At 42.3% G+C, this 288,358-nt stretch overlaps 5 protein-coding genes, 1 long non-coding RNA gene, 2 other non-coding genes and 5 pseudogenes across 49 annotated transcripts in view; 4 read left to right on the forward strand and 9 right to left on the reverse strand.

Moving 5' to 3' along the window:
* Window positions 1-3,567: 3,567 nt before the first annotated feature.
* On the reverse strand, window positions 3,568-135,817 carry Dop1b (DOP1 leucine zipper like protein B). 4 transcript variants are annotated; one of them, XM_074072687.1, is made up of 37 exons: window positions 135,622-135,817; window positions 130,211-130,375; window positions 96,454-96,635; window positions 95,753-95,923; window positions 89,225-89,414; window positions 87,215-87,313; window positions 86,767-86,890; window positions 84,978-85,087; window positions 84,610-84,724; window positions 80,911-81,031; window positions 78,590-78,709; window positions 74,940-75,042; window positions 73,459-73,650; window positions 71,118-71,802; window positions 69,872-70,143; window positions 59,973-60,125; window positions 59,184-59,284; window positions 58,238-58,428; window positions 53,413-55,042; window positions 52,840-52,951; window positions 51,933-52,121; window positions 49,615-49,737; window positions 48,556-48,690; window positions 44,686-44,741; window positions 41,870-41,974; window positions 41,705-41,771; window positions 32,689-32,833; window positions 26,022-26,101; window positions 25,327-25,436; window positions 25,064-25,210; window positions 23,710-23,771; window positions 22,669-22,797; window positions 15,757-15,893; window positions 14,708-14,763; window positions 14,156-14,317; window positions 5,739-5,868; window positions 3,568-5,233 (listed from the first exon to the last, which is right to left on the reverse strand). In XM_074072687.1, the coding sequence occupies exons 2-37, from the start codon at window positions 130,346-130,348 to the stop codon at window positions 4,982-4,984; spliced, it is 6,894 nt and encodes a 2,297-aa protein (XP_073928788.1). In that variant the 5' UTR covers window positions 130,349-130,375; window positions 135,622-135,817; the 3' UTR covers window positions 3,568-4,981. The 4 variants fall into 4 exon arrangements, 2 of the variants coding, with proteins under 2 accessions (XP_073928788.1, XP_073928789.1); XM_074072688.1 differs by lacking the exons at window positions 96,454-96,635; window positions 135,622-135,817 and having other exon boundaries at window positions 130,211-130,341; XR_012447854.1 differs by lacking the exons at window positions 3,568-5,233; window positions 5,739-5,868 and having other exon boundaries at window positions 14,235-14,317; window positions 15,757-15,823.
* Window positions 28,354-28,487, reverse strand: LOC141423715 (small nucleolar RNA SNORA42/SNORA80 family). The gene has a single exon (XR_012448536.1). It is a non-coding gene; the product is annotated as a small nucleolar RNA SNORA42/SNORA80 family (small nucleolar RNA).
* Window positions 56,133-56,254, reverse strand: LOC141423718 (small nucleolar RNA SNORA2/SNORA34 family; annotated as a pseudogene).
* LOC141423513 (U2 spliceosomal RNA) lies at window positions 76,318-76,496 on the forward strand (annotated as a pseudogene).
* LOC141423603 (U6 spliceosomal RNA) lies at window positions 80,070-80,166 on the forward strand (annotated as a pseudogene).
* Window positions 135,818-140,884: 5,067 nt separating the features above from the next.
* Cbr3 (carbonyl reductase 3) lies at window positions 140,885-152,696 on the reverse strand. Its single transcript, XM_020161934.2, has 3 exons — window positions 152,046-152,696; window positions 150,040-150,147; window positions 140,885-141,369 (listed from the first exon to the last, which is right to left on the reverse strand). Exons 1-3 carry the CDS (start codon window positions 152,332-152,334, stop codon window positions 140,933-140,935), a joined length of 834 nt encoding a protein of 277 aa, XP_020017523.1. The 5' UTR covers window positions 152,335-152,696; the 3' UTR covers window positions 140,885-140,932.
* LOC141423193 (E3 ubiquitin-protein ligase RING2 pseudogene) lies at window positions 144,015-150,028 on the reverse strand (annotated as a pseudogene).
* A 34,347-nt stretch (window positions 152,697-187,043) lies between the features above and the next one.
* On the reverse strand, window positions 187,044-192,293 carry LOC141423194 (uncharacterized). The gene is made up of 2 exons (XR_012447856.1): window positions 189,374-192,293; window positions 187,044-187,340 (listed from the first exon to the last, which is right to left on the reverse strand). It is a non-coding gene; the product is annotated as an uncharacterized lncRNA (long non-coding RNA).
* A 7,749-nt stretch (window positions 192,294-200,042) lies between these two features.
* Window positions 200,043-204,932, reverse strand: LOC109685204 (carbonyl reductase [NADPH] 1-like). Of its 4 annotated transcripts, none has more exons than XM_074072722.1 (5): window positions 204,806-204,932; window positions 203,368-203,675; window positions 202,719-203,030; window positions 202,098-202,205; window positions 200,043-200,776 (listed from the first exon to the last, which is right to left on the reverse strand). In XM_074072722.1, exons 3-5 carry the CDS (start codon window positions 203,005-203,007, stop codon window positions 200,331-200,333), a joined length of 843 nt encoding a protein of 280 aa, XP_073928823.1. In that variant the 5' UTR covers window positions 203,008-203,030; window positions 203,368-203,675; window positions 204,806-204,932; the 3' UTR covers window positions 200,043-200,330. The 4 variants fall into 4 exon arrangements, with proteins under 4 accessions (XP_073928823.1, XP_073928822.1, XP_073928821.1 ...); XM_074072721.1 differs by having other exon boundaries at window positions 203,364-203,675; XM_074072720.1 differs by having other exon boundaries at window positions 203,352-203,675.
* Window positions 204,933-205,002: 70 nt separating this feature from the next.
* Setd4 (SET domain containing 4) overlaps window positions 205,003-288,358 on the forward strand; it is a 102,787-nt gene continuing 19,431 nt past the window's right edge. For 2 of the 36 annotated variants that reach the window (XR_012447864.1, XM_074072696.1), the window contains exons 1-14: window positions 205,003-205,105; window positions 214,244-214,317; window positions 215,996-216,170; window positions 219,066-219,192; window positions 238,236-238,342; window positions 240,610-240,705; window positions 242,793-242,830; window positions 245,705-245,793; window positions 247,261-247,690; window positions 249,193-249,367; window positions 250,897-250,978; window positions 252,001-252,081; window positions 255,222-255,345; window positions 256,591-256,757. Coding sequence is in view for 25 of the 36 variants with exons in the window: in XM_074072696.1 (XP_073928797.1) it covers window positions 219,086-219,192; window positions 238,236-238,342; window positions 240,610-240,705; window positions 242,793-242,830; window positions 245,705-245,793; window positions 247,261-247,690; window positions 249,193-249,367; window positions 250,897-250,978; window positions 252,001-252,081; window positions 255,222-255,345; window positions 256,591-256,725 (1,464 nt within the window). In the remaining 11 variants the exon portion in view is untranslated. The other 34 variants (XR_012447860.1, XR_012447861.1, XR_012447862.1 and 31 more) reach the window with 34 other exon arrangements.
* On the reverse strand, window positions 220,824-221,542 carry LOC109685208 (RAD9, HUS1, RAD1-interacting nuclear orphan protein 1 pseudogene; annotated as a pseudogene).
* On the reverse strand, window positions 228,780-231,655 carry LOC109685205 (carbonyl reductase [NADPH] 1). The gene is made up of 3 exons (XM_020161936.2): window positions 231,367-231,655; window positions 230,772-230,879; window positions 228,780-229,331 (listed from the first exon to the last, which is right to left on the reverse strand). Exons 1-3 carry the CDS (start codon window positions 231,653-231,655, stop codon window positions 228,895-228,897), a joined length of 834 nt encoding a protein of 277 aa, XP_020017525.1. The 3' UTR covers window positions 228,780-228,894.
* Window positions 232,014-232,177, forward strand: LOC141423806 (small nucleolar RNA U85). Its single transcript, XR_012448609.1, has one exon. It is a non-coding gene; the product is annotated as a small nucleolar RNA U85 (small nucleolar RNA).

A 288,358-nucleotide genomic window follows, 5' to 3' on the forward strand; every position in this document is an offset into this window, starting at 1 on the left:
CCCTGAATTCAAACCCCATCAGCCTTCTTCATAGCTGGAATTATAGATATGTAGCACTGCACCCAGATAGTGACTTCCATTTCTAAAGGCAGAACACTGAAGGGCAGTTCATACTTAAATTTCCCCTCCCACCTGCTTTTGGGAAAACAAAACAACAAAAACTCTGGGATGGGACAGATGCTAGTTCATCAGAGATGAACCCAGCTGCCTCCAGGTGAGAACAGTGTCTCCCCTGTCCTAACATAAGACACACAGTATTTTCGTTTTTCACTGTGATAAAATACACATAAAATCCGCAATCTTAACTTTTTTTTTTTTTTTTTGGTGGTACTGGGGTTTGAATTCAGGGCTTCATGCTTGCTAGGTAGGCACTCTACTAATTGAACCACTCCACCAGCCCTTTTTTGCATTGGAGATTTTCGAGATAGGGTCTTGTGAGCTATTTACCAGAGCTGGCCTTGAACGGGATCCTTCTGATCTCTGCCTCCTAAGTAGCTAGGGTTACAGGCACGAGCCAGTGGCGCCTGGTCAATCTTAACCATTTTTAAGTGTGCAGTTCAAGGGCATTCAGTGTGGTCACATTGTGCAATCACCACCATCTTCTAACTTCAGAACTTTTCCATCTTCCCAAGGTGAAACTCTGTGCCCATTAAACAGCAAGTCTCCAATGTCCCCGACTCCTGAAGACGACCATTCTAATTCCTGTCTGTATGGATTTGGCCATTCAAGGAACCTCACTTATGTAGAACCATACAGTATATAGTGACTGGCTTATTTCACTTAGCGTAAAGCCTTGAAGGTTCATCCATGTTGAAACATTTATTAGAATTTTATTTTTTTTTAAGGATGACTAAAATTCCACTGTATAGATATACCGCATTTTGGGTATGCATGAACATCTCCTGATGAACACCGTGAACAATCATGCTATGAGTGTGGGTGTACAAATAACTCTTTGAATCCCTGCTTTAGGTTCTTTTGGGTATCCAGAACTGCTGAATCATATGGTAATCTAGGTGCAGTATTTTGAGGAGCTGCCATGCTTTCTACATTTTAGTTCATTTCCTTCCTCTTCAGTTCAGATGAGCTTAGTTACGTGGACAGTGATTACTGGGAAGGAGCTTCCTACTTGTTTCCCTAAGAGCCCCTGACTTTATTGCACATTGCTCTGAAAACTAGTCTCCAAGAGTGGTCCAGGAAGCACTGCATAAGTGCAGAGTCATGAATATCACCTTGTCTATTGATTCCGTCCCTGATGAAGAGCCTGGACATTCTGTATTTTACCCCATCCCTTCCAGTTGATTCTTGTGCACACACACGTGTGAGACCCTGTGCTAAGCTTAGCTGCTTTGCATTCATCAGATTTGGACCCATGGGGCTCGCAACTATCCTGAAAAGTGCCTGAAGGGCTTCTCTTTACTCAGCCTCAAAGACAGCACACAGCCAGGCTGAAGATGATTGAACTCATGGTACAGAACAAGAGCTGCACAGCTTTCTAAACATTTAAGCATAAGCACACACATAAGAGAATAGCATCTTAGTGACTCTGCGAAGTCCAGTTACACCTATTAAAGAATGGGTGGACTCTGGTTGGACTGTGTCCTGGTTCTAATTATCTTTTTCATAGCCCTATTGGCCCTGTGAATGTCTACTTGTCCTGTGTGTCCTACTGAGTTGCAAAATATCATTGATAGGAGGCATTCTCTTATATCAGAACATTTAAAACCAATGGCACAGACTTCTGTCCTTACAGGTGTAGTTGTTCAAAACAGGTATAATCTTGATCAACCATTCCCATGATTTTTAACTACTTCTCCTAACATTTAACTGAGCATAATGTACATGTACAGGAAAGTAAGGTTTGCTGTCTTTCAAAACACCCTCACCATACCTTGAAATTGAGGAACCCCCCTCTTTGCACAGCTCTGTGCTGTGACCCTGGGAGGAGCTGGTTTTCAGGAAGTTGTAACTGGGTGGGGTAGTTTCAGAACTGGTCTTGCCACACATAACTGAACAGCAGTAGCTGTGGAGTTCCTGTTGAACTTTCTCAGCTGGTGTTGACAAAGCAGAGAGCTAGAGCCAGAGGGAGCTAGGTTTCGATTCCCAGATAGCTGTCTAGTTCCTATTGAACTTTCTCAGTTGGGGGTGACAACACAGAGCTCCAGAGCCAGAGAGACCTAGGTTTCGATTTCCTGGACAGCTGTCCAGTTCCTGTTGAACTTTCTGAGCTGGGGTGACAACACAGAGCTCTAGAGCCAGAGGGACCTAGGTTTTAATTCTTCCCCCTGCCTCTCTGAGCCTCAGTTCTGCTGGTATGGAGAACAGGCCCTACCTAAGGGGATATTAAGAACAAAACCATGCGTAGGAGGCACTGGGCATCCTGCCTGGCTCCTTTGGTATGGATAATTTCATATATGCAAACATGGGCTACACTCGCACCAACATCCCTAAAGCTCCATGTATTGAAGAGTCTTGGCTGTGAGAGCACAGCCAAGTGTATTCTATGGTTTCTGCTGGCTATGCCAGCAAGCACCACCTCTCTCAACATACCACCTGTCCTCAGCATAGTGACCCTTTGGTCCTTGGGCCACATATGGCACTACTCCTGGAAGGAACTGAGTTAGCAAAGTCACCTTCAAAGTAGAGTGCAGAAGTTCATCCACTGGAGAAAGAAGAAAGTATCAGAACTGCTCATTTTTCCTTCCTCATACTTTGAAAACCATTAAGACACTGCCAAGATGGCACAGAACTGCATAGCTGCTACCCCTCTAAGTAGTAGCTACCATCGACCATCTCACCTTACAGATGAAAAAAAAGAGTATTTACCAGGCTGGTACATGGGGAAGCTGAGAGTCAAACTCAGGGAAGCCAACATTCTCAGCTCTTGTACACACCTTTCAAGTACACACCTTGATAAAAGAAAAAAAGTAAGCTTATATCACTTTTGAAAGACTTCTTCTTTGTAAATACTCCAGTGTACTACCACCTAGCAAAAAAATAATAATAAAAAAAGAAAGACTTTTTAAATATTCTTGGATAAACCCAAATATATGATGGTTGAATGCCTCTTAGGACTTCTATTTAATAAATAAGGATTAAATTATATTTGATGTCAGAAGAAAACTGTAAGTTGTTTTAGATACTAGGGAGAAAATACTGAAAAACTAAATTTATAAATCTATGTATAGTCACAAGAATGAACTTTCATGACATCATAGCTACTGATGATATAATTAAGCTAGTGATTTTGTTGTAAGTTTTGGTAAGTGAAAACACACTTTGATGTTAGCTATTAATCAGGATAGGTAATCAGTTTACAGACTGAATTACAAGTAAGTCATGAGTATAAGCAAGCCGGGCACTGGTGACTTATATTTGTAATCTTAACCAGTTGGGAGGCTGAGATTGGGAGGATTGTGATTCAAGGCCAGCCTAGGCAAATAATCTCCAAAATAACCAGAATGAAATGGACTGAAGATGTGGTTCAAGTGATAGAGCACCTGCTTTGAAAGCATGAAGCCCTGAATTCAAAACCCAGCCCCGCCAAAAAAAAAAAAAAGTAAGCAATTATGGTATACACAATTTACAATTTTATATTGTGATAGTTTAAATTTTAGTGACCAAACTTGCAGATGCTTTTACTTTAAGGATCTTCCTTTGCACACAAAAGGACATCATTTCCATGTAGTTTTCAACAATTATTTGTGTGACTACTTTCATAGCTAGTGGTACTTTTTGGTAATTTTTAGCCCCTTTTTAGGAAGATGGGAGAGGTGGGGAAGTATCTGTGATCCCAAATGCTACATTGGACTAAATTGAGGATAGTTACGGTGATGTATGCCTGTGATCCCAGTAGCACTCAGGAGGCTGAGGCAGGAGAATCATTTGAGCTCAGGAGTTTGAGACCAGCCTGGGTAACATAGCCAGACTCCATCTCAAAACAAACAGACAAACAAAGACCAACAAAAAAAAGCCCAATAATACTAGTCAACCTCCCCAAACCCTTTGTGTACAGCAGGGGTGGATATGAGAGCACTCATTAGGACAATTTGCAGTGTCTGGCCTGGAAAATGGAATGCACAACACCGTAGGATTGAAAAGGGTCAGAGCAGGCAGGGCAGGAAAGCCCATGGCACTGGCAGCAGGGAGTCAAAGCTCCCTCAGCAGAGAAGTGGCTCTAAGCCAGGGAAGCTGGCAGAAGACAGAGGCTGGGGAGAGATGCTGCCAAGCCAGAGGATTATTTTAATGTACAACAGTGTCTTCAAAGTGGTAAATTGATCCCAGAGAGGAGAAAGAAAGGAAGAGTCTAAACAATGAGCAGTCATGACAGTAGTTTCAGGCACTAATGTCCCATGACTGTGCTGCTTGATTTGTATTCAACAGAGAGAGCTTGCAAGGTACACTGTGGTAAATAACTAGAGTTACAGCTGTCAGAATTGTAAAAGTACCAGCTTCTCATGCAGTTAAACAGGGCAAATGTGATTTTAATGGGCAAGTATTGAATGCATTGGGATATATATTCAAGCACTCACCTCTGCTGAATAGGTAATGAGCTATGGTTATTTTCAGAAAACATTTTAGTTTCAAAATGCAGTACCAAAATAATGCTTTAAAGGACATTTGTGTCAAACATTAAAAATAACATTCTTTTAATAAGTTTCAACTTTCAGAGAAATATATGAGAAAGACCTATATATCTCTTCCAACAAAGAAAATGATGTCTTTCTTCTCTTCATACTTCATGTTACAAATTGTATGCTGAAGATGATATATTAATTTTATTTTCATTAGATAAAGTGAGGAAGAAACACAATGAGATTCAAATATATTACAAGGCATTTAGAGAGATGTGTTTTGTTGCTCAATTAGCTTCCAGAATGAAACAGAATTATTTAAAAGCATTATCCTGGCTTTTGTTTAGAATATGATCTTGTTTTCCTTAAACTATCAATAAATGGATCAAACAAATTATCTCAGAAACTTAACATTCAGGATATTCCAAAAAATCACATTCGACACATTCTTCCAGTTCCCTTAAGACTCGTGGGCTCTCCCCAACAGGAAACCTTGAGAGCGGAGCTCTGGGGGCACAAGCAGGCAGCTGACTCTGGGTTTTAAAAGCACAGTTTAGAGTCCTGAAGAACGGCATGAGCTGCCGAATGCAGGAAACAGAATGTTGGCGTAGAAGAGGAAACTCACTCTTCACAGTGAGCTCATCAGAGCCGCTCATTTCCTGCAAAAAACCCAAGACCAGAAAAATGATGTGGCTTTACTAAGGGTCAGAACTGCAACTAGAAGCACACGCACAGAGCAAAAGCTAAGTGATTGGTTCTTTAGGAAAATTCACTGCCAGCTCGGCAGAGGTATAGCCTCAAATTCTAGGTCTTTAAGATTTTTTATCAGGGTTCTGCCCTGAGCCCAGCCTAACTTGAGGCCTAGCCATTCTTCCTGGCAAGCTTTCCCTCCTCTGGGACAATAAGTAACAGAGTGGGGAGAAAAATGGTTTCTGTGTAACTGTGTTAGCCAGGAAGCCTTATCTCTTAGTGACTGCAAGGGGTTGTCTTCCACATGTGACATGGAAGAAAATAAAGATGGAATTTTTATGTCGTTTTAAAACTAAGAGCTATTTTGAAATTTTTTGAAGTCATTAAAATCAAGTGATATAAGAAATACTCCATGACTTACTTAGCTCTTGTCTCCTTTGCCATGAATATAGTTCGTAAAAGGAAAACATTTACCCCATATTTTAATCTTAGAAGTTCTAGGATTCTGATAGTGTGAGGTTTGCATTCTTGGTGATTCTCCTCTAGATCTGGCAGGGAGGCAGGGCCTTCAGTGTCCACTTCTGGAACAAATGCCCACCTGTAGCTGGAGGGAAAAATCCCAAGGTCAAGCTGCTGAATCAGAGCCCATATAAAAACATTCAAAGCTGTTTTATTAAGATACAATTTACATACCATATCCATCAAATACATACAGCTCAATGGCTCTGATTATTTCCATAGAATTGTACATTCATCAACACAATCAGTTTCATGGTATTTTCACGTACTGCTAAGAAACCTCCCCGCCTCGGGCATCATTCCTCAACCCTCTAACCCTCTCCATCTAAGGCAACTTACTTCTCTAATTTCTGCCTACGGATTTTCTTATTCCGGACATTCTGTATGAATGAATCATAAATATGTGTTCCTTGAAGACCGCTTCATTCAAGGTCCATCTGTGTTGTGGCATGTATTGGTACTTCATTTCTTTCATTGTTGAATGAGACTTCATTACATACTATACCACAGATTATGTGTCCATCTGTCACTTGATGACCATTTGGGTTGCCTCCACTTAGTGGCTATTATATATAATGCTGTTGTGCATGCTTGTACATCTGAACCCCCCACCACCTACCTTTTATTTTTTTGTGGTGCTAGGGTTTGAACACAGGGCATTGTGCATGCTAGCAAATGTTGTACCAATGAGCTATATCCCCAGCACCCCTGACCCTGCCTTTTAAAAACAGACTTTCTTTGCCTAGAACAGTGGCTCATGTCTATAATCCCAGCTACTCAAGAGGTGAAGACTGCATTGCTATTGAAGACCAACCCCCACAAAAAAGTTAATGAAATCAATAAAAGCTGGGCGTGATGGCATGTGCCTGCCAATCCAGCTACTTGGGAGGTGTCCAGGCTGGCCCAGGCATAAAAATACCAAAAGGAGAACAGAGCTCAGAGGATCCAAGATGGCAACTAGAGTGAGGAAGCAGACAGTGTGAGCCATGAAAATCAAAAATCTTGCTGAGATGCTGGAGCCACACTTGGCAGAAAAAAACCACCAAGAATAAGCAAAAGTCTGACACCCCGAACCCCCAGCCCACACAAAGCTTCTCCATACCATGTTACACTGAGAAACCAGGAGGGCTCCCATGCTGCCAGATGCCAGCTCTAAACCTGCTTGGGAGACTCAGACTAGCAGGTGAGCAAATAAGCAGAACGTGATATTCCCACAGCCACTCCTGGGATAAACCAGCATAGCACCCTGGACAGAATGACCCCCTACCCCGCAAAAAAACAAAACAAAACTGAGTAATAAACAAGGAACTGAAAAGGACATGCAGCAGAGAGGGCAGGGTGTTTTGAGTGCACTGGAGAAGAGGGGTAAGCAAGGAGCTGCTCTCTAAGCGAACTACCAGTAAACAAAGCTTGCAAAAGTAGATGGCTGACAGTAGGTGGCAGATGAGTCACTGTCTAAAATAGGGCAGATAGCAGTTCACAAAGCTGTCTCCTGACCCAACCACCTGGTGAGACTACAACAGAGCTACTTCTTAAATACCAACACCAGGACTGGATGCTGAAGGAGTGACACCAGAACTACTAAGAGTGAAACGTCATTCTTCCTGAACCTGAAATTTTTTTGTTCTTTCTCTCTAAGTGCTTGTCTTGTTCACTGTTGGCTAGTATACCATCTCTCCCTGTTGAATTCTTTGGTTCTCTATTTTTTTCTGTCTTTTTCTTCTGTCTTTTTCTTTCTTGGTTTCATTACTTTTACTAATACTAAATTACACACAGAACAGGGACAGAAACAGCACTAAGTGGAATGATGGGAAGACGAAAAAGGGATGAAAACCATTCTCCCCCATGAAATAAATTAGTACAGGATTCAGAGGGAAATGAAGAAAATGGATACCCAGTTTCAGACCCCAACAAAACAAAGATAGACTATCCCAAGGAACCCAATGAAGCCCACATGAACACTCTGAAAGAAGAAATTCTGCAAGAAATCACTGAGAATTTCATGGAAATGTTACTAGACAAGGTCAACCAAAATGTACTCAAGAAATTCCAAGACAATAAAAATAAAGAATATGAGAAGACACAAAAACAAATAAGTGAACTCATAGGAGGTCTAAATAAATACCAAAGTGAAACAGAGAACACCATAAATATAGAGATAAATGAATTAAGGATGAAAATTGACAGTATTAATGAGGAAGTGACCCACGATATGGAAAACCTCAGAAAAAAGAATGAAACAGAAATACAAAACAAAATGGAAGGCCACTCCAGCAGACTAGAACAAGTAGAAGACAGAATCTCAGAATTTGAAGATGAAATGGAAATTAAAGGAAAAAACTGAAGAACTATTACTCAAACAATTCAAAACCTGTGAAAGGAGTAGAGTATGCAAGAAGTGACCGACTCCATCAAAAGACCAAACTTGAGAATCATGAGTATTGAAGAAGGAGAAGAGGTGCAAGCAAAAGGAATTCATAACATATTCAACAAAATAATAACAGAAAAATTCCCAAATCTAGAGAAAACTATGCCCATTTAGGTACAAGAAGCCTCCAGGACACCAAACAGACTTGACCAAAATAGAACTACCCCACAACATGCTATCATTAAAACAACAAGTACAGAGAATAGAGAAAGAATACTGAAGGCTGTAAGAGAGAAAAAACAAGTAACACACAAAGGTAAACCCATCAAAATCACAGCAGATTTCTCAACGGAAACATTAAAAGCAAGAAGAGCATGAAGTGAGGTATTCCGGGCACTGAATGAAAATAAATTCAACCCTAGGATACTCTACCCCCCAAAAACTATCATTCAAAATAGATGGAGCAATAAAAGTTTTCCATATAAGCAGAAGCTAAAACAATATATGACCACCAAGCCACCACTACAAAACATTCTTCAAAGAATCCTGCACACAGAAAATGAAAGCATACAAATCACGAAAGGACAGACAGTACCAAACCACAGGAGAAGAAAAGCCAAGAAAGTAGAGAATAACACTGATTTAGCTGTACACAATCAAACCCTTAAACAACAAGACAAATGAAAGGAATCACCACACATCTATCAATACTAACAATGATGTTAAGGGACTTAATTCCCCCATCAAAAGACAACGTTTGGCAAACGATTAAAAAGGAAGATCCAACAATCTATTGCTCATAGGAGACCCATTTCATCGACAGAAACAAGCACTGGCTTAGGGTGAAAGGCTGGAAGAAGATTTACCAAGCCAATGCCCCTCAAAAACAGGCAATACTTACCTCAGACAAAGTAGACTTCAAACCTACATTGATCAAACGAGAGAAAGAAGGACATTCCATACTAACAAAAAGGGAAACACACCAAAAGGAAATAAAAATTATCAACCTATATGCACCCAACATCAATGCACCCAATTTCATCAAACATACTCTGAAGGACCTAAAAACACACATAAACTCCAACACAGCAGTAGTGGGAGACTTTAATACCCCCCATCACCAATAGATAGGTCATCCAAACAAAAATATCAATAAAGAAATCCTATATTAAATCACACCATAGATCAAATGGATCTAGCCAACTGCTGCACAATATACAGTCTTCTCAGCAGCCCATGGAACCTTCTCCAAAACTGATCATATCTTAGGGAACAAAGCAAGCCTCAGCAAATATAAGAAAATAGAAAAAATATCATGCATTCTAACTGATCACAATGCATTAAAATCAGAACTTAACAACATAAACAATAGTAAAAAACATGCAAACTGAAGATTTGTTAGAAGCTAACACACTGCTCAATGATCAACGGGTTATTGATGAAATAAAAGAGGAAATTAAAAGGTTCCTGGAAGTTAATGAAAATGAAAACACGACCTACCAGAACCTATGGGACAGAACAAAGGCAGTCCTGAGAGGAGAGTTTATAGCCAGGAGTGCATATAATAAAAGGACAGAAAGATCTCACATCAATGATTAAATGCTACATCTCAAACTCCTAGAAAAACATGAACAAGCAAATCCCAAAACAAACAGAAGGAGAGAAATAATAAAAATAAGAGCTGAAATCAATGAAATAGAAACAAAACAAGCCACACAAAGAATCAATGAAACAAAAAGTTGGTTCTTTGAAAAAATAAGTAAGATTAACAGACCCCTGGCAAACCTGACTAAAACGAGGAGAGAAAAAACCAAATCAGTAAAATCAGAAATGCAAAAGAGGAGATAACAACAAACACCACGGAAATCCAGGAAATTGTCAGAGACTACTTTGAGAACCTATATTCTAATAAATTTGAAAATCTTAAAGAAATGGACAGATTTCTAGATACTTAACGACCATCCAAAAATTGATCCAAGAGGACACTAATCACCTGAATAGATCTATAACACAAAATGAAATTGAAGCAGCAATAAAGAGTCTCCCAGAAAAGAAAAGTCCAGGACCTGATGGATTCTCTGCTGAATTCTATCAGACCTTTAAAGAAGAACTGATACCAACCCTCCTTAAACTGTTCCACAAAACAGAAAGGGAAGGAAAACAGCCTAACTCATTTTATGAAGCCAGTATTACATTCATCCCAAAACAAGACAAAGACACCTCCAAAAAGGAGAACTATAGGCCAATCTCCTTAATGAACATAGATGCAAAAATCCTCAATAAAATAATGGCAAACTGAATCCAACAACACATCAGAAAGATCATTCACCACAACCAAGTCGGCTTCATCCCAGGAATGCAGGGATGGTTCAACATACATAAATCTATAAATGTAATACAGCACATTAATAGAAGCAAAGACAAAAACCACTTGATCATTTCAATAGATGCAGAAAAAGCCTTCAACAAGATTTGACATCACTTCATGATAAAAGCTCTAAGAAAACTAGGTATAGAAAGAAAGTACCTCAACATTATAAAGGCTATATATGACAAACCTATAGCCAACATCATACTTAATGGCAAAAAACTGAAACTATTTCCCCTAACATCAGGAACGAGACAAGGGTGCCCACTATCTCCACTCCTATTCAACATAGTACTGAGATTCCTAGCTACAGCAATGAGGCAAAGAGAAGAAATAAAAGGAGTACAAATAGGTAAAGAAAGTGTTAAAATATCCCTATTTGCAGACAATATGATCCTATACCTTAAAGACCCAAAAAACTCTACTCAAAAACTCCTAGATACGATAAACAGCTACAGCAAGGTGGCAGGATACAAAATCGACTTACAAAAATCATTAGCTTTTCTATACACCAATGATGAACAAACTGAGAAAAAATATATGGAAACAATTCCATTTACAATAGCCTCAAAAAAAATCAAATACCTAGGAGTAAACTTAACAAAGGATGTGAATGACCTCTACAAGGAACACTACAAACCCCTGAAGAAAGAGATCGAGGAAGACTACAGAAGGTGGAGAGATCTCCCATGCTCATGGATTGGTAGAATCAACATAGTAAAAATGGCTATACTACCAAAAGCAATCTACATGTTTAATGCAATTCCCATCAAAATCCCAATGACATTCATCACAGAGATTGAAAACTCCACCTTAAAATTCACTTAGAAACATAAGAGACCACAAATACTCAAGGCAATACTCAGCAAAAAGAGCAATGCTGAAGGTATCACAATACATAACTTCAAACTTTACTACAAAGCAATAGCAATAAAAACAGCATGGTACTGGCACAAAAACAGACATGAAGACCAGCAGAACAGTATAGAGGACCCGGATATGAATCCACACAACTATGCCCACCTTATTTTTGACAAAGGTACTAAAAGTATACAATGGAGAAAAGACAGCCTCTTCAACAAATGTTGTTGGGAAAAGTGGTTATCCATCTGCAAAAAACTGAAACTAGATCCATGTCTATCACCCTGTACTAGTATCAACTCAAAATGGATCAAGGACCTTAATATCAGACCCAAAACTGAAGTTCGTACAGGAAAAAGCAGGAAACACTCTGGAAGTAATAGGTATAGGCAAGGACTTCCTCAATAGAACCCCAGCAGCTCAGCAACTCAGAGAAAGGATGGACAAATGGGACGTCATAAATCTAAAAAGCTTCTGCACAACAAAAGAAATGGTCTCTAAAGTGAAGAGACCACCCACAGAGTGGGAGAAAATATTTGCCAGCTATACATCAGACAAAGGACTGATAACCAGAACATATAGGGAACTCAAAAAACTAAACTCTTCCCAAATCAATGAACCAAAAGAAATGGGCAACTGAACTAAACAGAACTTGCTCAAAAGAAATTCAAATGGCAAAAAAACACATGAAAAAATGCTCACTATCTCTAGCCATAAAGGAAATGCAAATTCAAACCACACTAAGATTCCACCTCACCCCTGTCAGAATAGCCATCATTAGCAACACCACTAACAACAGGTGTTGGCAAGGATGGTGGGGGTGGGTGGGCGGAAGGAACCCTTTTTACACTGCTGGTGGGAATGCAAACTAGTACAACCACTCTGGAAAAAAATTTGTAGGCTTCTTAAAAATCTAAACGTAGATCTGCTATAAGATCCAGCAATCCCACTCCTGGGGATATACCCAAAGGAATGTGACTCAGGTTACTCCAGAGGCACTTGCACACCCATGTTTATTACAGTGCTATTCACAATAGGCAAGTTACGGAAACAATTAAGATGCCCTAGTACTGATGAATGGATTAAGAAAATGTGGTATTTATACACAATGGAATTTTACTAAGCCATGAAGAAGAATGAAATCTTATCATTCGCAAGTAAATGGATGGAACTGGAGAACATCATTCTGAGTGAGATTAGCCAGGCTCAGAAGACCAAAAATCCTATGTTCTCACTTATATTTGGACTTTAGATCTAGGGCAAATACAGCAATGTGGTCGGACTTGGGTCACATGACAAGAGGAGATATGGGGATAGGTAAGAACCCAAAATATGATAGTATTTGATGTCCCCACTGCAGAGCAACTAATACAGAAACCTTAAAGCGAAAGAGGTCAATAGGAGAAGGGGATCAGGAACTAGTGTAAAGATCAGTTAGAGATGAATCAACATGGGATGTGACACATTTGTACATGGAAGCAATGCCAGGAATCTCCCTGTATAGCTATTCTTATCTCAACTAGCAAACACACTTTGTCTTTCTTATTATTGCTTATGTCTACTCTTCAACAAAATTAGAGATAAGGGCAAAACAGGTTCTGCCTGGAAGCAAGGGGGATGGGGTGGGGGGTGGGGGGGCAGGGGAGAGAAATGACCCAAACATTGTATGCACATGTGAATAAATGAATACAAAAAAATACCTAAAGGCAAAAGGGCCAGGGGCATGGCACAAGTGGTAGACAACCTGCCTGGCAAGCGCAAGGCACTAAGTCCAAACCCCAGTACCACCAAACCAAACCAAACAAACTTTGATTTTGGAGTACTTTTAGGTTCGTAGCTGAGCAGAGTTCCCCATATGTCCCCTATTGTCACATTCACAGCCCCTCCTACAACACCTGGAAGCCACTGCTCTTTTTACTGTCCCTGTAGTTTTCCCTGTTTCAGAATGTCATATTACTGGAATGATACAGTGTGTAGCCTTTTCGGATTGGCTTTTTTCACTTAATAGGCATTTTTATTTATTTATTTTTTTTGGTGGTACTGTGGCTTGAACTCAAAACCTGCCTGACACTTGCTATGCAGGTATGCTACCACTTGGGCCACTCCACCAGCCCTTTTTTGTGTTGGGTATTTTTGAAATAGGGTTTTGAGAACTATTTGCCCAAGCTGGCTTCAAACTATGATCATCCTAATCTCTGTCCCCTTAGTAGCTGGGAATACAGGCATGAGCCACCAGAACCTGGCAATAATAGGTATTCTTACTAAGATAACCCACAAATGTTTTAACCACACATTTCCACATGACCACTCTCATGTGGGCAGTACAAAGAAGGCAGCCTCTGGGGCCAGGCATGAAGTGCAGGAGCAGCTGTGTTGAGTCTGCAGGAAACGTGTGTCAAGGTGGCAAAGTGAGCTGGAGAGGGCCCACTCCAAATAAACGCATCCACATCTAACTGCAGATGACAATGCAGTTTATGTCATGCAGTGAGGACCACCAGTGGGCAACCCCCATTCTAAAAGCATTCAATGGCAAAAGCCACCTGAGCCAACACCATCACGCTGACACACTTCATAGACAAATTTGTCAACACGACTGTGAACCAAATTTATGACAGCACAGGTGTTGAGAGTAACCTGAAACCTGGGTTTCCAAGCTGGCTACTAAAATCTGAGGCTGTGGCTTTTTGCACACTGTACATGAAAGAACAAGTGAAAGTCCGTAAAGAAAAGGAGAATCAGTACTTCAAAAAGGGCACAAAGTCTTGTCTGACTTACATTTGAAACAATGGCATTTTGTCAGGTGGAAAAGAGAGTGCTGTGTCCAAGAATTTGCAGGCTGATAAATACAAGATGAGTTCACTCGGGGGTATCTCCCCCATCGAAGGCCCATTTCCATCAGTGACTGAAACTTTTATTCTGTTTATTTTGTTGCTGTTTCTATAAATTTGAAAGGAAATTATTGTTAGAAGTTAACTCACATCTACTGTAGTCCATTTGTTTATGAAAATTTCACAGGATGGATTTTTTTTTTTTAAGTAGTGGGGTTTGAACACAACTTACACATTGAGCCACTCCACCAGCCATTTTTTTTTGAGATAGGGTCTCACAAACTACTTTGCCTGCTCTGGCAGTGAACTTTGATCCTCCTGATCCCTGCCTCCTGAGTAGCTGGGATTGCAGATGTGAGCCACCAGTGCCCAGCCAGATTTTCTTTTACAAAGTTTTCAGACTATCTGGCCCCTTCCCAGTACTTGGGGAAGGTGGTGTGTGGCATTAGCCTGCTAGTCCTGAGCACCTGCATGTGTGTGCAGACTTTCTACTACTCACCTCAGCAACTCATCATCCTCCTTAAGATCTTCTTCAAGCTGTATGAATGTCTGAATCTTAAAAAGAGAATGTGCATTCAAGTTACTATTTAAGAGTCATTAAACTTACTCAAATTTTATTTCTATAAGAAACTAGCAGTTGCCTAGGATGCAGCAAGGGTCTTGGTTCCATCCCCAGCACTGCAAATCAACAATAGTAACAACACTAGAAAATAATATTAAATGGTATAAATTAGTTGGAATAAACTGACTATTGCAGCTAAGGGTGAGAGATCAAACATGACAATATGATAAAACATTGCCTAGTTAACTAACAGCTATGTGTTACCAACATTATCAAAACAACTTTTAGATGAAATTAGGTGCATGTGCACCAACATATTCAAAGTGAAAAATCACTTTAAAAAGCTCCAATCTCAGAATTGGAGAACATCATTCTGAGTGAGGTTAGCCTGGCCCAAAAGACCAAAAATCGTATGTTCTCCCTCATATGTGGACATTAGATCAAGGGCAAACACAACAAGGGGATTGGACTTTGAGCACATGATAAAAGCGAGAGCACACAAGGGAGGGGTGAGGATAGGTAAGACACCTAAAAAATTAGCTAGCATTTGTTGCCCTTAATGCAGAGAAACTAAAGCAGATACCTTAAAAGCAACTGAGGCCAATAGGAAAAGGGGACCAGGGAAAAGGTTAGATCAAAAAGAATTAACCTAGAAGGTAACACACACGCACAGGAAATTAATGTGAGTCAACTCCCTGTATAGCTATCCTTATCTCAACCAGCAAAAACACTTGTTCCTTCCTATTATTGCTTCTACTCTCTCTTCAACAAAATTAGAGATAAGGGCAAAATAGTTTCTGCTGGGTATTGTGGTGGTGGGGGGGACAGGGAGGGGGTGGAGTGGGTGGTAAGGGAGGGGGTGGGGGCAGGGGGGAGAAATGACCCAAGCCTTGTATGCACATATGAATAATAAAACAATAAAAAAAATAAAAAATAAAAAATAAAAAGGTCCAATCTCCTCTCAAGAGTAAAATATGTGTACTCACCAATTCAGAGACCATTATTGGCCACAGTGAGGTCAGATGTTGAGGAGATATTCTTAGCAGCAAAACTCTGAAAAAAAGAAACATCTGAGCAGCAACTATGGATGTCTGTCCAACTCTGAGATTGTCTGTCAGGCGTTCTAAGGAAAGAAGATTTTAAATATGTCATACAAATATGCAGTTTGAGGTTTCTCATTAACCAAAAAATACATAAAATTGTACCTGTTTTGCGCTTTTGACAAGACAGTCTAAGAGATGAGCATTGGGAAGATGTTTTGTGCATGAGCCTACCTCATTGTGAAGTACAGCAGGCCATGGCCCTTGTTAAAGGGGTGAATCAACAAAGGTATTGGATCTCTGATCCCACAAATCCCCAGATGGCCAATGACCACTTACATTTCCTTTGAAGAATAAGAATCATGAGACTCAGACACCCAAGATAGCCCTTGGCTGAGTGATGGATTCAGACATCACAGACTGTTTGGCAGACAGCAGTTGGTGGGGAGTGAAGCAAGGGAATAAGACAGACTGATCTAGTCAATTTTAGATTTGATGCCCATGACAAAAACTTTAATTCCTGCAAGTGAAATCCTCTAACCCCTAACATTCTTCCCCACTTTTCCACTGAAGGAATTCTTTGTGAAATGGGATTTTAAAGGTTTCTCTAGGGCTGGTGGAATGGCTCAAGTGGTACCTGCCTACCAAGTGTGAGGCTCTGAGCTCAAACCCCGCACTGCCAAAAAAAAAAAGAAAAAAGAAAAAAAAACCAACTTCTCTAATACGCTGCTAGAGTTAACAACAGAACTATGGTGATGCTAGCTAATATTTGCTGTAGTACATCAGTAATAAACTTCTATTTATTTGAGCTAGCTAAAGTAGGTTTTTATTTCTTGTCTTTGAAGTACTCTGACCTGAGCGGGGTATGGTGGCCTGCAATACCAGCACTTGTGAGGCAGAGGCAGGAAGAACGAGAGTTTGAAGCCAGCCTGGGAAACACAGATCCTATCTTGAAAGAAGAGAAAAGAAAAAAAAAAAGAAGAGCCAAATGGAAATTTTAGAATGAAGAAAATCAATTCACAGAAAGAAGAGAACTCCTGAATGACTCAGTAGGAGAGGAATGAAGGAAGATCAGAACAGATAAAATAAAATAAGAAAGGCGCCTGACACTGGTGGCTCACGTCTGTATCCTAGCTACTCAGAATGTAGAGATCAGAAGGATCATGGTTTGAAGCCAGCCTGGGCAAATAGTTCACGAGACCCTATCTCAAAAAAAACCATCACAAAAAAGAGTTGGTGGAGTGGCTCTGAGTCAAAACCCCAGTACTAAAATAAATAAATAAACAAATGAATAAATGAATGAATGAATAAGAAAGGTAAACACGCCCAACAATCTCAGGGACCAGTGGAGATAACAACATATCTAAGATCTGTGCCATTTCAGTCTCAGATGGAGAGGAAAGCACATAGGTTGGAAAAATATGTGAAGAAACTGTGACTGTAAACATCCAAAATTCTGACCTTTTCTCAAAAAAAAAAGTCCCCCAAACAAAAATCTGGAAAAGATGACATTGAGTCACTGGCACTAAGATTTCCTGGTTTTGGTAAAGGCACTATGGTTATGTGAGATGTTCTTACATGGGAAGCTGCATGAGTGATACAAAGAAACTCTTGGTACTATTTTTATAACCTCTTGCAGGTCTTAATCTATTTCAAAATACAAAATACTAAAAGAAAGCTTTATAGCCAGGCTTTGGTGGCTCACACCTGTAATTCTAGTTGCTTGGGAGACAGAGATCAGGAGGATTGCAGTTCAAGGCCAGCCCAGGCAAAAAGTTAGCAAGATTCCATCTCAATAAATAAGCCAAGGGTGGTAGTGTATTTTTGTCATCCCAGATATTCCGGAGGCCATAGGTAGGAAGACTGTAGTTCAAGACTGGCCTGGGGCAAAACCAGGAGACTCTATCTGAAAAATAACTAAAGCAAAAAAGGGATTGGGGTGTGGTTCAAGTGGTAGAGAGCCTGCCTAGTAAGTGCAATGTCCTGAGTTCAAGCCCCCAGCACTGCCAAAAAAACCTGCAGAGAAACCCCAAAAAACAAAATTACAAAAACAGAAATACTGCCAGGTGCTGGTGGCTCATGCCTGCAATCTTAGCTACTTAGGAGACAGAAATTAGGAGGATCACAATTCGAAGCCAACTGGGGCAAATAGTTTATGAAACCCTATCCTAAAAAACCTATCACAAAAAGTGCTGGTAGAGTGGCTCAAGGTGTAGGTCCTGAGTTCAAACCCCAGTACCACAAAAATAACAACAAAAACCAAAACCAAGAACACAAATACCAAGGTTTGGGTTTAGCTCAGTGGCAAGTAAGTGAAAGTGTAAGTGGTAAGTGTAAGGCCCTGCGTTCAATCCCTAGAACTGAAAAACAAGACAAAACCAAAAACAGCCAAAGAAATCCCTACCTAATTATCTGCTTTCTCTTTTTTTGAGATAGGGTCTTACCCAGGTTGGCCTTGAACTTGTGATCCTCCTGCTTCATCTGCCCAAGTGCTGGGATTATAGATGTATGCTACCATACCTGGCTAAGTAAAACGTTTTTAAAAGGTAGAGTAAGATTTATAACATAATTTTACATTCCACTGATAAGTGGGTGAACACTATGGAATAGAATATTATTTAGCAACAAAAAGTAAGAAGCTACTGATAATTATAAGAATATGAATTACTCTCAGACACATCATGCTAAGGGAAGAAGCCAGATGTAAAGGCTACCTACTATGCAATCACAAGTAGATGGAATTCTAGAAAAGACAGAACCACATCACCAGAAAGCAGACTTGGTTGGCTAGGACTGAGGGGAGGGGCTCACAGAAGGGGCACAAGGGAACTTTTGGGGAGATGAATATTCTACGTCTTGATTGTGGTGGTGTTTGCATTACATGTCCATCGAAATTCATAGCACTTTACAGCCAAGGGCTGATATATACGATACTGTTCTACCTCAATAAGCTTGAAGAAAAAAAGGAGTTATTCCATAGTTCTATTATTTGTAGAACTTTCATATTAGCCTTCATAACATCAAATTTTTAAAAATCCTTCAAGAATGGCATTGATTTTTTTTTATATCATTTAGCCTGTGAGTATTAAGGAAAATAAATTCCTACTTGAGAATTCTTTCATATCTTGGGGAGGGAGAACTGAGAACACAATGTCCACTTTGCCACCTTAACATTTTTTTTTTTCATTTTTCTTTTATTATTCATATGTGCATACAAGGCTTAGTTTATTTCTCCCCCCTGCCCCCACCCCCTCCCTTACCACCCACTCCACCCCCTCCCGCTCCCCCCCTCAATACCCAGCAGAAACTATTTTGCCCTTATCTCTAATTTTGTTGTAGAGAGAGTATAAGCAATAATAGGAAGGAACAAGGGGTTTTGCTGGTTGAGATAAGGATAGCTATACAGGGCATTGACTCACATTGATTTCCTGTGCGTGGGTGTTACCTTCTAGGTTAATTCTTTTTGATCTAACCTTTTCTCTAGTTCCTGGTCCCCTTTTCCTATTGGCCTCAGTTGCTTTAAGGTATCTGCTATTAGTTTCTCTGCATTAAGGGCAACAAATGCTAGCTAGTTTTTTAGGTGTCTTACCTATCCTCACCCCTCCCTTGTGTGCTCTCGCTTTTATCATGTGCTCATAGTCCAATCCCCTTGTTGTGTTTGCCCTTGATCTAATGTCCACATATGAGGGAGAACATACGATTTTTGGTCTTTTGAGCCAGGCTAACCTCACTCAGAATGATGTTCTCCAATTCCATCCATTTACCAGCGAATGATAACATTTCGTTCTTCTTCATGGCTGCATAAAATTCCATTGTGTATAGATACCACATTTTCTTAATCCATTCGTCAGTGCTGGGGCATCTTGGCTGTTTCCATAACTTGGCTATTGTGAATAGTGCCGCAATAAACATGGATGTGCAGGTGCCTCTGGAGTAACAGTCTTTTGGGTATATCCCCAAGAGTGGTATTGCTGGATCAAATGGTAGATCGATGTCCAGCTTTTTAAGTAGCCTCCAAATTTTTTTCCAGAGTGGTTGTACTAGTCTACATTCCCACCAACAGTGTAAGAGGGTTCCTTTTTCCCCGCATCCTCGCCAACACCTGTTGTTGGTGGTGTTGCTGATGATGGCTATTCTAACAGGGGTGAGGTGGAATCTTAGTGTGGTTTTAATTTGCATTTCCTTTATTGCTAGAGATGGTGAGCATTTTTTCATGTGTTTTCTGGCCATTTGAATTTCTTCTTTTGAGAAAGTTCTGTTTAGTTCACGTGCCCATTTCTTTATTGGTTCATTAGTTTTGGGAGAATTTATTTTTTTAAGTTCCCTGTATATTCTGGTTATCAGTCCTTTGTCTGATGTATAGTTGGCAAATATTTTCTCCCACTCTGTGGGTGTTCTCTTCAGTTTAGAGACCATTTCTTTTGATGAATAGAAGCTTTTTAGTTTTATGAGGTCCCATTTATCTATGCTATCTCTTAGTTGCTGTGCTGCTGGGGTTTCATTGAGAAAGTTCTTACCTATACCTACTAACTCCAGAGTATTTCCTACTCTTTCTTGTATCAACTTAAGAGTTTGGGGTCTGATATTAAGATCCTTGATCCATTTTGAGTTAATCTTGGTATAGGGTGATATACATGGATCTAGTTTCAGTTTTTTGCAGACTGCTAACCAGTTTTCCCAGCAGTTTTTGTTGAAGAGGCTGCTATTTCTCCATTGTATATTTTTAGCTCCTTTGTCAAAGATAAGTTGCTTATAGTTGTGTGGCTTCATATCTGGATCCTCTATTCTGTTCCACTGGTCTTCATGTCTGTTTTTGTGCCAGTACCATGCTGTTTTTATTATTATTGCTTTGTAATATAGTTTGAAGTCAGGTATTGTGATACCTCCTGCATTGTTCTTTTGACTGAGTATTGCCTTGGCTATTCGTGGCCTCTTGTGTTTCCATATAAATTTAACAGTAGATTTTTCAATCTCTTTGATGAATGTCATTGGAATTTTGATGGGAATTGCATTAAACATGTAGATTACTTTTGGGAGTATAGACATTTTTACTATGTTGATTCTACCAATCCATGAGCATGGGAGATCTCTCCACTTTCTATAGTCTTCCTCAATCTCTTTCTTCAGAAGTGTATAGTTTTCCTTGTAGAGGTCTTTCACATCTTTTGTTAGGTTTACACCTAGGTATTTGATTTTTTTTGAGGCTATTGTAAATGGAATTGTTTTCATACATTCTTTTTCCGTTTGCTCATTGTTAGTGTATAGAAATGCTAATGATTTTTCTATGTTGATTTTATATCCTGCTACCTTGCTATAGCTATTGATGATGTCTAGAAGCTTCTGAGTAGAGTTTTTTGGGTCTTTAAGGTATAGGATCATGTCGTCTGCAAATAGGGATATTTTGACAGTTTCTTTACCTATTTGTATTCCTTTTATTCCTTCTTCTTGCCTAATTGCTCTGGCTAGGAATTCCAGTACTATGTTGAATAGGAGTGGAGATAATGGGCATCCTTGTCTGGTTCCTGATTTTAGAGGGAATGGTTTTAATTTTTCTCCGTTAAGTATAATGCTGGCTGTAGGTTTGTCATATATAGCTTTTATAATGTTGAGGAACTTTCCTTCTATTCCTAGTTTTCTTAGAGCTTTTATCATGAAATGATGTTGGATCTTATCAAAGGCTTTTTCTGCATCTATTGAGATGATCAAGTGGTTTTTGTCTTTGCTTCTGTTAATGTGGTTTATTACGTTTATTGATTTTCGTATGTTGAACCACCCCTGCATCCCTGGGATGAAGCCTACCTGGTCGTGGTGAATAATCTTTTTGATGTGTTGCTGAATTCGATTTGCCATTATTTTGTTGAGGATTTTTGCATCAATGTTCATTAAGGAGATTGGCCTATAGTTCTCCTTTTTGGAGGTGTCTTTGCCTGGTTTTGGGATAAGTGTAATAGTGGCTTCATAAAATGTGTTTGGCAGTTTTCCTTCCCTTTCTATTTCATGGAACAGTTTAAGGAGGGTTGGTATCAGTTCTTCACCTTAACATTTTATGAGAAGAAAAAATTGCCCTGAAAACCATATACAATATCCATATCAATTAATTTTCAATGCAAACAATTTAGTAAGAACGAAGAAAAGCGAAAAAAAAAAAAAAAAAAGAAGAAGAAGAAGAAGAAGAGGAAACTGTTCAAATATTGCTCATTCACCAGCTTCTGTGACGGGATTGAGGCGCTTTATTAACATGAAGGATCCTGACTGCCCCAGAATCCAGCAGAAGACAGCGCTGAGAATCACTCCTACACTGTACCGCAAGACTTTTAAAATCTACCCCCCCAAATTTATACCATTATAAACATGATATTCAATTTGAATTTTAAAATAAAGTTTCAAATTTACTGATACATGCCTTAGGTTTGATGATACCCCCTGTAGATTAGAATAGTCATTTTGACACCTGACCATTGTGCCAAAATGTGCCGTCGCCCCTCCAAGAGCTACCCACTTCAGCCTTATCTGTTTGGGGGCAGGGAAGGGAGGGTTGGCTGTTGCTATGGTTTGAATATGTGTCCTCACTAAAACACACTGAAATTTAGTTGCCAACGAAATGGTATTGGGAGGTGGGGCCTTTAAGAGGCTATGAGGCCCTCATACGTGGACTGCCACTATTATGAAAGGGGGAGTCTGGCCCACCCTTGCTCTCTGGACCCTCCACTATGGCATGATGCAGCAAGAAGACCCTTGTCCATCAACACTACTCTTCCCAGCTCCCAGAACTGCAGCCAGTACTTTCTGTTCATCATGAGCTACCCAATTTCAGGTATCCTGTTCTAGCAGCACAGAACAGATCGACAGCCAGCTTACCTTGTATCAGGGGAAGGTAAAGGTGGTACTGATCAAGTTCGCCACTGAAGACAGCAAAAGCCTGGCGCTTTAGCAGCATGGCTTTTTGCTCAAAACTTGAGAACAGTTTTAAAGAACTGCTCTGCATATCTGTAATAAACACATGGCAAGCAAGTTTGAAAAAACAAAACCCAGTCAGAGATGACAGATAAGCAATTCAAACTGGAGTAATTCCTGCCTTCCCTGATAAAAACCATGATCTCCATTAGCTGACAGAATGTGATTACTATTCCAATGTATATTTTAAAAATACTTATTTCACTAATGATACATGGTGACAGGGCATTAAAAGAGGACCTGAGGGCTAGAAGTGTGGCTCAACTGGGAGAGGGCCTGCCTAGAAAGCACGGGTTCCAACCCCAGTACTGCCAAAAAAACAAGAGGATCCAAGGTGTAGAGAAGTACTCCTAAATTGGGCATGTGGCCATGCATGAAATCTCAGCACTCTGGAAGTACAGACAGGAAGATCATGAGTTCGAGGCTAGTCTAGGCTACATAGCAAGATCTTGTCTAAAAAAGCCCCCTCAAAATTATGGAAAACTTATTACTTTCAAAACAAATGTCAAAGCTGGGCACTGGTGGCTCACACCTGTAATCCTTGCTACTCAGGAGGCAGAGATCAGGAAGATGGAGGTTCAAAGCCAGCCCAGGGAAATAGTTCACAAGACCCTATCTCGAAAAAACCCATCACAAAAAAGGGCTGGTAGTGTGGCTCAAGGTGTAAGCCCTGAGTTCAGCCCTAGTACCTCAAAACAAAAATAAAAAAACCTGTCAAAATGTAAACCCGACTGCTTTCAACAATATTTCTCCACTACAAAGCTATGAAAAATGGAGGTTGTTAAGGCCTCCTGGTTAAGAGACTGGAACTGGAAGATGCATTCACTTAGTCCTGACATGTTCTACATATCACACCACCCCTTAGCACCATAAAAGGTTTGACGTGGCAAAAGGTGGTTATAATGGCATTGTCCTTTAAAGTGTGATAAGTAACACAAAACTTACTCATTAAGTCCTTAAACATTGTTTTCTCATGAGTCAGAAGATGGTCAATAATGGACTTCCAACTGAATATGAAAAAAGGCAAAATTAATTAAATGTACAACAGAGAGTCTGATCAAATGTGTCAAGAAAATACCATGCCCCTTAAGATCTATTAAAAACTGCTCTCTGAAAAGAGGTTAGAGATGCAAATTGATAGTTTTTATACAAGCAAAGGCCAAGCAACAGTTGTCGCATCAGGAATTAACAATGACTTTTTCCAGCTGACAAATTGGCAAGGTGCTCTGGCTTTTTTGAGAGTTGCCCTTAAACTCATTCATACAGGACAATGTTCACAGTTTTCTTGATGGGAAGGGGATTGTAAGGAAAACAGCAGCCATAGTGCTTACTTAAGAGGGTCAGTATGCATTAATGACAAGAGTCACAGGATTATAGTCAACCCCTTATATCCCCAGGCTCTGCAACACCAGATTCAATCAACCGTGATTGAAACACTCAGAAAAAACTACGCTGAACACATAGACATTTTTCTTGTCATTATCCCCTAAACTATATAATGCAATAGCTATTTCCACAACATTTACCTTTTATTAGGGATTTGAGTAGTCTAGAAATGATTTAAAGTACACAGGAGGGGGTGTGTGTTCCATGTAAATACCACACCATTTTTGTATGAGGAACCCGAGCATTTATAGAGCAGGAACTGCAGGACAACTGCCCATGGCTGAAAGCATAAGGGCTCCAAGCAGCCTTCTGGTGGCAGAACAAACTTTTAAGCTGTACAGAAAGGATGCCCCAATCTCCACCATCCATCCCTGTGCCTTTCCTGTTGTTAAGCTGGGAAGAAGTCTGAGAGGTACTCCCTAACTCCCATCTTCACGGAAGGGCACCCGAAGCACACCTCACACCTGTGTCTCAGTGGTTCTCATTGCCAGTGCAGTGCCTGCCCCACTGCAAGATCTCAGTATGAACTTGGGGTTCGTGAGCTGAGAAATGGGGTGGAGATACCACCAGGGCTACCAGTGGGCTTTGCTCTCTCAACAGTGGTTAAATATTTCAGGATTATAAGATAAAGTAGCACAAGACCAAGTGTCACTAGAACCCCATATTACACTCTTTAAGAATACTATGTTCTCTTAATTTAGTGAGATTCCCCTTTTGATAAAAGGCACTTTTTGTTTTAAAAGATGCCATGCCTTTCCAGTTAAGAAACACATGGTTGACATGCAAGCCTGTAACAAGGATGTCCTATTCGGGCTGACGGCATGGGTCTGCTTCCAATTCAGCAATGAAAATTAATTATGTAAACCAAAATACCAAAGACTCAGCACACTTTAATCAGGACAGCATTTCTTACTGAACACAAGAAGTATCCATCTGAAAGAAAGTGGGGTCCAAAAACAATTCCAGCACGTCTTTCTTCCAGGCTCGTTTTGTGTAGGCATAGCCGCTCAGGGAGCTCAGCAGCTGGGCACCGGCCCGGAAACTGGGAGCATTATAGGCACTATGGAAAGAGAAAACAGTCAAAGTCAAAGACTGTCCAAGGAAAACCACCTGATTTACCTCTCAAAATGCAGTTTTCTGCAAATTGGTGGGATGTAATGGAGAAAACAATATTACCTGTGATTGCGTAAGTAAGGAAAAACATAATAAAGCAAGCGGGAGATTAGTGGTACTGCTTTCTCTTTCTCATCACTTCGATAGACCATGTCCAGGAGAGAAGCTAGAACCTAAAAGACCAGTAAGAAAACAGAGACCTCTGAAGCATGTGACAGTGAGAAGTATCATCCTCAAAGTATAAGCTGAACAAGAAAAGTCTATGGAGCAGCTTGAACCTGCCACAGTTTAGATCTGAAATGTCTCCCAGAGGCCCATGTGTTGAAGGCTTCCTTGCCAGGCTGTGATGTTATTGGGAAGCCACTGGGAGCTTTAGTTAAAGTCGAGCGGAAAGAAGTTAGGTCATGGAGGCATGCCCTTGAAACTGTGGGACCATGGTCTCTCTTCTCCCTCTGCTTCCCAGCCTCTAAGAGGTGAACAGCAATCCTCCACCATACTCCCCACTGTAGCGTTCTGCCTTGCCACTTGCCATAGGACCAAAAACAATGTAGCCAACTCCTCCACCCTTTGTGGACTGGAATCTTTAAAACCATGAGCCAAAACAGACCTTTCCTCCCTGTAAGTTGCTTTGCTCAGGTATTTTGTTATAGCAATGGAAACTTCACACTCAAGGGTACCTGAGAATGAACACAGACCTTCACAATGATTAGGATGGCAAGCATTTCCACAAGGGGACCACAGGTCGGGTGTGGATTTACCTCTGCCAGGAGAGAGAGGGCTTGCACACTGTAAACCGAGGGGGCAGATGCAGACACCATTGCTGAAGCCCCAGCAGCATCTGTTGACAGAAACAGGCATTTACTTAACTATGATAGGGGGTCAACACTTACTGCTCCCTAAGTAGTGCATGAACTGGACTGGTAAAGCTCCCACCTTCCATTCTGACTGTGGATGAGTAACTCAGGTCTTCTTTCCTGTTAGTATTCAATTTCAGCAACTAAGAATGTGGATATTTGGATCAAATAAATTAGCACCAACTCATTGTCTACTTCCCCCTGTCTAGCCTTCAGTATTCTCTGGGATGACCCAGCCATTCCTGGGCTCTGAGCCTCTTGCCCTCTTCTCTTCTCACAATCTTTCACTCTGCTCCAGCTCAGCCACTAACTGTCCCTGTCATACCCCTGGCGTCACCAATTCCCAAGCCCCCATCTCCAGCTGTGACCACCCCTTAGTGTTTTCCTGAATCCTTGTACAGCCTCCATTCCCCTGAGTCTACCACCCTCACCACCTAGGACCTCTGCACTTACACTGCAGTCTCTCATATACCAGGCAAATATCCTGAACTCTCTCACTTCTCTCTCCCTCTGAAGAACTCACCTAGAAAGATGTAATGATCTCAGAAGAAAAATGCAACATTTTGGTGGGAGTTGATAAGAGGATAAATGCTTTTTGTAAGACTGGATTAATTCCTGAGGGACCTGGTTAGCTACCAATAGAGTGCACTGTTACAAAGTGAGGCTGAGCCAGGCATGGTGGTTCACACCTATAATCTCAGCACTTGGAAGGCTGGGGCAGGAGGATCATGAGTTCAAAGGCAGCCACTCCTGTTTGGCCCCTTCTGCATATGCCTGCCTGCCCTTCTGCTTTCTGCTCTTACAGCGCAACTACGAGGGCCTCATCAGAAGCCTCCAGAACCATGAGCCAAAAGAAACTATTCTTTATGCAAACTAAACTAGTCTGGGGTTTTCTGTCACAAGAACAGAAAATGGACCAAGACACCTGTCTATTCAGTTTTGCATAGCTTAAACTATACCACTCTGTAATTGGTCTTACTTGTTTCATTACCATGAGTCTTGAAAGGGACCTGCTGCTATCATGTGTTCATGGTAACATGTGTTCTCAGGTGGTAAGATGACTTCTTCCTCTCCAACACAATTCTATCATGTCATTCTTCAATATTCATCAATACCTTCCCTCTTCTCAGCTGATAACCTACCTCATATTTCACTGAGAAAAATTAATGCAATGAAATGGGAACCCATTTTTTTTTTTTTTGCCGGTATATGTTATTAACCTGAGCATTTATATTCACATTCTCTGATTTGTCTCCTGGTTTGTTTGTTTTTGCAGTACTGGGGTTTGAACTCAGGGCCTCATGCTTGCTAGGTAAGCGCTCTACTGCTTGAACCACTCTGCCAGCCACTGTCTCCTGTTTTAATAAACAGGTCCTTGGATCCTATCAAAGAATGATAAGTCCATTTATGATGTCAATCTTGGCCCTATGATCATGAAGGATTTTGCTTTCTAACTATCCTTTTTCTCTCTAGTATTGAGCTGGAAGCATGGCTCAGGCAGTAGTGGGCCTGCCCAGCAAGTATGAAGCCCTGGGTTCAACCACTATTACAATGAAAAAAGAGAAAGAGAGAAATTGTTGTATTATTCCCTCATCATGCAAGCAGGCTTTGACATATTCCAATTTAAAAACAAATGCAACCAAGAATGGTGGCACACTCCTGTAATTCTAGCTCTCTGGAGGCTGAGGCAGGAGGAATGTGAATTTGAGGACAGTTTGTACTACATAGTGAAGACCCTGTCCCAAAAAACAAAATCCAAAGCACAACACAAATACAATAAACATTCCTGGGTCTTTAGTTCTAATTGGCTATTGCCCTACTGACAACTAAACTTCCAGAAGTTCTCTACATCCACACCACCATTCTCCCCTCCACCGACCCCATAAAATGTTCCCCCTTACCATCCTGCCCTCCCCAATGGCTTCCACCAGCAGTCTTACCTCACTTCTCAGCAGCCTTCCACAGAACCACCCATTCCTGGAAACACTCTCTTCTAGGTTCCATGACTCTGTGCTCTCTTGGTTTTTCTCTTATCCAGTGACTGCTTACTCATCTTCACTGGCTCCTCTTTTCCTGACAGTTCAGATTTAATACCTGCACTTAGCACCAACTCAACTTCCCTTTCCAACATGTTCTTCCTTCAGTCTTCTCTGCCTCAATGAATTTCATAGGCCAAACCCTAAGTCACCCTTGATTGCATCTTTTTAAAAATATATTTTTTAGTTCTTTTCTCTTCCACTGTGCAACTCACTTCAGTGCCAGCAGTTTACAGGCAGAAGCCAGGCAATGGTTCAGAGCCACAGTTTTCTCTGACAAAGGACACTATGAGAGGCCCAGGGGCCCGGGCCTGCCATAAATCCAAACCCATGCATTTAATTGCATTTTAACCACCACCTTCAATCTCCAACCCCCTGGCAAGTTTTGTTGGCTGTGCTCTTTTTTTTGGCCCATTTTTTAACTTATTGTTTTTACATTTATTCATATGTATGTTTGGGCAGAACCTGCCCTCTTGTTCTCCAATTTTGTTGAGAGAAAACATAACAGACAAGAAGAAAGACATAGCACTTTTGCTAGTTTGACACAAAGATGGCTATACAGAGAGATTCCTAGCATTGCTTCCATGCACATGTGTATTACAACCCACATTGGTTCATCTCTACCAGACCTCTTCACTACTTCCTGATCCCCTTCCCGTAGTGGCCTCTGCCAGTTTAAGATTACTATATTTCCTTGTCTACAGTGGGCACATCATTGGCTGTGCTCCTGCTCAGCCCTGCCTCAAAGTCAATACCAACTCATGCCCAAACCACTGCAAATCCTTTTAACTGGACGTGCAGTTTCTGTTCTTGTGCAATGCAGCCTGTGTTGCTCACAGGCACCAAAGGGAAGTTTTCTAAAGATGCAGCATGACTATGTGATTGCTCTCCATAATTTAATGGCCCTGCAGCACATACACAAGATCCAAGTTCCTCCCAGGGCTCTACATCAAGTCTGACAACCTTCAGTCCCCATCCTTTCTCTTACCTCTCCAAGCCTCTCATTAAGTCCCAGCCACACTGGTCTTCGGGGATCTTAGAGTAAGTCCACTCCTATCTCCAGCATTTGTGTCCCCTTTGTGCAATGCCTTCCAGATTTCTGCACACTGTCTTTATCTTACATTTCTTTGCACAACTGCCACTTCCTATGGGTCATATTCTGTCACATCTAAAGAGGTTCTGGCTGTACCCAGTCATTCCTTATCATATTCTCCTGTTTTCCTCCCTGGCTGTACCCAGTCATTCCTTATCATATTCTCCTGTTTTCCTCCTAGTACTAAGCACCACCTGAAATTCTCTTGGCAATTTACTTTTTCACTATTAGAACAACTGTATTTTGAAATAATTTTAGACTTTCAGAAGAGTTACAAAGGTACCTGTGGTAATTCTCTTTTCAATTATCATCTCTCTTGAGCCCCATGAGTAGTACCAGTGTCTGAGCACAGAGTGAGCATGGCACCTGCCAGACATTTCTCTCACAAGATTATACTTAAGAACCTGCCCCTGCAGGCACAGGTGTGGAGGAAAACACATCATTTTGAAGCCTCATTCTATATCATACTTTATATGGTCAATACATAGACTTAAGTTTATCACAACTCAGACAAAATATAGTTACAATCCAAACACTCAGTTATATGGTACTCTGTATTGCTTATTAAGCATTTTTGAGAAGGTCAAAACTCACCTCCAGCTTTGGAATTCTGTGATTTCTAAGAAGTACAAAAAGCCAGCTGATCATTTTACCACAAAATTGTCTTCAGGTTAAATTTAATTATTGCACAAAAGCCAGGCAACAACACATGATGCAACAACGCAGACACAGCTGCAGTGTGTGGAAGCAGTTTAATTGGCATCTACACCAGAAACAACCATGGACAAATTGGTCAAGTGGAGGTGAGAGCTCTCCTACTTTAAAACCACAACCTTAGCCATGCCCCAGCCTGGGAAAGCTACCCACTAGTTCATACCAGCAAATGACAGTATCCCAGTTATGGCATCTTCATTACAGGATAAAACATGGCCATTTCTCCTACACAAACCACAAAACTAACTTTTCAACAAACATGGCAGAAGTAGGAGGGAGGGGCTCAAGTGGTAGAACAGTTGCCTAGCAAGGGTAAGACCCCGAGTCCAAGCCTCAGTACTGCCCCGCCAAAAAACAGAAGAAAGAAAATAGATGATGCAGTGGCTCAAGTGGTAAGAGCACCTGCACAGCAAGCCTGAGGTCCTGAGTTCAAACAGCAGTGCCACCAAAAAACCTGCAAACAGATATAGCAGAAGATTTATCTGCTCAGTGCCCTGTCCTTCCTCCTTCTGGGAACACACCCTCTTTTGGGTGACAGCCCATATCATGTGGCTCTGGCCTTTCCTCCCCTCCACTGGGCTAGGCATGTGACACAGAGACACTCAGAGTCTGCATGAGACGTGATTAACTTCATTGAGCACCTGGTCCCTGCTATGACTAAGGCTAGTTACTGACCCTGTCACATACATGAGCTCAAAGTTACTCATTTGGTATTTTTGTTTCTGATAGTTTAAAATGGACTTTTGTTATCAGCAAGAGAAAAAAGTTCTGTCTCATTGAATTCTTTCCTGCATATTAAAAACTGCTAATTTCGTTTTTGTTTCTAAGATTTAACTATTGCTAACAGTTTTGACAGAAGAGAAATAAAAGCTAACAACTTTTGAACATTCACTCTGCAGCAGGTACTGTGCATTGTGGTTCATATTGAGAATGAAAACGTAATTTCTTGTTTCTGTATTAAATAAAACTGGGACCAAACATATTTTCTTGTCCCGTGTTCAGCAGCACTGGGTGGGGTGTAAGCTCCTGTCCCTTTGTTGAATAATATGGAGGACTAGGATGGATAGTCACTTGCCTGACAACAGGAATAATTGCACACAGCCAAAATGTCTCGATGAGCAGCTTGCTCACCACAATCAATACCAGGCCCTCCCCTCATGCCATGCTCACCAGTCCAAAGCATTAACTTTGCACACTTCCAACTGCCCAAAGTCATGTGTTGAAATATAATGCCCAGTGTGAGGTATTAAGAGGATGGAAATAAAATTCAGTTATGGTGTTTAGAGATGGGGCCTTTGGGAGGTGACTAGGATAAGGTCATCAGGTTGGAGCCTCCATGATTGAATCCTGGCGGCTTTATGAGAAGAGAGAGAGGGTGCAGAAGAGACACACATGTGTGTCCCTGACTTTCCCAACGTGATGCAACTGAGCTCCCTCAGGATTCTGCCAGCAAGAAAGCCATCATCAAATGTGACTCCCAGACCTTTCATCTCTAGTATGTGAGCCAAAATAAACCTTTCTTTGTAACATCCAGTTTGTGGTATGGCATTATTGGCAACAGAAAACAGACTAATACACCCACCTTCAAAGATTTGCCACAAAACAACTCAGCCAAGGCCCTAAAACCCTAGAAATATCCTCCTCAACTTCCTCTTTGAGACGCTTCTTTGAAGTTATCCATTTTTCCCCTTACTGCAATGGGCCAATGTCCTGAGATCTGCCTGGTTGGCTGACGTGTCTGCTGGTCTTAAGGGCACCAGCAACTGAAAACCTACACAGTCACACTGAATTCAGACTCCTCCAGCATCTCTCACTCATCACTGAATGGTCCTCCCAGAAAACTGATGAGTCTTCTTTGAGTCTTCTGACAACTGTCCTAGGAAGTTCTCGCTAATAATGAGGCAGCACTGAGCAGAGTCTATGGAGCCTCCTCTATGAAATTTTCACACCCTAGGCAAGGATTTGGGATCACAGGGAGGGAAGGGTGTTTGAAAATGAAGGACACAACATAAAGTATCTGACCAGTTTGCTGATTTAGTAAGCACACACCCTCATCATCTTTATCTCATGCAGCTCTCTATCTTGGGAAGTTACTTTGGGGACTCCTTCTAGGATCAGGGAAGGTTTAACATGGTAGCTCTGTCCTTGCAGTACCACCATATGGTTCATTATACATACAACTCAGGCTGCAAGAAGTAGAAACTGTTAGTCATCTAACTAATAAGCACAAAGGAGGAGCCTGGGCGAATGAACACAACTGAGAAGGCAGCATGGCAGCATGCTTTCTCTACTCTTTCTTTTTTTTTTTTTTTTTTTTTTTACTTTCCAATACACCCCAGAAGTATTGAGGAATAATTGACAAGCAAAAATAGTACATATCAGAGAATTACAATTTGACATTTTGATATATATACGTATATATATATGCATACTGTTAAATAATCATAACTAGGTTAATTAACATCTTCATCACTTTCCATCTTCACACAGTTTCTACTTTGTTCCTTTTTAAAAATTTTTACTTGCATGTGTGTATGTGTGCTGGGAACACTTAAGGTCTTTCTTAAAGAACTACAGGAATAGCAAAATGGCTCTACTGGTAGAGTGCCTGCCTAGCAAGCTCAAGGCCCTGAGTTAAACCCCCAGTAACACATAAAACAAAGAAACAAATAAAAAACAAAGAAACTCAAAGCACAACTGACTGCAAGCATCACTTTCTAACACCTACCAGGCAAATTGTCCTCAGTATCAGATTCTTCTAGCGCTACCTGAGGCTGGGCCTTCACTTCCAGGTTTCTGCTGAGCCAGCTGGTTTGTTCTAAGGAAGAGCCAGCAATGTTCCCTACAGCTTCCAGGATTTTTTGAGTGATTTCCTGGAAGCCATCAGAAGAAGAGAAAAGGAAGTTAGTTAAGGGAAAGAAGTTAGCTAGTTAAGGCAAAGATGCATAAAGGCAGCATTGTCCAATAGAAACAGAATGCAGGCTACAACTGTGAGCCATTTATGTAACATTAAATTTTCTAGAAGCCACATCAAAAGGTAAAAAGAAACAGGTACAATCAATTTTTATAACATGCTCTCTTTAATCTGAACTATTCATGTTTGTGTCAACATGCAAACAACATAAAATTAATGAGATTTTGCAACCTCTTTTCTACTAAGTTTTTGGAGTCCAATGTGCATTTTACACTTAACAGCACACTGGATTCTTCCCATCCATGCTTCAAGTGCTCCCTAGCACATGTGACAAATGCCTACTGCACAAGTGGTCCCAGCCCTTGCCTGCAGTGGCACAAGGCAGTGAAGTGAAACCAGAGTTGACAGTGTCTGATGATAAAGTATCTGATGATTGGTAACCTGGTTTCTCTAGAGCCATCGGTTCTTGCTAGTGTCGAATAAAAATTGCTGCTCCAGCTCATCAACATATATATACACAGTTAAATATGTATACATAATTAACATACACATGCATATACATAATTAACACACACATACACAATTAACACACATAGCTAAAATACATATGCTTGTGCTAGTGTTCTGTGATAGGGTCCTAAAGATTAGGTTCTGTTTCTAAACACAGTCTGTTCTCAACTCTAGCATCCCATTGCAGGTAGGATATCATCCCAGGACTGAAAATGGCCTGCCCCCAAAAGCTCTGTTCTCTGGAGCCAGGAGAAAGACTTACTTCCTAGTTTAGTAACTAAATCTACAATGCACATTTCCTGGCTTTTGTTCTATCCTTTCTATAAGTTGTAATACTGCTATGGACAAGGCAGAGACAGATTGAGAAATTTTCTCTTCCCAGTTTTGGCCAAAACTGTAAACAAACTCATTTCTCCATCTGTATACATATTATGCCATTTCCTTTTCTTTTTCGATGTTATTATGTGTTGAACTCGGGGCCTCAGAACACCTTGCTAGGCAGGCGTTCTACCACTTGAACCACACGGGCAGCCCTGTCTGTATTGGCCATTTTTGAGATAGAATCTTGCTCTATGCCCAGGTTGGCCAGGACTACAATCCTCCTATTTGTGCTTCTGCCAGTAACTGGGATGACAGGCATGTATCACCACACCCAGCCAATGGCTGAGATGGGTGTCTCATGCTTTTTGCCCAGGTTGGCCTGGACCCATGATGCTCTCAATCTCTGCTTCCCAGGTGGTCAGGATTACAGTTTTGAGTCACACAGTGCTTGGCCTGTCATTTTCTCTTAAAGAGGATGAGTGCTTGGACCCAGAGCTAGGGCTCTGGCAACAATTTGGCAACAATGAAGGGACAACATCTGGCATCCTCACTTGGACACAAAGCTCACAGAGTTTATGCTTGTGGCTTGCTGACCCTGCATGAAAGGGGAGAACAGAGAGTCCTGTAGCTGTGAAACCTGGTCAGGACTCTTCTTTCACTTTAGCCAGCATCAACAGCCCTTTGCTATTACAATAAAATGGAAAAACAAACTGGTTATGGTGAGGCACACCCGTACTCAGCACTCAGGAAGCTGATGCAGGAGAATTACAAGCTTGAGACCAGCCTGTGCTACAAGAGCAAGACCCTGTCTCAAAATAAGATAACAACAAAATAAATGCTTTAGAAAGTATATACCCGAAGTTTGTTTCCCCTGATTGTTGGGTCTGATAACCTAAGGCAGATGAGTATCCCATCCCCCATGAAGGGCAATGTCATTCCTGCATCCTGAGGAGATGGAGGCCTGCATTCCTGCATCCTAAAGAGATACAGATCTGCCACAGGGCTGATAAGCAAAATGCTCTCAAGATTGTTCCCTTCCCCCAATAAAGGTGCAAACCAAACCAGTTCAACTGAGAAAGCCTCAAATCCATGGCCAGTGAGAAAAACCCACCTAAACCCAGAGTTAGAACATCCGTAAGAACCCCATCCTTCACCTGAGCAGTGAGCTACCAGCTTCTGACCTCCTCTGTGCTTCTCTAGAGGTAGCCTTTCCTTTCTCTCTAATATATCCCACTTCATACACCGGCTTTGGTTCATCATTCAGCCATCTCACGAGCCAGTTCTCTGGCCTGTGAAGGCGAGGATCTTCAACACTGGCATGTAACATGATGACTCAGCACTACTGGGGTTTGACCTCCAGGCTTTGCACTTGCTAGGCAGATGCTCTACCACTTGACGCAAGCCTCTAGCCCTTTTTGTTCTGGTTATTTTGGAGATGAGGTCTTATGTTTTGTCTAGGCCACCCCGGTCCATGATCCTCCTACTTCAAGCTTTCAGCAGTTGCTGGGATGACAGAAGCATGCCACCACACCAGTTTTCTCCCTGAGATAAGAGTTGCACAAACTCTTTTGCCCAGGCTGGCCTCAAACCATGATCCTGCTGCCTCCATGTCCCAAGTGCTGGGATTATAGATATGCCCCATCACTCTTGGCTTCTGGTTTTGGCTATCTGACTTTTTCCTTTCTGTTAAGATAACCTATTACACAGAGGGATGTTATTCAACCAGTCCTTCTGATCTAAGAGTTAGCTATCACCTTAGCAGTGAACTCCAGGTAAACTTATCCGAGGGGTCATTCCTTATAAACCTCTTTTGTGGCAAGGCTTTTTCTTCTCCCCACTGCCTCTCTTCCTATATGGAATCAGACTGACCAGGAGACTCTCCTCTAACAAGAGCACAGAATGATTCACCAGCAATGTCTTCAGAGAAAAAACTGGGGAGAATGTCAAGATCCAAATGCTGTACCAAAAACCAGCAAGAGAGCTGAAGGGATCACAGAAAAAGGATGGAGCAATGAGATTTTCAGACCTTGGCTCCTACTTGTATTTCTGCTCTGCAATTTGTGTTGGTACTTTTACTTTGAGGAACAAGCATCTGGTTTTTTCACTCATATGGTTCAAGTGCCCTTGAAGAAATCCACACAATCCACCAATGTAGCAACAGACAACCAGATGACACAGCACTCCAAATCCCTCAAGACCGATGAATAGACAAGAAAAAGGGGGAATTGTAACAGGGCCCTAGGAATTAGGATCTGTTTTCAAAAACTGTCTTTTTGTTCCTACAGGAACTACCATGCTGGCAGTGAAAATAGTCTGTTCCCCAAATCCCTGGCCCCTGGAACAAAGAGACTTACTCCCCAGTTCCAGTAACTGGGGCCACAGCTAAATCTACACATGCATGTTTCTTGGCTTTTGTCCTGTCCTTTCTGTAAATTGTAATGTAAGAGGACAAATGTGAGGTGAAATAAAATGGCAGAAATGACTCTGGGAACAAGTGACAGAAATGATCCTGGGAATAGAAAGGGGACAAATGATAGAAGTACCCTTGTTTTAGATAAAGGAGTCAGGAGGGCGTCCTTAAAAGCAAAACATCTAGGGAGATATGAGAAGCTTCTCACGCAGGTGGTAACATTGTAGGATGGCTAAGACAGGGAGACAGGGCACCAAAGCTTTCAGGAAGCAAGTTTATTAAGCAGGCCAGCAGCGACTCAGCAGATTCGCATCTAAAGACTGAGCCCCAGAACAAAGGGGGCTCTCCTTATATACCATTTAGAGTGGGTTACAGAAATGGGGGTACAGCTGTCCCATACATGGTCACATACTATTTCACTGGCCATTTTAACCTCTGGGGTAAGGTGACCCTTCTCTGGTCTCACCCCAGGTGACATTCCTCAAATCCGTTTTTTTCTGTTTCACCATTACATTCATTCTCTCTCATCTCCTTTCCCCCTCCCTGCTTTCCTCCACAGTAAAGTGCAGCAGTTTTTGGTTTTTTTTTTTTTCATAGATAAGGGAAACAAAAAAGCACTCCTAAGGGCAAACATCTAAGGAGATAAAATACAGACCCCTAAAAGAAAGTAACACAGCAAACTTTCCCAAGATAAACAAAAAGGGGGTCTCACCATAATAACGAGCAGTCGTCATAAAATGTAGGTGACAAGCCTCAAGGACAGGATGGACTACCAAGACCCTCTTGGAATGTCCAGTCCAATAAGGATGGGGGCAGCCAGATGGTTAGTAGAGTAGGGGGTTGCCTAAAGTCAGCCCTTATTTCACCTCATGAACTTCAGCTATCCTTCACTTTAGGCCTTTCACTAAGTCCCACCTGTCTCTTCAATAAACTTTGTGCTTGCTTTAACTCTTAACTCCAGATCTGGCACCTTCAATCATCAACTGCACCAGGACACGAACCCAGGGAACAACAATCCAATATTGTATCAGTAACACTGCTACAGACAAGGCAGTAACAGATTGAGAATTTCTCAGCAGTTTTGGCCTAAACTATAAATAAATTCATTTTTCCATAATTTATTTTCCCATTCATATTTCCATATTATGTTGTTTTCTCTTAATGCAGATGAGCATTTGGACCCAGAACCAACCCTTATGGCCAAGGGCTCCAGTAAGAGTTCCACACCACCCAGCTGAAACTATGCTGTAAATTGAGCTGTTATTTGGTCTTCCTAGAAATCAGGAAAGGTAATGTTAGGAGCTAGCCTGATCTTAGGCAGTTAAGCTTGGGGGCCATAAAGGAGCAATTAAAGTCAGCAAGTATGTTACTGGAAAAACAGCACTGATAAACACTGGGAAGAATTCAAGCAAGAAGTATTCAATTAAGACACAAAGATTATAACAAAAATAGTGATGTTCACTGGGAAAGAAATGCACTTCAGCAGGTTGGGCACAGGTCACTTTGAGGAAAAGAAGATGGGGTTAGGCTTTAAAGCTGGAATTTTGGTTAAAGCTTTGTGTTTGTTTGGCACCTGGGATGATCTCCTGGGTTTGGGGTCATTGTCTTGTTATAAAAGAGAAAGATTACCTTTGTAAACTATGTTAACTATGTCCTGCTCCAATTGAGAGAGTTTCCGTTTGAAATTCCTAACCTCTGCTCTATCTAGCTCTTAGGTTTGGGCCATTGTCTTGTTAAGTACACCTATGTAAACACAGCGCCAGACCTAGCTGACTTTAAAGATGTAGATTACTCTTAAGTGTGGGTCAAACTTTACGTGACTAGCTAACCTTAAAGCAGGCCCAGGGCAAGTAGCCATCGGGGTGGGAAGGAAAAGTGCACCAAGACTGTAGAGAACATAAACTGCAGTTTGTCTGAACTTTGGGTGTAGGGCAGTTTAGAATCAGTGAGCTACCAGAACTCTGGACTATAATAAACGGCTGTCGTCAACACCAGGACACCATCTATATGGACTGATAAGGCATGCAACCAATATGGCGTCCAGTATGGCTACGCTTATGCTAAGACATGATGATGTCTACAGCAGCTCACTGGGGTCCCCACTTTTGGGTGTAACCAATCAGCAGAGGACTAAATGACATCAGAGGGAAACACCCTAGAGGAGAAAAATCACATAAAAAGGACACCTGGTGAGGGCACAGCAAAGTGCACTCTCCAACATCCTCCTCTCTAGCATCAAGAGACGCCCTCCTGCATGCGCCTCCCCTTGCCAGAGGAAGTCTCTCTCCCAAGGGAGAAAGGTCCTGCCACGTGGTAGCTCTCCCTTCAAATGCCTCGCTCTGGCATTCTCAGCCAAAGCTGACCACTGACAACTGGGTGGGGCTCCCCTGTGGAGCACTAGCTTTGCCAGCCAATACTCTCAGCCTGATAGCTTGGTAGGGCTCCATCCGTGGAGAACAGCCTTGCCTGCCATGGTGCCCTGCAAGGCAACTGACCGTGTGCTGTGATTCCCTCTTGGACCTTGTAAGTGTGCATTCGAAGTGTGAATAAACGTTGCATTGACTCGAGTGTCTGAGTGGTCTTAGAGGGACATTGCCATGGTTTTGTTTTGGGCCATGTCCCAAACCCACTGTAGGGATATTGGCCTGGGTTCAGGACATCGCTAACTCCCCAAAGTCCTGTTCCAGACAACAGGACTGATAAGGCATGCAGCTAAGAAAAGCCCAATATGGGGTCCAAAATGGCGACACTCATGCTAAGACATGATGACACCTAGAGAAGGCTGCCACGGACCCCCACCTAAGTTACACCCAAAGGTGAAACCGATCAGCAGAGGATTAACATAAGAGGCACCCTGGAGGACCTAGCAGAGTGCCCTTTCCACCATCTTCCAACGCTCACCAGCAATGTATGCTAGCATCAAGGAACTCTCTCCTGTAAGCGCCTCTCCTTGCCAGAGGATCTCTCTCCTGAGTAAGAGAAGTCTTGCTGTGTAGTAGTTCTCCCTCCAGATCGGATTGAGCTCCAAGCAATTTCAGCCCTAACGAACTGACTGCTTGGTGGGGCTCCCCTGTGGAGCACAAGACTTACCTGCCACAGCGGTGCCCTGCAAGGTGACCGACTGCATGCAGTGACTCCCTCTTGGACCATGTAAGTGTGCATTTGAAGTGTGGATAAATGTTGTTGCATTAACACAAGTGTCTGAGTGGTCTTTGAGGGACATTGCCATGGTTTTGTTGCCTCTACCCTAAGTCTGCCTTGGGCAATATCGCAATCCCACCATAGGGATATTCGCCCAGGTTCAGGACATAGCAGCTAACTTCTCCCCTGTGGGAAGGAGGACAAAGTCTTATTCAAGACAAAGACCCTGTAAGAAAAAATCTGGTGCCCACCTACCAGAGAGCCGTATCCAGAACTTGCAAGGTATGCCCCAAAAGCACACCAAAGAACTAGAAAAAGGCCTTTATGCACATAGCTGCCAGGCTCACTCCTTCTGGGCCCCTCCCATGCATTGGGAGTTTCTGCCTTTCTTCACCCTCTCTTGGGACACCCTCCCCTCCCCCATTCTGGGGACTCTACTCTGCCACGTTTCTATCTCAAATAACTCTTGCTTTTCTAGCTCTCCTTGTCAGTGAAGTTCATTCTTCTGGTTTTTGGCTTTGTAAGGCAAGAACCCAACCTTTCCTCTAACTAAATACCTAAATTAAGCCCTACACAAATCTCTGGTTTCATTCACCACCAAATTTCCCAGTTTCTATTGGCACAATATAATAGTTTCCTCTGCTTTAATCTTGACAAAAGAGAAACCTGATGTTAATAAATGGCAGTGGGTTTGAACTCAGGGCCTCATGCTTGCTAGGCAGGCATTCTTACCACTTGAGCCACTTGCCACCCCTTCAAACCTTTCTCTTCCTGATCTCTGCCTTCTGAGTAGCAATGATTACAGGTGTGAGCCACCAGCTTTTTAATTGTTCTATCTCCCTGTTCCTGCCTTACAAGGAAAGTAACTGAAATGACAGTCTGTTGTTTTTTCTTTATTTCTGTTTTCTTTAGCCCTTCTTTATCTATAAAACCAACTTCTATTGCTCAGCCCACTGGATCACTTATTCCATTTCATGGAATAAAGTGTCGCCTGATTCTTGGATCACAAATAAAACCAATTAAGATCTTTAAACTGAGAGCCAGGAATGGCGGCTCACACCTATATAATCCCAACTACTCAGGAGGTGGAGATCAGGAGGACTGAGGTTCCAGGATAGCCTGGGCAAAAATGTAAGACACTCTTTCAAAAATAATTAAAACAGGCTAGACACCAGTGGCTCACACCTCTAATCCTAGCTACTTGGGAGGCAATGATCAGGAAGATCTTGTTCAACGTCACCTGGAGAAATAGCTTTTTGAGACCCTCTCTAGAAAAATACCCAACACAAAAAAAGGCTGGCAGAGTGGTTCAAGTGGTAGAGCATCTGCCTAGCAAGTGTGAGGCTCTAAGTTCAAACCCCAGTACTGCTCAAAAAGAAAAAAACAAAAAAGCTGGGGACAAGGCTCAATTGGTAGAGCACCTACTGAGCAAGCATGAGGTCCTGAGTTCAAAACTTAATATCACCAGAAAAATGAAAAAAAAAACAAAACAACTTTAAGTTGGGATGCTGAGGCAGGAGAATCACAATTTTGAGGCTATCTTGGGCAATTTAGTGAGACCCTGTTTCAAGTTAAAATTTTTTTAAAAGGCTGAGGATGTACTTCAGTAGTCCTGGGTTTAATCCCCAATAACACACACACACACACAGTGCCAGGTGTGGTAATAATCCCAGCACTTGTGAGGCTGAGGATCACAAGTTCAAGCCCAGCCTGGGATACATACTGAGACTATCTCAAAAAACACAGCTGGGAATACAGCTCAGTGGTATAGTGCTTACCTAGCACACATAAGGTCCTGGGTTTGATTCCCAGTACAGTGCCCCACACAAACACAAGAAAAATGTATGTATATGACAGATTATGTGCAAATATTGTTCTTTTAGATAAGGGACTTGTGCATCCTTGCGTTTTGGTATTTTGTGTGTGGTGCATTGGAACTGAGGGATACTGCACATCTCAGTTTAATCAAAGCCTTTGACAAAACCAACTCAGTCAATGTTTTCTTTTTGCAGTACTTGGGTTTGAACTCAGGTCCTCACATTTGCTAAGCAGGTGCTCTACCACTTGAGCCACTCTGCCAGCCCTCACTCAATGTTTCTAACTGGTAAAATAGTAATTTTCTAATTCTAACATGATTTCTATATTATCACTCAGGATTCTACTTTGAGAAGTTTATCTTCTCTGGGCAAGCTTTATTTTTATTTTTCAGTATTTTTGAAATCTCCTATGAGCATGCATTGCTTTTGTAATGGAGGAAAACAAAGGTTTTAAGGGAAGAAATTCACATAGAGCGCCTTCCTCAGTAAACACTAGCAGGAGGGCCTGAACCTTGTCAGTGAAGTTAGACCTGGGAACAAAGGCCCACAGTCATTATCAGCAGTGACATGCCCTGAGATGGCTGGCACTGCAGACATAAAAACACCTTGATAAACACCTTCACATACACACCTGCAAGTCTTTTTGATCCTTCTTGCTTTCCAGGTTGGGAGTTCTTGTTATAAAGTCATTCAGCATGCTGTTGAGAGACAATCAGCTTTTGATCAAAAATGCTGCAGAAATAAAATATGTCCCAAAAGCAAACAGTACCTCCATGTGAATGTGGTGACAGGGTACCTGAGAAGCAGAAAATATCCAGGTGGAGCCAGGTTCAACTGCACAGACTCCTTCAGCACTCCCAGCAGCGAAGGAAAATGCTCTTGTAGGTCTGGGATTGGGAGCCTGTTTTTAAAATAGGAAAAAATACTCAACCACAAATAAGTGAAAATACAATTACTTACAAGCACATTCTAGATGGAAGAGTTGGAAACAGAACATATTTTTCATGAATATATTTAACTGTACAAGGGGGTTTCATTATGATATTTCCATATATACATATAATATACTTTGATCAAATTCACCTCCCTCTATTATTCTTTCTTATCCCTCCCTCCCCATTTAAAACAATTTTTAAGGGATTTCATTATTCTATTTTCTTTTTCTTTTTCATGTTTTTGGTAGTACTGGGGTTTGAACTCAGGGTCTTGTGCTTGTAGGCAGGCACTCTATCACTTGAGCCACTCCACCAGCACTTCTTGCATTGGTTACTGAGATAGGTTTTGTTTTATGCCCAGGGCAGGACTGGATGTTGATCTTCCCATTTGTGCTTCCTGCATGTAGCTAGGGTGACAGGCATGTGTCACTTTGCCAGGCCACTTGTTGAGATGGGAATCTTGTGAACTTTTGGCCTGGGCTGGCCTCAGACCATGATCCTCCTGATCTCCATCTCCTAAGTAGCTAGGATTACAGGCATGAGTCACCATGCCTGGGCTGATTATTCTAGTTTCATACATATATATATGAAGTACCTTGATCATATTTGCCTCCCCCTTCACTCTTCTCTTTTTGCCCTCTTCCCTCTCTCCAGTTCCTACCCCTGAACAGTCCCTCTGGGGGAGGCAGGCTGGACGTAGGAAAAGTTTGGGGCTCACATAGGTTGTCTGGGGATGGGCCAGACCACCCTCCACCCAGGCCACTCCCCGCTCATTCATTACTGCGTGGGAACCTCCTGGGCCTGCCCTCCCATAGGGTAGTGTAGGTTTTAAAGGCATCTAAAAAAGAAAAGCACACTCTCTCTGCTGGTGAACTCCACCTACCACTACACCCCCTTCTTCTTCTCTTTCCTCACCTGGCAGAATGGGTGACTCCCCTTTTCTCAATAAAACTATTCTACCTCACCCCATCCATGTGCTCTGCTTGGATTCTTCCATTTGGAGCACAAAAACCAAGATCCTTTCATCACAGATGGCACCAGTAACATTAACATGGGGAAAGAGCGTATCTGATTGACCTATTTCCTATTTTTTTATTAAATAATTAATTTTTTTATCATATTATTGTACTGGGAGTACACTGTGACATTTACAAAAGTGCTTTTATTTTAATTACAGTATACACAAACTCAATTTTGGCATTCCAGCAAGCACTTGGAGTTAGGGGAGCTGAGATCTTGCCCTGGTTTCTTTGTCTATAAAATAAAGGCCTAAAACCAGATGATCAGCTTTGATCTCTGTCTGGCCTTTCTAATACTCTGCTTTTTCTGTCTTGCTGGTAACACACACCAGTTGTCACCAGGCTATAGAGAGAAGGTCAGGCCATGCCCTTCAGGAAGTGGATCACACCCTCCACCTTCCCTCAGGGGCAGCTCTCAGGTCAGACTTCCCTGGAAGGAGGAGGATGCTGACAGTAGGGCTACACAGCCAGGCAATGCAACACAGTCTGTAAAAGTTTAAATGAGGCCACAGGGTCCCAGATTTTCCTCTGCATCAAAAAGATGATAAAAATGTGCCCTGCAGCTGCTGAGAAAGCTGAGAGACCACTCTGCAATAAACATCTGTTAGTATCACAATGGGTATTAGCTGTCCTAAGGAAGGATGTGACCCACTCACCTTTAACTCCTGGAGTAAAGAACTATAATAATGCCTGTGGCTAAAGGGTAACAGCTGGTCTGAATTTAACTCTCATCTTTTTTTCTTTTTTAATTCATATTTGCATACAATGTTTGGGTCATTTCTCCCCCCTTCCCACTCCCTCTCCCTTCCCCTGCCCCCCCACCACCCCCTCGCTACCCAGCAGAAACTATTTTGCCCTTATCTCTAATTTTGTTTAAGCAATAATATTAACCCTCATCTTAATGACTCCTGGAAGTATGATCCTCAGTTTATCTTCCTGCAACTTCAGAACATGATGAGTGGGAAAAACTATGGAATGTTGACTGTGTGAACCAGGACTGTTCCTGGTTATCACAGTTATTTAATGTAGGGCTCCTGATAGTTAGGCAAGGATACTGAGGCTTCCTTGAGAAGGCCTTTGACCTCTTCCACCCACATATATTGCAACACAGGATCCACCAAGAGGAAGGGCCTAGAAGGTGTACCTGGGATGCTACCCTGGTAAGATCTGACACAGGCCCAGGGACGCTTTCTTTGCCTACTGGGGAATCCCCTTCCAGACCTACTTTAGCCCAGACTGAGATTCTGATGAGTAAACCAGAGCAGAAGGCACTCAGCATGAACCACAGGAGGCACTGAGAACAGTATGGGAAATCATCATTTCTTCTTTCTAAAAGAGAGGTCTTTAGCACGTGTGTGCTGGGATCAATTTCATACAAACCTGAATCTTTTCAAGTTTAATAGCCCTTACATAAAGCTTTACTGACATAAAATGTTTCAATATGCAGCACACAAATTTTAAAATGTTGTAACAGACCTCCAGAGTAGGAAAAATAAAGATACTCAGGCTAATCCCATGCTTTGGGAAGAAACTAAGACACCTTTAAGATATTTTCTGAACTAGGCTCTCCAGTTGTCAACTAATAAAACCAGAATGGTTACTCATGGTCCCGGCAACAGCATGTGCATTCAACAGTGTTTGTGTGGGAACTACGTTACCTTTGGACAAAAGCAAAGCAAAACTGCAATACAGGAATATCCATGAGAGGCGATTTCTGAAATGTAAAGCAAAACCAATTATGCCAAGTTGGTAAGAAATGAGGCTACTGAAGGAAACAGCTCTAGATTGTAACAAATGAAAGGTTTTGGGCTGAAGAATCTTTCAGACAATATAGCACACAATAGAATGCTAGTATACAAGGAGCGCAAATGTATCCTATGAGTTCCAAATCATTAGTGCTCCTCTTGGCGGAACTCTATTGTGATTTCCCATTCTCCATGCCTACTTTCCATCCCAGGCCATAAACCAGCATTCAGAGAATATCTGGCACTATAACTGAGCTTCCTCCAACAGAAAGCTGGGTGCCAGTGTTGACTCTAATAAATGGGCGGTCACTTACAGACAAGAAACAAGAAAAAAAAAAAACCAATTTCTAGCATAAGAGATTCCCTCATACTCAGTCCAGACAATTTTCCTAAATCCCAGTGGCTTGGAACCACTTAGAAACTGGTTCCAAAATACACACTTCTTCCCTCCTTATTTAAAAAAGCGATTTATACAAGTTGAGCTAATGAACTAAGCTAACCACAATATGTAGTTTTGTTATTTGAATGGCCAAAACCCAGTCAGTCAGACAAGATCAAGTTCCTTTCCAGCCTGGTACAAAACAGGAAGTTGCAGATATTTTTGGACATTCGAATACACGAAAGAGTGAAGTCCCCAAGTGTGGGCTCTGTCCACCTATGAAAGCCATACTTCTACAGCAGCAGAGCCAGTGGGCACAGACCAACCTCAAGGAAGGTATTTCAGACAAGCTTTTATTTCGTTTTGTTTTTCTTGTAGTGCTAGGGATCCAACCCAGGGCTTTACACATGACAGGCCAGCCTTTACCACTGAGGTGCATCCCCAGGCCTTAGGGAGAAGCATTGCCAAACTTGCTCAGAGTCCCAAACACAACTTGGCTGAGGATTTGACTGCCCTCCTTCCCTGCTCATCTCTCTGGGCTAACCTGCTTTAATATTTATGTATAGAAGTGAGTGCAGCGTGACTATACATTCTTGGGAGACCCTGGGGCAGAGCCCTGACCAATGCTGTGGAAGTCCCACTGTGGAGGCAGTCAGTGTCCTTGTATATCAATCCCTTGGCACTTAACTGGTTCCATAATCTGATCTTGGAAGTGCTAATTTTTAGGGTGGCTTCTCTTCTTTCCCACTTATTTTCCAACCTAGATTACATAACCTGGAAGATAGACAAAGGGCTGGGATCATTTTTTTACTGCTTAGGATCGCCACCATGTGATGTACATAGTTGCTTTTCCCAGACCCTGGAACGAAGGAAGAGACAAGAGCCCTGAACACAATGACAGGCTGAAGCCCACAAACACCAGGCCCTTGGGCCTTGACACTTTTGCAGGGCACTGTCCTGTGCCATGTGTAAGAAGCCCTTTCAGAGGAGGAGCAAAATGGAGAAAGACCATCCCATGAAGAGCTCCATTTCCTCACAGCATGTGAGTAAAAGCTGCTAAAGACATTGTATAGTCAGTTTTCCCATAATGGAGCAAAAAAGGGTGGAAAAACACCAACTCCAGTGATATGCCCTTAATATCTGAAGGATTCCTTTTTTATAACAATTTTCTTTTGATGGAACTGGGGTTTGAACTCAGGGCCTCACACTTGCTAGGCAGATGCTCTACCACTTGAGCCACTCCACCAGTCCTTACAAACATTTTTTTTTTTACAAAATAACATATAACACAAAATTCACCATTTTCAAATATATAGTTCAATGTCATTGCGTACATTTCCATTTTTGTGCAACCACCATCACCATCCATCTCCAGAACTTTTTCATCTTCCCAAACTGAAACTCCATATGTATTAAGCACTAACTCCCATCACCCCCCCCACCCCTGAACCTTCTGTCTCTATGAGTACTCTACAGCCTCATGTAAGTGCTCATGTAATCACACAGGCTGTGTGATTGTCTTGTTGTGCCTGGTTTGTTTTACTCAATATAGTATCCTCAAGGTTCTGGAGTAGATGTGTTGAAGTGTGTGTCAGAATTTCCTTACTTTTTTTTTTTTTTGGTGGTGCTAGGGTTTGAACTTAAGAGCCTACACCTTGAGCCACTCCACCAGCCCTTTTTTGTGTTGGTTTTTTTGAGATAGGTTCTCATAAACTATTTGCCCAGGGCTAGTTTTGAACTGAGAGCCTCCTTATCTCTGCCTCCTGAGTAGCTAGGATTACTGGCATGAGCCACCAGTGCCTGACTTTTCCTTCCCTTTAAAGCCAATTACTATGACACTGTATTCATACATCTCATCTTTTTTATCCATTCACCTCCTGAAAGGCTGTCTATACCATTTGACTATTGTAAATAATACTGATAAGAATACTGTTGTACAAATACCTGTCTGAGTAATATCATTTTTTAAAATTAATAATCACTTTCTATACTACTAATTTCCATTTGGGAGATCATTCTTTAATTTTTCCTAACTATAATTTTAAATTATTTGATGGCATTTATTTCAAGGTTGGAAGTTATTTTAAGGAATTTGTATGAGTTATCTAAAGGAGTCAAATTTATCTACTTGAAAGGTTAAAAATAAATCCCTGGTTTCTATCAGATTTATCATCGAAGAGCTAACCAGTTTCTAAATTTGTATTTATTTATTTTGGCGGTACTGGGGTTTGAACTCAGGGCCTCATGCAGGCGAGGCAGGTGCTCTACCACTTGAACCACTCTGCCAGCCCCCCACCTTTTTTTTTTTTTTTTTGAGATAGCATCTTACTACATAGTTCAAGCTGATCTTCAATTTATGATCCTCCTGCCTTAGGTCAGCCTCCCAAGTGCACCAGCAATGTGACATTTATTTTTATTAAAAAAAAAACAAACAAACAGTGCAAGTTTTTTAAACTTGCCCTTGACAAAGACTCTCCTTGACCAGACTATAAGACCCACAACTTTCAGCACGAATGATTTCCTCCACTCTCCATACTCATAAATTTGAGCAAACACTGACATAGTTTCTAGTAGCAGGAGGCTGGGTCCCTAGGATGAGAACCCTAGCCCTCCTCAAGTGACTGCCCAGATAGCTCAAGGTTGCTAAAAGAATCGTTTGTTCTTACCAACACCTGACCTTACCTTCCTTTCTTAGAGCATTTATTTATAAAAAGCTTGCAATTATAAATGTTCCCTCTCTCCTTTTGGGTATATACGTGTCTCCTGCAATTCAGGAACATCTTTTTCAAGGTCCCTTTGGAGTATAATCACCATGAATGCCTGGCCTCTGTCACCCAGTCTCTGTGTGGGGTTGGAGCCTAACTTCCTAAGTCCCAGTTAGCAAACTCAGGGACCCAACTGCATCAACTGGCCCCCTTCCACCTGCTTTTCTGTCCTTTCGCACGTTCCCAAAGTTGCAGGAACTCTGCTCCTTACCCTTCCTCCTTCTCCCTTTAGTCATCGCTACACAAATTAGAATTTAGCCCAGCCTTTCCCACTGTGGCAGTTGCTGAATCACATCTGCTGGCACCACCTTTGATGTCTTTCAAGCTGTGAGTTCCTTGAGGCAGGTGTCATTTCCTCTTTCTAAAGACTTTGTTCCAGGTAGTGCACTGAAGGTGCAAAGAATCCAAGTACTGGGGACAGATAGTCTCTACCTTAAAACAGCAGCACCAGAGCCAGTCGGCCCCCGCAAAAGCACAGTAATTACACCTCCACATCACAACCCCAAGAACTCCTACATGCTCTTGCTACCTATATGTCCCTCCTGAACACATTTTGCAGGAAGTAGCATTAGGAAGAAAGCCACTCACATGTCGTGTCTGCAGATTCCCTAAATGTTTGGGCTCCCCCAGGTTCCTCACCTCATCCCCTTTGATATGCAGTGGCCTCTTCACCACCTCCTTTACCAGGTGTAGCACTGTGTCTGTCTGCAGGGTGTTGAGTGCACAAATCAAGTCAACAAGGGTGAGCTGGGATGCGCTTGCCACTGGGATGATCTGCCAAGAAAAAGTAATTCCTTGAAAGCTTACAGAGAGAAAATAAAAATAAAATGATATATAAAAAGTATTCTATTGTAACTGTTCCTGAAAAAATTTGCTTTAATCTTTTGTGTGTGTGTGTGTGTGTGTGTGTGTGTGTGTGTGTGTGTGTGTGTGTATGTGTTACTTAGACTTTTGAACTTAGGACCTTGCCCTTGCTAAGCAAGCTCTGTACTACTTGAGTCATGCCTCCAGCCCTTAATCTTTTAAATCAATATTTTCTATTGCACTCTCCCTTGGAGAGTATGGAGTGAGGTAAGCATTTAACCACAGAAACTCATTCAGTATGTGATACAAAAGGTGATGGGGCAGTGACATTGATGTTTGAATTTAGAAAGCATTTTAGAGACCTATACTTGAAGGAAACAGGCTGGGATCAAGGATGAAGATAAAAATACGAGGAAAGGAAGAACAAGAACAGGTTAACTGAGGTTCGTGTTAGCTGTCCCTAACATGAAAGCCCCAGGACGATGACAGAGATCTGCTTAACACAGTCACAAGCACTTGGAAGAAAATCAGCTTGCGTCAGGTTTACCACCAAGAAACAGCTCACAGTTCTTCATAGGGAGGACAATGCTGGCTGAGATTCCTGGTGGTTTTCTCTTTAAAATGTATATGTTGTCTATACCAGTATAGGCATGTTAGATGAAAAAAAGGGCAAAAAAGCAGTATTTTATGCTCATTATAGAAAAACTAGAAAACAGAGGCAAAGGTGAGGCTCCTTCTATCCATTCAACCTCTAATTCTCACTGAATTGCAACACAGCTGTATTAATCCACACACTGAAAACAGTGAAACTAACTCAGTAGTTCCCATGCTGTCTCGCCCTTGGTGTTTCTTTGTCAGAGTAGGTTTAAATCTTGTTTTCACTTTTAACCTCACCTTTGTCTTACTGTGGCGCTGAGCCTTCTTCCTGCTCCACACTGCTGCAACTGCGGCGGTCAGGTAGACCCCGAGATGAGCTGTCAAGGGGTTTAAGAAGTCCAAAATTTTTTGTCTTATGGTCTGAAAAGCAGAAAAAAAAGAGTTACTGCAGAGTAACACCAGGCTCTCATGGACTCCATATTTAGTATATTAAGTACTGAGAGCAGGGACCCGTGGTGCCAACATCCCAACAACTCATATGCTTCACGGCTGGGTGGTTCCAGAGAAGAAGAGTGTTGGGAGCCCCCCTTGAAGGAGCTGGATATGAGATGAGGACCTGTCACCCACACCTGAGGGAGGGCACCGTGACTGGCCATGGTGGAGGGAAATGGCTAGCTGAGTTGATCAGGACACCCTGGGAAATGATGAATATCCCAATTAGCTATGAAGCAGAATGTGGTCTTTTTTTGTCTCTTTCTGCAGAACTGGGGATGGAACCCAGGGTCTGGTGCATGTCAGGCAAGCTCTCCCCGACTGAGCCACTCCCCTAGCCCTGGGTGGGATCTTGAAGTCACACAAGGCTTTACAGAGACAGCGAAGCGAGAGGGACCAAGGCAACTAGCTCAGTCCTTCCACATGGAAATCCGGTTAACTTAGGCCAGTCTCCAACAACAGGGGTAGGAGTAGAGGGGAAGATAGTGGCTTAGATTCATTAGGAAAGTACTAATGAAGTAAGTACTATGTAATTATAGTTGTATTATTTCACCAATTTAAAAGTAAACTTGTAACCTGGCCCTGGATAATGCTTTATTAAACAAAGAGCCTTTGGGTCTTCATAGATTTTCCCAGCTTCTGAAAGCTGTCATGCCCCTTGATCTGCAAACCCAGCAACCCTCCCAGTCCATAATATTCTATTTTGGTTAAATTCCCCCAACCTGGGGTTTCAGCTCTACCACTCTGCCTCAGGGTAACTCCCCTCCCTGACTCCCAGACCAGGTCAGGTTCCCCATCACACATTGTCAGAGCAACCTGCCTTTCCTTGAAGTGATTCTCTCCCTCATCGCCACCAGCCTGTACCACAAGGGCAGAGGCTCCGTCTACCCTGTCCACATGCATAGGAACAGGGCCTGGTACACAGCAGGGGGTGCATGAACATCTGTTGGGTGAATGCATTACTGAGCACTGTGTCCTCATTGCCCATCTTATTTCTTGTTAGACAACACTGAGCCTGGCATAGAATTGGCTTCTCCATTCTACCAGGTTGCTGCCCTAGAGATGGCTGGGTTCCCACTCCACCTCAGCGGATGCTTCAGGGAAAGCTAGGGGCAGGTGCTCAAAAGGCATCTGCCAGTATTGTAATTAATCTCTCTACCAGTCCATGAGGAAGCAGACTAGCAACAGCCCCATCTTCTAGATGAGGAAACTGAGGCTCAAATATGCTGAGTACAAAGGTTTTTCTAAAATTCTTATAGCAGGTTTCTACAGCAGCTTGAACTATGACAGAATTCCTTTCCAGAGCACCTCTGCAACTGACAGAATGTTCTGGAAGCCACCTGTGCATCATGGTACCCAAATGCAGGACGAAAGAACTAACAAGCACTATGTATAAGCCCTGAGGCCACACCTGGCACTCAGGGCACCTAACTGATGTCAAGTATGGAAGCTAATTCTGAGCCACCACACAGCAGCACAGATGAGCAGAGACTGGGTCATGTGCCTGGAGCCTTCCAAAGCAGAGACTTAATAAAAAGCAAAGGAGGATATATGTACATGTTCTAGGATATGTGTTTGTGGTTTAATTAAAAAAAAAAAAAAAACCCTCAAAGGCATCCCAATATTCCACTCAGATGTGCCCAGGTTTCAAAGACACCTCTAAGAGCTAAACCCTTCTAAAGATAAGCCAGTTTTAGTAGAGGACTTTAAAATGCCCCAGCCTCCAAACACCAGAGATTTGATTTTTAACTTAAAAACAAAAAAGGGCAAATGGATGAAAATAAGAAAATAGGCTAAAACCACTCATGCGCCTCTGTTCCATGTGTATTTATAAGTAAAACAAAATGGAGATCTATATTTCTGACTTCTTCTACCTTAGGTTTCACTGAGCACATCTGATTACTTGTGTGTACATTTCCATACATATTCATTTTTCATGATACAAAACCCAGACAAAGTAAATTATCAAAGTAGAGAAAGAAGTCAGGCATGGTGGTACACAGCAATAATTCTAGCATAAAGGAGGCTGAGGCAGGCAGATCTCAAGTTTCAGGTCAGCCCAGATTATATATTAAAACCCTGTCTCAAAAAAAAAAAAAAAAGTCAAGAGAAAGGACTCTCACCTTGGTGGTTTTAAAGTAAACAGAAGAGGATCCTTTTGTGGCCCCTAGGAGATCCACAGGTCTCTTTTGAGTCTCCTCCTTTCTGAGAACATTCCAGAGAAGAGCCATGGTGTTTACGATGCGAGGCAGCTCTTCCAAAATGGCATTCTTGGCATTTCTCAAGTTGATGGGATCGCTTATGGCAGCAGACTAAAAGTTACAGTGGATTGTGACACTCACCGCATCAACAAAGTTTCCCCTTCCAAGAGGGCGGTGGTGCTGCTGGGATTTAGAGTGGGCTGCTAGCCCCTCTCAAGCAAGTCACCACGCAGCGGTCTGGAAGCTGCTCCAACCCATGGCTGTCTTTCAAAGATACGTGACAAATTCTTTCACCTCATTTAACCAAAGCACTAGATGTATTCTAGGATTTAATCTTAGACGGGGTAAACCAACTGACAGCTACAATGTCTTCCAATTTAGATTTCACAAACACCACTTCAGCAAGAAAAAATACATTTTTAAAAAAAAGGGACTATAAGCCTAAAATGAAACAAGTGGCTTCACATTTTATGCCACATGGGTACTGATGGAACAATAAGCAAGGGCTGAAGAAGCACTGCATGGGGAGCGCCAGCAAGATCAAAATCACATTTGTGTCCCTTGCATGCACATCTGCATCACTTACCACATTTACATAGTTCACACATTTGCACACATGCACACACACCTGCATTCACATTTGCATCACTTACATACATTTGTACCTCACCCATATATATGCATACACATTTGTATCACTTACATATATTTATATGCACATTTCCATTATTCACACATATATTACACATCTCTTATTCGAAACAGTAGTAATCCAATGAAGACAAAAACAATATATGAAAATTGCCTCAAACTCAGGAAAAAAATGTACCTTTTTATTTTGGTTGGGTTGTTCCAAAAGACAAAAATGGCTGATAGTTGTCAGACCTTCTAGAAGAGTGAGTGGGTAATCTGGAGAAATGTTTTCTTTCTTGGAGGTTGTGCTTTGGTGAAGAAATGACAGATTGGTTTTGAGACTTTTAAAGAATGGGCCCATAACAGTTTTTAATCCTACACACAAACATGGAAACCAGAGAGATATCACTATCATAAATGAACTGGGACTCTCCTAATGAAATATCATAAGAATGACAGGCATCTTTTTACATTCATACGGTTACTTTGGGAAAATAATTTAACATGTTTTAGAGCTGTTATGAAGGTGATTCTGTTTGTTTATTTCTGTTTTGCAAAAATAACAGCCGAGCCCCACTGAGCTAGTCTGAGTACCTATGTGGAATTAAACATAAAGGATCTGATCATTTAGCTCTTGGCCACCCCTCTTGACAGCACTAACCAGGCTTCTGATTAGGCTGAATTTCCTCCAACTGGCATCCACAGTGAAACGGCCATTCATTACAAAACCTGATATTAAAGCAACAATGCCTCAAAGAGTTCAACTTACCTGATGGACAGCTTCACAGATTCACTTTCATACTGTTTGACCAGCTCGTCCAAGTTTTTGCAAATCTGGACAACAAAGGGGGTCACCGTCCAGCCGAGGGACTTTCCAAAGTATGGCAAAGAATGGGTGACCAGGCTCACCCAGGCGGGGTGCATGCCATAGCCATAGGCGGGCTGCAGGCCTCTCACCACAGCAGAAACCAGCAGGCCCTGGGAGGTGAGGGGGTGGGGCTGCACGTACTGCATGGCGCCTATGGCCTGCTGGAAGTTAAGGGCCTTCTGCCATTCCCGGGACAGGGCTGGCTGGTTTTCGGCCTCCTCCTGGACCTGGCCCAGGTGGTGCTCCAAGACAATGAGTGCCTGCAGGAGCTTGAGCAGCTCGATCTGCAATGGGTGCTCACTCCAGATCTGGTCCTGCCCCAGATTGATGAGGCTCTCCTCAAATAGGCTGTCCTCCATCAGGGCCCTGCCTCGCTCAGCAGTGGCCAGGCCATAGCGCTTCTGGCTCGTGTACATGGATGCTGACAATGACAGCAGGACAAACTCCTGGACCTTGCACCTCTGCAGCAGGCTGTGGATGAACTCCACGTTCTTCCCTTCTGAGGACTTGGCCACCGAGACCAGCTGCGTCATTATTCTAATCAGAACCTCGACGCTTTTGACCTGCACATCCCGGTTGCCAAGGATGTCTCGGTGGCAGACCTTTAGGTAGCAAGGGTAGTAGGAGCGTAGGAAGCTCAGGCAGAGGTAGGTGAGGAGCTCGATAAGCAGAGAATGGGGGCACACGTTGGGTGCCTGAGTCTGGAGCTTTCCATAGAAACTCTGGCCAATGAGGGCCTCTTGATGGCGTGCAAGGAGGTTGGAGATGAGATTGAGGTGTGCGGTGGAGCTGGTGTCCATGCTGGTCCTAGACACAGCCTCAATGAACTCCTTTGGGTTGGTCTTGAGCACAGCCTCCAGCACAGAGAAGGCATACAGAACCCGCCGGGAGTCGTAAGGCTGAAGGTAGAGCAGGATGTGCTTAAATAAGGCCTCGAGTGTCTCCTGCCTCTCCCTCTGCTGCTTCAGCAAACGTGATGTGGTGAGAGCCTGGAGTTCCAAGTCAGCTTCCTCATCACTGGACAAAGACTCAGAAGCCTGTGTCTTGTCTGAGTCTGCCCGCACTAGGCTCAACTTGGTATTGGACTTGAAGCTTTCTGGCTGGAAGGCTGCCAGCAAGGATGAGCGCTTAGAGTACACTCTGCCTCCCATGGGGATGGGAGCACAGCAGTTCTCCTCATGGCTCAGCTCCTGTGGGTCATGAGAGGGGGAGGAGAAAGTGGATGTGTTCTCACTGTCCGTGTGGCCTGAGCTCGTGTCTGCAGACTCAGTGTGCTCACTGCTGTCAGGAGCACCTGGGGCCATTCTGTCTGGAAGGTCCACGTAGTAGGGCAGGTCTTCTTCACTCAGCTCATTTCTTGGTAGGTACTTCTCTGGCTCCTTCTCCACTTCAGCCCAGATGGCTTCACGATCCACTGTAGTAAACTGGCTCAGAGGCAGGTGTTCTTCAGAGCCACCTTCTGGAAGCTCAGGCACCCCACAAGCTTCTTTGAAAGAGGGTTTCTTTCTGTTAAACCAACGATGCAAGTCCTCTGAAAATCACAAAATGACAAATGATCTTAGAACAGAAGGGTTGGTGATGATAAATTGGCTTTGGGGAGAACTTTGTCTCAAAGCCAGACAGAAAGATCAATATTAATATAATTCCCACAAGGAACTATACCAGAGTCTAGATTATATTATGGACAAAAGGTAGAGACACAAGAAAGTGAACAGGTTTTTAAGACTCTCCAAGGGACTGGATAATCTAGTTTTATTATCACAGAAATTTTAAGTTATCACAACTTTTGTGGGGCACAATCTGAAAAAGTGCACGATTTTGTCCCAGCAATTCCCTTTCCAGAAATGTACCTCACAGAGATGTCAGCATAAGGTTTCCAAGCTATGAGGATAAGGGTTTTCATACAGTGAACTGAAGATCCACAGCAAGGGGCTCAATGAACAAAATGAATACATACGACGGACTACTGTTCGGGGTTTAAGACACGCATTTCTACGTACCGATAAGAGCAAAGGTTGAAGTGGCTCAAGCAGTAAGAATGCCTGCTTAGTTAAGCATGAAGCCCTGAGTTTAAACCCTAGTACCATCTAAAAAAAAAAAAAAAAGAATGTAAAAAAACACCTTGAAACAGAGAGAGCTCTCGGTCTCCTGCTTCTCCTTTCCACCTGGACCACCACGGCCTTTAGACTGGTGGAGTGGCTCAAGTGGTAAGCACCTACCTGGCAAGTGTTGAGGCCCTGAGTTCACAAAACAAAGAGCAACACACAGGACATATTAGGTTAAAGCTGCATAACAGTCTGTACAGAATGAGCCCACCTAGGGAAGTCTCTGTAATTCAGAGCTACAGGGTATCCGCTATACCATTAACAGTACCGAGCTCCATCAACTGGCACTTCCAGGACCTCTACTCAGGCCTTTGCTTCCTCATTATTCTATTTTTTTTATCATATTTACATTTACTCACATGTGGATACACTGTTTGGCTCGCCCCCCCACCAGGCAGAACCTAAACATTAGCATTTCTGTTGTCAGAAAATAGACACTGCTTTTAAATATTCAATTCTCTTTTAAACAATTTGAAAGCCACAAGTGTTTGACATTTCCAACCCCCCCACACACACTCTTTGTTCTCTGCTGTATTTCCAAAACTCTGAAATGGTCAACAGACCCTAGAATGACATTTCTTCAGGCTCCTGCTTAAAACCAACAGCTTCACAAACTGTCGGCCTTGATTCAGGGCCATCCAAACATTCTAATAAGTAGCTGTCAACAAATCTGTGCAACACATCCATGTTTATTGCGGCACTATTCACAATAGCCAAGTTATGGAAACAGCCAAGATGCCCCACCACTGACGAATGGATTAAGAAAATGTGGTATCTATACACAATGGAATTTTATGCAGCCATGAAGAAGAACGAAATGTTATCATTCGCTGGTAAATGGATGGAATTGGAGAACATCATTCTGAGTGAGGTTAGCCTGGCCCAAAAGACCAAAAATCGTATGTTCTCCCTCATATGTGGACATTAGATCAAGGGCAAACACAACAAGGGGATTGGACTATGAGCACATGATAAAAGCGAGAGCACACAAGGGAGGGGTGAGGATAGGTAAGACACCTAAAAAACTAGCTAGCATTTGTTGCCCTTAATGCAGAGAAACTAAAGCAGATACCTTAAAGCAACTGAGGCCAATAGGAAAAGGGGACCAGGTACTAGAGAAAAGGTTAGATCAAAAAGAATTAACCTAGAAGGTAACACCCACGCACAGGAAATCAATGTGAGTCAATGCCCTGTATAGCTATCTTTATCTCAACCAGCAAAACCCCTTGTTCCTTCCTATTATTGCTTATACTCTCTCTACAACAAAATTAGAGATAAGGGCAAAATAGTTTCTGCTGGGTATTGGGGGGGGAGCGGGAGGGGGTGGAGTGGGTGGTAAGGGAGGGGGTGGGGGCAGGGGGGAGAAATAAACCAAGCCTTGTATGCACATATGAATAATAAAAGAAAAATGAAAAAAAAAAAACAAATCTGTGCAACAAACATTAGCAAGAATCAGAATAGGAGGAAGAATAAGATATTAGAAATTGATGATCTGCTTGAGGCACAGGTCAGGTATCTTCAATCATCGACTTTGCTCTGACATGAACTTGGGATCAACAATCCAGTATCAAGGTTTATGTAGATTTTCTTTTCTTTCCTTATTTCTATATATATTGTTTTAAATTCATATTAAAAATGCCTGTGGAAGTTTGGTGAACCAGGAGGTTTACTTCTGCCTTTCTGGTAACCTGATCACCAAGATTGAACAGTTGCAAAGAACCTTAAAGAGCAGAGAAAAGTACTTTACCTTGTAGTTGAAGGTTATAAGTTATTTTTATAGAGACAGTACAACTGATCTGATTATATGCAAATTTCAACATTTTCAGTCATTCATACCAGAAGGCCACCTAAAATACCCCAACCCTAGATGCAGGCAGCAGATCAGGTAGAAGTGCTACCCAGCAAATCTACCTAACCATGGAGTCCAGACACACAGTTGCCACTCTTCTTTCTCTCTGCTCTAGGCAGGGCAAGGGTCAGCTTTGGGGATATCTGCAGAGATGCTCAGAGATGCTCTCCTCATACCTCAGATACACTTGCATAGTTTGTCTAGCTGCAGAATCAAGAATCTTGATTTTTTTATTCAAACATGGTCTAATTTAAAAAATTAACTGACAAATAATAAGTATATATATTTATGGGATATAATGTGTTACCTTAATACATGTATTCATATGGAATGATTAAATGAAATGAATTAACAGATCTCACCTCACTTAACCATATTTTTTATGGTAAAAACATTTAAAAACTATTCCTAAGCAAATGGGAGGAGGGAGGGGAAAGGGGAGATGTGCTCAATGAGTGCAAAAGTTCACTTAGAATGGGGGGTGGGTATGGATAAGTTTTAGTGAGTCACTGCATGGCATAGTGACCACAGTTAATAATATATTGTATATTTCGAATTTTTCCTTTTTGTAACAAAAATCATGTTTTTTTCAGTGAAAATACCAATCCACTAACTAGTAGTTCTAAATGCTAGTTCCTGTGGTCCTTAGGTTTTCCTAGTACCCTAGAAGTTCACAAGGTAGTAAAACTGCCAGTGGGTCTAAGTCCTTTAATTGTGACAAGAGCAACTGAGAGCCCCCCTCCATGCAGGGGACCCTGGGCAGACTGCTCACCAGCTGAGTTCTCCTGCTTGAGGCAGTGAATAGAGGTCCTCTGGGTTTTGGGCTGGAGCAGCAGCAGGAGCACAGGTTCAAGGATGCGCGCCACATCCCCGAGGGAGAGAGCGCGCACCAGCCAGCACTGGGCCGCGGCACTGATGGCACCATCCGTGCAGGCCAGGCTGTCCAGCACAACAAACAAGGACCTGTGGGTGGAAAGATACCACTAAGTCCATGCTCTGCCACTCCTGTGTGCCGGGCACTGTCATATACACTGGGCATGTGGTGTCAAGCACCATGGACACCCCAGAAAGCTTCACTAAGCTGGGCTTACAGATGCAAGCAGACAACAGTAAGAGACTCACCACCTTGGTTTCTCATTAGAACCATGAGGGAACTTTTAAAACCCCAATGCCCAAGATTCACCCCAAATTGACTACATGTGACTCTGGCAGGGGGGAGGGTCTGAAATCTCTCTTAGGCTATGTGCCTTGGCCTCACAACTACTTTCCGAGAGATGGTGGAAAAAACACCGTGGAATAGAATGTTACCAGCGATAACATCCTACTGTCGAGCACGTGGTCAATGGTGTGGCAAGTGCGTGCCATAGTATAGGTAGCACCACAATTGAGGTCAGACCATCTACATCTCCCTAGACAGCTCTCCCATTGCGAGAAGTCGCAAGATCCACAGGTGATTCTGAGCAGCTGGGCGACTTTTCTCTCTACTAAACTAAGAACATTCCTGACATGTACTCATATATTTCCAAGTCTAGATTCAGTTAGAGGACCACAGAAGCATCATGCACACCTTGGAGATCATGTACAGGAGTCATGGCTCACATATACAGTCCTGATTTCAATATCACCCATCTCCCTCCCCAGACCCACAGCCTGACCAGGAGCCTCTGCAAAGCTTCCTCTCTCAAAAAGCAATGGATCACAATGAAGAACTGCCTCACCTATCAAAGGAGCGATTGTGGGATGATACACGAGTGCCTTGGATCTCCCTCGTCAGGTGCCAGATCACAGAAAATCTAAACAGAGCCTCCAACCTTGTTCCCTTGAGTAGGAAATAAACAGGTATAAGGAACTTGGTTTCATAGTAGAATGCAGCTTTTTTCAGTCACAAGGAACTCCATTTAAATAGAAAATGAATGCTGTCAAGAACCACAGCCAAGATGCTATATTTTCATGTGGGACTTGGCCAGAAGGAAAAGGAAAACCTGCTTCTCTTGCTCTCCTTACCAGAGATGCACATTTAGTGAAGTACATGAGACTCAGTGTTATTTGGTGTATAGGGTCACTCCTGAGGCCTGTGGTCCAAACAAAAAAAAGTATGGCTTCCTCATGTCCCTTGGAAGTACCAGGCCAGGGCCCATAAAGAATGAGGATGAATTGGTCAGTCAACTCTCAGAAAATTCTTACAGGGACAATAAATTCTCTACCACTATCCACACTGCCAATACCTCTGGAAGCGCCTCCAACAGGGAGTTGAGGCGGATTTTGCTGGTAAGATTTCATAAGGATACAAACATATTTTCAGGACTCTAAAGGGAATAGTTTGAGCTCTCAGAGGTATCCCAGACCTGAACTTATAAAAGCACTTCTGCTCATGAATCAGGATGGATGTACATTGAGCCCCAGAGAGACTACACTTGGGTATGTGCAAGCCTGCCCTGGGCATGAAAAGCAAGGCTGGCCCAGCAGCCAAGGTGGTGGCAGGATGGAAGATGCAGTGGAAGGCTCACCTTGTCAGGGTCCAGGAGGGCATGGCAGATGATGTCTTCGCAGATGTTGGCCGTTGGGGCCAGGCAGTGCAGCCTGTAGAACAGCTCTACACAGGTGATGTGATGCTCCCGGGTCTCCTTGTTCAGTTGATTCCAAAGCACATGAGCCACTCTCTGCAAGGGAAAGGGGGCAGGGACCATGTAAGCACAGGCAACACCTGCTCCTTCCTTCCTCATATAAGGCTAATCCCAGCCCCACTGTCCTATCTTTTACCTAAGTTTGCTAAGTGAGAATCCTTAACACCCAGAGATACATAACCAATACATAAGACAAAGCAAAAACCCCACCAGGAGTCATCTAGACCTTGGGCAGCATCACAGGTTAAACTCAGAGGTTTCTGACCCGGGAGGAACAAGATGGCTCTTGCCTAGACCATCTCTCTCAGGAGGGGAAGCAACCAGAGAAGAGACCTGAGCAGTTGAAGCTTTCTTTCAATAAGATGGCACCAAGCCTCAGCCTTTTGGGGGAGACACAGTTGTATACTCCAGGGAGTTTGGTGGGTTTGCAGGGGTCACTGCATCTGTCCAGTGTACAGTTAAACACACAGCACTTCATCACCTCTACAGTTTGTTCCAAACTCATGTAGTGTTGATGAAGAGTCATATTTTCCAGTGTTAATTCCACAAACCTGTTTCTTTCTCCATGCACAGAGGGCTGTCTCTCAGTATATAAATTACACCCCAAGTTGAGCTATTTTCCTGGTCTGATCTTTGCTCTTTAAACATGTGTGCTCTGCAGCCCCTCCACACATCCTAGGGAGTATGCGCATGGGTGCCTGACCAAAGTAGGGCTGGTTCTCACTTCCAGGAGTGCAGTTTCTGAAGGTACTGTTCTAGATCATGGAAAACATTACAATTTCATAGACCATAATATTTCAGGCATACCTGACCACACATTTTTTTGGTCCATTTAATCCTATCCTATCCTAAACTGTCTTCCCTGTGATACCTGCACAGATCAAGTTAAAGGTTAACAAGCTAAAGTCCCTACCCATCATTTTATTATTGCCAGGTAGAGTAATTTCCAATGATCAAGTTACATTTAAACTTCTGATGCATGCTCACTCCTATAACTAGCTACTCAGGAGGTAGAGGTCAGGAGGATTTCCTTTTGAAGCAAGCCTGGACAAATAGTTTGAGAGACCCTACCTTGAAAATATCCAGAGGATTCCAAGATGGCGGCTAGAGCGAAGAAGCAGAAAGAGTGCCTCTTAAAGTAAAATCTTGGAGAGACACTGGAGATAACACCTTACAGGCAAAACCACCGAGAAGAGGCAAAACTCTGACTCCTCCACACCTCCAGACTGCGCAGAGCATCTTCACTTCACATTAAACCGAGAAACCAGGAGGGCCCCCGGGCCAACACCAGACACCGGCACCCAGATGGCTTGGGAAGACGCAGACCACAAGGTGAGCTAAGCGGTATGTGGTACTCCCACAGACAAACCTGGGCCAGATCAGCATAGCCCCCTGGACAGACTGACCCCCACCCAGGGAAAAAAAAAGAGAAACTGAGTAATAAGCACTAAGAAAAACAAAGACACATAGCAAAGAGGGTAGGGCACCCTGAGTGCTGAAGAGGAGGGGACGGGGATCCCTCACAGAACTGTAAGTATACAAGCTGGCCAGAGAAGGCAGGAGCAGTGGTGCGCGCCAAGCAACCAGGAGCAGGAAAGCTTGTAAAAGTGGCAGAGGGAGGAAAACTCCACAGGAGAGGGGGGAAGACCCACTTCCCACGTGAGCTATAAACAAACATGCAGGCCTGAGAAAGCGGGTGCAGTGTCACCTCCCCCAGGGTGCTTGGAAAGGGGAAAGCTTGTAGCAGTGGCTTGCACACAGGAGAACTCTGAGTAAACAAAGCCTGTGGGGCCAGGTGAGTGCTAAGCTCACTCCTGAGATCTGCATAAATAACACCACTAGCAACAGCAGGCTGACAGCAGCGGGCAGGCAAGCCACAGCTACAGATAGACATTCACAGAACTGTCTACAGACTTTTTTTTTTTCTCTCTCCCTACCTTTGATGAGACAACAACCGAACTACGCCTGCATGCTGAAAAACTTACTGAAACTGTGTTGCATTTGAACTTGGGTCACTTTGTGGGGTTTTTTTTTTGTTTTGTGCAATTTTGTTTTATTTTATTTCTCTTCTTTGATGAAACAACTACAGAACAACATCTGAGGCACCATCTCCAGGATTGGAGGCTGAGGGATGAACACCAAAATAATTAAGACTGAAATTTTATTCCATATGAACATGAGATTTTTATATATATATTTTTTTTTCATTTATTTATTTTTTATTGTTTATTTTCAATCCTCTACCACTCTAATGCCTTTTCAGCTTATGGTTGATTAGTACACTGTCTCTCCCTGTTTATATCTTTGAAACTTCTTTTGTTTGTTTCTTTGTTTTGTTTTTTTCTACTTGTTTATTTGTTTTTCCCTTTTCCTATAACTTCTTTGCTTTCTATCTCCTCTTACCCTTCAATTCTAAATATCACTAGTGCTATTATTATGAGCCAGAAAATACTTAATTGCACACAGTACAGGGACAATAACAACACCAAGGGCAATGACGGGAAGACAGAAAAAACAGGGAAATCAGTTTCCTCACAGCAAAAGATTAGTACAGGAACCAGAGGGAAATGAAGAAAACAGATACTCAGACCCAGACTCCAACAAAATGAAGATAAACTATGCCAAAGAACCCAATGAAGCCCACAAGAATAATATAAAAGAAGAAATACTACAGGTACTCAATGAGAATTTTATAGAGATAATACCAACTCTATCAAAAGACCAAACCTGAGAATCATGGGCATCGAAAAAGGAGAAGAGGTGCATGGAAAGGGAATGTGTAATATATTAAACAAAATAATAACAGAAAAGTTCCCAAATCTAGAGAAAGCTATTCCCATACAGATGCAAGAGGCCTCCAGAACACCAAACAGACCAGATCAAAATAGAACTACCCCACGACATATCACCATTAAAACAACAAGATCAGAAACTAGGGAAAGAATTTTGAAGGCTGTAAGAAAGAAAAAACAAATAACATACAAAGGTAAACCCATCAAAATCACAGCAGACTTCTCAACAGAAACATTAAAAGCAAGAAGAGCTTGGGGAGAGATCTTCCGGGCACTGAATAAAAATAACTTCAACCCCAGGATACTCTATCCAGCAAAACCATCATTCAAAATAGATGGAGCAATAAAAGTCTTCCATGATAAGCAGAAACTAAAACAATATGTGATCACAAAGTCACCACTACAAAAGATTCTTCAAGGGCTTCTGCACACAGAAAGCGAAACACAACATAACCATGAAAGGACAGGCAGCACCAAATTACAGGAAAAGAAAAAGCAAGAAAGTAGAGAGTAACCTCAAATTAGGTACACACGATCAAACCTTCAAACAACTAAGACAACTAAATAACAGGAATCACCACATACCTATCAGTACTAACGCTTAATGTTAATGGACTTAATTCACCCATCAAAAGGCACTGCTTGACAAAATGGATTAAAAAGGAAGATCCAACAATTTGTTGCTTACAGGAGACCCATCTCACTGACAGAAATAACCATAGGCTTAGGATGAAAGGCTGGAAGATTTACAAAGCCAATGGCCCCCAAAAACAGGCAGGAGTAGCAATACTTATCACTGATAAAGTAGACTTCAAACCTACATTGATCAAACGAGATAAAGAAAGACATTCCATACTAATACAAGGGGAAATAGACCAAAAGGAAATAACAATTATCAACCTATATGCACCCAATGTCAACGCACCCAATTTCATCAAACATACCCTGAAAGACCTAAAAGCATGTATTAACTCCAACACAGTGGTGGTAGGAGACTTTAACACCCCATTATCATCAATAGATAGGTCATCCAAACAAAAACTCAATAAAGAAATTCAAGATCTAAAATATACAATAGATCAAATGGACCTACTTGATGTCTACAGAACATTTCATCCAACTTCTACACAATATACATTCTTCTCAGCAGCCCATGGAAAACTTCTCCAAAATAGATCATATCCTAGGGCATAAAGCAAGCCTCAGCAAGTATAAGAAAATAGAAATTATACCATGCATACTATTTGATCACAATGCAATAAAACTAGAACTCAACAACAAAAGTAAAGACAAAAAACATGCAAACAGCTGGAAACTGAATAACTCATTATTTAATGAACAGTGGGTCATTGATGAGATAAAAGAGGAAATTAAAAAGTTCCTGGAAGTCAATGAACATGAAAAAAACAACCTACCGGAACCTATGGGACACAGCAAAGGCAGTCCTGAGAGGAAAGTTTATAGCCATGAGTGCATATATTAAAAAGACTGAAAGATCCCAAATCAATGACCTAATAATACATCTCAAACTCCTAGAAAAACAAGAACAAGCAAATCCCAAAACAAACAGAAGGAGAGAAATAATAAAAATAAGAGCTGAAATCAACAAAATAGAAACCAAAAAAACCATATGAAGAATTAATGAAACAAAAAGTTGGTTCTTTGAAAAAATAAACAAGATCAATAGACCCCTGGCAAACCTGACTAAAATGAGGAGAGAAAAAACCCAAATTAGTAGAATCAGGAATGCAAAAGGGGAGATAACAACAAACACCATGGAAGTACAGGAAATCATCAGAGACTACTTTGAGAACCTATATTCAAATAAATTTGAAAATCTTAAAGAAATGGACAGATTCCTAGATACACATGATCATCCAAAACTGAACCAAGAGGAAATTAATCACCTGAATAGATCTATAACACTCAATGAAATAGAAGCAGCAATCAAGAGTCTCCCCAAAAAGAAAAGTCCAGAACCTGATGGATTCTCTGTGAATTCTATCAGACCATTAAAGAACTGATACCAACCCTCCTTAAACTGCTCCACGAAATAGAAAGGGAAGGAAAACTGGCTAGCACATTTTATGAAGCCAGTATTACACTTGTCCCAAAACCAGGCAAAGACACCTCCAAAAAGGAGAACTATAGGTCAATCTCCGTAATGAACACTGATGCAAAAATCCTCAACAAAATAATGATAAACCGAATTCAACAACACATCAAAAAGATTATTCACCACAACCAAGTAGGCTTCATCCCAGGGATGCAGGGGCGGTTCAATAAACCAATAAATAAACGTAATAAACCACATTAACAAAAGCAAAGACAAAAACCACTTGATCATCTCAATAGATGCAGAAAAAGCCTCTGATAAGATCCAACACCATTTCATGATAAAAGCTCTAAGAAAACTAGGAATAGAAGGAAAGTACCTCAACATTATAAAAGCTACATATGACAAACCTACAGCCAGCATTATACTTAACGGAGAAAAACTGAAACCATTCCCTCTAAAATCAGGAACTAGACAAGGATGCCCACTATCTCTACTCCTATTCAACATAGTACTGGAATTCCTAGCCAGAGCAATTAGGCAAGAAGAAGGAATAAAAGGAATACAAATAGGTAAAGAAACTGTCAAAATATCCCTATTTGCAGACAACATGATCCTGTATCTTAAAGACCCAAAAAACTCTACTAGGAAGCTCCTAGACACCATCAATAGCTACAGCAAGGTAGCAGGATATAAAATCAACATAGAAAAATCATTAGCATTTCTATACACTAAAAATGAACAAACTGAAAAAGAATATATGAAAACAATTCCATTTACAATAGCCTCAAAAAAAATCAAATACCTAGGTGTAAACCTAACAAAGGATGTGAAAGACCTCTACAAGGAAAACTATACACTTCTGAAGAAAGAGATTGAGGAAGACTGTAGAAAGTGGAGAGATCTCCCATGCTCAGGGATTGGTAGAATCAATATAGTAAAAATGTCTATACTCCCAAAAGTAATCTACATGTTTAATGCAATTCCCATCAAAATTCCAATGACATTCATTAAAGAGATTGAAAAATCTACTGTTAAATTTATATGGAAACACAAGAGGCCATGAATAGCCAAGGCAATACTCAGTCAAAAGAACAATTCTGGAGGTATCACAATACCTGACTTCAAACTGTATTACAAAGCAGTAACAGTAAAAACAGCATGGCACTGGCACAAAAACAGACATGAAGACCAGTGGAACAGAATAGAGGACCCAGATATGAAGCCATAGAACTATAATCAACTTGTCTTTGACAAAGGCACTAAAAATATATGATGGAGAAAAAGCAGCCTCTTCAACAAAAACTGCTGGGAAAACTGGTTAGCAGTCTGCAAAAAACTGAAACTAGATCCATGTATATCACCCTATACCAAGATTAACTCAAAATGGATCAAGGATCTTAATATCAGACCACAAACTCTAAAGTTCATACAGGAAAAAGAAGGAAATACTCTGGAATTAGTAGGTATAGGTAAGAACTTTCTCAATGGAACCCCAGCAGCTCAGCAACTAAGAGATAGCATAGATAAATGGGACTAAAAAGCTTCTGTTCATCAAAAGAAATGGTCTCTAAACTGAAGAGAACACCCACAGAGTGGGAGAAAATATTTGCCAGCTACACATCAGACAAAGGACTGATAACCAGAATATATAGGGAATTTAAAAAACTAAATTCTCCCAAAACTAATGAACCAATAAAGAAATGGGCAAGTGAACTAAACAGAACTTTCTCAAAAGAAGAAATTCAAATGGCCAAAAACCACATGAAAAAATGCTCACCATCTCAAGCAATAAAGGAAATGCAAATTAAAACCACACTAAGATTCCACCTCACCCGTTAGAATAGCCATCATTAGCAACACCACCAACAACAGGTGTTGGTGAGGATGCAGGGAAAAAGGAATCCTCTTATGCTGTTGGTGGGAATGTAAACTAGTACAACCACTCTGGAAAAAAATTTGGATGCTACTTAAAAAGCTAGACATTGATCTACCATTTGATCCAGCAATACCACTCTTGGGGATATACCCAAAAGACTGTGACACAGGTTACTCCAGAGGCACCTGCACACCCATGTTTATTGCGGCACTATTCACAATAGCCAAGTTATGGAAACAGCCAAGATGCCCCACTACTGACGAATGGATCAAGAAAATGTAGAATGGAATTTTATGCAGCCATGAAGAAGAACGAAATGTTATCATTCACTGGTAAATGGATGGAATTGGAGAACATCATTCTGAGTGAGGTTAGCCTGGCCCAAAAGACCAAAAATCATATGTTCTCTCTTATATGAGGACATTAGATCAAGGGCAATCACAACAAGGGGACTGGACTTTGAGCACATGATAAAAGCGAGAGCACACAAGGGAGGGGTGAGGATAGGTAAGACACCTAAAAAATTAGTTAGCATTTGTTGCCCTCAACGCAGAGAGACTAAAGCAGATACCTTAAAAGCAACTGAGGCCAATAGGAGAAGGGGACCAGGAACTAGAGAAAAGGTTAGATCAAAAAGAATTAACCTAGAAGGTAACACACACGCACAGGAAATTAATGTGAGTCAACTCCCTGTATAGCTATCCTTATCTCAACCAGCAAAAACCCTTGTTCCTTCCTATTATTGCTTATACTCCCTCTTCAACAAAATTAGAGATAAGTACAAAATAGTTTCTGCCGGGTAGCGAGGGGGTGGGGGGGGAGAGGGAGGGGGTGGGGCGGGTTCTAAGGGAGGGGGTGGGGGCAGGGGGGAGAAATGACCCAATCATTGTATGCACATATGAACAATAAATAAATAAGAAATTGAATAAATAACTCTCTGAAATAAAAAAAAAAGAAAATATGCAACACAAAAAAGGGCTAGTGGAGTAGCTCAAGTAGTAGAGTCCCTCCAAGCAAGTGTGAGGCCCTGAGTTCAAACCCCAGTACCACAAAACTTCTTGACTGCGCAAAGGAGGCCCCTTCCTTGAAACCCCTGATGCTAATACATGCAAAAGATACTCCTTTTGGAAGGTTAAAATTTTGGGAGGGCGGCTGTTGAGAGTTGGTGTCAATAACTAAATCCACACACCTGCTCTGTCATAATGAAAGCCTCACTTTCTCCCAATGTGCTTCAGAATTCTGGTGCATGAGCTATTCCACAGCAGTAAGAAAAGGGCAAAGGCTCTGGAAACAGCTTCATCTGTCTGGGAAGCTGGTACACATCCTGGCTATCTGTGTTGGTGGCTATACTGTCCCTAGTTCCAGCATCTGTAACAAGGGCAGGCACTAGGCATGGCTGCCCAGCGCTCTGGGAGACTGGTTTTAGGACCCCTCATGGATGGCAAAGTCCTCAGATGCTTAAGTCTCTTTTAAAAATGTCCCAGTGCTACAGCATATGCTTAGCATGCACAAAGCCCGGGTTCATCTGTGCACCAGACAAAACAAAACGTCTAATATTTGCATATAACCTATCCAAATCCTCCCATATACTTTAAGTTATGTCTAGATTACTTCTAACACATAGTACGATGTCAATACTATGTAAATTGTTGTGTATTGTATTGTTTAGGGAATTAATAATAGAAAAACAATTTGTACAAGTTCAATACAGACACATTTTTTTCCCAAATACTTTCAATCTGTAGTTGCAGAACCTGCAGATCTGCAAGGCCAACTGTGCAGTATGCTCCACTGCCAACCAAAGAGAAGGTTCTCAGATACAGGCAACATCAAAATAAGATCAAAGCTTCAGAAAGAACGTGTAAAGGCATAGCTCACTTCCCAGAGCAAGAAGAAAAACGCTGCCATTTTTATTCTATAAATACCATTACAATGATTCACTGACTAAGTTCTTTCTTCTTTTCTTCCCTGTGCCTACAGTGTGATTCTATCAAACTCTGATCTATGAAGGACCAAGAGAAGACTCACTCAGTCCCTGATGCTTACAGGCCGCTTGTCCTGGTTCCAAGTTCTGCAGATTCAAGATCTACACTGTGACTGGCAGGAAGGGAAAAGGAGGATGTGGTGTCAACGCCAAAGAGAACCAAATACAGGCTCCCCAGAGGCCTTACATCGTAGACGGGGCCCCACTTCACAGAACCAAAGCTGAGCCGGAATGGAAGTGCATGGAGCCCTAAGGATCCTCTCTCAAACTACGCAACTATAACTGGTGACAACTACAAAATCACCCCAGCCATTTAGAGCCTTTGAAAATTATCCTAAGGGAGTTCAAAAAAAGAAGAAATACTTATTCCAGAAAATCTAGCCAGGTGTGGTGGTACACACCTGGAATCCCAGAAGGCTGAGGCAGGAGGAAAGCCAAGTTTGAGGCCAGCCTGGGTTACATATTAAGTTCCAGGCTGGGATGGTTTACATAACAAGACCCTGTCTCAAAGAAAAAAGAAAGAAAGAAAGAAGACTTTACTAAATTTTGGTAGAAGGAAGCAGCAAGATTCTGCAGCACTTGAGCCACCATCTGCTCCTTGTTCACTTCCTACCCTAGCTCAGAGTGATGGAAACTTGACTGTCCACTCCAGGTGGGTGTGAGCAAGAAGACAGGGTGCTCTGTTCCCCCAGCTCCCAGCCAAGGGCTTTTGCACCTCCCTGGGAAAGGCAGGTCACCAGGCTCTGCTCTGCAGAGGATCAATGCAGGTGAGCACAGGAGGGGTTGTGGGTTCCTTGCCTTCATCTAGTTCCAAATTATAGGCAGAGGCTCCACCCAGGCATAGCGGGTCAAGAATACTGGGACCCAGCTCCAGGGCAGAAATTATGCCAGGAGCCTGAAGCAGTGACAGAGCAGGTATTCCTGTGTCTCAAAGCAATCCTAAAGTGGCCACTGGAGCTGCATAGTCCTTATGCTAGTCAGTGATTCCAGTGTTAGGGACTGGCCTTAAACAAATGGTCTGGGAAGAAGACCCCCACTCCACCTCACCCACCTCTTCCCAGGGCAAAATACCTGATAGAAGTCTGTTTTCTCTGCAATGACTTTCAAAATCCCTGGAGCAATTGGTGGGACGGTCACCATCTGCAGCTTGCCAAAGAATGGGTTGTGCCCTGAGTTTTTATAGCGCTTCATCTTGTCTTCAATGACAAGCGCAAGGGACTGGGAATGATTTGTCACCTCCAACAGCGTGGAGATGGCCACGTTCTGCAGGTAGCAGTCAGTCACACAGCAGCAAATGGTCATAAGGGATTTCAGCCACGGTGGAAAACTGGAATCACTGGCTCCTGAAAGGAAGCCAGCCAGAGAGGACAGAAACAAGCAAAACCACGTAAGAATGGTTTCCCAATTTACAGATTCCACAGCCCCACAGATCTGGGCAGTGACTTGAAAATCACCTGGACAGCAGTGTCTAACTTGTGGTGGTGACACTTATTTAAAAATAGGCTCTTTACAGATGTAATCTAGTTAAGATGAGGTCATCAGGGTGGCTCTAATCCAGTATAACTGGAAAATGCCACATGCAGACAGAGATTGGCTTGACTCAGCAGACAGCAAAAGAAGGCCAAGGATTGCTGGTTACCACTAGCAACTTGGAAGATGCAAGGCAGGACTCTACCCAGAATCCTCAGACAGCATGGCACAGCTGACTCCTTAAGTTTGGACTTCTGGCCTCTGGAACCATGCTTTGATAGTTTCTGTTGTTTAAGCCAATCAGCTTGTGATACCTTGTTACAGCAGCCTCAGCAAATCAGTATTTTGGTCACTAACAGGTAAGCATTCAACAGTCTATTTATGATGACTGCACACCTTCAATGTGCTGTGTTCTTCTGATGGGCTGTTCTAGATGTTCAAGGTTTAAAAATACAGACCCAGCCCTTACCAACTTGCCATATAATGATACCTAAGTCAAAAATGTACACAACCTCAATCCCTAGCACCAACCAACCAATTACAAAAGAAGGAAGGAAACAAAATTTGGCCAGTACAGGTTGAGTATCACTTAGCCAAAATACATGGGACTAGAAGTGTTTCAGATTTTGGAATTTTTATATTTTAGAATATTTGCAGAGAATTCACCAGTTGAGCATCACTAACCCAAAATGCTCCAAAATCACATGTGAGTGTTCAAAAAGATTTGGATTTCAGAGCAGTTTGGAACTGGGATTAGGGTGCTCCACCCGTAGCCCCTTCTTGGCTGACACAACCACCACCTCAGGATTGATTTCCAGCAATGGATGTGGCAGGGCTGCCTTCTCACCTGGAGTCTGGAAGAGTGTTTCACTGAGCTCTTCAGTCTCCTCCTCAGACAGGTAAACAGGGAAAGTGGCACAGTCCAGCAGCAGGTGGCAGGCAGCAGCAAAGGCCTCTCTGCATTCCTCCTTGGAGTCCCTTAGGTCAATGACTACCTTGTCAACATCCCATTCTCCTCCTGCTTTTCTGCCAGGGCTACTGTGCACAGATGACGATGACTCCGAACTTTTCATCTTAAATGGAGACCCGCGTGCCGTGAACAAGTCTGAAAGCATCTGCTTAAACTGGGGCACAGTGATGGGCTTGGCCTCCCATGAGTTCTTCCTGCTGGAGTCACTGCCTACCCCACTCTGTGTCCTGCTCTTGTTCCTATTTGCTGCAAGCTCTTCAGACTTGCTTTCTTCTCCAGACACTGTCAGCGGTACCACGAAAATGTTCTTACTGGCAAAGTTGGCAATTAGCTCCTGAATGCAAACAAATGTCCTCTGCATACTCCCACCCTTCTTCCAAACGTCGTCTCTTTCAGGAGAAACGCGAGGCACCCTCAGGTGCTTGGAGAGCTCTGGTGAAGAGGCACTGAGCCCGATCCCACTATCCTCAGATTTGAGTGGAGGGAAGGAAGCTTCTTCATCACCAGGAACCACAGCCTTTGTTTCCAAAATGGTATTGCTGTTTTCACCTTTTACTGGACTCTGCAAAACATGAAAAAATAATTGCATGTGCATCTCTTAAGACCAAGGGATTCACGTATCAGCTGACTCAGACAAACTATGAGTGCATTTTAAACCTGTTTTTCCAAATCATAACTCCCTACATCAAAAGAGTCCCACGAGACAGCACATTTGGGAGATATAGGAAGATGTAGAAAACCCAAAACATGAAAGCATTTGATGTCCCCACTCCAGAGGAACTAATACAGAAACCTTAAAACGACAAGTTATCACTATCAGGGGATCAGGAACCAATGTAAAGATCAGTTAGAGATGAATCAACTTGGGTTGTAACACATGGGTACATGAAAGCAATAGTAGGAATCTCTCTGTATAGCTATCCTTAACTCAGTTAGCAAAAACGCTTTGTCTTTCTTATTATGCTTATGTCTTCTCTTCAACAAAATCAGTCACAAGGGCAGAACGGGAACTGCCTGAAACTGAGGAGGGGAGGGGGGGGGAAGGGGGAGGAGGGCAGGGTGGAGAAATGACCCAAACAATGTATGCACATAATAAAAAATAAAAAATAAATTTTAAAAAAAGATATTAATATATATATATATATATATATATATATATATATTACACAATAGTTAGTGTATCATAAAGTAAAGGGGGAGGGGGCTGAGATAGGTGGGGCTCAAAGAAGGGGCTGGTGCGCCACCCTGCTCTGTGGGGATGCTGGCTTCTCAGCCTACTTTGTCTCATTTATTGAGACTCTCCAGTACTCAAAATAGCTATTTAAAACTTGTTTTTGACAAATTAAAAAACACGAATGAGGAAACTGAGCTAAGGATGAAATAAAGGCATTAAAAATAAGAGAAGAAAGCCAAGGCAAGAACAAAATTCAAACACAGGTAGAACATCCCTAATCTCTACATAGTGAAGCCCTGTCTGAAAAAAAAAAAAAAAGGAAGATACCTTTATACTGTTCCTAAAATACTATTTGAATGAAAACCAAAGCAAGTGACAAGAGTATATGTTACAGGTTGAATTATGGTCCTAAGAAAGATGTTGAAGTCCTCACCTCCAGTATCCATGACCTTATTTGGAAATAGGGCAAATGATCAAGTTAAGATGGGGCCATTAGGGTGAGCCAGAATCCAATAGAACTCATGTTCTTATGAAAAGGGGGATCTGAACACCAGACAGACAGAGGGAGAAGACCATGGACATGGGTTCAGCAACTGGGTGATGCTTCCACAAACAGAAAACACAGGAGACTGCTGGCAAACCAGCAAAGCTCGAAAGGCTGGGAACACATCCTTCATCCATGGTGCACTTGGGAGTAATGCCTCACTGGCACCTTGTTATTGAACTCTGGAACTGTGAGAAAGTTGATTTCTTTGTTTTATTCACCTGGTCTGTGGAGCTTTGTCATGGCAGCCTAACAAATCAATCCAGTATGGACACTCATTTGTATTTTAAATTACCCAAATCACATGCATACGAACACATGGAAAGGTCTGGAAAGCTAGCTGTAAGAAACCAATGACTGTACTTAGGTAGCTATTAGCTGTATCTAACCATTACCTGGTTACCTGTATAGCTTCTCATTTGAATTGCTATCCCAACCAACCCCAATTACTTATCTCCCGGACAGAAAGCATGAGAACACCTTGTCCTTGGGGCACATACCGAGTTCCCACTGGTGGGCTCTGTGTCTAGGTAGGACGGTGGCATCTGGACTTTGCTGAGCACTTTGAAACATGTCTTCAAGGCATGTGTGAGCTCAGGTAAGCTCAAGGCCTCCACCTGCTCAGCAAGAGGCTGCACAAGGCAGCCAAGTACCTGGGGGAGGTACTGGGTTTGCACCTCAGAGTAGAGCTCCTGTAAAATACAAGCGTGGGTTACTCACACATTGCTGGCTCACAATGGAAAAAAAAAATGCACCTCAAAATGGCACCCAGATAATTCTGGGTTTTAGAGCAAAAGTTTCACATTAATTCTCAAATCAGGAAACAAAATATTTCCTTTTGATATAGACAAATCAAGCATGTCTTCCTTTTCTTGTAAGTGGCTTTACCCTATCTAAGAAAAAATAAAACTACCACATGCATTTCTTTTCTGGCGGCTTAAACTCAGAACCTCATGCTTGCTGGGCAAGTGCTCTTACCATTTGAACCACTCCACTAGTCCTTTTTTATGATGGGTTTTTTAAAGATAGGGACTCACAAACTATTTACCCAGACTGGCTTTGAACCGTGATCATCCTGATCTCTGCCTCCTTAGTAGCTGTCTTAAAAAAAAAAAAAAAAAAGTCCCTTGAGAAAATTAGCCAACTGCATAATTTTAACTAGGAAATACATTTACTATCATCCCTAAATAACTGCATTATCATTTCATCATTTGACTTTGTTACTTCAGCTTGGCCCACTTGTAAGCCCAGAAGTTATAACCCCTTTTAAATGAGATTCAAAAACACAGGAAGGCTGGAGAATAGCTTAGGGATAAGGCAAGTGATTAGTGTGTACAAGGCCCTGGGTTCCATCTCCAGAATCAAGGAGGAAAAAAAGGCTGGGTCCATGGTGGCATATGCTTGCAATCCCAGCTGCTTGGGAGATAGACAGGAGAATCATAGCTGGAGGCCAGCCCAGACAAAATTAGTGAGACCCTTCTCAAAAAAAAGATTCTTTATTAAGTGGAATAAAATGGTACAACCACTTCACAGATAAATTTGGTTAAAATTTTATTGATTGATTGCTCTGCCACTGAGCTATATCCTCAACCTGTGGCTAAGATCTTAAATATCTTCTTGGGCTCAGGAAATTTATTCTAGTACAACCCACAGAAATTGTTAGAAAGGACACAAAGATCTATGCAGAAGATAGCATTTTCAGGCCATTTAAAAATACTTAAAAAGTGGAAACCACTTAAAAGTCAACTGAAAAGAAACTGGTCAATTAGTGCTAGGCATGGAGGCCCAGGCCTGTGATTCCAGCTACTCAGGAGGCAGAGGTGGGAGGACAGGGATCTGAGGTTAGCCTGAACAAAGAAAACAAAGCGGCATTGTGCATGTAGGTAAGGCAGTTTTCAGTAAGCTTGGGTCTATGTGGCAGGCCACAACACTAGCAAATGCAGCAGCACACTGAGCTACCTCGTCCCAGCACAGCACCCACCAGGGGAACGACGTCCAGGAGGAACACGAGGAGGGTGCAGAGCTCTGAGACTGTAGCAGGAAGACTGATGGGTTTTCCGATGGTGTTACTCTGCTTCACTGGCCTATATTAACCACAGGAAAGAAAACTAAGTTAATCCTTTCTTCTATAATCTCAAGTTTTTTGTTTGTTTGTTTGAGACAGGAACTTGCTATATAGTCCATGCTGGCCTTAAACCTGAGATCCTCCTGCCTCAGTCCCCCAAGTGCTTGGATTACAGGCATGTGCTACCATCCCTGGCTATAATTTCAAACATCACGATTTCCAATAAAGTGATACTATTTCAAACATAATAAAAGACAACTTTTGTAGTTCTAACACTTAAATTTTGGTGTCAAACTATTTACTACAAAGGAGCGTCGGTAAGTATCTTGAATCTGTCTCCAAAATGACCTCCCTCTATGTTGACCTCTGTTGGTCTCATGCCCAAAGAGATTCCACACCCAGCAGAACCCAACCTCAAACCAAAGGTACATTTGAAGGGAACAGCCCAGGCTGGAGGATGACCACACAGTCCAATCAGCCGTTCACTGCGCTGAGGAGCAGTCTGAAACACTTCCTCTCCCATGGGATACCCGGGAGTTCAGCAGCACTTGAGCTGCTTGGAATTCTGTAGTCTCTGCAGAGAAGAGCAAGTTCACTGAAGAGCTCTACTGTAGCTCTAATCTTCTACTGAAACAATTTTTTTTTTTGGGGTGGGATTTGATTTTGAACTCAAGGCTTGGTGCTTACAAAGTAGGCACTCACAAAGCAGGCACTCTACCTCTGAGCCACACCTCTAGTCCATTTTGCTCTGGTTATATTGGAGATGGGGATCTCATGAACTATTTGTCTGGGCTGACCTCAAACCTCAGTCCTCCCAAACTCAGCCTCCCAAGTAGCTAGGATTACAGGTGGAGCCACCAGATGCCAGCAACACTTCTTTACTAAGCAAACAACTAGATAAATAGCTATATTAAAAAGTACCTGCAGCTGGAGGCATGACTAAAGTGGTAGGGTGCTTGCCTAGTAAACATGAGGCCCTAAGTTCAAACCCTAGAACCACCAAAAAAAAGTAAAAGTATCATCAATCCAGGCTGGAGGTGTGGCTCAAATGGCACGGCACCCCCCTAGCAAGCATGAGTTCAAGCTCCAGGACTTCAGGAAAAAAATGTAGTCAACCCTCCGTATCTGTGGGTTCTACATCTGTGAATCTAATTAACCACAGATAAAAAGTTGTGCCTAAACATTGATACATTTTCCTTGTTATTATTCCCTAAACAATAAGCACAACTATTTATATAGCACTGGCATTGTATTAGGTGTAAGTAATCTAGAGATGGTTTAAAGTATATGGAAAATTGCTTCTTTGCCTTTGGCTAAGATCAAGTGTGGTGTCTTATGTTTATCAGTTTATCCTCTACCCGAGGACAATATATTAAATGGATTTGTGGAACAGGGAGATAGAATAGGAGTTTGCTCTGTCTACTCCACACATCAACCTAGTATTGTAGTACATCTAGGAATGGTGCACCCTTTAGGGGAATGGAGGGAGGAAGAGAGGAAGGAAGGAACTGGGAGAAAAAAATAAAGTACACATGAAGATGTGCACAGTTATATGCAAATGTAACCTTGTATATAAGGGACTGAAGTATTCTTGGACTTTGGTATCCAAGGTGATCCTGGAACCAATTCCCTGTAGACAGGGAGGGATGGCTGTGTGTAGGTTGTTAGAGCAACTTGGATTCATCTAGCTGTTATGCTACAATTTGACCGTAACAGCTGAGTTGATTTTCTTTCTTGTAAATCGGTGCTTAGTCATCTTAGAGTTCATTTAAGAAGAATTCCTGTGAAGAGCTACTTTTCAGTGTCTAAAGAGAGCTGTGCACGTGTGCACAAATAGGGCAAAGATGCTGACAAAGTACTAGTCACACGTGACAAGACTGAAATGGGGTCATCATAAACACAGTGGACTAAGTCTTACTGAAGATGAATGAACTGAATGCATATGTTGCAAGGCATCTCCAAAGGCCTGCTGTGAAAAAATACCTGACAGAAATGATTAATGGGAAACAATTTATTTTGGCTCACTGCTTCAGGGTTTAGTCTGTGATCTCTTTGGCCATCACTTTGGGTGGGACGAGAGGAAGAACATCATGGTGGCATGGGCTACTTACCTCGAGGCCAAAAGGAAACAGTGGGAGAGGAAGGGCTCAGGGCCCAGTATAGCCATCAAAGCCCTGCACCAAGTGACCACTTCTCCTAGTTACGCCCCACCTCCTAAAGTTTCCACCCCCCACAAATAGTGCCACTGGCTGGAAACCAAGCATTCCATACGAGCCTGTCATATTCAAACTGTAACAACTGTCACCCTACAGCACCTTACAAAAGGTTACGTATGGTGTAGTGTCATGTGAAATTCTAGCAGGCAACATAGCCTATCATGGACACACACTGTTATAATAGTGCAGAACAAGATCATGGGAAGGACAGACACTAACTTCAGGACAGAGATGAAAGGAGGGTGTGGCGTTGCGAAGGGGGAATTAGTTCTATCTGGGTAACATTTCATTCTGTTGCTGACCAAAGCACACTCTAAGCTCAGTATCACATGCCCTTGTTGTTGCCTATGTATACAATAACAATAAATTAGTTCAGCACAAGGGGAAGCCATTTGGCCTTGGTGCCAGGGGAGACAGACAAGGCATCAAGTAAGCAGCTGGGAAGCCAAGACTTCAAAAGTACTGTGTTCTAATTTTGGCTGTCTAACTAGTCTGCTGTACACTGCTAGACAAAGAACTTCATGTCTCTGGGCTCCAGTTTTCTTATAGGTCAAAAGCATAATAACTAAGTGCCTGCTTCTCTTGGGGTCCCAAAGAGTTAAAGTCAGGCTTTACAGTCACAGGACACACACTATGAGTGTTTATATGGAAAGTTGCTATTACAGCTCCCAAGCTTGTGAAGAATAGGGAGAAGCCAAACTACAGTGAAGACTAACAAGAAGGAAGTTTTACAGCTTGCCCCTCAAAGCTCAGGAGACTGAATTGTTCCTCCTATAAAGAACATGCAAGGGAAAGGCTCTCCCAGGAAGCCTACTGCCCCAAACATGCCATCCCCACCTCCCACATACACACACACAGCTTTGAAGTTGTGCAACTCATCACTAGATGAAAAGTGATAGAAAAGCTGATTACAGTAGCTTAAATCATTAGTGCTTTTACCTGACCTGTTACACACTAATTTCAGTAAGAATTTAAGAAGACTGAAGAGTTCAAAAACACTCTATCCAGTCCCAGAGACACAAAACTAAGCTGTGTTAAGTAGATTGGGCTTCTGAGAGAACCACGTGAATGTGACTAGAAAACGCACAGAGGATTGTCTAAAGCGAGACTTTAATAAAAAATAAAGCAGCTCCAGAATAATGTGGCAAAGATTATGTGAATCTTATTATGGGATATGTGCTTCATTCTATTAGAACCATCGTGAATTCTGTCCAATTCTATTTCAGCTACTTTGAAGAGCAGGAGAGACCACCCGGATTCAGCTACTTAGTTATAATCCGGCCCCTCCACGTGGCCACAGACGGCCACAGCGCTGCTTGCCCTGCCCCAGCATCGTCATCCTCGGCTTACCTAAAGCATGCCTCAAAGCACCTGGTCATATAATCCCAGAGGAAGTCTGTGCTGAGGGAAGAGATCAGCAAATTCACCGTCTTCACGATCTCAGAGGCATTTCTGTTTTCTTTGATTGTACTATAAAAGAAGGAGGGGAAATAAAAGCATCTAAAAATCCCAATTACAGGAACACTTTGTCTAAAAACTCACAGCTCATTCTACCATTTACAAGTTATTTCCAGAGAGGATGATGAACTCTGATAAAAATAATTAGTTTTAATTTTAAGGAAATGTTTACACAATGCCATCCTAAATAATACTTATATTGGTGCATTCTCTTAGAAGTAAGTATAAGAGCTATGATAAAATAATTTGGTAGAGAAAATCAGTTTTAGCCCAACTGAAGATAATTAAGACACTCTTAGTGGAATAACATGATTCAACCATGCAACAGGGAAATTTGGTTAAAAATTGATTGACTGCAGTGCCATGGCTCAAACTCAGGGATTTGTATATGCTAGGCAATTGCTACACAGTTGAGCTACAACTCCAGCCCTTGGCTAAAATTTTAAATGCACACCTTCTGTGGCTTAGAAAATTCACTCTAATACATCCTACAGAAATCCTTAGACACACAAATATATGCAGAAGGCTATAGCACTTCAACGCCATTTAGAAATACTGAAAAAGTGGAAACTACCTAAGAGTTAGTAAGAGATTGGTCAGCCAGGATTTACTAAATGAATGATAAATCCCTAACAAGGAATCTTAGACAATCACAGGACAACAGTATAGAGCTACTCACTGGCATTTTAAAAAGTAGGCAACCAAGCAGCAAGTGTAATTCCATCTCTGAAAGTAAAAGCTAGGCATTTATGTATTCATGTATGCAGTGAAGAGCTGGAAAGAAGTAAAAATCTTTTGCTTTTCCTGAAGGGTGGTAGGTTTACAGGTGATATCTTTTTTTTTTTTTTGGTACCTTTAAATATCAATAAATTCTACAATGTGTATGTAATACTTTTCATATTAAGAAAAACAATAAGCTTTCACTCTGGAAAAAAAAAGCAAACAATAAGAATTCTTAGGACACTTACAATGAGCACACCAGAAAAATCTGAGAATTAAATTTTCAATATCCCCCAATGCCAATTCAGACAGAAGGGAGTTATATTAAGAGTACAGCCAACTGTTATAATTAGACATCACTGAGTGAAGCAGGGCAGGTGCTGTATCCTGTATCACTCAGCCAGTTAAGCTCTGGGCCAACTCTGAGCACTGTGGTTAGATGAGAAGCAGCCTTTGGGGTGGGCCTGTGTTCCTGCTCTACAATTACAAGCTTGTGATGGAGGCCAGTTATACTTGTCAGAAACTCAGTGTTCTTATCTTTAAAAATGTAGAGAGTAATCAAGCAACTTTCAGGGCTGTGCATTTTTGTGAGGATTTGACACATGCACAAGTGAAGGCACCTAAGTGTCAGCACATGGATGTTTAAGAACTGGTAACTTGTGCTCGCTTCCAATACTAAAATTGGAACGATACAGAGAATATTAGCATGGCCCCTGCGCAAGGATGACACGCATCCTGGTAACTTTTTTCGATGGTACTGGGGGGTTGAACTCAGGGCCTCATGCCAGCTGAGCAATGCCCCCAGCCTTTTTGTTTTGGCTATTTTTGAGACAGGGTGTTGCTTATGCCCTGGCTAGCCTGAACCACAACCCTCCTATTAATGCTTCCCTTATAGCTGGGATAAACAGGTGCGTGCCACCATGCCCAGCTTTTTATTGGTTGAGATCTTTTTGCCAGGGCTGGCCTTGAACCACAATCCTGCTCTGTTCCTCCCAAGTAGCTAGGATTACAGGGAGGAACACTGTAATCCATTGGTGGTGGCAAATGCACACTTTAAAACAACACAGGGCACTAGACTCTGCCCTCAGAGCTCTGTCATTGTCTTCCCTCCCCATCTAATGATGTGTATTTCCCTGGCTCCACTTCCTGAGCTTGCTCCCTTCCCATCTTCTCTCTGTGCCTCACTACTCAGGTACACTAGATCAAACCACCTTTGTAGAACTTTCACACTTGATCAATAAACACCAACTGTATTCACAGGCTAGGTAAGAAACCAGATCAAACTCTTTTTCATTCTTCCCAGCACACAGTAGGAACAATCAATTCCTGTTGACTGACTTAATAGCATAGATTATTATTTTAACAAGTGTTCCAACCTGTGGCATCTCCACTTTTTCTAGAACTTCACAATTTATAATAAAGAATAGAGGAAAACAAAAACAATCATGGCACTAGGAGAGGAAAGATGTGTGAAGTCAGAGGGCATATCATACCTTATCAGCAGATTCCCACTCTGAGTGTAGCTCAGTTTAAGATCTGAGCCAAGGGCATCTCTACAGTAAGAATAAAAGGCTCTAATGACTTCAAGAAACAAATATTCAACCACTTGAGGCCCTGCAACCAAAACGAAAATGGTCAGAGAAGGACAGACAATCCACTTTAAAATGAACACAGACATACATAAAATATGTACAGAGAGTAACCCGTGTACACAGGCCTTTTGTACACTCCAAAGTGTATAGAAACAACTTCCTTGATAACAATGACAACTTCAGCTGGAGGAACAAGTTCATGAAAATAGCCAGTATTTCTGCAGAGCTTACTATGCATTGCACACGGTTGCTGGCATTTTGCACCTAGAGTGGCTCAATCGTCCCTGTAGCCACGTGAGCAGGTCCTATACTGCTACTGCCCCCCTCCCATAACACACATTGTGGCTGAGTCTCGGAGAGGTGAGGTACTGTCTGCTACATGCTCCAAACTGCTCAGCCAGAAACATTACTCAATAGCACATCGACAGAAGGCAGCTTCCCTTAGTCTGAATTCTTTTAATCATAGCTAGAACACAAAGGAAGGAAGACTGATTCTGAAGAGCTCACAAAGAGCCACAAGGAGCCACACCAGCTGCACGTGACAGCTGCTTCCGTCCAGCCAAGTCTGAAAGCACACTGATTCACAGAAAATGAATGTGCTGCCAACATGACTGTGCAAAGAGCAATCAACACAGTAACCTAAGCTCTTTCCGCAGTGCTGGGGATGGAGCGTGGAGCCTTGCACACACTGAGCAAATGCTCGGCCTGAGCTCATTCTCACATGAACCTAATCTTTCACTCTTTTCACAGCTTCAAAACACATGCCTTCAAGAAAATTACTTTCATAGTAAACCTTGTATGCATTTCATCTACAGCATAGGGGGTAATTGAAATACATTATAAGCATATGTGAAAATAGAATAATGAAACCCATTAAAATTGTAAAAAAAAAAAAGATGGGGGGAGGAGAATAAGAAAGAGTAACAAGAGGGGGAGTAAAATGACCAAAGTACATTATGTGTATGGATGGAAATGTCACAATGGAACCCCTTTGTACAATTAATACATGCTAACAAAAAAAGAACTTAAAGGCAGGCTAATAAGTACCTCTGTGGTGAACGGGAGGCCAGGAGGCAAGAGTCAGGGGCATGGCCCACTGATGAGCCCCAAAATGAGAAGTGTCCACTGGGGGAGCCTGGAGCACCCAAGAGTGAGGAAAACAAACAAACAAACAAAAAGTGGCAAATGCTTTTTTGTAAAATGAAGGCAATTCTGGCACCCCATTTAATGGAGAAGAAAAGAGGGTGGCCAAAGCCTAGAGCTAAGGGAATGGCGGGGACTGGATGGCGTTCAGAGCCGCTGGCCCTGTGTGATCTACTCCTCTGTGTTGTCCCTAGACAACTAGACCAACAGGCTGAGAAGAGCAGGAACTGCCGTGATTGGGCAGAGCCCAGGAAACATGGCCTATAGCTAGAGCAACACTCACCTGGCTCACAAGGTGCATGGCTTCGGCATGAAACATCTCCAAAACGCCAAGTCCTGCTTTGGATACCTCTCTAAAGCACACAGCAAGCTCCTAACACATGGATTAGGCTAAACTTTTTACTTTTTAGGCTAAACTACTTTTTTTTTTTTCAGTACTAGTGCTTGACTCAGGGCCTTTACCTTGAGCCACGCTGTGAAAGGTTTTTGAGATAGGGTCTCACAAACTACTTGCCCAGGCTGGCTTCAAACCGAGATCCTCCTGATCTCTGCCTCCTGGGTAGCTAGGAGTACAGGCGTGAGCCACTGGTGCCTGGCCTAAACTACTTTTTAGAGCTGTAGTTACATCACACTCAGAGAAAAGTTTATTCAAGCCATTGCTGGTGGATGGAGGTGGGAGAGCAGGAACTTGAGCTAGCACTTAAAGGGCAGAGCTCCAAAGAACAAAGGCTCCACACTTTGCTCTAGATAAAAGCAGATGGAGCTGCACTGCTTTGAAAAGCAACTCCTGTTACATGAGAAAGCATCTTGGGACAATTGACAACTTGTCTCAGTGCCACCAGGCCAGCAACAATGTCCTAACAAGGAGAGCTTAGCCTCTAGTGGCCTTGGGCAAATAGCTCACCCTGGCTTAACGTCTGAATCCCCACTATAAGTGGCCACCATAAAAGAACCCATCTCCGGGTTGTGGAAGTGTGGAAGCATATGTTAAATGATGTATGCAGAGCTGGGGGCATGGCACAAATGGTAGACTGCTTGACTAGCATGCATCAGGGCCTGGGTTCAATCCCCAGTACCACAAAAACAATTAAAATAAAATAAATTATATATGCAAATCCATAGCACAAAATAATCACTCAAAAATGCATCACCAATATTATTAATAAAAACAGTTCAAACACTATAGGACCTCATAGTATCCCATCTAACTTGATGAGGAGGAGCCTGTTTCCTTTTGTAGCCCTAGAGCTCATACCATCTCTCCTACACAAGCAGATGCTCTAGTGCCAGACGGAATGAACAAAGGGAGTGTCTCTACCCCCAGATCACAGACACCAGCACTGCAGAAAGTCCTCAGCTCTCTGCTCTCTGCAAACAGCAGCCAGGAGCTGAGCACACCCTGAGCAGTGAAGACACTCTTGAGCTGACAATGCAATGGGGTTTTAGCCCTGTTGCAGGGCTCAGGTAACTAGATGCCAGATCCAACAGTAAACGGATACTGTAGAGATTATTTTTAAGGGGAGAAGGGCACTTTTTCTCAACTGATGCTCACAGGACTGCAAAGAGTAAAGAAGGGATCCTCTAGTAAGCAGTCTAGTTCAATTACTTTTATTTTATAGTGAAAATAGCCTCTCAGCACTTAGGAAGCTGAGGCAGGAGGACTGCTTGAACCCAGGAGTTTGAGACCAGCCTGGTCTACATAATGAGACCCTATCTCAGTAAACAAAACAAAAAAAGTAGTGTGGCATTGGAATAAAGACATGGTTTCAAAAGGATATACCATATGTGCTCGGTAGGCACATAATACATGTGCCAAAAAAGCTCAAAGGCACTTTCCCAACAATGTTCAAATTGTTGTGCAAAATGTTTTTTTCTTTTGGTTTTTTTGAGACAGAGTCTTATATAGCCCAGGCTGACCTCAAACTCAGGATCTTCCTGCCTCTACCTCCTGAATTCTGAGATTACAGCAGTGTACCGCCACAGCTGGCAAAAGGAAGATTAATTTTTTTAAATTGATACTGAAGATGGAACCAAGGGCCTTGTGCATGTTAGGTAAGTGGTATGCCACTGAGCTACATGTCTAGCCCGAAACTTTTTTTTTTTTTGGTAGTTTGAACTCAGGGCCTACACCTTCAGCCATTCCACCAGCCCTCTTTGTGTGATGGGTTTTTTTGAAATAGGATCTCACGAACTATTTGTCTGGGCTGCCTTCAAACCACAAGCCTCCTGATCTCTACCTCTTGAGTAGCTAGGATTACAGGCATGAGCTACCAGTGCCCATCTGTGTAAAACTTTTAAGTAGTCTCAGATATAAGAACTGAACTACATAACTTCAAGATTCTGAAATTCTGAAAATTAAATTATAGTCAAAGTGCCAAATTGATTGCATCTGTGTTTTAATTCCTTGAAAGTAGATAATGTGTGTCTGCCCCCAATGGTAGTGGCTTTTCTAATTACCGATTTCTGGCTTGTCCAGCAGACTGACGAGAATGCGGAAAGGCTTCAGGTAGGCATGATGACGTTCCTCAACCTCAGCATCTGAGAACTTCTGATGCAGTATCTCAGCCAGGCCCTATTTGTTTAAAAAGGCTCACATCAGGATTTTGCATATGGTGAGGTAAGATACTATCAGTTGTCCTAAATGTCAAGCACTCTGAGAGAAAACAAGAACCAGTTTCCAGCCCACAAGTACACTGCAGTTCTCCAAACTATACCCAAGGACCACAGCCAGTGTAGTGTCTTCTTTGAAGTGCCACAAAGAATTCCACTGAAGAACTGTGGTGAGGAATGTTCTGAAGAGGTCAACTTTTTGGAAATGTCCTTACCTCCACTAAAAGATCCTTGGAGTATTTTTCAAAAAAATAAGAGGATTGGTTTTGATAAGAATTTGAGATTTCAGATTCTGGAACAATGGTATTTCCTTTAATGTCTGAACCTATACAAGAATAAAGACCATGAGTGTAAAGAGATCTGTGCAAACATTATGCTGTGCAAAATTCTCATGCTCCATATTTTTAGAAATATAAATCCCCCAGCAGTAAAATAAAATCAGATAAATTCTCCCTTTTCTTTCTTGCAGTGCTGGGAATGAAACCAGGGCTTCACACAAGCTAGGCAAGCATGCCACCACTGAGCTACAGCCCTAGCTCCCACATCTTCTTCTGACTGTAATTGGCTAGGGATCAGGCAGGAAGAATTCCATCCTTGTGGGTGTAAATTTAGAATTTGCCCTGTCTTCTACAAGTAAGATTATAAGTAACTGATGGAATGAGGAGCATTTTCAAACCATCACTATGTGAAGTCAAGCTATTCTCATACACATACTACATGCTCTCAGTTTGGGAGTCTCAGTTTGGATGAGTCTGAGAGATCTTCAGGGCAAAAATCAGCACTGTCCTGGTACAAGCAAAGACGTTGGGGCCCCTGGGACACAGCTAAGTGAGTTCCAGGGTCCTCTCTATACACAGAATGTCAAGTCCTATTGGAGTCAAGCTGGCATTTAGCAGTCATCTTTTCAGTAAAATTCCTTGAAGAGCCCATAGTTAATCTTAAAATCCTTAGAGTAAGCTTCCTTGCAATGACTTTTGAAAGTTTTACAATTGGGAGAACAGAAAGAAATCTGAAGAGGACTTCTGCCTTTGGTGTGAGAAGACACACACTGAGGGCTCCAACAACTCTGGCATTCTTTCACAGTCGCTTTACACACCACTTTTGCTTAGGGGCACGAACATGGGAACTTACAACACTCAGAAAAATGCATCTTCAGCTCTATGATTTCCTGGCATGTCCCTGCGAAGCTCTTTGCAAGGGCTCTTTGCCTGTGGTTTACAGGCTGTCCACCAAAACAAATGCACTCACACGGAATGTCACCAGGGGTTTGTGTGTTCTCTTGGGTTATCCGAATGCCTCCCTAAACAGTCTCATGTATACACAACCTCCTCCTTTATGCACATGCATTCCACAATATTTGTGCATTTTCTCTACATATACCCTCATCCCAGGAAAACTTCTCTACAGAGCAGGCTTTTTATTTTTACCCCTGCTACCAGGGATTGAAAGCAGGATGATGTACATTCTAAGCAAGCGCTCTACCACTGGCTGTGCCCAAGCCCTTTCTAAATTTTACTTTGTGATAATGTTTCACTAAGTTGCCCAGGCTGGCCTTGAACTAGTGATCCTCTTGCCTCAGCCTCCTCAGGGCTGGGATTATAGGCATATACTACTGTGCCTGGCTTTAGAGCAGATTTCTAATTGAATGTAGTTTAGCTGTAATTTTTTCGGTATGGTACTTCAAGCTCTTAAGGTGGGATTCAGCTGGCTTTTTTTTCTTTTTTGGCAGTACTGGTTTTTGAACTCAGCCTTGTGAATGCTAGGCAAGTGCACTACCACTTGAGCCATACCACCAGCTGGTATTTTGAATATCCCACTTATTTCTCTTTTTAGAAAGAAAAATAAAAAAGGCTGAAAAAAGCTTCATGCAGGAAGTCACCTCATTTGACCAGTGCTATATTTGGTCAGTGTGGTATATTTCCACACTTTATAGCAGAAACATATCACCAACACATTCCAAACATTCCAAAACCAGCACAGCGAGTCTCTCCCACTACTCAGTACCTAGCAACCAGGCATACAGTCTTCTGTTCAGAGACATGTCCCTTCTCAGCAGGGTCTGGGTGGCAGCCGAAAGAATGTGCACAATGTCAGATCTGAGCAGGGGAATGGCTCTCTCACTGGGATCCTACAAGAAGGACAGAGAAAACTTTATCACAGGGAATGATAAAGTAGATTGCTGACCCTTTCACATGAGGCCTTTCCTTATACAAAAAGGCAGTTCTCAAAAGAGGCTAGTTCTTTGTGTGTTGCCCATGGAAAGAAGTTACTCAGTATCTGCTATGAAAATACCATCCTCACAAAACAAGCGAGGGCCTTTAAACAGGTGAAGCCAACACTGATCTCTGACTGGTCAAGCTCTCCTCTCAAGACAGAACTGCTGGAGAGCTAAGCCCCAATCCCTTCCCTCAACAAGTAGCAGGACATGGACAAAACCACACATATGACTTACCAGACAGGTATAAAATGGGAAGAAAAACAGAACAATTTCCAGATTATTTCTTTGCACAAGAACATTTGAGTCCAACAGGGATGCACAGAGTGAATTTACCTGTAGATGATAAATGAAATTAACAGCTTATTCCAAAGACACTTAATATCTTTTGCAGGCTACTCTGAAGAGTCATACAGGTTAAGTAACCTTTCCTGGAAGTCTTGACCCACCATGTTAGATCACACATAAGAAAACAAGCTATAGGTCAGGATGGCAGGGGTTCAAACTCCAGGGACTGAAGCGCTGCATGACATGGGAAGATGTGCCGCTGCCCACATCCATTTGAGGAGCTGCCTGCTCCATCTGAGACATGAAGGAGAAAAGACCAGGTGGCTGGGTTCTGAGACTTCAAATTCTGTGATCCAAGGCAGGACCAGGATCCAACAGGAAACTAAAGTTAAACCAAACTGTGAGGATGCATGGTCCAATGGATTCTAAATCAATCCAGTATCTACTAACTACTTCAGGTAGTGTTTCTGAATATAGACAGGGGCAATATAGATGTTCATGGCTAAGAGCCATAGACACAGGCTTGAGAAACCTGTGAGAAGTCAGAGGAGGATAGGGAAAGCCCTTTCAAGCTCAGAGAAAACTAAAGTTTTGTGGGGAAAGCTGAACTCCAAGAACAGGAAGCAGCCACACTGTGGCCTGCACAGGAGCAGAGAGCTGACCAGGACAAAGACACAGCCTCACAGTCACACAAGGCCAGGTCCTGTAGTGCAAGTATAGAGGGCCTACAGGGAGAGCAAGTGAGTGGTGGGCTAGGATCAGACATTAGAAAACTCTGGAGTTGGGACTTGCTCTGTAAGCAAGAGGAAGTCAGATAACTTAAAAGACACAGGATAAATATGAGCAAAGCAAATCTTGGGCTGATGGAGTGGCTCAAGTGGTAGAGCATCTGCCTAACAAGCATGAGGCCCTGAGTTCAAACCCCAGTATTGTCAAAAAAAGAAAAAAACCCAAATCTCTTAGCAATTGATAAGGACTAAATGGGGAGACAGGGAGAGGGAGAAAAACCAGTTAGAAAATTATGTTTTGGCCCAAAAACAAGACATAAAAAGCCGAAGCAGGGCTATGAATGGAGAGAAAGAGACAAAGGTGACATCCACAGAGCACTATTTAGGGCCCATTCCTATCATCATGTGAGGTGCTCTTCATCAATCTCGCACTTAGTCCTCAGAAAGGCCCTGTGAGGGAGATCTACCACTCCCACTGTGCAAGGAATGGATTCAGAGAGGTAATTTATACCAAATCCCAGGCTTTGTAACCTGTGAATTCAATCTGGACACTTAAGTGAGGATGCACCACCAGGTGGCACCAGACAGCAAGCCTTAAAAACACATGAAGCAGGGATGGGGTGAAGACAAAGATCTGAGAAGCTCCCATCAGTATGTTACTGAGAAGAGATGAGGCAGCCATTGAGGAGAGCCCCCCTCAAAGAGCCTACACCAGACACCTGGTGAACCCTGACAATTTAGGTCTGAGGGCAGCCAAAGAAGCCCAGCACAGAAGGAACAGGGCCAAGAGCCGCTGCGTGTCAGGAGCTGGAGAGGAAGGAAGTTCAACAAGTGAGTGATGGCTACAGTGACCTGGGCAGGGGAGCAAGGGGATTGAAGCCACAGAGCAGAGGCACCTCTGAGCACAGCTGTGGTGCTGATAAGGACTTGTACAGCTGCCAAGGGACCTCCTTGGGCATGAGCAACGTACTTTAGTACACAAACCTTAATGCACATGTTTAGAAAAGGAAACCCACCACCATCCTTGACTGCATAATGCCACAGCAATGCTGCCTCCTTATCTTGCTTGGCAGCTCACCACCATTGCACATACTCTGCATCTTGGAATGCCTCCACTTCCCTGGCTGCTCCCTAATGTCCCTTTGCAGCTTCAGTAACAACCATGGCACGCATAAAAGACGCCCACACGCCTCTCCCACCCTATCCCCCTTGGGAAGAGCAAAGCACCCACCGTAAGCTGGTAGTCCGTCCCCAGCATGTACTTCTGTTCCTTGCCAGGCAAATCCCTGTTGATGTGGCCCACCACAAAGAGCGAAGCAGGGAGGCGGATGGATGGGCTTGCTAGGACACTCCCCCACAGGGCAGTATAGAATACCTCCCTGCCCACCACCAGGGACAGTCTCAGCAGCAAGGCATCTGTCCTGTTGGGAAGACATGCAAGGATTTAAGGGCTCATCCCACCTTCTGAATCTCACTAGATGTGTCCAGAAACAGATTCGCTCATGGCTGGGGAAGCTCTGTTTTCCTCATCGTTCTCAACTGCAGCCATCTCTCACCCTTTTGTTTTCCTCCCACCACCTGTCATGCTGGACCTAAATTTGCTAAAACGAACACAAGATGCACTGCTTCCTGGCCAACAGGAAACATCTGACCGGTCATGTCACCGTGGCACTGAGACTGTCTCCGCCCCCAGCCTTTCCATGGATACCAAGGTACTCACAGAAAGGCAGTGCCACTTTCAAAAGGGTATGAGCAGACCAATCACTTCGTAATAAAAATGCAAATGTCATCCATGTGTCAGAAAACAAAGTGTTGATGTGACATTGAAGATTAGGAACTATAAACATGCTCCTAGCCTGAGCACAGCCAGGAATGTGACTTCAGAATCCTGGCCTGGCCTCCTGCAGGCCTGCAGATTGCATACAGCTGGGAGCAGTGTAGTCTTTCAATCTGCGCAGAGCACCTACTCAGTGACTCCCTGCTCTGAGAAGCTCTTGTGCCTAGGCTGAGGCCTACAGTTCTTGTCTCTTACCTTTTTTCCTTTCTTTCTTACTTTTTTGTTTGTTTATTTGTGGTACTGGAGTTTGAATTTGGGGCCTCATGCTCTCCCTCTTGAACCACTCTGCCAGCCCTCTTATCTTTACGTCTCCCATGTCAGTTAGTTATGTCCTCCCCATCAACACTGACCATCTGCAGGCTGAGTGAAGATCCACCAGTAACCCAGCAAAGGCAAATTCCCACAAAGTGTTTCACCTCATGAGTGACCCAACTCATACCCTGCAAGGATTCTGTTTCTTACATGCTTCCAACTTGCAAAGAGGACAGAAAACAATGACAGGACTGGCTCAGTGAAAAGGGGCAGCTCACCTGGGTTTCTTGATTTAGCCCTCTTGTGTCTAAACCCTGGTGGAGGACCCAGGACAAATTTAACCTCTGTGCAGTCCACACTCAGCTTTGAGACACAGCAAAGACCCTCTACCATGTGGAGATGTGGGAACTGAGTGAGAGTTTCTGTAAAAACTCAGTGCAGAACAGTACTGGTGCTCGGGTATACCACCTGTAATCTGACAATGGTCCCCAGTGCCTACATGAGTGTGACACAAATTGCACCTGGAGAAATCAATGTAGCTCTTCCATTTTGTGATAGTCCCAATCTCCTTTGGCAGCTCTGGGTTTGAACTCAGGACCTTGAGCTTCCCAGGCAGATGCTCTGCCACTCGAGCCACGCCCCCAGCCTGCTTTAGGTTATTTTTAGATAGGGTCTTGAGATTTCACCTGGCCTGGATCCTCCTACCTATGATTCCCACATATCACAGTGTGCTCTCCTGTACCTGACTTTTTTTGTTGATATTGAGTCTAACTTTTTGCCCAGGCTTGCTTCAAAACTTGATCCTCCAAATCTCTGCCTCTCCTGTAGTTGGGAGTACAGATGTGAATTATCAGGCATACCCTTCAGCTTATTTTTCAACTATCAGTTCAGTGTATATAAAAATGTTTTATGTAAAAAAAACCCTATTATCTTTATACATTAAAATGAATTTGTTCTGCTTAGAATATGAGTTCAAACCTTTTTGTCTAATAAAATATTTGTAGGAAATGATGCATAGTCTCATCTTAGAAAAAACAAAAATAGAGAGATGCAGATGAATTGTCAAATGTTTGGGAAAGTACAGAATGGTTTTATGGCTGAAGCTATTGATTGGTCTCCCATTAAAGACTAAGCAAACAGAGGCTGGCTTGGCCAGCTCTGGAAAAAAAAAAAAAAAGTAACAAAAGCCCAATATTGGGCAGAAGCACCACTTAGCAGCTGCAGTTATGGTAAGGTGGTCAGATGGGTGACTGTCCAGGTCACCTTAGTACGGGGCAGACAGGATGGTCCTGAGCAAGGCAGAGACTCCACAGTAACAGGTCAGTGAAGGTAGCCCTGGAGCACTCTCTCTTCTGGAACACTGGCCACAAGAGATATTCCACCATCACAAAGCCTGGGAAAGTTAGGGCTGGCACTATGACTCAATGATAGCGCACTGACCTAGTAATCACAACACCCTCAGTTCAAAACTCAGTACTGCAAAAAAAAAAAAAAGCCTGGGAAACTGTGTACATTGTCCCTTTCCCAACAGGGTACACTGGCTGATTTTCTGTATTAAAGAAATGTGACTTTATTCCTTAAGTCTTATTTAGTCTAAAAAAAATTAATGGGTCAACGTGGAAGAAACAGCAATTGCAACAACCCTTCGCTATGGAAGAGCAAAGTAGCTGGGGTTAAAGTTTAAGTGACTTTGTACTGAGGAAGAGTCACTCTGGTCATCTCAACTATTAAATTAGTGCATTAGAATCCACAACTCTGAATGTTCACAGTTCAAAACCCACAATAGCAACTACCAAAGCCCTGCTATTTCCATCCTTCCTCATTCACTCTGGCTGCTGCTGTCTGCTGCCTCCTGAAGACACAACCTTATTCAAGCGACACTGACCCCTGTTCTATTGGAAGTGAGTGAGGGGCCCGCCCCGGGGCTGGTGCTGCAAACCCAAGCATTTCACAACTTTGGCTCTGCAGCCGCCTACCCAGTGCACAGCCACGGGAGGCTGAGCTGGCACCAGAGTACACAGCTTGGCGGGATCATCTGAAACTGAGCAAGCAGGGCAGTTGCAACAGCGCCCTGCACCATGCAGGCAGTGCCAGGCAGAGGTCATCACTATGGGGCCAGGAACCAAAAGAAATGTGCATAAATTCTGTTCAATCATTTAAACCATGGTTTCTCAGCTGGGCACAGTGGTGACCCTGCCATTGCAGCTACTCAGGAGGCTGAGGCAGGAGGATCACTTGAGTTCAGGAGTTCAAACTGGGCAACATAGTGAGGCCCCATCTCAAAAAGTGAAAACAAAAAAATCAATCAGGGCTTCTTAACCTCAATGCTACTAACATTTGGGGAAACTGAGGCTGGGCTGAGTGGAGTAATAGAGGGAACACAGTCAAAGAGACCATTCATTTTGGAATTAGGGGAATCTACAGGGTTCCCTCCAGCCTAGCCCTCCTTGCCCCTTCCTCCCATGGGCCAACTCCCTATATTTTTTTTTTCAGTCCTGGGGTTTGAACTCATGGCCTATACCTTGGGCCACTCCACAAGTCTTTTTTTTATAATGGGTTTTTTCAAGATAGGGTCTCATGAACTATTTGCCTAGGCTGGCTTTGAACTGTGATCCTCCTGATCTCTGCCTCCTGAGTAGCTGGGATCACAGGTGAGAGCCACCGGCGTCCAGCTCCAACTCCTTCTTTGTTGTAAGGGCAGCTGTGTGTGTCACAGCACCCTGGGCCTCTGCCTGCTAAACACCAGTAGAGTGGGGGTGGGCAATATCGCCCTGGATGGAGAACTGCTGATTTAAATGGAAATATCTGGTCAGCCAGTTCTTGCTTCTTACAAACCATAATATCAGCCACTTCTCTTCTTCTCCATAGAAGAGGAATTTAGTTAGTATCTTCCTCATCTAATCTTGTTAATACAGCAAAATACATATATAACTCTGAGCACTTTCAGAATGATTGCTGGCCAGTAGAAGGTAATGTATAGATCTCAAAGAGTTAGAAAGCCAGTGTTAATAATACTGCCTAACACTGGCCAAAATTTCCATTTTTTTATGGTTCACTAAAAAGCACAAACCAGAAACAGTCTCCACCTACATGAGACTTGTGAGTCACACTAGCCCTCATCAGCCCATGCCCAGCTCACTCCTTTGCAATATCTACCAGCATGGACATTATGACCCTAGGCACACTTGCTTTCCTATCCAGGCATGCTGGGGTGTTTTGCTCAATACCTATGCATTTTGGGGGAACAAGTGCCAAACTGTCACAGACTAAAATAGAGACAGCAAGAAAACAATCTTCTGCTGTCACCTCATTTCCTTGTGCCCATAATGCACTGGTTCAGAGATTATATAACCCGTGACCAGCATCTACCATGGAAAGCGATAACTTAATAACTTCTGGGTAACTCAAAGGCTTGGCTCGGCTTTCTGTGACAGCTAAACCTATGCAGTGGTTCATTCAGTTGCTCAGCAATTGGTTCCATGTCAAGAAATCACAATGTTAGGATAAAAACCATTAATAGTTAAGCAACTTAACTATTCAAATGAACCCTCATTTATCAACTAAGGGAACAAACAAAAACACTCCAAGTATTGACCTGCTTCTAGTGTGATTCACAGTTTTGAAAGATGGCAATAAATTTTGAGAAGTATGCTAGGTGTCAGTGGCTCCTGCCTATAATCCTAGCTACTCAGGAGGCAGAGCTCAGGAGGATCTTGGTTTGAAGCTAACCTGGGCAAATAGTTCATGAGATCCTATCTGGAAAAAAAAAAAAACAACAACGCAAAACAGAGCTGATGGAGTGGCTCAAGCGGTACAGCGCATGTTTAGCAAACATGGGGCCTGCAGTTCAAACCCCAGTACCACCAAAAAAAAAAACTGAGGAAATAATGTGATCATCAGTCAGATGATGGAAAAGACATTTATAGAAACAGATACACAGGTATACACACATACCTGTTATCAGAACATGAAGGTAGCAGAACTTCTACAAATTGCCTAGGACTAAGAGTCAAGAGACATGGAATCTGGTAATGGTCCTCTTGATGCCTATGTGACCTTGACCCCAATCATTAACTGGGCGTACCCCCTAAGTTATGGTATATGCCAGCTACAATGCATGGTGCTAGACTTAAAATGGCAAAAAGACAGAGTCTTCCTCCAAAGGAAGTGATTATACAGGTAGGTTCTCCACTGGGAAATGGAAAGCCCCTGTCTGGTCTATGTGAAAGTTTAAAGTGGTTGAAGTACTTATCTCTGGTTAAGTTTGTCAAATCCTGGTATAGATATAAATGAAATGCACCCTTGAGGAATGGAGAGGTAGCTCAGCCATACAGTGCTTGCTTAGCATGTGTAAGGCCCTGGGTTCAATCCACAGTAACACACATGAAAAGAAAAAAAAAGAGAAGAAAAGAAAAAGAAATGTACACTTGGTGACTAGCCACAGCACTCCAGAGCTCTAAATCATTCTGATTCCTTGGTTTGGCCTTTAGGGGAGAACTCCAAGTGGGTCTGGGATTGATTCCTTGATTCTACCCCAGCCCTTTGTCACTGCCATGGCTGAACTTTCTGGAAATGCAAGCAGTACATTGTGTAATCAAATGGAAACATTTTTCCAGCAGTCAGCAATCACTGCAGATGGGCTCTTCAACACATCTACTAGCTGATTTAATCCCTGCAGCACCTCTCCAAATAGTTAACATGCTAGAAATGAGCTTTTTACCATCCAAAAAAAAAAGACACTGTATACCCAGTAGACTGAATGGATATACACTCCCCTCACTTCTCCTTGCAATACCCAAAACCTGCATGAACTTCTATGCATATGAGATTTACAGGTTTCTCAGAGAGCTGCTAAATTTATCAAATTATCAAGATATCAGCTGCAAATGGCAGTGCATGCCTGTAATCCCAGCACTCAGGAGGCTGAGGCAGGAAGATCAAAAGTTTGAGGCCAGCCTGAACTATAAAGTGAGGCCTTGTCTCAAAAAAAAAAAAAAAGGCTGAATCACTTCTCTAAGCCCTGCCCAGCTATGAACCTAACCCGGCTTTGCCTTTTTATTTAGAAGCTAAAAGAGGAAGGGCTTTAGAATCTGGTCCATGCACCTAGAATCCTGACTCTATTGCTCACTGACCATGGAAACCTTCCTATGTTCTCACCCTCACCTGTAAATAGGGGGACTTCTTAGAATACAGGAATCCCTGTGATGAGGTACAGAATGCACCCAGTATGAGCCATTTATTTCCTCCATAGACGAGGCATAGTACCACAAACAGATGATGTGGATGACTGCATAACAGGACAGGACGTAACAGGAATCCTGCGCTATGGCCTCCCTTAACCAGGATGCTTCTCCAGGCAAAGCAAGTCACCTTCATAGGCTTGGGGCTTCCCTTCTGGTGTAAGAATATGGTGAGGTTCCCAGGAATACATGGTATCTTGTCAAGTAGAGAGATCAAAGAAACATCACCCTCTGTGTGTCTCCGCACTTCTTTCCCAGTTTCTGACTTATAAAGAAGGGGGACGGCTGGAGGCATGGCTCAAGTAGTAGAGCACCTGCCTAACAAGCACGAAGCCCTGAGTTCAAACTCTAGTACTGCAGAAACAAAGAAAAAGAAGTTGTACAACCCAGGCCAGGCAAAGTCAGTCCACAGGACTAAACACCTACGTACCTGTCATAAATCTCGGAACCTTCCTCCAGGCCGGGAAGTAGGCCCACAAGGAAGGCCTGGAGACTGGGCAGGAGCAGCTTCTGCAGCGGGAGGAAGTACTTCTCATACAGGCCAAGCAGCACGGGCCGCACCGACATCGCAGCATTTGCCAGGAGTGGGAATAAGCCGCAGCTTTGAGAAAGAAAACAAGAGCAGTCAGGAGGAGTCAAACACCAGTCAGAAGCTCCAGGTGATCAGCTAACACAGAAGGGAAGGGAGGGTGTTTTTTTTAACGGTACTGGGGTTTGAACTCATGGACTTCTGCTTGCTAGGCAGGCACTCTACCACCTGAGCCATGCCCTCAGCCCTTTTCATTCTAGCTAATTTGGATATAGGGTCCCACTTTTTGCCAGGGCTGGCCTAGAACCAAGATCAGCCTCCTAAGCAGTTAGGATTACAGGTGTGAGCCACCAGGGCCCAGCTACAGATACATTTGACATGAGATGGTCAAAAGATAGCATTAAATAAAAAGCAGGCAACTAAGTTGTATGCACATCCGGGTTCTTCAAAGTGATCTATGGTATCTCCCAGTAATGGCTTTATGACTAATTGTTGTAAGCGCTCCTCCTCCATGCTAACTTTGCTTGTCATTTTCTAAACTTGTGAACTGAAATGTGTATTGCGCAGGTAATAAAAGTACTATAGTGGAAAAGTAATCGCACCTGTACAGGAACAAGTCCTTGGCCAGCCATTTGGTCCCCACAATTTTGAAGATAATCTCATAGGTTTCCAGGGCTTTTAAATGTACGCCACTAGGCAGGGCAGGATGTAAACACTGAGCTAATCTCTTGCTGATAATGAGCCGTCTTGGCAATAAGGAATACTTCAGGTTGCTCTGGAGAGCCTGTGAAACAAGGAAAAGCACATGAGGAAGGCAGCTGTGATATTTACAGTGGAAAGCAAATCTGTGAAGGCCAGGAGACAACCATGTGGCTATAAGAAAGAGATATGTAGGACAAGGGAACAGAGAGACTGCACATGGAGGACCCAGGAAGAACCACAAACCAGGTTCTATGGTCATGGTGCCTGGGGAAACCCACGGCAATGCTGGAAAGGAGGCAGGTACCAGTGACTTTGTCACCACCAGGCCAGCTTCTTGGCTACACTTTGGAACCCACACACAGGTGAGGGCTGTGTGTGCCTCTTATCTTGAGAAGCCATCAGTCTATGCACAGACGAATCAGAACACAGCCATATCAGGGTAGGCAACTTCACTCCCTTAGAAGAGCCTGGTTGTGTGCCACTGAAGCCCTGGATGCTTGCTCAGGGAGAGGAAGAGGGATGAATTACCCACCATTCTCCAACTCAGCCTCGCAGTCATGTGGCTCTGACTGAGGACTCACCTACCGAAAATGGGCCACCTTCCCTGGCATGTCCTCCAGTTAGGGACGGTGCTGGTAGGGACCACCCACTTTTGGGTGGAGTAATAGCATCCTCAAGAAAACAAGGCTTCTGTGGGCAGGACACAGGACCAGCCAGTATGAAAGCACCTTTGGATACTTGCTGTATCCAAGACACGGCCAAGAGGGTGAACAGACCAAAGCTACTCTTGGGCTGGGCATATCTCGGTGGCAGAGCGCTTGCCTAGCATGCGTAAGACCCTGGGTTCAACCCACAGCACTGCAAAACCACAACAACCGAAAAAAACTGCTCTTCATGGTATCATGTGACCACAAACGGAGCACTTTGATTGCGAGTCTCCTAATAAGGGTCTTAAATACAGAGTGTCTGACATTATGGTGGAAAAATTCACATCACTCAGTCATTCACATACACATATATTTACCTACAGCATCAAGGTAAACTCCAGGCTTTTTGAAAGTCACTCAAAGGCATCCACAGCATGACTGCTGTCTGCTTTGCCTACCCCTTTTCTTAACACCTTAGCCTCAAACTTTATTACAACATAGAACAATCTCTAGCTCCCAACTGCACTTTGCTGCCCCTTGAGTGTCCATCTGTCCACCTTGCTAACTTCCTCAAGTGTGATTTAGCTCGGTGTCCCCTCTTGGAAGACAAAAGTCCCCCAGGCAGGGCCTCTCCTTTCCACAACTTGAGGACAAGGACTATCTTATGCATCTCTGCTGTCTTCAGCAGTTTGCATAATGCCCGAAATAATGCAGGTGGTTTGGAACATTTGCTATGCCAACTGCATTCCATCCATGGGTCAGAAGCACTGACCATGGATCAGGAGCATTGGTCATGGGCCAGGTGCCCTAAAGGCCATGACAGCTTTCTTAAAACCAAATAAAATGATCACACCTTTAAGACATATGCTCAGGTCATATAGAAGGGAAAGGAAGGAAAGGAACAAAAAGGAAATAATATTTCTCATTAGAAGCCTGTGGTCTACATATGTGGACATTAGATCAAGGGCAAACACAACAAGGTGATTGGACTATGAGCACATGATAAAAGCGAGAGCACACAAGGGAGGGGTGAGGATAGGTAAGACACCTAAAAAACTAGCTAGCATTTGTTGCCCTTAATGCAGAGAAACTAAAGCAGATACCTTAAAGCAACTGAGGCCAATAGGAGAAGGGGACCAGGAACTAGAGAAAAGGTTAGATCAAAAAGAATTAACCTAGAAGGTAACACCCACACACAGGAAATCAATGTGAGTCAATGCCCTGTATAGCTATCCTTATCTCAACCAGCAAAACCCCTTGTTCCTTCCTATTATTGCTTATACTCTCTCTACAACAAAATTAGAGATAAGGGCAAAATAGTTTCTGCTGGGTATTGAGGGGGGGAGCGGGAGGGGGTGGAGTGGGTAGTAAGGGAGGGGGTGGGGGCAGGGGGGAGAAATGAACCAAGCCTTGTATGCACATATGAATAATAAAAGAAAAATGAAAAAAAAAAGCCTGTGGTCTACATGTTTAAAAAAACAAATAGATATAGGCTGGAAGCATTGCTAAGTGGTAGAGCGCCTGCCTAGCAAGTATGAATCTCGAGTTCAAACCTCAGTACCACCAAATATATAAATAAAGAGGTCATCAAGAAGTATCTTAAAATGTCATTTATGAAGTCTAATACCTGAAACAAAGGGAAAGGCGAGTGAGGATTCCAAGATGGCGGCTAGAGGTAGGAAGCAGAAAGCGAGCCTCCTATAGTGAAATCTTGGAGAGACGCTGGAGACACACTTTGCAGGCATAATCACCGAGAAAAGGCATAACTTTGACTCCTCCACATCTCCAGCCGGCGCAGAGAATCTCCACTTCACGTTAAACGGAGAACCGAGGAGGCCCCTGGGCCGCCAGGGGCCGGCGCCCATACGGCTTGGGAAGACGCGGACCAGGTGAGCTTCGCGGTACCGCGGTTCCACCACAGACAAGCCTGGACCAGAGCAGCATAGCCCCCTGGACAGACTGACCTCCACCCGGGAAAAAAAGAGAAACTGAGTACTAAGCAATAAGAACAGTTAAGACGCTGGAAAGAGGGTGGGGCGCCCTGAGCGCTGAAGATTGGGGGAAGGGAATCCTTCCCGGGACTGGAAATAAACGAGCCGGGCGGGCCGGAGAGGCTCTGGCGGGAGCGGGGCGCGCCAGCAACCAGGAGCAGGGACGCTTGTGAGAGGAGGGAAGACCCACTTCCCACGTGAACTGTAAATAAACACGCAGGCCTGACAACGCGGGGCAGTGTCGCCTTTCCCAGTGCTTGGAAAGGGGAAAGCCTGTAGCAGAGGCTCCCGCACAGGAGAACTCTGAAGAAACAAAGCCTCTGGGACCAGGTGAGCGCTAGCTCACCCCAGAGATCTGCATAAATAACGCCGCCAGCTACAGGCTGAGAGCAGCAGGCAGGCAAACCAGTTGCAGATACCACTCTCAGAACTGCCTCCAGACGCTTTTTTTTCTTTTTCTCCCTACCTTTGATGAGAGAACAACCGAATTACACCTGCAAGCCGAAAAACTTACTGAAACTATTGCATTTGAACTGGGGACACTTGGTGGGGCTTTTTTTTTATTTTTTCTTCTGTGTGTGTGTGAGTGTAGTTTTCTTCTACTTTATGCATCCCCTTTGATGAGACAACTACAGAACAACATCTGAGGCACCAACTCCAGGACTGGAGATTAAGACGGACATCCAAATTATTAAGACTGAAATTGCATTGCATATAAACTTGGAAGTTTTTTGGTTTTTTTTTTTTTTTAATTTCCTATTTTCCATTTTATTTTAATTCATTTTTATAAATAGATATTACTTTCATATACTTATTTTTTATTTTTTTATCTTTGATTTTCAATCCTCTCTCTGTCTCTCTATTGTCTGTTCAGCTTACTGTCGATTAGTACACTAACACTCCCTGTTTATACCTTTGAAACTCTCTTGTCTGATAACTTGTTCTGCTTTCTCCCTCTTGTCTGTATATTTGTTTTCCCCTTTTCTTTAACTTCTTGCTTTCCATCTCAGCTCACTCTTCCGTTCTCAATATTACCATTGTTATTATTACAAGCTAGAAAATACTTAATTACACACAGTACAGGGACAGTAACAACACCAAGGACAATGACAGGAAGACAGAAAAAACAAGGAAACCAGTTTCCCCACAGCAAAAAATTAGTACAGGAACCAGAGGGGAATGAAGAGAACAGAAACTCAGAGCCAGACTCCAACAAAATGAAGATAAACTATGCCAAAGGACCCAATGAAGCCTACAAGAATAATTTAAAAGAAGACATACTACAAGTACTCAATGAGAATTTTATAGAGATGATACTGGATAGGGTCAACCAAAATGTACAGGAGACACTCAAGAAATTCCAAGACAATAAAAATAGAGAATTTGAAAAAGCAAAAGAAGAAATAAAGGAAACCATAGAAGCACTGTATAAACACCAAAGTGAAAGAGAGAACACAATGAATAAATGGATAAATGAACTCAGGACAAAAATAGACAACAATAAAGAAGAAAACAGCCAGGATATGGAAAACCTCAGAAAAAAGAACGAAACAGAACTGCAAAACAAAACGGAAAGCCAATCCAGCAGAATAGAACAAACAGAAGACAGAATCTCAGAACTTGAAGATGAAATGGTAATTAAAGGAAAAACCGAAGAACTATTAATTAAACAACTCAAGACCTGTGAAAAGAAAATGCAAGAACTCACCGACTCCATCAAAAGACCAAACTTGAGAATCATGGGCATCGAAGAAGGAGAAGAGGTGCAAGCGAAGGGAATGCGTAATATATTCAACAAAATAATAATGGAAAATTTCCCAAATCTAGAGAAAGATATTCCCATACAAATGCAAGAGGCCTCCAGGACACCAAACAGACCAGATCAAACTAGAACTACTCCACGACATATCATCATTAAAACAACAAGTTCAGAAACTAAGGAAAGAATATTGAAGGCTGCAAGAGAGAAAAAACAAGTAACATACAAAGGTAAACCCATCAAAATCACAGCAGACTTCTCAACAGAAACATTAAAAGCAAGAAGAGCGTGGGGTGAGATCTTCCGGGCACTGAATGAAAATAACTTCAACCCCAGGATACTCTACCCAGCAAAGCTATCATTCAAAATAGATGGAGCAATAAAAGTCTTCCATGATAAGCAGAAACTAAAACAATATGTGACCACAAAGCCACCATTACAAAAGATTCTGCAAGGGATCCTGCACACAGAAAGTGACACCCAACTTAACCATGAAAAGGCAGGCAGCACCAAACCACAGGATAAGAAAAAGCAAGACAGTAGAGAGTAACATCAAGTTAGGTACACACAATCAAACCTTCAAACAACTAAGATAACTAAATGGCAGGAATCACCACATACCTATCAGTACTAACACTTAATGTCAATGGACTTAATTCACCCATCAAAAGACACCGTTTGACAAAATGGATTAAAAAAGAAGATCCAACAATTTGTTGCTTACAGGAGACTCATCTCACCGACAGAAATAAGCATATGCTTAGGATGAAAGGCTGGAAGAAGATTTACCAAGCTAATGGCCCCCGAAAACAAGCAGGAGTAGCAATACTTATCTCTGACAAAGTAGACTTCAAACCTACATTGATCAAACGAGACAAAGAAGGACATTCCATACTAATAAAAGGGGAAATAGACCAAAAGGAAATAATAATCATCAATCTGTACGCACCCAATGTCAACGCACCCAATTTCATCAAACATACCCTAAAAGACCTAAAAGCATATATAAACGCCAACACTGTGGTTGTGGGAGACTTTAACACTCCATTATCATCAATAGATAGGTCATCCAAACAAAAGCTCAATAAAGAAATCCAAGATCTAAAATATGCAATAGATCAAGTGGACCTAGTAGATGTCTATAGAACATTTCATCCAACCTCTACACAATATACATTCTTCTCAGCAGCCCATGGAACCTTCTCCAAAATAGATCATATCCTAGGGCACAAAGCAAGCCTCAGCAAATATAAGAAAATAGAAATAATACCGTGCATACTATCTGACCACAATGCAGTAAAAGTAGAACTCAACAACAAAAGTAAAGACAAAAAACATGCAAACAGCTGGAAACTAAATAACTCATTACTTAATGAAGAATGGATCATCGATGCAATAAAAGAGGAAATTAAAAAGTTCCTAGAAGTCAATGAAAATGAAAACACAACCTACCGGAACCTATGGGACACAGCTAAGGCAGTCTTGAGAGGAAAGTTTATAGCCATGAGTGCATATATTAAAAAGATTGAAAGATCCCAAATCAATGACCTAATGATACATCTCAAACTCCTAGAAAAACAAGAACAAGCAAATCCCAAAACAAATAGAAGGAGAGAAATAATAAAAATAAGAGCTGAAATCAACGAAATAGAAACCAAAAAAACCATACAAAGAATTAATGAAACAAAAAGTTGGTTCTTTGAAAAAATAAACAAGATCGATAGACCCCTGGCAAACCTGACTAAAATGAGGAGAGAAAAAACCCAAATTAGTAGAATCAGGAATGCAAAAGGGGAGATAACAACAAACACCATGGAAATCCAGGAAATCATCAGAGACTACTTTGAGAACCTATATTCAAATAAATTTGAAAATCTAAAAGAAATGGACAGATTTCTAGATACATATGATCATCCAAAACTGAACCAAGAGGAAATTAATCACCTGAATAGACCTATAACACAAAATGAAATTGAAGCAGCAATCAAGAGTCTCCCCAAAAAGAAAAGTCCAGGACCTGATGGATTCTCTGCTGAATTCTATCAGACCTTTAAAGAAGAACTGATACCAACCCTCCTTAAACTGTTCCATGAAATAGAAAGGGAAGGAAAACTGCCAAACACATTTTATGAAGCCACTATTACACTTATCCCAAAACCAGGCAAAGACACCTCCAAAAAGGAGAACTATAGGCCAATCTCCTTAATGAACATTGATGCAAAAATCCTCAACAAAATAATGGCAAATCGAATTCAGCAACACATCAAAAAGATTATCCACCACGACCAGGTAGGCTTCATCCCAGGGATGCAGGGGTGGTTCAACATACGAAAATCAATAAACGTAATAAACCACATTAACAGAAGCAAAGACAAAAACCACTTGATCATCTCAATAGATGCAGAAAAAGCCTTTGATAAGATCCAACATCATTTCATGATAAAAGCTCTAAGAAAACTAGGAATAGAAGGAAAGTTCCTCAACATTATAAAAGCTATATATGACAAACCTACAGCCAGCATTATACTTAACGGAGAAAAATTAAAACCGTTCCCTCTAAAATCAGGAACCAGACAAGGATGCCCACTATCTCCACTCCTATTCAACATAGTACTGGAATTCCTAGCCAGAGCAATTAGGCAAGAAGAAGGAATAAAAGGAATACAAATAGGTAAAGAAACTGTCAAAATATCCCTATTTGCAGACGACATGATCCTATACCTTAAAGACCCAAAAAACTCTACTCAGAAGCTTCTAGACATCATCAATAGCTATAGCAAAGTAGCAGGATATAAAATCAACATAGAAAAATCATTAGCATTTCTATACACTAACAATGAGCAAACTGAAAAAGAATGTATGAAAACAATTCCATTTACAATAGCCTCAAAAAAAATCAAATACCTAGGTGTAAACCTAACAAAAGATGTGAAAGACCTCTACAAGGAAAACTATACACTTCTGAAGAAAGAGATTGAGGAAGACTATAGAAAGTGGAGAGATCTCCCATGCTCATGGATTGGTAGAATCAACATAGTAAAAATGTCGATACTCCCCAAAGTAATCTACATGTTTAATGCAATTCCCATCAAAATTCCAGTGACATTCATTAAAGAGATTGAAAAATCTACTGTGAAATTTATATGGAAACACAAGAGGCCACGAATAGCCAAGGCAATACTCAGTCAAAAGAACAATGCAGGAGGTATCACAATACCTGACTTCAAACTATATTACAAAGCAATAACAATAAAAACAGCATGGTACTGGCACAAAAACAGACATGAAGACCAGTGGAACAGAATAGAGGATCCAGATATGAAGCCACACAACTATGAGCAACTTATCTTTGACAAAGGAGCTAAAAATATACGATGGAGAAATAGCAGCCTCTTCAACAAAAACTGCTGGGAAAACTGGTTAGCAGTCTGCAAAAAACTGAAACTAGATCCATGTATATCACCCTATACCAAGATTAACTCAAAATGGATCAAGGATCTTAATATCAGACCCCAAACTCTTAAGTTGATACAAGAAAGAGTAGGAAATACTCTGGAGTTAGTAGGTATAGGTAAAAACTTTCTCAATGAAACCCCAGCAGCACAGCAACTAAGAGATAGCATAGATAAATGGGACCTCATAAAACTAAAAAGCTTCTGTTCATCAAAAGAAATGGTCTCTAAACTGAAGAGAACACCCACAGAGTGGGAGAAAATATTTGCCAATTATACATCAGACAAAGGACTGATAACCAGAATATACAGGGAACTTAAAAAACTAAATTCTCCCAAAACTAATGAACCAATAAAGAAATGGGCATGTGAACTAAACAGAACTTTCTCAAAAGAAGAAATTCAAATGGCCAGAAAACACATGAAAAAATGCTCACCATCTCTAGCAATAAAGGAAATGCAAATTAAAACCACACTAAGATTCCACCTCACCCCTGTTAGAATAGCCATCATCAGCAACACCACCAACAACAGGTGTTGGCGAGGATGTGGGGAAAAAGGAACCCTTTTACACTGTTGGTGGGAATGTAGACTAGTACAACCACTCTGGAAAAAAATTTGGAGGCTACTTAAAAAGATGGACATCGATCTACCATTTGATCCAGCAATACCACTCTTGGGGATATACCCAAAAGACTGTTACTCCAGAGGCACCTGCACATCCATGTTTATTGCGGCACTATTCACAATAGCCAAGTTATGGAAACAGCCAAGATGTCCCAGCACTGACGAATGGATTAAGAAAATGTGGTATCTATACACAATGGAATTTTATGCAGCCATGAAGAAGAACGAAATGTTATCATTCGCTGGTAAATGGATGGAATTGGAGAACATCATTCTGAGTGAGGTTAGCCTGGCTCAAAAGACCAAAAATCGTATGTTCTCCCTCATATGTGGACATTAGATCAAGGGCAAACACAACAAGGGGATTGGACTATGAGCACATGATAAAAGCGAGAGCACACAAGGGAGGGGTGAGGATAGGTAAGACACCTAAAAAACTAGCTAGCATTTGTTGCCCTTAACGCAGAGAAACTAAAACAGATACCTTAAAGCAACTGAGGCCAATAGGAAAAGGGGACCAGGAACTAGAGAAAAGGTTAGATCAAAAAGAATTAACCTAGAAGGTAACACCCACACACAGGAAATCAATGTGAGTCAATGCCCTGTATAGCTATCCTTATCTCAACCAGCAAAACCCCTTGTTCCTTCCTATTATTGCTTATACTCTCTCTACAACAAAATTAGAGATAAGGGCAAAATAGTTTCTGCTGGGTATTGAGGTGGGGAGCGGGAGGGGGTGGATTGAGTGGTAAGGGAGGGGGTGGGGGCAGGGGGGAGAAATGAACCAAGCCTTGTATGCACATATGAATAATAAAAGAAAAATGAAAAAAAAAAAAAAAAAAAAAAAAAAAACAAAGGGAAAGGCAACAAAATAATTTAAATAATGTGTATATATATATAAAAAGAACTGAGGAGCCACTTAAATCACAAGCTGTAACAGGATGAGAACAAATGGGTAGATGCAGCAGATAGAAAGCAAGTGTGGGCAGTGAACAGGAAATAGTACATTTTTTATAAGGGACACTTTCAAACACACAGAAGAGCAGGCAGAACAGCCAGGTGACCATCATGCAGCTTCAGCAGGTCCTGAAGACACAGCTTTTAGGAAACAACTTCTAACATCAGTGGCTTACTAAGAATGCAGTGACTAGCTTACTACCCAGATGCAAGAGTAGGAAAGCTACTTACAACAGAACTCAGAGCCTTTTCTCAAACTTCTTCCCTACACTTGGTAGTGTTTATCTTGAGCTGTTAATAATTTTAAGGCTTTTTATACAGAAGATATATAGAAACATTTTCAGATTTTGCATCTGATTTCTTCATGCAGTTGTAGCTCTAACAAATACTTTACCTTACAGATACTCGTTGCACAGGTAGATAATACCATGCTTAGAAATTTGTTTCCGGTCATTAAAAACTCTAAGACCAATCTATATCATGTACCAAAGTGACTTAAAATAATTCTACATAGTAAGGGAGCTATTTCTGACAACATGGTTTTCTCTTTCTAAGTCCCTAACAAATCTCATTTCTGCTCAGTGCAGACTAAGGACGTCTGCTATCCACAGGGCCAGAGATCAAGGCCCTCCTAAGGCAGCACAGAGGATTTATGAGTGTTTGCTCCCTTTCATCTGCAGGATCCCATCATTCTGCCCTTTGACCTCAGGATGACAACATGACTTACTCTAGCCAATGACATCGTGGAAGTGTGTATGCCACTTCAGGCACAGGCTTCAAAAGTCAGCTTGAAGCTTGTAGCTCCTCTCCCTGCCTTTAAGATCATGAAACATGGGTTGAGATGAAGCCCTTCCCACCCGGGTTCCTGAGAAACTCCAGAGACAGAAACCACCTGCTGATCCAGTAAGCCAGGAGTAAACTACGTTGAAGTCACTGAGATTTGGGGCTTGTCTGTTGCCCTGACATGACTTTCCCTATCCTGACTGAAACTTCTTCTCATGTATGGTATATATTCCAAGAACTCCAGAGGCTGCCTGAAGCCTTGGAGAGTACTGAATGCTATATATACAATGTTTTTCTATGCATACATACCTCTAATAAAGTTTAATTTTTCTGAGGGGAGGGGAGGCAATGGGGTTTAGACTCAGCCTCACACTTGCTAGGCAGCCGCTCAACCACTTGAGCCACACCTCCAACTCACGTTTAACTTTCTATTAGGCACAGTAAGAGACTGACAACAACAGAACAATTCTAACAATTTGTGCAGTAACAGGTATGTGGATGTGGTCTCTCTGAATCTTACGGTACTGTATTTGCCTTTCTTGTGATGCTCTGAGATGAATGAGGTAGGCATGGTAATACAATGCTGAGAGCTACTTGAACACAGCACTGAGACACCCCATTGGCCAACCTGACATACAGTAAGTGGCAAATGGACAGGCAGCACATAACACACTGTGGATATACTAGACGGGGATAATTTGCATCCCAAGTCAGATGACAAGAGAAGGAGAAGCTTATTTCTTAGATGGACTGGAGTAACTTTTCTTACTCTAAAAGAATGAGTCATCCAGTCACTAATCCCTCTGCTAAAAAGTCAGAGCTCCATGGTGTCCTTCACTGCTGTGACTTTCTTTGGTCAGACTCCCGATTCAGATGCTCCTCTTTCCAAGAGCTGTCAGCCCTGATGCCCTCAAACAGGAGCAAAGGCGCTGGGCAGTGTGGCCAGCCTCTTTAGGCATTAAAGGACACTTCTCAAAAGGACCCTTAGGGAGTTCGCTGCTTCCTCTCTGTGAGATGAGATGAAGTCTGTCACTGCTTTTATGAAAGAATGTGTATTAGCCAGGCAATGGTGGCTCATGCCAGTAATCCTAGCTACTTGGGAGGCTGAGATTGGGAGAATAGCAGTTTGAGGCCAGCCAGGGCAAACAGTTCATAAGAATCCACTTCAAAATAACCAGGACAAATAGACTGGAGGTGTAGCTCAAGCAGTAGAATGGCTGTGCAAGCGTGAAGCCCTGAGTTCAAACCTCAGTCCCACCAAAAAAAAAAAAAAAGAACAAAAGGAAAAAGAAAGAAAAGAGAGAGAGAGAAAAGAAAGAAAAAGAGAAAGAAAGAAAGAAAAAGAGAGAGAGAGAGAAAAATGTGTTGAACAAGGAACAGCCCTTGCCTGGGAAGGCTTGACACTGGTCCCTGTGGTCTGGGAACACAAGTGGCACTGCCACTGTGGAGGACAATACAGTGGCTTCTCCAAAGATTAAACATTTCATTTGGTTATCAAATCATCATATGATCCACACTGGCTGTAAATCTGAAAGAACTGGAAGCAGGGACTTGCACATTGTGCTTATAGCTGTGCTATCCAAGCTTGCTGGGCAGGTACTCTACCACTTAAGCCACTCTACCAGCCCAGTGCTATTCAAAATAGTCCAAAAAAGTGTTCACAAACGGATGAGTGGAACAACAAAATGTGGTACAAACACACAATGAGATGTTATTCAGCCACTCAGGAGGTGTTCCAACACAAGCTACAACATGAGGATACTGTTCAGTAAGTAAAATAAGCCAATATAAAATAACAAGTGTTGTATGTTTCCACTTATATGAGGTCCCTAGCATAGACAGAAAATGGAAATGGTTGCTAGGGATTGGAGAGAGGGAAGAAGGGGAAGGTACTGTCTCATGGGTATAAAGTTTAGTTTAGGAATATGAATAAAAAACTCTGGAGCTGGGTGGTGCAAGCTCTTACAAAATACAAATGTACTTAATGCCACTGCACTATACACTTAAAAAGAGTAAAGGTGGACACAGGGCTCAAGCCTGTGGTCTCAGTGACTGTGGAGGCTGAGGGAGGAGGATTGCTTGAGCCAAAGAGTTCAAGGCCAGCCTGGATAACACAGTGAGACTCTTTCTCATCAAAAGGAACGGAAAAGGGAAGGAAAGGAGGGAAGGAGGAAGGGGAATGGGGAAGGGGACAGGGAAGGGAAGAGACAAAGGAAAGGTAAAACTGCTAAGTTTAATATTATATATATTTTACCACAATTAAAAAGATGGTCTCACAGCAATTGCTCTTGCCAGCTAAGGCTGCATGAACCATGAACTTCTGTGTTTCTTGCATACCAGACAATTCCTGACCAGAGAACAGAAGGAAAGGCTTTAGCAAATCCTAGAGAAACCCAGGATGCCACAGTCTTTCCTGAGGGTGGGCTTTTACTTTCCAGCCAGTACACCCTCCACCATCTGGCCACAAACCCAACTTCCTTGTCAAGGTGTGCACACACACAGGTCTCCTTGCTCAGTGAATTAGTAAACTCTGTCTTTTCAAGTTCTGGTGGGTTAAGTCGTCTGCATGGACAGTGTTTTCACCCTCGGCCCAATGACGCACCCCAACTCCTTTCTGCATATGGTTGACCTACAACCCTGGCTTAGGACATGTGATGATAGGAAGCATTTGGATGTCAAGAAAAAAGCCCCTAGCTCACAGGCACAACTTTCAGATTGTCGTCCTGATGCTGGCATTGGACAACAAAGCAACAGCTCCTGCCCTCGTGTCCAATTTGATACCTTTTCCTCCCCGGAGGTAACATAGGGCCATCCATGAAGAGCCAGCTTCTCCCCACATCTTCCCTCATCCTTATCCCTCCCACAGTGAACTGCCAAGGCTGGCATCCTGGCATAGGGTGGGAGGCCCACCAGCACTCTTTCTCTTTCCAGCCTCCATCAGAGAATTTTGCTTTGACAAGAATCTTCTCCCATGAGAAAAGCTCAGCAAATACTTCAGGGCAGCTGCATGGTGTGAGTGGAGTTTTTCAGGAAACCAGAAACCCAAGTTGGCTGGCTTATAAGATTAGTATATGTAGTTTATGAGAAATATTCTACAGCTATAGAATAAATACCTCAGAAGCAGATGAACTGTGAAGGAAAAAGGGTCATGTTTTCAAAATCACTCTTAATGTGTTCTATGGAAAGAAAAAACTATGATTAAACAGGAAATGAAACTTCCTTATTTATTTTACTCAGGAACTACACTATTCTAAAAGCATTCCTCAAACTATAATTAAGATATAACTACAGTATTTTTTACCTTATTTCATAGGCTCAGAAGGTTGACCTTAAAATAAAATAATAGGAGCTGAGACTGTAGGTCAGTGGTGAGTATATACTTAGCATATGCAAAGCCCTGGGTTGGATCCCCAACACCAATAAATGAATAAATAATAATACACAAGAATAAAATGGAGCTGGTGGAGTGGCTCAAGGGGTTGAGTGCCTGCCTAGAAAGTGTGAGGCACTGAGTTCAAACCCCAGTGGCACCAAAAATAAATAAAAAAACTGTAAGAATTTTTTTAAAAAGCAAACTACCTCCTGGTTTCACAACTAGGAGCCAAGAAAGATCTCATTTTGTTCAGCCCAAGAAAATATCTCTGCAATACTTTGTTTTCCTTTGGCATTACACAATCTGACAGTATGATATTCTCCAAGACACACACTGATTTAAGGGTGGACCCTTCTAAAGGTTATTATTCAAAAAGTAATTTAGTATACTTAAAAATGGTTAAGATGGTAAATTTTAGGCTTTGTGTATTTCACCACAATTAAAAATGTTTTAAGCAATGACAATTTAATGATATGGGTGGGGAGGAGTTATGTTTGATTTTAAAAATGCTTTATTTAGCCTGTAAGCTAAACTAACAAAATGTTTCCTTTAAAAGTTCCCAGAAGGGACGGTGCAAACCTGCTCTTCCAGAACAATGATGCTGACTCTAAAGAAATGTGAGCAAGCCAATTTAAAACATATCTCTCATCAAGCAAGGGAGGAACTACATCCATTGTGGTTAAATACCAGCAAGTCTTCCTTCTAGAAGCTGGTCATCATTATAAGGATGCTCGTTTAATGCCAAACAAAGAAGCTGTAAGATATTACAGTAAATCAGACTGAGCAGCAGCACAAACTTCAGCACCCAGTGATGTCCTTGCCAAGGGGCACAACAGTGCCCTTTACACTGTTCAAGAGCAGAACAGACACTGAGTAAGAACAAACTGGCTAGGACTTAGCACATTAAAGTAGGTCAGGGACTGTTGGTGCCAACTGTCATGCCTTATCTGAAATGGCAGTAACTTGGGGAACTGAGGAGGGGTGGTGGCTACAAGAGGCAAGCTGGAGAAATGGGCCCATTAACAAGGCCCCTGAGAGCTATCTCAAGAGCTAGGACCCTACAGGTAACCAGTGAGGCTGGCCTGGCAATGTTTAATGGGAGAGAGGGGAGACAAGACACGACTGACCCTATTACAACTTCTGTGTAAACAAGGAGCTTCCTTTTCAAAAGGTCATCAGGTGAATGTCACCATGCTACATTCAGAGTCAGCTGGACCCTCCCAGAGCAACAGTCGGCACAGGTTACAACCTCCACACCCAGCATCCCCACTGCAGGAAATGTGCAGGCAAGAAACAGATGCCTGGCCCAACCTTCCACGTCACTTAGAAACACAGTTAGGATATTTTTTCTTTTAAAAGTTTCAGAAAATTATCTTCTTTCTTTGAATCACCTTTGCTTTGCTGGTTCTAGTGAGCACTGCCTTCTGCTTTCCCAGCCTGCCATGCTGCTTGGTGGGCTGTAAGTAAGGCTGAGGACATGGACTTCCACAGGTGTTTAAAGGCACAGGCAGGAAGGAAGAGGCACCTACTACCTAGGACAGGCCTGGGGACCAAGCACAGCAGGAGCCAGCAGCTGGTGGTCAGCACACGGGCTGCTGTGGGAAGAACATAGGCCTGAAACCCAGGTCCAGCTAGGCTTGGCAGCTGGCAGTCACAACTCAGTTTCATTGTTTACCCAGAGTTGGCCCTGTCAGGAGGGAATGCTCTGCCAGCCTCATACCCCAAGAAGAGCTTAGAAAGCCAGTAGAGGGGCAGGGTGACAAAAAGCAGGCTCTGAACCAGCTGGACCCAGTCTGAAAGGACTCCCTCTTCATCTGCTGCTGAGCCTGTCACAGGTATGTGAGCACACAGAGGCACTGCTTTCTCCTCAGAAAATGTGCTGTCACCCACTCATGCTCTGGTCCTGCAGGTTAAACTATGAGAAGAGCTGAAGCTCATAGGCATTCATCCATTGCCACTTCCCTGCTGAGTCGGGGCTCACACGGAACGTGTAGGCACAAGAACACATGCTCCACACGTGCACACACATACACACTCACACAAGCACCACACACATAATAAGCCCCACATATATATACTCACACCACCCACACATGCAGGCACAACACATACTCACATACAAATACCACCCCCCACATGCATGGAAGTCATATATGGGAGTCATGAACAATGACTTCAACACACAGGGTGTTCCTAACCTCTCAGTTAAGATGACTTAGGAACCTATATGCTAGAACAGAAAACTACTTTTGTGGGGCCTTGAACTCATGATCCTCCCACCTCAGCCTCCCAAGTGCTGGGATTACAGCCATGTACCAGCATGCCAAGAGGAAAACCACTTCTTAGAACACATCACAGCAAACACACTGCTACCTCATAGCAGGCATGCCACAGCTCACATGCAAATACTGCTCTTCATTTCTCCCCTGATGAGTTTATTCCATTTGAGTTTTGGGAGTTATTGAGAGGGGAGAGAGACTGGAGTTTGAACTCAGGGCTTCACACTCGCTAGGCAGATGCTCTACCCTTGAGCCACACTTCCAGCCCCCTTTTAGATTCTTTAATTTTTTTGGGGGGGTAGTACTGGGATTTAAACTCAGGGCCTCATAATTGCTAGGCAGGTGCTCTACAACTTGAGTCACATACCCCCAGCCCTGCATTTAGGTTCTTAAAGTCATTCCACCTCACCACTAGCCTTCCCACAAGGCAGCTCTGAATGGCTACAGTGCTCTGCACAACACTGCACATCCTAGGGCTCCCCTGAAGGCCATCCACACTCCACTCCCAGGAAGGATGGGCTTCCCAGAGGCTCCAGCCAAGCTGGAATCTGGAAATGCTGCGGGCAAGTTGCTGAGCTGCAGTTTCTTCATCAGTAAAGGGCTGAATGGTACAGGCTGTGGAGGATGATAGGTTTATAGACAGTAGGTAACAAGTGTTATTACAGGGGCTTACAGAGGAAACCACTCAAGAGACTCCCAAACATGTGTATGTGTGTATATGTGTATGCACATGAAGGGGTGTGTGATTTCTGTTTTGGGGGGATAAGAGCTAACACAAGAGAAGGAGGAAGATGTGGGACAAACATCTCTTCAGAACCTTGGCTAAAGCTTGAAACGCACGTGATGCATTACAAACATACAATAACATGCCAGAGAGCTGACAGTGGTAATAGCACCAGATATGAATCTGGAAATGCTGTTTTTCTACTTTTTAAGCACATTTTAATCCACATACAAATGACATATTTAACAAACCAACAGCAAAGCTTATATGGAAACCAACTTGTTAAAGTCAGTGCTAGAAGAGAAAAGAGAACATCTTGGGCAGAGTCTCATTACAAATCCCAAAGAGGCTTCAGTCCCAAAAGTTCTACTGGTAGATCTCAATATTCTTCACAAATCACACCTAGGAGCACAGAACCAGCATGCTGTAGTGAGACTGAGTGTTATTTCTCCCTCCACAGCACCTGTTCTAGAGATCTCTGAAGCCTAGATCCTCAGTGCTACAGCAGAACTAGCACTTCAGAACTGCTGATTACAACTCAGAATGGCTTCCAGGGCATTCTGGTTCCCACCAGCAAATAAGATCCTCCACACCTGGAACCCACATGAACAATCCAATGGGCAAACCCTTGCAGTGGGTGACAGGCCAGGCAGCAGGGGATGTAATTCAGAATCTCGGGCCAGGAAAGGGCATGGTTCTCCACTGCCACAAAGACTGCTCATTCTCATCTGGTCTGGTCTGTTCTTCCCTATGCTTCCCTGTCCCCGAAACAAGTCACCTGCATAGAAGCAGAGACTATTAAAGAACCAGCTCTCCATGGCTGGTTAACAATGCAAAGGAAGTGTGACAAGGACATAAAAGCCTGATTTGTCTCCAGATAAAATCAAGCCCAAAATACCAATAGCTCTAAAATGCTGTTCGGGGATTGTGAGAAGAGCAAAGCACCAAGGCTGGCATAGAGGAAGTGCTAGAAGAACCTGACCTCCTTGGAGATATGACAAAGGTTCTGCATGTGGAAGGAAGCCTCTGCAATGATTTCATAAAAGAGCTGGTCCCAGCCACCAGCCACCCCAGTACAGATGGCAAGGGCTCACACAGGACAATCTGCATTTTCCAAGGACACACGGACCTCTGCTGTCAATGTGCCTGCATAAGCCCACTGGGGAGCCTGACTCTGGCTCCAACGGGTTAAGGGTGGTCCAGGGTTATGGGTTCAGTTAGGCTACAATGAACAGAATATCTAATCCTACAGGTTTAAATGAAGATATCACAAAACCAAAAGCCTAGGGAAATAGCTCTCAACTGGGGCGATTCTGCCCCTAGGGGACTTTTGGTAATGTCTAGAGGAGACATTTATGACTCATACAACTTGGGGTGGGGGAGGCGTGACACTGGCATGTAGTGGGCAGAGGTCAGAATGCTGACAAACATCCTACAGGGCTCAGGACAGCCCCCACCCTCTACCCGTAACGTCCACTGTGCTGAGGCTGACACCTTGTTCTGAAGAGTGCGTTTCTGTCTTTGGTTTATGTATGGGACCCCAAAAGAACTCAAGCCTTTTCGTGCCTATGTGCTGCCAGGGGTGAAGTGGCTTTTAACCTCTTGTCCCGTCATGGCCTCTATGGCTGCCACAGGTGCAGGCATTAAACTCTCATACAACTACAAAAATCAACAAACAAAAAACAAGCATTTGTTCCTTTCTTATCTCTTTGTATTAAAGAAAATCCTTTCCAGAAGCCAGCTCACAGCCTTCCTGCTCATTTCATGGGTCAGAGACAATCATGTGCTCACATCTAAATTAATGTCTGCTATGAAAAACAGAATTATTAGGATTAAGTCCTAGTATTTCCATCCTGGAGCACACTGCCTCCTGACATCTCAACATAACCGGGGCCTTCTGGCAAGAAAAGAATGGCAAAGAGCTACCTTGTGGACAACCACGCGTCTGCCCCAGTCTCAGAAGTGCTGAGTCTGAACGTGAACGGAGCTGTTCCACTTCCAGTGCTCCTCCCTGCATTCCCCAATATCTGAGTGAGACTGTCTTCCAACACATTTACTTCTAAGGCATTGGTAGCATCTAGCTTAAATACAAGAATCACTATAAGCACATGAAAGGCAGGACTGCAATTTTCTTGGAAAAAAATTCAACACTTTACACATTGATCAGGTAATGAAATGGCACACATTTCTTGCTACATAAAGATAACTAGTTATTAAAGTTAGTAAGTGACTAGGGAATAAACCCATCCCTAATAAGACAAGCAACAGATGGATGCAGCAGTGGTGAGATAACAGCTAAACCATAAAAATTATTGTATGCCAAGAGGGGATGGAGCAGGCCCTGCCCATCTTCAGTAAAGGTTGCTCAGTCAGGGGATATTCTTCAGTGTCTTGAAGACATGAGTAGAAGGAACATGTCAGAAAGGCCTGTTAAAACTTCAGTATGCAGCTGGGGTGTAGCTTAGTGGTATAGTGCTTGCCTAGCATGCTCAAGGCCCCTGGCTCAACCTCCAGCACCACAAAAACATACGAACAAAAATAAAAAACCTCACTATGGGTGCTGGGATGTAGCTCATGGCAAAGCACTTGCAGTACAAGCATGAGGGTCTGCCTGGTTCAATCCCTAGCACTGCAAAGCAAAACACCTTGCGATACATGTTTTTACATGGCACTGACTTTTTGAACTTCTGTGTTATCACAACTAATATTAACATTACCATAACTAATACACTGATAGTGTATTACCATTTTTTTAACACTGTTCCAGAAAATATTTGCAACATACTAGGAAAAATCCACATGCCTGGATGGTTACCTCAAGAACTCAAAATCAATCGGCTGAGAAAACTTAGAAATAAATTCATTAACATCATCAACTTCCAAATTCCACAAGACAATTTCTTGCATACCAACAATTGTTTAAAACAGTGGAAAACAGGCCTACTCCCAATAGCAAAAACACATTTGTAAAATACCTGATGTACTCAAGGAGCAGGAAGGCTTTTGTAAGAATGACAAAATTCTTAGGAACATCTGTGACACATTTTAACCACTGAAGAGAATTACTACATCTCCATGCAAAAAGGCCCAACTGTGTGAAGATGTCACTTTTTCCCAGAATAATTGATAATTGTTAGCTAATCAATATACTTTCCCTCAACGTTTTTTTTTTAAGCTTACAAATCATTCTGAAGTTCCCAACCTGAGAATGGCAGAGAAATTCTAAACGGAGGAGTGAGTGGGTTGAGTAAGAGAATGCAGTCTTACCAGATAAATGCATGATAAGGGCAGCAATTAGCAGGCTGTGGCTCTGACAGCTGTGTGGACACATTAGTGGAACAAATCAAGTCTGGAAAAGACCCTTGTATGGAAAGCTTTCCCTGTATGTCCATGGACACAGCCTCTGACCACTGTCCTCTGGCAGTTTATCTTGATGAAAAGTCACATGGAAAAAAAAAATCAGTCCAATAATAAAAGGCTTGTAAATTCTGCCCACACAATACAATCTCCTCTCCCATGTCTCTCTCTCTCTCTCTCTCTCTCTCTCTCTCTCTCTCTCACACACACTCACACACACACACACAAAACCCCATAAATATTTGCAGTTTATTGTATGACAATTAAGCTGAAAAAAAAAAAAAGACCACTTAAAAAAGATGAGAAATGGAAATGCCTGCATTCGGCTCATGCCTCACCTTGAATGTTTGCGCTCATTTTGAAGGTTATCATAATTGAAAAACAGCCATGTTTAACTTAGTTCCTTCTGTATTAGTCTGTTTAGGCTGCCATAACAAAATACCACACACTATGTGCCTTAGACAAGAAAAATTTACTTCTCACCATACCAGAGGCCAAAGTTCGTGCTCAAGATGACAACTGATTCAGTTCTCCTGTTGGCTTGTAGACAGCTATCTTCTGGCTGTGTCCTCACACAGGGTGGGGTAAGGGAGTGGGGAAAGAGAGGTGTCTCTCTCTTCCTCTTCTTTTAAGGCTAGAGTCCTATCAGATTAGGGCCCCATCCTTACATCCTCACTTACCAAATTACCTGCTAATGACTCTGTCCCAGTATGAATTTGGGGGGACAATTCAGTTCCCATCACCTTCCATATCAAATCCCCACATGAAATTTCTAGCTTCTCTTTCTTAGCACACTGATGAGTGGATAGCTGGCCCTTTCCTTTATTTATAAACTCAATTCTGCGAGATGAGCTTTTGTCATTAGGTTACTGAAGAGTTACTTCATCTGTCCAACCCTGGTCTACTTCCATCCTTCCAGCGGACTATAAAGGAACATCAGCAAAAATATTATTTTATTCAAACACAAAATATTCTTTTACTCAAACACAGACTATCCTAGCTACAAATTATTGAAAAGAATAGCAGACTCTTCTTGCCAAAGAGAAGTACTCTTTTTAAAAGACCATCCCAACCTTACAATACTTGAGGGCTGCTGACAGCCCTGAGTAGGCAATGCCCTTATAGGCTCTTATCTCCTTCCAGATAACTTGGGGTAGAGAACAAATCCATAATGTCATCTGAGCCTCACAGAGTGTGCACAACACGCCAGGATTCAGCATTAGAACAGGGAGTTGGGCCTGATGTACTCTCAGCTGATCTTCTGAATTCTGGTGCCAAGAACATCAGAACACTGCCAAAAACAAATGGATCCTGTGCTAGCCACTCTACTTCAAGGTACAGGATCTACTTTAAGAGTGAAGAGAGTAAATAACTGTCAACAACATCCTTTCAGTCTGGTCTCTTCTCAGAAGGCAACTCAGGCCTATGACTTCCCAGGAGAACCCTAACACTACAATTTTTGGGGGTGTAAAGTCAGGGCCTCATACTTGCAAGGCAGGTGGTGCTCTACCACTTAAGCCCCCTAACGTTGCACTTATCTGATTAACTGCAAGGTCACAGCATGAAGAACATCAGAAGGTTGCTGGCAAATAGCTAAAATAATAGCCCCAAATTGAGGTACTATATTCTTTAATAGATTTGCATTCTATAAGCTGAGAGGTGCATTTCATAACCTCCTGCTCAGGGTGCAACTAGCAGAGATGAGGAGCAGTGGGTTAACTATGGTGCCAGGAGCTGATAAGATACAGGAAAGACTGTGAGGACCATCACAAGCAAGTGTGTAAAACACCCCCACAATGCAGTCTGCATGAAGAAGATAGTACAGCACTCTGGAAATGAATGATATGGGGCAGTCTGTGCCTTGGCCTGAGTTACTCCATCTTGGGTACCAAGATCAAGGTGGAATGACTTGGCAAGGCACATTTTGCTGTATACACTGGTCTGACTCAGAGTCCAAAGCATCACTGTAGCACTTCATAGGCAAGAACTGAAGGTCTCTACAGCATTCCTGGACAGTGAAAAAATTAAAAGAAATAACACTGTACCTTCCACAACGTGTGTGAGGAAAGAATACCTGGGCCTCCATGAGGAAAAAGCTTTTTAAAAAAAGTTGGTATGTTGGAGGAAGGGGGATAAAGAAGAATGATGGAGGGGGCGAATTCAACTGTGATATATTATAAGAACTTTTGTAAATGTCACAATGTACCCCTAAGGCAACAATAATATGATCATTTTAAAAAAAAATGAAAGACAACATGGCAAAAAGAGAGAGAGCAAGAGAGAAAAGCCCCACCTAGCACCAGGCATGGTAGGGCATGCCTGTGATCCCAGCACTCAGAAGACTGAGACAGGAAGATTAAGAGTTTGAGGCCAGCCCAGGTTACTTAGCAAGACCCTGCCGCAAAAAAAAGCAGCTCTTTCCCACTAGATGGTTAAGATGTAAGAATAACATCTTACTGTTAACTGATCTTTATTTTTTATTTATTTATTCTTTGACAGTACTGAGGTTTGAACTCAGTGCCTCACACTTGCTAGACAGGTGCTCTACCACTTAAGCCACTCTGCCAGCCCTTTCTGTGTTGGGTATTTTTGAGATAGGGTCTTACAGACGATTTGCCTGGGCTGTCTGCAAACCTCAATCCTCCTGATCTCTGCTTCCCAGATAGCTAGAATTATAGGCATGAGCCACCTGTGCCCTGCCTGATCTTTCTTTAGATTCACAGAACCCAGAGCATCTGGTGGCCTTTGTAAGTTCCCTCCTTAGTCTTTAGTTCTGTAAGTCACTGTGAGGTTTAGCTTGCAGAATGTGTTTTAAGAAAATATGGGCACAAGGCACCAGAAGTCAAAATCCAAAGACTGGTCAGCACAAAGCCTTCCTGCCCTACTGCTCCTTTCCTTCCCTATAAAAGCCCTTTCCCCTGAGCCTCCTACCACCCAAAGAAGGGCTTCGTGACAGGTGTTCCTCTTCCTTCTTGCAGGGATGGAACCCAGAGCTTCATGCATACTAGGCAAGCACTCTATCACTGAACTGCATCCTGTACTTCAACCAGCTTTTCCAATACCTGTCCTTGTTCAACACTTTGTCACTCCAACTGGCCACAGTTGAGGTGAATGGCTGGACCTTATTCCAATAACAGTAAGAGGACCCAGGGAAAAGACAGCTATCCACAAGCCAAGCAGACAGGCCTCAGGAGAAGCCAGTCTTGCCCACACCCTCATCTTGGAGAAATAAATGTCTGTTTTGTCCCTCCAGTCTATGGCATTTTGTTAAGGCAGCCCTAGGACACTAACATGGAAGTAGAGAGGCTCAGTGTTAACTGCAATTGTCCAACAGACAAGAGAAGGTGATTGGCAGGGGTAGATCTAAACCAGGATCCTGTTCAGACTCTGGAAAGGGTTCAAACAGTTCACTGGCTCCCGAGCCCATACTCCTCCTGGACTACAGCATTAAATCTGAAACCCACAATAAGGCTCTGCTTTAAAAGGGGATTTTTAACTAAACCTTAAGCTTATAGAAGGTAAGCTGGGGACACCTAAGACCCTGGCTTCCTTGGCTATTCATGGAATCTGCCTTCTGGCTATTTGTGAAACAGTAGAATGCAGTCAAATACAAGCAGCAAGAAGATGTGGTCCATTTAGGATCATTATGACATTTTTTTAAAACAAGATGAAGAGATAAAGGGGTGGAGGGCATGGATAAGTGGTATAGTGATGCACTGAGTTCAACGGCAGTACCACTAAAAAAAAAAAAAAAAGACAGCCAGGCACGTGGCTCATGCCTGAAATCTTAATTACTTGGGAGGCTGAGATCAGGAGGATTGAGGTTGAGGCCAACCCCAGGGAAAGAGTTCGTGAGACTCCCCCAACTCCAAAATAACCAAAGCAAAATGGACAGAAGGTGTGACTCAAACAGTAGAGTGCCTGCTTTGCAAGTGGGAAGCCCTGAGTTCAACTCCCAGTCCCATCAAAGAGGAAAAAAAAAAAAAGACATTAGATTGGTGATTGGATTAGTGATTATTGATAAGATTTTAAAATCTATAGAGTTTGAGCTTGGCTTACTTCACTTATCATGAAATTCTCCAGATCCATCCATTTACCTGCAAATAACGTAATTTCATTCTTGTTCATGGTTCTCATATGTGGAAATTAGACCTATAAGTTAAATGTATATATAGAAACATATATATACAGTGACAAAGAGAACATGAATCTATCTAGGGAATTGTAGGAAGTGGGAGAGAAAAAAATGTTAGAGAATATTGAAAGAATCCATCTATATACAAATATAATATAATGCACTGTACAATAAGTGTTGAATATTAGGGGAGCATGGTGACAGAGAAAGAGTAAGTAACAGAGGGGAGAGGTTAATTTGATAAAAGCACATCATACACAAACCTGAAATACCATGGAGAAACCCCCTTGGACCATCAATATACACTTAGTTTTTAAAAAAGAAAGGCAGGAGGGAAAAACAAATCTTTTCTAGGGGTAGGTACCAGCGGGAGGTGGGTGGGCACAAGGAAAGGGGGAATGAGGGTATATATGGTGGATGTATTTCGTATTCACATATGAAAATAGAAAAATTAAACCTGTTGAAATTAGTCCAAGAAGGGGCGGGGGGCGGGGGAAGGAGAAAAATGGAGAAGGTAGATCCAACTAAGATATATTTTAAACACATACATAAATATTACAATGTATCCCTGTGTACAACTGTTATATGCTAATAAAATCATTAAAAAATATGCGAAGGAAAAAAAAATCTATAGAATTATCTATCTCTACTATCCTTCATTTTCTCATGTCAAAGTGTAAACTATGCTTGGTACAGCAGCTGGAACCTGAAGCCGAAAAAAGCACTTGCTAAGCCAGGCATAGTAGTGCATGTTTGTAATCCCAGTCCTTCAGACATGGCCAGGACAATCATGATTTCAAGGCCAGCCTTTTTAAGACAATCTCAAGCACAAAAACAAGAAAAAAAATTAAAAAAATAAAAAGTGTATATTTATTGTCTATGTGTTTTGAAAGCTTGTTTGGAGGTTCTAACAGGGGAGCCCAGCTACACGTATACACTTGACTTAAGAACAGTCCTCTATCAGGAAGGTCGTCCTCTTTGAGCAAGCGCAGCACATGAAGCGGTGTGGAAGGAAGAGGACACCCACCTAACCAGTCAGATCAGCCAAATCAACCCTGGCAATCAATGGGGTGACACACATTGCCAGACTGCCCTCATTTCCATGTCTACATGTTTTGAAATATGTATACACTGTAAAATGGCTAAATTAATGAATTAATTAACATATGTTAATACCTTAACATACATACCATGTTTGTGGTGAGACCACTTACAATGCAATTTTCAAGACTACAATACAGTGTATAACTATAGTCACCATGCTGTACAATGGATCTCGAGTTTATTCCTATCCAACTGAAATCTCATTCTTTGAGCAATCTCTCTCTAATCCCCTCCCACTCTCCTTCCCCTGGTAACCACCATTCTACTCTCTACTTCTATGCGTCCTAGTTTTTCACACTCTACCTACGAGTAAGATCACTCAGTTTTTGTCTTTCTGTGCCTGACTTGTTTTATGTAACATCATCCACATTCACTCATTTGTCCCAAGTGACAGGATTTCCTTCCTACTTTTTTGGGGGACAGGGGATAGGGTCTCTACACTCCTGCCTCTGCCTCCTGAGTGGTAGGATCACAGGTGTGCATCACCACACCAAGCTTCAGGAGAATTCTTTTAACAGGTAGGGCACAGGTCTCCTTGCTCAAATCCTCCCTGGAAGGAAGCTCAGGGAATAAAACCCCATCTGGATCTGATTCTCCCTTCCCCCGCCCCAGCCCCGTTCTCCTACCTCATCTCCTATCACTCTCTCCCTTGTTGTCTTCCTCTAGTCACGCCTGTCCCCTTGTTTGCCTTGGACTGAGGCCTGCATCCCAGATGGCCTCCTGAAAGCTCACTCACTGCATCTAGGTCTCTGCTCAAATGTCATGTTATCAGAACTGGCTCTGTCTAAAACAGCACCCAGTCCTTCTTCACACTACCCCACATCCCAGGTTTATTTTTCCTCTTAGCATTCAGCACCCAACATCACATATATATTTTTGTCTGTCTCTCACAAATAAAGCCTTATGTCCCATGAGAGCAGGGCTTGGTGTTAATGCCATGTCCCAACATGTGGACACTCTGTGTATACCAGTTTTACCTCTGTGTACTTGATAAAGCTGCTATAACAAAGTCCCACATACTGAGTGGCTTAAACAACAGAAAAACAAATTTACTGTCTCGCACTTCTGGTGGCCAGAAGTCTGAAATCAAGGTGCCAACAGAGCTAGTTCCATCGTACCTAGAAGAAAAAAATCCCACCATGCTCTTCCCTGGCTTCCATTGATCAGCTTCAGTCCTTGGAGTTCGTTGGCTGGTAGAAGTACCATTCTGATCCCTGCTTTAATCTGCACATGGCGTCTTCCCTCTGTGCACATTTGTGTCTGTGGCCACATTTCCCCTTTTCATAAGGATACCAGTCACACCGGGTTATAACCTCATTTTAGCCAGATTGTCTCTATAAAGATTCTATTTCCAAATAAAGTGACATTCTAAGGTTAGGACATCAACATATCTTTTCTGGAGGATACTGGGCAGCCATGTAACACTGGACAAGTCAGTTATCAGTCACTGGTGAAGTGGGACTAATAACAGTCCTGACCTCATTTGGGCAAAGAACTCAGAGTCCCTGGCAGTGAAGAGGTATAGCCCTTTCCCCTTACACAAGTTGTGAGCTATACAGACACCGACATGGAAAAGGCAGGGAAGCTCTGCTGAGGAGCACATCTTCAGAGCAAGGCCACATTGGAGCTGAGCCCTCCCCTGCCACTGGCTGGCTATGACCCAGCACAAGTTGCTTTACCTAAGCCTGATCTCAAGACATGTTGCAAGTATTACATAATACTGCACATCAAGACCTTAACACAATAAGCTCTCCATGAATGTCAACCATCATGGACAGGGCTGTGGTAGGGCCTCACAGTGTCACCTATGTCCTACTGATGTCTTGCAACTAGTCAGGGTGACTGGTCTAACTCATGTCCTAATTATAGGGACAGAAGACTAGAAGCTGAGACTGTGGTGGGAATCCTTAGGTGACAGTCCTAACAACAAAGTTGTCTTTGAAAACTTTTATCCAGTACAATACTAAAAAGGGGGTTTAGCAGTAAACAAATCTTTTTGAGAAGAGGAAGTGTTTGGAAATGGACTTTGGTCCTTCCCGTTGGTTGGGAGACAATGAATGAAAGACTCTCAATATACCATTTGCTCTTATAACCCTTACCTGGTTAAGACTTGGTGGCAATGGAAAGCAGGGTTGGTGGAACCTGTGTGCCCCATTAAACTCCTTAGGGCTGGAAGAGCTGTGCCCAGGTGTATTTATGGGCTAAGTCATTTTACACTGCTGTGACCTTTTGTTATAGGCCTTGCTTACACTTAGTGAGGTCATTCTGTCTGTGTTTCTTACACCATTGGGTTAAAAAACAAAAATCATGCTAGGTACAGTTGTATTCAGGGTTTGTGTGCTTCAAAATGACATTTGGGGCTGAATGAGACACTGTCCATCCAGCATCTATGACAATCCAGGCACAGGAGATATGGCAGGAATAGGTAGCCAGCACGTATCATCTGTGGCCTGTGGTAACAGATTAGCATTCTGTTTCAGTTTTCTCATCAAAAACAGGGAACAACAGCAACTCTCTCCTGGGGTTGAGTCAGTTAGAATAAACTAACTTGCTTCAGCAGTAGGCTACTACGTAAGTATTAGCTAAATCAGATGTTTGTAGATTGAATAGATGAAGCTGTCCCATTTTATATTACGGAGACTAGCACCCCAAGAGATTCAGTCACCTGCCCAGTCCCAGAATTCACCCTGGGCATTCCTAAGCACCATGCTTTGCTGTTTCTGATATTTCTTATCTTGTACCATAAATCCTTCATCACACAGCTCTTGACACAAAAACTTTTCACTGACTATTTTAAAAGAGAATGATAGCCATATTGAGCTTGTACTTAAAGATAGTTAAGATAGTAAATTTTGTGCTTTTATGTACTTTATCATGAGAGAAAAACAGAGAGAGAAAGAGAGAGAGAGAATAGGATTTGCACTAAACACAGCTTGCTATGTATCACAGAGCCAGTGGACATGGGTCTGTCTCTCCTCCAAGGCCCACTGTGTGCAGTAAAAGGTCTGCCCTAGATCGGGACTGGACTGTCATCTGGACTCGCAGCCTCCAGCATCTCCTGCCCATTTCAGTCCCTCCTCTGCTCTCACGACCTCTGCAGGGCTGACCCCAGGGGTCAACCCCAGGCCTTATCACTCCAGTCCCTTTGCTGGATCTGAGCTCTTCTAACCTCATAGCGCCTCTTCCCAGTCTCTTGTGCTGGTTCCTTCCTTCTCCCAACCTCTTTTCATGGTGGGGTCTGGGTCTCTCTCCTCTGTCTATACTTGCTTCTGTCTCATGACCTTTAACATCCTTCCTGCCTGGTAGCTCCCCAATGTGCCACTCCGGTCCAGAGCCACAAATCCAGACCCAGATCTCAATGCCTGGACATGTCACACTGAGACATCTACCAGACAAACTAAACATCCCAACATGAACCCTTGGTCTTCCTGCCCACCCACAGAGCCCACTCCTCCACAGTCTCCCCACCTCAACCTCTGGCCTCTCAACCTGGAGTAATACTTGACGACTGTGACTTGTATATGCCACATGTAACCCATGAGCAACCTACTGGTGACACCTTCCAAGTACAGTATATCCAGAACAGAAACTCTTCTCCTGACAACCTGCACTACAGCCACAGCCTCCCAAATGCTCTCCCTGGTACTGCCTCGGCTATCCCACCTGTGTTGTCCACCCAATAGAGCAGCTGAATGGCTATATAGTGCTGAAAGGGAAAGCACTGTACTTGACCATCCCTCTTTCCCCGAAGCTCTAATCTAATTCAGTAGTCTTTGTTGGGACCCCAGTTTGAAAGACCTAATGCCCTCCCTGTCACTGCTATGTGACAACCTCATTGGTGTCTCTGGGCCTCAAATACACCAGAGCCTCTGCACTTGATCAAATGGTACTTTTTTGATGAGGCCTCCTCCATGGCCACATTTAATACTGCACTGTCTCCCAAGGAAGGTCCCTTCTCTTTTCCTTTGTGGTTTTTTCTTTTTGAGACAAAATAATCTCACCATGTAGCTCTGGCTAGCCTAAAACTCACAACCCTCTTTCCTCAGCCCCACAACTATTTCTGGGGATTAAAAGTGTGCATCACCACACATGGGTCCCTCACGTAATTCCCTTTTTTTTTGTGGGACTAGGGTTTGAACTCAGGTCTTTGTGCTTGTAAAGCAGGTGCTCTACCACTTGAGCCACCCCTCCAGTCCATTTTACTCTAGTTATTTTGGAGATGGAGTCTCCTCAAGCCACAATCCTCCCAATCTCAGCCTCCCAAGTATCTAGAAATAGAGGTGTGAGCCACGGGCACCAGCTCTCTCACCTTTTTACTGTGCCCACAACAGTCATCACTGCCTAGCATCCTGTACATTTCTTCAGCCATCCTCCTCCCTCATTCCCATTAGATAGTGTACTGGGTCTCCTGGGTTTTGTTCTTCAGTGAACTCTGATACCTGGAACTTCTAGCACCTACTTTAATAGCTCCCCAAAGAAAAGTTCAACATGTATTTTAAAAGGTAGTTAAACCAATTAAACATTTTAGAATGTTTTTCAGTTATATGGAAACAAAGCCTGTTTAACAGAATATCTTGTTGCTCAAGGGTTGTACTTACCAAATGTATAATTTTCCCTAGTTCAAATTGCTTGTGTTATAAGATAAGTGAAAAGACATAATGCACTTACAGATTAGAAGACTTAATATTGTTAAGATGGCAATACTTCCCAAAGTGACCCACAGATTCAATGCAATCCCTATCAAAACCCCAGTTGGATCAGTTGTGGTGATGTATGCCTATAATCCCAGCACTTGGAGGATGAGGCAGGAGGACAACATTTTTGAGTAGAATGAGGACTACACAGTAAGTTCAAGAAGTCTGAGCTACATAGCAACACCATTTCAAAAAAAATAAGGGCTGGGGATGTAGCTCAGTAGTAGACAGTTTTCCTCACATATTTAAGGCCCTGGGTTCCATCCCTAGCACCACATACACACATACTCAAACTGGATCAAAGACCGAAATGTTAAGAGCTAAAAGAAAACATACATAGGGGCGAATCTTTTATCATTTTAGATTTGGCAGCCATTTCTCATGTAAAACACCAACAACTCAAGCAAAACATAGATAAGTTGAACGTCAAAATAAAAAACTTTTGTGCAAAGGACACTATGAAAAAAGTGAAACACAAGATGGGCATGGTGGTACATACCTATAATCCCAGAACTGGCAAAACTGAGTGTGAGAATCAACTTAGGTTGGGTCTTTTCTATCAAAGGATTTAATCAGTAACTGCCACTGTTACAAATGTTAGTCTCACTAACTTGCTTCCTATATGCTCGCTTCATGGATTAGCTTAACATGGTAAAAATTTCTATTAAGAACAAAGGGTTGTTATCCTCAGCTGGACAAAATTCCACTAGATACCCTGGTTCTGGAGCTGATAACCAAAAACAGTTACTGCTTCTTTGAGCTTTGAAACTTCTTCATCTTCAAAGCCCCTCTAGATGTCCTCTTTCTAATTAGCCAACTACATAGACTGTGAACCCAAAACCTGCGCAATTCAGGAGAGGGGCAACATTGCATTAGAGATAGAACCACAGCAGACTCCCCACTGGGGGAGCACCCTTCTGCAAAAGTAAATTTTGCCTTGCCTGTTGACTTCTGAGTTGTGTTATCTCGTTCTTTCTCTCTCTCTCTCTCTCTCTCTCTCTCTCTCTCTCTCTCTCCCTCCCTCCACTCCAGTATCTTAAAGATATTTCTAACACTGAGGGAAGAGGATTCTGAGTTTGAGAACAGCATGAGTTATATAGAGAGACCTTGTATCAGAAAACAAACAAATAAAAATGTAAAATGACAACCTACAGAATGGGAAAAAATATTTGCAAAATCATAGATCCAAAAAGGGTGTAAAGAACTTTTACAAATCAACACTTTCAAAATGAGCCAAGTACTTGAATAGAAATTTCTCCAAAAAAAGATATATATATATATATATAGTCAATAAAAACATGAAAAGATGCCCCAAATCATTAGTCATTAGGAAAATGCAAATCAAAACCACAATGAGATATTATTTCATACACATTAGGATGGCAATTATCAAAAAACTGGAGATAAGCGTCAGTGAGGATGTGGAGAAATCAAAACCCTCATGCACTGTGGGTAAACATATAAAATGGTGAGATTGCCAGGAAAAAGAGGTGAGTAGTTCTTCAAGAAGTTAAACACAGAGTTTCCAGATGACCCAGCAACCCCACTCATAAGTACATATGTAAAAGAACTGAAGACTAAAGACTAGGGCTAGAATGTAGCTTAACAGTAGAGCACTTGCCTAGCATGCACAAGAAAGCCCTGGATTTCATCCCCAGTCCTGAAAGAAAATAAAAAGGAAAAGAAGGAAAGAAGAAAGGAAGGAAGGAAGGAAGGAAGGAAGGAAGGAAGGAAGGAAGGAAGGAAGGAAGGAAGGAAGGGCTCAAACAAAAATTTATACATGAATATTCATGACCTCACTGTTCATAACAGTCTAAAGGTAGAAACATAAATGCCTGTCAGCTGATGAATGGGTAGATAAAATGTGGTCCATCTGCACAATGGAATATTACTCAGCCTAAAAAAGGGAAATTCTGATACATGTTACAACACGGATGAGCCTAGAGAACACAAAAGGTTACACACTGTACAGTTCCATTTACACGAAATGCCCATGTAGACAGAAAGTAGATTAGTGGCTGCTAGTAGCTAGAGAGAGGAAAGAATGGAGAGGGACTATTTCATGGGAACAGGGTTTCTTTTTGGGGTGATAAAAGTGTTCTGAAACTAGACAGCGGTGATGACTGCACACTTAAATGTAATAAAGCCCACTCACTGTACACTTTAAAGTAGATAAATGGTGTTATTTCAACTAAGAAAAAAGAAAAGCAAAAATAATGAACAATGTCCCCTCCCCCGAAAAAAAAAAAAGTATGCTATTCTTAGTTTCCAGATGAGCCAGGTACTAAAACAGTGAACTTGAATTTACCTCAATCCCAATTCTATAGCTTCTCTCTTTCTTCTAAATAAGTAACCTGCCTCTGGGCAAGCCAGCCAATGCTACCTTCAGCTAGAGACCTCCTCAGTTGCAGTAGTACTACCAAAGAACTCAGCCTCTTACTGCTATGCATTTGTCCACCCCAGCCTACACCTGGTCGTGATATTTTCATGTTGTAAATGTGCCTTGCAAGAGACCAGCAGTATCCTGTTAGGAGCTGTAATAACTGCCTATCTCCATCAAGCCTGACAGCCACCTGTCAAGGCATCAGGGCTGGACTGGTGCCCAGGCAATGCACCATGGACAACCTGTGCATTCTTCACTCACCCTTGTCCCTGGGAGGGGCAAAAGGAAACACTTTCTTCAGAGAGTTTTGTTAGGGTTCCTTGGCTTGTCTGACTCAGGTAGTTGAGATCTGCAGAAGTGTTGGGCATCTCCCAACTCCCACCTGCCAGTCACATTCCAAACTCAAGTCCTGGCCAGACAGCCCCAGAGTTGGGTGCAACCTCTTCCAGCCCAGAAGGTCTCTACCTGCATGCCACAGTGATCATCTTAGTGCTTGAGGGTGACTGAGTCATATTCCCTTTGGGCAGATCAGGAAAATGCAATGGTCCCATCTATAGGTCATACAGAGAGAACTCAAGATCAAGTCCACAGTTGACCAGTTTGGACTATTTATTTAGTTAGTTAGTATTTAGCAGTATCGGGGATTGAACTCAGGGCCTCAAACCTGCTAGGCAAGTGTTTTAGCCATATCCCCAGTTCTCTTTCTTTTAGGGTTTTTTTTTTTTCTAGGGGGGGTGGGTGGGACTGGGGTTTGAACTTGGGGCTTCATGCTCGCAAAGCAGGTGCTCTACTTCTTGAGCCATACCTCCAGTTCATTTGCTCTGGTTACTTTGGAAATGGGGATCTCTCAAACTATTTGCCTGGTCTAGCCTTGAACCATGATCCTCCTGCTCTCAGCCTCCCAAGAACCTAGTATTACAGGCGAACCAGAGTCTCACACTGTTACTCCGGTTGACCCTGAGATCCTGCTACCTCTTCCTCCCAAACAGCTAGGATTATAGGCATGTACCACTGTGTCCAACACAGTATTTATTTTACCCTTTACTGTTCTAAGAATTACCAGTAAAGGGGTCAAAAATAGACCAAAGAAGAGTAGAGACGAATCTTTGAATAACTGTGTTGACAATTTAAAATTTTACCTTGTGTAGACACAAATATTATTGAGAAGAAGACTTTTCAACATATTAACACTAAAATGCTATACTCAGAAAAAGCTGGAAGGAGGTACACACACTGATAAGCTAACAGTGAGTAACTCTGGGTGACAGAATTATGGGTAGTTTTTCTTTTCTGTGTTTTCTAGATGTCAGAATCATCACAAATTCCTTGCAATAATGAAAAGACAATTGTGTCCCCACCTCCACTCAATCCAAACAGTATCCACCCCAGTACCTTGTTGAGTTTGCCAAGTGAGGATATGAGATCCGCCCACTCACTGGAGGACTCGAAGTTTCTTAAAGCCTTTTCAATTACTGAAGAGTAACTTCTGTATCTGCAATCATTCAGCAGCTCCTGCTCTTCTGGGTCCATCTCACATCCTCACAGCGAAGAATGTTGCTAAAAGTAAATGAAAAAAGAAATGAATGAGGAAGCTATTTGAGGACAAATCCTTCCCAACCCAGAACTGCAGAAGACCTGTGTCCACAAATACTCTATGCACAGGCAATCCAGTTCAAATATTTAGCAAGGCTTCTGGGCCAGGCATATGGTAAATAAAAGATAAAGAGTTCCGGCCCTCATGTATTCTAAGGGAGACAAAAGCACAGAAAAGAAAGAAGCAAGGATACTAGGTTCCCCCTAATTGACAAAATTAATTCTAGCAGTGAAACCCGCAAAGAAGCTGCTGAACGACATACTGTTGCCAGTTGGTAATTCTGAATGCAAACAGCTTCTCCCATCACTGGGCATTTATAAAACTTAAGGACATGCTCTTAGTCTGAAAGGTCCACTTAGCAATTCAATCCTCTACGACTAGACTGGGAATCTGGAACTATTCTACAAGAAATCAGATGGCAAAAACATTACAGAAAATAAGGATGCAGGCTGAGGATATAGCTCCATGGCAGAGTGCTTGCCTAGCATTCGTGAGGTCCTAGGTTCTAACCCCAGCATTGCAAAAACAAACAACAAACAAACAAAACGCCCAAAGACAGGACGGTGAAGCCTCAGACAGCAGAGCTGTTCCACACAACCACACACTATCAGGCAATGAAAAGAAGAAGTGCTGACACATGCTACCACATAGACAACACTTAAAAATACAGCTCAGTGGAGGGGTCAGCCACGCAAGACTATACGCTGTGATTCCATCCAGATGAGATACCCAAAGTGCGCAAATCTCACTCTAGGAATGGCAGGCAGGTTAGTGGGGGTGGAAACAGGCAGTTACTGCCAGTGACCACAAGGGATCTTTTTGAAGTAATGGAAGGAAATGTAGACTATGGTGATGACGGCACAACTCTGTAAACTTACTAAAAAATCACCAAATTATATACCTGAATGAATGAATTTTATGGTCTATAAATTATAGCCAAATAACATTTTTTAAAAAACTAATCTCTGAGTTCCATCCACTCAGCAGGCTTCCCCAGCCTTCCCCAATCTTCCCCTTCTCAGAAAGTGGTCTCGCCATTGGTGAGACATTTGTTTTCTGGACTCTTCCTCCTTTCCCCTGCCACATCCAACCCAACCCCTGTTGGCTCTCCTCCAAAACATTTCACTTAATTGCTCTTCACCCCACTTCCCTGTGCAAGTTTCCAAAAGCATCCTAATGGCACTCGCTCTCATTTTTATCCCTGTACAACATATTTGCACACAGTACTCCTAGAATCCTCTTAAAACATAAATTATAACCATTGTTGCCATGTTCAAAATTCTTCCTACTAAACTTACAATAAATCCAATGGAGTCTAGAAGGCTCCATTTACTTCTCTCCTCACTGCACTCTGCATGGCTCAAGACAGACTCACCCTACCACAGAGCCTTTGCACATGCTGTGCCTCTCTGCAAAAATATGCTGAATTATGCATACACGTCCACAAAATTCACCCTTAGGAAGACTTGTACCTTCTTCTGAAATAACAGCCTTCACAATTTTAGAAAATATTAAGGAAATGATAGCAACAAGAGCTGGTGGTTTTATTTTGCCAAGTAAAAGCTGAAAGTTGGCCTATGTAAAAAGTCCATAGCTGGATCTTTTTCTTCCCCAGGAAATTCCTAGATCTGAAATCCAGCAAACTGCAGGACTACCAGACTCCATGCATAGTCTGTATATTAAGTGTCAGCACTGGGGAAAGAAACTTGAAAAGACAGGGCTCCTAGTTTCACAGTCCATAGCCTAATAAAAGAGGAAATATCTAAACACGTAATTTCAACTTAATATGACACTCAAGTGACAGGCTGAAGAACGAGACTGTGACTTGGGCAAGAAGAAAAAAAAAGAGGAAGCCCAACTACCAGCAGAGGAGTCCTCAAAGTCCATAGGTGTGGACAGCTTGTGTTACCAGGAAGAAAGCTGCATGTAGGTGTGTTGAGGAGGTGAGGCACAAAGGTGCACCACTGTTCTGGTCATGACAAGGAGAGCGCTGGCCAGGTAAGAGCAGGTAACTGGTTGGCTGTACAGAGAAAGTACTATTTGGTCTAACAGTGTAGGTGAGAAGTTAGGAAATAGTCCTTCAAAATATGGAATCTGATGATTCTATACCAATCTTCGAGAGCTTGAAATATCCCTCATTTATGCATTCATGTTCTCAGACAACACACAGGAGTCCCATGAGATGGGTGTTATTAGTCCCAAGAAAATACTATTGGGAATCAGGTCATTCAGAAAATTGCTGGGGTCACTCAGGGAGCAGCTGGAAGAACTAGGATTCCAGCTGGGCTCAATAGATAAGTTATACAGGTGCAAAAATGAATAGTTCAGTCCTTAAATAACTCTTTTGTCAATCAATGATCTTTCCATCTATCCTGGGTACCTTCTTTGTGACATCCAATAGTCAAGTAAAGTGATAAAGTTATATAAACTACAAACAATTACACAAAGTAGCAGTCATAGAAATAAGTGTATCTGACCAGCAATAAGTGTATATCACCGGAAAATTGAAAATGGCAATAGGGAATCTCTCACCTTACCCATTCTTAATTTCTTAGAAAAATAAGTTCATTTGAAAAACTAAGCAAATCACTGTAAACATGCCCACAGGAAGGAAGGAATTACATGAAAAGGAAGACAGTGAAAAATGACAAACCCTTCCAGGAGCAAGAACATTTACCCATATGTAATGACCATAGTCTGCAGCACAGAAACACTCAGCACCAATTGCCCTAATCATCTCCTGGGCACGTTATCTTTATTTATTTATTTTTTTTATCCATATGTGCATACAATGTTTGGGTCATTTCTCCCCCCTTCCCCCCGCCCTCTCCCACTCCCCCCCCACCCCCTCACTACCAGGCAGAAACTATTTTGCCCTTATCTCTAATTTTGTTGAAGAGAGAGTATAAGCAATAATAGGAAGGACCAAAGGTTTTTGCTAGTTGAGATAAGGATAGTTATACAGGGAGTTGACTCACATTACTTTCCTGTACATGTGTGTTACCTTCTAAATTAATTCTTCTCGAACTAACCTTTTCTTTAGTTACTGGTGCCCTTCTTCTATTGGCCTCTGTCACTTTAAAGTATCTGCATTAGTTTCTCTGCATTGAGGGCAACAAATGCTATCTAGTTTTTTAGGTGTCTTACCTATCCTCACCCCTCCCTTGTGTGCTCTCGCTTTATCATGTGCTCAAAGTCCAATCCCCTTGCTGTGTTTGCCCTTGATCTAATGTCCGCATATGAGGGAGAACATCCGATTTTTGGTCTTTTGGGTCAGGCTAACCTCGCTCAGAATGATGTTCTCCAGTTCCATCCATTTACTTGTAAATGATAAGATTTCATTCTTCTTCATGGCTGAGTAAAATTCCATTGTGTATAAATACCACATTTTCTTAATCCGTTCGTCAGTAGTGGGGCATCTTGGCTGTTTCCATAACTTGGCTATTGTGAATAGTACCGCAATAAACATGGGTGTCAGGTGCCTCTGGAGTAACCTGTGTCACAGTCTTTTGGGTATATCCCCAAGAGTGGTATTGCTGGATCATATGGTAGATCTATGTTTAGGTTTTTAAAAAGCCAACAAATTTTTTTCCAGAGTGATTTTACTAGTTTGCATTTCCACCAGCAGCGTAAAAGTGTTCCTTCCCCCACCCCCACCCCCACAGCCTCACCAACACCTGTTGTTAGTGGTGTTGCTAATGATGGCTATTCTAACAGGGGTGAGGTGGAATCTTAGTGTGGTTTTAATTTGCATTTCCTTTATGGCTAGAGATGGTGAGCATTTTTCATGTGTTTTTTGGCCATTTGAATTTCTTCTTTTGAGAAAGTTCTGTTTAGTTCACCTGCCCATTTCTCTATTGGTTCATTAATTTTGGGACAATTTAGTTTTTTGAGTTCCCTATATATTCTGGTTATCAGTCCTTTGTCTGATGTATAGCTGGCAAATATTTTCTCCCACTCTGTGGGTGGCCTCTTCAGTTTAGAGACCATTTCTTTTGTTGAGCAGAGTTTTTTAGTTTTATGAAGTCCCATTTATCTATGCTATCTCTTAGTTGCTGAGCTGCTGGGGTTTCGTTGAGAAAGTTCTTGCCTATACCTATTAATTCCAGAGTTAATTCCTACTCTTTCCTGTATCAACTTTAGAGTCTGTGGTCTGATATTAAGATCCTTGATCCATTTTGAGTTAATATTGGTATAGGGTGATATTCATGGATCTAGTTTCAGTTTTTTGCAGACTGCTAACCAGTTTTCCCAGCAGTTTTGTCGAAGAGGCTGTCTTTTCCCCACCGTATATTTTTAGCGCCTTTGTCAAAGATAAGTTTGTTATAGTTGTGTGGCTTCTTATCTTGGTCCTCTATTCTGTTCCACTGGTCTTCATGTCTGTTTTCGTGGGCATGTTATTTTTAATTTGGTCTTTCAGAGGCATGATTAACATGTACTGGGGAAAAAAATTAAGACACCTAATAAGGGTAGGTTTTAGGGTAGAGGTATCCAAAACACCTTGCTAAAAACAAACAAAAAACCATACAAAGGTTTTTTTGCGAGGGGGGCTGCTGTCTCCAGGTGAGGGCAACACCTGCGGGTACGATCAGTAGCCAGTGCTTGGAGGAGCTAAAGGGGACACCCGTGCTGACGACAGCCGGATTCCTGCAAGACGCAGGGCCAGGCCAGCACAGCGCGCGCACTGCGGCTGCAGCCCTTCTCCGAGGGACAGTCTGGGGACACAGGAGTCTTTCCTTAACAGCAAAGGCCCTCAGTTCTTAAAGATGAGTGTCCCTAGCCTTCTCAGGACCGCACCGGCAAACAAAGGCTGCGCTTCCCCACCCTCGGCCCGCAGAGGGGATGGGCGGTGGTGACCCACCTGACCTCCACCTGCGGGACGTGAGGCCGCGTTGGTCTCGGCGTGGGCATGCCCGCGCATCCCGCGGCGGGGACCCCTCCCGGGCTGCCTCCCGAGGGTCTCCAGCCGGAGCCCCTCGCCCACGCGCGGCCACGGAGGGCTGTCCCCGCACTGCAGCAGCGCGCGCCGCGGGCCCAGGCCATGCTCGGGGAACCACCTGCATCCCGGGACCGTCCCCACTGCGTCGCTGATGCCCCCGCACCCAGGAAGGACGCCAGCGCCGCCTCCCCGCTCCCGGGCCCGCGGAGAGGAGACGCCCGGCTCCTCAGGCTCGCCCGGCGGCCGAGAGCCGCCGCGGGCACGACTCACCGGAGGCGGCGGCCCTTGTCTGCGGGCTCGCCCACACGCGAAGTGGCGGAGCCAGTGGACTGTGGGACAGGGAGCCGGTCGACTGCGGGAGAGAGCCAGGGAGCGCAGCGGCGCCTCGGAGAGCGGGAACCACGGAGGAAACACCGCGCCCGAATCCCCGGCGGCCGCGGCTCCCCGGCCGAAGCCTCTGGAGGGGCGGGGCCGGGGCCTCAGGAGGGGCGGGGCCGGAAGGCGGGGCCTTGCTCCCTGGAGGCGGGATCCGGGGCGGGGCCTTGGGGCGCAGGGCGGGGCCTGAGAGGCGGCCCCTGGGGCGTGGGTGGGGCAGAGGGCGGGGCCTTGGTTGTGGATGGGCGGGGCCTCGGCGCGCGGGGCGGGTTCTGGCGCTCCCCACACCCACACCCCCACACCCCCGAGGCGGAGTGAGGGAAGCTGAGGCTAAGCAATCTCTGTTTCTCATCGTGGGCGTCGTCTGGCGGCGAAGCTGCTCTGGGAATGCTTTGCACAGGTGGGCGGGGTGGCGTCTGCCTCTCACCTAGGACTTTCCTGCACAATCGAAGGGAAGGGGACATTGGTCAGTGTCGGCCCAGCGTTATCCACAGGAACTTCGGCACTGGGAGGTGCTTACAGGTGCATTGCACCTGGCTCATTCCATCCTTCCCATCCGGACCACACCCAAGTCCTTGCTTGCTCGGGGAGCAGAGGGCTTGGGGGCCCTCGGTAAGATGGTGGCAGGAGAGGTGGTCATTTCTTCCTGGGATGGGCACTCGCTGAGAAAGAAGGACATCGTGCCAACTCCAGAGAGCGTTAATATTTCCAAACAAATCCCACACCCCTCCTGTTATCCAGACTCACCCAACCTGGCCTGACAGCTGCAGGGCAGAAAGCGCCTTGGGGGCGGGGAGACCGCAGAGCTCACCTGAGCACTGGCCCTACCCAGATTACCCGTTGAGACTCCCAGCCAACCAAAACAGTGCCACCTGTTGATGACACTTGTGCTTTCTGTGGCGGCCTCTCCCCTTTTAACCCCTGAGGGTCCCTTAGGAATTTTTGGATCTAGTCATGGGGTGGGGAAGGTATAGGAACATTTAGAAATTGTGTAGAACGTTTTGCAGATACGTGTGTTTTCGGAGGGAAAAGGTGTGTGATTTGTATCAGATTCCAAAGTGCATCTATCACCTCTCCCAAAGCTCTGACTTTGATGACATCTTCAGTTGGCATCTACCAAGTGCTCCACATGTAAATCCTCTCTAATAATCGGTTTTAGGAATGGTCTTAAAATTGAAGCCGAGGAATACAAACAGATTGAGCCATATTTAACAGGAAAAATCAGTTATTTTCATGAAAAATAATTTCTTAATGAAGATATAACAAACTCTACTCTTACAAAAAATGGCAGGCAAAATGGCCAAAAATTTGCCAAACAAGTGTATTTTCTTCATGTTCTACAAGTCCTAGCTACACTCACAATGTGCTGAATTAACAGAAATGAAAGCTTATTCTCACCATTACAACCAGTTCATTGGTATCAAAGCTATCATACACATATTTGTACCAATACATTTGTAGAAAATCATCTCCATCCCTTGCATTTATATGTTATCTAGCTGTAAAAAAATTATTAAAAAGAAAGAAAAACCCAGTTGTGAGGGGGCTAAGTTTGATAAATTCAAGTATTGTAAAACATTTTAAAAAACTCAATTTATAGTCAGGATTGGCAGTAAATATATAACATTAAGGAGTGAGCTGTGTTGTGAGGCTGAGGCAGGAGGATCTCAAACTTGAGGCCAGCGTAAGCTCCATAGCAAGAGCCTGTCTAAAAACTAAAAAAGAATTGAATGGGGGCGGTGTAGCTCAGGGATAGCATACTTACCTAGCATGGGCAAAACCCTGTATTTAATCCCCACCACCACCAAAAAAGAAAAGAAAATGAATGGAATATTCTTAAAAGAAATCTGGGGGCTGGGAGTATAGCTCAGTGCCAAGAGCACTTGTCTAACATCTACAAGACCCTGGGTTTGATCCTCAGCAGCAGCACCACCCCCACCCCCCAAAAAAAACTGTTTTCTTCTTCTAATTTGTTTTGTCACACCCCCCCAAAAATTGTTTTCTTCTTCCAATTTGTTTTGTCACACTTAAAAGTCTACTTATAGCATCTGTGCTTACCTGCTTTTTTTTTTTAATTTTTGTTTTTTTATTATTCATATGTGCACACAATGCTTGGGTAATTTCTCCCCCCTGTCCCCACCCCCTCCCTTACCACCCACCCCGCCCCCTCCCTCTCCCCCCCACCCCCTTGATGTGCTTACCTGCTTAAGACCTGTAAATACAGCAGGTTTCTTGCATAATATTCTAACTAATTAGGGCATTTCAACTTTAATTGACATCTGAACTTAAATCCCTGCCCCTCTTGACAGTAAAAAGAACATCATAGGCCATGAGTCACTACATTATTTGGCTTAAGCTCTCCTAGCCAGTGGACATTGGCCAACTGGATGAATTCTGAGTTTTGATACACAGATATTGATGATACTTGAAGATAGTCACTATGGTCCCGTGGTCCCTGTTGACTTCGCCTCCACTCCAGCATCACCCATCCCCTTTCCTCTCCCATGTTCCACTCCCATGTATAGCTCTGTCTTTGATGCTGTGCCCAGTTTGCAGTCAACTTTCAGTAACAAGTAAGTCTTTGTCATACTCATCATTATTGCCTGTTCCATCTCCACATCTCATCACTGTTCTGATTTTGGTCTGTCACAAACCTTGTTGCAGTTCAGTCAATCAAAGGAGAAGTCAAAGGGCCTAAAGGAGATGTTTGGACTGGAGGCTCAAGTAAAGATGGATCTCCAGTACCACCAAGATTTCAACACAGTGAGCACTGGTGCTAGGGTTTTGGGGGTTTGTTTGTTTGCTTTGGTAGCACTGGGGTTCAAACTCAGAGCTCCACATTTGTGAGGCAGGCACTCTATCACTTGAACCTCCAGTCCTGAAACTGGTGTTGTATGTGGTTGATCACACGGGCGTCGGCCTAGAAAACCATGTCACAGAAAAGCTGATGTAGAAGGGCCCAACCACTGACTTCATCTGGTACCAAAAAATATACAGCATATGGGATGATCCATTTGAAATATGCTACATTTAACCACACTTCATTTCTCCATAGAAAAAGTTACCCAGGCTAATTCAGGGATCCAAAGACTAGATAGTTTACAATCTCTTAGGTTAAGTGTGTCATCCTCCCTTCATTTTTTTTTCTAGGTCTGGGGCTTAAACTCAGGGCCTAGTATTTGTGAGGCAAGTGCTCTACCACTCTATACCCTCAGGCGCTTTTGCTCTTAATGTTTTTAAGATAAAGTCTCCTGTTTTTTAATTTGTTTTGTTTTTACAGTACTGGGGCTTGAACTCAGGGCCTTCACTTTGAACCACTCAATGAGTCTTCTTTTTGTGAAAGGTTTTTCAAGATAGGGTCTCCCGAACTATTTGCTTGGGCTGGCTTCAAACCATGATTCTCCTGATCTCCACCTCCTACATAGCTAGGATTACAGGCGTGAGTCACTGGCATCTGGCAAGTCTCCTTTTACCGGGGTCAGCCTCAGACTGCCATCTTCCTACCTTTGCCTCCCTAGTAGCTGAGGTTGCAGGCACATACCACCATACCTGTCTTATTTTTGAGACAGGGTCTTGCTGACTTTTTCACTGGGCTGTCCTTGCACCACAACCCTCCTGTCTTCACCTCCCAAGTAGCAGGGATTATAGACGTGTATCACCATGCCAGCCTTAATTTCCCTTAATTCTTGTGCCAAGAGTGACATAGACCTCACATAATTCTCTTGAGAATTCTGCAAAACTATGCTGAGAATGAGCTTTCAGTGCATGATTTTGTTTCCCTTTGAGTTCCAAGTTTTAATTATTTATTTCTCTAAAGCATACCATGAAAACATTTTAAGGCATTTCTGTTAGATTCTTTTTGATTGTAAGCAACAACCACCCAACTCAACTGAGCTAGAAGAAAAGAGAAATTTGAAAGATACAAGGATATCTTAGAACCCAGGATTCCAGGAATGATCTGAGGCCAGGGCAGGGTACCATTCTGGGAAGGGGACTGCTCTTTGGGCCACCCTGTAAATGTTGCTTGTAAGGGCTGTCCTTCTCTGGCTATGGCCTGGCTCCCTTTGCTCCTTAGGCCACCCGGGGCCAGACATAATGGACCACTCACAGTACCAGCTCTGATTCAGTCCAGCTGGTCCCGCTTTTTAGACAAAGGGCCTAGAGGTAGAGCCTTTACAGAGACTAGCAGGGGAAGTCACCTTGGGGCTGCTTCAGCTCAAATGTGAAGGAGCAGAGAATGGGGGAGGCAGATCTCCAGGCAGGGAATGCTGGGCAGACCATTCAGGGAGGTCCCACAGCTGTGCTTCTCAAGAGAAGCATTGTTGTGGCCAGGGTGGACAGTTAAGTGTCTTCTGAGTGCCTATGTGCTGATCCAGGTGGGATTGGCTGGCGACGAAAGAGGAAGTAGAAATAAAAGAGGCAGGCTGTTTACTTGTGTGCTTCCTGTCCTTGACTTAGAAAGAGCCTGCAATACGTAGTTCCCCAACCATTGTCCATCAGCAGGGGACACTGGAGGGGACACTTGCCTGAGAGGGAGACCAGAGTATGAAAGCCATTCAAATGTGTTAGGAACTATGGCCTAGCTGAATGGGTGTTGGATTTAACTAATGACATAAAAAGGGACGAAAAGGAAGTTGAATGCAATCGAGGTAGGATTCAGACTTCTTTCCACCCAGAGGAGAAGTGAGGGTTATGATAGCTAAACTGACACTTCGAGGTGCTATCGTGTCAAGAAAAAGAAGCACCTGACCCATGGAATATACCAGAAATAGCAGGGTCACCCTGCTCAGTCCTGGTGCCCCCAAAAAATGAAACCTTGAGTATTTCTATACTTTCTAGATCCTTTAAGGAAAAATAGCTTTGTCCCTTACATCTGAAATGTGGCCTTCATGAGTGTGATAACCAAGTGTACTGTAGCAGTTTCACACTGTGAAGAGTCATTATACACTTGGGATATTTGGGGTCTTGCAGAATTTGCAGTTTCCCCTCTTTGTATTCCTTCCATTGTGTGCCTATTGGATTTTTGTAGTCTTGTTTGGCAAGCTATTCCTTCTCAAGCTATTCCTCCCAACTAGCTGAGATTATAGGCGTGAACTACTCACCTGCCCCTGTCCTAGAGAGATTCTAACAAACATTCCTTCTCAATGACAGAAATAGATTCAAACTATGAATCTATTTATTAAACAGTAAACTCTGAAGCAGACGGTCACCAGTTTTGCACAACTTTGTCACTGACTAGCTGGCCTTGAGGCTCAGTAGCATCTGGGGGCAGGAGAGCTAAGTAGACGGGGGTCTCAGCTCCCTCCTCCACAGTCCTGGAGCCATGACCCCTGGCCGTGTCTGTCTTCACCCAGCCAGGGCAGCAGGCGTTCAGCAGAACCCTGTCTCCTTTTCTCTTCTCATCTAGCCGCTGGGCCAGGATTCTTGATAAGACTGTGACCCCCAACTTGGACACCCCATAAGCTGAGTTGGGCCACCCTTCCCTCTCATGCACCTCATTTTTTGTGTCCTCCACAAACTTTTTCATGAGGTCCACCAGGTCCCCCTCTGTGAGCGTGTTGCATCGGAACTTCTCTTGCAGCTCTTCGCTGCAGTTTTCAAGGGCTTTCAAGCCCTGTAGGCTACTGACGTTCACCACTCTCCCTGCAACAGGAAGAAAACACCAGAAGAAGATCGTGAGGAAGTTCTCATTGTTTGAATATACCCAATACACAGCAGAGCCATGGTGCCATCAAGTGCCATTAAAAACCAAAAGCGAGTCTCGAAGGCATAAGATCCAGACACCGTGGGTTTGTCTGTTTTGTCTCCTGTTCTCCCAAGGGGAAGAACACATCTCCATTGGTCACAGGGGTCCCCTCTGCAGTGAGGCTGTGGAACCTCAGGTCTGTAGTAGACTTGGGACCACCCAAAAAAAGCAAAAAGTAATCAGAGGCCAGGAAGGGGCTCAGGAATCACATCTGTTTTGTGCTTTCACAGCCAAGTCAAACAAGGACATAAATGCAGACCCTAGGCCTCACCTGCAGCCCTGGAGTTAGAAATACAACAGCTACAAACACATCCTCCTCATGTAGGGTCAGCCTTCTGAAAATGTACCTTACCTTAGTAGTTAAAGCTGACCTGTGAGCTGCCCACAACCAAGCTCAGACACTGAACAGTGAGGACAGATCACCGTGAGTTTGAATTCCTTATTTGCATAAAAGACCCAAATGGGAACTTTTGGTGGGAATTCTCCCTGTATTAGTGGCTCCTTTGCCTTTGTCTGGGGACCTGCCACCTGGCTTGCTTTTGGTCAGAGCTGTATCTCCCATCTAGTTTGAGCAGATGTCCTAATAAAAACATCTTACCAGGACTCCTTTGAGTTGGTATAGACTTGTATCCACCATTTCTAGATCCAAGAACCCAGTTCCAGTGACAGATGCACCCTCCTCCTTCAATACTCACACTCCAGTGCTTTGGAACCTCAGGAGAAGGGCTAGAGCCCTCTCCCATGGACTAAGGGTCTCCATTCCTGGGTCTGCACACTAGGCTGTGTGTAGCCACTTCTATCCTGCAGTGTCTAAACCAGGATCAAGCAATACCTAGGAAGGACCCTTGTCTGCTCTTGGTACGGACACTTCCACACATGGAAGAGGTAGAGTCTCCATCTGGTTCTGATTTCATTAATCCTTAGTCTACAGTTAATATTCATTAAGCTATTATAAATTAATATTCATGATGGCAATAATTCACAGCTAGTGCCAGGTGTGGTGACACACATCTGTAATCCCAATTCCATGGAAGGCAGGCCAGCCCAGTTAAAAAAAGTTTGTGAGACCCTATCTCAAAAAACAAGCTGGGCCAGGTGCCGGTGGTTTATGTCTATAATCCTAGCTACTAGAGAGGCAGCGATCAGGAGGATTGCAGTTTGAAGCCAGTTCAGGAAAAAAGTGCGCAAGACCCAACACAAAACAGGGCCGGTGGAGTGGCTCCAGTGGCAGAGTGCCTGCCACGCAAGTGCGAGGCCCTGAGTTCAAACACCAGTACCGCCAACCTTCCCCCAAACTGGGTGTGGTGGTATAGGTCTGTAATTCCAGCTGTTTGGTAGGAGGATTGTGGTCTGAGGTCAGTGGGGGAATGGAAAGAGTGAGACCATATCTGAAAAATGCACCAACACAAACAGACCTGGGGGCATGGCTCAAGGGGTTGAGCACCTGCCTGGTGAGTGAAAGTCCCTGACTTCAAATCCTAGTACCAAAACCACCACCACCACCAACAAAAACCACAGCTACTGAGAGACAAACATGCACATAAAAGTAAATATGCAGGCCAACAACCACACAACTGTACAATGGTCTGAAGCCTTTCTGGAAACAAAAGGCCAGTAACTGTGAATGTGCACATTTATTCTGCATTATAAAACACCAAGGGGGGGAGATTATTTTTTTACATACTATTCTGAACCCACATTCTTTGCATCCAATGGGATCCCCAGGTTGTACTTCATATTCCAAGTGCGCTTACCCACAGGCACACATTGGGTGGGGAGCACATCGTCCTGGAGATCCTTGAGGGCCCCAACCCTGCACAGAGATGCCCTCAGTCTGTCCTCAAAAAATAGCCCCTTAGCCCCCTCACCAGGGACCTTTGAGTCTTTACTTCTTTCCCCTCTCACTTTCAATGGTAATATGTATTTCTTTGGTAACTCTTAATGTTTAAAAGTTTGAAAACTACAGAGAAGTTGCAAAAATAGTACAGTAAATGCCCACATAGCTTTTACCTAAGCTCACCAATTGTTAGCATCTTGCTACTCTTACTTTCTGCCTCCATGTCTCTGAGTTGCAGTTATCAGAAACCTTCACTTTAAATATTTTAGTATTTATAGTGGTCTCTCTGCCTACATGAGACTGATTCCAGGATCCTCCTTTGATGTCAAATTCTGAGTATGCTCAAGTCACTTACGTAAAAATGGCAGAGTATCTGCATAGGACCTACACACATCTTCCCAGACCCTTTAAACTCTCTAGCTTACAGCACCATATAAATGCTGTATAAATGGCTGTTGTATTGTGGGTTCTTTTTTTTTTTAAGGAATAGTGACGAAAAGTCTGTGCAAGTTTAGTACAGACACAAATTCCTCTGGAAACATTTTCAATCCATAGTTGGTTGACTTCATGGATGTGGAACCAGAGGATACAGAGGGCTGACTGCATGTGAAAAGGATGTCCTCTACCTGACACGGGTGTCCACCATCATCTCAAGAAGAGTCCTGACTGAAATGTCCCCAGTTGTCCCAACAGCGTTCTTGTTTGTTTTAATTCAAGATCCAATGTGGGTTCATGGACTGCCTTTAGTCATCCTATCTCTTTAGTCTATTGTTGTCTACTTGACAATGACCTGTTTCGAAGACTGTGGTCTTATTTTGTGGTATTTTCCCCAATTTAAATGGGTCTGATTTTCTCATGGTTAGATTCCAATAAATATTTCAGCACCAGGATTCCTGCACTGGTGATGTATTCCTCATTTCTTTCTAAACAGCTTTGTTCTCAGTCACTTGGATGCTAGGAGGAATTAAATCTAAAAGAGTCAGGAAGAAAGAAAAGAAACAAATTACAGGAGCCACTGGATACCTTCAAGGAAACAAATCTCTTGGTGGCCTCTTTGATCTGAGTGAGGGCAAACACCTGAGACAAGAGTCCAGACAGCCACAAAGGGTCAGTCCTGAAACCAAGTGGGTCCAAGGAACTCTGAGAAGAGCTGCACCTTCTTCCCAGGTCCAGATGACTCTTTAGGTCCTGAAACAATGCGGGTGCGCATTCTACAAAGAGCAGGCAAGTAGCTCCCTCTAGTGGTATACTGTTCACTTAACCTGTTTTCTCAAAATCTTGAACAAATAAGCCAGCCAAATGTTTCTTTAAATGTCTTTTTTTTTTTGGTAATTTAGTTATTTAATGCAACCACTAATCTAATGTGTCATCAATAAAATCTAAGCAGTTTTATCACAAAATCAGGGTTATATTTAGTGGACATGCATATTAATTAGCTATACAACTTAACATTACACCAGAAAAAGAATTGAATATAAAAGGTCTCTTAATTTTTGGTACTTTTGAAATTTCATGGCACAGATTACCAAAAAAACTGTAAAAACAGATTTCAAATATTTTCAATAAAATGGTAAAAAATTGAGTAAGCCTTTAAGTTTTGATACTTGGCTCAATATTTAAAACATCAAGCTGCCCAAATCTGTCAAAATTGACAGGTAAATATTTACAATGACTAGACAGACTTTAGTTACAATGGTATAGGAGGTCTACTCCCTCCTATTAAAACCCTTTGGGGTTAAATTTCTCAATGCAAACATGTCTTTGTAAATACTGTGATAATATAAACTTGAGGAGACATACCTAGAGTCAGGTAGGAAATGAAAAATAAGACACGTCAATCTTGTTTCTGACTGGTCATCACAAAGCCTTCTGGCCCCCAAACAGCCAACACTGTTTCTTGATGTAAAACTAAGAAGAGCGTTCTCTTTCATTACGTATCAAGCAGGGTTCAAACTCTAGTAACCTGCTTCTATAGTGTAATAAGCAGAGCACCAAATTTATAAACTGATATGGCAACTCAAAAGACTATAAAGCACACTTTTCAAACAAAACCAAAGTTTTGTTTTGCTTTTCTGCATTGTTCTATGTGCCATGTTATTTTTGACTCTTAAGTGGCTACCAATAAGAGAAGAATTAGGGAAACTTTGAACATCTTGTACTTTTCATCAAGGCTAAAGTGCAAAATATCTCTGTATCTCTGGTATTTTAATAGGAAAAACATCAACCATAATAAAGGAACTGAAGTGATAGGAAAACTAATACAAAAGAACTCTTAAATATACAACTGAGGATTACATATTATCAATTTAACTTTTCTTTCTTCAGTGAAGTTTGTTAATAAACCATATTCTCACAGAACTTAAGATTTTGTTTGATTCTCTTCCCCATGACCAGAAATTCCAAACATACAAGGGAAAAAAATGGAAAAAAGTAACATTGCATGACAATGGACACTGAGTTCATAAAGAACCTCTTTAAAATGAGATATTATGGAAGAAAATACCATGAAAATAATAATCCTATGAGAATCATTTTTAAGTATAGTAAATGTGAGCCTTGGTCTTCATGAAGATACTACAATTTATATAGAAAACTATAAATATACAAGACTCCAAGGAAAAAGGGTAGGGAAATCAGAATACATATTATTTAACATTCTATAGGCCTAAAAAACTGAGGAGAGAAGGAAAAAGATGCTAACTGGATCTTTACTTAAGAATACAGAACTATGAAAAATTCCTGGGTCAAAGGGTGCTCCAAATGGAACCATACTTTGTGAAAGCACACAACTTAGATATATTACTAAAAGGAAAGAAAAAGCACTGAATCACTGCAGTCCTTTCCAAAAAGTAAATCTTAAATTAAGGAAATGATTCTAATAGTGTAAACGAGTCTGGCTCAGAAATAAAACTGAACATATCCAAGATCTGTCCATAAAAGTTATGATGGTACATGTTTAATATTAAAGAAAGAAGCTATAAAAAGTTCTGTCTCAGAATTGGTTTTTAAAAGCTCATTTGTGCTCACTGGAGGGCGCATAATAAAGTTCCATGGGTTTGTTCACTTTCCAGTATTTCTCACTGACCAACTCCAAAGAAAAAGAGCCATTTAACACAGTGAACTGGCCACTGGCTGTTGCTATATAAATGGTATACTGCTGTATCAAGGTTCATCTGGTTTGATTCTCCTTTGCTTCGAAGTTCTTCAAATGCTAACCTCACAGCCAGACCCTTGGATAAGTGATCAACAGTGGCATTACCTGAAGTCTTTATGTATCTCGTTTGTGCACTGTCATCTTTTTCCATAAGCGTGGGATGAGGCCTGAAAACTAATTCAATCTCACTAGCACCATCCATTACTGGATCAATTGCCACTGTTGCATTATTATTATCAAGTTCAACCCAGAATCATCAGATGTTTTGGTGCGTTTGTTACTAGGGCCTGCTTCTTGGTTGCTGTGTGTGGATGCATTACTACAGTGTGAACTGTCACCATCATTTTCTGCACCACTACCATTTTCAATCTGTTGCTTCTTGCCTCGCTGCAATCTGTTTATGGCCTGTATCTTCAGTCCTTCCTCAATGCTGTGACTGAGTGCTTGCTGATTATTGTGCTTATTGATCCTGGCTAATACTCTCTCTCGATGAGCTTCCTATTCATCACGACTTGGGTAAATTTCACTGATGAGTGCATCAAAGTTTGGGTCTGGCCTTAGTGAGCGTTTGGAAACTAGCTTTTTCTGACAGGTTGGGCATTCTTTGTTGCCACTTCTAAGGGCTGTGATAATGCAATCTGCACAAAAACCGATGTAAACACTCCTTTGTAGTCATGGTGTTCTTCAACATATCCAAACAAACTGGGCACATTAACTCACTGTGTAGACTTCTAGGTGAAACCACAATTTCCAAGCCATCTGTTACTGCCTCCTGAGGTGTTCGTTGTAATTCACATAAACTGAGTTCCCATGTTTTGCTTAATGGTCGAGTTCCATTTGTCTGCACTGTCTGAGACATCGCGGCTCCTGCCCCAGCCCGGGGCTCTGCTGGCCGCGGCCGCAGCAAGACGCAGGGAACACTGAGGCACACTATGGCATAGGGCGAGCCTCGGCTTCCTCAATGGACTCGGGAAATACAATCAGGGCCACTCAATGTTCAGGAGAGACTGAGGGGAGGCCGGCTCGGCCGGCACTGCGGGGAGGGCGGGGCTCTTTAAATGTCTTAAATCTAAACAAAGAGAAAGGAAGAAGCAATGATGCTTAGCATTTTGTCCCTCAGGTGAACGTGAAGTTCTTTTTAAAGTCACAAATATTCTCAGCACACTATAAACCAGGAATTCCCTCTTTGGGCAGTAATGTTACAGGGTTTTTAAAGAGAGTGATTCACCTGCTTTGGTGAATCTGGAGTGTGGCCAAGCCCAACCCTCCCTAGAACCTTCCATTCTCTTTCAAAATGGCTTGGTTTACATCATTTGGCACTGTAAAACTCACTTCACGAGAGCGAATTATCCTAATTTGATTGGGTGGTAAAATCAAGAAGCCCAAAGACTGTTTCCAGCTCCATTACTACCTGCCTGTGATCACTTCTTTGGGTATCAGTTTCCCTCTCTGTAAAGTGGAGATGCAGTGACATGAGGGTAGCTCTCAAATTCTCATATTATAAAATTCACCAGAGAGAAGACTTCTGATGACTTGGTAAAAGACATCTCTACAATGGAATATTATGCAGTCATATAAAGAATAAGAAAACTTTCTAATCAGAAAGAGCCCAGATATGGGAAATAAAAATCCAGCAAGGTGGCACTGGATATGGTTGTGTGTGGCTGTCATCCCAGCTGCTCAGGAAGCAAAGGCAGGAGGACCACATGAGCCCAGGAGCTCCAGGCCAGTCTGAGAAACATGGGGAGATCCCATATCAACACAAAAAACAGGGCTGGGGTCGTGACTCAAGCAGCATGGCACCAACCCCAGTTTCTCCAAAAACAATAGTAACTACTACTATTTGCTCAAAACAAAAAACAACAACCAAACAAAAAGCAAGGTAGAACATACTGTGCTGACTTTCACCTTTTGTGTGAAAAGGGGAGTCTTTAAAATGTGCATTTAGCCAGGCACCAGCGGCTCATGCCTGTAATCCTAGCTACTCAGGAGGCAGAGATCAGGAGAATGGCAGTTCCTAGCCAGTATGGGCAGATAATTCTGGAAATCCTATCTTGAAAATATCTGACACAAAAAAAAGGCTCGTGGAGTGGCTCAAGTGGTAGAGCACCTGCCTAGCAAGATGAGGCCCTGAGTTCAAACCCTAGCACTGCCAATAAATAAATAAATTTTAAAATAAAATGTGCATTTAGACTTGCATTTACAAACTCCACCCCCTTTATCACTCACTTGCCCCATGCACCCAGACCAAAGATTCCTTAAACCATCACCTATAGCACTACCTGACCTTCTATGATCCCATCCCACTAGGAACCTAATAGAATTACCTGTGGAGTTGGCAGGGAGGGAACCAGTGGGCATGGGTACAATTCTTAACACATACCTTTTTCAGATTTTAAAACAAAATGTTAAATTAAGAAAATTCTGTATCTCTTGAGAACTACGGAATTCTTCCTAAGAATCATGGTTATCTTTTTGGGAAAGAAAATCCTCAGGGAAGTCAGCCATCCAGCCCCACTCCCAGCACATCTGTTACTTTATACTTCCAACTCTTTGTTAATGTCTGTCTCCCCACTGGACTCCGAGCTCCATGGATGGGATGGTCTCTGCCTGTGGTGCTCACCGTTGTGTCCCCAGCACTCAGCACAACGCTTAGGCAGGGAATGATTTTTTGTGGGAAAGAAACAATGTATTTATTGAGACTTGGGGAGCATGGCCCCTTAATAAAGAAAATTTCTTTTGTCTTTTCTAAATCAGTATGTGAAGTTTGGTACAAGAAGAAAGGAGCCAGGCACTGGTGGCTCAAGCCTGTAATCCTAGCTACTTGGCAGGCTGAGATGGGGAGGATCTCGCAAGCCCAGGCAAATACTTCAGGAGAACCAATCTCAACCAATAGCTAAGTGCAGTGAGGTACGCCTATCATTCCAAGCTATTCCAGAGGTCAGCCTGGGCAAAAAAAGTAAAAAGCTCATGAGATCCAATGTTAACAGAAAAAAGTTGGGCAAGGTGGCTGATGCCAGCAATGGTGGGAAGCAGGCTGGCCTTGGTAAAAAGCAAGATCTTATCTCCAACATAACCAGAACAAAAAGGGTTAGAGGTGTGGCTCAAGTGGTAGAGTGCCTGCCTAGCTAGTGCAAAGCCCTGAGTTCAAGCCCTAGTACCACTGGAGGAGGAAGAAGAGGAGGAGGAGGAGGAGAAGGAAGGAACACTGGGAGTCATAAAGCTGGGGCAGATACCATTCCCCGGGCCCCCAGAAGAGCTAAGTGTGGGCTGATCCTTAGGGAGTTAGAAGTCTCAGAGATTGGTCAGAGGACTGCAGATTTGCAGTACCCTGTCCTTGAGGGCTGGGTTCATGACACAGATCCAGTGACATTGTGATCTTCCATATATATTTCTGAAAACAAAAGCTGAACGTTCAAGGGAAGAGCCAGACATTGAGAAAATAAGGTGAGTTTCTATTGTTTCCCCCTAAAAGAAAGAGCAGCCCTGGGTGACTCTTGGGGGCAGCTTTGCCCAGGGGGCCTGTGCGCCTTCCTTCCTGAGAGATCCAACGGACAATCCACTCACCCGACTTACCATGTGGTTTCACGATGGGCAGTAACTCGGTGCAGACATTTCTAGTGGCAAAAAAGTTTGTCTTCAGCGTCATCTCAGCCTGAATGTCGAAGGGTGTGGGGTCATCCACTTTCAAACAGAGAAGGAAACAAAGAAAGTCACATTTCCCTCGGAAACTCCTGAGAAAGTTGATCCTGGCATAAGTTAATTGAAGGAAAAACAAGCTAACTTGAAACATTTATTTTATTTTATTTAGTTATTTATTTTGCATACTGGGGTTTGAACTCAGTGCCTACACCTTGAGCCACTCCACAGCCCTTTTTTGTAAAGGATATTTTTTCGAGATTGCCAAGGCTGTCTTAGAACTGAGATCCTCCTGATCTCTGCTTCCTGAGTAGCGAGGATTACAGGCGTAAGCCACCGGCACTGGCTACTTTGGGACAATTTTAAACCTCGGCTTGGTAGCTGGGAAACTTCAGTGAGCATCAGCACCGTACCGAAAGGGCCCGGGAAACGCAGCTTTCAGGTGGCACCCATTTCTCACCCGGAACGCTAGGACTGCTGGGCTTCCAGTGACACCTTCTGAGCATAGGAGGTTGGGGGGAGGGATGCTAAAATAAATGTGGATTTTTTTTCCCCCAGTGGAACTGGGATTTAGAACTCAAGGTTTCGCGATTACAAAACACTGAGCCACACCTCAGATCGTTTTGCTCTGGTTATTTTTGGGAAATGAGGGGGAGGTCTCTCCAAGTATTTGTCCAGGTTGGCCTAGAACCGCGATCCTCCCAATCTTAGCTTCCCAAGTAGCTAGGATTATAGGGGTGTGTCTTTTCTTTTCCGTTCTTTCTCTCTCTTTTTTTAAAGACAGGTTATTACTATGTAGCCCAGTCTGACCTCCAACAGTGCGCCAGGACGCCTGGTTAAAATGCAAGGTTTGATTCAGCTGGTGTGAGGCCAGAGCTTCTGCGTGAACAGTGAGTGCTCAGGTTTGCAGGTCCCACACTTTGAGCTGAAGGGGTTTCCAGCACACAAAGGGTTCTTTCACCTGTTGTCTCTCAGCCAAAGGCTAAGGGCTGCTGGGGGTAGGGAAGCTCATGCTTCCCCCTGCCCCATCCCGTTCTCAAAGTTCCTCTGGCCGAGTTGGAGGTGCTGTGCAAGGCAGCTTGCGGTCTCGTAAACAGCAAGAGTGCGTGCCAGGGCTAAAGGGATGGAGACCTCTCCCTTCACAATCCTTACTCAGTCTTGTCTTAGGCTTTTCTGCCCCACTTTGTGGTAAGTGAAGCTGGCCTGTTTTATTTCCTTACATTACCAGCACACCACAGCTAAGTAACTTTCTAAATCGACTAGTTAGTTGTTAGAATAAGGAATTTCCTTGATCTTCCCACCCCCAAGGAAGATGCGTCTTAAAACCACACTTACAAATTTGGTAAACAAACATGAGCTCCCTGGAGGAGGAGGGAACGAGGACTCTCTTCCTTTCTGCCAGAACCTATCAAAGCTCCCCATTAAGCAAAGTACAAACCCCACTAATGTGCAAGTGCATGCTAATTGTGTTTTAGAGGCTCATTTCCTGTCCGGAGCAGATGTCTCCTGGCATCTATGAATGCGCCCTTGTTTCGCGGAAAGCGAAAGCCCTAGTGATTTTGGCGACCCTTCCTGAGAAAAGGCTTCTGGTACGGGACAGAATGGCGATGAATTTAGCCAGGCGTGGTTCCCTCCCAGGAGGCCGGTTTTCTTGGAAACAGTCACAGCTGAAAGTTCCGGGAGGGGCCCGGGAGCGCACAGGCCCGCACAAGCAGCCGGCCCACGGGGCAGGTGGGGCGCACTGGATCTGTTGCCACGGTCATCGGTGCTCAGTGAGCCGCGCAAAGCGCAGACCGCCCTGCATCGCGGAAGCTGAGCGCATCCCCAGGGGTTGGCGCGGTCCGCCCACATCACTCAAGTGGGAGGGTGGGGAGGTTGTCGCTCGCTGCTCTGCACCCTCGGAGTGTCCCCTGGGGCCACCCCCCCCCAAGCCCCGCACCTACTCTTGAAGGCGATGCCCGCGTTGTTGACCAGCACGTTGAGTCCCCCGTACTCCTTGCGCAGGAAGTCGCGCAGAACGCGAATGCTCTGCAGGTCGTCGATGTCCAGCTGGTGGAAACGCGGGCTCAGGCCCTCGGCCTGCAGCTGCTGCACCGCCGCCCGGCCCCGCGCCTCGTCCCGGGCCGTGAGTATCACGTCCCCCGAGAACTGGCGGCAGAGGTCACGGGTGATAGCGAAGCCGATGCCCTTGTTGGCCCCGGTCACCAGCGCCACGCGGCTGCAGGACGACATGGCCGGGTGGGCAGCGCGGGCACCCGGCGTGGACAGCGGACCTCGTGGGATGCGCGCGGCGGAGCCGAGTCTGTGTCCAGAGCAGCAGCGGAGAACTAAGTCCTGGGATCCAGTGCCGCGACTCTTGGAGGAGCAGGCCCCGGGTGTCGGTCCCTCCCCTCCGAGGAGGGGCTGTCTGCTGCCCAAGGTTTCGTAACGCCCCGACTCCGGGGTCCGCCTCCTCCCCGCGCCGCCCGGGTCCAGGCTCCCAGCTCAGCGGTGGTCTGCAGACAGACGTGCAGCCCCAAAGCAGCACTGGACGGTGGAGGGCCAGTTGCAACTACGGATTCGCGGTAGTTGGACTGAAGCAACTACTCTGGGAAAACCCCAAAAGGAGAAAAACAAGTGCTGAGTAATTTTCTTGGGCACAAGCCCATCATCCACTGCAATATGCAAACATTCGCTTTTGTCTAGCAGACAGCGAAATTACTTAGACGCAGTAACTGCCCCTTTGGGCATTATCCTCTTGCTTGGTTAGGAAAAACTCAGAGGGGGGAATTAGCCAAAGGATGTTCTGTGACTTGACAGGTGTGGGCGGGGCCCACGGCTCTGTGATTCCCGTGAGTTTCCAAACGGGAGGGAATGTTTGCTGTGTGCCAGACTCTCTATAGGAATGCTTTTATTAAATCCTAACTTAACCCGATGTCTGCCTTTTGCTTTCTCCAACGAGGGTACTCACCTGTATAGATAGGTCTATACAGGTCTAGGTTAGTATGATTCCACTCCCAGTGAGATCTTTGTGCCCAGAACAAAATTTCAGGTGTGGCAAGGTTTGGCCTTGTAATTAGAACTCCACCCATCTTCAGTGTAATCCCAGTGTGTTTGATCCAGTGCATTTGATGAGTGACTTTGAGATTTGAGCACAGCTATGCTCTCATCATGATTCAGCTGGCTAACTACCTGAGCCTTTGTTGCCTGGATTCTACCTTCTCTACAAGTCAACACCTGAGCTTAGGAGGGTGGGCATCTACCATAGTCTCCTTGTGGGCCTCAACCCTGTATTGCCTTCTTTTCTCCTAAAGACTAGTTGGAACTGTATTGGAAGGATACAAATGGTATTCAAGCCTTCTTTATCTTCTTTTTTGTTTTTTTGACAGTACTGGGATTTGCACTCAGGGTCTTTGTGCTTACCAGGCTCTGCCACTTGAGCCACTCCCCCAGCCCTCATGCTTTCTTTCTTTTTCTTCTTCAGTGTTTTGATTTTTGCTTTTTTGAGATGGGGGTCTTGCTGTTGTGGTGGTGCATGCTTGTAATCCCAGCTACTGGGAGACTGAGGCAGGAGGGTCACTTTTTTTTTTTTGTTTAGTAATAGAGTCTCTATATGGTGCCCACAGTGGTCTGGAACTTGAGGTCCTCCTGCCTTAGCCTCCTAGTTGCTGGGACTGTGGGCGTGTACCACTGTGTCCTGCTTTTTTCATTTTTTCTCCCTCTCTGATGTCTGGCTAAAGGTTTAACCTCCCCTTCCTCTCTCAAGGAACCAACCTTTAGTTTCACTGCTTTTTTTTTTTTTCCCATGCTTTTTTCTGGTTACATTGGTTTCTGTTCTGATCTTTACCTTCTTTCTTCTGCTTACTTTGAGTTTTATTTGCCAAGCTTGGCCTGGCCTGAAACTTATCGTGTAGCACAAGTTGGCCTCCAACTCAGGATCTTCCTGCCCCAGTCTCAGACTGCTGGGTTTATTTGTTTTTTACTTAGTCTCTTACAATGGAAGCTGAAATCATTGATGTGATCATTCCTTATCCAAATAGGAATTACAAGCTATATGTTTCCCTTAAAGTACTATGTAACGGTACCCCACAGATAATGACATGTTATTTTACTCAGGCCAAAATACTTTCTAGGGGCAGGGAGGGAGTTGAGGGGAGAGATGGTGGGGGTGATCTAATCAATGTACAATATAAGCCTATTTGAAATTGTCACAATGAATCCCCCTTGTACAATGACTATATCCTAATAAAATACTTTCTAATTTATCTTCTGATATCTTCTTTGGCCAACAATTTAAAATTTCTTTTTGCTTGCTTTTAATTTCCAGCTCATTTGGGAATTTCCAGCTACCATGCTGTTATTGATTCCTAACTTAATTTCCTTATGATAAGAAAAGAGACTCAAGTTCTTTTTAGAGTTTGAGAAGCAGTAGGGCATGGTGGCCCACACCTGTAGTCCCAGCTACTTGAGAGGGTAAGGCAGGAGGATTACTTGAGGCCAGGAGGCAAGGAATGCAGGGTTAGCCTAGTCAACATAGTGAGCTGCTTCTCCCCAAAAAATGTTTCAAAAGGTGAGAGATTGAAGCCTGTTTGTCTAATGGTAATAATCTCAGAGAAAGGTAAACATTGGTGAAGGAGAGAGAGAATAAGTGCAAGAACAAGGGCTAGTGAAATGGCTCAAGTGGTGGGGAGCCTGCCTAGCAAGCATGAGGCCCTGAGTTCAAACCCCAGTGCCACCAAAAAAAAAAAAGTGCTGGAACAAAATGTGCAGGAAGACATGATGGTGGATCTGGGCTCAGGCTGGTGGAGGCCTTGACAGCAAGGCCCCCCATTCTTTAGTAATGGAAGGGAAGGCCAGACCAGTATGTCTGCTTCCAAGTGAGTTAGAGCAATGGAGGCCCTGCAGGCATCTGTTGGCTCTTGGAGGCATGAGAAATTTGAGGTCATCACTGAGAAAGATTGATTTGGGAGATTTTGCAGCGTGCTAAAGTGGATTGATTGGGAATCAGGCAGCACTGACTATATGAATTGGACACCCATTTGGGATCCATGGTCATAAATGTTAGGGGACCTTGATCAGCTTCTTGACTATTCCCTCTCCTCCCAAGTGTCCAGCTGCTACAGCAGGCTGGGGTGCAGTGGCTGAGTTTGAGGTTCACACATCAGAGAGAAAGATGTTTGCCAAAAAGGATAAGCATGTTGGATTATGGCCATTAGGGACAGAAGAAAGGATGGGATGGCACTGGAGCTTTATAAGGAAGGAAAGCAAAGGCCAGATAGAGTGCAGGTCTGAGGGCAGGGATTCTGGGGGAAATACTGGAGGCTGGAGTCAACCAGAGGGGACCATGTCTTAGTCCACTTTCTGTTTCCATAACAAAATACCTGAGCATGGGTGATTCATAAAGAAAAGAGTATTATCTAGCTCATGGTTCTGGAGATCTGGGATCATGGCACTGGTATCTGTTCAGCATCTGGTAAGAGCCATGTTCTGTATATTGTGGTGTAGAAGCAGAAAGGGGAAGTGGGCACCAATGGAAGGGGAAGATGTATGGAAAGACAATGAGGGGAGGTGCCAGGCTCCTTCAGATAGTCTTATGATAACTATCCTCATTCTTTTTCTTTTTTTTTTTTCAGTACTGGGGTGTAAATTCAGGGCCTTCACCTTGAGCCACTCCACCAGCACTTTTTGTGATGGGTATTTTCAAGATACGGTCTTGTGAACTATTTGCCTGGGCTAGCTTTGAACTGATGTGGCAGGAAGGCAGAGAGGGGGAAGGGAGATAATAAAATGATAATGAGAGTTAATGAGTGCCACCATGAAACAAAGAAAATCTGGAGTTGGGGAATGTTACCTGGAGATCAGAAAAGGCTTACCTTGCCCCAGAGGTTAAAGCAGCCAATGAAATAACATGTGATTACCTATGGAACAAGTTGTAAAACCCCCCATTTCTGTAACCCCCTCTAAATGGTATATAAGGAAAGCCCCCTTTGTTCTTGGGGCTCAGTGTTTGCATTCAAGTCCTCTGAGTCACTGCCAGCTTGCTTAATAAACTTGCTTCCTGAAAACTGTGGTGTCCCATCTCTCTCTCTGAGCTGTCCTACATTTCTGGGGTGCTCATCTAGGATTTGGAAGGTGGTGTTTTCACCTCCTTGTCTCTGGCTCAGTGTCCCCAGCTTGCTGGGAGGGCTGCCCTACCAGGTGCCACCAGACAGCATTGATCCGAGAGGAGGGAGCCTCTCTTCCAGTGAGCCAAGGAGGTGAGTTCCAGTTGTGCAAAGGAACCTGAAAAGGCTCAGGAATCAACCTGGGAGCCCCACTCATTAGACTGGTAAGAACTCAGGTTCAAATTCAGGCCTGCCTCAGGAGGTAGAGGGGAGTCTGATCAACTCCCAAAGATACCCTAGTAACCACCATTTGGGGTGAAACCATGTCTTTCAGGTTCGGGAATGGGGTGGATGTACTGTGCTGTGTGAGTGTGTGAAAGTGAGAGCCTGAGACATAGCCTGGTTACGAAGTGAGTGTGGGGTCCTGATCTGCGGGTCCATGGTGAGTTCATATGGTCTAGGGTGAGCCCTAACAGGGCCTCCAGTCTGGGGCTTAAATAGACTCACTACAGCCAAGCGATGCCTAAATCCCTGTGAGGGGAGCAGCCAGAGATGGACAAAGCAAGTGGTGTTATTTGTTTTCCCCTGTGTACTGGAGAGGAGAACCCTTTACCTCCTCTCTACAGCCCTCATCCCTTCAGTCTTTGTCTCTATCTAGATGCCTGGTAAACGGGAGGAATGGGAGGAAGTCAGAGTAAGAACACCCCCCTAGAATGCATGCTTAAGAACTTAAAGGGGGGATTTAATGGAGATTACAGGGTCAAGCTGACTCTTGGCAAGCTTAGGACCTTCTGTGAAAATATGTAGGGCTATGGTAGCCAGGGTGGCAGCAGCCTCTAGGTACAGGAAAAACTGTAAAAAGCCAGAGAAACCCATGTTAGTGGGGGACCCCAAGGAATCCCCAACCCCCCTTATGTGCCACTGTACAGATTAGAGAATTTCTAGGAGCTTCAGGTTTCTGCAGGATCTGGATATCCAATTACTTTCTCTTGACAAAACCCCACTATAAAGCCACAAAGCAGGGAAAATGGAAACCCATGGTATGGGGAGAGGAGCAAGAAAAGGCCTTTAAAAAAATTAAGGGGACACTCACAAATGCCCCTGCTCTGGGTTTGCCAGATGTGATGAAGCCCTTCTTCCTATATGTACATGAAAGACTGAGGACCCCTGTAGGAGTTTTGACCCAGCTGCTAGGTTCCTGGCACTGCCAGGTGGCTCATTTATCAAAGCAGTTTCCTGAGCTGCCCTGCTGTGTGCCTTGGTGCCTACTGCCATCTTGGTGGCTGAAGCAGACAAGCTTACTTTGGGACAAGAATTCACAGTCCAAGTTCCCCACTGTGTTTTGACTCTCATGGAATATAAAGAAAATGATTGGTTAACAAACTCCTGAATGGTCAGATATCAAAGCACGTTATGTGAAAACTTGCATGTCTGTCTAGAGGTTATTAAGACTCTAAACCCAGCCACCATTACTGGTTGATTCAGCCCCACCAGAGCATGACTGTTCAGAGATTATGGATGAGGTGTTCTCCAGCTGGCCAGTCTTGACTGACCAGCCCATTAGTCATCCTAATGTTGAATATTTCACAGATAGCAGCAAATTTGTCTGAGAAGGCAGACGTTTTGCTAGCTACAACATAGTGGCTTTGGAAGGTGTCATTGAAAAGCATGACTAATGCCAGTTGGGGCCTCTAACTCGGGATAAAAAGTGTTAAATATGAACAAAAAGTTCTAAAATTACTAAAAGCTGTATGAGCTCCTAAGCAAGTAGCAGTCATGCACTGCTAAGGGCACCAGAAAGAGACAACAGCTGTTCAGGAAAACCAAAATGCTGATAGGGAAGGCAAGCTAAGAGCCCTCACAGGAGGACAAACCTTGGCCTCACTGGCAGCTGCCTTGTTCCCGTGCCCCTTATCTGAATGGGACCCTTATCTGAAGAACAGCCTGGGTTTGAGACTGAAGGAGGAAATTTTCTATCAGACTGGTAGTTTACTGATGTCTGCATTGCCATACCTGAGTCACCGGCTCCCACATTTGTCAAACAGTTCCATGAAGGAACTCAATCAGGGTAGAAAGCTCTTGAGATCACCGTGGCCCAGAATTTTTATGTCCTCAAGCTCTCCGGCATAAGTAAGATAGTATGTGAAAGATGCAGTCTGTGTGCCAGAAACAATTCCCGATATTTGCTGGTGTTTGTCTGCACTTTCTCAGGATGGTTAGAAGCCTTCCCAACAAGGACTGAGACAGCCCAGCCGAGAAGTGGCCAGGTGCCTGTTAATCATCCCTTGATTTGGAATACCTGTGTCTATTGGGGCAGACAATGGGTTGGCCTTTGTGGCTGAGGTGGAACAGTTGGTAGCTAAGGGTTTAGGAATAACTTAAAAGCTACACATGGCCTACACCCCCAAAGTTCAGGGAAAATAAAACATATGACAGGACTCTAAAATTGCAATTGGGAAAACTACCAAGAGACCCATCTATGTTAGGGTCAATTACTGCCCATAGCCTTGCTCAGGATTACGTCTAGGCCCACTGAACTGAACAAAAAGTGACTTGTTCTTCAAAGGAGTTGTGACTTGCAAAAGGGAAAAGAGAAGGGGTTTGGAAATAGCACAGGTCGTTATGGTAGACAGGCGAGTGCCCCTCCCCCAAGATACCCCCTCTACCCCAAACCCCAGACCTGTGATTGTTGCTTACCAAGGCAAAAGGCCTTTTTTTTGAAACAAAGTGTCACTATGCTGCTCAAAACTATGGAACTAGCAATCCTCATACATTCTCAGTAGCTGGAATTACAGGCCAGCACCACCATGCCTGGCTGATTCAGTATCTTGATGTGAGGAGAGTGTTCTGGGTTATCCACGTTGGTTGGTCTGGTGTAATCACCAGACCTTTTTAGTGGGAGGCAGGAGGGGCTGAGATGGAGAGGTGAAAGAAGCAGAGGTAAAGAAGCTATGCTGCTGGTTTGGTGATGGGGGAGGAGCCAGAAGCCAGGAACATAGGCACGTCCTTTCCTGCAGCCTCTAGAAGGACTGCAGCTCTGTGGACTCTTTGACTTTAGGACTGCTGACCTCAAGAACCATAAGGCCTGGGTACAGGGCTCAAGTAGTAGAGTGCCTACCTAGCAAATGTGAGGTTCTGAGTTCAAACCCCAGTACAGAACAAGAGCAAGAAGAAGAAGAAGAAGAAGAAGAAGAAGAAGAAGAAGAAGAAGAACTATATGATAATAAGTTTGTCATAAGCCACTGAACTGGTGGTGATTTGTTGCATCAGCCATCAGAATTTACCTGAGTTATCCAGCCAGATTTCCATCTCAAGTTCAGGGTTGAGGGAAGGACCTTTTACTGGTACCTAGTGCAGCCTTGCACAGAGGCTGGTATTTTGAGCAAGTCTTTTAGTAAAAGAGTGGTTTGGGGAGGAAAACTTTGTATGTTCCTGAGGGTCAAGGGAGAATGAATTAAAGGGAGCAAGCCACCTGGGGCCATCTGTCCCATGAAAACCTGAACTGACCAGATCTGTGTCAACCTAGAGGGGAAGTAACAGGGAAGTGGCAGGGCAAATTCCCACCATGGGCACAGCCATGTGTGTATATGCCCAGAGTAGGGATGTGTTCCAGTGGGTTTTTAACTAACATGATGTGGTGCTTCTTCAATTGGCTTTGCTCTCACTTAGTGAGATTATCACTCTATTGTGTTTCCTAAATCATTAGAGTAATTGGTTCTTACCAAAGCCTTTATCTGCAACATGGCACGTTCAGAGTTCTCCTTTGGACGTCTTGTTCCTGTCTGGGGGACTGAACATCCACCCTGTTCCTTCATCTGCATCCATCTATCAATAGCCAAACACCTGTTAGGTACCAAGCACGTAGAGGAGTGAGGTGACATGATGGAGAGGAGGAAGCTCCCTGCTCCCAGGAACTGGTCCCAGCTCTGCTAGCTGCTCACTGTGTGACCCTGGACAAGTGGTCCAATCTCTCAGTGCCTCAGCTTGTTCATCTGTAAAATGTGAATAATTATAGTGCTAGCTTTTATGATTGCTGCTGGTTGAATGAATTTATATTACAGAGATGCTTAGGGAAGTGTTGTTAAATGGTACTAGGTTATCTGCTGTTATGTTCTGCAAAGGAAGACACCAACCATCTACAACCATTATGTTCCATTGTTTACAGCTATTTACTGAAGTCCTCCTGGATATAGTCTGCCAGTATTAAATTGCTAGAGGCAGATAACACCATAGGCAGAGAGGGGAAGGAGAAGTTGTTTATAGCCTCACTTTAAAGGAAGCACTATTGGCTCTTGTCTTGCTATAAGAATGGCAGGGTTGAATGATGAAGAGGGGTGAATTTAACTATGATATATTGTAAGACCTTTTGTAAATGTCACAATGTACACCCAGTGTAACAATAATATGATAATAAAAAAATAAATAAAACAAAAACAAGAAGGACAGGGTTGCAAGAAGCAAGTTTGGGCAGGAGTGGGGTTCAATGTCATTTGGGAAGCAAGATGAAGGTCAGGTTCCTGAGCCAAAAGAAGAGGTGAACAGAGAGCACGGTAATTCCCCACCTCCTCTTCTGCATTGCCAGTCCTTCACTGCCTGCCCTTCCCAGGGATGGACCTTGAAGTGGCTTAGGCTCAGGACTATGGTGGTGTGAGTGTCATGGAGATGACAGGGAGCAGTAAGTTCTGGAGGTTCTCCCTCACCTATCTGCAGCTCCTCTGTCCTTTCCTAAGCGATCTGTGCCTCAGGGCTTAGGGAGGGGCTATTTAAGGCCCTTGAGGGCTTGAGCAGGCAGGACAACCAGGTATGTGACTATTCTTGAGGTCACCATGGTGACTGTCTCTTTGGTGTCCTGGAATTGGTTTCTGGTTTTTGGGCTCAGAGTGAATCAAGGTAAAAGAGGATTTCGAGGAAGATATTCTCCTGCAAATGTGGCATGAAGCATTTAAGTATGGTGTCTGGAGGCCTGGGCTTCGTGCACGAAAGAGAATCAGCTAAGCCCAAGCTGGTGTTGACAGGGAGCATGGCAGACTGGGGGATCTTCTACACACAGCCCGCTAGGCTGATGAAACATCTGTGCTGGGAAATGTGGGCTCAAGGACCCTTGGCTCTGTCCTTAGCACCCATGTCACCATTTGGTCTAAAGCATGCTTTTATTTTTAACTTCTTAACTTGGGAAAGTATTGCCAATCCTGTGGAAAAAGCCATTCTGAACATTTCCAGTGAGCGTAACTGTGGGACTACCTCCTTGGAGAGCAAAGAGATCCCATCTGTTGAAATAAAAAATGTGCATCCTACAGAGACATTCCAGTGATGTGAAATGACACCTGGACAAGAGTGTTCTTTCAGTGCTTCTTGGTCTTTCATTTTTTGGACTGGTGTTTAAACTCAGGGCTTTGCACTTGCAAAGCAGGTGCTCTGCTGCTTGAGCCATGCCTCCAGCCCAAAAGTGTTTTTTAAAAGTGGCAAGGCTATTGCAAAGATTAGAAATTATTCAGGAAGGTAATAATAGTTGTAAGTTTTTAAAGTGATAAATTGTAACTTTAACATCTACTTGTTAGGCTTTCTCTATAAACTAGGGACTATTTGTGCTACCAGTACTTGCTGCCAGAGAGTGCCCTCTGGTGGCCTGGTGGCCATATTTCATGGATTACATAATTTCCTATAACTGCTTTAACAAAGCAGTTCTTTCTCCTCTTCTCCTTCTCTCTCCCCCTCTTCCTCCTTCCTTTTCTCCATCTCCACCTTTTCCTCCTCTTTCTTTCTTGATCTCCTCCTCCTTTTCTTTTTTGTTTAAATTTTTCATTGCTGGGGATCAAACCCATGTCCTTGCAAATGCTAGGCAATTGCTCTATCAGTGACCTACACACCCAGCCTTTGTGGATGGCTTAAAAAGACAGAACTTTTTTCTTTTACAAGGACCAGAGCCCCATGAGTAAGATGTCAGCAGGCCCATGGCCTCTAAGAGCTCTAGAAAAGAATCAACTGCTGCTGGTTGTTGCCAGAAACCCTTGGTGATCCAACTTCTTACTCCATGTTCACATAGCCGCCTTCTCTACTGTGCTGCTGTGCAGGTCCTCAATGAACTCAGCACCCCCCCCAAACCCTGGGAGCATGACCTTATCTTAGTCAATCACATCTGTAAAGACCTTATTGCCTGTTAGAAATGAAATCAGTGGTAGTCCATTTTCAAGGAAAGGCATTTAAAATGGCTTGCATATCAGCTTGCAGGTGTTGGGGGAGGAGGCAACTGATAACGAACTTAAACTGGGAGGGGTAAATCAGGATAGAATGAGGAAATGGGTAAAAACTGAGTATGTGCCGGAAAGCACATGCCACAAAGGGAGGTAGATACTACTTAAAGCCTGCTCCTAAAATTTGACCAATCCCAAGAGGGGCATATTTTAAAATAGCCCAATAGGAAATTTAGGGGATGGCTGGGAAAGAGCACACACCTCATAGTACTCAGCCAATGAGGAACTGGGGGAAAAACTTGCACATTACAGAATATAATGCTGTCCTAACTGCTTTGGGTGTGTCTGCTCACCAGGCACCCATCTTGCAAGACCACCATTAAAGACTTACTTTCATGATACTCCATGTCTCTGAGTCCATTCTTTTAGTTTGGACAGGTGAGTGTATTTCTCACTTCAGAAAGGTCACTTTCTGAGGTTGCAGGTAGGTGTAAGGGTGTGTGTGGGGGGGGTGTTAGAAAATATTTAACCCTTTATCCTTCCCTAAGGTTTCTATTGATTCATTTCTATTGGTGTAATAAGTTCCTTAGTCCTGGTGTGCTTACATGAACCTGGGTAATTTATAAACAATAGAAATTTATTTCTCACAGTTCTGGAGACTGGGGAGCCCAAGATGAAGCTGCTGGTTTGGTGTATAGTGACTGGCTACTTCTGCTTCCCAGATGGCACCTTGTTATTGTGCCCTCCACAAGATTAGGGTTCACACAATGGTAAGAGGACAAAAGGGACAGATGCAGCTTTCTTGTGCCTCCTTTATCAGGTTATTAATAACTTCTTCTTTATCTTTTTTTTTTCTTTTTTGGGTGGGACTGGGGTTGGCCTCAAACCGCAATCCTCCCAAACTCAGTTTGCTAAGTAGCTAGGATGACAGACATGAGCCACCAGCACCTAGCTATTCCTTACCTTCTGATATATCACTTTGATTATTAGGTCTCAACATATGGATTTTGGAGGGATAGTTACATTCAAACCATAGTAGCATATATAAAGTTTAATTTTCTTTTGATGTAACTTGCTCTTATATTGATACTTTTTCCTATTATTACAGAAATTTTATATTTATGTATATAGAAATGTTTTTGTTTTCTAATATGAGGTTTTCTAAAGATAACATAATTTTGCTGGGCACTGGTGGCTCACACCTGTAATCCCAGCTACTCAGGAGCAGAGCTCAGGATCACGGTTCAAAGCTAGCCCAGCAAATAGTTCAGGTGAGACCCTATCTTGAAAAGATCCAACAGAAAAAAGGGCTGTTGGAGTGGCTCAAATGGTAGAGCACCTGGCTAGCAAGCATGAAGCCCTGAGTTCAAACCCCAGTCCCACCAAAACAAACAAATAAAAAAAGAAAACTTAATTGAATTAATAACATCCTTTTTCTTTCCTTTCTTGAGTAGCTTCCTAAATCCAAGAGCTAATTTTAATTGCATTCTAGTTCAGAGCCTGGTACTGCTCAGCTGTCCACACTGGTCACCACGTTCCTTTGTGACACAAGCTCACCATGTTGTAGGGCCAACTCTCCAAGGGCCCCTTTAAAAGCAGACACTAAAGTGTCTATACAGTCACACTAATTTTTTTTTCTTATCTTATTGCTTGTTCTTCATTTCTCAGTTTCACCCAGTGATTTGCATACCCAGTTATCACTGGCCTGTGTTTAAGAGAAGGTTCTGCAGCACTCATTTTCCAGTGATGTTACATTGCTTGGAAAAGAACCCATGCACTGTCAGAGGTAATAGTATCCTCTGATGTTTAGTAGTCCTTGTTCTTTGATTCTCTTCTTTAAAAAACAGCTTTAACTGGGCATAGTGGCAAACACCTGTGGTCCCAGCTACTCAGGAGGCTAAGGTAGGAAGATTGCTTGAGCCCAGGAATTTAAGGTCAGGCTGGGCAACACAGGAGACCTTGTCTCTTAATGAATAAATAAACAGCTTTCTTGAGACATAGTTCATGTACTGCAGCTCACTTATTTAAGGTGTAGTGTGTTCACAGAATGGTGCAGCCATCACCATTATTTTAGAACATTTTCATCATTCCCAAAAAACTCCTTACTCACTAGTAGTCACCGCCCATTTCCTTGTATGTTCCTAGTCTTAGGCAAGCTACCTATTTTCCATCTCCATAAATTTGCTTCTTCTAGACATTTCCTATACATGGAATCATAAGATTTGTGGTCTTTTGTGACTGACTTTCATTTTGAATAATGTTCAGTCATGTTGTAGCATCTTACTTGGTTTTGAAGTTAACATTTAGAAAGTTTGATTCTTAATAGGATGTATAATGAGTTTTTAGTTCATAGGTATATTTGTTCCTAAGCTAATTGAACATATAGTTGATTCAGTAAAAGCAATACAGACTTTATAGCTTTAGAAATTAAATTTTCATTCTTTTAAAAATTTTTTCTTTTTCAAATTTTTAAAATTTATTATGCATGAATAAAAATATTTTGTTAGACTTTTAGACTTTAAATTAAGGAAAATTAATATTTTAACATTCTATTTTGCTCATCAATGCTTAATCTAAAATTTGATTTGGCTTGACGTATTCTTAAGAAATGGCCAATGTAAGATGTATTTTTGGAAATACCGAATTTCTGAAGTTATAAAAATCTTCAACCTTTTAGTTACTTTAGGTTCAAATAGAACATTTTTTTTTTGGCAGTACTGGGGTTTGAACTCAGGGCCTCATGGTTGCTAGTCAGCTTACCACTTGAGCCACTCCACCAGCCCTTTATCTTATTGGTTATTTTTGTGATGGGATCTCATGAGCTATTTGCCCGGACTGGCTTTGAACCATGATCCACTTGATCTCTGTCTCCTGAGTAGCTAGGATTACAGGTATGAGCCACTGCACCCAGATATGTCTAAATAGAACTTTTACAGATATTGTTCTCAGTTACTATAGGTAACTTTTAAAATTAAAGCTGTATATTAGTTATGTATTACAAATCTTTACTAAAGTTAGTGGCTTAAAATAAGAAACATTTATTTTCCTGCAGTTTCTATGATCAGAACTTGAGAGTTCCTTGGCTGGGGAGTCTTGGCTCAAGGTCCCTCATGTGCCATCTTGATGTCAGCTGCAATCACTTGCTGGCATGTAGCTTCTGACTGAAGGCCTCATGTTCATTGTCAAGTGGGCCTCCTTGGGCTTTTTGGATGTCTTCAAGACATCACAGCTGGATTCCTATACAGTGATTGCCCCAACAGAAGTGAGAAAGACACCAATGTGTCATTTATGACCAGTTGCACAAGTTACTCACCATTACTTCCTATTGGTCACAGAGATATACTCTGATTCAGGGTGGAAGGGGCCTACTTAAGGGTATGGATTGTGGGGAGCTGACAGGTGAATTGAATAAGCTGCATGTTTGAGTTTGGCACAGCCCCAAACTGCAGAAGGGAGCAAGCATAGTTATGCCCAATAAATTGCATGCTTGAATTGGCACAGCCTCAGCTGTAGAAGTGGGCAAGATGCAGTACAGCTGTTTTTTCCTTTAATGTTTACATCAGAGAGAAGCTGTCACAGATTCCTCCTGTTCCCAAGGATTACAATGTCACGCCCCCTCCCCAGAGGGGAGTATATATAATAAACTCACTGGAGGTGGAGGGCATTGGTGTGTCTCCATCTGAGCACCCAGCCTACCTGCCCCCAGCTTTATGCATGTTTTGTCTTCTGTCTGTTGTCTTTTCTGGCATCTCCCATTGCTCCCAGTTAGGTTTCTAGGACAAGCTCGTGCAGTGCACAAGAATGGATCACAGAAGGCAAGGATCATAGGAAGGTCCTGGAGGCTGACTATCACAAGCTGACCAGTCATCTGACTTCCCAAAGTGAGAGTTAGTCAAAAAATGATTAAAATCTCCTACTAGGCCATATGGTGAAGATTAGGTCAACTCTGGGTTTTTAACTGGTATTTGAACACCTGAACTCTATCCACATGAAAATATATTTACTATGTATATACAAGTATAAATATGTTATGGTTTAAATATGAAATGTCCCTCACAGGCTCATGTGTTGAAGTCTTGGTCCCTAAATGATGGTGCTGTTTTGGGAGATGGTGGAAACTTTAGGGGGTGGGGCCTACCTAAAGGAAATAGGTTATTAAGGAGTGGATGCTTGGTGGCTATATCTTGTCCCTGGCCCCTTCTTCCCATCTCTCCCTCTCTGTTTCCTGGCCACCTTGAGATGAGCAATGCTGAAACTCTGCATTCTTCCACCATGATATTCTGTCTCATCACAGCTCACAAACAATGGAGCCAGTCTACCATGGACTGAAATCTTTGAAAGCATGAGTCAAAATAAATCCCTCTTCCCCCTTTAGTTGTTTTTTTCAGGTATTTGTCACAGCAACAAAAAAACTGAGTAACACAGACAATTGGTACCAGAAGTAGGGTTATTGCTGTGATTACCTGACCATGTGGTTCCTAAGTCTTTGGGAGTGGTTTGTAGGAAAAATTTGGAGAAGTTTGGAGAGACAGGCTAGAAAAAGATTAGAATGCTATAAGTGGAGCTTAATGGGTGATCTTGGTACAAATTTTTGGGTGCAAGATTCTGGTGCTGTTGCATGTTCCTGGGAGCTCGGGAGACCAGAATGCTAATGGAAAGGCAAATAGTAAAAACTATGCTCATGAGGTGTCTGGTGGAAATGAGGTTTTTACTGGGAATTGGAAAAGAGGCAATTCATGTACATTCTAGCAAAGAATTTGTTTATATTTTGTTCATGCCTTCAAAGTTTGAGTGAGACTCAATTTAAAAATAATGTACTAGTTTACTTGGTAGAGGAAATTTCAAGGAAGCCCATCGTGCAACATGGGTATTGCTAACTGCATTTAATCAGATTTATAGTAAGAATCAGGAGCAAAAACTAGAGCAGGAAGCTTTGAGAAAAATTGTAGTTTGGTTAGAAGAGAAGTGTATTTAAAATTGCAGAAAAGGAAGGCATTTAGCACCACTAAAAAGAAACCAAGTATTTTGCACTGGAGAAACAGGAACGATTCCTTGAATATACTCCACCCATTGTAGGATGAGGGGGGTAAAAATGTAAAGTGATTTAAAACACTTCTTGAGAAGAGAGCACCTGTACTCATAGTCTGCCTGGGAAGTTGTTTCTGCAGGGTTCAATTCACCATGTTCAGGCCCCCCATCCCAAGACCACTGCAGCTATGATCCAAGTGGATCTAGATACTTCTTGAGCTGGCAGAGGACCTTGGCATCATCCATGTGATCTTGTTTTGCAGACATGCAGGATGCAAATTATAGGGTCATGGAGCTTCCACCTAGATTTCAAAGGAAAGCCTTGGAGCCAGGTGCTGTATAGCAGGGTTGGAATCCCTGTAGTTTGTCCATCAGAGGGCAGTGTGTGAAGCTGTGAGAGTGAAACCAAAGATGCAGTGGAGACTCCCAAAAGTTAGAGATGCCAGGGAAAGCCACAGACAATGAGTGGAGCTAGCCCAAGAGAGAGGCCATGTGGGTTGCAAAGAATAAGGCCATGGAGTAAAATTGCACAAGAGCACTAACGCTCACATCATTAAATACCCCAGATGCAGGAAGTGGAACTATAGAATTTAATGTTTTCCCTGCTGGGTTTCAGTCTTGTTTTTGCCTCATCCCTCTGTTTTTACTCAGATTTATCCCTTTTGGAATGGAAATGTTTACTCTGTGCCATTGTATCTTGGAGGTGCATAACTTTCGTTTTATTTTAAAGGGGTTCACAGCAAAGAATTTCCCAAGAAAGGTAGCTTCTATACTGAAAGCCATCCAGAAGCTGACAACTAATCCTCTACAGAAGACTCCAGCTAGTTTACCTTGATTTGAGCAGTGCTGGGGATAAGGCCTGATGCCCTGAGCATATCCAAGAATGCTGGGGTGCTGAGCCATACTTCCATTTTATAGTGAGAAATATCACCTCAACTTGGCCACTATACTGTCCTGTGTGAACATTGAGACTATTTCATTTGAACGATTACAAGTAATTAAAATTTCCAACCAAATACTTGGCCTCAGATATACAAATCTCAATGCAGAGACATTAGAAATATTAAAAATAAAACAACATCACTCCTCCAAAACTCAACAACTCCATGGTAACAAACACAAATGATAGGGAAGTAAATGAAATCTCAAAGGATGCAAAAAAAAAAAAAGATTATAAGAATGATTAATGAGCCAGGTGTCAGTGGTGCATGCCTGTAATCTTAGCTACATAGGAGGCAGAGATCAGGAGGACTACAGTTTGAAACCAGCCAGGCAAATAGTTCATGAGACCTTATCTTGAAAATATTCAAGACAAAAAGGGCTGGCAGAATAACTCAAGTGGTAAAACACCTGCCTAGCAAGCATGAGGCCCTGAGTTCAAACACCACTAATGCCCCCTCAAAAAGAATGATCAATGAAATTAAAGAAGACACAGATAAATTCCTTAATGAGTTCCAAGAAAATTCAAACAAACTGCTGAGTGAAAAAAAGACTACATAAGACATGAAAGAGGAATTCAATAAAGACACAGAAATTCTGAAAAAAATCAAATTGAAATTCTGGAAATTAAAAGTTCAACAAGTCAAATAAAAAATTCAGTTGTAAATCTACTTGGTAGATTGGATCAAATGGAAGACAGAGTATCAGGTTTGTAGACATCTATATGATATGCTGGAACATGCAGATGAAGATAGAAGAAAAAAATTAAAGAAGTATGAATGAAACATGTGAGACCTCCAGGGCACCATTAAAAGACCAAACCTATGAATCATGAGTATAGAAGAAGAAGAGGTGCAACTCAAAGGCATAGAAAATATATTCAATAAAATAATAGAAATGTTCCCATATCATGAGGAAGAGGTGGTCATCCAGGTATGGGAGGCTTTTAGAACTCTAAATATACAAGACCAGAAGCAAACCTCCCCATGAAAACAGTAGGCCTTCTGGACAAGGAAAGAATATTGAAAGTTGCAAGAGAGAAGCATCGAGTCACATGTTATTTGGATGGGCAAACCCATCTGAATAACAGCAGATTTTTCAAACTTTAAAAGCAAGGAGGGTGTGGAATGATGTATTTCAAGCCCTGAAAGAAAATAACTGCCAACCAAGATTACTATGCCAAGTAAAGCTACCTTTTAAAATCAGAGGAGGGCTTGAGATGTAGCTCAGTGGTAGAGCACTTGCCTAACATGCCTAAGGCCCTGGGTTCCATCCCCAGAACCACAAAAAGGAAAAGAAAGGAGATTCCACTTTAAAATTGGAGGAGATACTAGATAAGCATAAACTAAAACAATTCATGATCAGCATTGCAGAAGATATTCAAAGGAATCCTACATAGAAGAGGAAAAAAATTACACAATCACAAGAGCTTAGGAAAGAATAAATTGCACTAGAAGAATTGATAAATGAGAATTATAAAAGAATCAAACAGGGCAAGACATGGTGGCACACGCCCATAATTCAACCTATTTGGGAGGTGGAGGCAGGAAGATTGCTGTTTGAGGTCAACTCATGCAAAAGTCAGAGACATGCATCTCAAAATGGAATTGGTCTATAGCTTTTGTTTTATTGCTGCTGCTGTTCCCTTATCCAGTTTTTGATAATACTGACTTCATAGAATCAGTTTGGGATTATTATTTCCATTTGTATTTTGTGGGATAGTTGAGGAACATTGTTTTTATTTCTTCTTTAAATGTAGAACTCTGTGAATCTGTCCAGTTCTAGGCTTTTCTTTGTTGAATTGCTAAGTTATTACTGTTTTAGTCTTGGTATTGACCTGTTTAAGTTATTTTCATCTTCTTGGTTCAATTTAGGTTGTATGTGTCTGGAAATTCACCCATGTCTTCTAGATTTTCCAATCCTTGGAATATAAGTTTTCAAAATATCCCTAATGATCCTCTGGATTTCAGTGCTATCTGTTATGATGTCAACCTTTTTTCTCTACTTTTATTAATATGTCTTTCTTTTGACTAGTTTGATTAAAAGGTTTATCAATCTAGTTTACCCTTTCAGAGAACCAACTCTATTTCATTGAGACTTTGTCTTATTCTTTCACTGTCCAATTTGCTAATTTCAGCTCTTATCTTTAGTATTTCTTTCCATTTACTAATTTTGGAATTGGTATATTCTTTTTTCTAAGACCTTGAGGTGTTTCATGAGGTTATTTATTTGAGAATTCTCTGATTTTTAACGTAGGCATTTACAGCTATAAACTTCCCTCTTAAACTGTGTCTGTTTGTATATTTTCTACAGTTTTTCTTGCTGCTGATTTATAGTTTTATTCTATTGTGGTCTGATAAAATGCAAGAAGTTATTTCACTTTTCTTTTATTTGTTAAGATTTGCTTTATGTCCTACAGGACATAATTATGTTCTCCAAGAATGTGATTTATCTTAGAGAACATTCCATTGGCTGCTGAGAAGAGTGTGTGTTCTGTGGCTGTTAGTGGAATATTCTGTAGAAGTCTGTCATATCCTTTGGCTGTAGACTGTCATTTAATTCTGAAGCTTCTTTGTTGCTATTTTGTCTGAATGGGCTATCCATCAATGAGAGTGGAGAACTAAGGTTACCTACTATTATAGTTTTGGGGTCTAGCTGTGCTTTTTTTGTTCAATAGTATTTGTTTTATGAAATTGAGTGTGCCAATATTCAGGGAGTATATATTTACAATTGTTATATTTTCTTGATGGATTATTCCATTTATGAATGTGAAGTGGCCTTCTTTGTCTTTTCTGACTAAATTTAGCTTGACATTTTCATTGTCAGATATGAATATAGCTACTTCTGCTTACTTTCAGGTTCCATTTGCTTGGAATATCTTTTTTTATCCCTTCACTTTCAGGCTGGCTTTACCAGTGAGGTGCATTTCTTATAGGTAACAAACAGTTGGGTCTTGCTTTTTAAATGCAATCCAACAGTCTGCTTGTTAATTGGACAATTGAGACCATTAACATTCAGAGTCACTACTGAAATATATGTACTACTTCCTGTCACTTTGTTGTTTTTGTAATGTTTGATTATTTCTAAACCTCATTTTCTTATCTACTCTTGGGCAAGGTTTATTCTTTTCCATATTCTCATGGTTGTGTTTATCTTCTCTGTGTATGATTCCTTTAAGTATTTTCTGCAGTGCTAGCTTATTGATCATGAACTCCTCTAGCTTGTGTTTAGCAGAGAAGGCTTTTTTTGAACTCAGGGACTCATGCTTGCTAGGCAGGCCTCTACTACTTGAGCAATGTTTGCAACTTCATGGAAAGTTTTTGTTTCTCCTTAAATTATGATTTACTGGATACAGTTACTAGGTTGGTATTTATTTTCTTTCAGAGCTTGAAGTATACTATTGCATAACCTCCTGGCTTTTAGAGTTTCTGTTGAGAAACTGCTGTTATTCTGATGGATTTGCCTTTAAATGTGACTTAGTGCTTCTCTCTTTCAGCTTTCAATATTCTTTCCTTGTTCTGTATACTTAATGTTTTAAACATGATATGCCATGTGGAGGTTCTTTCCTGGTCTTGTCTGTTTTCTGCTATTATTTTATTGAACATATTTCTATTCCTGTAGCTTCTATCTTTTCTCCTTTTATGCCCATGATTTCATCTTTAAATCATGTCCCAGAAGTCTTGTATGTGCTGTTTTTACTTTCTTATTTTTTCTTTATTACTTTCTGAATGTTCTGATTCATCTGCCTTGTCCTCAATCCTTAATAGTCTGTTTTCTACTTGATCTGGTTTATTAGTGAATCCTTCAACTGAGTTTTATTTGACTTATTGAGCTTTTTAATTCCTCTTTCATATCCTGCATTGTCCTTCTTATTTCATTCAGCTGTTTATTTGTATTCTCTTTGAATTCACTCAAGTGTTTATTCATGATCTCTTTTATTTCATTGATCATTCTTAAAATCTTTTAAAAAAATTCTTTGGGATTTCATCCACTTCACTGTCATTAGAGCCTGTTATTGTGGGATTGACTTTTGTATGACTCATGTTGCCTTGTTTCTCATATTTCTTATGTTTTTGCATTGGGAATTTTACATCTGGGGCCAAGTTACTAGCTGGAGTTTTTAATTTCCCATATTCTTTCAATTGAAGAATTCAGGACTGGATTATGGCAGGGTCAACATACAGTTTCTCACCATCGGACAGGAGTATAGCTCAGTTGCCATACATTATCCCATGCCCAGGGCACCAGAACTGAGAGAGAAAATGAGTTGCAAAAGCAACCTCAGTCTATAGACACATCCACTATTAAAATACAGTAATAACTAATTAAAAACAATCATTGGCCAAACACCGGTAACCTTATGGGAGTAGAAGAGAAAAGATATGCTATGTGAACTAAGAGGATACCAGTTCATGAGGGTAGGAATGGAAAGAAAACCAGAGTAATATTACTAGTGAATAGTATAAGAAATACAAAGAAATAAAAATGGAAGAAGAAGGAAGAGTAAGTCGAAGGGGGAGATGAAAATGAAGGGATAAATAGTGAAGATCCAGCTAATGGTCACTTGAGAAAGAGAAAAAAATAATAAAACCTGGCAAACAGCCAAAAACTATACAATAAATAGGAATTGTAGAAGGGGGAATAGAGAAAGAAGAAATAATAAGAGAGAGAAAACTGATCTCATTGAAGCCAGAAAGAGAATAAAAATGAGGGGAGGAAGGAAGAAGAGAGGTTTACAAATGAAGTATTAATTTGGGTAGGGTAGGTCATGTCTACAGTTCCAGCACGTGGGAGGCTGGGGAGGCTGAGACAGGTAGACCACAAGGCCCAGGCCAGCTGGGCCCTATGAGGGGTTCCTCTTTCAAAAACAGACAAAAAAAAAAAGAACAGTCAAAAAACAGGTCATAGAAATTAGGTATTAAATGGAGAAGTATAAAAATCAAAGAAAAAGAAAAATATATAAAAATAGAATGAAAATTTATATGTAAATATTTAAACTGAGCAATTTGGCTTAACATGTCTCTATTGAAAAGTGAACAATTGAAGAAAAGTGGACAAAAAAATGGGAATAACGAAATATTTTTTATTTAGATGGGCTCCAGTCCTGTGGGCTGCAATGTAACTCTCGGTCTGGCTTTTCTTTTCCTGGCTCAGGCTTCCTCTGTTCTCCTGGTGTTTACTGAGCAACCAGAGGGTGGGGTAGTACATTGTGGGGTGGGGATGCTCCATGGGCTGAATTCTGTCTTCCAGGTCTCTCCTTCCCAGAGCTCTGCCCAGATGGGATGTGACTGCTGTTCCCCTCTACAACTCTGGCCAGTTTTCCACCATGTAGAGCTTGCCATGTTTCTGACTCAGACTTTCCTTTGTAGCTATATCAAAACAAGTGTTCAGTCCTTGCTGTGTGTTTCCAGGGACTCAATGATGCAGGGACTTCTGTCCCCTATAGCTACCAGCTGACTCAGGGTCCTCATGCAGTGACTTCTTGCCAGTGCATTGCAACAGAATGCCTAGAAGAAATGATGACCTTCCCAGTGCCTGTGTTCAGGACCCGTCTGGCTAGACTGAAAATTCGGCATTGAGTCCAGGATCAGTTGTGTATTCTGAGTCTCTTACTCTTGCATCTTGTCTCCCTCCTCTGGACACACTACAGCTGCCCCGACCACTCACTGAAACTTTCCTTCTCTCCCCATTCTGCACTCCAACGCCACCCCCTCTTTTTTAAAGTAAGATTTTATCTGTTCACAATCGAACAGGCTCTCATTCTTCTTTCTTTGGCCTCTATCCCCACCTTCTACTGCTGATGTGCTATGTTCCACACTGGACACTTTGCCCACGGGAGCATACTTTCCCCTGTACTGCTTGCCAAAACTGTCCACCTTCCTTTTCAAAATATGGTTCCGCTAGCTACTGAAACCTCAGCAACTTCCTGCCCATCACCCAACTCAATGAGTAGTTGTCCTTCAGCTGTTCCTGGTCACTTCTCCATAGATGCTAGGGATGACTGGGTGCCCTTAGCTAGCCATCTTAACCTCTGCATTATCTTACTCAATAACTTGAAAAAAAAAAAACCCAAAACAAACAAAAAACCAGTAATAATCTGGATTCCAGCCTCTACTTTCAACCAGCAGATGGAGCCTTTTCACTCTTTCTGCTGTCCTGGTCTGGTGTCCAGGGTGAGTGATGGGAGGCACACTTCACACAGGGAAACTGCTTTCAGTCTCACTGGTTTCTGTACAAGGCCATTGCCTTTGAAACCTGCTTCCTCTCTGTAATGGGGGATGTCACAGTCCCAGCTCAGCGAACCATCATGAGAACTAAATGACAACTCATATAAATATCTGCAAAAATGGTGACACTCGTTCACAGTGGATAAATGTTAGCTATTGATCTTAGCGCTTCCTCCCTGGTTAGTGAGTTTCCCCAGTCCTCTTTGCTGCTGCTAAGGCTCCATCCAGCCCTGGGGACCCTTTCCTCCATTCTCCAACTCTATATGCCCTTCAATGCCTCTGACATTTGTTTAGATAAGAAAGAACTGCACCATGTCTATCTTTCTGAACAATACTCAGATCCTAGATCTACATGCTGATTTCCCCAAATAAGGGGAAAAAACCCAAGCTTTATACCAGAAATCTATGGGTCTTATGAATAGACCTCAAAGTGAATGGCTTAAGGGTTATAACGGAATCAGTAATTTTTGGTGAAACACAAATAGTCTCACATTCAAAAGTTGCTTTAAAAAAAAAAAAGAGCCAGGCACTGGTGGCTCACATCTGTAATCCTAGCTTCTCAGGAGGCAGAGATCTGGAAGATCGCAGCTCAAAGCCAGCCAGGGAAAATAGTTCCACAAGACCCTATCTCGAAAAACTCTTCACAAAAAAGGGCTGGTGGAGTGGGTCAAGGTGTAGGCAATCCAGGACCACAAAAAAAGGGAGGGAGGGAGGGTAGGGAGGAAAGAGGGAAGGAAGGAAGGAAGGAAGGAAAAAGAAAAACAGTGACTGTTTTTAATCAGAAAATAAAACTTGTCCAGGTCTGGTAGTGTTCATCTGTAGTCCAAACTACTTGGGAGGCTGAGACAGGAGGATTTCTTGAGGAGGATTTCTTGAGGAGGATTGCTGGAGCCCAGGAGTTTGAGGCTAGCCTGAGTAACATATTAAGACACCATCAGAAGAAAAAGAGGAAAAGGAGGAGGAGGAGAAAGAGGAAAGAAAAGGAAGGAAGTGGAGAAAGAAGGATGGAAGGAAGGCAGAAAGAAGAATAGAAGGAAGGAAGGAAGGAAAAAAAAGAAAAGAAAGAAAAAAACAGGTCTCAGCGGCTCACGCCTGTAATCCTAGCGATTCAGGGAGCAGAGATCAGGAAGATTGTGTTTTGAAGCCAGACTGGACAAATAGTTCACAAGACCCTATTTCCAACATACTCAGCACGAAAAAGGTCTGGCAGTGTGGCTCAAGTAGTAGAGTGTAAAGCAAGTATGAAGATGTGATTCAAACCCCAGTACCACTACCACCAAAAAAAAAAAAAAAATGCAAAGAAGCCCCAAATCCTGGGCATCAGGACTTGAAATTGAAGGCAACAAAGGCAATGCACATAGTAGGTGCTATTGTACCGCCTATGTGACTTTTTCAGTTGGAGCGTTGATTCTCATTGATCCTTGCTCAAAGACGTTCCGTCACCTCTTATTGCTCAACTTGCCTGGTACGGACTGCAGCTAAATGTGATTCCTCTCTGAGAATAGCTTATATCATTTTTTTCTTTCTTAAGGCCATTACATGCACTTTCTCCTTGCATGTTCATGGTGACATGGCTGAGAGTCTCACGGGGACATGTGTGTGTATGTGCACATTGCACGTCTGTAAAAGATAACTCCTGTTAAAAGTATAACTGCCATACCATTACAGCACAACATCTAATCAAATATCTACTAGTATTTACATGTCCACAACTGTCTCATTTAAAAAGACACTATATTTGAATTAAGATATAAATGAAGTGTACACTGCAACTGCTTAAGTCTCTTAAGAATGTATGTTTCCTGACACCTTTGTAGCAATTTACTTCTTTCTTTCTTTTTGTGGCAATATGAGGTTTAAACTCAGGGCCTCGCACTTGCTAGGCAGGTGCTTTTACCACTTGAGCCACTCCACCAGCCCTTTTATTGTGATTTTTTTTTTCAAAATAGGGTCTTATGAACTATTTGCCCAGAGATGGCTTTGAACCATGTTCTTGATCTCTGCCTCCTGAGTAGCTAGGATTATAGGTGTGAGCCACCCTTTTAAAAAAAGCAAGTTCAAAGCTTTAAGGGGTATGCAGAGATATTTAACAGTTAAATAACTGATGTTATCTAATTAAATTTCTGTAATGTGAAAAAACTTTAGAGGAAAAATTTAAGTGAAGATGGAAATAAAATTCATCCGTAATTCAAGGTTTAAAAATTTTTTTTGGATGGTACTGGGGTTTGAATATGAGGTCTTGTGTGTGTTCGGCAGATACTCTACCACTCCAGCTATACCTCCATCCCAAATTCATCTATAATTCTATTAGTTTCTCCAAAAACATGGTTTCTAATATTTTCAGAATACTTCTCTGTGTGATGTGCCATGATCACACAATTGCTATGTTTTCAGACATCCAAGTTGTATCCAGGTTTTCATTAACCATGTCTTAGGGACCATTGTGGCATAAGGCATGGACATCTGAGTATTTCCCTAGGAGGACAAATCCCTAGGAATGGAATTAATGACCACAGCCTGCAGCTATCTGTAAAATAAAGTCTAAGACAGCTGAAACTGTTACTAAGGCAGGATAAAGGGAAATCTGAAAACAAGCCAGGGTCAGAAATTAAGACTAAAAGAAATCACTAAAAGCTTTAAATATTTTTAAATGACTGAAATGTCCATAACTATGGCCACTTAATTTGGGAATTGCCCTTGGCAGAGTGACTTTTGCTTCCCCTTCTTTGCCCCTTCTGAAGAGTGGAGTTCTTCCCCAAATGACCTATGGAGTAGAAAGGGCTGACAGAGACTTAAAATACATGTATCATTTGTTAACTAGGATGATTAAATAAGAATAGCAGTAGGATAGGATGATGAAGCTTTGTGTACCTTTCAAACTGTCAAAATTACAAAGCTTGGCCTTAATAATGAACAAGAGTGATCCCAGTCTCAGGTTGAATGGACAGCGACCAAATGTTACAATGGCCTCTGTGTAAGTTTGTGGTCTGGTGCAGTCCTTTTGGAGTTATTATCAGGCAATCATATGTAGGACCCTTCCTTTGTAACCTCTTCGCTCTGGTTATTTGTGTAGATTCACACTAGTGACCCCATTCTGATTTTATTGAGTCCTGAGTTCCTAGAATGTCTGGTTATATTTCAAGTTTTATTTAAAGAGACTGCTGGTTTTCCCACTTAATTGTCAATGTGTGCCTTTCTTCCACCTGCATAATAGCATATTTGTCTTTGGTTACCTTCCCTGTTGGATGTTCAAGATTGGGTAGGTGACAAAAAAATGACCTTTTTCTTTTCTAATGCAAAGATCACTTGAGGCTTCTTCACAGGTTTCTTTAAGGACCTTATTAGGAGACCTTGGACTCCTGGACTCTTCTCCCTCTACCCGATGTCCATCTGCTGGAACTAGTCAGGGTCTCACTGACCATGTGGCCTCCCTTGGAAGCAATGGGGACATGCTCCTCTCCAGTGACACTCCTCTTTGCAGAATGTGTTCTGCTTAGAGTTCATCCTCTGGGGTCCTCTAGATCCCCCTGGTTGGGATCACTGCAGACACTTAACCTTTTAGTCCTCTGGGTCCTAGCTGATCAAGAGGTCAAGGTCCAAAATATTGTCTATTTTCTTAGCCTTGTTGTCTTTTTTGGCCTACAAACCCTGGCTGCTGAACACCCAGGTCACTTCTACCAGTCTTGCAGTGGGAGTGGTGGGTTTTAATTTTTTTTTTTCGGTACTGTTGTTTGAACTCAGGGCCTTGAGCCACTCCGCCAGCCCTTTTATGTGAAATGTTTTTTCAAGATAGGGTTTCGAAAACTATTTGCCCAGACTGACTGAACTACATTCCTCCTGATCGCTGCTTCTTGAGTAGCTAGGGTTATAGGTGTGAGCCACCTGCACCCAGTAGTGGGTTTTTTTTTACTTTTATTCATATGTACATACAATGTTTGGGTCATTTCTCCCCCCTGCCCCCACCCCCTCCTTCATCCCCACATTCCCTCGATACCCAGCAGAAACTATATTGCCCTTATCTCTAATTTTGTTGTAGAGAGAGTATAAGCCGTAATAGGAAGGACCAAGGGTTTTTGCTAGTTGAGATAAGGATAGCTGTACAGGGAGTTGACTCACATTGATTTCCTGTGCGTGGGTGTTACCTTCTAGGTTAATTCTTTTTGATCTAACCTTTTCTCTAGTTCCTGGCCCCCTTCTCCTATTGGCCTCAGTTGCTTTAAAGTATCTGCTTTAATTTCTCTGAGTTGAGGGCAACAAATGCTATCAAGTTTTTTGGGTATCTCCAGCAGTAGGTTTTAATGTTAACTTTTGTAATTTCCTTGAGTATCAGGGCAATTCTGAAATATAGAGAGGATAGTTGCATTTCCATTTCCTTTAAAAACCTCTAGTCTGTACAACATCTCCTTTTACTTTGGGAATCTTTAAATAATCTTTAAGAAAAAGATTTATTCTTTTTGGACAGAATGCTATTTTATTTTGATTTTTTTTGAGTGTACTGTTTGACTCAGGACCTCATGCTTGCTAGGCAGACTCCCACTTGAACCACTCTGCTTTGTGTTGGGCATTTTTGAGATAGGATTTTGGGAACTATTTGCCCAGGGCTGCCCTTCAAACCAAGATCCTCCTGATCTCTGACTCCTGAGTACTAGGATTATAGACATGGGCTATTGGCACCAGGTTCTTTGGACAGAATGTTAAATTGATTTAACTTTAGCCCACTTTGGGCCATCCGTGAGAAGAGGAAGAGCCTTATACCAAGTGAGGTTGGTCTCTGACAAATCTTAGTTAAAGTTTTACATTGCTATCCTTTAAATTAATTAGGCCCTCATCTTTTAAAATACATTTAAATTTTTACCCTATAACTTATTGATAATAGGTTACTTTATCCAATTATAAAATATTAAATGGCATAAATAAATCCCCATTTAAATTTGTACTTGCGGGCTGGAGGCGTAGTTCAAACAGTAGAGTGTCTACTTTGCAAGTGCAAAGCTCTGAATTCAAGCCCCAGTATCACCAAAAAAAATTGTACTTATTTATGAATGTACTACTGAGATGACTAATATCTAATACTTTCAGTCATCAAAGTGGCACTTCTTGGAGTACACACTGTTTACAGCCATCTAATTATCTTTGCTCAGAAATGATGATTGGAGCCTGGAAATTAGCTCAGATGGCAGAGCACTTGCCTAGCAGGGGCAGGGCTCTGAGTTTGATCACTAGCATCACACACACCCAAAATTATAGTCATCACACAGTTGGGATCACACAAACAAACCTGAAAGTGTTATTATCACTAACAATTTTAGTTTGGAGGGCACCATCTTAGTAAAGTATTTTCTTAAGATTTTCATTTTAGAAGGTTTGTACATTTGGGGAACATAAATACAGTTAACATACAAAGAAGTCATAGTTAGCATTCAGCTGTGCAGAAGTCCTACATAAACTTAGCTTTTACATTTGAAGTGAGATTTGGAATCTTTGGCTCAGCAGGATAAGTATAATTAGGTGATTTTTGCCTTGTTTATATATGTTAGCTTTAGACACTTACAAGTTTATAGTATTAATGACCACAAATAGACCTATTACTTGGTGAAAGTACATCTCATATATAAAGTAACAAAAAATGCTTATTTAGTTAAAGCAAACACATGCAGACCAGGTTCTAAACTGCAGGACTGTCCAAATAATGGGGACCATTTATCTGAATGGTCCTGAATACCAATGCAGAAATGCCAGGAGTTTTATTGACTACTGCACATGTTTACAGTCTAAATGCAATACGAATTGTATAAAAGACAGCACTGATTTAATGTATTAAACCTATACACCTTTAATTTCATAAACTTTTACACCACTTAGATAAAGCTCAAACACTTAGTATATTTAACCCTCAGAGCTTAAAATAATAGTTGCTTGTTTAGTCGTTATAAAGTGATTATTTTAAAGACTTCAAAACCAATAGACACTTAAGTAAATCTTGACTCTGCTAAGATTCATTTCTCTAAGTAATCAAAGCCTAACAAAATCAGCAGAAAAGACAAGCAATTATCTTGATAAAGCATAAATTCTTGGGCTGGGTATATGGCTCAAATGGTAGTGTGTCTGCTATGTTTTAGAGATTTAATATAAATAAAAGAATCTCCTTTTTATTGTAAAATGGGTTCCTATCTGTTCTAAGGAGAGGGGAATAGTTGCAAATGACAAAATTTAGCAATAAGTCTGTTTTTAGCAGGTGAAAGGCTGGTATGCATTGCTATAAGATGCATCTTTCACATACAGAAAACATATTTATTAAATGTTTACATCACTTTTCAGGCACTTGACCTCCCTTGATAGTTAAGTCAGTGTTCAGATGTTTATTGATAAAAAACATTAAATTACATGGTGACTTCAATCCATGTTCTCACAGAACATCTGTGTTGTGTAAGCTAAATCCAATATTTCTTGCCAGATTCAAATAATGTCATATACTCAATGTAGGGAAAAAACTTTAATAGATTTAAGATTGAATTTTCTCAATTTTAAGATTTTCCATCATGAATTTTTCTTAAATCTTTGTTGCCTATTACTTGTCTGAATTCTAGCAAAAAGACTTGAAAATTATGAAATACACATAAGTGATACTGGAAAATTTGAAACTGATTCTCAACACAATATATTGTGTATATATTAAGAGCCATGTTTTTTCATAGAAAATGTGTTCCTACTTCATATTATAGAATTAAGTATGTACATATTTTAAGGTACCCAAAAGAATGCTATGAATTTTTAGTCTGTTGTTCCTAAATGTGTTTGCGAACCATTACATCGAACTCTGGCTCCAAAATTATCTTTGGGATGCATGTCAGAAAAAATGCTACCAGATACATCACTAGAGATACGGTTCCAAGATAAGACTGCTCAATTCTATTCTAAAATGAAAAGTATGGCAAGATTCTACTATAGCTGCTATTAATGTATATTCCCATTTTCTTAAATACTTAACATGTGGTTTAAATATGTTAATATTAAGGATTTTTTGTAGGTATGTATTACAGTATTATAAATTGAGAAAAATTTTCAGTATATTTTTGGGCAGTTAGCTTTTTTTTTAATTGTTGTGCTAGAGGTACACTGTGGCATTTATGAAAGTTCCTACAATATAGCAAATATAACATAGTTGAATTCACCCCCTCCATCATTCTCCTTCATCCCCCCTACCCCCTTCACTGAAATAGTTTCAACAGGTTTCATTTTTCCATTTGCATACATGTGTACACAGTATTTGCACCATTTTTACCCTCTTATACCCATTCCCCACATATTCCCCCTCCCACTGGTACCAACCGCTCTCCCGCATCCACCCCAGAAGAACCTGTTCTGCCCTCCTGTTCTCTGATTTTGTAGGAAAAAAAAGTGACATTTTTATTAGTTTAAGATAGCTATACAGGGTGTTTCCTTGTGACATTTCCATGTATATATATATTATAACCTGAATGGATTCATCCCTCTATTTTTTTCCTTTTTCTCTTTCTCTCCTTCTTATGGTGATTTCAACAGGCTTAAAAATTCCATATTCATTCTTGTATAGGAAGTACACCAACCATATTCACCTTCTTAACTTCCTTCTTTTACCACCCCCCCTTTCATATGTGACCTCGAGGATAAACTGTTTTTCATAATATCACTTGTATTTTTATTAGGTCTATATTCCACATGAGAGAAAAACATGCAGCCTTTGGCTTTTTGAACCTGGCTAACTTCACTTAAGATGATGTTTTCCAGTTCCATCCATTTACCTGCAAATGATAAAATGTCATTCTTCATTATGGCTGAATAAAATTCCATTGTGTATAAATATGACAGTTTCTTAATCCATTCATCAATAGTGGGGCATCTTGGCTGTTTCCAATGGCTATTAGCCATTGTGAATAATGCTGCAATAAATATGGGTGTGCAGGTGCCTTTATTGTAATCTGAGTTGCATTCCTTTGGGTATCTCCAAAGGACTGGTATTGCTGGATCATGTGCAGTTTTATTTTTAGTTTTTTGAGGAGACTCTATACTGTTTTCCATAGTGGTTGTACTAATTTACCTACCCACCAGCAATGTGTATGTATTCCTTTTTCCCACATTCTCATCAACATTGTTCTTGTTTTTGTTCTTGATGGTAGCCATTCTAGCAGGAGTGAGGTGGAACCTTCCTGTGGTTTTGATTTGCATTTCCTTTATGGCCAGGAATGGTAAACATTTCTTCATGTGTTTTTTTGGCCATTTGGACTTCTTCATTTGAAAAAGCTATCTTCAGTTCATTTGCCCATCTTCATTGGGCCATTGATTTTTGGGGGAGTATAGTTTTTTGAGCTCACTGTATTTTCTGTTTATTAATCCCTTGTCATATGTATAGGCGGCAAAGATTTTCTCCCATGCTGTGGGCTGCCTCTTTAATATGGTGACAATTTCTTTTGTTGATCAGAAGCTTTTTAGTTTCATGAAGTCTCATTTGTCAATCCTTTCTCTTAGTTGCTGAGTCATTTCAGTTCTATTTAGGAAGTCCTTGCCTATGCCTATAAATTCCTGTGTATTCCTTGTTCTTTCCTGCACTAATTTCAGTTTCAGGTCTTATATTAAGGTACTTTCCCAGCAACATTTGTTGAAGAGGCTGTCTTTTCTCCATCAAATGTTTTTGGCCCCTTGTCAAAAATCAGGTGGGCATAGCTGTGTGAATTCATATCTGGGTCTTCTATTCTGTTCCACTGGTCTTCATGTCTGTTTTTGTGCCAGTGACATGCTGGTTTTTATTTTATTTATTTATTTATTTTTTGCTATAACTCTGTAGTATTGTTTGAAGTCAGGTATTGTGATACTTCTAGTTTTACTCTTTTTGCTCAGTTTTGCCTTGGCTATTTGTGGTCTTTTGTGCTTCCAAATGAATTTTAGGGTTTTTTCAATCTCTGTGATGTATGCCACTGGAATCTTGATGGGGATTGCATTGAACGTGTAGATTGATTTTGGTAATATAACCATTTTCACAATATTGATTCTGCCAATCCATGAGCATGGGAGACCTTTCCATCTTCTGTAATCTTCAATTTCTTTCTTCAAAGGCTTATAGTTTTCATTGTAGAGGCCATTCACATCCTTTGTTAAGTTTATTCCTAGGCTTTTTTTTTTTTTGAGGCAATTATAAATGGAATTGTTTCCCTATATTTTTTCTGCATCGGTTCATTGTTGGTGTATAGAAAGGCTACTGATTTTTGTAAATCAATTTTGTATTCTTCTGCTTTGCTGAAGGTGTTTATGATGTCTACTTTTTTGGTGGAGTTTTTTTGTTGTTGTTTTTTAGGTATAAGATCATGTCATCTGCAAAGAGGAATAATTTGACTTCTTTCCTGTTTGTATTCCTTTTATTTCTTCTCCCTGTCTTATTGCTCAGGCTAGGAGTTCCAAGACTAGTTGAACAAGAGTGGAGAGAATGGACACCCATATCTTATTCCTGACTTTAGAGGAAATGGTTTCAGTTTTCCCCCATTTAGTATAATGTTGACTATAGGCTTGTCATATATAGCCTTTTTTATGTTGAGGTACATTCCTTCTATTCCTGGTTTCATCAGCACTTTTATCATGAAAGGGCAAGTTAGCCTTAAAACAATGAAACTTTAGTTCTTAGCACATATAGTCTTGAGAATAATGCATTCAAATTATAACTCAACTAGAAATAATTGAATTGAGAAAAGTTAAAGTAAGAAGTCAAATTCTGGAAAAGCTTTGAGTTAAAAAAGTTAGCAACATTTAAACAACACAGAATTGGGGGGAGGGTGAGGAAGTGCAGTGGAGGGGGATACATTGACTTACCCATGATGCATGTACAGGTAAAATGCCAAGGCAAAAATCCCACTGAAAAATGAAGAAGCTCCTAAACCAAGAAGGACAAGAATGAAAAACAGACCACATTAAGGGGAGGGCACTAAGGAAAGGGGGAGGGTAAAAGAAGGCATTAAAGAAGGTGAATATGGGTGATGTACTTTCCATACAAGAATGAATATAGAATTTTAAAACTTGTTGAAATCACCATAAGAATAGGTCTAAGCTTGAAAGGAGAAAAATGAAGGATATAAACCAGTTTGGGATATTATACATATATACATGGAAATGTTATAATGAAACTCTATATAGATATCGTAAACAAACAAAAATGTCTTTTTTTCCAAAAATGGAAAATAAGAAGGTAAGATAGGTTCTTTCTAGTGGTTGGCAACAATGGGAGGGAGACAATACAAGGAAAGGGTGTAGAAGGTGAATATGGTGGAAACATGTACTCATGTATGAAAATGGAAAAATGAGACCTATTGAAACTACTCTAATAATGAGGGAGAGGAAATAAAGGAGATGATGGAGGGATGAATTCAACTAAGATATATTGTAAGCACTTTTGTAAATGTCACAATGTATCCTAATAATAATAATAAAAATAATAAAACAAATTTTAAAAATAAAAAAATAAATTACCAACATTTGAGGTGCTACCAAACTACAGTACTTTTCATAGAGGGAAGTATTTTGGAAAAAAAGAGCAAACATGCAAGGTTGTATGTGTATAGGCACACACGTGTACTATAATAAAAAAATTGTGTTCCCAAATTTTATAGCCTAAAATATAACATCTCCTGTTAAAGAAATCATGGTCCGGCTACAGGAGTTTTGGTAATTAAAATGAAGTAGAGAAATTTGAACCATAAAGGGAAACAGAATCGAGAGCTTGGTTGTCAACAATTTCTTTCAACGACTGACAACCCTTGTTCATATATATTTTCTTCTTGACAATTAGAACAAAGGTCAAGGCATGATGGTATTAGGGTAAACAAAAAGAAGCCACAAGGACCCCCTCCTTCTCCCACCTTGCAGGCACCTAGCCTCAAGGAAATGATAAACTGCCACCTCACTGAGGATCTGGGGATCCAGAGCTGTCACCACGCTTCTGGAGCTGACCAATTTATCTCTCTAATTACCACTTATCCCCTCTAGCTTCCCTTAGTTCCTTCCCCTCCAACCTCTCCCTTATATCTACTCCAAGTCTGTAAGTGGTGGTGGGCTCTAGCTTTCTTGCCTGGGTCTTGCCTGGGACCCCCTCCACAGGGCTCGTTCCTGAATAATAAACACTGTGCTGGCATTTGAGCCATCTTTCCTTCTTTTCTGTGCCACTTTCATTCTAATCGATGGGAGAGATATCAGAACAAGTCAGAGAATCAAGGCACTACTGAGACAGTGGTTTTGTCTTAAGCTTCATGCCAATTTAATGATTGCTATTGAGCCCTGGAACCATGTCTAAAATTCTGGAAATAATATAGACACAAACCAAAAGACTAAATAGAAATGCAGTGGTATCACCTTCAAACACTTTTAAAAAATAATTCAGTTTATACCATTCTTTCTTAGTTATATTTTACATCAGAGAATGAGTTAAGTCACAAGAGAATCAGAAAAAATACATATACTTAAAATTAATTAAATAACAATTTTCAAATAAAGTGCATTTCTTTCATGACTCACTTTCATTTCATGTTAGAAAAATGTACATAAATTAAATAAGTCAATTTAAAGTCAGTACATAGGGCAACAAACCTGTTGGCAAAATTCTTTAGAAAGACTTGTGTTCATAACAGAGAATGTAAGAAAACAGCTGTCCTACCTCGATGCCAGGTATCATTAATACCAAGTATGGTTCAAAAGAAAAACATCCTAATTCAACACACACTCCATTTCTTTTAGTTATTTATTAATGATGAATTTGGGATGCTTCCTCCATCTTATTAGAAGCTTATGTTTTTTTTTCTAGTGTGAAGTATCTTTTTGAGATAGCTGCCCATCTCCTAGTAAGAGAGCAATTGGTCAAGGGTTCAGTTATCTGTTACTGCGTTTCAAATTACATAAAAATGTATTGGTTGAAAACAAACACTATTCTTATGTTACATCCAGTCAGGAATTCAGGGAAGGTTTGTATGCACAGTTCTTTTGCTTCATGTGATACTAACTAGAATTCCATAGTAATACTGGATGTGGTGTGAGTCTGTAGGGTCCAAGATAACTTCAGTCGCATGCTGGCTGCTTCATGGGGAAGGTGGGGCTCAGCTAGGTCACTGGTCCATCCTTAGGCAATCTCAGGCCTCTTCTTATGCAGAAAGGACACTCCTTTTCATAGGGTGGGTGATTTAGTGCTGTGATTTTTATGGCCATGAAGACAAAAAGTTGTTAATGTACTAAGTTTGTTTTTGGAAAAACAAACACAAAACAACCAAAACCTTACATTATCTTCCATTATTTCTTCCCTTATATTTACATTCCCCAAATTTATTGTTCCCTAAAAGCTCAAAGTCATTTTCCTTTGTCTTGCCCTGTCTCCACAATTTGTGATTCTTTAATAAAATGGTACATGTTAGGTTCCAGTCATGTGGCTGGTGCGCAGGATGTGAAAGATTTCACAAAGCCTAGAGTTAAAGCAGAGACAAAGTTTTATTCATTTTTGCAAGGAAGAAAAGGGGCCAGACACCACAGGCAGCATAAGCCCTGCTGCGTAACTGATTTAAGTTTTTAAGAGTTTTTGTAAGGCGGGGGTGTAAGAACACAGGTAGGGGAGAAGAATGGGCAGTCACTGGTCCATTGGCAGATAGACGGTGTGTATCTATTATTAGGATGACACATTGACCATGTGATTTGGCCTGGAGACATGTCTTCAAAGTTTCTGAGTTCTGTGGTCTCTCAGCAAAGAACAGAGAAGTTACTGACTGGATCTGAAAAAGATAAGTAAGGTAGGCAGGAGTTCACACAAAATGGAGTCCATATTCAAAATGCAATTACTTAGTTTTGATTATTGGCTTTACAGTATGCATGCCTCAGGCTCTAATTCTTCTTGGGTCTTCACTCTATGTGCATAACAAATGTTAAAGCTTTTTTCCTATTAATTTTCCCCAGTCTCTTACTCTAATTTGGAGGGCCTTAGGCACTGAACTTACGGGGTAGATGAAAAAGTTTTTTTCCTTCTCTTATAGTGACTTGTATTTGGTGAATGGAATATTGCCAGACATGATACAAGCAGAGTTTAGAAAACTACGTGTGCTTGCTCTTTTACCTCTGCCAATGTTTTGAGGAGAACGTGGCTGGGATAGCCTGCTGTCTCTGAAGGAGAATAAGATACCTGTGTTAGAGTCATTCCCAGCAGGGCTCAGCCCATATCTGCCTCTTCTCAAAGTGCCAGAGACCTGTGAGTTTGTCCAGCTTAGATAATTCAATGATCTTAAAGCAATTGCTGCTTTAAGCCAATACATTTAAGTGAATTGTTCCATAATGAAAGTTGACTTGTAGAGTTGCTTTTAACTTTATAGCCTCCATAGGTGCAGGAAGGCAAGAAGAAGCAGGTTGGAATGAAATTTAAGGACTAGTACCCTTTTCCTTACTGATTTCCTAAAATCCTTTATGTCACCAAGGATATTAAGTTCTATTCATGAAGCTATAAATGTTTTCCCCAGTATTTTGTTTGCATTTTCTTTGGTTTAGAAAGTTGCTTTGATATATAGAAGTCACAAATATAGGTATATATGTTTTGTATATATATGTATTATATATATTTATCAAATCATTTCTTTGCTTTAGATTCTTGTCCACATTTCCCATTTTTGGACTTCTGATATGCAAATTTAACTGAACACAATGGGCTCACCCCTGGGTGAGTGCAAAGCTGATAAACACAGCTAGAAGGTCTAAGAGTAATAACAGGTTTATTATTTGTACTAAGTAAGGAGCACAATGGAGGTAATTTTCAAAGGAGTGTCTCACAAAGAGCAAAGCAAGGAGTTTTTATTTTTTGGTGGTACTGGAGTTTGAACTCAGGGTTTCACACTTGCTAGGCAGGCACTCTACTGCTTCAGCCACTCCTCCGGTCCATTTTGGTCTGGTAATTTTGGAGATGGGGTCTCACAAACTATTTGCCTGGGCTGGTCTCAAATCATGGTCTCAGGCCCTCAAGTAGCTAGGATTATAGGCTTGAGTCATCAGTGCCTGGCCAAAAGCAAGGAGTTTTTATTGGGGAAACATACATATTTATATAAGGAAAGACTCAATATCACATGTCAAGATAGGCATTAGTTTTAGGTCATACATTACATGTTTTAAAAAAGCAGTGAATGGGAATGTCTCTGGATAGAGAATTTAGTATTGTAAGTGAACAAGATTGTCTCAGGCAAGGCTGTAGGACATGAGAAATTGCTAGTTAAGCTATAAAAGTGAGTTCAGGGCTGAGACAAAGGGCTCCATGCAGAGATAACTGCCCATTTCTGCTTTCCCTTATCTCCTTCTGTAAATAAACTTTCCAAAGCAGATCTCCCCTGTTGTTCTTGTCTAAACAACCCTGGGTCTCTATCCCAGTACTGGCTCACCTATTAACCCTAACACATTACTTGTAACCTGATGTCCTGCACTGCCCTTTAAGTATCCCATGAATCCATTGTTCGGGGCCCAGAATTATGAGTATGAACTCCTCTGGGACCACTGGCATAAAATAAAATCTGAGTTCTCCACTTCTCTGAGTGTTGCTTGGTTTCTCATCTGACAATATTTCCACAACAGTTCTGGAGGCCCCAGTGAGATACCAACAGTTCTGGCCTCTTGAGCCACTGGCTGGCAGCTGGACTGCACCAGAGTAGGGAGGGACTCTGGACAGAACAGGCACCACCCCGATGGTATTCTGGGTCCTCCTTTGACCTGGAGTTTCAACCCTCTGAGCAGTCTTGACCTGATTCGGACTCCAAGGAGAAGTGGACCAACTCACCTGGCAATTTTGTCCAGACTCAGTAAGCCCCTGCAACAAGAATGGCAGCTCTCAGTCAGGTTCTATCCCACTGTGTGGAAAGGGTTTGAACTGCTCCCAGGAACCTCCAAGAGGAGTTACACAGGTTAGGGACTTCCCCAAAGGAGGGGAAGGATAACTATAATAACTTTGGTGTGAATGTGTGTGTGAATGAGCAGCCTGATTCATCCTCACTTCAGGCTCAAGTTTGTGGCTCCATGGCTATGGAGTCCGAGTGGGTCTGTCCTGTGGTTCCATGGTGATCCTCATATGGCTTAGGGTGGCGTTGGGGAAATCCGATCTACAGTCACAAGGCTGACCCCACCATAAATGCTAAGAGTCACCAAAGTTCCTTCAGGATGCGACCCGACAGACATCTGATTGGTCTCTTCTCTTCAAGGGGTACAAACCCTTGTTTGTCTTTGTGCCACCAATGCAGGGGGGCGGATACATAGGGTCAATATAAGGGATGCTTCTAACTGCCATGGGTGGAATTTCCTCAAAACCCACAGTCCTGGAGTGCATGCTTAAACATTTTAAGAAGGGATTCTCAGGAGATTATGGGATCAAAATGTTCCTGGAAGGCTGCGCACACTGTGTGAGTTAGAATGGCCCTCTTTTGGAGTCAACTGGCCCCTTGAAGGTACCCTAGATTTGCCCACTGTCAAAGCCATTTATCAGATCAAAATAGGAAGTCCTGGACACTCTGACAAGTTCCTCTACATTGACTCCTGGCTTCAGGTGGCTCAGACCATGTCCCCTTGGGTCCAATTCTGCACCAATAAAAAGGGACAGAGCAGAGTTTTCGTGGCCCAGGCAATGAAGCCTAAAGACCAGAAGCTGACCAAGCCTTTCTGCAAGGGGATCCAGAAGATGAACCACCTGTGCCCCGCTGTACATTCCCAACATGCCCCCACCTTTCCCAGCTAGTGCCACCTTTCCCACACAGCCTGCCACCTTCAGTGATTCATCTTCAGCCCCATCAGCAACTCCCAGTCCCAGTGACATCTCACACCCAGCCCTGGCTTGGAGTCCAAGTCCACAGCCCCTGAGCTGCCACCCTCGCTTGTCCCAGGCACCAGCTCCTCAAGCCAGGTACCTGCAAATGCTGTTCCATGAGATGCAAGGGCCCCAGCAGATTGGTGCTGACAGCACAGTCCAGCCCAGATGCTCTATCCTCTATTACCAGCCTTTAAGTACAACTGACCTCTTAAATTGGAGGAACCATACACCACCATATTCAGAAAAACCTCAGGCCATGGTCAACCTCCTAGAATCCATATTTCAGACCCAGCAACCCACTTGGGATGACTGCCAACAGATCCTCTTGACATTTTTCAACATGGAAGAGCAACAGTGAATTCTGACAGAAGCTCGCCACTGGTTCCAAGGGCAAGTCCCAGCAGGAACCCTAGATGCAGAAGCTTAGGCAAGAGAGGTGGCCCCGAGGCTCAGCCTAAGACTTCAATACAGCAGAAGGACGAGGAGACCTCACTCAGTATTGCGCCACCATCCTACACAGGCTCAGGGCTGGAGCTGAGAGACCTACCAACATGTCCAAAGTTGCAGCAGTTCTCCAGAAGCCAGAGGAAACACCAGCTGGTTTTTATGAGAGACTCTGTGAGGCCTTCCAGTGTACACCCCACTTTGATCCAGAAGCACTAGAAAACCAGCAAATGGTCAATACAGCATTTGTGGCCCAGTCATATGCCGACATTTGCAGGAAACTTCAGAAACTTGAAGGTTTCACTGGAATAAATGCTACCCAGCTTTTAGAAGTGGCAAATAAAGTCTTTGTGAACAAGGACCATGAGGAAAAATGGGAAGCTGATAAACAAATGAAAGCCAGGGTGTCCTTACTGGCTGCAGCACTGGGGAAGCCAGACCCGGCCCAGCAGTCAGCTCCACGGAAGGGGAGACCCAGTGGGAGAGCCCCACTCTGATGAGACCAATGTGCTATTGCAAGGAGATTGGCCACTGGAAGAATGAATGCCCCTGCTGCAAGGGAACAGCATCAGAGCCTAACAAAATTACTCCAGTAAAGAAGACAGGATGCCAACCCGAACCGGAGGCCCAGGACCTCATTGGCCTAGCAGGAATTAAGTCAGACTAGGGAAGACCAGGCTCCTTATTACTAGGCCCCCCAAGAGCCCATGGTTGAAATGAAAGTAGGGGGCCACCCAATGATCTTCATGGTGGACTCAGGTGCTGGGCATTCCATGGTCACTAAGCCGGTGGCCCCACTCGCTCAGCATAGGGCCGCAGTAGTCAGAACCACTGGCACCCAAACTGCCTGGCAGTTCTGCTGACCCCAGACATGCCAACTAGGAGGGTACAAGGTGACTCACGAATTCCTGTATTTACCAGAATGTCCAATTCCTCTGCTGGGAAGGGACTTACTAACAAAGCTCAGAGCCCAAATCACCTTCCCCCAGGGAGGGCCTACAAGCCTTATAGCAAGAGGACCAAGTGCCCTCATCATGGCAGTGACCATGCCTACAGAAGACAAATGACAACTCTACCACCAGGAAAAGGGGAACCTGGCAAAGCCCATCTGCCTGCTGGAGGAGTTTCCTGATGTCTGGACTGAAAAAGGGCCTCCTGGCCTGGCTCGCAACCATGTGCCCATAATGGTAGATCTCAAACCTGGGGCTCTTCCTGTCAGACAGAGGCAACATCCAGTACCAAGGGAAGCATGCCTAGGAATTCAGACCCATCTAACAGTGGCTGAAGGATGCAAGGATATTGATCGAATGCCAGTTGCCATGGAACACCCCACTGTTGCCCGTCAAGAAGCTTGTCCAGGACCTGCAGGCAGTCAACAATGGTGTTACACACTGCACCCAGTAGTGCCTAATCCCTATACTCTACTAAGACTTCTACCATCACAAGCAAGCTGGTTCACCTGTCTGGACCTGAAGGACGCTTTCTTCTGCCTCTGCCTGGCCCTGATTAGCCAGCGTCTGCTTACCTTTGAATGGGAAGACCCCCATACTGGAAGAAAAACACAAATGACCTGGGCTAGTGTGCCTCAGGGATTCCAAAACTCACCCACCTTGTTTAGGGAAGCCCTAGCTGTTGATTTCCCAGTTTTCCTGGAAGAAAATGCAAGCTGCACTTTGCCCTAATACATGGATGATCTGCTCCTGGCAAGCCACGACCAGGAGAAGTGCTGAGCGGGGGTTACAAAGGCATTGCTAGCCCGATTCTCTGAGGCAGGCTACAAAGTTTCCTGGAAAAAGGCCCAAGTTTGCCAGCAAGAGGTCCGATACCTCAGACTCATCATCTCGGAAGGATGACATACCCTGGATCCAGAGAGGAAACAGGTTATCTGCTCCATCCCTCAGCCAAAGACCAAAAGGGAGTTCTGAAAATTCTTGGGAGCAGCAGAATTCTGTTGCATCTGGATACCCAGATATTCAAGCCTGGCCAAACCACTTTATGAAGCCACAGAAGGCTTTTAGACAAAAGACCCTCTAAACTGGGGACTAGACCAAGAAAAGGCTTTCCAGGAGATAAAGAGACGGTTAACCAGCGCCCCTGAGGTAGGGCTGCCAGATGTAACATGACCATTCAATCTCTTCATCTGTCAGAAAAATCACACAGCTCTGGGGTCCTCACCAAATGGTGGGTCCATGGCAGTGGCCAGTGGCCTACCTGTCAAAGCACTTGGACCAGTGGCCTCAGGGTCGCCTCCATGTCTCCGAGCTCTGGCTGCTAAGGTAACCCTAATCAGGGAGGCCAACAAGCTCACCCTGGGACAGGACATTAATGTTAAGGTCCCTCATGCAATCATGGTTCTAATGAATGGCAGGGTCATAAATGGCTGACCAGTTCCAGAATGGCCCTTTACCAAGGACTACTGTGTGAAAATCCTCGAGTCAGGCTTGAAACTGTACGAACTTTAAATCCTGCCACCTTCCTGCCAACAGAGGAAGGGCCACCAGATCATGATTGCGAAGAGGTGATGGACGAAGTGTGGAAGGGGGGAGGTCCATCTTCAATATCTTCTTCGAGCTGACAAGGGTCAGCAGACCTTACCTACAAGGGGAAATTGTCTCTCCTATTTCTTTCCTTGGGACTCATTTGGACACAAGGTGTCTGAATTATTGTCCAGCACAGTCAAGTTTCCTTATGGAGATCTGGGTTGCTCACAGAAATCTTATTCATCTGCAGATATTGATAGCCCTGTTGCCTTATGATTTGGGTCCTAAAGTCTTTTACTCTGGAAGAGATAAATTTGATTTAGAAAGCATGACCTGAACATAAAAATTGAAAGGAGCATCAGAAGGGGCCCTGCCAGGTGTGGCAAGAAGGATAAAGTTATTTTAAAAAATGACAGAGAGTCTTATGTTACTTTGCCTATAGGTGTTTATGCCTATAGCTATTTTTAACTCTTAAGTGGCCCTCCATTTTGGACTGTCACTGTAGTGGGCAGTTAAGGGCTGATGACATTAGGGCATGGTGTACTGGGGGCAAGTGCCAGTCCAGTTGAAGAGAAAACAGAGTAATCTCTGTACAGAAAGGAGACTCACAGCATGACCTGAAGTCAGGGTACCCCTGCACTTGCTCGCTCCAGAGATGTCTGACGAAACCAGGTCAAATGGACCTATATTGGAGGATTCCTTGATACAAGGGGGACGCCTCACAGAGCTCGGAAACTCTCGCTCTCTCCCATAGGGTAAAGACCCTACTTTCCCTTTCCCTGTCTTTCTTCACCAGCCAGCATAGGGGAAGCCAACACATTTTCCACTTGGCTCTATCCTTAAGTTCTGGGAGTGCTTTGATCCTGCTAAGCAAAAAAAGATGGGTAGTTCTCTTCATAGCCCAATTTAAATTATTTACTATTCTTTGCATCCTGCCTAAATTAGTCTCTTGCCAGATGCAAAAACCCTAAAGTATTTTTCTGGTAACACTGAGAAAACTAAGTTTAACTAAGTAAATATTCTTTTAAATGGTTCTAATACTGCTAGTACCTTGTATGTGTATCTAAATGTTATAAATCATTTATAAAGTTAAAAGTGTATATATAGTTCTTTTATCTAAGGTACACTCTATCTAATAAGGTCTTTGAAACTTCTGCCTTTTATGATAAATGTTAAACGTTCTGCCATTTAGGCCTGACAACTGTTTGTTAGATAAGTATTGATTTATTTGACATCTGTTGATCAGATAAACATTGGTTTATCTGACAATGGCTAGATAAACATTGTTTTATATATATATATATTATACAGGAAAAAGCACTCCTGCTCCAGAGGACAAAACTGCCAAAATGATAGAATCTTCAGGGATGACTGTTCAGAGAACTAGTTTAAGAGTACATGACTCCGAGTAGTCATATCCCCCAACTTCTCAAAGGCAGTAGTGTTCAGCCACCAGAGACAGTTCAAAATGATGACACATATGAGAGGATTTCCCCAGAACCAGATGAAGTCGATTATGCCAGACCTCTAAAAGTAACCAAAGCCATGAGATTTTAAAACAGGGCTCTCACACATGTGCTCTAATATTTAAGCCTTCTAGGTTTCTGGTAAAATGCAAACTCATATCTTTGGCCAAAGCCTTCTGTTTAAGCAAAGGCAATATAACTTTCAATGGTACCTTTTACTTAGGGTCACTGTCAGTCTTCCTTCTGTACACAACTGACTCATTGATGTTTACCCTCTAATTGGACTGACATCTGCCCACTCGAACACCTGACCCTTAATGCAAAACTATAATGGCAGTCCAAATAGAGGGCCATCTAAAGGTTAAAAATATCTACAGGTATAAACACCTATAAAAATAATAACCATAAGACTGTCAGTTTCCAAAAAACAAAGTTAGATTCTTAATCCTTCCTGCTGCACCCTGCAGGGCCCCTTCTGATACCCCTATCAATGTTCATTTTCAGGTCATGCCTTCCAAACCGAATTTATCTCTTCCTGAATAAAACCCTTTAGGACCCAAACCATGAAGCAACAGGGCTATCAATCTTTACAAAGGAATCAGATCTCCATGAGCAACCCAGACTTCCATGAGAATCCTTGACTGGGCTGGACAATAATTCAGACACCTTGTGTCCAAATGAGCCCCAAGGGAAAGAAATAGGAGAGACAATTTCACCTTGTAGGTAGGGTCTGCTGTTCCTTGTCAAAGCAGATACTGAAGATGGACCATTCCCCTTCAGCAACCCCCACAAAAAAGAATTTTTTGGAAAATTGTCTCTCAGGGGGAATTTGAGGCAGGCTAAATTCAGGAAGTTCGAGACTCATATGTAGGTCCCCAGGGATGGCCCAGATCACCCTTACCTGGCCAGAAACCACCTATGCCCCTCACCTATTCATTATTGGATGAGAGTCATCTGGTTTTGCCCTTCCCATGTGTTAGTGTAGGTTTTAAAGGCACCTGAAAAAGATAAGCATGCTCTCTCTGCTGGGAGATTCCACCTGGGCCCCATCATGCTCCCCTTTGTATTTGTCTTCTGGAACTTTAAATAACCCCCCTTTACACCCACATGTTCTGTTCTTCCATGTCAGAGTGCAAGAACAAAGATCTTCTGGATATACCTTTGCCCTTAATAAAATCTCTGTTTAACCTGGAATGGCTGCACCAAGTATATAATTAACCCACGGGTCTAGGAGACCTTGGAGCAGATAGTCCTTTGGACAATGATTATCTTATAAGCAACAGTTTGAGTTTAGGACATCTGGTGACAAACAATTCTATGTTAAAGGCAGAAACTTCTATGGAGTTAGGCGATGTGCCACACAGCACACAGGCAACTGGGGGAGATCAGCTAATACCCACACACTGACAGACATATTCCATAGTGGGGGCTATTGGGGTGGGGAATGGGGCTCAAACCCCTTGCTCTACCAATTGAGCTAGACCTTTGACAGAAAAGGCCCAATTTAGTTGACTGTCATACACCTATGCTCGGGTGAGGGAAGCAGCTGCCTCTTTAGATGTTTGCTAGCACTCCTTTAAAGTTGTTGGATTTGTTTGTTTGTTTTTCCCAGCTAAGGCCTCCAGAGGAATTTACAAGGAACCCTCTAAAATTGCTGAGTCAGTTTGACTCCCCATTTTTTTTTTTTTTAAGGTGTTGTAAACTTGCTCCTTGTAGTGATAAATTCTCTTCCCAGAGGCATTATTGAGGCAGGTTAGTAAACAGGGCAAATAACTTACCAGGGGCTCTCTTCTCTTAAGCAAATAAAGCTAATATGTATCCTTTTGATAGGTAGCAGTTAGACATAAGTGGTGGGCACAAGAGGAAGAAAATAAGAAATCATTGTAATTTGACTTCCCAACTCCACTAATCTCTATTTAAGACCAGGTAGCCAGAGCCCAGGTGTTATGACAGGATGCTTTGAAGTTGACCACGACCCTAACCCTAAAGTTTAATCCACTCTGTACCCAAGAGAAAGCCACATTCTAAACATTTAGGGCTGGCCACAGGGCGGTTTTTACAAGTAAATTTAACAAAACAAAGACCCAAACCTAAGAGGTTTATAGAGGAAGGTAGAGCAAAGGTTAGGATTTCAAAAAGAAAATCTCTATCAGTTAGAGCAGGGCATAATTTACACAATGTCTCACATAACCAGTCAATGACCTAAGCCCAGGAAATCATCTCACGGTCAAAAGAACCCTAAGCTAAGAGTTTCTCAATAAATACTCCAACCTTAAAACCTGACTCGTAGTTCTCAGTCTAGAGACAACCCGCTTTTAGTCTGTTGAAAGTGTATTCCTTTCCTAATAAGTCACGATTACTTTTACTGTAATTTTTCCATCTTACTCAAATTCTTCCATCAGAGGCATGAACAGAGATAATTATCAACACCATTTTTCCAATAGCACCAGCATGACCCTCAACCATCTCTAGAGCAATAAATCCCCTCTACCTTGTAAATATCCTGGTGGTCATAAATATTATTACAAGACAGCATCCAGAAGAGGCACCTTTGGGTCTGCATTACTTGCAAAAAAAAGGCCTGCCCCGAATATGACCTCCCAGGCCAAATCCTCTTACTTAGGACCTCATGAATATTGGTCACATCTCATACATACAATTAAAGCTCTAAAAATTAGCCTAAGTACATGCTCAGAGCACCCCTTGTTATGTAATAAGGTGTGGCTAAGTACACCTGTCAGCCACCCTAGATCCTCCCTAAGGACTGCCCAGATTTTTCCCACCTAATGATTTATGAATTGGGCTTAAAGAAATCAATACTTCTGTGCCACCTGGAGAGCCCACCAGTTCCCTTGTGGTGCTTCTTTCTTTCCTTTTCTTTCAATAAAGTTTTGCTAATCGATGCCTCCTTGCCATCTGGCAGGAGCCCACAGCTTTTTCTCTTGCCGTGCTTCCTCTTACTCTTTCTTGCTTCTTTTTCAATAAAGTTTTGCAATTAGTGTCTCTGTGAAGTTCTCTGTTCAAGTGACACAAGGACTTGGAGTCTTCTTCACTAGTGTCTTAGACTACTTAGCATTCCCATTCATCATTTTTGGAATATGTGATAGATGACCTTGAATTGAGTGCTTACCTCTACATGTGAGGATGAGTCTTTCCTGTGTGAATATGGATAAGCTTATCCAAAACCAGAAATTCTTTCATAAGTTTCAACAATGCAAACTTACAATGATATCCCATGTGGCATATCACTATTTTTGCTGCATGTATGTAAATAATGAGGTCAAAGTTAATTAGACTACACTTATTTTTGCAAGCAAATTAGCTTATTTGAGTATATTCAGCAGAAATGTGGTGACTGTAGGGAGAAAAATTATGTTTCTGAAGAAAAACCTATAGAACCTCAGTTAGTAGGTTATAACTCGGCTCTCTGTTTTTGAGTATATTATCTCCCTGTAGAATGGACTGAATTCTAGATTCTTCCAGTCCAGTTTTCTTCTATGGGATCACTAAAAACAAGATGTTCTCTATTCAGAAGACCAATAAGCTGTGAAACTGGACAACCAACATAAATTTCAAGGGGGCAGGACTCATGCTTGATGTGTGGACCACGCAGAGTTTTCACCAAAACACCTAATGCCAGAGACTTTGAGACTGCAAATCAGCATAGGAGATTTTGGCAACTTAAGGCTGTGGACAGCTTTTCCTAATGTATCCAAGGGAGATGCCCTATTTTGGAACTATGCCTACCTCTTTTACTTGGCAGAATAATGCTGTGATTAGATTTTCAGGACCAGTAGCTTTTGCAGATAACACAACATGACAGACAGTTGAATCTATCATGTCAAACAAAAACCTTTATATTGGTCCCCTATATTTTTTTGGTAGGATGCCCATCAAGAATGATGTGTTTGGGCTGTAGGTTTCAGAGGTTCCAGCCCTCGGTTATTTTTTCTGGGTCTGTGATGAGGCTGACAATGATGGCAGGGAACATGTTGGAACAAAGTTCACCTCAATGTGGCCAGGAATCACTTTTCATGTCTCTTAATCACAGAAATCACAGGTGAAGACAGAAAATACCTGACAGTAGAGTCCTTTCAGCAGTTCTGTGGGTGGGAGGATGGAGCGAACAGTTCCTGATGCCCATTGGATCCCAATTTTATAATAGGTAATGAATAGTGCTTCTCTTTACTACCAGGGTGTGGTGTTAGCCCTGATTACCATGTGTGATAATAGCACATACTTTGCATGTCCATGAACTGGGCACTGTTTCTAACACTTAAATCAAGACAAAACATTCTATGATTATAATCTTTATTTGACTCAGCAAAATGTAATCAGTAGGCCAGGTTATGCACTAATGGGACAGAGCTAAGAATCCCTTCCCTTTCCTTTCTGTGGTGCTGGGGATTGAACCCACAGCCTCAGGCATGGTAGGCAAGGACTCTACTACTGAACTATATCCCAGCCCTGCCCTATGCTTTTAAAGCTCTCACAAATCAGAAAAGTTGAAAAAATAGTTTAGTAGACATTCACGCATCCATATATGCCTGGCAATCATGAATACTTGGCTATAATATTTGAATCTCTGTATGTATCTTCCTGAAGCCTCACAAGACTTCAACCTGCATAAATAACATTTGTATTGAGGAGGCTGATCATTCTTTAGCCTTCGAGGCACACATCATAGAATATTTCCCGACAGGCACCTACTCACTTTTCAACACTTGTTGCCTTTGGTTGTGTGTCTACATTGACTTGGTCTGTTCGACTATTTTCTTTATTGGTTTATTTTTTGTCAGCTCTAGAGTTTGAACTCAGGACCTTAAGCTTCCTAGGCATGCACCCTACCACCTGAGCCATGCCCAGCCCTTTTTTGCTTTAGGTACTTTGCACATAGGATTTGGCACTTTTTGCCCCAGGTGGGACTCAAGTCTCCTTCCTATGCCTGGCTGATTAAGGCTTTTAAAAGGAACCAGGTTGGCTATCTTTTCCTTTATGGTGTCATCTATTTTTCCCAAGGGGCTGTTAAACCCAAGTCTAGAGGCCCCAACCAGCTAGGCCCTTGGTTTCCATAGTGAGTCTGCCTTCTTGTTACACAGTGGTGGTAACAGACCGCACAAAACTACAGATATTACTACCTGGCTTCCTCTAGGTTTGCCCACTTCTGAGTCACACTATCTGTTGTTGACCTAATATTTATGTGGAATGTACTCCTGAGATGGAGGTGATCAGAAATGAAGAGAACTGCAGAGACAGGCCTGCATAATGAACCATTTATTCACCTTGATTTTCATTTGCTATTCCCAGCAATTGAGTTTTTCTTTCCTGTTTCACAGAGGAAATCCCAAAGAGTTCCCAGAGTTAGCAGTCTACTCACTGGGTAGCCTATTCAATTAGTAGTAAGTTAGTACAGAGTACATGATAGGACTGTTTGGATTTTTGATTATTTTCTTTTGTTTGGATAAGGATATTTTGAAATTAAAAATGTACTTTTGATCATCTCAGGACAGAACACAAATGGGGACCACTGGAGGAGGTGAGCTGAGCTCACCATTGTTCAACTTTTTTCTCATGGACAAACTGGCCATGAGGGCCCTCTGCATCCTGGGGCAAAAGGGCCAAGTACACAGGGGTCTCTGCTCCTTCTTCCGGGCTTTTGAGGGCCGAGGGATCCGTCATGTCTGTTCTCACCCACCCTGGGCAACAGGCATTCAGGAAGATCTTTTCTCCTCTTCTCTGCTCGTTGAGGTTCCTGGCATGGATTCTGGACAGGACTGTGACACCGATCTTAGTCACCGCATATGCCATATAATTGGAACTGGGCCAGCCTTCTTTCTCGTGTACTCCATTCTTGGTATCTTCCACAAACTTGTTCATGAGTCCCACCAGCTCCTCCTCTGTGATGGTCTCACTTCGAAACTTCTTCTGTAGCTCTGGGCTACAATTTTTCATGCTGCGAAGACTCAGTATGCTTGACACATTCACCACTCTGCCTGAAATACATCACAAATTATCACATAGAGAGGTGTACAAAAGAATGGTGAATACAAAATTTGCTGGAACTTGAGATCAGAAAATTTCTCTTCAAGAGACCATTAGCAGTATGTGTTGGAAGAGGAATATACTGCACAGTACTGTGTAGCCTAAGGACTTCCATTCAGTCTAAAAGTTTTGGGCAGGTGGAGGAGTCGGGTAACAATAGAAAGAGCTGCCCTTTGAAGTCCTGGTGAACAGTTTTAGAAGTAGTAGAACCTTCTGTGAGGACAAGATGGGAAACAGGATTTGAGAGTAAGCTGTACATGCAAGTCCTCAGCTCCAAGCTCCACATTCCATTTTTCCAAATGTGGCTGCTGGTCTTTATTGGTGTGATTTAATGAGTGGTGGTTCACCTGGTCTCCAGATCACATGGGGTCAGGATTAGAGCTGTTTACAGTGAAAGAAATAGGATAGCTTGCTATGCAGGGCACAGGTATGTTGATAGGGACTGCGGTTAGCCTGGAGGTGGAGGGTCAGCTCGTGGTGATCTCTATGCACCATGCTAAGGACTTGGGTTTTCTCCTGAAGGATCTTTGGGAGGGGAGTGGACAGGCAGACAGTGTACAGAGGCCTATAAGGACAAGGCTCAGGAAGGTGGCCTCCCTGGAAGGTTTGCAACTGTGCATCTTGACAGCCAAGGGCCTGTTGTAGAGCTGGGATGAGAAGGATTTGGGAGACACTCTGTGGCCACAATCTCACAACAGTGATTCTGAGGGGCAGGGCATGGTACACCCCAGGGATGCTGGTGGGTGGCCAAGAAGATTCAGGGAGAAGGATGAGCACCCCCTGGCAGTGTTTGCTTTCGTTTGTGGGTATATCAGGGGGAGATCCATAGGTACAAGACAAATATGTGTGGGGAACTATGGGAAGTGTTGGGGGCAGGTGACAGAAGTTTAGGGGAGGGGGCGTTTAGGGATTGGGTGTAGTCACAAGTGACAAGTTTTAGGTGGCTAGATCTATTAATTGGGTGGTACTGAAGGCTCCATCAGCCTGAATAAGAACATTCAGACAGCAGAGAAGGAGCACAGATGGAATCTTAAGGGCCTCTAATGTGTGAGAGACAAGGAACAAACAGGAAACATTTGAACCAAGAGTTGAAGGAATGGAAAGAGACAGGTGTGCAAAGATCAGCAGAACAGAGAACAAAGCCACTAGAGAGAGAATGACAAAGTACCAGGCTAGCAAGGAAGCAGGTGCAGCTGCCCCTGCAGCAGGAGAGGAAGCCAGGCTTGGAGATGAGAGTCCAGGCAGGCAGGTCGGATCCCCCACCAGACTCACCTTGGGGTTTTATTAGAGGGAGTAGTTCAGTGCAGACATCTCGGGTACCAAAAAAGTTAGTTTTCATTGTCACTTCTGCTTGAATTTGTAAGGGTGTAGGATCAGTCACTTTTAGAGGAGAAAGAAAACAGAATCATGAATAGCAAGCAGTAAAGGGGTAGAAATCTGGTTGCTTTGAGTAAACCCTGTGACTAGTTCCACCATTGTGCCAGGGCTCATCTCCTGGTTTGATAATATTTCAATTTTTTTGTAAGATGCACCAGTGGAGAAAGTGGGGCGAAGATGTCATCCACAGTATCTTGGTTTAGCAATTTTTTTTCATTTTCTCTTTTATTTCAAAATCAGTTAAAATCAACATAATTGTCCTAAAGACCAATCACAGAAAAATTGCATAATGAAAACCTGAAAAAGATCCCAAAGAATATGAGTCAGCCAAGCACAAGGTTCCATTGGTGGAGCCTTCCCAGTCCCAGGGGGCTCTGCAGGCCGACCTCTGAGGGGTTTGCCCTGGATCCCACGGGCCACAGGTGCCCCACTCCAGCGCCGCCCAGACAGGCACAGCCCACCCTGGCGCTTGGCACTCGACAACCATCCTCCACGCTGCGTTTCCCAGCCCCTTACTCTTGAAGCCGATGCCCGCGTTGTTGACCAGCACGTCCAGCCCCCCGTACTCCTTGCGCAGAAAGTCGCGCAGAACGCGAATGCTCTGCAGGTCGTCGATGTCCAGCTGGTGGAAACGCGGGCTCAGGCCCTCGGCCTGCAGCTGCTGCACCGCCGCCCGGCCCCGCGCCTCGTCCCGGGCCGTGAGTATCACGTCCCCCGAGAACTGGCGGCAGAGGTCACGCACGATGGCGAAGCCGATGCCCTTGTTGGCCCCGGTCACTACTGCCACTCGATTGCAGTACGACATTGTTCAGTGGGTGTGCAAGGCACCTGCGTGGAGAGGGGAGCCGGTGATAAAAGCATCTACGTGAGGACCCGCTAAGTGGGTGAATTTGGAAGGCCATGGTGCACTCATCCGAGTTTGTGCCTGTGGAATGGCCCAGGGAGAAGGTCAAGGTGAGTCCGCATCCCTGGCAGGGCGTGGTTAGGCGGGAACCCCCCCCCCCCCCCCCCCCCCCCGAGGCTGCAGAGAAGGGCTGGGACTTTTCAACTACAAGTGCAACTACCCAGCTCACAGGCACAAGTCTTGGGCTTTCTAAACGTGGCCGCTCGTGTCATTGGGGTCTATTTAATTTGTGGTCGTTCACCTGCCTTCCTAATTACTTGCAATAAAAATTGTCGTTTCTTATCTTGGGTGCACGCAGAGTGTTGTCGGGGGTGTGCGAAGAGCCTGGAGGTATTCCACGGTCAGATTATGGAGAACTAAGAGCTCTCCATAAGAGCTCTAGGAGGACATGGCTTGGGTGGGCTTCTGCTTGGAGAGCAGTCTCGGTTGTGTCTCCAAACTCCTTCCAGTGTGGGATTTCAAATGTGTCTGGAGGGGCACACGATGCATCTGGTGTCAAGCATCTGGGGTCCTCAGGTCGAGGAAACCGGCTGCAAGTTCAGTTGCAGGCTCTTAGGGAGCCCCTGGGCCTTCACAGGATAACAAGGACTGAGTTTGAGAACTAATGTTAAGGGCAGGCAGCGAACACTCAGCCACACGCGTTAGTATTCCTTAAAGTGGCCACTTGGGTTAAGCGGAGCAATTTGGTGGGAAGTGAAAACAAGCCCGGAGGTAGGAGGGGTCCTGTGAACCATGCTAAGGGCTTGGGTTTTCTCCAGGAGGGTTTTGGAAGGGGTAGAGCCAGGCAGACAACATGCAGAATCTAGGAAAGGAGGAGGCTCAAGAAGGGAGGTCTGGTTTTTGCCAGACTGGCCATTCCAAGCCTAGTTGCTGCCAGAGGCTTCCTGTCTGACACCAAAGAGCCATTTGGCATTGGCCGTAGAGTAGATCTGTACTGAACCCTCATCCTTGATCCCCCCTGTATCTCCCCAACTATTCAAGTGTATCACAGATGTGCTTGCAGGATGGGTGTTTCTAAACAGACTATTTTTTTCTGGTATTTGAAAAATATGCCCAAATTAAAAAAATTTATGAATATCTATCTGTTTCCTAGCTAATTTTCAGGTGTTTTTTTTTTTCCCCCCTCGGGGATCAAACCAAGGGCCATGTTCATACAAGACAAGTATTCTACTACTAAGTGACATCCTGACATCCCCAGGCTTGGATCTTGGTTTTGGTGGTTGTTAGGGACTCCCAAAACTTTGCACGTTTTCTGAATTCTGAACAATTGAGAAATAAAATCAAGGAGTAAAGATGGAGACCACAGATCTTCCTTATACTACAGATAATTGTAAGACCAACTTCTGGTACTTTTCTACCCAGAGAAAAGAATTTTATCCCATCTATTAACTTGTGGAATCAATTCACACCTTTACTTTCTACTGGTTTAAAATATTTACTTCATTCCTTTCAGTTTTTTCTTTTCTTCCCCATCTGTGCCCTAAACCATCTACTTCCGCCCACCACTGAACTCTGGCACCAGCCCTCTCTACTGCTAACTGCTCACTTTATTCCTCTTAAAGATCACAGCTCCATGGTGTTTGTGAAAAGGTATTGGAAAGGAGTATTAAATTGTGAATCATGGAGCTCTAGGGGGCTTTTCTTACGTGATATTATTTACCCTACCTGAATTAAACTTGACACTACTTTTTCTACTTACAGTTGTTATACTTGTTCAGTGGTCCAGTAAATGGGAACAGCTTGGTCTTTGACTCCTGGAATTTGAGCTTGGTGTTTGACTCCTGCTTAGTGGTTATGAATCTTTTACTTACAGAAATCTGTCAAAGATAAACCAAGCTGGACACTGATTTGATAAAGGGCAGATTTTAATCAATAACGAACTATCCTTTAGGGACAAGATCCAGTGTGAACTGACCTCACTTTCATTTGTACAGAGGTCACTGCATTTTAAAGAGAGAGAGTTGGGGATCAGAAAAGGAGAACAGCGGTACCTTGAGCAGTTAAGTATATTAAAGGTGACAAAGGATTTGCTTAGTGTAAATGTTGGTTAGGTCATCTGTGTCTATTAACTGGCAGTTATCAAAATTAAGATCAAATGACAGAGATCCTATCATTTCTAATGGCTGTATTTTTTTTCTTTTTTCTTTTATTATTCATATGTGCATACAAGGCTTGGTTCATTTCTCCCACCTGCCCCCACCCCCTCCCTTACCACCCACTCCTCCTCCTCCCTCTCCCCCCCCTCAATACCCAGCAGAAACTATTTTGCCCTTATTTCTAATTTTGTTGTAGAGAGAGTATAAGCAATAATAGGAAGGAACAAGGGTTTTTGCTGGTTGAGATAAGGATAGCTATACAGGGCATTGACTCACATTGATTTCCTGTGCGTGTGTGTTACCTTCTAGGTTAATTCTTTTTGATCTAACCTTTTCTCTAGTACCTGTTCCCCTTTTCCTATTGGCCTCAGTTGCTTTAAGGTATCTGCTTTAGTTTCTCTGCGTTAAGGGCAACAAATGCTAGCTAGTTTTTTAGGTGTCTTACCTATCCTCACCCCTTCCTTGTGTGCTCTTGCTTTTATCATGTGCTCATAGTCCAATCCCCTTGTTGTATTTGCCCTTGATCTAATGTCCACATATGAGGGAGAACATACGATTTTTGGTCTTTTGGGCCAGGCTAACCTCACTCAGAATGATGTTCTCCAATTCCATGCATTTACCAGCGAATGATAACATTTTGTTCTTCTTCATGGCTGCATAAAATTCCATTGTGTATAGAGACCACATTTTCTTAATCCATTCGTCAGTGGTGGGGCATCCTGGCTGTTTCCATAACTTGGCTATTGTGAATAGTGCCGCAATAAACATGGATGTGCAGGTGCCTCTGGAGTAACAGTCTTTTGGGTGTATCGTAATGGCTGTATTTTTTATGTTATGTAGCTTTGTTGATTCCAAATATTTACATGGTTTGTTAAGTGTTCTTTTGGAGTGTAGTAACCACTTCCTTTGTGCACCATTTGATCCAATCCCATTATTAAGGCAAATTAGGAGGGCCCGAGTGCACAAGGGATACTTTCCTTTCTTTTTTCTTTCTTTTGCCAAAGCATTAGTCAAAGAGCAAATGCTGGGTTGAGTTTACTGGAAGATGCTGACTTTATATTGACTCTTGTTATGTATTTTTAAAGAAACAAGGTGTTATGTAGCAAGCAGAGATATATCTTCAGTCTCACAAGCAGGTTTTGAGAAGCACACGGAGTTGTGTAGATACATCGACATCTCAGAAAAAGAGTCACAACTGTAAGCTCTTTTTAGTAAATGCTTTAAGAAAGGATGGTCAGGAGCTTAATGTCAGATGCCGCCTTTAACAAATGGTAAGTTGGAGGTGGGATCAGCTTTGGATATTCTCAGGAAGGTACTTAATGGGGACCCAGGCTCATCCTAGGGACACAGCCTTGTGTTATTAGAAATTGTGTTAGTGTTTAAGCCTTTTATTTATTTCATTTTAGTTTTTGGTGGGACTGGGCGTTCAACTCAGGGCTTTGTGTTTACAAACAGGTCCTCATAAAGCAGGTGCTTTACTACTTAAGCCACACCTTCAGTCCATTTTTGCTCTGGTTATTTTGGAGATGGTCTCTTGCAAAATATTTGTCTGGGCTGGCCTCGAGCTGTGATCCTCCTGATCTCAGCCTCATAAGTAGCTAGGATTACAAGCATGAGCCATCAGCACCTGGCTGTGTTTAAGCTTTTTAGTGTGAAGGAACATGAAGAAAAAAATTACTTGTGCTGAGAGTCTATAGTTTTTATAATGCAAGTTTTTGCTCAAGGAATGTGGCTAGAGCTCTGTCAAGGAGAGAATCTTTGTTGATTTCCATGTAAAAGATGGGAATATACATTTTTTCTCCTTCATAAAAGACAGTTCTCATTTCAATTGCCCCTTTTCATCTTATCTAGAATGCAGGTGTGTGAAAATGTGACACTTAGAGCTGAAGCAATTATCCTCCTAAGACTATCAGGAAACAATAAAGTGTTCTGAAAGCTAGGGATGTAGGTCAGTGATAGAGTGCTTATCTAGCATGTGCAAGGCCATAGGTTTGATCACACACACACACACACATACACATATGCACACATGCACAGTGTAATGAAGGGCTGACTCCCCAAGGATGGTAATGGTGAAGGTTAGAAAGAGGGTTGAGTTTGATGACATTGATGACTCTTGGATCTGTTAAAATACTAATTAAAAAGGAGCCCAACCAACCAACCAACAAACACAAAAACAAAGAAATGGGAGATCATCATACCGAGGTAGCTCTAATGCCCCAAAACCTAACTCAGACTTTAAAGGAAAATGAGGATGAGGTTGTAAATTAATGGTATGCAGAGTTGTACATTTGCAAGGGCAAAAAAAATTAAAAGAAAGTGAAACTCAGTTCAGCCTATCACAGGTACACCTTTGGTCAACTGTTATAACTTTGGTGAACTAATATAACTGCATTAGTTATATTGTCTTAAACTTCCCATGGGAATAGTTCAACTAATACAATAGCTCCTTTTTTGTTCACAATCAACTAATTGCTTTGCCTTTATATTTATCCTACAAAAGCCTCTTCTGCTGCCCTTTCCATGTAGAGATTCAAAGCACTTTGGTTTGAAACTGTACCATTCATGAATCTCTATTCAAATAACTCTTAAAATTTTAAAGTGTCCAAGCTTATCTTTTAATGCTTCCAAATCTAGTAACATCTATTCCCAGCCCACTGACCTTTTTGCCTTTAAAATGAACTTCTAACTTTAGAGTAGTTTGACTTACTGAAAATTTGCAAGTGTAACACAGAGAATTGTCACAAACCTCTTGCCCCATTTTTCCTATTAACATTTTACTACTACAGTGTATTTGTCAAAACTAAGAAACCAACATTGGAGCAGCTCCATGCATTATTTGGGTTTTACTTGTTTCCCCCCTCATATTCTTTTTCTATTCTAGGATCCTCTCTGGATACTACATCTAGTTATCATCTGTCTCTAGTTTCCTGTTGTTTGTAACACCTTGTAAGAATTTGTTTTTCATGGCAGAAAAAATGTTTTGGGAGAATTGGCCAGGTGTTTTGGGGTTTGTCATGAGCAAGAGTCAGAAACATAGACATGTTTGTGTCTTCCCACGTCAGAATTTATTACTTCACAAATATATAAGCTACATCAATTTTGGTGACTTTAATTCACCAAGGACTATTGATGTCACTTGGTGCTCATGATCACTGGCAATCATAGGTCTCATGGCCAGTGTGAGCAGGTCCTTTGACCTGACAGGGAGTGACTGGGGATTGAGAAAAAAGACACAAAGACAAGACAAATAGAAAAGTTTGGGATCGGGTGAGTCCAGCACTCCTGATGAGAGATGCCAGTGATCCCCTCCGCCTACAAGTGCATTTATTTATACAGCAAGTGTGGGAAAGTGGGGTGAAGGGAAGGTGGAGGTCTCATGGGTCCAGTCATGTAGGCAGCAGGAACAGCGCAGCTGTGGTATGTTGTTATTTACTGCAGACTATCCTATGTCAGCATGCCCTGTTTTCCCTGCAAGGCAGCCTTGCTGAACCTTGCCTCCCCTTGGCTGGGTCTGTGCCTATCAGCCAAGGGGCCCTTTGATAGAGCCGTGCTCATGCCAAGGTCTATCTCCACTGCCTCAGTCTCCCTACTTCCAAGGCAGCCTTGCGGAACCTTGTTCACCTCCTTTGTGCCGGGGCCTTGCCTTCTCAGCACAAAGGTCTTTGACATGGCCTTGTACATGTCAAAGTTCTTTCTCGGTCTATTAGTTACTGGTCTCCCACAATAGGTTCTTTTATTCTGAGCTTGATTATTAATTCTCAGATCACACATTACACTTTACACATTTTCAATATATTTATTTGCCATATATATAAAATAACAGCATGTCTACAGAAGGGTTAAAGAGGCTGCAGGGTTTGAGAGATTTCACTGATGGCAGAAACAGGCAGCTGATACAAAAATAATCACTGCAGGTGTCTATATAAGGCATCGCACTCACAGAGCAGTTCTGGAGCAGGGCTGCCAAAGCACAGACCTGGTTCAAGGTTCAGAGCTGGTTCCTGGCTTACTGGGTCTGGTCAAATAGCAATTTGAGTGGGCAGCTTCAAGCAGGGGGATGGTGCTGAGCTGAAGCCCCAGGGACAGAGTTGATAGTACCTTGCCTATTGATCCTGTGATGCATACACTGGGTGGTCTGCTCACTGATTGGTGGATGCCCCCATACCCCAGTGTTTAAGGGGGTTGCATTTGTTGTGTTCAATAAGCTTACAGGTCTGGTCTTTCTGATATGGTTTTGATATGCCCATGTGTCCATGGATTCCTGATTTAATTTGGTAAGTTCGTAGATGGTAATATTTTATTTTCATAAATAAATTATTGGTTTGTGTTGGACAGGTGGTGATTTACTGGCACAAAAAAGTGGTCAGTTGGTACAATACGGAATAACTTAGGGCAGGACAATGCTGATAATGTTTGCCAGAATTTCCACCCTCCTCCCCCACGGAAGAATTATTGGTTTGAAGGAGGAACACTGTGGGAACAGTGTTATCAACATGTTTTAGCCCTGATGATGTCATACTAACCTAACCACCTGGCCAAGGTAGTATTTGTCAGATTTTTTCATTTAAGTTATTTCCTGTCCAGCACCCCCTTTTCCATACTGTACTTTTTGGAATTAAGTTGGTAAGCATCGTCCACAACGAAGGCGGGGACAAGTCAGAAACTGAGCTCCTTCTCTTGGAAAGAGCATTTACACAAATTAAATTCTCCTGCAAGACAGATGCTGGGATAGGATAGAAAGGGGAAAATGGGGGACTGGGGAAGCCACGGGGCAAGGGGAGAAGACTGGGACCTGGTAGGTGTAGGGAAGGGAGGAGTGGAGTGGGTTGGGGACCAGGACAGCCTGGTGGGGAACACGGTAAGGCCGAGGTCTGAGGGTGAGGGTGAGGGTGAAGGCGCGGGCAGGGTGGGGCCCGCTAGGTCCAGCGCACTAGGTGGCTGGTCTTAGCAATTGAGTAAGCAGTTCTTGAGAGCGCAGGCTGTTTCCCGAGGCCACTGGGCTTTCTCACCCATGCCTCGCAGTAGGGCTGCAGAGGAGTTGGGTTGGGGTACTTCGCCGACCCCTCTCCCCGCAAGGGCTTAGCTTTCTAGTGGAATCCCGGAAACCGCGCGGGGGAGGGGCGCAGCAGTCGGGTGACTTTAACCCGGCGTGAAGCTTCTCCGCCTCTCCCTTTGCGTTCCGGAAGTTCCTTAAACTTGCGTTCCTGAAGCGTTCTTCCGGTTTCTCCGCCTAGGACCCCACCTATTGTCGCCGCCATCTTGGGGGCCCATGTGAACTCGGATGTGACCCGGAAGGACTTCCGGGTCAGGGTGCGCGTGTGAGGGTGTGTGTCCTGGTTGCTCGGGTAACGGGAGCGGGGTCCGGCTGCGTCTGTTCCCAGTGGTCATTCTGTGTGAAGGACCCGGGTGGGGCAGCAGGGCCCACTAGGCGCCCTGTAGCCTCTGGTCCTCAGAGGTCAGCGCGTCGCGGACGACGCTCGGTCGCGGTCTGATGCGCCGGGCCGGACCGGACCGCGGGGGGCCTCGGGGGACCCTGCGAGCGACGACGGCGCTTCACCGGGTCCCGCGCCGTGCGGCCGTCACCGCGCGCCGGGGAAGCGCGGGCGGGATGGGGGCACCGGCGGCCGGGCGCCGAGGCGGGGAGCAGGCTCGCCATGCTGGCTGGTGGCGGGGACGGCCGTCGGAGGGGCGTGGCGTCCGGGCGCGTCTCCGCCCCGGGGCTTTTCACATCCGGGGAAATGAGTCCTGAGAACCGGGCAGGAAGTCACCGATTAGCACTGTTGTAATGCACGGCGTCGTTAAATGAATACCGACACTGCCGCCTTTGCCTTCAGCTTTGCTAGCTGCAACATTTAGTAAAAAAAGGGAAAAGAGCAGCTCTCTCCTCCTGACCTTGCCAACTTTCCCAAATAGTGTGCTCTGGGCACTGAGCAAGGATAGCTTAAAGAAAGATATTTAGTCTGGGAAAAACTACCTGGAAAAATGGCTCCTCTGGGCCTAGACAGTGTTTAGAAAGGAATATACTTATCACAAAGACGGACACCCATTTTGAAGGGAGCATTTGGCAAAACCCATCATTTGTTTAAAGGGATGCCCAGACATCGTGTCATAACGACCCAAATTTAATAAGCAGGTCCAGTTTATAAAACAGTGTAACAGCAAAAATGATAAAATAGAGTAAGGGTCAGAACAACGGGGAATACTTTACCGAAGGTAAATTTGAGCCAATCCCCCATTCTACTTTTTCACCATAAATGCCTTTGATGTTAGAGCGCTCAGTGCACCTGTTGTCCCATGGTCCTGCACCGGTGTCTTCAGTTGTGCGCTAAATTTCTATGCTTTCTTTGCTTTATTAATAAACTTTCTTGGTCTTTACCTCAGTGTGTCCTAAAATCCATATTACGACAAGTTCATGAACTTGGTACTGAAGGGACAGGGAGTTGACCCCCTCCCTTTTGGAGACCTCCTCCCTGGAGCATCCTGGGTTCTAGTAACAGGTAGATTTGACGAGTTATATTTTAAAATACATACATATGCGTGCAAGTTACATTCATAATGTCACTTTTGTTCTTTAAATATCCAGCAAAGTATTCCTTTTTTAGGGCAGTACTGGGGTTTGAGATCAGGACCATGTGGGCTCTGCTGCTTGAACCATACACCCAGCCCTGGGTTATTTTTCAGGTAGGGTCTGCGCTTTTGCCCTGATGGCCTGGATCTCGATTCTCCTACTTAGGCCTTCAGTAGTAGCTAGGATAACAGGTGTGTGCTGCCATCCCCAGCTTTCTTGTTGAGATGGGATGTCCCTAACTTTGTGGCTGGCTTCCTTACTGCTGCCTCCCAGGATGTTTTTGAATAACTTTTCTTAAGCCCTTTGTTACGTAAACATACACAATGTGCTCAAAAGCAGACCCAAAAGGAACATTTAATTTATAATGTTCTGCAACTTTTTTATTTAGTATATTTTAGATACTATTACATCTTTTGTCTTCCCATAATGTCTCCATTAGTTCCCAAGATTGATTCCTATCATGGCTCCACTGTATTGCCTGTGTCATGATTTGTGTTTAATGGATTTCATTTTATGCTTCTTAGAAAGTAGCCATTTTAGATTTTGTGATCATCTCTGGTTTGTCTGCTTTTTTGGTTCTCATTCTTTGCCTGATCTTTTGTCAACAATTATATCTCAAGTTCTCAGTATCTAGGTATAGACCACTATTCATACATTGAGAGAATTTTTTTCCCTAACACTTCTTAGTTAATAAGAGGCCTAATAGCTGCTGTTTGTTCTATGTACCATTGATTTAAGTTGGTGTGTAAGTGTTGGTTAGGGTTGGGATGTGTACATCACCAAAGCACATGTTATGAAGTCTGTTATGTCATTTTCCATTAATTAATCAGCATTCAGTACTGCCCCAATATAAAATTGTTTTATAGGGACCTACATAATGGGGACTCTAATGTAGCAATCCTGTTTTAGCTCATGGTATAAAGCTTTCACATACAAAACCCTTTAGAAAAACGGTTTGCTAAAGTCTTCATTTGTATATTTACAGTTACAGAGATGGTGATTATCATGCAAGAGGAAAATAAGACAAAGGTGTTTTTGAATTTAGATTGGCAACTAATCAAAAACTACAGTTTTAGTATGCAGAAGGGAAGAGGGAGAACAAGCAGAATCAAAAGTACAAAACCTCAGAACCTCTGAATCAACAGGAAGTACAATTTTGTTTCTTTTGGTACCCAGGATGAAAAAAACTCTCAGTTGATTGGTGTCTGTTCATATACAACTTTTTTCAAAGGAACATGGACAATGTTCAAGGAGAGTATTGCTAATGAACACTCTTCTTAATGATGTTTTATATTCTTTTAAACCTTGTAGTGTGTCAACTGTCTTCTCTGGAATGACCTGCCAGTTTCTGTTTCTTGTCTTGACTTTTAGCTACCTGTAGTATATCAATGCTTAGGTATGAATTCACTACTTCCAATTTACTATCACCCAGTCTGAAGGAGTTGCTGTGTTAGCTTTTCATTAAAGCATGCAAATTCATGAGTTAACTTACAAGAGGAAAGAGTTATTTTTTGCCTACACTTGGAGATTTGAGTCTATGGTGGATTGGCCATCTTTCTTTTGAGCCTATGGCAAGGGAGCACATTCCTGTCAGGGAGCACATGGTGGAGCAAAGCCATTCACCTCATGGCCAGGAATTGAAGGAGAGACACAAGACCAGGCTCTCACAGTCCCCTTTGTAGGTATGGCTCTAATGACCAAAAACCACCCGCTAAGTTCCATATCTTAAATTTTCCACGTCTTTTAAGTTTCCACAGCCTCTCAATAGTGCCAAGGTGGGACAAAAGCTTTTTAACACATGAGGCTGTGAGGTATATTTAAAGTCTGAACTATAGTAGAGAGTATGTGTAAGTACTCAGTCCATTGGAAAATGTTACATAAATGCAGTTGTTATTTTTATATAAATTAGTGACACTCCTCCTTTTTGACACCATTCCTGGCTATAAAGTCTGTTTTCTAGTTTGTTGATAACAAATTTGGGTACCTTACACCTTGGATCATATTTTTAGAAAACAAAATATGTATATATACATATATATATACACACACATACATTATATATTGTATATACATTACCACAATGGAAATAATGAACATTTCTATTATTCCATGAAATTTCCCTATTTCTTTTGGTAATCCCTTACTACCATCTTTTCCTGAACCCTTCCTCAGTAACCCTCATTTAACCACAGATATGCTTTCTGTCACTATGGATTATTTTGCATTTGATAAGGTTTTATATAAATAAGATCACAAGAGAAGTACTTTAAAAAAAATCTGGCATCTCTACTTATCATAGTTATTTTGGAAGAGTTCCATGTTGTTACATATAACAATAGCTTATTCTGTTTGATTGTTGAATGTACTCCTATGGCTCATTTATCCTGTTGATGATGGAAGAATCTAAAATATATATATTGCATAAAAAGTTTTTTCTTTTGAACTCACTCCTTGAATTGTCTAAATACAGAGCCTTTCACAGAGCGTGACACAGAAGCTCTTGCTCCATACCTGGATTTGCTGAATCATAGCCTGCACCTCCAGGTAAGAAGCTGATATGGAACACATCCTGTTTTCATAACAGATTCCAACATGCAGGGCCTCGGACTTTGAATACTGAGTAAAATCATAAAGAGAGGTGTGGCTGGCTTTACATAAATCTGTTAAACCAACCTGCCTACAGGTGTGCTTCTGACTTTCTTCCTAACTGCATATTGTTCTTCCTGGCATATTGTTCCTTTGCCCTTTGCTCTGTGTTTCCACTCTGCTCTTCATGCCTACAGAGACCTGGCTATATCACCTGGACTGCCTTTCCAGCAACTCATGGTGTGGAGTCCTCCTTCCTTTGTCCTTCTTCAGTACTGCAGTGAGGTCTAGTTTGTTTCCTATCCAATAACTTTAAAATTGGTGGCATAGTCAGAATGTGCAACTTTGCTCTGATCAGTGATTGACAGTCTCCTTCCCCTGTGGAGCACTGAAGTCTTAGAGGTTGGGGACATTGTCTTGTTTCTCTCCATAGTCCCAGAGCTCAGAGCAGGGCCTGGCCATACTTGGTATTCAATACATGTTTATTGAATGGAAATAGTTCACAATGGTTGTGGAGAAAAGATCTGATAAATCATGAAGGAATGACGCTTTGGGACAGAGTCACTGCTGTCATCTTCCCCATTGCTTTCCTATGTGGCCCATGCATTGGAGATGAGTGTGTCTGCAGGGCATGCTGGGGTTCAGGCCTGGCTTGGAGGGCAGAGAAGACACATGTGACTGCTCAACTATAACCCACCTTTGGTACACTGGGATGGGACCATTGTTTAGTTGTCCCCATACATGACGTGCCACCATGTGAAGATGTGCGTTGCCTTGTTGGTTCACATGATATAAGAGCAGAGGTCAGAGAGGTCCTACTCAGCCTTCTTAGGCCTAGGGAAATTGATCCCAGTGTGACGAGTGTCACTTTTATAGACAATCTGAAACACTGAGATTATTTGAGTGTTTCTGCAATTGATATTTCTGAATAAAGGCAGGGGTGTGTGGCACCATAGGATGCTGGACACTGGGACTCAGTCAGTGCCCAGCAGCCTGACTTTATTTTTATTGGGGTATTTGGTGTATTTATACTTGAAACTAGTGATTTTATAGATTTATAGACAATAAGAAGACCACAAACTATATCCTATGAGTGTGTGACCCTACGGTTCTGAACTAAGAATGACTTTTATCTTTTTAAAGGATCGTTAAAAGAATAACATTTGTGGCAGATTATAGGCCTGGGTAGCCTAAAATATTTACTCTTTGGAGCTGGCAGAGTGGCTCAAGTGGTAGAGTGTCTGCTTAGCAATTGTGAGACCCTGAGTTCAAACCGCAGTACCACCAGCACCAACAACAAACAAATAAAATGTTTACTCTCTGCTCATTACAACTAAAGTTTACTGTCCTCTTCCCTGGGCAGTGATAAACTAGCTCCTTGATTTCATTTGTTCAGAGTTGGGTGTCATGTCTTCATCTGTTCCCAGAACCCTGGGCCCAGGCTCTCTCCCTTGCCAATGGGTTGAAATTGAGGTGAAAGGAACAGGCTCAAGTGCAGAAGTAGGTTTTTCTTGATCTGTAATTAAGTTCATTGCTGAGGGTTTGACAGCTGTACTTCATCTAAGTTAATACTATGACTTAATTAGCATTAGTTTTAAACTGTAAAGAAAAATGTCTCACAATTTTTTTGTTGTAGGTAAAAGCAGTGTTTAATGAGGAAACTGGCTGTTATGAAATCAGAGCAACTTCATGTTGTAGAAAATACGAGCAGGTGTTCATCCTCCCCACCCCCCATGATAACCAGTGGCTGCTCCTGGAATATGGCTTTGTCTTCCTCCACAGTCTTCATGCCTGCCTGTATATCTCAATAGGTTGGAGTCACCTTTGTACTTTTTGTTATGTTTATGTATTTTTCCTATAAGGAGATGTGGTTATCTTCTGTAACTTTTATTTTAGCAGTACTGGAGTTTGAACTCAGAGCCTCATGCTTGTTAGGCAGGCGCTCTATCACTTGAACCACTCAGTCAGCCCAATATTTTCTGTTTTAGTAAAACTGGCAAAATCTTAAAACATGCATGCCCTGTAAAACATACATTTCTACTTTTGCCCCAAGTAGAACTGACCTTGCTCTTACTGACTGTAATGTCAGTGCCAAAGTGAAAACAACAAAGCTCTGATTGATATTGAGGGTAAGAGGACCTGAGAAGGGTTTTATTGAATTAGGTGAGGAAGCTAGACTGGAGGAAAAGGAAAACAACTATATACCCAGAGAATTAATAGAGGGGAGGAAAGAGAAATGTCTGTTCTGAGACATTGTCACTGTCACTGAATGTAGATTAGTATTAATGAGAAACGAATAAGGTATGTATTAAGCACCTATTGTGTATAAGACTGTATAATCACAGAGATAAATCTAGTATGTGATCCCCATTTTTGGAGTTAAATGTTATGATGAAATGTTGATGTCATTCATGTTGTGTGATCTATTAAGTATCTTCACTGATATTACCAGTTTAAAGCAAAATGTAATCATTAAATTTATGGTGTAAAAATTTGAAATTGAGTGCTAAAAACAATGCATAAAAGACTGACTTCCCCTCCCTCACCATGAAGCTGCAGTGAAGCAGTTTTGTAATCTACAAAGAAATGCCTAGAGATTTCCCCACCAGAGGCATATGTGTAAGCACAAATGAATATAGAAACTTGGTCAAAGTGATACTATCCTATCCTGTAGGCAGAATAATATAGTTCTTAGAATAAAAATAGAAAATAAAAACTGGGACTTAAAGCTAGCTTTGAGATAGTCTTCATATTTCAGAATTCTCTTAATTTTAGTATTGATGACTCTGTACTACTAGTACTCAAATGAACTGGTTTGAACCAAGATTACTTTTTAGTTATTTTTACATTTAAAAAATGGACTAGGTGCTGGGGGTTAGCTCAGTGGTAGAGCAGTTGACTGGTATGCCCAAGACTCTGGGTGTAGTTGTCAGTACATCAAAAAGAAGAAGATAAGGAGAAGGATACAGAGATGGAGAAGGGAAGAAAGGAAGGAAGGAAGGAAGGAAGGAAGGAAGGAAGGAAGGAAAATCCTTTCTTGCCCTACTCCAACTAACTTTGTCAGTGTTTGCATATTTTCTCTAATTTTTTTGTGGTTGCAAACACTAATGTCCAGATTAATTGAATTCTGACTTGTAAAACTCAGTATTACAAACCTTTTTCCTCCTGGTTTTGCAGAGCCTATTCTTTTGTGGATTGTAATTTTCCAGCAGTTGTCCTTGTGTCCATTTACCTGTTTGCTGGTTGATTGACTTGGTGGCAGAATGAGTTGAGCTTGGGGATATTTTGTTCTCCAGCTTTGGAATTCTGATAGCTTTTTAGGAACTGAGTGATAATCTCAGGGAATTGGACTTGAAGAAGAGACTTCCTTTGTGGGAATTAGGAAAAATGATTTGATTGCTAATGGAAGGGAAAGTCACCTGAAAGGGAAGGGAAGATGTACTTTTGTCTTAATTACACACTAAATTTCCATCTGACATTGTTCCTTGTTTAAAAAAAAATGTAGAAATGCTTGTTAAATATCTTCCACAGACAGATAAACAGATGGACAAAAAGATTTCATTTTGAAAGGATCATGGCTTTATAGAGTGAGCATTTTTATTTCCCTCTTGAAATTAATCCTGCAAAAGCTGGGGGTGGGGTCAAGTGGGGTGGGGGTGATGTGGTAGTGGTGGTGGTGATGGTGGCCACGCCTATAGCCTGTAATTCCAGCTACTTAGGAGACAGGGCAGGAGGATCAGGAGTTCAAGGTCAGCCTGGGCAAAAGTTAGCTAGACCCTATCTCTAAAAGAAAATACAAGCAAAAGGACTGGGGCATGGCTTAGGTGGTACAGCACTGGCATTTAAGAGGCCCTAGGTTCAATCCATAGTACTATAGTGAGGGAAAGGAAAAAGTTAATCCCTTCTGGAAATTTTCCTGAAAAAAATTAAGGGTTAGAGTTTCCACAAGTCAGAGATACCTCCTGACCATACCCTTTACTGTGTGAATTCAGTTCTCCTCAATATTGTGGGAATTCTAGAAGTGCCAGAGACTTTGAAGACACGTATTTGGGAATGTAAGCTACAAACTTGAAATTTTAAATTACTTTGCCCAAAGAGAGCCCCATATGTATTGTTTGGAGGTCCAGAGTGAGTTTGTCTCTATTATCTGAACAGGTGGGATGGCATTGGGGTATTGCAGGCTAGGCTGGCCCTTAGGTGAACCTGTTACCTGGCATCATGCTATAGGGTCTTAGGTAGGTACAGGCTTTAGGCATTCCAACCAAATAGGATAGACTGAGCTACAGGCTGTCCCTTATCCTTTTTTTCTCTTCTGAGTAAAATCAGATTTTAAATAACCCAGCGATAGCATGTGAGCAATCTGGGTTAGGGGTGCCCATTTGTTTGATCCCCAGAATACACAAATTCTTCCTAATTTACTTCACTGTGAATTATGTTGCATGACCTCTTGCTGTGGCCTTCTCAACCAAGTCCAACCTCTTACTGAAATTAGAAATAGCTTTTAGCTTTAGAAAAAACACAAAAAGAATTTTTGTGACCTAGGCTTAAATATTTGCAATTATTATTTTCTTCTTTTTTGACAAAGGTAGTAGGTAATATACTGTTTTTTTGTCCCAATTAAAAAAGGTTTCACCTTTCAGGCATTTGTGATGGTGTTATGAAATAATGAAATGACAGATTTGTCATTTTTGTTTTTTCTACTTTAGAAATTTGACATTTGGATGGGATGGACCATCTTGGAGGCTACTCACAGCTCTTAAGTTGTTATGTCTGGAAACTGAAAAATTGTAAGTTCCATATGTGTTCATCTGAAGCTGTAGCAACAATCTGGACGTAAGTTTGGATGTGTTTTATTTCTATGTCCTGACCTTTTCTGGAATTCTGTTTGTAGGATCATAATCAGTATATATGCTCTGGGAATTTTTCAGTCTCTACTCAGATTTTTTTCCCCTGTGACCTGGTCCTTATTGTTCAGGGTAAATACTTTTTAAAAATGGGATCACTGTTCAGGGCATGTGTCTGAGAAGATGGGTTTTCCTGGGAGTAAGCAGAGCACCTAACCAGGGTCACCCCGGTTTTGTCCCTGGGCAGATCCAGAAGCCCTGCTGAAGAATACCCCTACACTTTTCCTTGGGAAAGGCAGGTAGAGGAGCCATCAGGGTGGACATGTGACCTGCTCAGATCTCTTAATATTTCCTACCAGGGGCTACCTGTGAGCCCATACTGTTGTGTTATGTCCAGCACATGGGTTCCTCCAGCCTGGCCCTGCTTGTTAGAGAAACCATCTTTCTACTGCCCACTATGGTGGGTGGACTTCCTTAAGATTGTGAGGCCTAACTCCAGTGGTTGGGGGGATTAAATGAGGTAATGCTTAGAAATGACTCTGAGCACAGTGTGTGTAAGTAGTCTGGTGACTCAGTGACGTGTGTGTGTCGTTCGTGATATGATGTCCTTCTTTTTCTGTAGGGACTTTGGAAGTAACAGTTCTATCTGATCTCAACACCAGAATTGCAGTTGGCTTTTTTTTTTTTTTAGTATTAAAGCTTCACATTTATTTGCATATAAACAGTTATGATAAGAAGCCATCTTCCCATTCTACCCATCCTACTTAATATTTACAGTTTTTGTTTGAAAGGAAAACTCAAAATATAAGGCTAAGTGACTCACATGTTCCCGATCTTTCCTGACCCCACTGTACTGAGAGGGAGCTCACTGTCCTTCCAGCAGATGAGCCAGAGTTGCAGAGGCACCATTCACTCATACAAAGTCAGAGTTTAAGGAAACAAAAAATAAGAAAAGAACAAAAAAGGAGGAAACATAAAAAGTCAGAGACCACTTTGATTTTTCCATCCATTAGGCCACAGTGCAAGCTGCCATTGAGCCTCAAAGAGTTAGTATTGAAAAATGTAGAACCAATTAGTCTGAATAAGAATGAAAGGATTAATAACATAGGAAAGAAGAAAGACTTTTCATAGGTGGGCAATATTGCTGTATTGTTGAAGAAGAAAGTAAGCATCAGCTGTGTGTCAAGCTGGACATTCATAAGATCCAACAATTGTTTACAAAGGTGAGATGAGCCAACTACCAAGTAAGAGAAGAACTATAACCTGATGGAAGCAGGTTTCTCTAAAAATGTTCTGCAACCATTTATTTACATACATCTTAAACACTACAAAATATTTGAAATTTTAAACAATGTAAGAAAAATAGGAAGCAAACAGTTCTTGACATTAACTTAAACTGTTTATGACACAAAGTACCTTAAAAAGCAAACCTGGGAATTGGATTCCCTTATAACTCTAGGACTATAGTGAAACGTTTTCTCTTTTGGTATTGTTTATGCTTTATTTTTTCAATATACTGTCTTTTAAGGCAGAAAAATGAGTTTAGCAACTCCATGAAAATGAGCAAGAGATGTTTTTGAGTACTGATGAGACTGATGAGTCTGATGTCTGAGCAACCAATCAGCTTTTCATAAGGAACTGTCTTCTGCTCTGCTTCTCCTTCTCCTTGAGGTGGGCAAACAGGTGGCTTTGCCTCCTCCATGTGACCTTTATCCTGTACTTGTCATTAGGGGTGCGTTTAACCAGAACAGGTCCAGACTCTGGGCTCCTGGGAGTTCCCTTGCGTAGGATGCAGAGTGGAAGACAGTTTTTCCTCTGATCTGGGAGAATGGCATTGTCTTTCACAGATGACCTTGGGATCTGGCTATCAGGGGGAAGCATAAACAAAGTAAGCTTTGTGCTGATGTTCTCCACAGTTTGGGGACTGAGCATGGGAACTAAAGGCTTTCTGGAAATGTCCTTTTCTGATTGCTTTGGGTACTCCCTGATGAAGGGGATCCCCAATATCTCTGAACTGGAAGACTGGAGTTTAAAAGGATAGATGCGGAGACTAACAGATCGATTTTCAACTTGAATGTCTTGACTGGTCTCAGTGATGATGTTTCTGGGGTCTGGGAGTCTGCTTTCTGCTATTGTATCAAACTGAAGTGATACCTAAAAAGTGATGGGACTGTGATCAGTGGTTATGCTGGGCACCTGTTAGTGTGGGTGATGGGATGCTGTGGAGCTCTGTAGTGATGTTTGGGGCCCTGCCTCATGTAGAGCATTTTGTTTGTGAAATGTGTTCCAGGTTGTCACTTTTTAGGAAAGATTGTCACTTGAAGAGAAAAAAAACCTCAGACCTCTTGGCTGTCGACTTGCCTTACTGTCTTGTATCTCCTGGTTTTGTCTGTTCTTTTTGGTTTTGGCTTTTGTTTTATTTCCATGATTGGTAAGTTTGACTCCACTTACTGTGTACCAGTCACAGGGTTGCAAGGATAATAGTATTCATTGTGAGCTGGCAAAGAGCAGCCAATTCCTTTGTCTTTATTCTGGTTACTCTTTCTTCTTTCCTATATTGCTTGGAACTTCTACAAGGAGCTGCAAATGGCAGGAGATTTTAGAGAATCTGCTTATGCAGTGAGCTTCATTGTGATTCTGGAATAATAGAAGGTCTATATTTTGTTTCAGTGTGAAAGTCATCTTTATTCTTGGACAAGTCTGCTGAAATTATCTTACTGGACTTTTCGTGCTAGTACATGCTGGAACAAAGTACTTGGAGAAGTAATTTCAGATACAATTAAAAAGACAAGTTCAGACCCAGCCCAGAAAATACAACATTACTCCATATAAGAAAGTAGTACTGTGCTTGAAAAGGTGTTTCTAGAATATTACATGGTTTTCTGAAAAAATATTTTGATTATGAAGCTACTTGTTTTGTACATTCCATCAGGGATAGTGCATTTCATAGATCAGTATTGACTAGCATCTTAAATTAATAATGTGTGATTTCTGTTTTTACTCTTAACATCATACTTGCACCTTTTTTTGTGGAGGCCGGAGGTTGAACCCAGTACCTCATGCTTGCTAAGTTAGTAATCTACCCATAGCTTTGCATCCAACTTCTTAAGACTGGCTTTCAGTAATTTTTTTCCTTAACTTTAATTTAAATTTTTTATGATTATTGTATGCAGCATGATGTATGACATATTCGTAAGACAAATTGTAGAATGGCTCAATGAAGGATTTGAACATATACTGGCCTCACATACTATATTTTGGTGAGAACCCTTAAAATCTACTATATTAGCAGTTTTCAGGTATACAGTATGCATGTTGTTGATAACTGTAGCCACTGTGATGTACAGTAGCTCTTGAATTTATTTTACCAATCCAGCTGATCAATCCTTCCTTCCTCTACCACCAGTATCTGTTAACCACCATTTTGCTGTCTGTTTGTTCTACTTTTTTATATTCTTCATACAAAACTAGTTCATTGGGTACCTCAGTGGTAGAGCACTTGGCTAGCATGTATATGGCCCTGGGTTTAATCCCTAGCACCACCAAAATGGAAAGTAGAAAACATGTTCATGAATGGTTCATGAATACTAATAGCACTATTATTTGTAACCAAAAGAAGAAACAAATCGATTCATTTACCACTATGTTATATATTCATGTAATAATATACTCAGCATAAAAAGAAAAAACATGTTGCAGTATATGCAGCGTATTGGAGGGTTGAATTTGCCATGTCAGACAAAAATCTTTACATGAGCTAAGAGAGCTTTTAATCTACCCAGTGTGTACCTCTAACAAGATACCTAATGAAAGGAACTTTTGTTGAAATTATACTAGTGAGTTGTCCCTTTTATAGTCTTAGACCTCTAGATCCACTTGTTCTTACTTCCTCTTTTAATTGAATCCAGTGGTGGGATACTAGATAACAATATTGGTATTTACTTGCTGAGAAGGGAAGAGCCTGTGTATTCGCTGACACTTCTTGTTGCACATGAAATTGGGGATGGTCAAGACTCAATTGCAATAAAATTAACAAGTGACTTGGTAAAATGAGTATACTTCTCATCTGGCCATTCTTTGATCTCTGTGATTTTAGTTGGTTTTGTTCTTGGGGATCCTGGCCAACAGACATATGTCAAATTCATGTATTATCCTTCTCATAGCCATATTAATATCTCTGGTTCACTGTATCTCCCCAAAAAACTATTAAATGTCCACCTCCCATCACATGCTAAATGCTAAATAATTTCTCTTAGGCAGAAACTCCACAATAGCAATGATCATGAAGCTACCATAACCTATGAATCGCGTGTCAAGGTTGTCAATCCAGAATGATAACAACAGAGTTGTGCTAAAGACCTCTGATATGAGCATTCAAAATTTGAGGGGAAGTTAGTCACCACTGGCTCACATCTGCAACTCTAGTTACTTGGGAGGCTGAGATCAGGATGGATATTTGTGGCCTGCCTGGGCAAAAAGTTTGAGAGACCCCCAATCTTAACCAATAGCTGGATATAGTCACAAATGCCTGTCATCCCTAGCCACATGGGAGGCTGAGATCAGAAGGATCATAGTTTTAGGTTACCCCAGTCCAAAACATTTGGGTGACCCCTATCTCATTGGAAAAAAGCTTGGTGTGGTGGTGCACACCTGTCATCCCAGCAACTGTGAGAAATTTAAAATACGAGGATGGTGTTCCAGGCCTGCCTTGGAATAAAGCAGGACCCTATCTCCAAAATGACCAGAGCAAAAAGATCTGGAGGCATGGCTCATGTGGAAGAGTGTGAAGCACTGAGTTAAAACCTCAATACTGCTCTCCTCTCTAGTAAATGTGAGTGGAGTTGTTAAATAAAATTTATAAGTGGTCATTGTTTGGACAAAGTCCAATTAGTTGGGTAGAAATCTCAACAAACCAATCCAAAATGGAGTCACCATTGCTAAATTTCTGTGTTGCCAAGCCTAAATGAAGTTGTTTGCCCATTTGAAAGGTCAGAGGAGAAAGAGAAAGAGTGAGAGAGAGAGAGAGAGAGAGAGAGAGAGAGAGAGAGTGCGAAATGGCTAAACAACCCAGTTGGTGCAAGAAACCGTCTGCCTTAACTTTTATGAAAAAAGTAACTTTGAAATGATAGAATCAAAGCAAAGTTTAATTTGCTTTCTGTTTTGGATGTCCTTATCCTTTTCTGACTATGAAACTAAAGTGCTCTGCTCAGCGTATGAGGTCACTCATTCTATTTTATAGGAGGAGAGGCTACTTGATTCTACAACTTGATACAGAAGACAAGATCTTAAACAAAGTTTGCTGTAACTTTTTCTTTTGATCAGTAGAATTTACCCATAGACAAAATCTGGTGTTAAGTTCTTGGCTTACTTTTTGTTGTGCTTGGGATTGAACATAGGGCCTCTAGCATGCTAGGCAAGTGCTCTACTACTTGGGTTTTGGGTGACCCCTCGGTCCCCTTGTGTGAATTTTAAAAGCACAGTCAAATGGTCTTTATGAAAATTAATCTTGCAGGTGCGGGCAGGATATATTTCTCGGTGATTCCCAGTATTTTGCCAGGGGAGGAAATGTTTATGGAGTTCTGCTTGCGTTAAGACATTGACTAGAATGTTCGCTGAAAGTGCCTGCATTTGTGTTTTGCCCAGGATCACAGTTAATGAGTTATATATTAGGTCTTGCCATGAAATATGTACCTATAAAACAAATCTCAACTGTAAAGGAACTCCAAAGGTAGGTCAAGGTACCTGTGGGCAATGGAGTGCTTCTACCCGCTCTGTAGTGTAAACCAAGTATGTTTTATCTGAGGATGTTTGATTGGGGTCTTTGAGCTTTGTAGAGAGCCACTATCTCTTCATGATTCAGGTTTTCCAAGTGCAGTTTGCCCAACTGCCTGTGCTTCTTTCATCGTATAAAGTTAAGACAATAGGTGAGGTGAAGAAGGTGGCACCTCCTGGGTATGGTTCCCTTAAGGCCCCAACCAGTATTTCTCTTTTCCTGGAGATTATTTGAAACTTCATTTTCATGATGAAGAGCTGTTTAGGTTTTCCTTTCCTTTTTTTTTTTTTTTTTTTTTTGGTACTAGGAATTGAACTCAGTGCACTTCCCTTCTTTGGCAGGCATGCTGCCGCTTGAGCCCCAGCCATTTTTGCTTTAGTTATTTTTCAGATAGATTCTCAAGTTTTTAACCATGATCTTCCTACTTAGTTGGAATCACGGGTGTAATCCAACACCTCACTTGTTGGTTGAGATGAGATCTCGTGAACTATTTGGTTGGGATGGTCAGTGATACTTCTAATCGCTACATCCTGATTAGCTGAGATTACAGCTGTGAGCCACCATGCCTGGCCCATTTTGTAATTTTTTTTGAGGGAGCTTAGCTTGTCTAATTTTATTTTCAAAATTTTGAGCATTTCACCAATGTTGTTCATTGTATTAACATGAAATTGTTTATAATATGCCCTGGTTATCTTTTAATATTTTTTAGTGCTGCTGCCTCTGTCATTCCTGCCATGGAGAACTTGGTCCTTTATAGTTTTTTTCCTGATGCATTTGGCTACATTTTATTCATTTTTCTGCAGGAACCAGCTTTTCACTGGTTATTCTCTATAATTTCTTCTAATTGTATTGATTTCAGTTCTGATCTTTATTTCCTTTCTTCTGTTTATGTGTGGTTTCAGTTGCTAATATTCTATAGTTATTGTGGAAGCTGAGGTCAGTGACTTGAGACAGTTCTTTATGGTACTATTTTAGGAGCATCCTGTAGACATTGGTATGTTTTAAATTTTTCATTCAGTTAAAAAAATACTTTCTACTGTACCAGGAGGCTAAGGCCAGAGGATCTTAAGTTTGAGGACAGCCTGGATTATATAGTGACACCCTATCTAAAGAAACGAAAAACAAAACAAAAGAAAAAAGCACCCTAAGCCCAACCTTTCTAATTCCCCTTTTGATACCTGTTTTTGAACAAGGACATATAGAAATATACTATTTAGTTTCCAGCTACTTGGAGCTATTGATTTCTAACTTTAATGCCATTATGATCAGAGAAATTACTGGGTGTGACTTCACTTTTCCAGAAGGGTTTTAAAAGCTGAGAGCTAGTAAAGCGTATTTTTTGGTAAAATTTGGTGACGGAGAGAAAAGGAATGCAAGCACAGACTGCATGGATGAATCCAGAACTTGAGCAGGGCATGTTCGGGCAGCAGGGCATCTGTTCTGTGGCAACAGAAGGGAAGGCAGGTATGTGGTGGTTATCCTCCAGAGAATCTATTTTCAGTTTGAAGTGTCAAAGTGGAGGTCATTGGTTAGAGGGGTTAGTTTGGGAAATCTAGAACAGTCAGATTGCAGGTGGAAAAGTAACTTTATTAGAGAATTAGGCAGCATTTCTGGGCCACTGGGATTGTGATTATTAATTTCAGAGTGCAGTCTCTTGTGATTCCTTCTCTCAGTTGTATAGCTGAGTATAGGCTGGAACTGGTGGTTACAGATGAGGATTTGTGTTTTCTGGACACATACAGAATGGAGAGCTTGCTAGGGAAGAGTGATAGCGTTGGGCTGTGACTCTTTATTGTGAGATATCGTGCATGTTTCTAAATTGTAGGTGTCTGAGAGATGTATATGCTATCCTATCTTGTGGACATGTAAGCAGCTTCTTCACAGTGGACACACTATTATTATCTCTATTTTTACTTCAACTCAACATTCCTGAATTCCATGTAAATCTGCACCCTATAGCTTTCCTTTGAATGATACCCTTAATATTACATCTATCTGGATCCTTAATATTATAATATCAGATGAATAATCATATAATATATTCAATGTGAGCTTAGTTTTATATCTACATGATAGTCATAATTTACTTTTGTTTCAAACTTTGATTTTAGCACCACGTACCTTATCCTGCAGCTGAAGAAACAAATCCTTAGCAATACAGATGGAATACCTTGTGTGCTACCTGAGCTGAGATTTAACCAGATATTTGAACTGGATTGTTTTGTTTTCTTTAAAGCTCTTAACAATGCTAGCTGGTATTAATGTATTAAGAAAAAATATCTGTACAGTTCAACTATACATTTCCAAACTAGAACTTGAGATATGACGGTCTTGACCTAGACATTGTTGATCTTCAGGTGTCTGTTTACAGAAATAAAATAAGTAGGAGGCCATGAACACCCTTGTTGAAGGGTAAAATCTGTAAAATAAACCTCACTTTAAAATAAGGGCCCTTGTTTTCATGGGTGAGCCCTTTTCATGTTTCTGACCCTGGAAATCACTGGTGAGGAGAGAAAGTTCCCGACAGTAGAGGCCTTGCACAACACACATCAGTTCTGTGGGAAGGAGGATGGAGTGGACAGTACTGGATGCCTCCTGGAGCCCATCTTTGTGACAGGCAGTGAACAGTGCTTCTTTTTGCCACAACTTCAATTTCAGTATGTGATGACAGCACACACTTTGCACGGTCATGTGCCAAGCACTGTTTTCAACACTTAAATTAAGACATTAAATCCTTTATTATCCCCAGTTGACAATCGAGGAAACCAAGACACAGCAAGATGTTGTCACTAGGCCTCCTTCGGGTCATGCACTAATGGAACAGAGCTAGGAATCCTCCTACCTCCTGTTTCTTTTTGCTCTTCTGGGTTTGAACTTAGGCATGTTAGGCAAATATTCTACTGCTGAGCAAGATTCCCAGCCTCTCATCATGGTCAGAAAGCTTTCGCTGGTGGAGTGGCCCAAGCACTAAGAGGTGCCCGCCTAGCAAGTGTGAGGCCCTGAGTTCAAATCCCAGTACTGCCAAAAAAACCTGAGAATGTGTAATGTCTCAAATAATACACATTTCTTTCAAAAAAAAAAAGAACTTTTAATAAATAGTAGAAAAAACAGTGTAATAGACACCCATATATCTACCTGTGCTCTGTAGTCATGAACATTTTGTTATAATGTTCATTTCTGTTTTCCTGAAATGTGCGAGTATTTCAGGCTTCATGACACTTCATCCTACGACATTCACGTGGAGCCTCAACAGTCATTCTTTCATCTTTGAGCCACTTGTCACTCCTTGCCATTGGCTATGTGTCTACCATTTGGGCTTTTTAAAGAAACCAGGTCCACCACCATAAACTTCATGGTGTTGGCTATGTTTCCGGAGGGGCTGGTAAACCCAATTCCAAGAACCAAAACCAGCTAGGGCCCTTGGTTTCCATAGTGAGTCTGCCTTCCTGTCACCCAGTGGCAAACTTGAGTGCTTACAATAGACTGCGTGGCCAAAAAGAGCCACAGATAATACTACCTGGCTCCTTCTAGGTTTGCCAACCCCTGAGTTATACTGTCCCTTCCCTTTACCTATCTTTTATGTAGATTTTACTCCAGATGGAACTGATAGGACATGAAAAGAACTACAGAGATGGACATGCCTAAAGAACCATTTATTCACCTTGATTTTCATTTGCAATTCCCAGAAACTGATTTTTTTCCTTTGTCATAGAAGAAATCAAGAAACAGTCCTGAATTAGCAACTACTCAGTGAGTAGCTTACTCAATTGCTAGTAAATCAGTTCACAGAGTACATGATAGGGTTGTTTTTATATCTTATTTCTTTTATTTGGATAAGAGTATTTTGATAGTATAGGTATCCTTTGGGTCATCTCAGAACAGGTATAAATGGGAATCATGGAAGGAGGTGAGCTGAGCTCACCATTGTTCAACTTTTTTCTCATAGACAAACTGGCCATGAGGGCCCTCTGCATCCTGAGGCAAAAGGGCCAAGTACACAGGGGTCTCTGCTCCTTCTTCCAGGCTTTTGGGGGCTGAGGGTCCCGCCATGTCTGTTCTCACCCACCCTGGGCAACAGGCGTTCAGGAAGATCTTTTCTCCTCTTCTCTGCTCGTTGAGGTTCCTGGCATGGATTCTGGACAGGACTGTGACACCGATCTTAGTCACCCCATATGCAGAACTGGGCCAGCCTTCTTTCTCGTGTACTCCATTCTTGGTATCTTCCACAAACTTGTTCATGAGTCCCACCAGCTCCTCCTCTGTGATGGTCTCACTTCGAAACTTCTTCTGTAGCTCTGGGCTACAATTTTTAAGAGCTGAGAGACTCAGGGTGCTTGACACATTCACCACTCTGCCTGAAATACATCACAAATCATTATATAGAGAGGTGTACAAAAGAATGATGAATATAAAATTTGCTGGGACTTTAGATCAAAAATTTCCATTTGAGTTACTATTAACCTTATGAGTTGGAATATGAGTACACACAACATTATTGTGTAGCCTAAGGACTTCCATTCAGTCTAAAAGTTTTGGGCAGGTGGAGGAGTCAGGTAACAATAGAAAGAGCTGCCCTTTGAAGTCCTGGTGAACAGTTTTAGAAGTAGTAGAACCTTCTGTGAGGACAAGATGGGAAACAGGATTTGAGAGTAAGCTGTACATGCAAGTCCTCAGCTCCAAGCTCCACATTCCATTTTTCCAAATGTGGCTGCTGGTCTTTATTGGTGTGATTTAATGAGTGGTGGTTCACCTGGTCTCCAGATCACATGGGGTCAGGATTAGAGCTGTTTACAGTGAAAGAAATAGGATAGCTTGCTATGCAGGGCACAGGTATGTTGATAGGGACTGCGGTTAGCCTGGAGGTGGAGGGTCAGCTCGTGGTGATCTCTATGCACCATGCTAAGGACTTGGGTTTTCTCCTGAAGGATCTTTGGGAGGGGAGTGGACAGGCAGACAGTGTGCAGAGGCCTATAAAGGACAAGGCTCAGGAAGGTGGCCTCCCTGGAAGGTTTGCAACTGTGCATCTTGACAGCCAAGGGCCTGTTGTAGAGCTGGGATGAGAAGGATTTGGGAGACACTCTGTGGCCACAATCTCACAACAGTGATTCTGAGGGGCAGGGCATGGTACACCCCAGGGATGCTGGTGGGTGGCCAAGAAGATTCCCAGGAGATGGGGCGGGGGGGTGGGGAATATTAGGAGGATGAATCCTATGGACCTCTAATATATGAGAGGATTGTAGGAACCAAAGATTTTCTGAGGAGACTATTGAAGCCAGACTTGAAGAATCAGAAAGAACCAGGTGTGCAAAGATTAGTGAAACAGACCATGAAGCCATTAGAGAGAAAAGGGCAATGTAGCAGAGCCATTCCTTTAGGGTGGAGGCCTAGCAAGAAGGCAGGTGCTGCTGGGGGCTAGTGGCTCATGCCTGTAATCCTAGCTATTCAGGAGGCAGAGATAAGGAGGACTGCCACTTCCAACCGGGCTGCTCAAGGGTATGGGAGTGGAGGTAGGTTGGGGGTGGGGGGAGTGGCTGGACATGCTGTCAACAATGCTGGGCAAATACTTTGTGGGATCCTACTTAGAAAACAACGAACACAAAACAGGGCTGACTGAGTGGCTCTAGTGGGAGAGTGCCTGCCTAGCAAGCATGAAGCACTGAGTTCAAACCCCAGTACCACTCAACCCCCCATCCCCCGCGCCCCCGCGCCCCCTTGCAGTTTGAGTTGTAGCAGAAGAGGATGGGAGTTGCAGATGAGAGCTCAGGCAGCCAGGGCAGATCCCCCACCAGACTTACCTTGGGGTTTTATTAGAGGGAGTAGCTCTGTGCAGATATTTCGGGTACCAAAAAAGTTAGTTTTCATTGTCACTTCTGCTTGAATGTGAAAGGGTGTGGGATCAGCCACTTTTAGGGGAGAGAAAGAACAGAATCTTGAATAGTAGCCAACGGGTATAATTTTGCAGCGTTAAAATGTTTGACATCTCGTTACAGTAAATAAACCCTGTGATTAATTTCATAACTGTGCCACTGTCAATTCTGTGCTTTGATGTTATACTACTTCTGTAAGATGGCACCATCGGGTAAGCTAAGGGAAGGCTGCAGAGCAGGAGAGGAAAAGCCCAATCACAGGAAAACTGGGCGAAGGAACCCCTGGGGATGATCCTTAGGACTTAGGAGTCCCCGCAGGGTAAACACAAGAGTCTATGGTGTCTGGAGCCTTCCCAGCCCCAGGGGGCTCTGCAGGCGGACCTCTGCTGCTCCTCCCTAGGGGTTTGCCCTGGATCCCACGGGCCACAGGTGCCCCACTCCAGCGCCGCCCAGACAGGCACAGCCCACCCTGGCGCTTGGCACTCGACAACCATCCTCCACGCTGCGTTTCCCAGCCCCTTACTCTTGAAGGCGATGCCCGCGTTGTTGACCAGCACGTCCAGCCCCCCGTACTCCTTGCGCAGAAAGTCGCGCAGAACGCGAATGCTCTGCAGGTCGTCGATGTCCAGCTGGTGGAAACGCGGGCTCAGGCCCTCGGCCTGCAGCTGCTGCACCGCCGTCCGGCCCCGCGCCTCGTCCCGGGCCGTGAGTATCACGTCCCCCGAGAACTGGCGGCAGAGGTCACGCACGATGGCGAAGCCGATGCCCTTGTTGGATCCGGTCACCAGCGCCACGCGGCTCGTGGACGACATGGCTGGTTGGACAACGCCAGGCTTGAGCGGGTAGTGAACTCGCAATTTGGCTAGAATGAAGGCAGTGGTGCGTCTCGCAGTTTGTACCTACGGAGTGCCCAGCGCGCAGGCGCAGCCGGAGGCCCTGCCCCAGCAGGGCGTGGTTAAGCGGGAACCCCCCCGAGGCTGCAGAGAAGGGCTGGGACTTTTCAACTACAAGTGCAACTACCCAGCTCACAAGCACAGCTCCCAGGCACAAGTCTTGGGCTTTCTAAACGTGGCTGCTCGTGTCATTGGGGTCTATTTAATTTGTGGTCGTTCACCTGCCTTCCTAGTTACTTGCAATATTACAGTACTTTGCCTCTAAATAAAGATCGGGTTTCAGGTGTGTAATCTTGGTAGCCTTTCACAGCAAAGGAAAACCAACAGGTACTTTTTCCTTTTTTTTGAACCGCCTTTGTTTCATAGGGGTGATACTTCCAGTTGCCAGAAAGAATTTGTGGAAGGTGGAGTCAGAGTAGGAAAAAGCCATGTAAAAAAAAAAAAAAAAAGAGAGGAAAGATATATAAAAAAAAATTGGTCCTAAAGTTGGAAGCATACAGGATGTTGTTGGGGGAGTGCAGAGGAGCCTGGAGACAGGAGAGGTCAGATTATGGAGAGCTCTGTGAACCATGCTAAGAGCTAGGACTTTTCACAGAAGTTTTGGAAGGTGAGTAGCCAGGCAGACAATGTGCAGAACCTGCTCAAGCAACTGGTCAGGCCACGACTGGTGGCTGCCAGGGCTTCCTGCTGGCATTAAATAGCCACTCACATTGACTCCTTGGTAGATCTGGGCTGACCCTTCATCCCTGCTTCTCTAAGGTTTGCTTCCTATTTCTGCAACTGTCCACATACTGGCAGTTGTGTCTGCAGTCTTCTTTATGCACTTTTTCTGAAGGTGTAAAAAAATTTTGCTGCAACTGAATTCTTTGGAGCTACAGCTGTGGAATGAGCTTAGAGAAGATGAGGGGTCAAATCTGTTGAATTTCCCCCTCAGTACATTAAAGCAAAGCTCCTGGCTTTCCCTTGATCAGATTTTCCAAGAGTGGTAGGAAACGTTCACTAAACAACCGCAGGTTACCTCTCTGGGTCACTGAGCATTTGTAAGGTTGTCATCTTACCTGCATGTGATCACTGTAGTGTATAAGTTGGGGAGAGCTCACAGAAGGTTGATCTACACTCAAATTAGCTCATCAGAATGTGCCTTTTAACTCCATTTCCCACTCCCCCCCCCTTTTTTTTTTTTTGCTGTACTGGGGTTTGAACTCAGGCTTTGTCTACTTGCTAGGCAGGCATTCTACTGCTTGAGTCACACCTCCAGCCCTTTTGCTCTGGTTATTTCTTTCTGCCCAGACCAGCCTGGACTGTGACCTTCCTATTTTAAGCTTTCCACCATTGCTAGGATGACAGATGCATGCCAGTATGCCTAGCTTTCTTCTGTTGAGTTTGCGGTCTCTCAAACATTTTTTGCCCTGGCTGCCCTGAAAAATGCTCCTGATCCCAGCCTCCAAGGTAGCTTGGCATGACTGGCACATATCCCCCCACCGGCTTTGGTTGAGATGGGGCCTCCAGTACTCCCAGCCTAGGCTGGTTTCTAATCCCTATCTCCTTGGTCTCAGTTTTCTGAGTAGCTACAATTAGAGGCATTGAGTACTGGTTTTAACAACCTTTAAAAATAAAGTAATGCACCTTTGCTCAGAAAGTTTTTTTAATGGTGCAGTGGTGGGAAGTGAATTTTCCTCACTAATTATAACTTAAAATAAGGGAATAGGGAACCATAAGATCAAGTTTCATTTCTGTGCTGGCCCATAAGTAATTACCATGCACAATTGATCATTTAATCTAACTTTAGTCAAAATGAATGCATTTAAGAAACTCTGGTTTTAGTTTCAATGGCCACACTGCTCACTATTCAATGACTACTGTATTCTGCAGTACAGGTAAGAATATTTCCATCCTTGCAAACGTATTTGTTGCTCATTTCTGCTTTACAAATTAATTACCTTACCCACTTCAGGGTAGGTTTCTAATCAGTTGCTTAAGAAAAAGTTAATAATCAGGAAAAGTTCCTTGGTTTTTTTTTTTCCCCCCAACTGTAATTTTTACTGAGATATTTATAGTTTCACATAGACAGTTCTAAGAAATAATAGACTATACTTATTTGCAAAACTCTAGGATAACATCACACTTAAATGTTGAAAATAAAATAATCTGCCAATTATATTCAGATTCCTACTGTTTTGTGTCATTTATGTGTATTTGGTTTTATATAATTTTGTCCAACCTGTAGGCTGTGTATGCATCACAGTGAAGACTCAGAACATCTCCACTAGCTCAAGGGCTCTCGTGTTTTTTTTTTGTAAGCAGCACTCCTCCCCAACTCAGTTCTGTGCCCCGGCAGCTCAGCATGCACTCACCATGTCTAGTTAAGAAGATTCTTTTTCAGCATGTAACACAGATGAAGTCATACGGCATGTGACCTCTGGCAAGTATGCATTTTCACTCATGATGACCAAGCAGTTTCTGTTTTCTCCTTTATCTCAGTGTTGGTTTTGTCTACTGTTAGCCAGCCTCTCTCAACACTGCTTTTTTTCTGTAGCTTGAGTCACTGTTGGTTGGATTTAATTCAGTACAAGAGCTACTCAGAGACAGCTCATGATATACAAGAAATCTTGAACGTGGTGAGGTTCCTAGTGAGAAATTAGGAGTCAGGAGTAAGTTAAGGAAAGGGTTCAATTACTAATTGAGAGCCACACAATAAAACAAAGGAAGAAAGTCACAAAATGTTTTTCACTCCCATTTCACTGTAAAGCCAGTGTTTCAGAACTGGGCAGCAAAACAGGATGACCTAGAGATGCAGAAGAGGAGGCACTGGGGGGTGGGGTGGGAGAAGCACTTTGAGAACTATTTCCCAGAGTCTGAGAAATAACCTCAAGCCACATTGTTCTCTCAGTACATGGCCATAAAAGGAACCAATAAATCTGCATTAGTTCAATACCTAGTTGGCATACGAAATTGGGTAACACCTTACTCTGGTGAATAAAAATCCCTAGAACACTGGAGAGTTGGCAACCCACTGGGGACTCCTCCCTTTCCCTCAGGGGCTTTTGTCCTTTCCTTAATAAATTTCCTACTTCTATGCTCACTCTTTGTGAAGTTTTTCAGCTTCTTGAGACAAAAACCAGAATGCAGACCCTCCCTCTGGCTAAACACTTAAGCCTGCAAGGTGGAGTGGAGGGTTTCTGTCCTGCACAAATCTCCCATATTACTACTGTCTTAAAAGGCAAAGCAAGAGGGCCTTGCCTCACGATTTTGACAACCTTGAATCTAGTTAGCACGAATCGACCCTTCCCACACTGTGCTTTTTGAAATCAAATCACTAAGTATGGTCATGATCCAAGCAGGTGGGCAAAAATTGAGCTCTCTCTCTCCTGGAAGGACATTTAGAGTTTTCCCAGAGTTTCCCAGTCCTGGGTTTGGGAAGAACAGGGAGATGGGTTGGCAGCTGGCGGAGGTCCCAGCGTGAAGAGGATGGGTGAGGAGGGTCTGTCATGGCTGGGGCCCTGCGCCTGGGTGGCTTCTCTTAGTAAGTGCTGTAGGCCAGCACTTTAGAAGGCGGGGGTGTTGGGGTTAACAGTGAGGACAGCCATGTTAGGACCAGACTCTCTGCCCCCCTTGCAGGTGGCTCACTAGAAACTCCCCACTGAACCCCAAAGACTGACCAAGGGCAGTTGTTAACCTTTATGTCTGGATGGGTGCCAAGGACAATGGGGCAGTGACTTAACCACAATTTATCTTCTTGGTTGCTTAGCAACGGTATCCCTTAGTGACCTCTGTGGCCAGCGCTTCTTGGTTCAATTGAGCACAGACAGTACTCAGGAGACTCTTATTTCAGAGAACAGGGATTTTTATTCAAACAAATTCACAGGGCACTTTCCTATGGATGCTAATGCCTGTCTCTGCTACCCTAGCCAGCCAGGAGTTACTCAGACCTTCCCGCAAGTCTTCTCAGCGGATGGGTGGAGGGGGGCGTAGCTGCGCCCCGGGGGATCCTCACTGCCGCCTTCAGTGCGGGTCCAGCTCACGGTTCACCAGCGACACCCAGTGGTCGTCGGGAGAAGGGGCGCGCTCACAAGCCGCGCCTGCCTCTATGGCAGGGTCTCCGATGTCAAGCAGGCGAGCAAGGCATTGGGTTCTAGCCTGAGTTTATAGACCCTGTGGTGACCTCACCACTTCTGTTATTAACACAGTCATCTTAGGGCTGGCTTATTAGCATATCAGCGGCCATCTTAGGTTTGGCTCATTAGCACATGAGTTTGTCACACTCCGGCTGGCCTCTAAGCCCTAACACACACTAGCTAATACTTCAACACAATACAGTCCATCAATACAGTAACAATCTTATATGTGTTCACCACACCTTCCTGCTACTTTTCCGCTAACCCCGGGATATCTAGCCCAAGCCTGTGTGTGGCAGTGGGCTCTAACTCGCTTGCTGGAGTCCCTCTCCACAGGGCTCCTGCCCGAACAATAAACCCTGTGCAGGTGTTTGAGCTGTCTCTCGACCTCTTCCATTTCTAACACGGGGACACTGAACTTTCCCACCACGGCTTGCGGCGGAGGAGGAGAAACTCCAGGTTTTGGATCCGGGTCCTTGTGAAAGCTGGGCACACTGCGCAAGCGCACTCTCGGAGGCGGCTGCGCGCGGTGTAATAGGGAGGGCGATGTTTCGCTACTGAGCAATTGGAAACCCGTGGGAGGCGGATGTGACCCGGAAGGACTTCCGGGTCAGGGTGCGCGTGTGAGGGTGCGTGTCCTGGTTGCTCGGGTAACGGGAGCGGGGGTCCGGCTGCGTCTGTTCCCAGTGGTCATTCTGTGTGAAGGACCCGGGTGGGGCAGCAGGGCCCACTAGGCGCCCTGTAGCCTCTGGTCCTCAGAGGTCAGCGCGTCGCGGACGACGCTCGGTCGCGGTCTGATGCGCCGGGCCGGACCGGACCGCGGGGGGCCTCGGGGGACCCTGCGAGCGACGACGGCGCTTCACCGGGTCCCGCGCCGTGCGGCCGTCACCGCGCGCCGGGGAAGCGCGGGCGGGATGGGGGCACCGGCGGCCGGGCGCCGAGGCGGGGAGCAGGCTCGCCATGCTGGCTGGTGGCGGGGACTGCCGTCGGAGGGGCGTGGCGTCCGGGAGCGTTTCCGCCCCGGGGCTTTCTGAAGAGTGGATTTATCGTTAAAATACGTATATATGCGTGCAAGTAATAGTCAAATGTCACCTTTGTACTCAGATAAAAATGTCTAGCCTAGGAGGACATCAAAGCAGTAGTAAAAGCCCTCTTTAGTATGTTTCAGATAAACTTTTTTAAAAAAATTTTTGGTGGTACTGGGGTTTGAACTCAGGACCTCATGCTTGCTAGGCAGGCACTCTGCCACTTGAGCCACGCCGCCAGCCCCAAATAAACTTTCGTAAATTTTTTTTATATTAAACATTAGACGTGTATGATGTCCTTAAAAGCAGACCAACAAGGAATGTGTGACTTCATAATGTTCTCTCTTTTATGTAATTTTACTTGGGGGGGTGTGTTGCTGGCGTTGGAACTCAGCCTACACCTTGAGCCACTCCTCCAACTCTTTGCGTTGGGTATTTTCAAGATAGGGTCTCGTGAACTATTTCCTCTTGCTGGCTTCAAACCTCAAGTCTCTTGATCTCTGTCTCCTGAGTAGCTAGGATTACAGGCGTGAGCCACCAGCTCCCGGTTTTTGACAGCTGGTGCCATTTTTTTTTTTTAAGCAGCACTGGGGTTTGAATTCAGGGTCTCAGTCTTGTGAGACAGGCACGCTACCACTTGAGCCACTCCATCAGCCCCGTAATTTTACTTTGGTATTTTTACATCTGAACATGTCTTACTAACGCCAGCATTAATTCCTGTTCTTATAAATAGCTCCGCTGTATTGCCTGTGTCATGCTCGTCTGTTTAATGGATTTCATTTTTATGCTTCTAAAGAAATACCATGTAGAAGCTAGTAGCCATTTGACATTTTTAAGGTCATTTTTTTGTGTGTTTGCTATCTTGGCTCTCATTTTCTTTCTAATCTGTTGCAAGCACCCCCATTTCATTTTATTTCATGATCCTGGTGTCTAAACCAGATGACTTTACAGTGACAGCGGGGTGTGGGGACTTATAACTTTCTTTCTCTTAAGGCGTCTTCGGTAATGGGAAAACTTCATAGCTACTATTTATAGTATATATTTTAAATTTAAGTTGATGCTTTAGTAAATGCTAAGATTATAATGTGAAAAATTACCAAAAATAAGTTCTTAATATCACTTATGAGATTTTTTATGATTAATTAGCATTCAGTAGGGCCTCAGAATTAAAAAATTTTTTTTGAGGTACTCACATAATGAGCACTGTGCTATTGCAGTGATCCTGATTTAGTTCTGGGTGTAAAGCTTTGATGTAGAGAAAGAAAAGTCTTTAGAGAAAGTTTACCAAAGTTTGTATACCAGAGGTACAAAGCTCAGTGATTATGGTAAACTAGAAAGTAAGAAATGCTTGTCATTTAGGATTGAACAGGTGCACAGAAACTACAACTTTAGTATGCAGAAGGGAAGAGGGAGAACCAGCAGAATCAGAAGGCGAAAACTCTTGAGAACTTCTGCATCAGGAGGAGGTATGGTACTGTTTTGTTTCTTTTGGTACCAGTGATGAAAAAAGAAAAATCCTTTGTTGATTGATGTCTGTTCATACACATAGCTTTTCTCAAAGGAACACGGACGGTGTTCAATCAGAATATTTCTAATGAGCACTCTTAATGGTGTTTCATGGTCTTTTAAACCCTATTGACAGGATGAATGTATTTAACTCATTGTGTCAGCTGTCTTCTTTGGGAATGACCCTCCGGTTTCTGTTTCTGATGATGACCTTTAGTTACCTGTAGGATGTTAATGTTTGGATATGAATTCTTCAGTTCTAATCCAGTATAGCCCATTCTGAATGAGATACAGTGTAGGTAATCAACCTATGAGAGGAAAGATGATTTTGGTTCACAGTTTTAGAGGTTTCAGTCCATGACAGGTTGACCCTGTTGCTTTTGGGCCTATAATAAGGAAGCATATCATTTTAGGGAGTGTGTGTTAGAGTATAGCAGTTCACCTCGTGGCCAGGACTTGATAGTGAGAGGGAGAGGCCAGGGTCTGTATTAGAATAGTTACTACAGCTTTCCTCTGGTCATATATAACATGTATCTCTGTGTCTTTGAGACTAAAATGTCCCCTGTAGACTGGATATATTTGGTCTTGTTTTTTATCCAGTCTAGCAAACTTGCTATTTTTCTTTATCCATTGACATTTAATGGTGTTATTGATGTAATTGGATTTACATCTATTACTTCTCATTTTCTACACTTCTTGTATTTTTTCTTTAGCATTTTCTTTTGCTTTAAGTTAATATTTTTTAGTGTTATGTTTTAATTTCTTAATTGTCTTCTCATTATGATTTTTGAATTATTTCCTTAGTGGTAGTTCTAGGACTTACCTTGTATATCTCCACTTGCTTAGAATCTATTTTAGTTTAGGTGTTAGCTTGGGCTGCCATAAAAAATGCTATGGACGGGGTGGCTTAAGCAATATGAGTGTATTTCTCAGAGTAGTTGAGTGGAGGAAATCTAAGATGCAGGTGCTTGCTGATTTGGTTCCTGATGAGAGTAGGCTGTTATTCTGGCTTGCAGCCACTGCATTATTTCCAGTTTGTTTACATGGTGGGGAATCTCTGACTCTACCTTGTTTTTGGGGGTGGGTTGCTGAGTATTGAACCCATGGCCTCATACATGCTAAGCACCTGCTGTACCACTGGAGCTACACCCTCAGTCCTCTCTCTCTTATAAGATCTTTAAGCCTATCATGAAAGGTCTACCCTCATGAACTCTTGTAATCCTAGTTAACCTCCCTCATGATATCCAAATATCATGATATTAGGGATGAGGACTTTAACCTATGAACTTTAGGAGGGTACAGACATTCAATCTAAAAGTCTCTTTCTCTCTCTCTCTCTCTTTCTCTCTCTCTCTCTCTCTATATATATATGTGTGTACAAACAAATAGGTATGTACATATATATATATTTGTTCCCAGTAATATTTTGTAGATTTTTTTGTGGTATTGGGGATTGAGCTCAGGGTCTGGTCTACCACTTGCGTCATGCCCCAGTCCAAATTTTTTGATGTATAGGGTTTATATAGAATTACTTAGATCTATCTCTTTAAAATTTCACATTTTGACACTATTGCAAATGATAGTACTTTTTAACTTTGAATGTTTGGTCATATATTGCTAGTATATAAAAATACAATTGATTTTTAAATAATTGACTTTGTATCCTACAACCTTGATGAACTTATTTTAGTAGAAAATCCGATTTGATTTTCTAGATAGGTATCATGTCTTCTGCGAATAAAAATTTTTATTTCAGTTTGATCCCTCTTATTTATTTGTCTTGCAGTTTAGTACTGGCTAAACTGCTACTATATTGTTGAATAAAAGTGGGGAGACCACATATCTTTATCTTGTTCCTGATCTTAGGAGATGAGCATTCCACTTTTCACTATTAGTTTGTCAGTTCTGTATTTTTTATTTTACACACACACACACACACACACACACACACACACACACACACACACACACACACTCTAGCTGAGGAATTTGTTCCTTTTATCATTCTGGATGCTGGACTTTGTCAAATGCTTTTCTGCATGTATTGAGATGATCATATGATTAATGGTTTTGATCTTTTAACTTATATTATTTGTATTTTCTATTAAAATTTATTCTCTTTTATGATGTGCCTGTCTGGTCCACTTCTTCAAACGTATACCTTTAAAATGGTGATCTGATGATACATTGATTTTCATCACCATGTGTTCTTTCCTTGCCTGATTAGTGAATGAGAGCCACAGGTCTGAATTTATAGAACTAAAGAAGTGGCTGAAAGAGAGGAAGTTTGAGGATAGAAACTTAACCCCTGCATATTTTCCAGGTAAGGGCTGGCATTCAGCTGTCCTGACCAGTCTCAGATCAGAGCCAGGTGGGAGGTAGGGGCAATTTCTGTGATGGACAGTGGTCTTTCTGCAAGTGCCTCTATTGCTGTGTGTTGGACTTCCTGCCTTGGGGATGAAGGAATTTGTACACTTTGCTGTACAAATAAATGAAAGTGATGAAATAAAATTAAATTTGATAAAGAAGATGGATCAAGCCATGAATAAGGGTAAAAGTTGAAAGATACACTTATATAATCTTACACATTTGTCAGAGGTAAGCTACAAATTTGACTTTTATCTCAAAGAGCCCATAAAATTCATAGGACCAGTGAGCTGAATTTTAGTGTTATATAAATTAAGTTGTCTACTCATCAGAAATGAGATTTCCCTACAGCCTCTATCTGAAGGAAATGCCTTCACTTGGTCTTCAATAGAAACACATTTATGTAGTATGGTGATTGGTGTCAACAACATCCCCGAGGTGGCTTCGTAGGATTTCTCAAATCATGCAGGCTGATGGGATTATCCTAGGCTCCAGTGAGTCAGAATAGTTGGTTGAGAGCCACTCCAACCCACATGTTGAGGTGCTTGCTTTTTGGAATACTATGGCTTTAGGAGAGGAACCCTTAGGGAGGCCTCAGCAAACACTTCCTCATCTGGTTTTGCATCTGTGCCTTGCCTGTATCAGAGAAGGAGCTCTGTGAGTGGCCATTTAATCCCAGAACTAGAGGCTTCCACAGTCAGCTGAACTCAGGTAGATTAACATTTTCTTTTGGAAACTGAAGAGCTTACTGTGTATGGAGGTTAGATTGACATTTTCTTCCGAAACATTATGTGGCAGGAGTTGGTAAATTTGGTTGTGGTTGTGTGCTTCTGTATAATGCCACCCCGCTCTGCCCACACGTGGGCTGAAAGCAACCACAGAGTGGACCAAGATGATCTTCAAAATGACTTGGGGTTTGTGTGGCACAGAGATAGTTGTTCAATTGCACCCTGAAGTTGTGTGTCACAGGGCAGCCTGCAGACATTTTGCCCAAAACTTTGAGCATATGCCACTGAATGATACCTCTTGCCATTACAGTGATCATTCAGGTTCCTGTTAGGTAATTTAACTTGGAACAAATGAACTTCTCTTATGTCTTCCTCAATAAATGATTTCTCATGTGTATCTCTGGCTGAGTGAGACAATGTGTATAGTTATTTCGTGTGAGTCAGTTATACATGGTGACTTTGGATTAATTGGTTGACTTGAGCTTTAGTAGCAGAGAGAGTAGCTTTCTAAAACAAAGTTTTATTGGTAATTGCAGAACATTGCAGTGCTGAGTAGTAGTGCTGTAGTGAATTGTGGGTATGTTCTGGAAGACAATGATTTTAAAGGTACAATAAGGAAGGCTACCTAAGTTGTTTTGAAACAATTATCCATGCCACCAGGATCAGTAACAAGGGCAGCATCAGCCCAAGGTTGAGGAGATGATTGCTGGGTAGGCATTCTCATGGAAGTATTTTTGTGTAAGGTGGTGGTTTGTGCAGCATATAATTTTGTGGTAGTTCCTGTTATAAGACAGTCAAGCACGAGACCCTGCCTTCATGGCCTTCTCTGGCTCCATTAATCAGGGTTTGACATAAGTGACTCCATTTTGTTCTGAAAACTTTTACAGAGCCATCTTCTATTATGACCTTTCCTGGTTTATGATTGTGATCATACTGTCAGCCACAAAGAGAATGCTTAACTTTGTGTTTTCATGTGTCAAAAATGATCAATAGAACCACTCTCCTAGGTTATACTGAATGGACATCTTTTTACCAGTTGATTAAGAGAAAATAGTGTCAATTTTGCTGCACCTAAGGCCTTTATGTTTCAACCTTAAAACTTACTTTGCTCTTGAAGAAGTATAAACCCACAAAGAAGTCAGGACACTTTCCAGAATAGCTTCCTGACCCTGCCTGTCCTGGAAATCAAAGGCTGTGAGATACCAGCTTCAAGTTTGTATGCTTTGGAAGTTCATTCACATGTTTTATTCAAAAGGTGCTCTTTAGGACCTTGAAAGTGTGGTAGGATTTACTGTTTCTCTGTTTGCTTTCCTAGGAACAGGAAGAGGGCTGATGAGCAAAACATCCCTGCGGGTGAGAACTTTTCTATCTTTGAAGCTCCATGTAGATTGTGGTGCTTTGCTTTTGTGGTGCAAATCAAGTGAATTAAGTGTACTTCACACATACAGGCATTTCTCTTATTCGTCTTATTGGTATGTTTGGGATGGTATCAAGGAAGATTAAGTTTGCTGCATATAAAGAACACACATCTAAGCCACAGTGCTGGAAGAGCATGGAGTTTGTTTTGCTGTCATTTAAACAAATGTGGAGGGGTAAAATTGATCTGGTGGGGCACTCCATAGCTGTGAGAGGCCTGGCTCCTTCTAGGTCTGTCAGTTCCTATGCCTTCCTAAGTATCTTGGAGCTTGAGCAGCAGGAAGGATCTAAGGGGAGAGGAAAGGCAGACTTCCTCCCTTTTAGGAAGGTCCGGTCCCTATCTCTGTCAGCAGGAGACGTGCATGGCCCACTAGCTGCAAGGGCAGGAGAGGTGCGCTGTTCTTTTCTTGTGCCCTCCCCTGGGACTCTCAGATCATATGTTACTGGGTCAAGGGAGCTGCTCTTGTCTGTGAGGCTGTGTGAAGTGTGGGAAAGAGTATGAGCAGGCGGGGGAGGAGGCCTCAGAGTCCACCTCAGGTTTGCTTCTCACTGTCTTTGGGACTCAGAGAGACACTCTAATCCTCACTTGGAAAATGAGGTGAATGACATAGATGATATCTAGGGTCCTTTTTAGTGATTTTCCTATGCTTTTTAAAATATTATCTAATGTACAATTTTCTCTAAAGTTAGTAATGTTTATTTTGAAATTGTTTAAATACTAAAGCAGATACCTTAAAAGCAACTGAGGCCAATAGGAGAAGGGGACCAGGAACTAGAGAAAAGGTTAGATGAAGAATAATTAACCTAGAAGGTAACGCACATGCACAGGAAATCAATGCGAGTCAACTCCCTGTATAGCTATCCTTATCTCAACCAGCAAAAACCCTTGTTCCTTCCTATTATTGCTTATACTCTCTCTACAACAAAATTAGAGATAAGGGCAAAATAGTTTCTGCCGGATATCGAGGGGGTGGGGGGGAGAGGGAGGGGGCCGGGTGGGTGGTAAGGGAGGGGGTGAGGGGGAGGGGAGTGAAATGACCCAAACATTGTATGCACATATGAATAAAAAAATTGTTTCAATATTAAACATAGATAAAGAATTACTATTTTTGTGCTGATTTTTGAGCCCAGGGTATCACCCATGCAAGCACATGCTGTACCACCAAGCTTTACTCCTAGCATCTAAGTTTATTCTTAATTCCTTAATTTGTTTAAATCTTCTCTGTTCATGTGGTTAGTGAAAGGGCTGTCACTTTTCAGTGTTGTAATTTTGTAATGTTATATTTTTATTACTTGAAATTTTTCATTTTGGTAAAATATATACAACTTAAAATTTACCATTTTAGCCGTTTTAAGTGTATAGTTCCATGGTGTGCCTCATGTTGGTGTACAATATTTCTGTTTTTTGGAGAAGGTATAATTGAGTATATTTTGAAGCACATTTGGAAAACAGAAATACACAGCAGTATCTATAGCTTTGTTTAAATCAAATTATAATTGGCATATTTTTCACATGTTCTTCCAAATGTAGCTTTTTAATAAACTTTATTGAAAATAGAGATATATTTTGTATGTAGAGATATGCATAGATCTGAAGTAATTGTTTGATGTATTTTTTCCTAAAGAGGTATATCCCAATCAAGATATAGTGTGTTTTGCCAAATGGCTATTTTATTTTAATAAGACAGTCATGGGATGTCAGAGATGGAAGAGTCTCCTTAATGTTCCACCCAGCTTAATCTTGCTATTTACAGATTCAGAAACTAGAATTTGAAACCTGGTGATGTTTGACTAAAATTTTCTGTCCCATTAGGTGCCAGTTAAAATGAAAGCAGGATCTCACATCCTTCTTAGTGCTGTATTTGGTATCTATTACTGGTATAATACTGTTGTCTTGTGCCTATTTACATCTTAGTTTTTCTTTCTATGATTCCAACTCAGTAGGAGCAAGTGAAAGTTAACTTGTGCACACGGTAGAATTAGATCCTTACAATGGTGGGTCCATTGCCTGTTTTGAAGCCCAGGATAGGCCGCTGCCTGGTCACTGGATTTCACTGAATACACACACACACACACACACACACACACACACACACACGTGACACACGCACACACGCACACATGCACATACACATTTTTTTTCTGAGACAGGGTCTCACAGTGTATCTCAGGTTGGTTTTGAACTTGTGATCCTCTTGCCTCAGCTTCCTGAGTGCTAAGAATATGTGTCTACCACCACCCGACATAAATGTTTTTTTGTTTTGTTTGTTTTTTGGTGGTATTGGGGTTTGAACTCAGGATCTTGTGCTTGCAAGGCACGTGTTTTACTACACGAACCATTCTCCAGCCCAACTAAAAGTTTTTTGAAGAGACAGTGTATGGCTGGTGCCGACCTCCTGGGCTCAACTCCCACCAGGACTGTAGAGGATGACACTGTAGTGCAGCTTCATGGGATAGAGTTTTTTTGGGTGATTTCTCTTGATAGCACTATTTCCTCATATAAGAAAGTGAAATAAACATGATTTGAGCAGTGAAAGGTTCCTACATTCCCTTCTGGTGCAAGGTTGACAGGTGGGCAACAGGACCTTTGCTTCCTGTTGTGGTTGCAGCACCTGGTGCTTCAGCAGCTTGGGCTGCGTCTGCTGACTGAGGGAATTGGCAGCAAGGCTGCTGATCAGCTCATTCGTGGATAGCATTTGGGTTATGGACGTTCTTGGTAGATGATGGTGGGATCAAGAGAGTTATGAAACTCACTCTCACAGGTCCTTGCCAAAGCATGAGCATCTTAAACTTTACTTTCTCTTTGTCCAGGAGGGACAGATGATTATTTCGTTGCCTGAGAGTTGCCTGCTTACCACGGACACAGTGATTCAAAGCTACTTAGGGCCGTACATTACAAAGTAAGTGATCATACCATGTGCATCTGGTGCCAGTGCCTCTCCTTGAAAGCCTCTGCCCTTGGCAAACATGTGGAACATGGCACAGTTTATAAGGATCCAGCTCTGTGTCTAGCTAAGAAATACCTGAAATGATAAGGTTTATTCTCTTCCAGGAAGTTTGTTCTTAATTCATTGCAAACTCATTTTTAAGGCTTTCAACTGGCTGCCTGTGATTTGGATGTGAGTCCTGAACCTCACTTGCTAGGGAATGAAGATGAAATGCCACACTATATGTAAATTACAGCTGAGTGTCTTGACTCATGGTAGCCTGTTTTCTTCTGTCATAGTAGGTCTTGGTGGTGGTATTCAGTTCTTTTAGTTTTACCATGTGGTACTTGCCTGAATTCTTCTTCAGCTGTTGGGGAAGTATGGTATCGTGAAAGAATTAGTTTTATTTAGGCAAAAAGAGGGCAGATGTGTTGAGACCTAGTTTCTGGCTTGTGTTGTGGTAGCCTTTGTTTTGGGGCACCCCTAATGAGAGTAAGATCCTTAGCAGAAGACATTTCCAAATTCTGAGGGTTGAGTGATTATGCTGTTTCTGAACCCAGTGTAAGCTTTGTAATTCCTACCCCTTGACAGCTTTATAGGCCTAAGTGGAAGCAAAGATGCTCTCAGGGTTATATTTTTTGAATTCTGAAATTTTGAGTAGAGTGTATGACAATGAGAAATGTTAATGATGAATTTTTCTGTGTATTTTTTGCCACATGGGATAATATTTTGGTAATTATTCAAAACAAAATTATGTAATATTCAGTTGAGCCCATAGGTTTAGGAATAAAAGCTTGAGAACTGCCACAAGTATGTAGTGAGCACATATAATTTCCAGCCCAGATTATTACTGGCTGGTAGAGCTTTCAGCCATGACAAAGATGTTTTGTTTTGCATTGTCCAGTACTGGACGTAGTCAGTAGCCAGAAATGCCCATTGAGTAATTGGGATGTGGCTTGTGTTTCTAAAACATAGAATTTTAAGTATTATTTAATTGTAAATAGTTAAGGTTTAAATAACAACACATGCCCAGTGGTTAGTGTGTTAGATGGTGTAGCTCTAGGTCTTGCAGCAGTTTTTCCCACCATATTTTATACCCTTAGGAGGACAAACAAATGGGCTTATGGTAGAGGCTTTTAAACAGGAGAAACAAGTTGGAAGCAAAGATTTTTTTTGTAAAAAGGAATCCCTTATAAGCAATCATGGCAGTTGCATTAGTGAGTTAGCTTTTCTGACATGAATATGTGGCTTGTCACACCTGTATTGGGTTGGTTCCAGAGAAGAAAAGCTGTAGGAAGGGAGTAGCCCTTTGTGTACAGTAAGTAAACTTAGAGTGTGATGACAGTTTGAGCACAATCCCTTTGACAGCAAAAGAAAGCACTGAGCTTATTCTGCGCTTTAAATAAAAGTTATGTCTTCAATCTCTTCTCATTTTACAAGGTGGATGCCTCCTCCGTCTCCTCTGCTGGCTCTGTGTACCTTTTTGGTTTCAGAAAAGCATGCTGGGGACCAGTCTCTTTGGAAGCCTTACCTGGACATTTTACCCAAGTCATACACCTGCCCTGTCTGTTTGGAGCCAGAAGTGGTGGATGTTCTTCCCCAACCTTTAAAAGCAAAGGCCAAAGAGCAGAGAGCGCGTGTGCAGGAGTTCTTTGCTTCCTCCAGAGACTTTTTCTCTTTCCTGCAGCCTCTGTTTGTGGAGGCCATTGACAGCATCTTCAGCTACAGTGCCTTCCTGTGGGCCTGGTGCACTGTCAACACCAGAGCTGTGTACCTGAGGCCCAGGTGGAGGGAATGCCTTTCAGCAGAGCCAGACACCTGTGCACTTGCTCCATACTTAGATCTGCTGAATCACAGCCCTCACATCCAGGTGAAAAGCTGGGGACACATGTTCTCCTTCCATAGGAAGATTCAGTACTTACAGTCTGGGACTTTGAATAGTGACCCATATGGAGGTGTTTAGCTAGGTCAAGTGAATTTGTTAGACCAACCTGCCTCCAGTCTACTCTGGTCTTTGTTTTGGACCCCAGGGTTATGCCCGTTGTCATTGCAGGCATAGTGTTCCTATGCTGTATCTCAGCTCAGCTCTCAAGGCTTGGAGAACACTGTGGTATTTCCCTGTGCTGAATCCATTTTTCCAGCAACCTTGCTGGGGGCTCCTACTTCTTCCAGCTACTCTCCTTTCCTGTTCCATCCTTTTTACACTTGCTGGCATAGCTATCAGAGTGTTTATCTTTGCTCTGATTAGTCATTGATATGCTCCTCCCTGACTAAGCTCTGATGTCTTTGAGGTTGGGGACATTGTCTTTTTCATCTTCATAACCCCAGAGCTCAGACCACAGCCTGGCCATGCTTGGTTTTCAATACATGTTTATTGAATGGAAATGTTTCAGAATGGTTGTGGAGAAAGGATCTGATAAATCATGAAGGAATTGTGCTTTGAAAGAGAGTCACTGCTGTCCTCTTCCCATGTAGCTATCCATAGGCGATGAGTGTGTCTGCAGGGCATGCTGGGGTACAGGACTGGGTTGGGGGGGCAGAGAAGACTCCGTGTGACTACTCAACTATAACCCATTTGGGATACACTGGGATGGGACCAGTGCCTGTGCTGTCCCCATGCGTGACGTGCCACCCTGAGAAGATGGATGCCACCTTGTTTGTCTACATGATGTGAGAGAAGAGGTCAGCAAGGTCCTGCTTTGTCTCCTCCTACCTAGGACAATTGATCTGTGTGTAATGACTGTTACTTTTATAGACAGCCTGAATCACAGGAGCCTGAGGTTATTCGAGTGTTTCTGCAGTTGATGTTTCTGAATAAAGGCAAGGGTGTGTGGCACCATAAGATGCTGGACACAGACTCAGCACCCAGCAGCCTGACTTATTTTTATTAGGACTCTTGCTGTATTTATACTTGAAACCAGTGATTTTATAGATTTCTATAGGAAGACCACAAACTATAGCCTATGTGTGAGTGATCCAAGGGTCCTGAGCTGAGAACAGTTTTAGTAGTTTTTAAACATTGTCAAAACAAAACACTTGAAACAGTATTGGACTTGGGTATTGTAAAATGTTTATTTTTTGGCTCTTTATAGCTAAAGCTTGTTGGCACTACCCTGTCCTTTTCTCTAGTTAGTGCAAACCAACTCCTTAATCAATGTTCTCTGAACCCAGGGCCTGGCTCCCTACCTCACCGATGGGGTGAGGTTGAGGTGAAGGGAACACACTCAAGTACAGAAGTAGCTTTTCCCCCATCTGTTGTTGAGTTCATTGCTTAGGGTTTGACAGCTATATCTCACCTAAGTTAATACTATAACCTAATTATTTTTAGTTTCAAACTGTAACGAAAACTGTCTTAACAATTTTCCATTGTAGGTAAAAGCAGCATTTAATAAGGAAACTGGCTGTTATGAAATCAGAGCAGCTTCACGTTGTAGAAAACATGAGCAGGTGTTCATCTGCTATGGCCCCCATGATAACCAGCGGTTGCTTCTGGAGTATGGCTTTGTTTCCCTCCATAATCCTCATGCCTGTGTGTATGTCTCAACAGGTTGGAATCACCTTTCTTCTCTTTGTGAATATGGTATAATTTTTTTCCTACATGGAGATGTGGTTATTTTCCGTTTTAATAAAAGTAGCAAAACCTTAAAACATACATGCATAACATTTATTTTATCTCAGGTAGAACTGACTTGGCTCTTACTGACTGTGTAATTTCAATGCAGAAGTGAGAACAGCAAAGCTTGATTGATATGGAGGGTAAGAAGACCTGAGAAGGGTTTTATTGAACTATATGAGGAAGCTAGACTGGAGGAAAAGGAAAACAGCTTTATACCTAGAGAATTAATAGAGGGGGGAGGTAAGAGAAATGCTTATATTGAGACATTGTCACTGGCACTGAATATAGGTTAGGATTACAGAGACATGAATAATGTATCTATTAAGTACCTACTGTGTTAAGACTCTGTATGAGCACGGAGATAAATCTATTATGTGATCCTCCTTTTTTGGAGTTTGATGCCGTAATGAAACTTTGATGTCAATCATGTTGTGTGATCTATTAAGTATCTTCACTGATACTACCAGTTTAAAGTAAAAATGTAGTCATTAAATTCATGGTGTGAAAATTCCAAATTGAGTACTAAAAACAATGCATAGAAGACTGATTCCCGCTCCCTGACCATAAAGCAGTAGAGAAGCAGTTTTGGAAGCCACAAAGAAATGGCTAGAGATTTCCCCACCAGAGGTATATGTGTAAGCACAAATGAATATAAAAACTTGGTCAAGGTGATACTACCCCATCCTGGAGGCAGAATAATAATCACAGTTCTAAGAATAAAAGTGAAAACTGGAGTTGGTAGAGAGTTTTAAAAACTAGCTTTGAGATAGGCTTCATACTTTAGTATCCTGATCATTTTAGTATTGATAGCTTTGTAATACTAGTACTCAAATAAACTGGTTTGAACCAAGATTAGTTATTTGTGCATTTAAAAGATGGAGTAGGTCCTGGGGGTTTAACTAGGTGGTAGAGCAGTTGCCTAGTATGCCAAGTGTTGAAGTTGTCAATACTTCAAAAAGAAGAAGAAAGAAAGGAAAGAAAAATCCTTTCCTACCCTATTTCATATAACTATCAGTTTTTGCATATTCACTTTAATTTTTTTGTGATTACAAACATTAATGTTCAGACAGATTGGATTCTGGGTTTTAATACTATGTATTATAAACCCTTTCCCTCTTGTTTTTACAGAGCCTGTTATTTTGTGGATTATAGTTTTCCAACACTTGCTCTAATATTTTAATTACCTGGTTTTGCCAGTTCATTGACTTGGTGACAGCTTGAGCTGAACTTGGGGATGTTTTGTCCTCCAGACTTGGAATTTTGTAAGCTTTTCAGGGAGCGACTAATAATCTCAGAGAATTGGACTTGAAGAAGAGACTTCCGTTGTGTGAATTAAAAGAAACTGTTTAAACATGTCCTGATTATTCATGGGGAAGAAAGTGAGATGAGAAGGAAGAGGTGATTTATTCTGAATTGTACCCTTAATCTGTTTGATTTTGTTCTTCTTTTTTTAAATGTAGAAATGCTTGTTAAATATCTTCCACAAACAGATAAACAGATGAACAAAAAGATTTCCATTTTAAAGGATCATGGTTTTATAGAGTGAGTGTTTTTTTTTCCTCTTGAAATTTTTCCTGCAGAAGCTGGGGTTGGTGGCACATGCTTATAGCCTATAATCCAACTACTGAGGAGTCAGATGCAGGAGAATTAGGAGTTCAAGGCCAGCCCAGGCAAAAATTAGCCAGACCCTGTCTCCAATAGAAAATGCAAACAAAGGACTGAGGGTGTGGCTCAGTATTGCAAAAAAAAAAAGAAAATGGGTTAGGGTTTCCATAAGTCAGAGATACCTCCTGAGCACGTAAGTTCTGCTGACAGGTAAGAAAGCACTTACTGTGAGTAATAAAATTGTGCTCAGTATGTTTTGGAGCTTCAAGAAGTGTGAGACACTTTGAAGACATGTGTTTGGGAACATAAGATAGGAGCTTTATTTTAAATTACTGTGTCCAGAGAGAGCCCAGTATGTATTGATTGGAGGCCCAGAGTGAGTTTGTCTTCACTATCTGGTCACACGGGATGGCATTGGGGTATTGAAGGCTAGGCTGGCCCTTAGGTGAACCTGTCACCTGGCATCATGATATAGGGTCTTGGGTAGGTACAGGCTTTTGGGATTCCAGTCAAATGAGATAGACATAGCTCACTCTGTCCCTTACCTTTTTTTTTCTTTTCTGACTGAAACCAGGTTTTAAATAATCCAGCAACAGTGTGCGAGCAATCTGGGGTAGGAGTGCCCATTTGTTTGATCCCCAGAATACACAAATTCTTCCTAGTTTACCTCACTGTGAATTATGTTTCATGTCCTCTTACTGTCATCTTCTCAACCAAGTCCAGCCTCTTACTGAAATTGGAAATAGTTTTTTACTTTAGAAAAAACAAACAGAATTTTGTATTACTTAGACTTTATTCTTAAGTATTTGTAGAGGTATTTTTTTCTTCTCTGTTTGACAAAGAAGGTTATGTAATGTTTTGTGGCATCAATTAAAAAAAGTTTCACCTTTCAGGCATTTGTGATGGTGTTATGAAATAATGAAATGACAGATTTGTCATTTTTGTTTTTTCTTCTTTAGAAATTTGACATTTGGATGGGATGGACCATCTTGGAGGCTACTCACAGCTCTTAAGTTGTTATGTCTGGAAACTGAAAAATTGTAAGTTCCACATATGTTCATCTGAAGCTGTAGCAACAATCTGGACATAAGTTTGGGTGTGTTTTACTTCTATGTCCTGACCTTTTCTGGAATTCTGTTTGTAGGTTCATAATCAGGATATATGCTCTGGGAATTTTTCAGTCTCTACTCAGATTTTTTTCCCCTGGTGACCTGGTCCTTATTGTTCAGGGTAAATACCTTTTAAAAATGGGATCGTTGGCACTGTTCAGGGCATGTGTCTGAGTAGATAGGTTTTCCTAGGAGCAAGTAGAGCTCCTAAACCAGGTCCCTCTGGTCTTGTCCTGGGGCAGGTATAAAAGCCCTGCTGAAGGAGACCCTAGAACTTTCCAATGAGAAAGCAGGTAGAAGAACCTCTAGAGTGGATGAATATTCAGGCCTCTTAATATTCTTGGTGAGCCATTAGTCCCCCTTTTCTGTGGCTGGCTGTTAGCACATATTGCTGTGGGTTCCTCCAGCCTGGCCCTGGTTAGGAGAGCAACCATCTTGCTGCTGTCCAGTATGGTAGAAGGACTTCCTTAAGATTGTGAGGCCCAGCCCCCATCATTGGGAGGATTAAATGAGGTAATGCTTAGAAGTAGCCCTGAGCACAGTGTGTGCAAGTAGTCTGGTGACTCAGTGATGTGTGTGTGTTGTTCATAATATGACTTACTTCTTTTACTGTAGGAACTTGGGAAGTAACAGTTTTCCCTGTTCTCAACAACAGAAATGCAGTTGGCTTTTGGATAATGTAGTTTTGTACTCTGTACGTGCACTGCTGGATTTTTTTTTTGTCACAGTTTGAGAAAACATGAAGATGAACCAAATAGTCTAGAAGTATTGAAAAATTTAAGAAAATATTAGGTGTATCATAAAGGCATAAAATATGTATAGATAGTAGTCTATTATTTGCCTTATAGCATATGCAAAATTTATTATAAAAATGTATAATTTATAAAAAGTTTTGCATACCCTTTCAGAAGGTCGATGCTACCATTCACAGTCAAGAGACATTAAACAAATATAAAGATAAGTATTACTTTACAACTAAAGGCTTAACTGTAGTACATAATGTACTGCTATAATAACTCTGTAGCCATCTTCTAAGATTCTTCTGAGAATTGTAGGTGCTTAAAATGCCAGGTAAGGCTGATTATCTCCCCCTGAGCCATTGTCTCTAGGAACCTGGGAAATGCAGTAAAAAGCATTTGCCCTGGCTCTCTTGTTTTTCACTGTGTTTCACACATAACATGGAAAATATTTATTAATGAACTACACTGTTTATGTCAATCTCAAGGCTCCAAGTGGATAGGATATTGTTAGTCACTGAGTTTTTGGGGGAGTCAAAAGCTATGCTTAGATTTTCAACTGTATGGAGGGTTGGTCAGTGCCCCCCAATGCTGAGTTGTTCAGGGCTCAACTGTAGAAATGTTCACTCTCAGCAGATGAGTGTTTTGATCTTACAGACTTGTGAGTTCTGAAACAGATATGTGTCCTTCTTATCGTTCACTAGAAAACTCAGGCAAATTTGTGGTTCAAATGATCAGCATGTGACTTACACAGTCTTTCCTGGATGTGTCTAATCTTTTCTCCTCTCACTTTTCTTTGTCTTGGTCTCCCCATTTATTCATCTTACATTTCATTTTATTTTTTTTTTTGGATGGGTGGAATTGGGGTTTAAACTCAGGCCTTTGCACTTGCAAAGCAGGTGCTGTACCGCTTGATCCATACCTCCCGTTCATTTTTTCTCTGTGGTTATTTTTGGAGATGGTAGCTCTTGAACTATATGCCCTAGCTGGCTTCAGAACTGCAATCCTCCTAATCTCAGCCTCCTAAGTAGCCAGAATTAGAGAGATGAGCCATTGGCACCTGGCTCATTTTATTTTGTATGGACCCATGCAGGCATCTTTACATCCCTGTGGGAACAAGGTGTGTTTGAGTCCTTTTCAAGCACTCCAGTCTAAAATTAAGTAAAGCAGCTCGTTGTTTCTCAGAGGTTATCCCTAGGGCTCTTTCTTCCCTTTGAGCCACGTCTAACTGTGTGAGTGGTGGCAGGAACAGCCTGAGGTTGGGATTCTGCTGATAGTTGTTTGCATGCCATTTCTCCCTCATTAGCTTTGTCTCTCAGGCTGAGGTCTCCAACTTTCCCGTTCTCATTTTCTTTGAGTCTAACGTGGGGATAGCAATGCTTTCGCTGTGAGTAATTGTGAAGATTAAATTAGATAATGGTTGTGAGTGAAACACTGTGCCAGCCACATGGTAATGTTCTGCTTTCTTTCATGAGAGCTAATCTGTTCCTGAGGTTTCATTCATGTCTCTGACCCTGAAGTCTTTTTAAGTCTGTTCTCTATTGTGTCCTGCCAGATGTTGGGAATTCTTGACTGGCTTGTGTTTACTTCCACTCCTGTGTTGCAGTGGCAATCTTACCTTCTCTTCTGTGGCCCTCCTTCTTTCTGGCTCAGAGTCCTGCTTTGGCTCCCTGGTGTCTTTTCTAACACATCTACACTCTTCTACCTACAAAAAGTGGCCTCACCTGACACTGGAGTTCCACATATCCTCCCAAGCTGGATGGTGTAGAAGTGGAGTGAGCTCATGTAGAGAGAGGCTTAGACTGTCAGCTCCTCCTTTCTTATGTAAAGCATTTTTCTTTGTGAAATGTGTTCCAGGTTGTCACTTTTATTTATTTATTTGTTTTTTGGTGGTGGTGGGGTTTGAAGTCTGGGCTTGAGCCACACCACCATCCAGGTTGCCGTCTTTTAGGAAAGATTGTCATCTGAAGTGAAGGAAACTCCGGTGCCTGAGCTGCTGGTGCCTCTGGCGTGGGCTTTGTGCCTGTCTCTTCCTTCCTCTTTTGCTTTATTCCCCTGGCTGCCAGGTTTGACTCCAGTTACAGGCTTGCAATGACAATAAAACTCATTTCACTGCAAAGAGTAATCAATTCCCTTTTTTTTTTTTAATTGAGTTAACTCCTATATTCCTTGTTGCTTCCACGTAGGAGCAGCAAATGCTATGGAAGTTTTAGGGAGTCTGCTTGTGGAATGAGTTCATTGTACTTCTGGAATAATAGAGGAGTTTGTGTCTGTAGTCTTTGTTTTTCAAGAGTCTGCAGACATTCTGGATCTTATTGGATGTTTTGGTTCTAGTATGTGCTGGAAGAGAGTACTTCTTGGAGAAGTAATTTCAGATACAAATGAGAAGACAAGTTTGGACCTAGCCCAGAAAATATGCAATTATTTCATAGAGGAGACTTCTGCTGTGCTTCAAAAGGTTTGTTTCTAGAATATTACATCTTTTTCTATGAAGTTCCTTTATGTGTTGTTAGGGGTAATGCAGTTATGAGTACTATTTAGTAACTTAATAAATGATGTTGTTGTAATCTATCACTAACTGTCTTGAAATACCTACACCTTTAAAGGTTTCTTCTTTTTACTTATAAGTGAAAATAGTGTATGTTTATTGCGTACATTGTAATGTGTTGCTATATGTATGTATATACATATAGATGTCGTGGAATGGTTTAGCTATCATATGCATTACCTCTTATACTTTATTTTTGTTGTGAGAACCTTTCAAATCTACTTAGCAATTTTTAAGTGTATATTATGCATATTGTTATTTACTGTAGTCATCATGGTATAATAGATCTCTTGAACTTGTTCTTCCTTGTGTCATTTGGACAACATCTCCCTAATCCCTTCTCCGTCCCCAGTTCTGGTAGCACCATTCTGTGCTCTGTTTTTATGAGTTCAACTTTTTTACACTCCATATATCAATGAGCACATGTAATTTTTTTACTTTCTGTGCCCATTTTATATCATTTAACATAAGGTACTCCAGGTTCATCCGTGTTGTCACAAGTGATAGGCTCTCCCTACTTCCCCTGCCTCTGTTTTATGGTACTGGGAATAGAACCCAGAGCCTCACACTCAGTCCTTCTTTTTTGGTTTTTGAAGACTGGTTCACTGTGTATGTATACCACATTTTCTTTATCAATTCACCTATTTTTGGATAATTTGATTGATTTCATATCTTCATCTTTAAACAGGTAAAAATTATTGCATGATTTCTTAGTAATAACTTTTCAAGTATTTTTTCACTTTTATGCTTTAATTTAGTAAATGTTGTAATTAAATCAGAAATCAGCTCATTTATATGAAAACATGAGTGAGATTAAACTAAGTGATTTTAATGAACCTTGAAGACATTGTGTTAAATGAAATAGGACAGACACAAAAGCACAAATTTTATACAGGTCCATTTTTATAAGGCACCAGAACAGGCGTACTCATACAGACAGAGAGCAGAGTACAGGTTCTTAGGAGATTGGGGGCAGGAGAATAGGGCTATTAGTTAATTAGTTACAAATTTGTTTGGGGTGATAAAAAAATTTTTGGAGCTGAATAGTGATGGTTATACAGCAGCTTGAATGTACTTAGAGCCACTGAACTGTATACCTAAAAATGGCTAAAGTATGTTTAACTACATTAAAAATAATTTAAAAATACCTTCCAGGTTTCTGATATGAAGAAAGAAAAAGTCTCTTTGATAAATCAACTCATTTTGGTGGAGACATTGTGGATGGAAGAGCTGAAAATTCTCCAGACCTCTGCTGAGATCCTAAACAGTTTGCAAACCCCTTTTCCCTGACTTCACTGGGATGCATTTGACCACCTCCTATGGTGTGTGACTTATGCATTTATTTATGCATTATTGGGATTTGAACTCAGTGATTTGAACTTAGCCTTGCTAAGCAGGCTCTCTATCGCTTGAGCCATGCCTCTAGCCCTTTTTGCTCTGGTTATTTAGAGATATAGTCTCCTTTTTTGCTGAGGCTGGCCTGGAACTGTTATTCACTTGATCTTAGCCTCCTGTGCAGCTTGGGATGACAGGCATGTGCCATTGTGCCCAGTTAGTGGTTGAGATGGGGTTTTGCAAACTTTTTGTTTGTGGTTAGCCTGGAACCACAGTCCTCCCATCCATCCCTTCCCAAGTAGGTAGGATTACCGGTGTGAGCCTGGCTAATTTAAGCATTTTTGATCTAAGGTCAGTTTAAACTGATTAAATGATTTATATAGAATCATTTCAGTTGTTGATTGGTTTCTGTTAAGCAACTATGTACTTAATGCTTTCATTTTGCTTTTTCTACAAATACTGAACTTTTAAGTGTCTTCATGGGACAGAGTGTTGGTTGCTTCCAGGACAGGGAAGAATATTTGCAAGGGGCGCCGGTGGAATGGCTTAAGTGGTAGAGTGCCTGCCTAGCAAGCATGAGGCTCTGAGTTCAAACTCCAGTGCCACTCAAAAAAAAAAAAAAGTAGTAAAATGCACAAAGAATGTAGGGGGCAGCCGAGTTTCTGGGAATTAGGGAGCTGTGAGTGAAGACTCATGGACCATCTGAGTGGCACTTCTCATACTTTACAAAATAAATAACAGTTGGGAAGGAAGTAGAAGGGAAGTACTGAACTGTGGGAGAGAGGGAGGCTGTGAAGGAGCCGTAACCAGCCTGGACTCCTCTGGTCTGCTTCACTCCATGCTTTTCTTCTTATATTACTCAGCAACTGTTAAAAAGGGAGAAGTTCTTTTAAGATGCTCTGATACCATGGGGTTAAAGGACAAGTTTGCCACAGGTGACTTTGGTGGTGGTGTGGGGGATCGTGAGGCAATTCTGGGCTCTAACTGGGTTGCTCAGGCTTTCCCTGTGTGGATGTGCTGAGGTGGGTGTTGAGGAGCCTTTTGGCTGTGCCCTTGGGGTCTTCAGGAGGACAGAAATTCCCTAGTCCTGCTCATGGCCTCTTGTATGCCAAAGCAGGGCTTGCTAATGATTAATTAGTAGTCACAAAGATTGACTTAGTCATATCATTCTTTCAGCTTTGTTCTCACATCTTTCCTGGGCAGGACTTTCCACTCAGGAGCCCATCTTGTACGACAATGCTTCAGTGGGTATGTCTGCTGGATTCTGGGGACAGTGTAGGACAATTAAAGCTACTTCGCAACCTAAAGCAATTATAACACTTTGGTCTGTATCTTTTGGTTTATTTTCTTCTTTCTCAGACACAGGGTACAGAAAAGGGGGCATACCTTTCAGAATGCTTGAGCACTCTGTGGCCTGGGGGACTCCCCCACCCCAAAGTAAGTAATGGGGTTAAGACTCAAAGAGATTTGGGAGTGGCTTGTTCAGGGATGCCCTGTGCAGACCCTGCTGCTCCCCAGAATCTTTCTCCTTTCCTTCTTGTGTTCCTTCCTTCCCAGAGCTCCAATTCCTTTCTCATTGGGAGCTCAATAAAATCAAGTGAATGGCTTCCACTTTGGTTGGGGGCAGAGTTTAAATCAGTATGATTTCTTGAGCATCTTTTCTCATTTATATATATATATATATATAGTTTATGTTGGTTTTGTTTTTTTAGTAGTGTAACTGGAAGTCAGGAAACTCTTTCTGTAGAGAGCCAAATAGTAAATATTTTAAGCTTCCTGGATCATGTGGTCTTTGTCAAAGCAACCTGTGCAATAGAGAAGCAAATCACATTGCTTTTCCAATAAAACTTTATTTATAAAGATAAGTGGTAGACCATCATTTGTTATCTCCTGTGCTATTCCAGAATTTCTTTGTCTTGTCTTCTACTAAGAGACCTTTAAGACCGAAATGTGTTAATTCCTTTACACCTTTCAAAGTGAAAGTTCCTTGAACATCGAAAACTTCACAGACATCCCATGATAATTGTGGGTTTACTTATCCAGTGCTTAGAAAAAATACAGTGACAAAAGCAGCAATTCAGACACATTTACAAATGTTTATTATTTTATCATCTATGACTCATCTACATTTTTTGAAGAATGGTAATATATGCCTCTCATTTAGACAATTCTTGGTATATACATGACATCATAGACCCCCGGCAAGAAATCTGACTCCTGGTAGGCCAGTCTGTTGGTTTCAAGGTAAAATCATTGTGTCCAGGCAAGCCCTGTCTTCTTGATGTTATCTTATAAAACCACAATCAAGGTTCCTATGTCATTCCCCACATAGGGAGGACCAGTGCTCTTTTACCCAGTGGCACTATTTTCCACTTTTATTTTTGAGTGACCACCACCCTCTGCAAGCATTCCTAAGACATAATTTTTCTTTCTTTTTGTTTTTTTCTTTGCTGGTGCCTTAGGTATACCCGAGGTTTTCAAGCTTTGTCACTCCTGTGGGTATCTGGTTATTGAGTTTGTGGGTGGTAAACTTCCAACTGCTGAGTTAGCCTGCAGGGACAGACACCAAAAAGTTCAGGATGATTTGAAACATTCTTCTGTAATCCTTCAAGCTGTAAACAACAGAGGTCTTTCTCCGACTGGGGCCTTTAAGTGCTTCTGCCTGAAGGCAAAAACTGGCAGTGACCTTTTAGAAACATGAGCTGCAGTTCCCTGGAAGTGGTTTCTCACTGAAGCACCTGGATACCACCTTCAGAAGCCATCAAGGTACAGAAGTTGGGAATTTACTTTAACTCCTCAGCTGGTAAACAGCTGTATCCTGTGTGACAGATTAATTTTGGGAGGCAGATTTTGTCCTGAGGTTGGAAGTATAACAGGTCAAGTGTTGATATGTTGGCTGACAGTTGAACATTGGAAGTTTGTCAGGAATGCCACATGGGGATCACTTGGAAAAGAACTTCCTTTAAAGACTTAGAAAGACACATGTGACCTGAAGGGAATAAGAATGTTAGGAGGAACTGGGTGAGTGGCTCGTGCCTGTCTTCCCAAGCTTCACATGAGGCTGAGATCAGGAGGATCCTTGTTCCAGGCCAGCCTGGGTAAAACAGTTTGTGAGACCCCATCTCCACAGAAACAAGCTGGGTGTGGTGGCCCATACCTGTCAGCCCAGCTATGGCAGGAAGCTTATAATGGGATGATCGTGGTCCAGGCCTTTGCAATGAGGGAGACCCTATCTCCAGAATAACCAGAGCAAAAAGAATTGGAAGCATGGCTCAAGCAGTAGAGCACCTGCCTAGCAAGCAGCAGTCTCTGAGCTCAAACTACAGTGTTGAGAAAAAAAAAAAGTGCTTTATGCACTTTTCTACAGTTTTGTTAGTGTCCCCCACACAATATTATAATGCCACTGTCCTCCATGGACAGTGTCCCACACATACCAGACCCCAGCATACCATACACAGCATGCCAGTGCCATCCTGATGCTGATCTTATGGTTCACAGGACATTTCTCTGTCTTTTTCTGTAACTTTAATATTTGCTATAACCTTAATTCCCTTCTGTTTTGTGTCATTTTAAAACATTGGACTGTAAGTTAAAAAACAAAAAAACCTGATCACAGAATAGTAGAATTTATGTAGCAAAAATGTTAAGATGACCACTTTGTGTCCACAAAGGATGGCTGTAATCAAAAGAGTAGATGATAAGTGTTGTCCAGGGCGTGGAGAAATTAGAGCCCTCGTACACCGCTGTAACCAGTAGGATGTAAAATGATGCATCTGCGTTGGGCAGTTGGGCAGTTCTTCTAAAGGATAAACAGGGCTACCTTGTTGACCCAGTATTGCCACTTGATGTGTATTTCTTAGCTTGTGTATACCCAAGAAATTGAATTGAAAAAATATCTACATAAAAACTGTTCACAAATGTTCACAAGCAGCATTATTCATAAAAGTTAAAAGCCCCAATGTCCATTGGATGATTGGATAAGCAAGATGTGTTGTATCCATAAAGTACAATGTTACTCAGCCACAGAAAAGACTGAAGTACTGATACATGCTACAAGAAGGGTGAACCTTAGATGTATGCCAAATGAAAAATCTCATCACCGAAGATCATGTATAATTTCTTTTCTATGAAATGTCCAGTTGAGGTGCATCTCCAGAGATAGAAGTATGTTAGTGCTTGCATAGGACTGGGGGGAGAGGTAATGATGTAGCAAATGGAGGTTGATAGATAAAGAGTACAGGGTTTCTGAAAATGTTGAAAATGTTCTAAAATGTACAGTAGTGAAGGTTGTGCATCCCTGAAACTACTAAAATCTGTAAATTGTGCACTTGATGAGTTTTATGGTACATAAATTGTATCTCAGTAAAACTTTATTAAAAGTAAGGCTGGTACTAATTGAAATTGATATCCCTTTTGTCACATTTAGGATGGTTTGGGAAGGTTCAGTTTGTCACTCTGGCGATCATGGTGAAATCCTAGCAATGTTAGGTCCATGTTCCAATGTTGCAGTAATCACCTTGTTAGGCCTCATGATGGTTGAGGCAGTTTCTTCCTGATTTTAAAAAACATTTTTATTAGCATATAATATATTGTACAAAGTAATAGGTTTCATTGTGACATTTTCATACATGCATATAATGTTCTTTGGTCCTATTAACCCTCCATTACCCACTCTTACTCCCTCTTTATTCTCCTGATTTTCTAAATGTGGAAATAAGCATTCAGAGAGGTAAAGTTATTGCTGATGTCAGCAGCTGAATGGCGGAGTTAGGATTCCAATTTCATGCTCTTGGTGTCACACTCCAAAGACAGAACTTGGGCTTAGGACGCCACCTAACCACTGTATAAAATCAAAGTGTGGCAGGATTGGCCAGCTTGAGGAGAAACTTTAGAGGGCTGTGATGGTTACAGATGGGCATTTTGAAGTGCTTTCCTGTTTGCATACTCTTGGCCTACTTTGGATAAGCAGAGACTCAAAAATGACCACCTTTTTGGGGGAGAGAGAAAGAATTGTTACATTTTCTAGAAATGGAAAACAAACTGAGAGCAGGGAATCATGTGCCTAGAATACGCTGATAAGTGCAGAGCTACATGTACTGGGGGTGAGGTTCCCCTTTCAGGCAGCTGGAGCCTTTATTGTGGTTATGTCCTCCCATCAGAAATAGCCAGGTTACAGGAGCCTAGGTAGGCCCATAGAATCAGAATCTCTGGTTCAGGATGGTGGAGTTCCAAGTTGCTCCCAAGCTAAATTTGCAAACCACTGATGTGGAGATTCCAAAGGAGGACCCCCCCCCCCAGTTTTTCAGTAAGTACTTTTGTGAGCTCTTGATATGTAGCAAACTTGATCTTAGTTTGATTGTGTGATCTGACCTGAGAGGTATCATGTGAATCCTGAAGCCGATTCTCTCAGTACATTTGGCATCAGAAGATTGGAGTTAAAGGGGTTCTTGAAATGATCTACTGCCCTGAGAGGTGGAGAAATATGCTTATGGATTAATAATCGGAACCCATTATTTTTTGCCAGCCCCAATGATCTTTCCCCTCTTCTGCATCCTCCTTCCAGACTGTACGATCCAGATACCCTCCTGAAGGAGCTCCCCAAATGATAGAATCATGCTCCACATGATAAAACTGAGCTCAGAATGCAGAAATGTTTGGTGAGAGTTCAAGTTTGTGGTTTGTCACTGATGCCTCTTTCTGCCTTGGAAGACGTGGTACAGGATGGGCACCACCATCTTAAAGCAGTTTGCTTTGTTGTGTTTTTGCAGTGTAACAAGCAACTTTACTGACCTGTCTGTGAACGCCAGTGTGAAGGGATTGAGCTCAGAGAGCTGGGCTGTAGGGAAAAGAAAGGCCAGCTCCAAAGTCTGTGTGGGCTAAGCTCTGTCCTTGCAGCCCCACTTGAATGGCACCATGTCACTTTTACAGCCCCATCCTCATCCGAGACTAGCCACATCTCATAAATCAGGGAACCGAGAAGGGGTAAGTGACCCTGAAAGGCACTTGTTCTGGGGAGGGGATATCCTGTTCACTTAGATGTCCCTTCCTATTTAGGCCCATATGGCAATTAGCATTTGAGAGCTTTCTCCTGGTGCCAGGGAAACTGTTCAGAGCTTGAATATTCTCTCCAATTTAGACTCAGAAGATAAGTTAAAGGCCAGGACTGCCTGGAGCCTACTCAGCAATTTTTGGGACAGTAAATTCCACTTCAACCTTGTCCCTGTAAAAAAGGGAGAATTTAAGCTGCTTTACAATAAAATGGAATTCACAAGGTCACTGGGGAAGCAGATCAAGCCCAAGGGGAGTGTTCAGGGCCAGCAGCATAGGAGGTGGCTTCTTGTGTTGGTCAGAGACCTGTATTACTGAGTATCTTTGCTTCTAAGCCTTAGCTGTACATTGGAATCACATGTGGAATTTTGAAATCTCCTAGGCCCGAGGCCCTTCCCCTATGGGTCTGACTTAATTGGTTTGGGGTGTGTCAGGGCATGGGAAGTCGGGGGGAGTTAAAGCTCCCCAGGTGACTGCTGTTTGAGTCTCCCTCTCCCAGCCTCTGAGATGCTGCCCTAACTTTTCCCAACTGGAACATTAAGGCGTCAAAAGCCTTCAAGTACAATAGTTTTGGAAATCAGGATTGAAAATGTCCATTGACCTATACTATGCAAATTCATATTGCATAAATAATCTTTATATAGTATTAATTGGTGTTGTATACAGACAAATCCAGATGCATTACTTATTTCAGTAAATGCAGTTAAATATAAGTGCCCAGGCCACAGCAGGTGATCAATACATTTTAGTTCTTTTCATGGTTCTCCTTTAAAACAAACCACACTGTAGTATTTTAGTTGATGTCTAGTATCAGGTGATCTCCTGGACTCCATTCTATAGGACTTTGCTGTGTCCTTGGGCTACTTTCATCTTTGTACACTAGGTGGCATGAGAGGACCACTGAGCAGATTTGGGTATTGCAGCTTCATGAACTAGGGCAACAAGTTGTTTTTTTCAAATACTAGGAGGATCCCAACAAGGTCAAAGCAGCTTCATGTTGGTGTAAGATGCAGATGTTCATATTTTCTTTTGGGAAGTTGCATCTCCTTGCGTGAGAGATAGGCGGATAAACATTAGTTCGAGGCGATAACTGCTGAGAAAGGGGCCACCCCAGGTGAGGCAGGGGTGGCTTGGTGGTCATGGCAGAGGAGTAACAGACAATGAGACTCAGGGCCCACCCTGCTTGCCTACAGACAAGACATAAGTAAATGGATATATTTAGCACTTTTGAGAAGGGAAGAGCTTCTCATACCAGGTAGCAGATTTTAACTTCTGTCATAGCTATCTGTTAAAGATAGCTAAGATAGCAGGTAAACAAAAAGAGGAAGAGTAGGTTTTAAGGAGTTAAAATTGACCACCCACACAAAGTCCCACAACACATAGCTCCTCATCTGCCAGATGTTTCTAGAATATGAAAGGAGCATTTTATGGATGACTGGAAAGAATCCATTTCTGCTGACAGGTGGGAGGGCTGGCCCAGCCATTTTTAGATGTACGGGTTTGATCTGAGGACAGAGCTTCAAGGTGGAGAGAACAATCCTCAGGGTGCCCTTGGCTCCTCGGTCCAAAGGCAGCTGACAGACTGCAGACCCCAGTGTGGGCTGACTTGGAACCACATCACACTGACTTTACACTGGTGGCCTCATTTGAAGTGATTCCTTTGGTTTGCTGGACTTTTTCAGGCCTTGGTTACCTGTTTTTATATCTTGATGAATTGAACTTGCAGACCAGGAAGCTCCTATCATTGTTTCTCCCCCCTGTCCCTCTCCTACCCCTTGCTATCTTACTCAGTCTGGCTTTGTCTGGAGTGCAAGTTTGTTTTCTGTTTGGCACGTTGATCTGCAGAGGGCTAGCAACAGCACTGGATGAGGCCCTTTCACAATGTTGAAATTTTGTTTTGATTTTTAATTGGGATAGTCGAAAAAACTATAAATTACTATTTATCTGATTGGAGTCGCCTTACTGATGATATGTTATGTGTTTGTGATTCAGATATTGCTTAAGAGCATTCAGGTTAGAATAACAAGTGTTTTTTAATTGCTGTGGTTCAACTTTCAGAGCAGGTATCAATCACGTAGCCTGAGTTGGGGACTGTGGCTAACCTGGATACAACCACTGGCAGGAATTTTTCAAGACAGGAATGTTCTGTCTGTACTTGGAGGCAGTTTTTCTGATACCAGTAGGAACAAAATACTGGTAGTAGTAAGTGCTAAGGCTCTGTCTTCTGTTGTAGTTTATTAGAAGAGGCCTCTGCTGCCAGAAGTGTTTCCAGGAAGCACAGTGAGCATGTTCAGCATCTTTTATTGGGGTTGGTTGCTTCAGAGATCCATTCCTCAAAGAGTACTCTGCAGACAACAACAGGAGCTGCGTTTGGAGGCAGCTAGAAAGCAGAATCTTAGCTGGGCAACCGTGGTTTCCGCCTATAGTCCTAGCTACTTGGGAGATGAGATCAGGAGGATCACAGTTCACGACCAGCCCAGACAAAAATGTTTGCAAGACCCCATCTCAATGGAAAAAAGCTGGGCATGGTGGTGTGTGCCTGTCATCCCAACAACAACAGGAAGCATAAAATAGGAGAATGGTGGTCCAGGCTGGCCTGGGCAAAAAGTGAGACCCTATCTCCAAAATAACCAGAACAAAAAGGGCTGGAGGCGTGGCTCAATCTATAGAGGACCTGCTTAGCAAGACTGAATCTTGAGTTCAAAACCTGCACTATCACCAAAAAAAAAAAAAAAAAAAAATCAGGCTCTCTCCCCACCCACCAAATCAAGAGTCTGCATTAGACAACCTGCCATGCTCACTGCCCAGGCAAGCTAGACTGTGGTTGGCTCCAGGGAGAGAGGCAGTTTGGCAGTGCATTATAGTTGGCCTTCTATTTCCATGAGTTCCAAATCTGCAGATTCAACTAACCTTAGATGGAAAACAACTTAAAAAATATTGCATCTGTGTTGAATAGGTACAGGCTTTTATCTTGTTGTTATCCCCTAGAGAATATGGTATAACAACTACTTCCATAGTGCCAGGTATTACAAGTAATCTAGAGCTGATTTACAGTGTACGGGAGAATGTGCATAGGTTATTTGCAAATGCTATACCATTTTAACTAAGGGACTTGAGCATCCATGGAGTTTTGGCATTGCAGGGGGTCCTGGAGCCAACCTCCTATGGATGGCAAGGGACAACTATACCAGTCTCCTAGGCCAGTCAGTGTGACATCAGAATCCATTCACCTTTGACACAAGGTACATTGAAGGCAGCTTCTCTAAAGAGAATGAACCAGGCCTGGACTCTGGTCAGAGGATTCATGAGGCCAGATAGCTGATTAATGACTGTGCTTTTGCCCTTTTCACTTAGGGGTGTGACTGTTCTCAAAGACCTCTGGCAGTGCTAGGTGAGGCAGTGGGACCGTCACCCACACCGCATGCTGGGAGCCCCTGGGCAGTTGGGCTGTGGACCCCCATTCTGCGTATCACACATTTACAAGTTTTGCATACACTGGGGAGAAATAGATCCCCATGCAGCAGAGTGGTTCTGAAGCTACAGCCGTTGTGGGTACTTGTTTTACCATGACTGGAAGGTTTCAGGGCTCTCAGTCCTGGGCCATAGTGTTTATGTAACAATCTCAGGGAACTGTAGCTGCAGAGTCCTCAACAGCTACACTACTCTCCTGATAGATGAGAAAAGACCAGCTCAGCCAGTCAGTGGGCAAAGTCTGTTCCTTGCTATGGCCGCCAGCTGGAAGGAGACAGACCTGATGTGAGTCCTGGTGTGTGGGACCCATTTAGGGGCTGCTCTCTGATTCCTTGCAGCACCAAAGTCAAGTTTCATCAGAGTCTCAAAGAGCAGGACAGGGAAGGAAGGATGTTGGAAAGGGCAGTGGTGGGAAACTGACTTTGTCTTTGCTTTGTCTTAGGCACTGTGGGTTCTGGGGCAGAAGATCTCAGAAAAGGAGGGAACTTTGGGAAAGCTTGGGTGCAGGGTGGACTAGACAAGTGCACTTTTGAGCTCAGGCTGGGCTGGGCTTTCTCTTTCTTGTGGCTTTGGTTCCTGCAGCTGCAGCTGGTTCTAACATGCCCACGGCTCACATATCGAGGCAAGTGGAGCTGCTGGCAGCTGTGGGCGTGCTGGCTGGGCCCATCTCATAGCATTGTTTTCACCCATTAGCTTATGTCAGGCAGAATGATGGCGAACAGGGTCTGGTGTCCCTTCCTTTGTTTATATACATTTTTTTCCTTGGCGAGGGGGAAGAAAGAGCTGACTCCCTTTTAAGGGACATGAAAACTGTCAAACAAGTCACCTTAGAACTCCAGATCACATGGGGTCCATCACTGGCAGGAAGCAGAGCCTTCCCTGGTGATTGTGTAACGTACAGTAAGTTCTCACCAGACCAAAAAAAATCCCTTTTATCATGTTCTGTTTTTTTTTTTTTTCCTCCCACTGTTTTATTTCACTTACAACATCACTCATGCCCAAATGGTATTTGTCAGGAGTAACTGGCCAACCTTGGAGGCTGTGTTCAAGGCTGCTTCAGTGGAAAATCTCAAAGTTGTCCATGTTGAAAGAAAATAATTACATTTGATCTTTTAAAAAATGATTTCTGCAGACATGATGTGTGTTTGCATTCTTTAGCCTTCTAACCCCTTTCTATTTGGGAAAAAAGTGCATACAGGAAGTAGAAATTCACAGTTAAGGTACAGTATACCCGAGAAGTAACCGTAGCACATGAAAAGTCATTTTAAAAATATGATCATGATTTATTTTTCTTAATAAACATGCACAGGTTTTCAGGTTGTTCTATGTTGAATTATGACTTCAAGCTTCATATTTCATGTGCATTTCTATAAGGATGTTTATTCTTCTGGATGGAAATATGACTCATAATGGCAGCAACCATGCATGAGATGGTGTAATGCCTTCTCCTGCTCTTCTGCTGCAGAACATCATGGATCCAGCAAAGTGGTCTCATCTGATTAAACAGGCCTAAAGAGCTGAAGTGATGTGACTAGGCCATGCGGGGAGCAGGAACTGAACCTCCTATGCCAGTGGCTTTCACGCTGTACTGGACAGGGCATTTTCTCTTCTTAGGCCCAGAGCATAGTACAAATCACATAGTGTGGAGGCTTAAGTTCACACAAGCCAATATAAATATCTCTTCCTCCATGTTTCAAATTTTTGCGTATATTTGTAAGTCAAAACACAGTCCAATGACCAAGGACAGTGGAGGTCATGGAAAGCACTCACCAGCTTATATCTACTATGTTGGGATAATTCTGGAGTTATTACACCAAGAGCCACTTCAATGTAGAAAACTGTAGACCAAGACTTGGCAAATTATGGCCAGTCCCTATCTTTGTAAATAAAGTTCTTTTTCCTTTCTTTCTTTTTTGCTAAGTGCAGCCTTTTTTTATTGCGGCAAAATATGCCTAATATAAAATTTATTCTTTTAGCCATTTAAAACTGTTCAGTCTATTGAGTGAATTCATCATGTTGGATAACCAGCACACTCTGCTTTGGAAACTTGCTTCACTCCAAGCAGAAGCTATGTACCATTTATCAGTAACTCCTTGTTCCCTCTTCTACCAGTCACTGGTAATCTCCACTCTCCTTTCTGTCTCATGACTTTCCTATTCTAGGTACTTCATGAAAGTGTAGTCACAGAATCTTTGTCCCTTTGTGTCTGACTTATTTCATTGTACTAAGATGTTAGTAGATGTTTTCAAGGTTCATCCTGGTGTCAGAATTTTATTCCTTTCTAAGTAATATCCCAATTGCATGAACATACACATTTTGTTTATCTGTTCATCCATTGATGGACACTTGAGTGATTTCTGTCTCTTGGCTGTTGTAATAATGCTGCAGTGAAGAAGGTTGTACAAGTGTCTGTTCCAGGCCCTGTTTTAAATTGCTCTGTTTACACACCCAAGAGTATATAAATAAGTTTTACAAGCCAGATGTTGCTTTCATCTTACAACAGAGTTGAATAGTTGTGTCAGAGGCAGGATGGTTCACCATACTGAAAATACTTACTTTCTTGCACTATCTAGGAAGGGGTTGATGGCCTCTGCTAGAGCTAGTATGATATGCACTGTGAACTCTTTTTGATTGATGGCTCTAGTGGAGATTTCTTTCTCTCTGTCACTGAGTTTGGCCCAGGCCTTGTCTTTACCTGGCATTTAGTACCCACAAGATGGTCATACTGGGCATGCCCCAACTGTTGGTAAACTCTTCTGGCTTATACCCTGTGTATGTACTTGGCTGGCACTAATGAGATGCTGCTCTTTGGCTCTCTTAAAACCCAGCTGGAATGAACACCCATATTAGTGTTCATATATTACTGGGACTGCCTGAGAAATCACTACAAACTTGGTGGTTTAAGACAGTAGAATTTTATTCTTTCACAATCTTAGAGGCCAGAAGTCTGAAGTCAAGATGTTTCCAGGGCCATGCTCCCTCCGAAAGCTCTTGGGATTATCTGTTCCGTGCCTCTCTTCTAGTTTCTGGTGGCTGCTGGCAATTCTAGGGCTCCTTGGTTGGTTGACACATTACACCAGTCTCTCCTTCCATGGTCACTCTTTTAATTTCTGTGTCTCACATAATTTTCTCTGTGTGTTTCTCTTTGTATCTGTTTCTCCTTCTTTTCTCTTATAGGGACTTGTTGCTGGGTTTAGGGTTCATTTAGTTAATCTCTCGCTCCTTCACTTAATTACATCTGCAAAGACCCTCTTTCCAAATAAGGTCATATTTATAGGTATTGGGGGTTTGGACTTTGACATATTATTTAGGTAGGGGAGCCTATTACAACATATAATGTGTGACGTCAGCATCCAAACTATAGATTCGAATATACATTTAATATAATAATATATCTCATGAGTAGACTCAGATTTTGAGAAAATACAAGTAATCTTTGGGGAAATAAGAGAAATGGCCTATCTTTTTTCAGTGACATTCATAAATACATTTATCCATGTGTTGTGTAAAGCAGCCATATAAAGATCTCAAAACTAGTCATGCACAAAAAATAATGTTGCTAATATTCTTGAAAATTACCTTAAAATTTACTTAAGGAATTGATTGGAATATTGATTATTTTTAAAAAAGAGTACTGTTTTTTCTTTTAAACAGCATTGAGAAATGGAGAAGTACTAGAATTAAGATAATTCCATATTCAACAGATAACTAAGCATATATCATAATAAATAGTTTTGAATAAATACCATTTTCATTAAAAATTTTAAAATTTAGAGCTCAAGGAGTGGCTCAAACATCTACTTAGCAAGTGTGAGGCCCTGAGTTCAAGCCCCAATACCACAAATAAACAAATTAATTAAACAAAAAATTAAAAAATTACAAAATTTAGCCTGGGGCTGGTGGCTCATGCTTGTAATCTCACTTGGGAGGCTGAGATCAAGAGGACTGTGGTTTGAAGTCAGTTGCTGGCAAATAATTTGTGAGATCCTATCTGGAAAATACCCAACACACAAAAAAAGGGCTGGTGGAGTGGCTCAAGAGATAGAGCGCCTGCTTAGCAAGCATGAGGCCCTGAGTTCAAACTTTGGTACTGCCAAAAAAAATTACTAAGTGTAGAATTAAAAGATTTTTGAGTATTATTAGTACCAAGAGATCTAGTAGGGTGGCCTCAATTCTCAAGTGCTACAGGTGGCTTCCCTTGTTGAAAAGGAACATCTGTGAATTCAAGCTGCTGGTGTTTCTTGTGATTCATGTATGGAAGCAAATCTAAATAATACTGGAAAAACAAGGATAAACAGCCTGACTTCAAATTTGTCCAGCATGCTGCTATAGTTTGGATCTTGAATATCTCTTAGACACCCATGTGTTAAAGGATTGGTCCCCTGTTTGGCATTACTGAGAGGTGGTAGCAATGATAAGAGATGGGGTTCACTGGGAGGTCTTCAGGTTATTGGAGTGTGCACTTGAAAGGGATCATAGGACACCATTCTCTTTCTTTCTGACCTTTTTAGTCTTGGCCACAAGGTGAAAATTTTTCTCCATCATATACTTTTCTGCCACGATGTACTGCCTTGCCCAAAAGCAATGTGGCCAAGGATTGAAGCCTCTGAGACTGTGAACTGAAATAAACCTCTACTCTTTACCCCAGGTATTTTGTTACAGTAATGGAAAGTTGACTAACACATGTGCTAACTTTGCTCAGAGGAGTGGTGTGATCGCATTCTTGTTCATCAGCAGCATAGGTGTGTTCACACATTCTTTGCTTATCCTCAATGCATTTCTTATTAAAAATATATTTCAAAGTAAAATTAAAAGGAAACAGCAGAAACCATACAACTTCACCTCACAAGCAGTGAGCAACTTGTAGTTCCCACATCTGTTAACTGGACAGGGAGGAGAGAGTATACACCTATACTGTCTCATTAACTATCTCATTCTAACCCAACTTCCTCCTCCCCCAACTCAAGAAAGCTCATCAGAAGTGTCATTATTTGGGGAATAATGTTTAATCCATTCCAATACTGAAGGTGTAATGATTTTATCAGGGATGGTAAATTTTTATTAGAACACATTTGTGCACACCTCAGAGCTGCTTGGGATAATGAGGTTGATGTCAGTGCACAAGACTTCCGCTGGGGGAAAATTAGAGGCTTCCCCAACCAGAGCACGGCAATGTGCACAGCTGTGGAATGGAAAGAGCTCAGAGAGGAAGTCAAAGCAGAGAAGGACCTTCATGTGAAACGTCAGAGAGCTGGCATCAACTCTAGGATCCTCTGGAGCTGTGTAGGAGAAAATGGGGTATGCAGAACAAGATAAAGCAGGTTCCCCACCCCCATCCTTTGAGGTGAGCTTTCTAGACTGTTCCATTGAAAAATGGAGAATGGAAAGGGGCAGGAACATGCCATGGGGCATCCCCAGGAGAGGAGTGGCTCATGACCTGCTACCTGTCTTGGCTTCCCAATCAAAAGTGCAGCCAATTTCAAAACATGCTTCCTCACATATTACCATGCCAAATGGTGCTGCAGATGGGGAAGAAGAAAGGAAGAGAGGGAGGCTGGGTGAGAAGCAGAGGGCTTCTTTTGCCATTTTACAACTTCCATGCTTTCTCCCAATCATTTTGTTTTCATGGGGACCTAACTCTGGAGGCCATTGTATATATAGTGTGGAGAAGAGTTGGACTGATGGATGTTTCTCTCCTGTTAATTAGCATCTCCAAACTTGTATGCACTATGTAATTTGGCAGTGTACAAATAGAAAAGAAAATAAACGATTTGTCTGAAGTAGGATAAATATGAAGCATAATCATTCATGACAACAGCTGTGTAAGTTATAAGGCATAAATCAAGACACTATTGATTGTAGTGTAGTAAAACAAGACTAACTATGCTCGACTAAATCTGGCCCAATGCCTTTTCTTATAAGTGAAGTTTTACGGGAACACAGCCATACTCATTAATTTACATATTGTCTAGGGCTGCTTTGTTTTTTTTTTTTTTTTTTTTTAACAAAGGCAGAGTTGAGTAGTTGCAATAGATATCACATGGCAGTGATATCACAGACAAAAATATTGACAATGAATATTTACAATGAATAAATAGAAATGGTTTGCCAATAATCAACAGCAGATTTCAAGTTGAAGTAACATTTCCTTGGAAATTAAATTATCTTGAGGTGTGTCTTAAAATTCATTACTGACTTCTGCCTTTCCTTAGCATTATTTATAAGTAGTGGATATCCCCCCCACCCCTGCCATTTTTTTTTTTGATAGGGTATGGCTCTGTTGTCCATGCTAGTCTCGAACTCCTGAGCACACGTGATCCTCCTGCTTCAGCCTCCCGAGTAGCTGAGTTGGTAAGCATGTGTCACTACATCTAGCTAAGTAGTTGGTGTATACATCCACATACATCATATATATAAATATGCATACACACATACATTTTTCAATTTGTTGGTGAAGATAAAAACAATTGACCAGAAAAGGTTTGGTGGTTCTAATTAAAAAATTAAGTTGGAACCCAAAGCAAATGGACGTGATCTAAATGATGATCTTCTATTAGAACATAAGGTTTTGTATCCCTGACACACTTTAACATTTTTTTCTTTTACTTTTTAGATACTTCAAGGCAAAAGTGAAGAGCTAACTGGTCAACCTGCCCAAAGTGAATGACATTAAATAGATGGCCCAAGAGCTTATTGAGCTCTTCCTCAGGAATTTATTGGATATCTTCTTTGTTGAGTTCACAGCACAAGAAGTTCCTCTATGCTCCCTGACACTGATCCACTTTAATCTGCCCCTAAAATGCTGATAAATATTGACTAATGGATGTTTTCAACATTTGTAATGTTTTTGGAAAACAGTCAGCAACACATAATAATGAAGTCATTCATTGAGTATGAAAGATCTCTGTAACAAAATTATAAATTCTCATTATTGATTCTGTGACCATAAAGCATCATCACAGTTTTTACATACTCAAATTCTAATACCTAGACCCCCCATTTTGAGTATAGGCAAAAAACTCAGGATCATGTATCTTCTTTATTTTAAAATTTTATGTATGTATTTTGGTTGGACTAGGGATTGAATTTGGGGCCTTTTGCTGTGCTTGCAAGCATTCTACCCATTGCATCTTCTTTAAATTGTTGCTGAAAATGTATGGCTTTGAGCCTTTTGGAATGCTGAAGAGTCAGATCCAACATTTTACTCTGCAATTTTAAAGAGATAGTGGATTGAAAAATATATGGATTTAGGACTGGGAAGTAGTGGATTCATTTCCATTCAGGCATGTTAGGAATTAATTTCACCGTTTTTGTTGTTATTGTTTTGTTTTGTTTTTGGCAGTGTCAGGGATGGAGCTCAGGTCTTAGTGCACACTAGCCAAGTGCTGAGCTACCTACCCAGATTCTTGCCTGTTTTACTTTCTGTGTAATTTTGCCCATCTAACACATCTAGGAAGTAAGATTGGTTTCTCAGCCTTCTATAACAGCTTAGATGCAGTATATCCCCGAGGATATGCATCTCCAATGCAATGTGGATCATTCTAGTGGTGTACTAGTTAAGGAAGCAGAGATCAATAGGAGTTTTGGTCTTTATTAGAATTTTTGTTTTTGTTTTGTGGTGCTAGGGATCAAGCTCAGGCTCTAACACATGCTAGGTGAGGGCTCTACCACTGAGCTACTACCCCAGCTGCAGAATTTTTGAAGAATATTAAATTATCCTAAGAATACACAGTCATGCACTGCATAAAGACATTATGGTCAATGGCAGACTGCCATTATATTTAATAATGCCTATACAGGGCATAGAGATTGGCCCTGTAAGATTATATCTCTGTAATTCAGAGCACTTGCATAGCATGCACTAGACCCTGGGTTTGATCCTTACATTGCCCAGTGACATTGTAGCTGTCTTAGTTTGTGTAAGTGCACTATGCAGTGTTCACATGTCAACAAAATAACTAACAGATGTTTCTAAGAACATGTTTCTGTTATTAAGCGAACATGGCTGTACTTCATGGTGGTACCTAAGAAAAGTCTGTTTTTCTCATTCTTTTGCTGCAAAAGAATGCTCTTCCTCAAATGTGCCTTTCTATCCAACCTGTGTCTCCTGAACCACATGTCCTTCTCCCTTTGTGGAGCCTTTCCTTCTTAAGGGTCTCTTGGTTTCTCTTAAACTCCACTCTCCTTCCATGTTCCCTGTGTGCCCTATTTCTCCTTGGCCCTGCCTTGGGATCAGTGCTTCTTTTTCCATTATTATTGCTGCCTGACCCTTCCTCTCCCTACTTCCTATCCTTACCCCTTCAGCAACTACAGAGTTGCATGTGGTAGAGAAGCAGAGGTGGGGCCCATCATTCCTGGTCTGCTCAGGGGATCAAATGAGTCCAGGTCACTGAGATGTTTTACACTGCTAAGAGTATTAAGAGCTTTGTAGCATCACTTGACGTATTATACACTAAGAATCAATGTCTTTCTTCTCTTTAGATTTGATGACAAAAGGCTCCCGCTGTTCTCTGATATTGGTGTGTCCTCAGTCTCATGGGGGGCCTTTTGCATGTAGCAGCATTAACTTGAAGTTGTATTGAACACAACTCTGTATTCAAGTTCTTTTGGTCCTTGTGAAACTCACTTTGTCACACACTGCTCCATCCCATGAGTCTGTGCTTCTCATAATCTCAATCCCTCTTGTTCCTTTCTCTTCTCTCTCTCTCTCTCCTCACTGCATCCTTGAAAATATTCTTGAGAATTACAAATTCTCACTAGATTTCCAAATATTAAAATATAATCCACATATCATAAAAATTTTCCACTTTAAGTATACAATTTGAAAGTATCCAGTTTTATAGTATATTCACAGAGTTGTGCAACCATCTCTACTATCTAATCCCAGAACATTTTCATCACCCCCCAAACAAAATAACCTTATCCATTAATAGTCATGACCCACTGTGCCCTCCCTTCTGCCCCTGGTAACCACTAATCTACTTTCTGTCTCTCTGTATTTTCCCAGTGTGCAATATTTCATCTAAATGGACTCATACAATATGTGACCTTTTGTGACTGGATTCTCTCACTTAGCATAATGTCTTAATGTTCATCCATGTTGTAGCATGTATCAGAACTTCCTTAATTTTTATGTGGAACAATATTCTATTTTATGAATATGCCATATTTTACTTATTTTACTCAGTGTATGAGTTGATGGACATTTGGGTTGTTTCTGTTTTTTGGCTCTGTGACTAATGCTGCTCTGAACATCTCTATACAGGTTTATGTGTGAACGTATGTTTTTAATTCTCTTGGGTGTATAACTAGGAATGGAATTTTGTGGAACTGCCAACTGTTTTGAAAAATGGCTTCATCATTATACATTGCCATCAGCAATGTATGAAGGTTCCAATTTCTCCATGTCTTTACCAACACTTGTTTATGGTCTGTCTTTTTGATTAGAGCATCTTAGTGGGTGTGAAGTAGTATCTCATGTGGTTTTGATTTGCATTTCCTTGATGACTAATGATATTGAGCATATTTTCACATGCTTATTGGCCCTCTGTGTATCTTCCTTGGAGAAATGTCCACTCATTTTAAGGGGATTAGTTGTCTTTTTATTGTAAGAATTCAATGTATGTTCTGGATGCTAGACCCTTAAGACATACAGATCCATAAAGATCTGTTCTAATTCTTTGGGCCATTTTTGTACTTTCCTAATAATGTCCTTTAAAGCACAAAATGTTTTGGTTTTGATGAAGTCTATTCTCTCTCTCTCTTTCTCTCTCTCTCTTGCTCTGCTTTTGGTGTCACATCACAGAAACCATTATCTAATTGAAGAGAGACTTCCTGAGAAAGAGAACCTAAGGATTAGTAGAAAATATTTGCTAGCTGTACATCTCGAAAGGGGTTAATATCTAAAATTTTTATAAGGAACTTAAACAAGAAAACAAATAACCTGGTTAAAAATGAGCAAAGGAAGCCAGGCATCAGTGACTCATGCTGCTACTCAAGAGACTGACATTGGGAGGATCACAGTACCAGGTCAGCTCAAGCAAATGGTTTGAGAGACCTCATCTCCAAAATAACAAGACCAAAATGGACTGGAGGTGTGGCTCAAGCAGTAGAGCACCTGCTTTGCAAGCACAAAGCCCTGTATTCAAACCCCAGTCTCACCCAAATAATTAAAAAGGACTGAATAGACATTTCTTACAAATGGATAGCCAGCAGATGGATGAAAAACTGTTCAACATCATTAATCATCAGGGAAATGCAAACTAAAGCCACAATGAGATCACCTCACACCTGTTAGGAGAGCCATTATAAAATTCAAGAGGTAACAAGTGTTGGCCAAAGATACGGAGAAAAGGAAATATTCATATACTGTTGGTGGGACTGTAAAGCAGTGCAGCTATTATTAAAAACTAAAAATAGAACTACCATAAGACCCAGCAATCCCATTTTTGGGTATATATCAGAGAATGTCTGATGTCCGAATCAGATGTCTGAAATCACTATGTTTGATATCCACAGTCTCATATCCATTGCAGCACTGTTCACAGAAGTCAAGTTATGGATCAACCTGAGTATCCATCAATGGGTGAACGTGTGGTACAGTGGAATACAATGGAATTCTATTCAGCCTTAAAGAAGAAGGGAATTCTGTCATTCACAACAGCATGGATGACCCAGGAGGTTTTTTTTTAAATTTTTTTATTCAAATGTGCATACAAGGCTTGGGTCATTTCTCCCCCCTGCCCCCACCCCCTCCCTTACCACCCACTCCGCCCCCTCCCTCTCCCCCCCCAATACCCAGCAGAAACTATTTTGCCCTTATTTCTAATTTTGTTGTAGAGAGAGTATAAGCAATAATAGGAAGGAGCAAGGGTTTTTGCTGGTTGAGATAAGGATAGCTATACAGGGAGTTGACTCACATTAATTTCCTGTGTGTGTGTGTTACCTTCTAGGTTAATTCTTTTTGATCTACCCTTTTCTCTAATTCCTGATCCCCTTCTCCTATTGGCCTCAGTTGCTTTTAAGGTATCTGTTTTAGTTTCTCTGCGTTAAAGGCAACAAATGCTAGCTAATTTTTTTAGGTGTCTTACCTATCCTCACCCCTCCCTTGTGTGCTCTCGCTTTTATCATTGCTCAAAGTCCAATCCCATTGTTGTGTTTGCCCTTGATCTAATGTCCACATATGAGGGAGAACATACGATTTTTGGTCTTTTGGGCCAGGCTAACCTCACTCAGAATGATGTTCTACCCAGGAGGTTTTTATACTATGTGAAATGATCCGGGCACAGAAAGACACACACTGCACTTAAGTGACACTTTGTTATGCAGCAAGAGAAAATTAATAAGTACCATTTCAAATATTATTCCTTTGTATTTGAAAAATATGTCAATGATTGACAAAGGGAAATTGTGAAAAATAATGTTGACAGGTCAGGAAATACTTAGATCAGCAAGTTGTCTTTCTTTCCCTCTCCATTAAACTTTGACACATCTGATGAGACCACATGGACACGGGGGCTGGATTGGTGAGAGTTAAGGGGTGCATTTTTATCCTCCCCCAGACAGGTGGCTGCATGCAGTCAGCCCTTAGAAGGCCAGTGCACCTGTCATGGGCCCTCATCCCAGCCCCAGGACAACCTTGGCCAATGGAAACGACAATCATCCCTAGATTTTATGGATCTAGATTCCTTCTGGAGGAGAAATCGATTCCAGGAAAGAGCATCCAAGTTAAAGGGAGTCAGGGAATGGGACAGATTGTTGAAGCCAATATGTGGTTGAAATTTTCCCTTCAGTGGCATGAGTTATAGGTATTTCTTGAAACTTTCATCTGTAGAGAGTGCAGGCAGATCCAGCTTGTTAGATAGATCTACCTGTCTTATGATCAGTTTGGACATAATTCATAGTTAGGTATAGCACTAAGATCATGTCCTATGTATATTATTAGACTATTATTTCAAAGTGATTTAAAAAAAAGATGGTCAGAACTGCTGGCGTTTTAGTAACCTTACTTAAGAATCTTTTGGGTTTATTTTTTAACATTAAAGATTTATACAGAACAATTTTTCTTTTCTTTCTTTGGCTTTGATGGGATCAAAGATAGTTGTATGCATTTCTAGCTTGTAAGACAACAATCAATAAGTATTTTATTGTTGATGCATTGACAATAAAAATGAGAATCAAGTGGAATTTTCCTTTGCAAATTTAAAAAAATATTCAGTAATCTGTATAAATGGTTTAAAAGCCTTTCTTGAGATTTTAGGAACATGTGCTTACAATTATTCTCCTTTAATAATTAATTACTAATATGTTTTAATCACTGAGAACATTGTTTTGATCATTAAGAATTTACAATGTAAAGACTATTTCAAGGCCCAATTTCAAATGTTAATCATTTAATCTAATGCATGTTGATCTCTACTGAATTCAGTTTAAAAATAAAAAGTAAATCATTAATTCAAACTGGCATACTTACTGGAAATTGTCTTTTATTATTCTCTGCTATGGTTCAAGGTCATTTCTTTAATCAAACCTCAGAGTTGGATACAGAGTTATCAGAAGAAAATTCATTCTAATGTCTTTTTCTCTTTCCCTAAAAATATAACTCTCACAGGAGACCTTTTCTAACTTCCTTTTTCTCTTCACTGTTTTCATCTCAACTTTAGTTATTGCTGCTGTTATGCATGTTTTTTTTCTTTTTTTCTTTTTGAGGGCAGATATTTCAAAATCATGTAACTTCATTTGCTGGTAGAGGACTTCTGCTGGGTATTTGAACACTTTAGTGTCTTCCTTTGGATGAAATGTGAATCCTGGCAACCTGAGCCTTTCTCTTAGCTGTATTCTCATCAGAGCCATGTGGGGTATGGATGGTAGGCATGGGCCTAGTGTGAACCCCTGGGTTTGAGTCATGGTACCATAGTTAATTAGTTTGTGACTGTGGAGAGTTTGTTTTCGCCTGTGCTCCCACCTCTCCTCATCCGTGAAGTGGGGACATGCATCGCACCAATGCCAGAGTCCGTAGTCAAGATGGCAGGGCCTTGGCACTCAGCCAGGGCTGACACAGAGTAGGGTCACACACTCACAGGGAACATGTGCTGCCTTTATTTTGGTTGCAGTTGATGTGGCCTTCCCTTGTGTCTCCACCCTACATTATTGTGTAGTAATGTGGTTCTTGTGCCATCCAGTTTAAAATCTTAGTTTCATCCGATTTAAGTTAAAAATCCCCAATTGAGTTAAATTAGTTCTTTTAGGCAAAAGTCTAAAGATAAATATGTTCAAATCACCTCCCCTTCTTTCTGTCCTTAAGTGTCTTCAGGGTGTAAGAAGGGAGTTGTGGGTTTACACATCTTCCCTGCTGTGCTGGTTCTCCTGTCTGTAACTGTGAACTTGTGTGTAGCAGTCACCCCCAGTCAGATGCCTGAGACTGCATGTAATACCCAACTCTAGAGGGATTATTTTTCCCTACACATACGTACCTATGATAAAGTTTAAATTATAAGTCAGGCATCCTAAGAGATTAGCAATCATAACTAATAATGACAGAGAACAATTCTAGTAATATACTATAATAAAAGTTATGTGCATATAGTCTCCTTTAAAATATATTGTACTTTCACCTTTTCACTTAAAGGAAGCACATTTTATGACTTTTCTTTCTCACTTTCAATTGTGAACATCACTATTCTTGTGCTTTGGGGCTATTATGAAATAAAATAAGGGTTTCTTGAACATAAATATTGCTGTGGATAGACAACAGTTAATCTTATAACCAAGATAGCTAATGGGCAGGTAGTATATACAGAGTGGATACACTGGACAAAAGGATGATTCATGTTGTGGGTGATGATGTCCAGAGACTTCATCATGCTACTCAGATTGGTGTGCAATTTAAAACTTATGCACTGTTTACTTCTGAAATATTCCATTTAATATTTTGGACTATTGTTGATCATGGGTAACTGAAATGAGGGAAACTAAAACCTTGGATAAGGAGAGACTACTGTAGTTTCTTCTTTGGCTCAGAAATATCTTTGGGATACACCTGCTATCTCTCCCTTGCTGTCTTTTGCTGCCCGCAAAAGTGAGTGTTCTTACCTGACTCCAGGCTGGGCATGCACACTGCTGGGGAGTTAGTTGGCCTATTGGCTTTCAGCCTGCTGGTACTGAAGTGGCCAAGGACAGCTGGTCTCTTTGGACTAATCATACTTTGTGAGCTGCCTGATTTACCAGGCTGTGTCCATGCTGGATTTGTGTATGTAAAGCTTGTCAGGTAGTTCTTTCCAAAGTGTGTTACAGGTAGCAAGGCCAGAAATTTCTGTCCTGAATATCCTTAAAAATGGGACACTTGCTGCTTGTCTTGATCTCCTAGCTCTCGGTTCCATTCTCCTCACCACAGTTCACTCCAGGCAGTATAGGGGCAATTCTCCCTTGGACCCAGCTTTTGATATGCTTCAGGGAGGATGAGGAAAGCTGAGTGCTTATTCTCAGGTCAACAGCCCAGTCTAAAATGCCAGCTTTTGCTGCAAGATCATCCTTTCAAGTGCACAGAGGTGAATATCCTCTTGGTCTATCTCTTTGCATTCCTTCTGTAATCCTCATCTTTGTCTTTGGCTGAGGGTGCTTCTAACATCAAGCAAAGAAAGGCAAAAGAATAAAGCACATTAGTACTCTCCAATCTTCTGTCTCTGTAATGTTGCAGTGCATCCCTGGGACCTAGCTCAGCCTCTGGCCAAAACCCCAGGAGTATTTGTTGAATGAATGAGTGAATGACGATGATTAATATCTTTAGAGTTCTGTGTAAATGCACACATATTGTCATGTGCCACACAGCCATATTTTGGCCAACAATGGACCACATATTGATGATACTCTCATAAGATCACATCACCTAGTGACATCATAGCCATCTCAGCTTGCATAAGTACACTCTATGATGTTCACACAATGATGAAATTGTCTAATAACACATCTGTCACATTCCCCATTACTAAGTGATGCATGACTGTATGTATTTCTCAAGCAGCTTGCCTGTAATTCACAACAGATATCTTATAGGAATATTACCATGCAAAATATGAATCATTTGTTAATTGTGAAATAAGCAACTCTTTGCAGCTGAGAGATAAGAGCTTTTCTTTTTCTTCATTAAGAGCAAAATTATAGGAAGAATAAGCTCTTACCAAAACAAAAATTGCAGTGGACAAAGCTAACAAGGCAAGGAAGACTCTGTTCAAGGATACTGCAATAGGGAGAAAGGCTGGGATGGAGTGTGACTCAACACTCCTGAAATGGAGAGCAGGAGGGTTTGTAAGGAATGGGGCGAGCTAGTGGAAAGAGACTGAAGGATGTAGGTGGGGAGGTTGATAAGTAGAATGTGTTGATCAGAGTGTTATTTCCTAAATTTGCAAGTGTTTTTTCTCTATGGTTAGACCACCTGTATTTCTTAATTGGTGTCCATAAAATTAAGCTCCTCCCTCTTCTAAAAATCTGGGAGAAAGGGCATTCTCTTCCTTGATGATTACATTTCACAGGGCTGGTTCCCAGGTCCTTGAGAAAGATATTCTCATGTTGTAAAAATAGCAAGAGGCTTTTAAAAAGATTTACATGTTACAAAGTGGCAAAGATTTACAATTATGCATTCTTTTTTTTTTTAAGAAAATGCTGTAAGAAAGAGACATTGGGGCCTACAGTTAGGAATAAGCCTGTCTGTAGTCAGGCTGAGGGAAACATTAAGACCTGCTTCTCTGAACCAAGCAGACAAGGATTGGTTCCACTTGGGATTTCAGTGTGAGCACAGTTTTTATACTGCTCACTGTAAGTATTCTTCCTGAATTAAAACACCCCTGAGTAAGTATAGCTGATGCGGCTACAGCTAATGTTTCTAGATTTTGTGTGTGGATCAATAATTTGGGAACAGCAATCAGGACAGAGATTGGACAGTTTAGCTCTGGTCTGTGGGAGTCTTCAGAACCTCAATGTCACTGGCAGGAAGAACTTGACTATGGTTCTTCCCACTTGAGAGTAGGTGTTGAGTGCTTTCCCAATTCTGATGGTGCTCTCTACCCTATTTGTGTTGAGTACGTAAAATATGTCATAAATATGTAAATATCTTTTCTGCAAAATTCTGTTCTATGGGCTATTCCTTCTTGTGTTTCCCTCACGGCTGTACTAGACCCTTGGCATCTTGAGTTTATGGCTCAGAGAGACCACCATTGTGGAAAACTGAATGCTCAGGATGCATACAGTTTAGTGTGTTCTGGATGTTTGGTTCATTTTCCCTACAATGTGCCACACTTCACTGACACCGTGCCACCTTTCAGCAACTAAAACTTTCACTTTATCACTTAAAATAAACACGTTACATGACCATTTTTTTTTGGCTTGGCAGAATTACCATAACTTTTACCTTGTTTCAGGGGCACCATTTAATTTCTGGGAGGGTGACCTTGTGAGGATACAGGGAGAAATGCCATCTGCAAGCTAAGAAGAGTGTCCTTGGGAGAAACCAACCCTGCTAACACCTTTGATTTTATATACTCAGTCTCCAGAACTGTGAGAGAATAAAGGACTGTTGTTTAAGCCACCCAGTCCATAGTATTGTATTCTGGAGGTCCTCATAAACTAACAGATCCTCTTTCTAAGGAAATAAGTATTGAGGCACAGTTTAAAACCCAAGGACTCAAGAAATGTCCCCAACAGATGAAAACCACCAGGGAAATAGTTAATCCTTTATCCTATTGAAAGCACTCCCCACTACCCCTCCCCACACCCAGTAATTTGCATGGGAAATAATTCAAATGCTAGAATGGAATTACCAAAGTGAGTCTACATAATGGCCTAGAAGCAAGAGGAAGCTTGTTTTTTTTGGTGGTGGTATTGGGGTTTGAACTCAGGGCTTCATGCTCTACCACTCGAGCCATTCCACAAGCCCTAGGAAACTTGTTTTCTAAACTAGGTGAATCCACATTAATACTATCAGCCTCCAAAGGTGATCCTGGGCCTTTCAGTTGTGCTTGGTGACCAGACGTGTTGATTTGGTAAACAGCAGTGCATAATTGACTGATGAAGCGTCTCCAGAAAGGCATTGGAGAAGGCTTGAGGGGCCTCAGTGTAGCTCAGTGGTAGAGTGCATGCTTGGGAGGCCCTGGCTTAATTCTCAGCACTAAACCAAACCAGAACCAGAACCCAAACCAAAATCCAAACAAAAAAAACACAAATCAAACCAAAGCAACCCAGCAGCCAACCAACCAAACAGCCCTACCATGATATAGCTTGTATTAGAACTCCTTCCATTGTTGAATGAATGTCAGACCGTATTTATTTACACTTAATGGGTATTTGAGTTCTCTCTACATCCTGGGTATCATAAACAATGCTTTTTGATTGTTTTAAATTTTTCTTTAGTGTAGAAATAGTACTCCCGATGAGACTGTCTGCAGCTGGTGTGACCTCAGGACGCCGTTATGCACAGGAGACCGGTAAAAGGCATGGGCCACCCTGCTAATCCTCTCTATTGAGTGCTTCCTGAGCAGGCACCCATAGCCTCATAACCTTCCTCTGCCATAACCAAGCACCTCCGTCCTCATTTCTCCTCCTTTACCACCTCTCATCTGCTTAGCGCGTTGCCCTGTGTTGGGAATCCCACTTAGGCTACTCAGTGCTCTGCGGGGTCCAGCCAGATTGTTCCCCTTCAAGTGTGTACTGGACCCTGCAAATCCCACAATTGGTCCATTTACCTGTAGCTCTGCAAATCTGGTCTGATTCCCAAAACAACATTACCTGATATTTAAGAAGCAACCGGAATTCTTATTTTTACTTGCAATTTCAAGGCTTTCTCCTTTCCCCCAATCTCCTTGGGCTATAAATTAATCTGAGTCAAAACATGCTTTTAAGAGAAGGGAACTTGAAGCAGGACAAGGACTTGTTCTTTTTGAAAATTGCATATAATTTAACGTGGTATAACCTTTGAAGAGGAAATACGACCTGCCCAGAGCATCGCAGTGGGATTTACGGAGGCTCTATGTCTGAAAGCCTCACTCAAAGAAGGCAGGTATTTGGTTTCAAATTATCAAAACAGCCTTGTACTCTTCTTGGAGTTATTTTGACATCTAAATAATAGTTCTGGCATTTCTTTCAGAGTGTAAATCAATAACATTGACTTAGTGCATTCTTTCCTCTTATTTTCATTCCTTACTAGTTTATAACCTTAGATCAAGTATTAATAATTATTTTAAGCCTGGGTTTAGATTTGGGACTTTGCCACTTAGTAATGCAGGAGGCTCTTCCCCTTTCTTCTTTCCCAGTAGCCTACTTCTTCCAGAATATTCTCTTCCTTAGACAAAGACTACGTCCATCTTCAAAAGCAGAGAAGTGGATTTAGTGGTCACCTTGGACATGGTTTGTTTCCAGTTTGCACAACATAACACAAACACTTCTCCTATCTTTTATCACACCCTCCTATCATTAATTAGCTCTTATCATTAGCTAATCATTATCATTAGCTCCTGTCATTAATTAGCTACTATCATTAATCAGAATCTCTTGTAGCAATGACCTAGAAGGCACCGTTTTAAGAAACATGTGAGAAGCCCTCACTCACACGTCCTAATTTGCCAGTTCTCTTTCCATTCCAGTTACAAAGTAGTTATATATTCTTACACAGTGACCTCTGATAAGCCTATTACTGCAATTTCAAAAATGCTTGCACCAGCTCGAAATTCCTCATGATTGCCTTTAAAATTTTGTAGTGTGGTATAGGGAAGGGTTGAGGGTGGGGGTTTAGGAGCAGAGAGACATGAAAGGAAGTAGGAGAGGTTTTGAAGTCAGCCAAACCCAGGTTGGATTTCCATTTCTACGATGGAAGTAGCCAAATAACCTTAGGTTAGTTATTTGTCTTTGTGACACTCAGATTTCTCAGCTCTAACTGGAGGTGATAGTCTGTCATACAGGCTGGTTTAGGAAGAGTCAATGAAGTAATGTATGTAGGGAGAGGAGGGGACCACTTAATGGTAGTTTTTATTGATCTTCAGTTTATTCCTTTTATCTTTCTGTATTCCTGGACTTTTATTTGTTGTTTTGCTCCTTGTCTTTTTCTTGGATAACCTTCTAAATTTTTATTTTTGGTCTTTTTCAGATACTCCTCTCTAAAACCTTTTGTTTTTGACTTTTTTTTTTTTTTGAGAAAGGTCTTGTATGTCACCCAGACTGGCCTTGAACTCACTGTCCTCATGCCTCAGCATCCTTAGTGCTGAGATTATATGCATGTGCCACCACACCTGGCTGTTCTTGACCTTTTTAGGTTGACAGTCTAGAAATCCTCAAGCTGAGAGTTCATGGTAGATATATGTTGTTTCGGTGTGTTTAGCACCTCTCCCTCCAATAACGGCATCGTCTTCATCTTTGGAGTCCTGTCATTCTTCCCCTCACCATACATGGTTTGAGAGGGGCACGTGAGTCAGGTTTGCCACTCATGGGACCCTATCTTTCTCACCATGGTGATTGGCTCCAGCAGTTGTCATGTAACAAACGCAAGGCCGATCAGCATCATTGTCTGTAGTTTTCTACCTTGGATTTAAAGGGAAAGCTGGCTTTTACTTCTGGAGCACCACGTCTCCTAGGTCTCTTAGGATTCCTTCAGGCTGCTGTCCCTGCTCTGGAGTGGGCACTGGGGTGTAGAGATGGGGCAGTGTCTGCTGCCTCCTAGTCTTGGGGTGTGCTGGAGTTTTAGGTTTCCCAGTAAGGAAACATCTTCCCAACCTCTACTCTCTGAAGGAGGTCCTTCTTCAGCTTCTGGGTGCTGGCTCCCAGGGCGTTACAGCCTTCTTGATTATATTGTGTACTTCCTTTCTTTTACAAGTCATGCATACACTGCCAATGTGGTTGAGTTTGGGGGCAGCATCAGGGAGAGTTATAACCGAAGTTGCTGCTCCCCTCTGTCTTGTAGGTCCTTTTGGTGAGTCTGGCCCATCACGTCCATCCTTTTATCTAACACAGCAGGACTTTTCCCAGGAACCTTTGAGTCTCCTCTCTTCCCACTACTCTACCAGCCCATAGTCTCAATAGATATTCTAGTAATTTCCTGGGAGGTCTCTGGCCTAGATGGTAATTAGTGGATGATGTGTGTAGAGTTGGGTCATTAACCTCCACAAGCTTCATCTGTAGCCTAGCTTCATCTGCTACACATATCATTAGAACTGTGCAAAAGTGTACACACATATCACTTATAAGGGAATGGTTAATATATGGGGTTATTAGTGGATGTGAATTCAGCAATTTCAACTCTTTTTAATTAGAGAAAGCTCCAATGGGAGATGGTAGAAATAAGTAGAGGCAGGAATCAAGATTAATACATAATACTTTTGTCTCTGCCATTGAATAGCTATGAATTTCAGAGAAGTAAGGAAAGCTCTTCTTCCTACAATTTTCTCATTGGCAAAAGAAAGACTTCAGTTTACACACCCATGTTAAATTACACAGAACTCTATGGTAGTGGTTTTTAAGTAGAAATTTAGTGGCCCTAGCAGTGGATTTTGAACTGTGTTCTGACCAGAGGCAACAGTTTAGGGTCTGGAGGTGTTGTTTCAGGGGAGAATTCAGGGAACAAGAGTAGGTCAAATGGGTCCCTTCATTCTTAAACATGAATTTTTTCCTCCTCATACCTTTAGCTGATACCTCTGTCCTCAGGGTGGTAACTTCCTGTCTCTGAGAATGCCGACTCTCTTTCTCCTAGGCCTCTTGACTGCTGCTGCTTCCATGCAAATGGTTTTGTTCCCGCCCTCTTATAATGGTTATTGGACCATAAGGAGATAGGCTTGGCTAATTAGCTTTCCTGGGCATTTGGAATTAGTTCTCAGAAATTCTGAGTTTCAAAGGGCATGTGAAAATCTAGAAGTCATGGAGTGGCCATATCTATTCTTTGGAGCTACGAGTGACCCTATTCTACCATTTGAGAATGAAGCAGAAATAATTAAGTAGTTAGAAAAAGAGAAGTAGAGAGAAGAGGCAGAGAGAACTGGTAGATTTCCAAGTTGTCATGAGTCTCCTTATCCTCAGGCTCCATGAGGAACCCTAGTAGATTCCTTATGAATTGCCTTTTCTGATTAAGACAGCTCAAATTGGTTTCTATTATTTGTTATGCAAAGGCACGTGACTAAGACAAACTACTGTTCCATAGTTAGCATCCAGAGTTGGGATGGTCCTGGGACAAATGCTTGTGCTAAGAAAATTCCCCTATCAAACACAGAACAAAAACATTTAAGCTATAATGAACATTTATGGAAAGGAGAGGGCCAATAAGGATATCCTAAAAGTGTTTGAAATAGGAAGTGGGCTACTTTCCTGTTCCTTTTCAGAAAGATCTAAAAATCATCCCACCAGAAAGGTTTCAACCTTTTGTTGGAAGGGATGCTCTCAGCTTAGTAGAAAGTTATGACAATTACGGAGCATTTGCTGTTACTATCTTTTTATGGAACAACTCTGGTCCACTTCGTCCTAGAGCCTCATAATAAGTCAACCAAGTGTTTATTATGTTTGAGTAAGACTTCAAGAAGTTCCAGGAGAGGTGTACAATGGATATGTAGGTTTCTGAGCTTTTAAAAAACAACCCTTTTATTTCCTTTTTGTTCCATTCTCTCTCTCTCTGTTCACTCATCTTTCTGTACCTGAGGGGAATTATTGGTTCTGGGATCCACAAAAATATGTAGATGCTCCAGTCTATTATTAAAATGGTGTAGCATTTACATATCATGTAGGTGAAGTATCCTCCTGTGTATTTTAAATTGTCTCTAGATTAATTATAATATCTAATACAGTATAGATAGTTGTTATAGTGCATGGGCTAAGGAATAGGACAAGAAAAACAGATCTGTGCATATTCAGTATAATGCAATTTTTTTTCAAGTATTTTTAATCTTGGATTTGCTGAATTCATGGATACAGAACCTGCAGGCATGGAGGACATGCCTCCATGTGTGTCCAAACACTAATATTCTATAGGTAAAGGCCAAGATTAGAGACAGACCTAGTAGTCATTCAGTCCTGGGCTGGCAAAAAGAATTCAGTGATAATAGAAATG

The sequence above is a fragment of the Castor canadensis genome, chromosome 5 (genome assembly GCF_047511655.1).
Source record: "Castor canadensis chromosome 5, mCasCan1.hap1v2, whole genome shotgun sequence".
In the NCBI taxonomy this organism is placed as follows: Eukaryota; Metazoa; Chordata; class Mammalia; order Rodentia; family Castoridae; genus Castor; species Castor canadensis.

Coding starts and splice junctions, on each gene's coding strand:
- LOC109685205 (XM_020161936.2), bottom strand. CDS start 231,655: ATGTCGTCCACGAGCCGCGTGGCGCTGGTGACCGGATCCAACAAGGGC. Junction 230,880..231,366: donor CGCGGGCATCGCCTTCAAGA/GTAAGGGGCTGG, acceptor CTCCCCTAAAAG/TGGCTGATCCCACACCCTTT. Junction 229,332..230,771: donor CCCTCTAATAAAACCCCAAG/GTAAGTCTGGTG, acceptor GATGTATTTCAG/GCAGAGTGGTGAATGTGTCA.
- LOC109685204 (XM_074072722.1), bottom strand. CDS start 203,007: ATGTCGTACTGCAATCGAGTGGCAGTAGTGACCGGGGCCAACAAGGGC. Junction 202,206..202,718: donor CGCGGGCATCGGCTTCAAGA/GTAAGGGGCTGG, acceptor CTCCTCTAAAAG/TGACTGATCCTACACCCTTA. Junction 200,777..202,097: donor CCCTCTAATAAAACCCCAAG/GTGAGTCTGGTG, acceptor GATGTATTTCAG/GCAGAGTGGTGAATGTGTCA.
- Cbr3 (XM_020161934.2), bottom strand. CDS start 152,334: ATGTCGTCCTGCAGCCGCGTGGCGCTGGTGACCGGGGCCAACAAGGGC. Junction 150,148..152,045: donor CGCGGGCATCGCCTTCAAGA/GTAGGTGCGGGG, acceptor TCTGTTTGAAAG/TGGATGACCCCACACCCTTC. Junction 141,370..150,039: donor GCCCATCGTGAAACCACATG/GTAAGTCGGGTG, acceptor TTCCTGTTGCAG/GGAGAGTGGTGAACGTCAGT.
- Dop1b (XM_074072687.1), bottom strand. CDS start 130,348: ATGGACCCAGAAGAGCAGGAGCTGCTGAATGATTGCAGATACAGAAGT. Junction 87,314..89,224: donor GGACGGACTACCAGCTTACG/GTGGGTGCTTTG, acceptor TATCATCTACAG/GTAAATTCACTCTGTGCATC. Junction 48,691..49,614: donor AGCGCCACAGTAAGACAAAG/GTGAGGTTAAAA, acceptor TTTTCTTGGCAG/ATCATCCCAGTGGCAAGCGC.